This window comes from Carassius carassius, chromosome 23 (assembly GCF_963082965.1).
Source record: "Carassius carassius chromosome 23, fCarCar2.1, whole genome shotgun sequence".
Lineage (NCBI taxonomy): Eukaryota > Metazoa > Chordata > Actinopteri > Cypriniformes > Cyprinidae > Carassius > Carassius carassius.
Window position 1 is genome coordinate 14,064,785 of NC_081777.1, and position 288,358 is coordinate 14,353,142.

The following is a 288,358-nucleotide window of genomic DNA, read 5'->3' on the forward strand; positions in this document are numbered from 1 at the left end:
AGCTCATTCAAATACTGAGGTGCTAAACCATTCAGGGCTTTATAAGTAATAAGTAATATTTTAAAATCTATGCGATGCTTGATAGGGAGCCAGTGCAGTGTTGACAGGACCGGCCTAATATGGTCATACTTCCTGGTTCTAGTAAGAACTCTTGCTGCTGCATTTTGGACTAGCTGTAGTTTGTTTACTAAGCGTGCAGAACAACCACCCAATAAAGCATTACAATAATCTAACCTTGAGGTCATAAATGCATGGATTAACATTTCTGCATTTGACATTGAGAGCATAGGCCGTAATTTAGATATATTTTTGAGATGGAGAAATGCAGTTTTACAAATGCTAGAAACGTGGCTTTCTAAGGAAAGATTGCGATCAAGTAGCACACCTAGGTTCCTAACTGATGATGAAGAATTGACAGAGCAACCATCAAGTCTTAGACAGTGTTCCAGGTTATTACAAGCAGCGTTTTTAGGTCCTATAATTAACACCTCTGTTTTTTCAGAATTTAGCAGTAAGAAATTACTCGTCATCCAGTTTTTTATATCGACTATGCAATCCATTAGTTTTTCAAATTGGTGTGTTTCACCGGGCTGCGAAGAAATATAGAGCTGAGTATCATCAGCATAACAGTGAAAGCTAACACCATGTTTCCTGATGATATCTCCCAAGGGTAACATATAAAGCATGAAGAGTAGCGGCCCTAGTACTGAGCCTTGAGGTACTCCATACTGCACTTGTGATCGATAGGATACATCTTCATTCACTGCTACGAACTGATGGCGGTCATATAAGTATGATTTAAACCATGCTAATGCACTTCCACTGATGCCAACAAAGTATTCAAGTCTATGCAAAAGAATGTTGTGGTCAATTGTGTCAAACGCAGCACTAAGATCCAATAAAACTAATAGAGAGATACACCCACGATCAGATGATAAGAGCAGATCATTTGTAACTCTAAGAAGAGCAGTCTCAGTACTATGATACGGTCTAAATCCTGACTGGAAATCCTCACATATACCATTTTTCTCTAAGAAGGAATATAATTGTGTGGATACCACCTTTTCTAGTATCTTGGACAGAAAAGGGAGATTCGAGATTGGTCTATAATTAACTAGTTCTTTGGGGTCAAGTTGTGGTTTTTTGATGAGAGGCTTAATAACAGCCAGTTTGAAGGTTTTGGGGACATGTCCTAATGACAATGAGGAATTAATAATAGTCAGAAGAGGATCTATGACCTCTGGAAGCACCTCTTTCAGGAGCTTAGATGGTATAGGGTCTAACATACATGTTGTTGGTTTAGATGATTTAGCAAGTTTATACAATTATTCCTCTCCTATAGTAGAGAATGAGTGGAACTGTTCCTCAGGGGATCTATAGTGCACTGTCTGATGTGATACTGTAACTGACGGCTGAATGGTTGCAATTTTATCTCTAATAGTATTGATTTTAGAAGTAAAGTAGTTCATAAAGTCATTACTGCTGTGGTGTTGGGAAATGTCAACACTTGTTGAGGCTTTATTTTTCGTTAATTTAGCCACTGTATTGAATAAATACCTGGGGTTATGTTTGTTTTCTTCTAAAAGAGAAGAAAAGTAATCGGATCTAGCAGTTTTTAATGCTTTTCTGTAGGATATGTTACTTTCCCGCCAAGCAATACGAAATAGCTCTAGTTTTGTTTTCCTCCAGCTGCGCTCCATTTTTCGGGCTGCTCTCTTTAGGGTGCAAGTATGCTCATTATACCATGGTGTCAAACTGTTTTCCTTAACCTTCCTTAAGCGTAAAGGAGCAACTTTATTTAAAGTGCTAGAAAAGAGAGAGTCCATAGTTTCTGTTACATCATCAAGTTGTTCTGAGGTTTTGGATATGCTAAGGAATTTGGATACATCAGGAAGATAACTTAAAAAGCAGTCTTTTGTGTTAGAAGTGATGGTTCTTCCATACTTGTAACAAGAAGTAGAATTTACAATTTTGGCTATATGAATTTTGCAAAGAACTAAATAATGATCTGAGATATCATCACTTGGCTGAATAATTTCAACACCATCAACATCAATTCCATGTGACAGTATTAAATCTAGAGTATGATTTCGACAATGAGTAGGTCCTGAAACGTGTTGTCTAACACCAATAGAGTTCAGAATGTCTATAAATGCTGATCCCAATGCATCGTTTTCATTATCAACATGGATATTAAAATCACCAACTATTAAAACTTTATCTGCAGCCAGAACTAACTCGGATGTAAAATCACCAAACTCTTTAATAAAGTCTGTATGGTGCCCTGGTGGCCTGTATACAGTAGCCAGTACAAACATAACAGGGGATTTATCATTAACATTTGTTTCTTTGGATAATGTTATATGAAGTACCATTACTTCAAATGAGTTATACTCGAAGCCTGCCCTCTGAGAAATCCTGAAAACGTTGTTATAAATTGAAGCAACACCTCCACCTTTGCCTTTTAGACGTGGCTCATGTTTATAACAGTAATCTTGGGGGGTGGACTCATTTAAAATAATGTAATCATCAGGTTTTAGCCAGGTTTCTGTCAAACAGAGTACATCTATATTATGATCAGTGATCATATTATTTACAAAAAGTGTTTTCGTAGAAAGGGATCTGATATTCAATAAGCCAAGCTTTATCATTTGTTTATCCATATTGCTTCTGTTTTTTATTTGTTGAACCTCAATTAAATTGTTAATCTTAACTTGGTTTGGACGTTTTTTGTATTTTCTAGTTCGGGGAACAGACACAGTCTCTATAGTGTGATATCTAGGTGAAAAAGTCTCTATGTGCTGAGAATTAACTGACCTCTGTGACGGGAGGCAGCTAGCAGACGGTCGGTTTAGCCAGTCTGTCTGCTTCCTGACCTGGGCCCCAGTTAGTCAAGTATAAACACTAAGACTATTTGCCATATTTCTAGAGAGAAGAGTGGCGCCACCCCAGGAGGGATGAAGACCATCTCTTTTCAACAGGTCAGGTCTGCCCCAAAAGCTCGTCCAATTGTCTATGAAACCTATGTTATTCTGTGGGCACCACTTAGACATCCAGCCATTGAGTGATGACAATCTGCTATGCATCTCATCACCACGGTAAGCAGGGAGGGGACCAGAGCATATTACAGTGTCTCAGAATCAGAATCAGAATCAGAATCAGAATGAGCTTTATTGCCAGGTATGTTCACACATACGAGGAATTTGTTTTCGTGACAGAGCTCCGCAGTGCAACATAACAGCGACAGAACAAAAAACACAATAAGGAATAAAAAATACAAAAAAATACAAATAGGTGGGTAAGGATTGACAATATACAAATTGACAATGTATGGCAGGTATATTAAAAAGAGCATTTATGTATGTACATGTATATTATGTGGAAAAATTGTAACTGTACGCTAAGTATGTGTGTTTGGATAAATAAGTGTATGTGTATATAAATATAAATATAAGTAGTATAGTGTGTTCCATGTATGTACATGTATATTATGTGCAAAAGATTTACGTGTACGCTAAGTATGTGTGTTGGATAAAAAGTGTAGTGTATATAAATATAAATAGTGTAGTGTGTCCCACAGTTATTATCAGCTGTTCATAAGATGGATTGCCTGAGGGAAGAAACTGTTCCTGTGTCTGGTCGTTCTGGCGCTCAGTGCTCTGTAGCGTCGACCAGATGGCAACAGTTCAAAGAGGGAGTGTGCTGGATGTGAGGGGTCCAGAGTGATTTTTACAGCCCTTTTGCTCACTCTGGATAAGTACAGTTCTTGAATAGATGGGAGGGTTGTACCGATAATTCGCTCAGCAGTCCGGACTACCCTCTGTAGTCTTCTGAGGTCCGATTTAGAAGCTGAGCTGAACCAGACAGTTACTGAAGTGCAGAGGATGGATTCGATGATGGTGGAGTAGAACTGTTTCAGCAGATCCTGTGGCAGGTTAAACTTCCTCAGCTGGCGAAGGAAGTACAACCTCTGCTGGGCCTTTTTCACAATGGAGTCAATGTGAATGTCCCACTTCAGGTCCTGAGAGATAGTGGTGCCCAGGAACCTGAATGACTCCACTGCAGTCACAGTGCTGTTCATGATGGTGAGTGGGGGGAGTGCAGGGGGGTTTCTCCTGAAGTCCACGATCATCTCCACTGTTTTGAGCGTGTTAAGCTCCAGGTTGTTGAGACTGCACCAGACAGCCAGCTCTTTAACCTCCTGTCTGTAAGCAGACTCGTCACCGTCCTGAATGAGGCCGATGAGTGTGGTGTCATCTGCAAACTTCAGGAGCTTGACAGAGGGGTCCTTAGATGTGCAGTCATTAGTGTACAGGGAGAAGAGCAGTGGGGAGAGAACACAGCCCTGGGGAGCTCCGGTGCTGATTGTACGGGTGCTGGATGTGTATTTTCCCAGCCTCACTAGCTGCTGCCTGTCTGTCAGGAAGCTGTTGATCCACTGACAGACGGAGGTGGGCACGGAGAGCTGAGTTAGTTTGGGCAGGAGGAGGTTTGGGATGATCGTGTTGAAGGCAGAGCTGAAGTCCACAAACAGGATCCTCACATAGGTCCCCGGTCTGTCTAGGTGTTGCAGAACATAATGCAGTCCGATGTTTACTGCATCGTCCACAGACCTGTTTGCTCTGTAGGCAAACTGAAGAGGATCCAGCAAGGGTCCAGTGATGTCCTTCAGGTGGGCCAGTACCAGTTTTTCAAATGACTTCATGACTACAGACGTTAGAGCCACAGGCCTGTAGTCATTTAGTCCTGTAATTTTGGATTTCTTTGGGATGGGGATGATGGTGGAGCGTTTGAAGCATGAAGGGACTTCGCACAGCTCCAGCGATCTGTTGAAGATCTTTGTGAAGATGGGGGCCAGCTGGTCAGCACAGGATTTCAGACAGGCTGGTGTAACACAATCTGGGCCTGGTGCTTTTTTCCTTTTCTGCTTCCTGAAGACCTGGCGCACCGCATCCTCGCTGATCTGTATTGCAGGTGTGGGGAAGAGGGGGGATGCAGGAGGTGTGAATGGTGAGAGCGCTTGATTGGAGAGGTGTTCAGGGTGGGTTGCAGGAGTTGTGAGTGGTGTGAACAGTTGTTTGGAGAGGCATTCAGGGTTGGTTGCAGGAGTTGTGAATGGTGAGAGCGGTTGATTGGAGAGGTGATCAGGATGGGTTGCAGGAGCTGTTAATGGTGTGAATGGTTGTGTGGAGAGGCATTCAGGGTTGGTTGCAGGAGCTGTGAATGGTGTGAACGTTTGTTTGGAGAGGCATTCAGGGTTGGTTGCAGGAGTTGTTATTGGTGTGAACGGTTGTGTGGAGAGGTGTTCAGGGCAGGTGATGGGTGTTCTTTCAAACCTGCAGTAAAACTCGTTCAGATCGTCTGCCAGTCGTTGATTTTCCACAGTGCTGGGGGGTGGTGTCTTGTAATTGGTGATCTTCTTTAGGCTTTTCCACACTGATGCGGAGTCGTTCAAAGTGAACTGAGTCCTTATTTTTTCAGAATAATTCCTCTTTGCCACTTTGATCTCCTTTTCCAGTGTGTATTTAGCCTGTTTATACAAGACATTGTCCCCCTTCACGTAAGCATCTTCTTTGGCCTGACGGAGCTGTCTGAGTTTTGCAGTGAACCACGGTTTGTCATTGTTGTAATTTAGTTGAGTCTTGGTAGGAATACACATATCCTCACAGAAACTGATATATGATGTTACGGTCTCTGTGAGTTCGTCCAGATCGGTGGCAGCAGCTTCAAAAACACTCCAATCAGTGAGGTCAAAACAAGATTGTAAATCCTGCTCTGCTTCATTAGTCCATCTTTTTACAGTCCTTAATACAGGTTTAGCTGATTTTAGTTTCTGCCTGTAGGTCGGTATAAGATGAACCAGAAGGTGATCAGAACGTCCCAAAGCTGCTCGTGGAACAGAGTGAAATGCATCCTTTATTGTTGTGTAACAGTGATCCAATATATTTCTGTCTCTTGTGGGACAAGTAACATGCTGTCTGTATTTTGGCAGTTCACGGGAGAGATTGGCTTTATTAAAGTCCCCAAGAATGATTAAAACAGAGTCTGGGTGTTGTTGTTCTGTCTCTGTGATCTGCTCAGCGAGTTTCTGTAAAGCTGAGCTCACGTGCGCTTGAGGAGGGATGTAAACACTAACCAGAATGAACGAATGAAACTCCCGCGGCGAATAGAACGGCTTGCAGTTAATGAAGAGCGTTTCGAGATTTGAGCAGCACGTCTTCTTTAACACAGTTACATCTGTACACCACCGTTCATTGATGTAAAAGCATGTCCCGCCGCCGCGCGATTTCCCCGTTGATTCTGCGTCGCGATCCGCTCTAAACAGCTGAAAGTCCGGCAGATGGAGCGCGCTGTCCGGTATGGTGTCATTCAGCCAAGTTTCCGTGAAACACAGAGCAGCAGAGTGGGAGAAATCTTTATTTGTCCGAGAGAGCAGAAGCAGTTCGTCCGTTTTGTTGGGTAGAGAGCGGAGATTTGCCAGATGTATGCTAGGCAACGGCGTTCGAAATCCACGTTTTCTGAGTCTCACGAGCGCTCCCGCTCGCTTTCCCCGCCTGCGCGTCCTCTTGAAGCGTGTGATCAGGGCAGCCGCTCCGCCGACAAGAATGTCCAGCAAAACATCAGAATAGTCGAAAACCGGTGAAATATCGGGAGATGTGTGTTGCCGAATATCCAGCAATTCGTCCCTGGTGAAACTGATTGCAGGAATATAACTAAAGACAGGACAAACTAACAAAAACACAAAAACAACTGCAGAGCACGTCACGGAGGCAGCCATCCTGTATCGGCGCCACTCAGAGATGACATCGTGCTTGCAAGTTCACACACCTCTTTAATGTTATTTTTAGTGATCTCCGACTGGCGAAGTCGAACATCATTAGCGCCGGCATGAATAACAATCTTACTGTATTTACGTTTAGCATTAGCCAGCACTTTTAAATTTGCCAAGATGTCAGGCGCTCTGGCTCCCGGTAAACATTTGACTATGGTGGCTGGTGTCTCTATATTCACGTTCCGTACAATAGAATCACCAATAACTAGAGCACTTTCATCAGGTTTCTCAGTGGGTGCATCACTGAGTGGGGAGAACCTGTTTAATGTTTTGATCGGAACAGAAGAGCGGTGTTTTGACCCACGACTACGCTGCCTCACCGTCACCCAGTTGCCCTGCTGCTGGGACTCTGTTTCCGGAACCGAACAATGTACAGGAATCCCTGATCTAGACGCATCCAAAGCCGTATCTACAGCCCTAACATTCTTACTGTCCTCAATTAAAGTTTGGATGCGTGTCTCTAATTCTGAAATCTTCTCTGTCAGCCTAACTATTTCCCTGCATTTATCACATGTGAATCCCTCATCAGCGACAGAGATAGATAAACTGTACATGTGGCAAGAGGTGCAAGAAACAATGATAGGAGAAGCCATTACTCACCGTGCTTGATGAAAATTCTTACTGCGGTTGTTTGATGAACTTGTGAAAAACACTTTAAAAAACAGAGAGTGATAGTAAGATAAAGATTCTAGAGAAAAAAATAAAATAAAAACAGCTACACGGAGCTACAATTTGCTACAGAAGGCCAACAGGAAGTAGAGAAAACACTGTCCAACAGCGACACCCGCAGGCAGTCAGATCACATTTTTGAGATTTTTTTTTTTTATTATTATTATTACTACTTTACAGGGAATTAAACATAACTTTATCAATTACCAAAAATAGATAAACTTAATAAAATCCATGAAAATTTAAAAAGGTAACTGTAGTTTTTTTTTATCTCTCAACTTGCCTTGCAAGCTTCTTTCACACATTTTCATTAAGAAGTTCCCTGTACTTACCATGGCTGGCACAACAAAACCACTGTCCTTATCATTTGGTTTGTTACCTGTAAAGTATGATGATGGTGATAATGATGATTAGAGGAGTATCTGTAAATACCCAGGTGTGAATACATAACTAACAAATGAAAAAGATTCAAAGCAGTTAAAATTCATAGGGATAGTGACTTAATGACACTTTTAGCTTATAAGGTGGGATCAGGGTGAGCTGACTGTGCAACAGTTCATTAAAGGTGCCACAGAATGCATTGATACAATATTTCAAATTGTTTTCTGATGTCCCTAGAGTGTGTATAGAAAGTTTTCTGCGGAGCAGTCAGTGTTACCAAGTACTTGGTTTTCCCGTGGATTTAAGCGAACCCAATGACGTGATTTTTAGCCCCTAAAATGTGAATTTTACCAGGAGAATCCTGCCAAAAATGTGTATTTTACCCCACCGCCACATCCCCTTAGGACGGAGGGGGACGGTCGGAATTGAGTTTAGCGTGTATTATATAGTCTTACTCATACAACTGCCTGCTAATGAATCTGCTTGCTTTCTTCATAATAATAGCATAACAAAATACATTTGGCAAACAATCCAGTGTATCTTCTTTGGAAAGCGTCAGATAAGCAATGTAGCCAATCACAGACATGCTTGTTGACTTCTAAAATGAAATAGCCAATCAGAGGTGTTTAGGTTGGAATCCACAAAATCACCGCTCCAGTCACCTTTTTTGTCCAGTACTGGGTTCTATCATGCTCATAATTTTTTCTAACAAAGACATTTAACAGTTTCATCATCTAGTCACATTCATTGTATTTTTATTTATGTATTTTTTTTTTTTATTTGTTAGATCGTGATGAATGAATGACATTTTTTAATAAATTTAAAGGGAGCAGTCTTTGCATGCAGTATAGCTTATGACGTTTTATTCAGAATTTAGATAAAACTACATGCACACAGAGAAAGCCAACTACTACACTATATAGAACAAGATAATAATTTCAGAAGCACATGATTCTGCAACCTATCTGGTCCAAATGAAGGATTAAGGTAAGGAAACGGTTATTATTTGTATTGGCTGCCACACCAAATTATACTCATCTGCTTGCTTTTTCTGTTTAATTTAACAGTGTTTTTGTGAACATATATATACTTTATTAACAAGTTAAGGTTTGATTAGTTAATGTTAGTTAATGTATTCAAGTCTATTATTATTGTAAAGTACTAACTTAAGAATGTATTTCGAGCATTCACTTGAAAAATATGAACAGCAACAACCCCCAACCCCTTACCCTGATTCGGCCACCCTAAAAAACACAAAACTGTAAACCTGGAACTGCTAGTGTGGAGAGACTTTTTATTAATTATTGAGATTATAAAACAATGAGGGGGTGGATTTTTACCATTATAGGCAGGTTGTTTTCACACACACTCTAGCCACACAACTGTGTTCAAACACCTTATAAAAGTGATTTTTTTTGGCATTCTATGGCACCTTTAAAACTTCTAACATCACCTAAAACATTACTTTTTACAAACACAAGCAGTTACAGGACATCTCAATCTTTAAATGCAAAAAAAAAAAAAAAAATGGTAACAGCATCAAGACAGCAGGATATGTGAGTGTGCAGATAATTCCTCAGCAGCGCAGGGACTACAATGGGCAGTTGTCTGAGAACTGCACAACAACAGAAACAACGATTTTCAAGCGAATATCAAGAGTCCTCTCTCACACTGCCACAAGCAGTAGCAGAAGCGCGGAAGTATCCGAGCTAGGCTAATGGCTAACCCACACAAGCCAGCTATCCCCACCATCGTACTGGCTAACGTACGCTCTTTGAACAATAAACTGGACTACATCCGATTACTACGCTCAACTCAGAGGATTGTAAGAGACTGTTGTGTTTTTGTGTTCACGGAAACATGGCTCAGCAACAGCATTCCAGACTGCACTACTCAGCTCCATCAGATGAAATGTTATCGAGCGGACAGAGTCCTTGTCACGGGAGGTAAATCATGCAGCGGAGAGCTTTTTATCTGCTGCGGGAATATTCAGCCATTCTGCTTTTCTCATTTTAGCTGTGGATTTCAACCACGCAGACTTAAAGTGTGTGTTCCCCACCATTATTCCAGTCCTGAAGAAGCCGTCTCCATCCTACTTCAATGACTACCGTCCAGTTGCACTTATTCCAGTTGCCTATTCTCATGGAGTTATTTGAATGACTAGTCATGCACCGTATCAAGTCTAACCCCAACCCCCCCCCCCCTGACCCCTTCCAGTTTGCATACCAGTCCAACCGCTCGACCGATGATGCCATCACCACTACTCTCCACTCAGCACTCACACATCTGGACAAAAAAAGATATATATTTCAGAATGCTTTTCATAGACTTCAGTTCAGCATTTAACACAATCATCCCTCAACATCTCATTCACAAACTGGTCCAATCTAGCACCATAACACTAAATACTGGGGCCCCCCAAGAATGTGTGCTGAGCCCCCTCCTCTTCACTCTGCTGACCCAGCACTGGCCAAGAAAGCACAGCAGCATCACTACTTCCTCTGCAAACTGAGAAGAGCCAGAGCACTGGCCCCCATCATGTAAACCATCTACAGAGGCACCATTGAGAGCATCCTGACTAGCTGCATCACTGTGTGGTATGGTGCCTGGAATGCATCCTGCTGGAAGACCCTTCAATTTATAGTGAGAGCAGCTGAGAAGATCGTTGGTGTCTACCTCCCCTCCCTCCGGAACATTTACAGAACCCATCTGACCCGTAAAGCCTTCTGCATCGCAGGTGATCCCACCCACCCATCACACAGCTTCTTAAGTCTGCTGCCATCAGGGAGGAGACTGCATTGTCTCCAGGCCAGGATAAGCAGACTGAAGGACAGCTTCATTCATCAAGCTGTCAAGAAGCTGAACTATACTGTTAGTGTTATCTATATGCACCAAGGATTTGAGAGTAACACAAATTAAATTCTCTGTATGTATGTAATGTAAATGTGGAAGAATTGACAATAAGGCAGACTTGACTTGACTTGAGTTCCTCACAGCATGATATTAATAAGGTGTGAGGCTTTATTTACATGTACACCTAACCTAGTGAGCAAACAATGATCCGACAGGGAATAAACAACAAACAACTAAATATAAAGGTTGCAGCTGATCAGGACATCAGCGCTGATCGCTAATCAGCGATCAAGAGTTGCCCAGACCTGCGAATTGTGACAATTTCTAGAGGTGGCTGATGTATTGAATAATACTGGTAGTTATAATATCGATTATGTACATTAAATATTACAAGATTGAATCTTTGAATATTGTTCAGTAGCGTTGAATTTAATTTTAAATAATTTAAAGAGTTAAAATAAAATATTGTATTTTCAGCAGCCAAATGTGTTGATCCACACGTGATCATATTCTGATATCACAATGTAGCCATAGATAAATTAAACGACACGATTAATTTACCACCCAAGTCCATATAGCAAGAACTGTCTCAGGTTACGTATGTTACCATAGTTCCCTGAGTAGGAAACGAGACACTGCGTCCTCTAGGGGTCGCTTTGGGGAACACCTCGTCGTGACCCGTGTCTGAAGCATACATTGAAAAAACACCAACTTGTTGGCCGGCGACAGCCCCGACGTCACTACCGGCGCGACTATAAATAAGCACCGGGAGAGCACGTCATTATCTTCTTCGTTTGAAGCTTGCATCCGAAGCATGGCTGGGAGCTAGAAGACGCAGTGTCTCGTTCCCTACTCAGGGAACTATGGTTACATACGTAACCTGAGACAGTTCCCTTTAGAGGGAACTTCGAACTGCGTCCTCTAGGGGTCGCTTTGGGGAACAGTATACCCACGCCGCCATGCTGAGGGGAGTGCAGGCCAGAATCATGGCGAGCACTAAGTACCAACTCTACCATTTCCATGGGAGTTGCCCCTGGGACGTTCAGACGGCTGTCTGTGACAGTACCCCTTATGGCCAAAAGGCCTAAGCTACATACCCAACTTAATTGTTAGGGCCTCGTCCCAGGGTAGAGCTGAAGGCTTGGAATCAGGAAAGATTCCTTTAAAGGGATACGGCTAAGAACCTAGCATTTCTACCAAGTCTTGCCTGTCACACAGGGGCTACCGCTAGCTTACGCATAAGCTTGCTGAAAGAGCTGTCTCGACAGTTCTCTAGTAGCAACACCCTGTTTAGATAGGTATCAGAGGATACATAGGTGGAGTGGCACCCAAGATGAGCGGGGCTTTTACCAACTCAAGAAAGGGCACGAAGCAACCGCGCGAAGCCCTCACCATATAGGATTTTAGAAAGAACGCAGAATACTAGCGTGCGAACTTAGCGTGTGGATATCAGAAAGTGTGCAAAGACTTCACGTGCACACTTACCATAGCATGGATTTTCAAATACTGTTCTAAGGAGGGGCTCTCATGGCACTCTGATAGAGCAGCTCATAGATGGAATGTTGCATCTCAAAACAGTATGATTGAGAGTCATCAACTCGATCTATGGAAACAATACTAGAGAGCTCTGGGGAAAAAACAGAGAACTCAGTCTCATATGAGAGGAGAACTCTGAGCTCAGAGTAGCGCGCTCATAGGCGACCCTTTTTTTTTTGGAAAAAGGGGAGTGCTGCTAAATTACCACGAGAATCACCCAAATAGTCCCTCATGTTGAGGGAAGCGATGCTTGTTTGCTTGTATTTAAACAAATACACACTGGCTGAATGGAGCCCAAGGAACCAAGGTCTAATCATCTCAAGAAAGGGAACAAAGCGGAGCGCGTAACCCTTATCGTACAAGATTTCAGAAAGTTTGCAGAGTCTTGCGTGCAAACTTACCACTTGTGGATTTTTAGAAAGTGCGCAAAGTGTTCACGTGCACACTGACCACCATGTGGTTTTGAGAAAGTACACAAAGCTTAGCGTGTGTACTTAAAGGTTCCTAAGCATCGGAGAGGCGCTGAATCTCACAGGAGAGGCAAGCTCAATTTTACAAACCTCGGGCGAGGGGAGCATCACCTGAGGCAGCATATACAAGAAGACTTGCCACCTCCACTTCCCACTAGATGCGACTGCACCCGTAAGCGGCCAGGAGACCCCTCGGGGTGACCTGGCCGGACATCCATGAAATTCCCTGCAGTGCTGTGCCAGGCCTGATGATCAAGGAGGCTCCCTCAGAAACCTGTGATCTCAGCCGCCTAATACCGGAACATGAAGCCGGATGGCTGGTGCTGGCGAGTGTTTAGTTAACACTGTAACTGAGCACTGCAAAGGAAACTCACAGAGTTTATTAGTTGACCCGTAACCACCAGCAATTAAATACACATAAGTCTCAAATCGCCGTCTCAACGGAAATAACGAAAAGCTCAGAAGGCGAAACCTGAGCATCGAGAAGAAAGCCATTTCTTTCCTCCCGATGTCTGCCAGGTTCATCCACAGATGTCTCTCCGCTGCCACCATGGCCGTCATAGTCCTGACCATGGCAGAGGCGGCCTTCTTGGTAGCACCGAGAGAGATCCGTGGTGCGGCTCAGCTCAGCTACCTGATCAGAAAAAGGCCCCTGCCTCTATCCAGGTCTCTTAGCAGATCAGTCTGATATGCTCGAAGCACCAGCATTGTGTGTAATAAAGCCACAGCCTGACCTGCTACTGCGTATGCCTTGCCATTTAAGCGAGATGATTTTTTGAAGGGGCTTAAATGGCAAGGAGGGAGATTAAGAGAGGATGTTTCCCCTGGAGAAAGAAAAAAAATTCACAGATAAAAATTATTTATAAATTATTTATAAAAATTTTTATTTTTTTTTGCTCTTTCTACAGGAGGCATTCCCTCATAGCCGCTTTCGCGCATCACCTCGATGTTGGCAGATTACTTTCATGCCGAAACCGATGGATGTGAGAAGAAAACGGCATCTTTCATTTCTTTTTAATCTCTGTATGGAGATCATGCAGAAATAAAAGGCTCACCTGAGCTCGAGGGTTATGGTCAAAAGGTGATTTTCGCTCAATAACCTCTAACAGCTCTAAATACGCAGGGAAGTAGAATTGAGAAGGCTCAGCCTCAGCTTTTTCACCATCCTCAAATATCTCCTGCTTTTCCTGGGTAAAAACCCAGCAGAGCACTAACATCAGTATCAGAAATTGTTAAAGATATTACATCATCCTCTCGAGGCTCTCTCTCATCTGCCGCCCTTTTTTTTTTTTTTTTTTTTTAAGTGCGCGAAAGGGAAAGGCCCTTTTTAAACCATTCAGACAGATTCACCTGTATTCTCACGAGCTCATTCTCTTCCACGCCTCAGCGCGGACAGGTCCTGAACCGCGGGAAGCAGATGGCTGCCTTTTTTTCCCTTTTCTTTCAGAAGAGAGACGAACGAGAGCGGAGCTTTTTTCATTGAATAAACACTCACAATGCACGCAGATTTCCTCCTCAAAGACATCGCGTGCGTGCTCTTCACCCAAACAAATGACACAAAGATCGTGTGTGTCATCGGGTGTCTGATTTGATTTGATTTGATTTATTTAATTATATCAAGAAAGCCTTACAGTAAACATAAAACAAAAAGGCATCAGATACAATCGAGGATAAAAACACAATAAAGTCCAGGACTTATTTCCATTGTGGTCCTCAACACATAACATCAGGACAAGACACTTGCATATTGTGTAATAATCAATGACATAACATACTGTACAAACATTTCCCTTAATAAGACACAACAAATAATTTGGGACATTACCATACAATATTTTATGGGTCATGGTCAGTCTTGACATAATAACACGTGACTCAACAGGAAGCCAGTTAAGCTCAACAAATTGTGACCTACCTATATGAGACCTATGGCCCATGTTTAGAATTACTCTTATTAATTTATTTTGTGCTGCTTGCAGCCTCCCTTTAAGTCGTTTTGTTAGGCCTTCAAACCAGGAGGTGCATGCATATTCAAACTGGTTTAAAATTAAAGTGTTAGCTAAAATTATCATTGTTGACCTATCTAAAAATGTAGAATTTCTGGCTAAAAACTTTGTAAGCCCAGTGACTTTACTCAGAACCTTATTGGCCATCTTTCTGCCATCCAAGTTGTTTTCTAGGATGCAACCCAGGTATTTTACTGACGTTTTTATACTGACCTCAACATTATACAAAATAACCCTAAATTTCGAGCATCTGTTTAATTTATATTTTGAGCCAAACAAAATGGCCGCAGTCTTTTCAAAATGTAGAGACAGCATATTGTCAATCAGCCAGTTGTTTACAGAAGATAACTCAGAGCTCAGGTTACTCTCTAGAGTGGATTGTTGTTTATGAGACATTAAAAGTGCAGAGTCATCCGCGTAAAGAAATAATTCACATGAACAGGAGTCTGCCATATCATTAAAATATGTTAAAAATAAGGACGGTCCAAGAATACTTCCTTGTGGAACTCCACATTCAACTATACAAGGGTCTGACAGTACTCCCCCTAAGACCACTAATTGTTCCCTGATAGGTAAGATCTAAACCATCTACAGGTGGAGCTGTCTGCTGTCTGCCCCTAAGGCCTCAAGTTTGGCAATCAGTCTGTCATGGTTCACTGTATCAAATGCCTTTTGAAGATCCAATAACACCATTCCGCAGAGATTTCCATTATCTATTTCCCTGTGTATGATGTCAGATAAATAGAGTAGGCATGATTCGGTAGAATGTGACTTCCTGAATCTGGATTGGAATTTAAACATGAAGTTGTTTTTATTCATGTATTCATTAAATTGCTCATTGACCAACCTTTCAAATATTTTTGATACTGTGCATAAAATAGAGACTGGTCTGTAGTTACCAGGATCGTGGCTATTTCCCTTTTTAAAAAGGGGGACTACCTTGGCCCTCTTGAGGTCATTCTGGAAAACACCAGTTTCAACAGACAGGTTAAAAATATGTGAGATGTATGGGGCTATTTGGGCAGTGGTATCTCATAAAAACCGAGGAGATAACCCAACTAACCCAGGGCCCTTAGAGCAGTCTAACTGTAATAGCTTTTTTTCCATCTCCCCTACCTCAACCTTCCGTAAGGAAAATGAGTTTGGCAATGCTCGAAGTTTATTGTAGAATGATTTTACCCTATCAATATTAAAAAACCCATAGGAATGTTGAAGATTTGAGACCAGCTGTTCTGCTATAGAAGTGAAATAAATATTAAAATAATTAGCAACCTCTTTCTTATTGAAATTTAGAACACCCTTAATTGTTAGTCCTGTGCTTCTTGGTTTCATAGTATTTGTCTTAGCCACCCCCAATTCCTTTAAAGTCTTCCATAACTTTTTTGGTTATCTTTATTATTTGATATATCATTCTTATAGTGGGTTGATTTAGCATTTCTAATAAGTTCCTGAGTCTTATTTCTTGCTTGTTTATATGAAATAAAATCAGCATGATTTTTAGTTCTATGAAAAACTTTAAGTGCTTTTTCCCTGGTTTTAATAGCATCATGTATACCTTTATCAAACCATGCACTAGAACGCTGTTTGACTCTGATCTGTCTAAGAGGGGTCACGTTGTAGATGGTTTTAAAAAATATATCTTTAATTTGTGGCCATGCTATATTAACACATGAACAATTTACAACAGGGGACCAATCCACCTCATCAACCAGCATCCTGAATGTTTCCTGGGAATAATGTTTAAATGATCTGTATAGTACAGTCTTGTGCGAGTAAAAGTTTTTTTTTTTTACCAATTTTTCTTGTGCAAAAAATTATATTATGGTCACTTATACCGTAAGTAATAGTACCACTTATATTTTAGTTTTGTCTGATACTAAGATCAGATCTATAGTACTCTCACAAGTCTTACTTATTCTCGTGGACTATTTTACCAGCTGTTCAAGACCAAAACAGTGACACAGGTCCTCCAGTATTTTGCCGTAAGGATGGGCACAGCCTGACACATTTGTGTTCATATCCCCCATTAAAATCACCTCAGAGCTCTCTTTATTTGATAGTCTCAAGAAAACTTGTTCTAACTTATCATAAAAAGTTAAATGGCCTGGCGGTCTGTAGCAAGCCCCCAATAAAATGGCATTTGTTTTTGGTAAACATATGTCCATCCAAACAATCTCTAAATCACTAGCAATGTCATCTCTACAGTTAAAAGCCACATCTGAATGCACATATACACAGACCCCGCCCCCCTTTCTATTCCGGTCCTTCCTAACTATACAGTAATTATTAATGGCGATTTCCTCATCACTTATAGTTTCATCTAACCAACTTTCCGTTAAACAGATAACCCCGATCTTTAATTGTTTCACCAATTGTCTTATTTCCTCAGTTTTTGGTTGTAGACTTCTAACATTAAGATGTTGGAAATTTAAACCTTTCTTACTAAAAGTTGATTTAAAGTCTGTGCCCTTATCCTCCGATATCAGCCCATCCACTGCTTTGCTGTTCGAAGATGCTGTGATGTGCTTATTGTCATGGTCTTCACTACTCCGGGAGATATTCCCAGTACCATTTTGATGGGGGGCACCGGAGATAGAAGATCCCGCGGGTGTCAAATAACGCCGACACGGATGCACACATCGTCTAAACGCTTGCTAATTGTTGCTATGATAAACAGAGAAAGTTTGCCCTTACCGGTTCTTTCAGAAGCACGCTTCAAACAAAACAGTGAAGATGAAGATTAAGAAGATAATGACGTGCTCTTCTGGTGCTTATTTATAATCGTGCCGGTAGTGACGTCGGAGGCTGTCGTTGGCCAACAAGTTGGTGTTTTTTTCAATGTATGCTTCAGACACGGGTCACGACGAGGTGTTCCCCAAAGCGACCCCTAGAGGACGCAGTTCGAAGTTCCCTCGAAAGGGAACTGCCATGTTATCATGAAAACCAATCAAATGGCAAGACTAAATTAACAATAAAGAAAGCTTATATCAAGATATACTTAATTGATCAATTATTTGCAGCACATACAGTCAGTCTCATTTGTAATCATCCAAACGTGGCACTCCATTTGTTCTCTCGTTTTTTTACCCTCACATATCGCGATTACACAAACATGGCGCAATGCACATTTTTTAAACTCAGGTGAAGTACGGTGCATTCCAAATGGGACATATTACCCCTGAAGGGCACTTAGTGAAAACAATCATGTCCACCATATTGAAGGGTTGTTCCAAAATGAAGTGCTCAAAACTTGCCACTTCAAAGGACCCTTCAGAACTGATGGACACTTCGGGCTCCCATGATCCTTCTGTCCATATAAACTTCCCTCGTCCACTTTGCGAAGTAGAATGGATAGAGGTAAGCGATAATTATACTATGGGATTGATTACTTGATTATGGTCCACCTGTGTTGATTGGGCTAAGTATCTGACGCGCTCCTCCTGAATCTTGTTAATAAAACATCATTTGATATCGCTGCCGTAAAACTTGTTGTAAAACTTCTTAACGGCACATTTTTAAATAGTTACTATAGCTACAGAGGAAGGAGATACATATCGCCAATGAATGCGATTTGAATTTGTATCTGTTCCTCACACCAAGTATCAAATGGATACAGGATTTAAATAAAAATAAAATAATTTCATGATCATTTTATTTAATGCTTGTGCGTGGCAGCATACTAATAAAAATTATGTGCCCCCACTCTATATTATAGATCAGTGTGTGTCCCATAGTAAACCAAATAAATATTACATGATAACAGTTAAATACTCTCTCCCTTTCTCTTTTTTTCATGTAAAGATTCTAAGATTATTTGTACCAAGAATAATAATATAAAATTAAAAAATATATAATTAAGTGCAGTTTAATGCACTTGACTGATTTGCTTAATTTTTAAATGATATGTTTCATTCTGTTTTGACTTGCCATTTCAAAGACTACGTTTTAACAATACTACACTTCATTAAAATGTATGTGATCATTTAACCATTATCATGCAATATTGTATTTATCTTGTTTATCATGGGTCACATAATATGCTGCCAGATCTTAACCTGATTTGGGCCACATATCACTGGACTGATCTGGGCCACACTCCTCCCATCAACAATCGGCCCTCATGTTGTTTGCCAGAACCCCGCCATGCCGTCATTGCCACACATGGCCCAGCTCATGCCATTGCCGACAGGAGGCCAGCAGTGCTACCTTGAGGCCACGTGTGGGCCAAGTCCGTTTGCTATGTGGGACATTAGCTGTTTCAAGCTTAACCCTTGTGCATTGTTCAAACAAAATGACTTATTTTCAATATAAAAGTAATTGTGGACTGGATTTTTTACCTTTTATGACAGTCTTGGGGATGTCAAAGATTAATAACATCATTGGCTTTGATGCATTTTTAGTTTTTGTGCAGCATTAGATTAAAGCTTTTTCTCCCTCAGTTGTTGTTTGTGGCTGTTTTTGCCCCATTGACTTCCATTGTAACGACATTTTTTGATTGCAAAGCCATGACACCATAAATTCATGCATTCTTGATGGTTGGTGGTTTTTTCTGTTGGGAATAGGTACAATTTGTAATTTTTATAGTTGATCACTAGGTGGGACCATTAACTCTTTAGATAGGCCTGTGCAAAAAAAAAAAAGAAGAAAAAGCTTAGTTTCTGACTTGTATATGGAGCTATATGGAGTATAACAGCAAATTATATTGTGTGTGTGTGTGTGTGTGTGTGTGTGCATGCATGTCAAGCCCTTTCTCATGTTTCTTGCTGCTCTTCTCACCATCAAATGACCAGCAGTATGGAAGGATTTTCCAGACTATTTTCAAATGGAATTGCATATTTTATTTTCATTTGCGTTTTCAAAATGTGGACGCATAAATTGTGACATAATCCAAATGCAAATGCAAATCTTTTTTCACTTTCACGAACGGGAAGGGAATGCCAAATTTCAAATGAAAAAGCAAAGTCCATTTGCAAATGCAAAGTCCATTTGCAAATGCATTTCTCATGTCTTACGAGCTATGAGCCTGTCATATTTAAATAGCAATATTAATTACCACATTTGCTTTATCACTCTCTCTACACTGCACATGCAAACTGCCAAAACTCAAATGGAATTGCAATTCCTTTTGCATTTGGATTCCCGACGTCTACACGGAAACCTGTCAATCAAGTAACAGGGGTGGGGCCATTTTATTGGGCGTGTTTGCATTGGGAAGTGACGTCACTCACAGTCGATGGTAATAAACAATTATTAATAGATGATTTTGCGGAATGTTTTGAAAAATGGAAGTAATCGGAGAAATTGTGGAGGACATTTTGACACTCACGAAGCAAGTTGACGACAGTTCATACGGTAGAAATTTCCTTTTACTCAGAACAGGTTAAATGAGTTTGTGGCCTTGACGAACAGCATCATCAGTAATGATGTCTACGCCAATATAAGTGAAGTGGCCGGTGCTCGGTTTCTGCGATATTTGGTTTCACTGGGCGGATCATACATGATTATTCATGAGTTTCCTGTTTCATGTTAAAGCGACTCTGAAAATATTAGTGCGTTGTCACCGGATTAAAAAGATAAAAAGAGGCTATGTATATAATATTTAGTTTCATTGTAATGGCTGTATATATACACATTTCCCTGAACTAAGTACATTTCTGCAGCTATTATTATGTTTAAATGAAAAACGAAAGGAGGCAGTGGTATTTGATATCCTTTTTCGTTTTATTGTAAATATACAGAGGAAAAATGCATTCGCCAAGGCGAACTGACTGATGTTATCAAGTACGTTGCTGTTTGCAGAATTACCGTATTTGTGTCGTCACGAACATCACACTCCCGAGTCGAATGAACAAAGACCGAACTACAGAGGATGCAAGTCCAAAATCAATGTACTTTATATTAAGAAACGCATACAGACCTACGTCACCAGACTATTTGCCTAATCTTCCTGTTCTTTAGACCGTGGTGGAAACACAGAAAGCAACAGATCTGGGGGGAAAATAGTTATTGGGGAAAAAAGTTCCTGGTACAATTGTTCTGGGTATTTCGGTGGAAACGCGGCATTAAATTGGCAAAGACATCATTACTGATGATGCTGTTTGTCAAGGCCACAAACTCATTTAACCTGTCCAAAACCAAATGGCTTCTGAGTAAAAAGAATCTGTACCATATGAACTGTCATCAACTTACTGTGCGAGTGTCAAAAAAAAAAAATTGTGGCGTCCTCCACAATTTCACAGATTACTTCCATTTTTCAAAACATTCCGAAAAATCGTCTATTAATAATTGTTTATTACTGTTGACTGTGAGTGACGTCACTTCCCAATGCAAACATGCCCAATAAAATGACCCCACCCCTGTTACTTGATTGACAGGTTTCCGTGTAGACGTCGGAAATACAAATGCAAAAGGAATTGCGATTCCATTTGAGTTTTGGCAGTTTACATGCGCAGTGCAGAGAGAGTAAAAAAAGCAAATGTGGTAATTAATATTGCTATTTAAATATGACAGGCTCATAGCTCTTAAGACATGAGAAATGCATTTGCAAATGGACTTTGCTTTTTCATTTGAAATTTGGCAAATTTTGGTGCGTTTGTGTCCACATTCTGAAAACGCAAATGAAAATGCAATTTGCAATTCCATTTGAAAATAATCCAGAAAATCCTTCCATACAGCAGAATGGCATGCAAGTGTTTAAATCCACTTGTTTTTGTTTGGCCTGTTCTTTTCACAATCAAAAGGCAGCAGGTGCATAAACACACTTCTTTTTTATTGTTTACTCCATGTAGTTCTGAGAGCTGAGGTGCATATTTAGATTTTTTCAGATACATCAAGGTAAGTGCGCAAAGGTCTCTCTCACACACTCTCTATCTCTCTCTTATACACACACACACACACAATATAATATGCGGTTATACTCAATATAGCTCCATATACAAGTCAGAAACTAAGCTTTTTTTTGCACAGGCCTGTCTAAAGGTTAAATGGTCCCACCTAGTGATCAACTGTAAAAATGAAAATTTTTACCTCTTCCCAACAGCGAACACCACCAACAATCAAGAATGCATGATTATATGGTGTCATATAATCATGCATAAACAGCCACGAACAACAAATGAGGGAGAAAGAATTTTAATCTAATGCTGCACAAAAACTAACAATGCATCAAAGCCAATGTTGTTACTAACCTTTGACATGCCCAAGACTATTATAAAAGGTAAAAAAAAATGTCCAGTCCACAATCACTTTTTATATTGAAAATAAGTCATTTTATGTGGTTTTTTTTTTCATATCAGTGACATCATTTATGAACTTGGTAATTAAAGTTTTTTTAAAAACATTTGGTAGTTTTGATCAGGACTGAGGGTGATTAATAGATTTATGCAAAAGAAATTAGAAAAAAAAAAAAATTATCTGATATATTTTTACAGCAGTTTCCCAGCCAGCACATGACCGACCTTCAACGTTGAAATATGGTTGAAATAAGGTCAGTTGTGGTTTCAATGTTGAAACAACATTGATTCAACGTTTAAAGCTGAACTATTGAAAAACTTCCGGTACATGACCCACCTTCAATGTTGAAATATGGTTGAAATAAGGACGGTTGTTGTTTCAACGTTGAAACAACGTTGATTCAACGTTTAAAGCTGACCATTGAAAAACTTCCGGCACATGACCAACCTTCAACATTGAAATAAGGTCAGCTGTTTTAACTTTCAAACAACACTGAAAATGTTTAATGCTAAATGGTTGAAAAGGTTAATAAACTTTAAAATTATTTGTATAAAATTATTTAAGATTATTATTATTATTTTAATAGCATTTTACAATATTTTAATCATGATACCTATCCTAAAATCTAAAGGTATATGTTATCATCATTAGCAACAATAAAACTAAATACATTTCGCTGCTTTATCATGCTAAAACAATTTCTATTGGTAGTTTTATTTTATTATTTTGATCATGTTTGGTTAATCTGGCTGTCATTCAGGAAACTGGACCATGAATCGTTTCGCACCTTCTAAATTTGAAAATATGAGTCTTTCTGTGAGTGAGGCCGATTTATTTTTTAATTTAATTTATTATTATATTTACTTTGATTTATTTTTTGAGCGAATTTGAGTCGTGACATGTTAATGGAGAACAAAAACTGTTATGTGAACACAAAAAGGGTCAGATGTGTTCTGCGAGGTCCTGCAAACATACTGGCAAAATAAGGTAAGAAAATCGCTATCTTTTGAAAATAGTGAAGTATCACGTTACCAGAGTTTACAAATGGGTAACTTAAAGGACCTGTAACCTACAGAAGATAAATAAATACCTGTGTGTGTATATTTGTATTGCTTTATCACAGATGCTCAAGTTAGATGCTCATCTTTTGTTGTGTTGCTGGTTAATTATGTTACTGTCTGTCTTTTAGATATTTTTTCCACATTTTCCTGGTATGAATCCCATGCATTAGGCGTGTTATATGTTTTTATTCTAATAATAGTATCAAAGTGTTTTCTGAAAAATATAATTGCAAATTTCGGTACAATTTAAATGAATTAATGAAAATGAATTTAAAAATTAATTAGGATTGTTTAAAGTCATGGTTCTCAGTGTCAGGCCTGCTCTAGTGGTTACACAGGGGAATCACTAAATTAAATATTAATGTTAATACATTTTAATTTAATCTTTAAGTAAGGTGTTTTTTTTTCACATTTAAGTACAGTACAGTTATGTTACTTTTGTGATAACACATTTTAATTTAAACTTTAAGTCTTTCATTTTCGTTACCTGTATGTAAGCAGAGTGCAGTGTTAATGTTCTGTGTATTTAGAATGTTAAAGTGGCTGACAACAATAAATATTCTTATTAGGAATAAAACTGCCTCATTTTTTTAACTGTACAGCTGTCGCTGAATAGTTTGGCCTACTACAATGCTGAAATGTAATGTTGGTCATTATGGTGGAACTTAGACAAATATTTTCTAAAGTGGTTGGTATAAAAAGTTTGAGAACCACTAGTTTAAAGAAATGCTATAAATGAAATCCTGCTTTTTAAGAACTTTTCAGTCAACCATTTCTTCTTTTCCCTTTTAGAGTCATTAACCCTTTCGAGTCGATTAACGTGGATACGCGTTTTGAGTCATTTTCTCCTGATAACCCCGAAAAGACCTTAAATTACACTTTCAGTTTTAATCGTACAGATAAGAGCAATACATCAATCGAATCTGTAAAGGGTCTACTTTTTTTTGGATACAGACATAATGACAACAAAACTTTGTGCACTTATAAAGGATCCAGCTTGTTCTTGAAACATTGGTAAGAAATTGTTTATCTGCTACATTGCACTGTCACTTCTGCTAGAGATACATTGACCTTTTGTGATAGGTTAATTAAAATGTACTTAATTTGATTTACTTATTTTACTGCACTGTATTAAAACAGTGTAACTGGGGGCTCTGAAAACACTGCTTTTGAATAATTTGTTAATATTGTAATTGTACATCTGAATTCATTAAATAAGTGTTTAATGAATAGTGTCGTGCACTTTGTTTTCAACTCCCCTGTTACTGAACTGAAAAGTGGAAATATTGTGTGATTTATTTTGTATTCAGTTTTCAGTTAAATGTATTTCACTATATCAAAGTTGATATTTTATAAGGATTTATTTTTGGTGTTTTGTTTCAGAAAGCGCACAAGTGGGAGAGAGTGGAGGGGATGGCGTCAGAAAGGACCTGGAGCTGGGACTCTTTCAAGGATCACCGAAGCACAACCACACTATATGCACAAGGCTGTTGGGTCTAAAAAATTTTGATTCCCCTTCCTTAGAAAACACATTCTGCATTCCACATGGTTTAAAAAGACACAGTCCTCCCCTCGGGGTGCCCCCTGTAACGTTGGGCTCTTGGAATTGTCCTAATACCTAATATTCCCTCCCGTTACAGCGTCCCTGGTTGAAGGGTCCTTCTCAAACTTTTCAGCAAATTTTCCCTGCACCAGTGTACACATCCCTTGTAATGAGACACATTACCAAAATAAAATATCAACTGGTTCCAGTCGTAATGGAACAAGGGTTACTCTTGCAAGTGCTGCAAAAAATATACATTTATATGCAAAAATATTCAAAATTATTTGACAAAAATCTTTAAATATTATTAAATTTGAATTGTTATTCTACATGTTTTAACAACATGTCCATGCATACTCTGCAAAATAAAGTTTAGGATTATTTTCATCTGTTTTATACAGTATGTTTCCAAAATAAAACTGCTGTTTTACAATTTTGAGCATGTGGTAGTTTATTGAAGTTGATTGTAAAGCCCTTGCTGCCAGTCATTTGATTTTTAGCCTTTATCATGTACTTGTGTTGATCTAAATGCAAACTAGGAACTAATTGAACATACAATTGTGTATGTATACATGGTGCAAGGTACGGCGGTGATACAACATCGTGTTATCAACGTTGATTAACTTTTCAAAATCAACACTTCATTCAGCGTTAATTCAAGGTCTGCAGAATGACCATAATTCACCCGTGATGAAGGTAAAACGGTGAATCAACGTCTCGATTTCAATGGTGAATCAACGTCGTGATTTCAACGTTGATCCAATTTGCAAAATCGAAAGGTATTCAACCATGGTATTCAACCATGGTACCTGACGTTGTTTCGACGTTGAGTCAACGTTGAAATGCCAGCTGGGAAAGTTTTCAATGGCAAAATTGAGCAAAAACAAGCAATATTATGTCTAAAATGTAAGTCACTTATTGCTTACTTTACTGAGCTTATCATATTATAATCAAATTTATGCTGACATCTGCAGAAAAAAAAAAGGTAGGCCTACTCATTGAGTGATAAGAGATTAAGGTAACTATAGTCAATTATATAAATATAAGAAGCATACAGAAGCATTTTTTACGATTTAGAATATCTTGAATTTTGAGTTTTAATATACTAATAAATCACGTGCGTGCCCTCTGTGTGTGTGTGTGTGTGCATGGTGATTTACTCGATTCTGTCAGATCATACCATATTATTGTATATTATCGTGTATGTATATTGCAGACCCCAGACTCGATTTGACTGGAAAATGAAATCACCCACGCACACTTGTTTGAAAACAAGCAAATATGTTTTCTAGAAAACTAACTTGCAGACACCAGACCACTGATTCCTCAAACCTGCTTTCCTGGTGTCCGGTCAATTTTAACCGCAAAGAGTATGACTCGCCAGTGAGAAGCGCACAACATACTCCATCCTGCACCAACTACTGTACGTACACATTTCCTGTATGCCTATGAAAGATAATCGAACCAATCAGAGTAGCACTGCAGGCTATATATATATATATATATATATATATATATATATATATATATATATATATATATATATATATATATATATATATATATATATATATATATAGTTGTTGTTTGAAACTTTGCAATACATTTGAGACACATTATGGATGTCAAATGTAACCACACCTTTTTTTGTAATACAGTTACAGCATACCCTACAACAGTAGTGACTGTGGTGGTTATATATAACAAGGCATAATTTTAATTTCACATTTGGAGTGGTTTCTTGCCTATAGAGTAATGCATGTTAATCTTTTATTGACCTTGACACTACTATGTATTACCAGGCTTTGTCCTGCTGTGTGTGGGGTTAATTTAAACAGCTGCATACTCCCTTGCTGCCAGTCATTTGATTTTTAGCCTTTATCATGTACTTGTGTTGATCTAAATGCAAACTAGGAACTAATTGAACATACAATTGTGTATGTATACATGGTGCAAGGTACGGCGGTGATACAACATCGTGTTATCAACGTTGATTAACTTTTCAAAATCAACACTTCATTCAGCGTTAATTCAAGGTCTGCAGAATGACCATAATTCACCCGTGATGAAGGTAAAACGGTGAATCAACGTCTCGATTTCAATGGTGAATCAACGTCGTGATTTCAACGTTGATCCAATTTGCAAAATCGAAAGGTATTCAACCATGGTATTCAACCATGGTACCTGACGTTGTTTCGACGTTGAGTCAACGTTGAAATGCCAGCTGGGAAAGTTTTCAATGGCAAAATTGAGCAAAAACAAGCAATATTATGTCTAAAATGTAAGTCACTTATTGCTTACTTTACTGAGCTTATCATATTATAATCAAATTTATGCTGACATCTGCAGAAAAAAAAAAGGTAGGCCTACTCATTGAGTGATAAGAGATTAAGGTAACTATAGTCAATTATATAAATATAAGAAGCATACAGAAGCATTTTTTACGATTTAGAATATCTTGAATTTTGAGTTTTAATATACTAATAAATCACGTGCGTGCCCTCTGTGTGTGTGTGTGTGTGCATGGTGATTTACTCGATTCTGTCAGATCATACCATATTATTGTATATTATCGTGTATGTATATTGCAGACCCCAGACTCGATTTGACTGGAAAATGAAATCACCCACGCACACTTGTTTGAAAACAAGCAAATATGTTTTCTAGAAAACTAACTTGCAGACACCAGACCACTGATTCCTCAAACCTGCTTTCCTGGTGTCCGGTCAATTTTAACCGCAAAGAGTATGACTCGCCAGTGAGAAGCGCACAACATACTCCATCCTGCACCAACTACTGTACGTACACATTTCCTGTATGCCTATGAAAGATAATCGAACCAATCAGAGTAGCACTGCAGGCTATATATATATATATATATATATATATATATATATATATATATATATATATATATATATATATATATATATATATATATATATATATATATATAGTTGTTGTTTGAAACTTTGCAATACATTTGAGACACATTATGGATGTCAAATGTAACCACACCTTTTTTTGTAATACAGTTACAGCATACCCTACAACAGTAGTGACTGTGGTGGTTATATATAACAAGGCATAATTTTAATTTCACATTTGGAGTGGTTTCTTGCCTATAGAGTAATGCATGTTAATCTTTTATTGACCTTGACACTACTATGTATTACCAGGCTTTGTCCTGCTGTGTGTGGGGTTAATTTAAACAGCTGCATACTCCAAGGTTACCCTCAACCTCCTGCTCTCTTTGAGGACGGAGACTTTGTCATTGGAGGGGCTTTCACCATTCATTATTATGTGAGGACTGAAACGCAAACCTACACTCAGCGGCCACAACCACTGGTGTGCAGTGGCAGGTTAGAGTTTTATATGTATTTGATTAAAGTCCATAGAATATTCTTGAATGGATCTAACTGATTGTACTTCAAGAAATAGTTTTTATGTCAAATAAGATAATGGATTATTTTAATTAATATTTTATCCATTAATAATAATACTACTAATAGAGTTTTTGAATGTGTGCACTTCAACAGCATGAACTTCAGTGAACTGCACTTTGCTCGTGCCTTACAGTTCGCCATCCAAGAGATAAACAACAGCTCCGATCTCTTACCGGGCATCACTTTAGGGTACCATATATGCGACACTTGTGCCTCTGTGGCAATGGCAATTAAAGTAGCACTGCAACTTGTCAATGGACTAGATCCTGTATTTAACTACAATGATTCCTGTGCAAAATTTAATGCAGTTCCCACACTAATCGGAAATTCAGCTTCCACTGCATCTATAAGTATTTCAAGACTTTTTGGTCCTCTTAGAATAACACAGGTGTGTGCTAACTATGATATGATGTGTGTGTGTGTATGCGACTATTTCTTATTCTTCATTTTTAGCACAGTGTCTTCTTAATCATTATTTTTAATGTCTCAGAATATTGCATGTAAACGTCTGTGTAATAGTGATTCAAAATGTGTTTTTTTTTTTGTTTTTTTTTATGGTTCATTAGATAAGTCATTACGCAACATGTGCGTGTCTCAGTGACAAGCGGCAGCATCCTACTTTCTTCAGGACCATCCCCAGTGATCACCATCAAGCGGCAGCACTGGCACGGATGGTCAAGCACTTCGGATGGACGTGGATCGGAGCTGTGCGCAGTGATTCAGACTACGGGAACAATGGCATGGCATCATTCCTGAAAGCTGCGGAGCAGGAGGGAATCTGCGTGGAGTATTCTGAGGCCTACTACAGGACCCAGCTGCGCAGCAAACTCAAAAGAGTCGCGGACGTCATTCGCGAGTCAACGGCTCGTGTAATAGTTGCGTTCATGGCCGAAGGTGATATGAGAATTCTTTTAGAGGAGTTGAGGCAGCAGCCTCTTCCCCCGATGCAGTGGATCGGCAGTGAGGCGTGGGTTACAGATCCACAGATGCTGCGGTTTAATTTGTGTATCGGTGCAGTGGGTTTTGCAATCCCGCGGTCTGTTATTGCAGGTTTTCGCAACTTTCTATTTGACCTGTCACCAAAACAAGCGCTGAAATTCCCCCTGCTGACAGAATTCTGGGAAAGTTCATTTAGCTGTAATTTAAAACAGCAATTAGATTCTTCTACTGGTATGCCAGCATGTGATGGCACAGAGGACCTGCGCGCTTTACCGAACCCATACACAGACACGTCCTATTTGGTGTACAAAGCCACTTACGCTCTAGCGCATGTCCTCCATGACATCGTCTGTAATGAAATGCGATGTGAGAAAGACATCAAAGTTGAGCCACAGCAGGTACGTTTTCTCACTGTGAATATTTTAACTACATTTTGAAAATTCATTCACAACACAGATTTAAAAAATATTCATATTCCATCACTTTCTGAATATAACAACCAGTATTTGTGTGCTGATTATTGAACAAATAATTGAAATAATTCATCATGCAGGTTTTTGATCAACTCAAGCGATTGAACTTCACTAAAAATAATTATTCTGTTTCATTTGATACCAACGGAGACCCTGTGGCTACCTATGAATTTGTGAATTGGCAGCTTCAGGGAGACGGTTCAGTTGATTTTGTGACAGTTGGTCAGTATGATGCATCCAAGCCTAAAGGCCAAGAATTCAGTTTGAGCAGAGCTATCATTTGGTATGATGGCAGTGAAAAGGTATAAAGTTAAGTTCTATTCTTTGTGTTTGTGATGAAGATTTGTGTGCAGTACCCCTCGATTTCATGGGAGTGTTTGTAGACTTATGTAGACAATGTAAAATACATATATTGTTCATGGCATATACTTTAATTAAATCAATTAATTAAACATTAGCTATGTTGCTCCAAGCATTGTTTAATTTCCAACCTTGATGCTATGTCTATCTGTCACCTGCAGGTGCCTGTGTCTGTGTGCAGTGAGAGCTGTCATCCAGGCACTAGGAAGGCTGCACAGAAAGGAAGACCTGTCTGCTGTTATGACTGCATTAGTTGTGGAGAAGGAGAAATCAGTAATGAGACAGGTACTTTTTTCAGACCATATTCTTGTCATATTCTTGTTATTTTATGGGTCAATAATATATGAGTGTCCATGGTAAATTAAAGAGAGAGAAAAAAAAATAAATAAATGTGTTGTCTCAATTATTTATTTTAACAAGGCTTTTTTCTTCTTTGTCATTTTTAATATGAGAAGAATTGCATCACCCTGATACTTTTACTTTATCTTTCTATCAACCCATAAGCCATTCACCATACAGTTTATTCTGTGTAGAATATCAGATATTCTTTAATGGATCTACCAAAATTACATAAAAAATTAATGTAATAATTATTATCTATTTTATCTATTATTATCTATTTAAAAAAAACATGAGGTTTTTAGTCTTAAAGGGATAGTTCACCCAAAAAAGAAAATTTTATGTTTATCTGCTTACCCCCAGGCCATCCAAGATGTAGGTAACTTTGTTTCTTCAGTAGAACACAAACAGAGATTTTTAACTCAAACTGTTGCAGTCTGTTAGTCATATAATGCAAGTGGATGGGAATCACGGCTAAAACATACAAAAAAAAATATATATATATATATATATATACACACAAATAAAACCAAATTAAACTTGTTACAATACATTGATGTATAAAGACACAAAACAGTCGGTCTGTGCAATAAACTGAACAGTATTTATATAGTTTTTCTTTTACCTCTAATGCATTGCAATGCCTGAACTATATGAGCACCTCCTCAAAACACAGCCTGCGGGTGAGGCTTTTTCTTCCTCTTGCTTTACGCCGGATCGCATTACCGCAACCTATCTCTCAAATTGATCATTGACACTCTATCTACAATCTCAATTAAGAATGTCAATGGTCCACTTGAGAGACTGGTGGCAGTAATGCACTTAAAATTCTTCAATCTGCTGTAAAGCAAGAAGAGGATGCCTCATGCAGGCTGTGTTACTGTGTTATGAGGCACTCATACTGTTCAGACAGTTCAGTTCAATGAATCAGAGGTAAAAATAAATGTAAATACTGTTCAGTTTTTTGCACAGTCCGGTCTTTTTGTGTCTTGAACATCAATGTACCGTCAAACAAAGTCACCTACATCTTGGATGCCCTGGGGGTAAGCGGACAAACATAAACATTTTTGGGTGAACTATTCCTTCTTTTTTTTTCTAAATTCTGAGAATGATGTCATTTTACCCTTACACTTAAAGGGATCGTTCACCTAAACAATACAATTCAGTCAGTATTTACTCACCCTGTTGTTTATATAATGATAACCCAGACAGCAACCAGTGTTGGCCCAGACCCCGCCCACATCTGGTCCATGTGAAATCCATGTGGGCCAGATGTGGGCCGGATCTGGGCCAACACTATTATATTACTGCTATTATATGGATAATAAATTAAGTGTGATTCATAAAATTACATAAGTGAGAGAACTATGTTTTAATAAATTAATGTATAGGGCAAAAAGATCATTGTTTCATTGAGCCTTTTATTTTTTATTTTATTTTATTATTATTTTTTTTCCTCATTCTGAAACAGCATAGTCTAATCACCTATATGTCTTTATTTTGTTCCTGTGGTTCAGGAATGGATGTTAAGCACTGATTTCTTCATCTTCCAGATTCTTTAGATTGTCACGAATGCCTACCTGAGTATTGGCCCAATAATGAGAAGGACAATTGTCTTCCTAAACCAGTGGAGTTTCTCTCCTGGGATGATATCCTTGGGATTATACTGGCTGCTTTCTCTGTTGCTGGTGCTTTAGTGGCTTTGATCTTAACTGTTGTATTCTACAAAAACAGGGCCTCTCCGATAGTAAAAGCCAACAATTCTGAGCTGAGCTTCCTGCTTCTCTTCTCACTGACTTTGTGTTTTCTCTGTTCACTTACTTTCATTGGTCGGCCCACTGAGTTGTCCTGTATGTTGCGTCACACAACATTTGGGATCACTTTTGTCCTCTGTATCTCCTGTGTTCTCGGGAAAACAATAGTGGTGTTAATGGCCTTCAAGGCTACACTACCAGAAAGTAATGTCATGAAATGGTTTGGGCCTCTTCAACAGAGACTCAGTGTTTTGGGTTTCACCCTTGTACAGGTACTTATATGTGTGCTTTGGTTAATGATATCTCCCCCATTCCCTTACAAGAATATGGAACACTACAAAGAAAAGATAATTCTAGAATGTGGTTTAGGATCAGCAATAGGTTTCTGGGCTGTACTGGGTTATATTGGCTTGCTAGCTTTCCTTTGCTTTGTTTTAGCTTTTCTTGCCCGGAAGCTGCCTGATAACTTCAATGAGGCTAAATTCATCACATTCAGTATGCTCATATTTTGTGCTGTATGGATCACATTTATTCCAGCTTATGTCAGCTCTCCTGGTAAATTTACTGTAGCTGTGGAGATATTTGCCATTTTAGCTTCAAGCTTTAGTTTGAGTTTCTGTATTTTTGCTCCTAAGTGTTTCATTATTGTATTTAGGCCAGAGCAAAATACGAAAAAACAATTGATGGGTAAAATACCAAAAGCCAACTAAAGCCATCTAAGGCAAGAACAACTTTCCTTCACATTAAATTTTTTTGCATGTTTAGAAAAACAGTTTAGAAAAAAAAAAAGTTTAAACATACAGTTTAATAATTACACATTACACAATTACAATGTATGAAGCATGTTTCTGAGTTTAAAAACTAAATTTTTAAATAAACTGTATTGATGTAGTTTAATAATTATACAATACATATATATATATATAATATAAAAAAAATCAAATAATTAATAATAATAAAAAAATGCATACATACCTACATAACAGTAAGATTTTTTTTTAATGTTCTTAAAGAATTCTCTTCTGCTCACCAAGCCTGCATTCATTTGTTCCAAAGTACAGAAAAAATTAGGGATGCACGATCTTGATTTTTCATGGCCGATTCGATACCGATTTTTTTTACCAGCAAACTGGTCGATTTCGATACCGATTTCTGATTATTTAATTTTTTTAAGCAACAAACAAGAAAGAAGGAAAGTATACATAAACAATATGTTTATTTGTTATTTAATAGGCCAAACTGGCTTTTGGCTATTGAAAACAATAACCGTAACCATCTGAAATTAACAGCAGTAACCGCACAGTAAGTAGCCTACATTCAATACAAACATAGATGGTACAGACATCAGCATTTAGCTTTTGCTTTGGGTTGAAACTACAGAGAACTGGCCTTAAATGAAAAGATTAACTGTAACCATGTGGAATTAAAGACAACAACTGCATAGTTCTAAAGTCCAAACAACGCAAATTCAATAAGTGTGACGTGACATTCAGCCAAGTATGGTGACCCATACACAAAATTTGTGCTCTGCATTTAACCCATCCAAAGTGCACACACACAGAGCAGTGAACACACACACACACACTGTGAACACACACCCGGAGCAGTGGGCAGCCATTTATGCTGCGGCACCCAGGGAGCGGTTGGGGGTTTGGTGCCTTGCTCAAGGGCACCTAAGTCATGGTATTGAGGGTGGAGAGAGCACTGTACACGCACTCCCCCCACCCACAATTCCTGCCGGCCCGAGACTCGAACTCACAACCCTTCAATTGCGAGTCCGACTCTCTAACCATAAGGCCACGACTACTCGACTACATGACTATAAGATGTTTCTTATAGCAGGCCGTTCGCTTCCTGCTATCTATGCCTCAGACGTGTAGCTCTGCACTTCCAGTGAATGATTACAATGTAGTCTGTGCATGCGGGCGCACTTCTGGAAAAATCTGCCAAAAAAAATACCAAAATACCAAATACCGGCCGATTGCCGATCGCGAATTTTAAGCAAAATCCGTCCGGTTCCGATTTATGGCCGGTCAACCGGTGCATCCCTAGAAAAAAATGCAATAAAATGTTGAAATATTTTTACTATTTAAATGTTTTTGCTAGTGTGTACCAGGGCCAAAAGCATTTCCAATGTCACTTCTGAGGATTGATCGTGCCTCGTCGGTGCTTCCTCATGACCAACGGCACGGAATTTTTGGCCCGACGAAAACTTTGGGCCAAAGTGGGCCAGCTGGGGTTAGAGGAGTGGTTATAAATAAATTGGAGTTTCTCCACATCTGGAGAGCGCCAGCACCGCAGATCATTCAATAAAGTTAACAGCTATAACATCCAGACTTTTTAAATAATTTTAGTTCAAAACTCACTTTCAGACAGCAGCGAGTGTTTGAAATATTGTGATCCGATGTGGATTGTGATCGCCATATAAGGCAGACATAATTATAAGCAATGCAAAAGACTATGCACGTTTGCCATTAACAATACCATAGTAAACATGGTAAATACGACCGCTTGAAGAAGTCAGACGTAAGCTTATTCTATGTCACAATCGTGTATTTATTTAGTAACATTTTTTTTTCTATCATAAGTCTCGTCTTGAGAGTTTAAGCTCCACTTCTGTCATAAAAATATATAAATTATCATTCTTTTGAAATGTGATGTATACTGTGACTACAAATGAACAGAAACAGACTCGATTCCTTCAGAAATCATTCTAATATAAAAATATGAATGTTAAAAAAAAAACATCTCAACTGTTTTATATTTTTGTGTAAACCATTTTAACAGTCACCTTTATTTATTTATATAGCGCTTTAAACAAAATACATTGCGTCAAAGCAACTGAACAACATTCATTAGGAAAACAGTGTCAATAATGCAAAAATGATAGTTAAAGGCAGTTCATCATTGGATTCAGTTATGTCATCTCTGTTCAGTTAAATAGTGTCTGTGCATTTATTTGCAATCAAGTCAACGATATCGCTGTAGATGAAGTGTCCCCAACTAAGCAAGCCAGAGGCGACAGCGGCAAGGAACCGAAACTCCATCGGTGACAGAATGGAGAAAAAAACCTTGGGAGAAACCAGGCTCAGTTGGGGGGCCAGTTCTCCTCTGACCAGACGAAACCAGTAGTTCAATTCCAGACTGCAGCAAAGTCAGATTGTGCAGAAGAATCATCTGTTTCCTGTGGTCTTGTCCTGGTGCTCCTCTGAGACAAGGTCTTTACAGGGGATCTGTATCTGGGGCTCTAGTTGTCCTGGTCTCCGCTGTCTTTCAGGGATGTAGAGGTCCTTTCTAGGTGCTGATCCACCATCTGGTCTGGATACGTACTGGATCCGGGTGACTGCAGTGACCCTCTGATCTGGACACAGACTGGATCTGGTGGCCACGGTGACCTCGGAACAAGAGAGAAACAGACAAATATTAGCGTAGATGCCATTCTTCTAATGATGTAGCAAGTACATAGGTTGTTATGGGAAGTGTTTCCGGTTCCGGTTTACCTAATTAATGCAGCCTAAAAATCCTTTAACGGATTTGGATAATAAAAGCATATTAGTATGTTATGTGTATGCCAGGTTAAAGAGATGGGTCTTTAATCTAGATTTAAACTGCAAGAGTGTGTCTGCCTCCCGAACAATGTTAGGTAGGTTATTCCAGAGTTTGGGCGCCAAATAGGAAAAGGATCTGCCGCCTGCAGTTGATTTTGATATTCTAGGTATTATCAAATTGCCTGAGTTTTTAGAACGTAGCGGACGTAGAGGATTATAATGTAAAAGGAGCTCATTCAAATACTGAGGTGCTAAACCATTCAGGGCTTTATAAGTAATAAGCAATATTTTAAAAATCTATGCGATGCTTGATAGGGAGCCAGTGCAGTGTTGACAGGACCAGGCTAATATGGTCATACTTCCTGGTTCTAGTAAGAACTCTTGCTGCTGCATTTTGGACTAGCTGTAGTTTGTTTACTAAGCGTGCAGAACAACCACCCAATAAAGCATTACAATAATCTAACCTTGATGTCATAAATGCATGTATTAACATTTCTGCATTTGACATTGAGAGCATAGGCCGTAATTTAGATATATTTTTGAGATGGAAAAATGCAGTTTTACAAATGCTAGAAACGTGGCTTTCTAAGGAAAGACTGCGATCAAGTAGCACACCTAGGTTCCTAACTGATGATGAAGAATTGACAGAGCAACCATCAAGTCTTAGACAGTGTTCTAGGTTATTACAAGCAGAGTTTTTAGGTCCTATAATTAACACCTCTGTTTTTTCAGAATTTAGCAGTAAGAAATTACTCGTCATCCAGTTTTTTATATCGACTATGCAATCCATTAGTTTTTCAAATTGGTGTGTTTCACCGGGCTGCGAAGAAATATAGAGCTGAGTATCATCAGCATAACAGTGAAAGCTAACACCATGTTTCCTTATGATATCTCCCAAGGGTAACATATAAAGCGTGAAGAGTAGCGGCCCTAGTACTGAGCCTTGAGGTACTCCATACTGCACTTGTGATCGATAGGATACATCTTCATTCACTGCTACGAACTGATGGCGGTCATATAAGTACGATTTAAACCATGCTAATGCACTTCCACTGATGCCAACAAAGTATTCAAGTCTATGCAAAAGAATGTTGTGGTCAATTGTGTCAAACGCAGCACTAAGATCCAATAAAACTAATAGAGAGATACACCCACGATCAGATGATAAGAGCAGATCATTTGTAACTCTAAGAAGAGCAGTCTCAGTACTATGATACGGTCTAAATCCTGACTGGAAATCCTCACATATACCATTTTTCTCTAAGAAGGAATATAATTGTGTGGATACCACCTTTTCTAGTATCTTGGACAGAAAAGGGAGATTCGAGATTGGTCTATAATTAACTAGTTCTTTGGGGTCAAGTTGTGGTTTTTTGATGAGAGGCTTAATAACAGCCAGTTTGAAGGTTTTGGGGACATGTCCTAATGACAATGAGGAATTAATAATAGTCAGAAGAGGATCTATGACTTCTGGAAGCACCTCTTTCAGGAGCTTAGATGGTATAGGGTCTAACATACATGTTGTTGGTTTAGATGATTTAACAAGTTTATACAATTCTTCCTCTCCTATGGTAGAGAATGAGTGGAACTGTTCCTCAGGGGGTCTATAGTGCTCTGTCTGATGTGATACTGTAGCTGACGGCTGAATGGTTGCAATTTTATCTCTAATAGTATCGATTTTAGAAGTAAAGTAGTTCATAAAGTCATTACTGCTGTGGTGTTGGGAAATGTCAACACTTGTTGAGGCTTTATTTTTCGTTAATTTAGCCACTGTATTGAATAAATACCTGGGGTTATGTTTGTTTTCTTCTAAAAGAGAAGAAAAGTAATCGGATCTAGCAGTTTTTAATGCTTTTCTGTAGGATATGTTACTTTCCCGCCAAGCAATACGAAATACCTCTAGTTTTGTTTTCCTCCAGCTGCGCTCCATTTTTCGGGCTGCTCTCTTTAGGGTGCGAGTATGCTCATTATACCATGGTGTCAAACTGTGTTTGGCCATGGTGTTCCTTAACCTTCCTTAAGCGTAAAGGAGCAACTTTATTTAAAGTGCTAGAAAAGAGAGAGTCCATAGTTTCTGTTACATCATCAAGTTGTTCTGAGGTTTTGGATATGCTAAGGAATTTGGATACATCAGGAAGATAACTTAAAAAGCAGTCTTTTGTGTTAGAAGTGATGGTTCTTCCATACTTGTAACAAGAAGTAGAATTTACAATTTTGGCTATATGAATTTTGCAAAGAACTAAATAATGATCTGAGATATCATCACTTGGCTGAATAATTTCAACACCATCAACATCAATTCCATATGACAGTATTAAATCTAGAGTATGATTTCGACAATGAGTAGGTCCTGAAACGTGTTGTCTAACACCAATAGAGTTCAGAATGTCTATAAATGCTGATCCCAATGCATCGTTTTCATTATCAACATGGATATTAAAATCACCAACTATTAAAACTTTATCTGCAGCCAGAACTAACTCGGATGTAAAATCACCAAACTCTTTAATAAAGTCTGTATGGTGCCCTGGTGGCCTGTATACAGTAGCCAGTACAAACATAACAGGGGATTTATCATTAACGTTTGTTTCTTTGGATAATGTTATATGAAGTACCATTACTTCAAACGAGTTATACTTGTAGCCTGCCCTCTGAGAAATCCTGAAAACGTTGTTATAAATTGAAGCAACACCTCCACCTTTGCCTTTTAGACGTGGCTCATGTTTATAACAGTAATCTTGGGGGGTGGACTCATTTAAAATAATGTAATCATCAGGTTTTAGCCAGGTTTCTGTCAAACAGAGTACATCTATATTATGATCAGTGATCATATTATTTACAAAAAGTGTTTTCGTAGAAAGGGATCTGATATTCAATAAGCCAAGCTTTATCATTTGTTTATCCATATTGCTTCTGTTTTTTATTTGTTGAACCTCAATTAAATTGTTAATCTTAACTTGGTTTGGACGTTTTTTGTATTTTCTAGTTCGGGGAACAGACACAGTCTCTATAGTGTGATATCTAGGTGAAAAAGTCTCTATGTGCTGAGAATTAACTGACCTCTGTGACGGGAGGCAGCTAGCAGACGGTCGGTTTAGCCAGTCTGTCTGCTTCCTGACCTGGGCCCCAGTTAGTCAAGTATAAACACTAAGACTATTTGCCATATTTCTAGAGAGAAGAGTGGCGCCACCCCAGGAGGGATGAAGACCATCTCTTTTAAACAGGTCAGGTCTGCCCCAAAAGCTCGTCCAGTATAGAATAAATGTATTTATTTTTAAGGCTTCATTGTTATAGAGACCCCAGACCTCTGAATGGTAGTGTACACCAATTATTTAAAATTATTATTCATATTTTTATTCAGCAAGGATGCATTAAATTAATCAAAAGTGAGTGTAAAGACTTCTGTTGCATATAAATAAGAAATATATATGTATTGGACAGCACAACTGTTTTCAACACAATAATCGTAAATGTTTCTTGAGCAGCAAAGCAGCATACTTGCTTTGAACTCAATCAAATATTTCTGGAGAAACCTGAAAATGTGCGTCTGCCGCTATCCAACCTGACAGAGCTTGAGAGGTGAAAAGATGAGGAGAAGAATAGCATATACTTGCCAAATGCTGATGACCAAAGCTTGTCGCATCAAACTAAAAAGACTTGAGGCTGTAAAGGTACTGAAGGTACTGAAATGCTTGAACAATACTTATGTAATGTACTTAATTCAGTTTTTTGTGTGCCTGTTCTGTTTTTGCTATGTCAATATGGTGTATGGAGAGTAGATTGATGTGGGAAAAAAATTAATTAAAGCCATTTAACATACTGTAATGCAGCAACATATGAAACGTGAAAAAAATGAAGGGGTATGAATATTTTCACAAGACACTATGTATAAACTAGGTTGGTGGACAATTCAGCAGCAACATTTTTTATAGATACAAGAGGCAGCCACCTACAACAACTACACAGACCTGCAGGAGTACACTGAAACAGTGGCTACATTTACATGAAACCAAATAATCAGTTGATGGCTCAATCGGACTGAAAAGCCTTCATGTAAACACCTTAATTGATCCGATTGAGCTCGATTGGAATGAAATTTCGATCGAATGTAAGGGGGTGGTTTATTCCTCTTTTAATATGATCAAGAGTGCATGTAAACACTCAATCGGATTGAACCACAAAACTGAAAGGACTGCGCATTTGCCATTACACAGAAATAATGTAATGATGTATGACGCACAGAACGAGCGGCTCTTCCTTTTGAATAAAGTGTTGTATAAACGCGTGTCCTGCCATTATAAAACTCATTATAAAACTGCCATTATAAAAAAAGTTATTTTCACTCGCCAACTGGCACAGGCAACCTTGTTTGGGCGCGGGGAGTGTTTTTTTTTTTTTTTTTTTTTTTCATGATAAATTGGAGCAGCACAGCACAGCGGTTTATATGCATATTTAAAATATTATATGGATAAATATTAATTCAGCTGTTAAAAATAAATGTAACAAATGTGCATTTAAATGTAGCCAGTGACTTCTTATATCAAAAAGTGCATTTATGATGTTACAGTCACCAAGACCATCACCACACATGCAAACCAGAAGCCATGGATAACAGCAGAGGTTCGTGGGCTGCTAAAGACCAGAGATGAAGCATTCAGATCAGGAGATAAAGCAGCCCTCAAAACAGCAAGAGCCAATATGTCCTGTTGCATCAAAAATGCAAAACAGTACTATGCTCAAAAAAATCACTTCATAGACAGCATAGACACACAGAGACTGTGGCAAGCCATACAGACCATCACTGACTACAAGCCCCCACCACAGGCCTGTGATAATGACACATCTCTCCCATATGTGTAATTTTTTTTTACGGCTACAGAAAATGAATCAAAATGGACAGACGTCAATTGAGTGGTTTTGCAAAAAGAAAGTTAAAGAAAGACAAGGACGCTAGACGTTTAGCTACAATTCAAAATGTTTCAGGGATCGAAAGTTTTTTTTAAACAAGTGAAGAATGAGCTCAGGTCAGGACGACAATGACACAGAAGCGATTGACTGCACTCTCCCTCCCTGTTTACCGTTGAAGTTAAAGTTAAAACATTACCGTCTACAGAGCCGGGAGAGGGCGCTCTATGCTGCTCAGTGCTCCACTTAAAACATAGAGCACCCTCTCGCGGCTGTACACGGTAATGTCAGGGCTTTTGAGGTATAGTGCCCAGGGGCACCACACTGTCTTAATACGGCCCTGGTGCCACAAAAGGCTGTGTGCTCAGCCCACTGATCTTCACGCTGCTGACCCACGACTGCACTGCCAAGTTCAGCTACAACCACATCATCAAGTTCGCGGATAACACAACTGTGGTAGGTCTCATCAGCAACAGCAATGAAACACACTACAGAGTGTGGCAAAGCTGGCTAAATGGTGTGGCACTAACAACCTGTGAGTGTAGTAAGACAAAGGAGGTTGTGATGGACTTCAGGAGAAACTACCACCCCCCACTGACCATCGACAGCTCGACTGTGGAGAGAGTCAGCAGCACTAAATTCCTGGGGGTGCACATCACAGATGACCTCACCTGGACCACCAACACTATGTCACTCTCCAAGAAGACTCAATAGCACCAACACTTTCTCCGCCGACTGAAAAGAGCAAGTCTCCCTCCACCCATCCTCACCAAATTCTACAGGGGCTCCATTGAGAGCCTGCTGAGCAGCTGCATAACTGTCTGGTATGGGAACTGTAGTGTAGAACAGTGGTTCCCAAACTTTTCCATTCCACGACCCACCTAGACAAGTGTAATATATTTCACGACCCACCAAAATATAAAAAAAAAAAAAAAACAACGAGTGAAATTACTTTAAACCTAATCTTACTTAAAATTTTTATGACAGAAATTAAGTATTTAAGAAAAATAACCATTTTATTTTAGAGTACAACTGAAAATTTCACTACAAATTTACAAGTTTTAATTTTTGTTTACTGGCGTTAAAATATGTAGTGTCCATAAAAACGTGAAGCAGGCTCACTCCAGTGAAGTGTAATCTGCGCTGCTGTGTTTTGTTGCATTCATGATCCTTCCGTGTGTGTCGGCGAGAACGGAGCACAATCCAACACTTTTTTAGAAAAGCATAAGAAGCAAAGCAGAACTATCTAAAACAGTTTGGAGATTAAAATAATTGTGAAATAGGTAAAAAAAGACCGATTGAACCTTTTAATGACATTGCTCTGAGACCTTCAAAACACGCAACGCACACGGACTTAATTGCAATTTGAAAATCACACTAAGGATATTGCAGTTCATTATTAATGTTGGTGGACTATATCGTTGTGATGAGTGGGTTCCCAGTTCCCGCCTCCTTCTTCCTGTGATTGTGAAGATTTTAATGTTTTACACTGGTGCCGAAGCCAGGGAGGAAGGAGGGGCGCGCTGCCGAAGATCCTTCGCCGCTGGGGTGAATCCGCAGTGCCATCGAGCAGGGCGAAGGAGTCTGCCGCCGAGGGTGCTCGATGTGGTGGGCTGGAGTGAGTTGCCGGGGGGACGGACGAACTCACTCCAGCCCACCGCCTCGATGACTCCTTCGTGGAAAGAGGTGGGAACCGGCGGACAATCAAACAAAGTTTTAATAACCAAATAAACACAAAACAGCGCGACAGCCCCTCACGGATGACTGCCGTGCACAAATAAAAAACAAACACAAAATAAAACCCAGGCCTGGTCCTCTCTCGTCCTTCACTGTCATCGCTCCTCTTTTGTATCCTTCCGATCTCCTCCGTGGTTCTTGAGACCGGTGAGTGTTGCTCATTTCCCAATCACTCCACCGGCCTAGCTCTGTTCCCATGGCACTAGGCCCCGCCCCACTCGTCACATTCGTGCAGCCCTAGACTGAACTGTGTTAGTGTCTGTGTGTCATTGAAACGCAAAATTAGCTGCAGCCAAGTGACTTTGTGCGACCCACCTTGTTCCATTCCGTGACCCACGAGTGGGTCGCGACCCACAGTTTGAAAACCCCTGGTGTAGAAGACCGCAAGACCCTCCAGCGGACAGTGAACACAGCTGCAAAGAACATCTGTGCCCCTCTCCCCTCCATCCTGGAAATTTTCCTTAAACAATGCTCCAGCAAAGCCAACAGTATCATGAGGGACCCCACTCATCCCTCCCACAGTCTCTTCCAGCTCCTACCATCAGGAAGACGGTACCGTAGCATCAGAGCCTGTTCCGCCAGATTGCTCAACAGCTTTTCCCTCCAGCCTCACCCCGCCTCCTCTGAAACCCCACACAAACCCTCTACCTCCTGAAACATGGACCATCTCACCTTCTCCAACACCCCCAACCCCCCCCCCCCCCCCCCACCACCACCAACCTTACCACATCACAGAAAAACTGTCACACAGGTCAGTGGGCCTGTACAAACCACCTGTACTAACACACTCTCTTCTATGCCCACTAGACACTTTTGTGTGCATAATCCCATAAAAGAAAGTTTTTTTTGTAGGTGTCCAGGTACAGAAACCGAATAATCAAATGTAAAATGGCACTGCATAGTCTTCACTTTAAAAATTAAATATACAGTCAATACAAAACATTTATCACATTATCATAGTTTATTTGCTATACTTTAGATAATGGTAACAAAATATAACAAGTGGAGTTAACAAATTCATATTTATAATGTCAGATAACTTCGAAAGAAAGGTGTGTGGATTACAATCAACCAAAAATTCTGACAACTGTTAGTATGCAAATTATTACACAATTATCAATACTTTGTTGAACAATTACTGAGCAATGCTTAATTTTGTTCAGTCTGTGGTGTAAAAAGGTTGTATAAGCAATTAAAGAAAAACACTTAGGCAAAACATGGTCAGGTCAAAGTGTATGAATAATATTTGGTCCCAAATCAATATTACTGGTAGTCCCCTGTATGAAGAACTTTTGGGTATAAAATGTCACATATTTTTGCTATACTCTCTTACATAAACTATAGGGCCCTGCACCCACTAATACAAAAATAAAACTAAATTATATCTGGTGTCTGAAAGATGGCGGCATGACCAAGTGCTTAGGAAGCTGGCAGAGGTGCTGGAGAAAAGTCGGCAGGAGGCAAATAATCAGAGTCCATTAGAGAGTCGATGTAGGTTCCACGTCCTCAAGGAGGGGGAACCACAATGCATACCAGCAAGAGACCACCTGTCAAGTTATTAACACCAGGGGCAGTGTGTAAGATGGAAGTAGACCTGGGAAGGCAGCTCCAGTTCCCACAGGAGATATGCAGCACCACATTAAGACCACACATGGTGCTCTGTTCTACAGCTGTGAAGCCAGTGATAGTGATCGAGCTGACAGTGCCATGGGAGGAAGGACTGAAAGCTGCTTACGAGAGAAAGAAGGTGAAGTATGCAGACTTGGTTGCGGAGTGCAGAGAAAGTGGATGGAGAGTGAGGCTGTACCCGGTGGAGGTGGGAGCCAGAGGCTTTATGGGCAGACCAATATCATGCCTGCTCAAGGACCTGGGATTACGGGGAACCACGCTGAGCAGATCCACCAAAGAGCTCTCTGAGGAAGCGGAGAAAGCAAGCCATTGGCTCTGGCTGAAACGACGTGATAAGGCTTGGGGAGTAACATCTAATTAGGTTTTGCTGCAGGGAGTGTCAGAGAGACGTCCCTGTTCACTGCCCCGCCACCAGGAGATGTTCTGGGTTAAGGGGCGAAACGTCAATGAGCGGTGGTCCCCAGCTGAAGACCCTGCAGCAAAACCACATGGTATGCGGTCAGGTTTAGGCCTGCCTCAGGGAAAAGGACGCCCCTGCCATGCATAGTCCACCGTAGGCACCGTAGGAGGTGCGACAGTCCTCAAGGTCCAGCAGAAAGACCACCTCACTGTAATGAATGATTCAGTCAAGAGCAGTGAATTATTTTCTTTCTTTCATTTTCTTGGATTAGCATTAAGGACACGGACAGCAGGTAGTAAATTAGACATGGTCACTTTAAGAGACAATGCATCCAATATAATGATACACATCTGATTTCTTTTTCCACTGTTTACTTTTAATTAAGACATTTTTATTTTTATTTTTCAAGAATACTTTCCAAGATGGGTATTTTGACACAAATTTTTATGTATGTGTTGGTACAAGAGCAAGAAGACGCAAATGTCTGTGTTGAAGCGTTTTGAGACCCGTCTCTCTGCGTGCACCCTGTGTGCACAGAACACCATGCTCGCGGCTGCTGAAGTGGGCTCTTTCAAATCTTTTTCTGTTTCCATGTTTAAACTGCGATTTTGTATTTGTTCGTTCAGGTGCAGGAGGACCCGAAGGAGAGAGCTCGATTCGGTGTTGCTGTCCGTGCGATGCTGCTCTCTGCGTCGAACATGGAGCGCGAGTAGGCCTACTCGGTTGAGTTTTTCCATGTCTTGTGTTTGAATGCTTTAAACTCTTTTGAATGTTTAAATTGGCAAGGCTTAAAAACACGTGCAAATAATAATCTTTCGTGGCGATGTGCAGCAGTGGCCTGTCAACTGTCCTGAGCATCTTTTTAGACTTGCCTCAGCCAGTCGGCTGAGATCGCCGGGGGGACCCCCCTCAGCTTTGGGCCCCTATAATCACCACTACCTTTCACCCAACTACTACGGCCCTGGGCATGACATTTCATTCCATTGTATGCCCACACATGTAGTGGAATGACAATAAAGCTCAACTTGATCAGTTCAATAATTTGATAAATACAAATTATCAAATTATGTAGTACAATAATATAAATATAATAATATAAATCAATAAATCTGGTAAAATGCTATAGGTTGCTATTAATATTGTTATAAACTGATGAAAAACAATGTGTGTGTGTATATATATATATATATATATATATATATATATATATATATATATATATATATATATATATATATGTGTTATATATATATATATATACACATATATAATTATTTTCTTTTTTTTTGGGGGGGGGGGTATTATTTGGGGTACATACAGGAAAAAAAACACTGTTAAATTACATGATGTTTTGCAATTTAAAGTCCTGAGTGTTATAGTCATGTTAACTTATGATCTAGTTTGGTGTTACCAAATTATATATTTATTTAAAATATGCTATATTAATTATTATTATCATTTATGGTTCCATGTATAGCAGAATGCTTTATAGTCATGTTGTTGTCACTGAAACATATTAAATATCTTAAAACAATAAAATAAAATGTTTGTAAAATAAGTAATAAAATCAGGTAAAAGCAAATATAAATTTAAAACATGCTTCCAACATCGTCATCATCATCATTTCTCTTGAAACTGGCAGGGGGTGGGTTGACTTTAAAGAAGGTCCTGTTTTGGGTGTTTTGGAAATCCATGATTCACTTGAGACACATTATCTCATCATGATGGACTGATATGAAATAATAACCACACCCTCTTACATTTTTTTTTCATTCACATTTTCACAACTGTAGTTGATGGTGGGTATATAAAACAAGGTGTAATGCTCACCTCCTGTTTGTGGTTGCTTGCCCAACAAAAGACATGCATGTTAATCATTTATTGAAAACGACACTACTGTGTATTGCCAGGTTTTATCCTGTTGTGTGTGGGGTTAATTTAGGCACCTGCATCCTCCAAGCTGACCGTCAGCCCCCTGCACTTTTCAAGGATGGAGACTTTGTCATTGGAGGGGCTTTCACCATTCATTACTATCTGAAGACAGAGAAGCACATCTACATTAGACGGCCACGACCACTTGAGTGCAGTGGCAGGTTAGAGCTTGATATAAAATTAAATACAGCTCTAAACAGTCTTCAATGGATTAATGTGATTGTGGTAAAAATGTGTGTGTGTGTGTCTGTTTGCGTGTGTGTGTGTGTGTGTGTGTGTGTGTGTGTGTTTGTGTGTGTGTGTGTGAAGAGCTCAGGTGCAAAAGCCTCTAAGTGCCATTTAAAATTGTCTTATAAAATTAGCATTTTTCTTCACTTTAATGGCAATATATATTAATTTCATCTGCAAAAACAGATAACTCAGTTTTTAACCATTTTTTTGTGCAATCCAATTAATCTCAAATATATAAATAATGATTTTAATTATTATACCTAATAATTATTGTTTTTTTTTTTGTGTGTGTGTGTGTGTTATTCAACAGCATGGACTTTAGGGAGCTGCGCTTTGCTCGTGCATTGCAGTTCTCCATCCAAGAGATCAACAACAGCTCTGATCTTTTACCAGGCATAACATTAGGGTACCATATATATGACTCTTGTGGCTCTGTGCCAATGGCAATTAAAGTATCATTACAGCTTGCCAACGGACTAGATCTCATTTTTAACGACACTGATGCCTGTGCAAAATCGGCTGCAGTTACCGCACTTGTCGGAGAATCTGGTTCCACACCGTCTATAAGCACTTCAAGACTTTTCGGTCCCTTTGGAATCCCGCAGGTGTTTGCCTAGAATATATATATATATATATATATATATATATATATATATATATATATATATATATATATATATATATATATATATATATATATTACTTTTTTAAGATATTTACATAATTATTAAATACAAAACTGCCTAGTAATTGTAAAATTAGTTGTAAATTTGCCATATACAGCTGGAAAATCTTTGAAACCCGTTGTCAAATCAAACATCTGTAAACATTTTTAGAATGCTATTGTTGGAGTAGTCTGATTTTGACAATTTTAAAGTTGTAATATGTTCGGAAATAAATCCCCCCCCCCCCCCATTCTGCACTATAGGTGAGTCATTACGCAACGTGTGCGTGTCTCAGTGACAAGCGGCAGTATCCTACTTTCTTCAGGACCATCCCCAGTGATCACCATCAAGCGGCAGCACTGGCACGGATGGTCAAGCACTTCGGATGGACGTGGATCGGAGCTGTGCGCAGTGATTCAGACTACGGGAACAATGGCATGGCATCATTCCTGAAAGCTGCGGAGCAGGAGGGAATTTGTGTGGAGTATTCTGAGGCCTACTACAGGACCCAGCCGCGCAGCAAACTAAAAAGAGTGGCTGAAGTCATTCGCGGGTCAACTGCTCGTGTTATTGTTGCTTTCCTGGCCTCAGGTGATATGAGACTTCTTTTAGAAGAGCTGAGCCAGCAGCCTCCTCCCCCGATGCAGTGGATTGGCAGTGAGTCGTGGGTTACAGACCCAGAAATGCTTCGGTATAATTTGTGTATCGGTGTAGTGGGTTTTGCAATCCCGCGATCTGTTATCCCAGGTCTTCGTGAGTTTTTACTTGACCTGTCTGCAGAGCAGGCGGCAGAATTTCCCCTGCTGACAGAATTCTGGGAAAGTTCATTCAGCTGTAGTCTAAAACGGCAGACGGGTTCTTCTACTGGAATGCCAGCGTGTGGTTCCACAGAAAACCTGCGCACTTTACAGAACCCGTACACAGACACTTCCCAGTTGCGCGTCACAAATATGGTGTACAAAGCCGCATATGCTATAGCGCATGCCCTCCATAGCATTGTCTGTAAGGAAAGTCAGTGTGACAAAAGCATCAGAGTTGATCCACATGAGGTACGTTTTTTCATCGTGGAATAAAGTGTAAATGTACATTTGAAAAAATGTAGATTTTAAAATGCATCAGTGTAATGGAATATAACATTGCGCTGCGTAGTCCCGCTATAAAATATTGATATAGTCATACCCACTATTTGAGTTCTAATTATTTAGCAAATTGTAACCATAGCACAGTTTGAAGTTTTTATGTTTGTCATGCAGGTTTTTGATCAACTTAAACGAGTGAACTTTACTAAAAATAATTATTCCGTTTCATTTGACACCAATGGAGACCCTGTGGCCAGATATGAACTTGTGAACTGGCAACTTCAAGGAGACAGTTCAGTTGATTTTGTGACAGTGGGACAATATGATGCATCCAAGCCTAAAGGCCAGGAATTTAGTCTGAGCAGAGCTATACTTTGGTATGACGGCAGTAAAAAGGTAGTGTGTTCTGGCGAGTGTACTACAGTACCCCTGAAAATGGTTTTATGGGACATTTAAAAATTTTGACGGTATATGTCCTCATAAGCATATACAAATACAACGTCTTTCATTGAATCAGTTAATTTGGATAAATCATTGTGCAAGTACTGAACATAAATTAATAGACAGTCTGGAGTTGGTTGGTTATGTTTGCATGCATTTTTGTTTTTACATAGCATAACCACAAAAAAAAGGTATTGGTTAATTTCTGATTCTGATACTGTGTACCTGTCACTTGCAGGTGCCTGTGTCTGTGTGCAGTGATAGCTGTCTTCCAGGTACAAGGAAGGCTGTGAAAAAAGGAAGACCTGTCTGCTGTTATGACTGCATTAACTGTGCAGACGGAGAGATCAGCAATGAGACAGGTATTTTAATTGGGTTTATATTTCTGGGCCAATCACATAAGAGACTTCATGATACAGAAAAGAATAGGAAAATATTTAATATCTAATCTATTTTAACACGTGCAAAAATCTTAAAAATTTACTCTGGTCACCCTGTGTATTTGCAAGTGTAACGTGTTTATAAGTGTAGTGTATGTGCTTCTTGAGTTTGGTGTATGTTTGCACCTTTGTGTACGAGTCCCTTAATTGTCTTGCATGTGAAAAGATGGAATCCACAATCAAACACCAAAGAATGTGCAGGACCTGGAGTATTATTTGTGAAGATCAGTGGCAGGCCCGGACTGGCCATCGGGAGCACCAGGAGAATTCCCGGTGGCCTGCAAAGCAGCTGATTTGGCACGCTGACCTGTTTTATTATTATTATTATTAATTTGCTCAGTAAGATTTTTAATGTTTTAAAAAAATAAACAAGGCTCTTCTGCTCACCAAGCCTGTATTTATTTGATCCAAGATACAGCAAAAACAGTAATATTGTGAAATATTTTTATATTTAAAGTAACTGATTTCTATTTGAATAAATTTTAAAATGTAATGTATTCCCGTGATATCAAAGCTATGTATTATTTTGAAATAGCCTTTTTAGAACATCTTATCTGGCAATACTGACACCATGGAATGTTTTTGTTTGAGTTAACTGCTTATTTAATTTTACTTTATTATCTTTAAAATAAATGTAAGCTTCTGTAATGTTATTTGAATAACAGTTACATACTGCTTGCTTTTAATTCAACAAAACATGGCTAAATATATTTTGAAAAAGACCATGACTAGGACTATAATCTAGAATTCATAAAATGAAATAATTAAGTTTAAGTATGTCGTTTTCCACTGTACATATGCACAAAACTGAAATGAAAAGTACGGGTATGCTAATTAGCGTAACTAGCTAGCTAGCTGGCTAACGTACAAATAAATTACAGAATGTGGCCTTTATTTCGTTGCCTTTGTTGTCTGTTAGATTATTTTTATCATATCTGGTCTCTTCAATGGGTTATTTTAACATATTTACTCATAAAATACCTACAAGGCGCTTCAACATCTTATTTTTTAAAATTTCTTTCAACATTTATTATTATCATCACAATATTTACTACTTATGTCAATACTTATCAGTATTTATGTCATGTTATATTATAGCAAAGTTTTGAAAAATAAGCATTTTCAGCTTTTTTTTTTTTTTTTTTTTTTTCTTTTTGTGGGGGGTAGGGCATCAAAAGAGCCTGGTCCGGCCCTGAAAGCTAGATTTTAAGCATCAATACTCCAGTCACATGATCCTTCAGAAATCATTCTATTATGCTGATTTGCTGCTTAAAACACATTTATTATTATTATTGTTATTACTATTGTTGAAAACTGAGTAAGTTTTTTTTTTCTTCACATACATACATTCATACTGACTTTTTGACTTTTGGTATAATGAATGTAAAATGTGTTACAAAAGTTTTGTATTTCAGATAAATGCTGATCTTTGGATCTTTCTATTTATCAAAGAATCCGATGTATAGTAATAGTAAATGCTTTTTGAACAGCAAATCTGCATATTAGAATGATTTTGTGATTATGTGACACTGAAGACTGGAGTAATGATGCTGAAAATTAAGCTTTTTGATCAAAGGAATAAATAACATTTTGAAAATATATTCAAATCTAAAGCAGTTATTCTAAATATTAAAAATACTTCACAATAGTATTGCTCTTGTTGTATTTTGGATCAAATAAATGCAGGGTTGGTGAGCAAAAGAGACTTCTTTAAAAACATAAAAAAATCTTACCGTTCAAAAACTTTTGACCGATAGTGTATATTTATATGAAAAAGGTTTGTTAAATCTAGGGTATTTAAGTAATTTTAAGATAAATTACATTCTGTGCTAAAAAATTTAAATGAGGTGGTTGTTTTCAACAAGGTGGATAGTTCTGCTCACATCAGTAGACCTGCTGGTGAAGAAGTAACAGGTAAGAAAAAGAAGGGAGAGACAGAGATATTGGGGGAAATAGGTAAAGGAAAGTGAATTGGTGCAGTTCAAGAGATAACCGTACTTTTTATTTTTTTACGGCCCCAGACTAAGGATTTAGAACTTTTTATGTGATGGCCATACAAATAATAGGGCTGTTTGTGGTTTCAGAAATTGTTGTGAATGTATAGGCTGTATATAAAAAAGTGGCCAAATGTTTTTTTTTTTTTTTTTACCACCTTAAGGGTACAGATAACTACTCTAATGTACTAATGTACCTATCAGAGGTACAAAAGGTACAAAGATACCCTTTTAAGAGTATTGCTCCAGTGACAAGCTGTTGTACCCAAAAGTTTAAATTTTGGCCCCTTTTTTTTCTGTCTGGCCTGGAGATTTCCCAGCCTGAAATTGCATCCCAGTCCAGCCCTGAACAGTGGGCAGTTTAGCTGCGCAGGACTAACAAGAGGCTCAGAAACAGCAATCACATAACACAAAAACAGTCATTGATCATCCAGGTAGTAATACACAGTTTTAAGACTCAAGGCTATGTAAACTTTTGAGCCATTTCATTTGTTTAATTTTTCTTTTAATTTGTTTATGTGAACATCTGCTATATTAAATACTGTAGCTTTTTTCAAGGCAATACTATATTAAAAAACAAATAAATAACTTAAAAAATGACATAACAAATTAATAATAACTTATTAACCATTAACATTTTGCAGATTTTGAGATGTGTGTTTAACCTTATCACCAAACAGCATATTAATGTATTTTTGATGCATTACTAAAAATAAACAGACATTAGCACCATATCATACACCTTTCTTTGAGAGTTGTATCCTTCTTAATACAGTAGTTTGATCAGATGCATGTCTGAATGACTGTTATGCACTGATTTATTTATTTTTTTTCATCTCCTAGATTCTTTAGATTGTCACAGATGCCTACCTGAGTATTGGCCCAATAATGAGAAGGACAAGTGTCTTCCTAAACCAGTGGAGTTTCTCTCCTGGGATGAGATCCTTGGGATTATACTGGCTGCTTTCTCTGTTGCTGGCTCTTTAGTGGCTTTGAGCATAACTTTAGTGTTCTACAAAAACAGGACTTCTCCGATAGTAAAAGCCAACAACTCAGAACTAAGCTTCCTGCTTCTCTTCTCACTGACTCTGTGTTTTCTCTGTTCACTTACTTTCATTGGTCGGCCCACTGAGTTGTCCTGTATGTTGCGTCACACAGCATTTGGGATCATTTTTGTCCTCTGTATCTCCTGTGTTCTCGGGAAAACAATAGTGGTGTTAATGGCCTTCAAGGCTACACTTCCGGGAAGTAATGTTATGAAATGGTTTGGGCCTCCTCAACAGAGACTCAGTGTTTTAGGCTTCACTCTCGTACAGGTACTTATATGTGTGCTTTGGTTAACAATATCCCCTCCTTTTCCTTACAACAATATGCAATACTACCAAGAAAAGATTATTCTAGAATGCAATTTAGGATCAGCAATAGGTTTCTGGGCTGTACTGGGTTATATTGGTTTCCTAGCTTTCCTTTGCTTTGTTTTAGCTTTTCTTGCCCGAAAGCTGCCTGATAACTTCAATGAGGCTAAGTTCATCACATTCAGTATGCTCATATTTTGTGCTGTATGGATCACCTTTATTCCAGCATATGTCAGCTCTCCAGGAAAATTTACTGTAGCTGTGGAGATATTTGCTATTTTAGCATCAAGCTTTGGTCTGATTCTCTGTATTTTTGCTCCAAAGTGTTTCATTATTGTATTTAGGCCAGAGCAGAATACCAAAAAACACCTAATGGGTAAAGTACCATCAAAAGCCCTTTGAGTCACACAACAAAAGCACTGCAAAGGTGCACGCAATAATTATCATTGGACATTAATATTCTGTGTATGTCACAAGGTGACGATCTTTAGGGGCGGAACCAAAATTCGGGAAGTTTGGTTCCGCCCGGAAGCGTTTCCGCCCGGACCGGAAAAACAGAACACCGGAACTTCCGGTAGCGCCGTAAGAAGGAAAATCAGGGAATTCGATGCACCTGTGCCTAGTTAGGGACAGCGGTTGGTGATTGGAGGATACGCTGGACAAGGCAGTACTTAAGGCCAAGTTATTTCCCAGTCTGGGAAGCTCTTTTTGGTGTGTGTGAAGCACTGGGTTGTGCCCGTCTTGGTACGCTGCTGGTAGCTGTCTAACTCTCTCTCTCCCTCAGGCTGGAATTGTATGATTGTGAAGACATCGCGAACCTTAAAGGTTGAGAAGTGAACAGATTATACGGCGAACTGAGACGACGTGAAAAAGGGGATTGGAAGTGGCATTGATGTGAGTACTAAGAGCCAGTCGAAAGTGCCCTGTATATTGACCTGGCGTTGTGTAGATCTCTCCAGGAGGAGGAGGGCGGCCCTACCCCTAATATAGTGTGGTGGGAGAGCCGAAGGAATACTTATTGAAGTAGTCACAACGACGACATCACTAGCTAGGCCGCATATTCCATCGCCAGATCCGAACCAAGCGAAGTGAAGGAAGACGGGTGTCCTTTCCGTACACTGAGTGTGGTGGGTGAGTCTTCGTGCTGTGAAAACCTATAATTTTGACGTGGTGCTGTATATTGCTGTGGGCTGCTGTGTATTGCCGTGTGTCCTGTCAGATAAACCCCCGCCTTCACGCACTTCGGCGTGGGAGGACAAGGAGATTGCTGGTCCTAGCCTAGTTCAGTACAGTATATGTTGTGAGCGTGCTTCAGATCTCCGGAGATAGCACGGTACGCTGTGTCCAGCCCAGAGGTGAAAGCCATCCAAAGCAGAGTAACTGTGTTTTGTGTCCAAGTTGATACCTGTGGAGAGGAAAGGAAAGAGAGTGAGTAACACAAGGAGAAACAGAGGAAACCTGTACTTACAGTGCGCTGTGTTCAGCCCAGAGGTGAGAGCCATTCAAAGCAAACTAACTGTGCTATTGTGCCCAAGTTGATACCTGTGGAGAGAAAAGGAGAGAGAGAGTGAATAACACGAGGAGGAATAGAGCGAACCCTGTACTTACAGTACGCTGTGTCCAGCCCAGAGGTGAAAGCCATCCAAAGCAGAGTAACTGTGTTTTGTGTCCAAGTTGATACCTGTGGAGAGGAAAGGAAAGAGAGTGAGTAACACAAGGAGAAACAGAGGAAACCTGTACTTACAGTGCGCTGTGTTCAGCCCAGAGGTGAGAGCCATTCAAAGCAAACTAACGGTGCTATTGTGCCCAAGTTGATATCTGTGGAGAGAAAAGGAGAGAGAGGAAATAACACGAGGAGGAATAGAGCGAACCCTGTACTTACAGTACGCTGTGTCCAGCCCAGAGGTGAGAGCCATTTAAAGCAAACTAACTGTGCTATTGTGCCCAAGTTGATACCTGTGGAGAGAAAAGGAGAGAGAGGTGAATAACACGAGGAGGAATAGAGCGAACCCTGTACTTACAGTACGCTGTGTCCAGCCCAGAGGTGAGAGCCATTCAAAGCAAACTAACTGTGCTATTGTGCCCAAGTTGATACCTGTGGAGAGAAAAGGAGAGAGAGAGTGAATAACACGAGGAGGAATAGAGCGAACCCTGTACTTACAGTACGCTGTGTCCAGCCCAGAGGTGAAAGCCATCCAAAGCAGAGTAACTGTGTTTTGTGTCCAAGTTGATACCTGTGGAGAGGAAAGGAAAGAGAGTGAGTAACACAAGGAGAAACAGAGGAAACCTGTACTTACAGTGCGCTGTGTTCAGCCCAGAGGTGAGAGCCATTCAAAGCAAACTAACGGTGCTATTGTGCCCAAGTTGATATCTGTGGAGAGAAAAGGAGAGAGAGGAAATAACACGAGGAGGAATAGAGCGAACCCTGTACTTACAGTACGCTGTGTCCAGCCCAGAGGTGAGAGCCATTTAAAGCAAACTAACTGTGCTATTGTGCCCAAGTTGATACCTGTGGAGAGAAAAGGAGAGAGAGGTGAATAACACGAGGAGGAATAGAGCGAACCCTGTACTTACAGTACGCTGTGTCCAGCCCAGAGGTGAGAGCCATTCAAAGCAAACTAACTGTGCTATTGTGCCCAAGTTGATACCTGTGGAGAGAAAAGGAGAGAGAGAGTGAATAACACGAGGAGGAATAGAGCGAACCCTGTACTTACAGTACGCTGTGTCCAGCCCAGAGGTGAGAGCCATTCAAAGCAAACTAACTGTGCTATTGTGCCCAAGTTGATACCTGTGGAGAGAAAAAGAGAGAGAGTGAATAACACGAGGAGGAATAGAGCGAACCCTGTACTTACAGTACGCTGTGTCCAGCCCAGAGGTGAGAGCCATTCAAAGCAAACTAACTGTGCTATTGTGCCCAAGTTGATACCTGTGGAGAGAAAAGGAGAGAGAGTGGGTAACACGAGGAGAGACTGAGGAAACCTGTACTTACGCCGCTGCCTGTGGAGAAAGAGAAAGCGAGTGAGCACCCAAGGAACGAACTGTGTGAACCAGTACTTACTGTGAGCTGTAATCAGCGAAGAGGTGAGAGCAGAACCAAGCTGAACTAACTGTGCCTGTGTGTCCCAGCCGTTGCCTGTGGAGAAAGAGAAAGCGAGTGAGCACCCAAGGAACGAACTGTGTGAACCAGTACTTACTGTGAGCTGTAATCAGCGAAGAGGTGAGAGCAAAACCAAGCTGAATTAACTGTGCCTGTGTGTCCCAGCCGTTGCCTGTGGAGAAAGAGAAAGAGCCCGTTGCCTGTGGAGGAAGAGAAAGAGAGTGAGCACCTCGAGAACGAACTGTGTGAACCAGTACTTACCGTGAGCTGTATTCAGCGAAGAGGAGGAAGAAGGAGGGCGCTACGGATACCTAAGACTCAGGCCGGGGCCCGAGTCCTACGCCCCGGATCCCCGTGGCCCCCTTGCTCCCTGACCTCTTCCCGGCCATAGCCCATCTGGAGGGCCGAGTCAGAGTTTAGTTTTAATTGCCCTTTCCCTATTCCCCAAGCTATTTTTAAATATTTAAATAAAGATTGTTTTATCACTTACTTGTTCTCGTGTTGTTTGGCCATTGGGTCGGGTTTGGGGACCTCCTCGAGGTGGAAGTTGAGAAGGGGTGTGGCTTAGTTAAAGCATAGCCAGCCCCTGGGTGTGACAGATTTGGCGTAGTCGGCAGGGTTTCCACCTCGAGTTGAGTAACCAAGGTCGTCCAATGACCGACAACGCGGGGCTTTCAGCCCAACCCCGTGCCATGCCCGTTTTTATGGGGAGCCCCTGGATTCAAAAATATGGGGGGACAGAATCCGAGGTACGATTGTCTGAATGGAAGGCTCAACTAGAGTACTGGGCCGACCTACAGGGCCTTAGTGCAGCCCAGCGGCTTCAATTTGTGTTAAACTCCCTGGATGGAGAAGCGCGGCGAGAGGTGCATGCCGCCCCCGAAGCCGTTAGAGCCAACGCCCAAACCGTGTTCCAGTTCCTCACTGAACAGTATGGTGACCACACCCCCGTAGCTGTCCTTCGCTCCCAGTTCTTCAATTGTAAGCAGGGCCCCCGCCAACCGATTAGAGCTTTCGCCCTGAGGTTGCGAGAGCAATTCGCCCGACTACAGACCCGTCGGGACCACGGGTTGGGAGATGGGGAGACTCTATTGCGGGACCAGTTTCTTCTGGGGTTGAAGGAGGGTCCGGTGAGACAGAGCCTACGTATCCAGTTTCGAAGGGACCCGGGTCTTACGTTCGAAGATCTGAAGAAAGAGGCACTGGCCCTGGAAGGTGATGAGACTGAGGTGAGTGGTTCCCCAGTGTGTGCGGTTGTCAGTGAAGTAGCACCAGCACAACCCGGAGGCCCTGACTGGAAGCAAGCACTGAAGGCTGAACTTTTGAAAGATGTCCGCGATCAGATGTCTGAACTGTCTAAAGCCCTCGTAGGAGAATTGCGCCAAGGACGGGCGCGGGAGGAACCACGGCCGGCGCCCCGAGACCGAGTGTACTCAGAGGGAGGCCGAGAGCCGTTCAGGCGCCCGAACCACTTTAACCGGCCCCGTTTCGAATGGGACGAGCAAGGGCGACCCATCTGTAACCGCTGTGGCAAACCAGGTCACTATAGTCGTCAGTGTGGGCCCCGCAGGGCGTCAGAAGGGGGTTTTTAGGTCGGCCGGCCACTGTGGGTCGTGTGGCCGGGACCCCTCGAGAAGACCCTGGAAGAGGATATGGCTCTAGGAGCCAGATGATTGGGCGTAGCCCCGTGGCGAAGGTGAGAGTGTGCGGCAAGGAGATTCAATGCCTGGTAGACACAGGCTCCCAAGTGACGTTGTTTGCTGAGAGTTTATCCGAAGAAGTGTTTGGGAAACAAGGGGCACCAGGGGCGGAGGCCCCCTGGCTTACTCTGAAGGGCGCAAACGGCCTCGACATCCCATATATTGGCTACCGATTGACGGACCTAGAGGTTCACGGAGTGATGGTCCCCCAGAAAGGTGTGATTATCGTGCAAGACCATTGTCTGGGTGCACATCGAGCCCTGTTGGGCATGAATGTCCTCGCTGATTGCTGGGAAGAGCTATTTCGGGCTAGGCCCGTATCGAAGATACCACCTGCAGAGAGGCCCAAGTGGGAGTGTGTGGGAGCTGACTGTCGAAGGGTGCAAATGAGCCAAGTCCGCAGGGAACAGGAAGAGGTAGGAAGAGTGATGTGTCGTTTTGCTTTGTCTGTCCCCGCAAAAAGTGAGGCTGTTGTGTGGGCGCGAGTACCGCCCCGAAGAGCGGGCCCAGAAGAGTGGGTGCTGGTGGAGCCCCATGTGGATTGTCCACAAGTGGAAGTGGCACGAGGATTATCGACGGTCCGGCGGGGGAGAGTCCCCGTGAGGATACGGAATGTACATCCATACGCGGTGCAACTACATCGGCACCAACGATTAGCCCGTCTGACAACGGTTACATCCCACCAAGTAAGGGAAGAGAGGGATATTAGTTTTCGTCAGGTGTGCCCCACTGTCATCGAGGTGGCCCTGACACAAGTAGACACCCCATGGGGTGGTATGGAGAGGAGTGTGCCGAGCCACCTGGCGGGTGAGTCGTTACAAGGGGAGGATTTAGAGCAAGCACAGACACAGAAGTTACAGGCCCTCCTTCGGAGATGGCAGCATGTGTTCGCCACCCACGACGAAGACTACGGATGCACCCAGGTGGTACAACATCATATACCTACCGGGGATGCAGGGCCCAGCCGGGAGAGGTATCGCCCAATTCCGCCCACTTTGTATACCGAGGTACGTACACTCCTGCAAGGCATGCTGAAGCAAGGAGTTGTTAGGGAAAGCAGCAGCCCGTGGGCGGCCCCCATAGTGCTGGTGCAAAAGAAGACGGGGGCTTGGAGATTCTGCGTGGACTACCGTAAGCTGAACCTCGTGACTAAGAAAGACGCTTTCCCTTTGCCACGGATCGAAGATTCGCTTGCCAGCCTCACGCAGTCGGCATGGTACTCTACCCTAGATTTGGCCAGTGGCTACTGGCAGGTGCAGGTGGCCGAAGCAGACCGGGAGAAGACTGCCTTTACAACCCCGTTTGGACTATTTGAATGGGACCGGATGCCTTTCGGGCTCTGTAACGCTCCGGCCACCTTCCAGCGGCTGATGCAGCGGTGCTTGGGAGGTCAGTTAATGGAGTCAGTATTAGTTTACCTGGATGATGTGATTGTCTACTCCCCAGATTTTGATTCACACCTGAGGCACCTCGAGGAAGTCTTTCGGGCCATGGAGAAGTACGGATTGAAACTACAGCCCAATAAGTGTCACTTACTACGGAGAGAAGTCAACTTTCTGGGCCACGTGGTCAGTGCGGCTGGAGTGTCCGTAGATCCTGGAAAGGTATCGGCCGTGAAGGACTGGAAGGCCCCGAGGACAGTGAGGCAAGTGCGATCCTTTTTAGGATTTGTGGGATACTATAGGCGTTTCATAAAGGACTTTTCAAAAATTGCTAAACCCCTTAATCAGTTGCTGGTTGGCACAGGTCGTAACCGGGGCCGGGGGTCGCCCAACGTAGACTGGGATGCAAATTGTGAGTCGGCGTTCCAGACATTGAAGCAGGAGCTGCTACAGGCCCCTATCTTGGCATACGCAGATTTCACAAAACCATTCCTTTTGTATACAGATGCCAGCAATCTCGGGCTGGGAGCGGTGTTGGCTCAACGGCAGGACGGAGTTGAGAGGGTCATCGCGTACGCCAGCCGGAGCCTCCACCCAGCCGAGAGGAACGATGCGAACTATAGTTCTTTCAAATTGGAGCTGCTGGCGTTGAAGTGGGCCCTAAGTGAGAAATTTAAAGACTACCTCTGGGGTGCCAAGGTGACGATCATTACAGACAATAACCCATTAGTACACTTACAGACGGCGAAGCTGGGAGCCGTGGAGCAGCGGTGGGTGGCCCAACTGGCCAACTTTGACTATCAACTACAGTACCGACCAGGGCGTGAACACACGAACGCGGACGTCCTCTCAAGGCTGCCCGAAGCGGAAAGCCCCGGAGGGGCCAGCCCGGAGGAGGGCTATATGGTAGGAGCAGTAGAGGCACCAGGCAGCAGACAAGAGGCCGTGCCTGAGAACTGGGGATGGGATCCCCGTCGGTGGAGGGAGAGACAGGCCAGGGATCAAGATGTGCGGCTGGTAAGAGAATGGCTGGAACAGGGCCGACGGCTGACGCCAGCGGAGAGGTTAGCCCAGACGGATACTGGGAGGAGGCTGCTGGGGCAATGGGACAGGCTGGAGCTGAGAGATGGCGTTTTGTGCAGAAGGGTCAGTGACCCGAAGTTGGGCGAAGAAGTACGCCAGATCGTGGTACCCGCAGATGAGGTAACGGCTTTAGTTTCGGCGTACCACAACCAGTTGGGGCATCAGGGACAGGAGAGGACCGTGTCCCTGCTTAGGAGATTCTTCTTTTGGCCCGGGCTAGAGGCATCGGTGCATGCCCTAATTCAAGCTTGCCCGAGATGCATATTGTTTAAGTCCAGACGGGAGGTCCGAGCGCCAATGGTACCCATCCATGCGAAGGCCCCCCTTCATATCATGGCTATGGACTTCTTGACACTGGGCCGACCACGAGATCGCTACCAGAACATCTTGGTAATAACGGATTTGTTCACAAAGTACGCTTGGGCTATCCCCACCCTCGACCAGACTGCAACCACCACCGCTACAGTTTTATGGCGGGCCGTCTTCCAGACGTTCGGATGCCCGGAGTTTCTGCACTCCGATCAAGGAGCCAACTTTGAGTCCAGGGTAATTAGAGAACTATGCCAGTTGTACGGTTGCACGAAAACTCACACCACTTCGTATCATCCTCAGGGGAACGGCGGCTGTGAGAGATTCAATCAGACCCTATTGGGGCTGCTGGGGACCTTGGACCAACAACGGCAGGACGATTGGGTGAGTGCCTTGCCAAACCTCCTACAGGCCTATAACAACAGTATACATAGTACTACGGGTTACGCTCCCACTTACCTGATGTTTGGCAGACACATACGAATGCCTACTGACCTGGTCCTAGGAGTGATAGCCGACCAAGAGGAAGCAAGTGTAACGGAGTGGGTGGGGCGCCATCACCAGCGCTTGCATTTCGCCTACGAGCAGGTGTCAAAAAGGATACAGACGGCAGGAGAGAAAAGTAAGCGGTTGTATGATCGGACTGCTAGAGAAGCCCCTCTACTGCCAGGAGAGAGGGTGTTGGTGAGAGATAATCGGCGGCAGGGGAAGGGGAAACTGAGTGACCGTTGGGAGGCCACCCCTTATGTAGTCTGCCGGCAGCAGAGGCCGGGGCAGCCGGTCTATACCATCCGGCCAGAAGGGAAGTCAGGCCCCGACCGTGTGGTGCACCGGAACATGATTCGCCCATGCCCTAACTACCCTGAAGCCGTGGAAGAAGTCCCCACGGAACCTGTACCAGCGGCCCCCTGGATTGAAGGTTGGGCTGTGGTACCAGGGAGACCCGTGGTGGCACCACCCCCGATCGCCCCGAGAGAACCAGAAGCAGCCCCTGAACAAGCTGAGCCCGATTCACCAGTGAGACGATCCCAGCGAGAGAACCGAGGCCGACCCCCTGCCCGCTATGGGGAGTGGACAGCCCGAGGACGTTCTAGGGACTAGAACGGATTGGCGGGGGAGGATGTCACAAGGTGACGATCTTTAGGGGCGGAACCAAAATTCGGGAAGTTTGGTTCCGCCCGGAAGCGTTTCCGCCCGGACCGGAAAAACAGAACACCGGAACTTCCGGTAGCGCCGTAAGAAGGAAAATCAGGGAATTCGATGCACCTGTGCCTAGTTAGGGACAGCGGTTGGTGATTGGAGGATACGCTGGACAAGGCAGTACTTAAGGCCAAGTTATTTCCCAGTCTGGGAAGCTCTTTTTGGTGTGTGTGAAGCACTGGGTTGTGCCCGTCTTGGTACGCTGCTGGTAGCTGTCTAACTCTCTCTCTCCCTCAGGCTGGAATTGTATGATTGTGAAGACATCGCGAACCTTAAAGGTTGAGAAGTGAACAGATTATACGGCGAACTGAGACGACGTGAAAAAGGGGATTGGAAGTGGCATTGATGTGAGTACTAAGAGCCAGTCGAAAGTGCCCTGTATATTGACCTGGCGTTGTGTAGATCTCTCCAGGAGGAGGAGGGCGGCCCTACCCCTAATATAGTGTGGTGGGAGAGCCGAAGGAATACTTATTGAAGTAGTCACAACGACGACATCACTAGCTAGGCCGCATATTCCATCGCCAGATCCGAACCAAGCGAAGTGAAGGAAGACGGGTGTCCTTTCCGTACACTGAGTGTGGTGGGTGAGTCTTCGTGCTGTGAAAACCTATAATTTTGACGTGGTGCTGTATATTGCTGTGGGCTGCTGTGTATTGCCGTGTGTCCTGTCAGATAAACCCCCGCCTTCACGCACTTCGGCGTGGGAGGACAAGGAGATTGCTGGTCCTAGCCTAGTTCAGTACAGTATATGTTGTGAGCGTGCTTCAGATCTCCGGAGATAGCACGGTACGCTGTGTCCAGCCCAGAGGTGAAAGCCATCCAAAGCAGAGTAACTGTGTTTTGTGTCCAAGTTGATACCTGTGGAGAGGAAAGGAAAGAGAGTGAGTAACACAAGGAGAAACAGAGGAAACCTGTACTTACAGTGCGCTGTGTTCAGCCCAGAGGTGAGAGCCATTCAAAGCAAACTAACTGTGCTATTGTGCCCAAGTTGATACCTGTGGAGAGAAAAGGAGAGAGAGAGTGAATAACACGAGGAGGAATAGAGCGAACCCTGTACTTACAGTACGCTGTGTCCAGCCCAGAGGTGAAAGCCATCCAAAGCAGAGTAACTGTGTTTTGTGTCCAAGTTGATACCTGTGGAGAGGAAAGGAAAGAGAGTGAGTAACACAAGGAGAAACAGAGGAAACCTGTACTTACAGTGCGCTGTGTTCAGCCCAGAGGTGAGAGCCATTCAAAGCAAACTAACGGTGCTATTGTGCCCAAGTTGATATCTGTGGAGAGAAAAGGAGAGAGAGGAAATAACACGAGGAGGAATAGAGCGAACCCTGTACTTACAGTACGCTGTGTCCAGCCCAGAGGTGAGAGCCATTTAAAGCAAACTAACTGTGCTATTGTGCCCAAGTTGATACCTGTGGAGAGAAAAGGAGAGAGAGGTGAATAACACGAGGAGGAATAGAGCGAACCCTGTACTTACAGTACGCTGTGTCCAGCCCAGAGGTGAGAGCCATTCAAAGCAAACTAACTGTGCTATTGTGCCCAAGTTGATACCTGTGGAGAGAAAAGGAGAGAGAGAGTGAATAACACGAGGAGGAATAGAGCGAACCCTGTACTTACAGTACGCTGTGTCCAGCCCAGAGGTGAAAGCCATCCAAAGCAGAGTAACTGTGTTTTGTGTCCAAGTTGATACCTGTGGAGAGGAAAGGAAAGAGAGTGAGTAACACAAGGAGAAACAGAGGAAACCTGTACTTACAGTGCGCTGTGTTCAGCCCAGAGGTGAGAGCCATTCAAAGCAAACTAACGGTGCTATTGTGCCCAAGTTGATATCTGTGGAGAGAAAAGGAGAGAGAGGAAATAACACGAGGAGGAATAGAGCGAACCCTGTACTTACAGTACGCTGTGTCCAGCCCAGAGGTGAGAGCCATTTAAAGCAAACTAACTGTGCTATTGTGCCCAAGTTGATACCTGTGGAGAGAAAAGGAGAGAGAGGTGAATAACACGAGGAGGAATAGAGCGAACCCTGTACTTACAGTACGCTGTGTCCAGCCCAGAGGTGAGAGCCATTCAAAGCAAACTAACTGTGCTATTGTGCCCAAGTTGATACCTGTGGAGAGAAAAGGAGAGAGAGAGTGAATAACACGAGGAGGAATAGAGCGAACCCTGTACTTACAGTACGCTGTGTCCAGCCCAGAGGTGAGAGCCATTCAAAGCAAACTAACTGTGCTATTGTGCCCAAGTTGATACCTGTGGAGAGAAAAAGAGAGAGAGTGAATAACACGAGGAGGAATAGAGCGAACCCTGTACTTACAGTACGCTGTGTCCAGCCCAGAGGTGAGAGCCATTCAAAGCAAACTAACTGTGCTATTGTGCCCAAGTTGATACCTGTGGAGAGAAAAGGAGAGAGAGTGGGTAACACGAGGAGAGACTGAGGAAACCTGTACTTACGCCGCTGCCTGTGGAGAAAGAGAAAGCGAGTGAGCACCCAAGGAACGAACTGTGTGAACCAGTACTTACTGTGAGCTGTAATCAGCGAAGAGGTGAGAGCAGAACCAAGCTGAACTAACTGTGCCTGTGTGTCCCAGCCGTTGCCTGTGGAGAAAGAGAAAGCGAGTGAGCACCCAAGGAACGAACTGTGTGAACCAGTACTTACTGTGAGCTGTAATCAGCGAAGAGGTGAGAGCAAAACCAAGCTGAATTAACTGTGCCTGTGTGTCCCAGCCGTTGCCTGTGGAGAAAGAGAAAGAGCCCGTTGCCTGTGGAGGAAGAGAAAGAGAGTGAGCACCTCGAGAACGAACTGTGTGAACCAGTACTTACCGTGAGCTGTATTCAGCGAAGAGGAGGAAGAAGGAGGGCGCTACGGATACCTAAGACTCAGGCCGGGGCCCGAGTCCTACGCCCCGGATCCCCGTGGCCCCCTTGCTCCCTGACCTCTTCCCGGCCATAGCCCATCTGGAGGGCCGAGTCAGAGTTTAGTTTTAATTGCCCTTTCCCTATTCCCCAAGCTATTTTTAAATATTTAAATAAAGATTGTTTTATCACTTACTTGTTCTCGTGTTGTTTGGCCATTGGGTCGGGTTTGGGGACCTCCTCGAGGTGGAAGTTGAGAAGGGGTGTGGCTTAGTTAAAGCATAGCCAGCCCCTGGGTGTGACATGTATTTAAAGCATCAGTGGTTATTATTTTCTTCTTAATGTTTGTGCTGTATATGCAAGTTTATTCTTTCTGGTCCTCAAATTTGATTGACTGATAAGAGTGTGAGATCAGTCCAAAATATGTCAGTTTCACCATTTTTATCACTCTGCTTGCCAAAGTTGCCCTATTTCTCACAGCGGGTTTCATCGCAGATGCCCAAATACACTATAATTTTAAAAAACAATACTGTTTTGTCATAACGGCATGTAATTTTTTTTTTTTTTTTTAGGCAATAATGTACTTAGTGAGGCAATAGTGTGAGCTCCAGGGCATCAGCGGCCATTCAGCATTCATAAACCTGCCGAGGGCGCCTCACCTTGGCCAGATCTTCTGGAATTTGCTGCTGACTCTGATGTCTCTATAGTGGGTAAATCTAACAAACGAGTCTTTGGTCTCATTAATCTATTATTTGTTCCAGAGGAAATCATTTTAGCTGAGGGCAAATTCCCTTCAAGTTTTATTTGTAACTTCAATGCACTGTCTATGTACTTTTGACAGAATTTCCTAGAAACATTTATGATGGCTGTTGTTGTTGTTTATTAAATATTATTGTTTAATAAATAATGTTTTATCTAAATAATAGTACTCGTAGTATTTAATAATAGTGTTTACTATTGTCACATGTCGGTCAGTCTCATCACCCACAGCGCATTCCCTCACTCGAGCCTTAATCAACAGCACTTGTTCAGAATCTATCATTTAATCACCAGCACCTGATCTTATTCACTCACCACCACATAAAAGCACACACCTCAGTCAGCACCTTTGTTCGATCTCGTAGCTGCACAGCGGAATCTTCCTGTTATGAGCTACTAGCATTGACTCTCTACTAAACCTCTCTACCTACCTCATTCTCAGCTATCCTCAGCACTGAAGATTGCTTCAGACCCGTGGCAGATTTTATTAATTATATTCTCGATTTAAATGGTTCCAAGTTATTTGTCGATGTGGAGGATCCTATTCCTCCCATCCAGAAACATGTGGGTGCTCCAGCTCACCATAAGCCAGCTCCCTCCACATCAGTGATGCGTGGGTTGATCCAAAATGAGTGGGTGCCTGCGGTCGCCCGCGGTTACGAGTTATCCAAAAATATTTTTTATGATATTCGGGTCGCGGTCAGGCGGGTCCTTTGAAATAAAAATGCCAATTAAACCTTTGTCATTTCTATAGTACTAGACACATTTTTTAAATACATAGGCCTACACTTTATTGGCTGAATAACTGGCATGAAGATGACGCACGAGCTCAGTCTGCACATAGAGATCATAGACAGTAAAAGAAATGGACACAGCGGACATTGGATTCAACGGAGACAAGTGAAGTCAATTAGAAGCACGCACTTCCTGGGGGTCGGGTGTACTGCGCAGACTCAAACTGAGCTTGATGACGTAGATGTCACGTGAGCAACCTGTAAGTCTTCTAATCGCTGTGCCAAGAGAAATCCGAATCACCCACCGAATCTTGCAGAGAAGGCGAGCGTTAACAGGAGCAAACTTTGGTAAGTATTCTGATTAATTATCTCCCTTGACTTTATGCCTCCACGTCCCCCCGATAGCCTCATAGACAGTAAAAGATTTGTCTGCGAGCTTCTCCTCCTCTCCATACGGTAATTTCTCTACTGTGCGACAGAGAGTCGCTGGTTATGACGCAATCGTTAGCCTATTTTTTTACAAAAACTGCTTCTACGGGACCATAACGTAAGATACAAGGTAATGGAGCCTTTTATACATTTTCGTATTTCTTTAGAAATAATTAATGGACAAATGCAGTCTTTAAACTCCTCAGATGTAAAGTTATTCGCTGTCAAAGTGATGCCAAAATGAATGGGAGTCAATGGAATGCTAACAGCAGGTGGGGGTCCGCTAGCCAATGGCGGCGCCCAGGGGTGCTTCAAAAAAATATTAAACCCTGCCCACCTGGTAGAGATGGAGGCGGCAAAGAAGACTGCAATGGGGAGCAACGTCGCTGTTTTTGGTAAAACATGTTTTTGACGACTTCATTAAGTTTTGTTTTATAGAAAACTATTTTTAAAAGATTTTCGTTTTGTATAAATTGTATCTTAATTTTGATCAATGTTTTATCAATCAGTTGCACGTATTTAATAAATAAGAAGCAATGTAATAAGGGGCCGGCAGGATCACTTGCATTGCATGTGAACTAAACTCAGCGTGTGCCTCAGATTTGAGAAATATAGGATATATATTACAGAAAGCTTGAAATGTCTTCTTTTAAACGAAAATATTCAAATCAAAATAAATGGGCTACTCTCTGATGATGTGAAATGTGCATTTCTGTCTGGCGTTCATGGCGAGTCTGCATTGTCAACTTCATCTTTGCAGCGACACAGAAAACACCAGTTTATTACTAAACAATTAAATGACTCCTTGCATATTTTCGAACCAGCAGGCCGTTCTGGGTTGAGCGAGACCCCAAGGAATGAGCGAGCAGATCGGGATATTCAGAAATGCGCTCTACGTTCAAGAGCTCAGATCGGAACAAACCCGAGCCTCAATGTCTGCTGACCTTGCAGAAACATACAAATTGACATAGCCAGACTAGACTATTTTAGTACAAATTATGAGCTTACTGACGATTTTTTATAAATCTTGACAAAATTATAATATATTAAGTTTTTTTTTTTTTTTTGCCTAGTTAGTTTTGCCTACGTTCCTATGGCCCAATGACGCTACGATGAGCATTTACGTTTTACAATTTTTTTAAAATGCGGGTCGGGTACAATATTTTTTTTTATTTTTTTTTTTGCGTTCTGAGTTACGGGCAGGTTAGTTGAAAACGTCGGTCGGGTGCGGGTTAATACATTGACCCGCGCGTCACTGCTCCACATACCACTCCAAAGAGCCGATTCCCTCCTTTACTTAAGCCCTTCGCCGAGATCTCCAGATCTCCTCCATGGCCCTAAGCCCTGTATCTCCTGTGTCTCTGCTGGTTCTGCCCAGCATAGAATCTCCTGTCTTTCTGCTGGTTCCGCTCTGCATAGAATCCCCTCTGTCTCCTCAGGTCCTGTCCATCCCTTCCTCATCTCCTGAGCACCCCGATCCCCAGTTAAGCCCAGGAGGGGCTCCCAATCCCCAGTTAAGCCTAGGAGGAGCTCCTAGGTCCTTTGTCCTGCCCCGTAAGTTTTCCAAAGTATTTTTTATATTTTTGTGGGGGTGGGGGGGGGGGCAGTAGTGATCCAGCCATAGAGGCCGAGGCGGGGGTTGGAGCCGAGGCCTTAGAGCCAGATGCCTCCCTATGGCCTCCCCAGTCTCCAGATCTGCCCTGGAGGCCCTCCTCTACTCCACCCTGTTCCTGTCCTGCACCAACTGCACGTGTCAACTTGTTTATTTGAGCAATAAAAGGCTTTTGAATTATGTCAACATGGTTATCAAGTGTTAAGTATAGTTACACACAACAATAAAATAGAGAAATTTTACCAAAAATAGTTTGGTAAACAGTAGTATTGGTGCCTATACATTTACAAACATTATAACAATCATAATCTAACAATATGATGAGCAGGAATAAAATATTGAGCACATAGACTTAAATCAGGCCTTAATAGAATTACATAACATTTAGGTAGAAAAATACAAAACAGAAGTCCAAAAGTGGAAGCAAGAATGGGAAATATCTCAACAGCCACTGTGTATTTCCCTGGTGAGCTATTGTATGCTGGTATAAATGAGATCCACACAGTAAAAAAATGTAAGCGTACTAAATGTAATGAGCTTATAGCTCATTGTATCTGGAAGTTTCTTTTCAAGGAAGGCAAGGGCAAAACACATACAAGAGAATAATCCAATATAACCCAGTACCAGGTAAAATCCTAGCAGCCACACATCTTTACATTCTAGTACAATCTTACCACCCTGACAGGACGTGTTTTTGTAGGGGTAAGGAGGTGCTAGTGCCAGCCATCAAGCACAAAAGATAACTTGGCCTGTTGTGCAGCAGAAAATAAAAAATAAAAAAAAATCCCTGTGCTGTGGAGTGCCAAATAGCTTTAGAGAAATGGAACCAGGCATAGTGGAATGAAAGGCAACAAGCAACACAATGGTCTTGACCAGTATGCATGAGATACATAGAACAAAGCTGATCCCAAATGCAGCTTGTTGGGCACGGCATGTCCATGGTGAGGGCCGGCCCACAAACACCAGTGAACAAAGGAAGCAAAGTTTGAAAGACAACAGCAGTAGAAAACTCTTCTCAGAGTTGTTGGCCTTAACTATTGGTATGCTTCTAAAAAGGAAGAAAATCAGTGTGATAACAGTTGCTACAGTGACTCCAAAGAGAGACAAAGATATGAGAATGATGCCCATGATTTCATGGGATGAGAGGAACTCCTCTATGCCAGCAACACAATAAACCCTTTCGTTGTTTGGCCAGTAGTACTGGGGACATTTGATACACAGTAGTGACTAGTAGACAGAAAAAGACACTTTGGTTCAACAAGATTTCCAAAATGTATACAATATTATTACACAACTATGAAAAAATCAGTTTTGGAATACTTGATTTTTTTATTCAGAATATTGCTCATGGCATTCAGCAGTCAAATGTTCAGCAGTCAGCAGGAAGTCATAAACCATTCTGTGCCACAAGTCCCAAAGAAAGATAACCAACCAACCAACTCTTTCACAGAACAGCTTTCAACATTAACACCACTAGAACAATTATTGACAATTTCAATTCGGAGAAGAGATTGTCAAATTTGTTTTTCGTAATTGAGATGCAACACCGGACATCACATGTAAACCCATGAGAGTTATACACAATATCCTTAAACACTTCCCCCACCTAGCAGAACCAGACTGAAATTCCTAAGGGGTGGGGGGGGGGGGGCTTTTAACCTCTGATCTCCACAGAAATCTTTGTCAGATAATGACACAGAAACTGTCTTTTTTTTTACATATATATGGACCAAAATGAACTCAAAGGGACTTATAAATGAATATCAGTCCATCGCTTCACTCCATATTCATTTATATGTAACCCACACATTTGACTATCATGTTATAATCACTTATTGTGTATGTCTTTTAATAACTATTGGATAACTTAAGGATTCATGGGTTTATGCGTGGGTTTATGTGTTAGATTAGTTTATGTCTTAGATTTATCTAATAAAGCCTTATTCATATTGAAAAGAGAAGTATCTTGTGTTTTGTGCTTACAAATTAATGCCTTAAACTGCCGATCTTGTTACTGTGCTAATTGATAGTGTTTTCACTATACTTTGGATATTAATATCCAGCACAGATTTGATGTTAAACGGCTTGTTCAGTGAATCGCAGGGCGTCTCAGTGATCAGCCGTGAAACAGTGATTCTGTTCGTATTCCCTTTAAAATCTTAAATGATTCCCTTTGAGCTAAATTGACCTGTTTCCCTTACATTTGTTTTATGATGTACATGTGAACGAAAATTGAGTGTAATCTGAGAACATATTTGTAAATCTACTGTACCAGTAATGTATGCATTTCTGTGTTAATGTTCAAAGCAACCAATGTTTTTACTTTAAAATTAGGTTAACCTATACGATTAAATTTTTTGTCTCAACAAAAGTCCATGTTGGAAAAAAAAGTGTTGTTTTATTTTATTTTAATAAGTCACTCACGCTTACTTTAGTAGCCTAAATCCTTGAATATGTCTTTTATTTTGTCAATATTAACTTCTGGCATCACTCTATCAATTAAAACATGCATTTAGTCATACAAAAATCTAACTGGAATGAAATGTTTTGGAAAGTCTTTGATTTTCTTGCCATATAAGACTTATCAATTGAAATAGATGTCAAATGTCTAAACTTTTACAACATTACACATTGCTATATCAGTTAAAACCCTGTAGATGCATACAAATATTAAACAGGAATGAATGTGGTAAGTCAAGATGGGATTTTCTTGCCAAAGACTTATCATTTGAAATAGACGTAGAACGTCTGAACTTTTACAACATTACACGAAAGGCTAAATATTTTATTTCAAGTAGTGCATAGAAAAGCATCTGGTGTCTGGCATCTGGTGTCTTTGTATTTACTGTTACGACCATGTGAGCGAAGATTGTAAAACATCTAAAAGGTTTTCGGTGTTTGCAACTCAATTGTAAACTAATTAGTTTTGCAGGGTTCTGGCCAACATTTTGTGTTCAGTGATCAAAGGGTGACAATTTCATTTCAAAGTTCATTTACCGGTCAAAAGGATGTGAGATCTTTTAACAAGTCAGACCATATAGGAAAATGTTGTTTAATTTGAGTTAATTTAGTTTATTTTAGTTACATTTATAATTTTTATTAACCCCCTAGATCTTTCAACCTCAACATAAACGCACTGAGAATGCATACAAGTACACAAACACAAGCATACAATCACAAACAAAACACACACACACACACACACACACTCACACACACACACACACACACACACACACACACAAACGTAAACATACAGAAAACATGAACATGTAACCAAACAAACACAAATATACCCCAATACAAATGTCTCACAGAACTAACAACAGATCAGACTCTCTTTCTCACTTTACAATTGGCGTAGTTAACTATGCTGTTTAAAATAGTTTAACAAGTATTATTTTTTCAGCTTTCATGTAGGATTCATGTCCACACTCAAGTGTTTTTAGCAAGAGTCCAGAGACAAATGAAAATATGAAAAAATTGAAAAAAAAAAAACTTTTCTCTTTAAGATGTTATTAATGACAGACTAAATGCTTTAGATTGTTTAAAACAATTGAGTTTATGCATTTCTCTTGAATGTGTGTACAGTAACCGTTGCATACATGAAGCACAATAAATACATAACCTCATACATGCATTGTGGTTGATGTTAATCAATAATAAAAAAAAAAAAAATACTTTCATAACTTACTTTCTTTTCAAAATACAATAAACTTTCTTATGACTTTTTTAACTGCAAACAACCGATTTGGTTGAAAATTAAAAAAATAAATGAATAAACAGATCAATAAAACGTACTCGGTTACTAACGTAACCTCGGTTCTCTCTAGAAGAGGGAACGAGTACTGCGTCTTAGCTAAGACGCTACGGGAAAAGTCTCTTTTCACGAAATACTGAAGCAAAAAATTATCCTTAATTTTGAATTTTTGTAAAGCGCTTCGCGCCCTTCATGCCACTTCATGAAACGGGTGTGGCCCAATCCTATAAAAGGAGCTCGAAAAGGCTGACTCACCTGATTTATTTCATCGCCTAAGCGAACCAGAGTGAATCGTACACACGGCAGAGAATGCAGTACTCGTTCCCTCTTCTAGAGAGAACCGAGGTTACGTTAGTAACCGAGTACGTTCTCTTACGAGAGCTCTCTTGTACTGCGTCTTAGCTAAGACGCTACGGGAACCCCATGTAAAACGCCGTGCGCAGGGATCACACACCAATAAACCTGAAGCAACGCCCAGGATTTACAGTGCACAGTCACCCGAGGGACTCACAGAGAGTCCAGGACAGGAGGGGGGGGGAAGCCCTCCGTCCCATATCTAGCAGCACCCGTAGATGCGGCAATATGACATCACACAGCCGAGGCAAGGCCTGACCAATGTGGCAATGCGGGTCTTACGCAATACTGCCCATATAACAGTCGGCAGCGCATAACGCTCACGAACTCAGAATTCCCATCAGGGCCCTGATTCGACTATACCGACAGCAGCCTTGCTTGCAAGGCGGGAACCTCCAGGTTATAGAACCTGATAAATGTAGACGGCGAGGGCCAACCTGCCGCCATACATATATCCTGCAAGGAAATCCCAGTAGACCACGCCCACGACGAGGCGATGCCCCTTGTGGAGTGTGCTCTGACGCCCAGTGGGCACTGAAGGCCCATAGAAGCATAAGCTAACGCTATGGCGTCAACTATCCATCTGGATAGAGTCTGTCTCGAAACAGCCATTCCCTTGGAACGTCCACTGAACGAGACAAACAGCTGCTCCTTCTGTCGAAAGACAGCGGAGCGAGACACATAAGCTCTTAAAACCCTAACAGGGCAAAGAAGACTCGAATCTCCATCCTCTCCTGACACCGACAGGGCAGACAGGGCAATAACCTGAGCCCGAAACGGCTTGTTGAGGGACTTCGGCACATAACCGTGCCTAGGCTTGAGCATGACCCTTGAGTCATTAGGCCCAAACTCCAAGCACGACTGGTTCACCGAGAGCACGTGCAGGTCACCCACACGCTTCACTGAAGCGAGAGACAACAAGAATACTGTCTTGAACGACAGATGCTGGAGGCTAATTGATTGGATAGGCTCAAAAGGGGGACCCTTCATGGCCTCCAAAACCGCTGCGAGGTCCCATATCGGGACTGACGGAGGTCTGGGAGGATTCAGCCTCCTAGCTCCTCTAAGGAAGCGGATGACCAAATCGTTCCTTCCTATTGACTGACCGAGCGCTGTTTCAGAAAACGCTGTGATAGCCGCCACATAAACTTTGAGCGTGGATGGGGCTCTGCCCTTATCCAACAGCTCCTGTAGGAAGGAGAGAACCTCCGTCACCTCACAACTAAGGGGTGAACATCCCCGAGCTGTGCACCAGCTGGAGAACATCGACCACTTCGAGGCATACAGCCGTCGTGTCGACGGAGCTCTGGCCTGAGTGATGGTATTTAGCACTCCCACTGAGAGATCAGCGGGTAACCGTTGACACCCACACATGGAGGGACCACAACTCCGGTTGAGGGTGCCGAATCGAGCCCCTGGCCTGCGAGAGGAGATCCCTCCTCAACGGCACCCATCAAATCTGGGAACCATGGTTGGTTCTTCCAAAAAGGTGCTACAAGCAGTATTGAACATCTCGTTTCTCTCACCCGTTCCATCCCCTGCGGAAGGAGGGAGACGGGAGGGAAAAGCATAAAGCGGGCAGCACGGCCATCTCCGTGACAGCGCGCTTTCGTTCTTGGAAAAGAACGCGGGGCAGTGAGCGTTTTCGTGGGACGCGAAGAGGTCCACCTCCGCCCTGCCAAATCTCTCCCACAACAGCCGGACTGTTTGCGGGTGTAGAGACCATTCGCCCGTGGGAATGTTGCTTCTGGACAGCCTGTCTGGACCCAGATTCTGTAGCCCAGGCACATGAACTGCCCTCAGCGAGCGCAAGCTGCACTGAGCCCAAACCAGGAGGCGTTCCACCAACCTGTACAGGTTTCGGGACCCGAGACCGCCCTGGCGATTTATGTAGGACACCACAGACATGTCGTCCGAACGGACTAAGACGTGTTGTCCCTTGTTTCGGGGACAAAAGCGCGTCAGCGCGTTCTCCACTGCCAGCATTTCCAGACAGTTGATATGTTGGAGCTTTTCCCGTTCTGACCACAGGCCAAAGGACGGTCTGCCCTCGAGCAGTGCTCCCCATCCCGAAGTGGAGGCGTCCGTCGACACCATCTTCACTTTCGAGGAAGTCCCCAGGCTTACACCTGATTTGTACCAGTCGTTCGCTGTCCAGGGTTTCAGGGCTGTAACGCAGCTCTGATTGACCCTGAAACGTAGCCGACCAGATACCCGCGCTCTCAGCCAGAACTGCAGGGGGCGAATGCGGAGCAGGCCCAACCGAAAAACTGGAGATGCTGAGGCCATGAGACCCACTGCTGAATGCCCAACGCGCGCTGTGGTGAAAGCCGCGCCGTCATGGAACGTGAGTCCAGAGCTATACCCAAAAACAGTCTCGTCTGACTGGGGTTAACACTGAGACCAAGTTTCTCGAGGTGATCGAGTAAAATGGCCCCGTGTTCCACGAGCTCCGCCAGAATCAGCCAGTCGTCCAAATAGCTCAGCACTCGCATGCCTCTGAGTCTGAGAGGAGCGAGCGCTGCGTCCACGCACCTCGTAAACGTACGAGGAGCCACGGACAAGCCGAACGGCAGGACTGTAAACTGGTATGCCTGGCCCCGAAGGCGAATCTCAAGTATCGGCTGTGACGTGACGCTATCTGTATTCGAAAATAAGCGTCCTTCAGATCTATTGACATGAACCAGTCCCCTCTGCGAATATGCGCGAGGAGTTTCCTGGTTGAAAGCATTTTGAAACTGCGTTTCGCCAATGCTTTGCTCAGCTGTCCTAGATCCGGTATGGGTCTGAGAACCCCGTCTTTCTTGGGCACTAGAAAGTATCTGCTGTACAGCCCCCCCTCGCTTTTAGCTTGAGATACAGGCTCCACAGCCCCTCTGCTCAACAGTTTTAATATTTCGGCTCGAAGTAGGTGTGCTACTTCTGTTTCGACCGTAGTTTGGACGCGCGCTAAAAAGCGCGGAGGGCGTCGGAAAAACCGTAGCGAGTAGCCTACCTTTATAATGTCTAGCACCGAATCCGAAACCTCTGGAAGCGCTGACCATGCGTCTGCATGAATGGCTAGGGGTTGGATGCGAAGCGCGCTCTGTTGGCTGGGCAACGGCAGCGCTTCGATGTGCTCTAACATGGGCGTTAAGCCTGTGACATTTGAGGCGGGGAGCGCGCTGATTACAGCGGGCAGATCGCTCGTCCTCGACCCCCCCACAGTGCTTAACCGAGTGAGGGAGGGCTGAGCGGGTCCCGTGGGACTCGTGCTGTCTGTGTGTAATTGTGGGCTGTAAGCGTGCACATTTACTGCTTTAGACTCGCTGTCTGCCTGGGCAGAACGAACGTGCACAGGTTTCGTTTTTACAGAAACCACATGACGCGTGTGACATAGTAAACGTGCCCACTCCTCAGTGCCCACAAACACTATGCAGTGCGCGCGATCGACTTGAGTCGCTTTTATGGGCGTGAGCCCTGTGTGAAGGGCTGTGCTTATATGTGGTTTTATGTAAACTTATATGTAACCCACACATTTGACACACTGTTGTGATAACGGCTTTTGTGTGCAGGCAAGCGGGCAACTGTGCAGGCTTGCGCGTTGCAGAAAACGCTGAGAAGTCACAATTCCTGGAACTGAAACAGCGGCGCGCTTGGGTGAGAGCTCGGCCACAGCGGAACTCGTACACCGGTGCTTCGATGAAGCAGCAGGAGGCGGGGGGTGTGGCTGAGAGCTTCGCGAGGCTGGTCTAGCACGACTCGCTGCAGAACCGGAGCGCTTGCCATGTCTGAGAGCGTCAGCCCTAGATGCCTCTCAGCCACCGTAGCGGAAGCCATAACTCGTCCCATGGCTTGTGCAGCGGATTTAGTAGCGAAGCACTCCTAAAATCCACGAGACAGATAGCCTCAGGTCCCATCTTGTCCAGTTTACAGAGGAGATCACCCTGGAATATCTGCAGCCATCGTGTGTAGTGCAGACTCAGCCTGCTCAGCAGCAGAAAATATTCGCGCGAGCAGAGGTGACGTCATGCAGCAGGCTTTAGATGGCAACACCGCTTTTGTCCGCCGTCCAGCAGAGGGCGGACAAAGGTGCGTCGCTATCGCCTGTTCCACCGACGGAAGTGACTGGTAGTTCCTGTTTTTAGCATCATCCAGTGTGGAGAATGCTAGTGAGACAGACGAACGAGTTCGCGCTGAATATGGAGCGTTCCAAGCCTTTGCCACCTCTTCGTGAAGCTCAGGAAGAAATGAGGCGGGCTTTGAGAAGTACGCTCATCCGAAAGGAAACTACCATCCAGCCGGGAACGAGAGGGGGGCCGCTGGTGCAGACCACTCGAAGCCGAGACTCGTCGCGGCCAGCGTGAGCACTCGCCTCGGCTCCTTCTCGATGTCAGCTCGTTTGCTGGGCTTCTGAGCAGAAGGCGTGAGATCCTCGGAGCTCGCCCAGCCCTCACTGCCCAAAGCTGAAAGAGAGCGCGTGTCCTCTTCCCCCGACACGGCCCTGAGATCGACTTCCTCGGACGACGCGGCGGCAAACAGCGGGCGCTGCCCATCGGGAAGCGATGCAGGGGAGGCCGGTGAAGCAGGGCGAACCGGCGAGCTCGGTTGAGCTGAAGACGGTTCCAGAATCCGCTGGAAGCGGCGCTTTTACGGCGCCTCAGCGCAGCGGAGTATGCAGGCTCATAGAAAAAGGCCAAGCGAGTCCTCAGAGTCACCATGGCAACAGCTCGAAGTGAGGGCTCCTTTTATAGGATTGGGCCACACCCGTTTCGGCGGGAAGTGGCATATCGGTCTGATGTTGCATCAGCCTGCGCTCGATAGGCTGTGCAGTTGCCGCAGAGCAGCCAATGAGCGAGCGAGCCGTCTCGCCTATGGCTGTGTGCTGCTGCAAATGCGCTTTACAAAAATTCAAAATTAAGGATAATTTTTTGCTTCAGTATTTCGTGAAAAGAGACTTTTCCCGTAGCGTCTTAGCTAAGACGCAGTACGAGAGAGCTCTCCTAAGAGAAACAGTGTTATGTTTCTTAGTTAGAATGCTTATAGTTTGTAGTAAAATCACATATATAAGCTAAAACATTTTTCTTTAAAAAAAACACCCTCATGCACCACGCAGATTTCACAGACACTCCTCACAAACTGCCAACAAGGTCCTTAAGCTCAGTTTTAGAGCTGTAGCTGTAATCTGTATAATTTAGCTGTAGCTGTAATCATTAACATTTTCATAATTAACTGAAATGTAATTATTTTTCTCTAACTGTGACTGATTACATTTATTTTTTAATCTAATAACATAATTTAATTATATTTAGCTGACCCCTAACACTGTTTATGCATTATAACCAGGGGTGCACATAAGTGGTCCGCAAGTCCGTATGCACAACCAAAATAAAAAATGTGTAATGTAAATATGTTGTGACAGAGAATTTGCATACTGACAAGAAAACGCTTTTGTTTATTTATTTTTAGACGCTTTTTTCCATAGCGATGTACAATTTGGGAATACATAAAGCGATTTTTATGAAAGAGGCAAACAAATAAAGTAGTAGTAAATATTAGCATTAGAATTTTAATAATATTATCACACACTATTATTTAGTTTATTTACTATTATTATTATTTTTTTTAAACTAACTAAATAAAGTGTAATAATATTATAACTATTATTAATTCATTTTTTATAGTTGCATTTAATGGGTCACGCTATATGCAGTGTGAGGACCAAACCAAATCTCCAGGTTCTCTTATGAGAACCAGGCTGAAAAAATGATGTGCACCCTTGATTATAACAATAATAGATGGTGAAAGAGTTCATTAACCTCTTTAATGTTAAAAATGTTGACAATATCCCTTAACACTAGTTTGGCAAACAAGGGTTTGCTCATAAAACAACCCAGACCCCCCGACTTGAAAGCACCGTAACAAGTATAGCCATTGCAGAAATGTATTTTAGAGATGCAGTAAGATAAACTCTGGATGCACGATTGAATGACTTATCACATGTTTACCAGATTATTACAATACCCTGCTTACCTATTTATGATGAAATATGTCTGTAAAAATATCTTTCAAGCTCAACATGCAAAGAGAGAGAGAGAGAGCTCAACAAACATACAAGCATTCTCCAGAAGGGTGCTGATGATGGGGGGCTCTTCATTTAATGAAGACAGAATGGATATTCAGACAACAGCAGCAGGACACAATTGTCTTTTTCTAAAGATAAAGAAAATCATTTGGTTTCAGGAACAGCAAGAGACCAGTGGATGACGGCCCACTGAAGCACCATCTATATATATATATATGGTTAGCTGAAATGGCTGCCACATAAACTTTAAGAGTGGCTGGTGTTGCTCCACCAGAGAAACAATCTTGAAGATCGGCACCTGATGTCATTCAATTTCTCTGGGTCTGCGAGGAATCAGCTGGTGGAAAGCGGCTGATTGTTGATTCGCAGCCCTATACTTCACCACCACCGAAGTGACCGTTTCTCCAAACAAACCATCCTTAGAAATAGGGGCTTCCATGAGAAAAGATATGTCCTTTTCTTTAATGTCAGTGAGATTAAGCCAAAGGTGGCACTCAACCGTAGTCAAGTAACCTTTATTTATATAGCGCTTTAAACAAAATACATTGCGTCAAAGCAACTGAACAACATTCATTAGGAAAACAGTGTGTCAATAATTCAAAATGACAGTTAAAGGCAGTTCATCATTGAATTCAGTAATGTCATCTCTGTTCAGTTTAAATAGTGTCTGTGCATTAATTTGCAATCAAGTCAATGATATCGCTGTAAATGAAGTGACCCCAACTAAGCAAGCCAGAGGCTACAGCAGCAATGAACCAAAACTCCATCGGTGAAAGATGGAAAAGTTTACTCGACCAGATGCGGCACTGAATAAAACGGCCGATTTTGTCAAATAGTGTGTCAAATTTCATTCAACCTCCCCTGCAACACATGGCAGACATGTAATACTTAATCTCTGACTCAAAAAAATGTCATGCTTTCAGTGATACTGAAAGTGAAAGTATAGCCCTACACCAAGCACAAACGGTGAATCTTTTGCCCAATGTAGATGGTCCTTTACCCAATGTCAGTGGTGTGAACAATGTTTCCCGGGGTCGGAGTGTTCATCGCGAAATCAGCAGGCATGTTAGTGTTGCAGGGAACGAGGCGGGAGATTTTTACCGCGCTAGACATGTAGATTTGTCTTCTGACTGTGTGCCTCTCCGCAATCGTGGTGACAGTATTGTAGTGGAGACTTTGTCTAATGCCACTGGGTATGTTAGACGAGGTCGAAATATTCATAGGACAGTTAGGGGGCAACGTGGAGGCAGGCTGGGGAGTCGCAAAGACAATGACAGTAGTCCGAGCTGTGCACACTCTGTGCGCGCGAGGCATATCTGGCCGTGCTGCTCGTTGCAGGAGCAGAGGCGATGTGACACGGGGCATAGCTTTTGAACTAAACAGGTCTTGTCTACTTGTGTTTGTGTGTCATATGAATAATATATATGTGCCCCATACATGTAATCAGAGTGCCTGCTGTATGTAGTAAATTGAAAATCCCAACCGCTACATGCATTCGGTTTGTTTCTACTATTTATTAGTAATGATTTACACAATTTGTTTACTACTTACTATTTACCTGAGCATTCAGTATTGTGCAATATAGCACACAGAAGGTGAGGGACATTTTGGGGGGAAAGAAGTGCTGAATTTTATCATTTAAAAACACGTGACTTTTCATGAAAATTCTATAATTCAAGATGACCACCACCATATGACGTCATAATATGCAAATTAGATGGGAACATGTAATCCCTACATAAACATCGGGTCATCCTTAATATTTTTATAATTGACAGAAAGTCTCTATCTTTTATCACTTTTAAGATATAGCCTTTTGAAATTAAGATGTCAAAATCGAACGTTTTAGGAAAAAACCTCTGGCGCCTAAAGGGTTAACCACTTAGCCAGCACCCTGACGCCCTCATCCTGAAAGCCCCTAAACTTGCACGTGTCAGTGTTTACGAATAGATTAAATGAAACGGGACAAATTTAATCTTGACAAACTATGTATCATTATAAAGATCTAAGCCTCAAGCATCAACGACAGATCGCTGTTTTTCAATGGAAAGCTTATAAAGACTGTATTTGCTACATTTGTGTAAGCAGTACACATAAAAACATGAGCAATGGAAACGCTGTACATACCAGATCTGTCGTAATAACGAGTCATAAACAAATCCACAGCTGTAATTCCCGGTTTAGTTAGAAAGGTAAGGGTCCACTCAACGGCATCTCATGGAGCACGTTTAGTCCAACGAAGCAATAATGTTGTAATATGGATCCACCGGAAAAAAGAATGAAGGAAAGATAGGCAAAAGATAGTATATTTGAAATTTGGTGCTCCCTCGTGACGCGCTCTGACGCACCTGTCAGCTGATGGAGGCGGAATTTATAGCGATCGCCTTTTTCTTTGTTTCTTTTATTTTTCAACAGTTTTTATATATGTGAGAGTGTGTTTTATGTTGAATGTGAATGTATCTGTTTGATTACCATCTGTTTGAGTGCAAATCAGCCCAAATCAGTTCGCTATTACTGCATGATCACGGCTATCAAAGTGAACGCGTCTATATGAATAGAGAGAGTGGATTATTTACTTATGGTGTATTTGTGTTATTACCATATGTATAAGTGGCCATCAGCACTTATTTGCATCGTAATTCATAGTAAATGCTGCATTTCTAGCAATCTCAGGATTTCTGTAACTGGCAAACAAAGTTAAATCTTTTTTATTACTTTTTTTATTTTTCTTACTGAAATATATTTATTGTACTTTTCTAGTGCTCAAATAAATCACTTATATGATGTCTAAGTTTCTGTCTAGTGTTTTATAATGGAAAAAAAACTATGCAGTGGTATGTTTAATGACTAAATAGTTTATAGAAGCCTTCAATACTGTCGGTAAATATTTTTTTTTTTTATATTTGGGGGGTGTAGACATAGTCTCATATAAATATTTACATGAGTCTCATTTTTCATAATATCTTATTGATTTGAAATAGAAACTCATGAGACATGTGACTTTCAACCCATTACTTTTCTAGATTGCTCCAGGTATTATTTCATGTATTTTCATATCAAATAAAAAAATATTTAAGTGTGGTAAAAAAAATTCAAGGCACTCCAGAGTCTATAACTTTTAATATTTTTGAGCATTATCAAATCTGGTTGATAAAAAGTAAAGCCCAAAGGGTCTTCTTTCCAAAGACACCAAAATTATGTTTGTAACACACTGAAGTAGGAAACTGTTACAATTATAAGTTTGGTAGTGTAACACTAATGAGCGGATGGTATTTCAGCCATCTGTTCCATATGAATGAATCCTGACTCTCTAACACATTCTGCACTCAAAGACCAGAACGTGAGTAAACAAGGACCTTCGTTCTACAACATCTTTCAACATAATTCACCATTTGGGCGCCGCGATGTCAGCAACCTCCTATGGGGGGTGACATTTATTACGCCTTCGAGAGAGTCCAGAAGTTACCCACGTGAGCAGCCTCAAAGGAGAAACGAAACACCCACATTCCTAAACACACACACACAACTTTTCTCTACGCTCTTTATGTAAGTCCTTAATAAGATGTATTTTGATAGGTTTGTGCTGGGTTAACAGAGTTAACCAGTTATGCGATGGTTATTATTTTCTGAATTATAACTTGGAAATGTTTCTCCTAATTAATGTTCTCAAATAGAGTCATGATTCTGTAACTCTACTCCTGACCAGGTCATAAAACTTTATGACCCAACTCACAGAACAGCAAAGCCAGCTCACTGGTACCTTTTTAAAACGTATTTCTAAACATATTGACTGTGTTGCCTTTTTGGTGCATTAGATGTTTTCCATAATCAAAAATTGTAGTATCTGTAATTTTATCGTGTGTTTAATCAAAATTATATGCATGTAGTTAAGAACAACTCTGTATCTCTGTATCCCTGACTCACAAAATTATGGTTTATGGTAACTTTATAATCGAAAAAATCCGACTGTGTCGAATCTCGACGACATATTACAAAAAGATGCATTGTTTCAGAAATACAATCTTTCTTAGGAAAAATGTTTAATTCTGTCAGCTATAACTCACGCGAGTGGGTGTTTACCCAGAGACAAAGGAACGTTGTTCACGCTTCAGATCGCGGACGTTCATTGGTTGTTCGCGCAAACAGAGGCGTGAACCAGTCAAGCCATAAGAACTGAAACCAGGAAGTTCCTCTCTCTCTTGGCTCTGGCTCTTGGTCCTCTTCTCTTGTCCTCTTGTTCTGCTCTTCTATCGTCTCTGATCTCAGCACGGCGGCTGAGAGAACAGCCTGTTCTCGTGGCTCCTTTGGGAGCTTTCATCTCTGTTTTCTTTTGTTATTTGTACTAAGTTCCTCTCTACACGAGGAAGACAAACTCTGAATCATTACGTACGTTGGACCTTTCAAATATAGTCCGCAGCAGCCCCGGAAGACACGAGAGAACATGCCCAATCCCAAAGAGACCACATGCAAGTATTATTTTCTAGAGAGATTTAAATGCTGCTTAAAGTTTGTCTATTGCCTTTTCAAGGCGATCTGATTCCTTGTTGTCTTTCAAGGGTTACTGTCTGTGAGTTTGCATAACTGAGCGATTATTCTGTGATCGTGCCTATTCTCTCACCTCTCTCTCTCATCCTCTCTCACTCATTCTCTCTCTCTCTCTCCCTCATTTGGATTATGTCTTGTACAAAGTTTACTGTCTGTATTATCGTACGCATATTTACTCTGTGTGAATCGTAGTTTGATGTATTATTAGTTCAATGATTAAAACCCAATATATATTTATGATTGCTTCTGTCTAAAATGCTCACATCACGAGTCAATGAAATGTTTCATCTTAGCTACAAGCTCGTTACTTTTCAGTAACCAAAATTTCATAAGGATAGGAGAATGTTTTCATGGCCAGAAACTATTTTTCCTTGAATTATAAGAAGTGATAACTTTATTGAAAGTTGATAAGTTAATCTTACGGCCGTTTGCTGGACAAACCACTGTTTGATTTGCGGTACTTCACAGTAAGAGATATCACTATAATTGATATGAAGAATGGAATATTGACATGTTAATCAGTAAATTACAGTGCCTTGTAATGAGTTATTGATATATACAATTGACCTATCTTTCATCTTCAATAATTTTTATGTAACTGTCATATGAGATATATATATTAATCATATTCCTGATTAATTATTAAAATTCCCTATATATCATTTGAGTTAATTATAATGTACAACCCAGTGAGGCTACAGTAGATCACTTTCAGCTGTGAGTCCCATAATGGGGGGTGCTGGCTAACAGGTTAAAGAGATGGGTCTTTAATCTAGATTTAAACTGCAAGAGCATGACTGCCTCCCGAACAATGTTAGGTAGGTTATTCCAGAGTTTAGGCGCCAAATAGGAAAAGGATCTGCCGCCCGCCGTTGATTTTGATATTCTAGGTTTTATCAAATTGAGTTTTGAGGACACAGAGGACGTGGAGGATTATAATGTAACAAGAGCTCATTCAAATACTGAGGTGCTAAATCATTCAGGTTTTATAGATAATAAGCAATATTTTAAAATCTATACAATGCCAGTGTAGTGTTGACAGGACCGGGCTAATATGGTCATACTTCCTGGTTCTAGTAAGAACTCTTGCTGCTGCATTTTGGACTAGCTGTAGTTTGTTTACTAAGTGTGCAGAACAACCACCCAATAAAGCATTACAATAATCTAAACTTGAGGTCATAAATTTATGGATTAACATTTCTGCATTTGACATTGAGAGCATATGCCGTAATTTAGATATATTTTTGAGATATAAAAATGCAGTTTTACAAATGCTAGAAACGTGGCTTTCTAAGGAAAGATAGCTATCAAATAGCACCTAGGTTCCTAACTGATGATAAAGAATTGACAGAGCAGCCATCAAGTCTTAAACAGTGTTCTAGGTTACTACATGCAGAGTTTTTAGGTCCTATAATTAACACTTCTGTTTTTTTTTTTTCAGAATTTAACAGTAAGAAATTACTTGTCATCCAGTTTTTTAAATCGACTATGCATTCCATTAGTTTTTCAAATTGGTGTGTTTCACCGGGCCGGGAGGAAATATAGAGCTGAGTATCATCAGCATAACAGTCAAAGCTAACAGCATGTTTCCTGATGATATCTCCCATGGGTAACATGTAAAGCTTGAAGAGTAGTGGCCCTAGTACTGAGCCTTGAGGTACTCCATACTGCACTTGTGATCGATATGATACCTCTTCATTCACTGCTATGAATTGATGGCGGTCATATAAGTACGATTTGAACCATGCTAATGCACTTCCATTAATGCCAACAAAGTTTTCTAGTCTATGCAAAAGAATGTTGTGGTCAATAGTGTCAAACGCAGCATTAAGATCCAATAGCACTAATATTGAGATACAACCATGATTAGATGATAAGAGCAGGACATTTGTAACTCTAAGGAGAGCAGTCTCAGTACTACAATATGGTCTAATCAACCCAGCCATAGAACGGCCCGCTGCTCGAGCAGTATGTTTGGTAGCATGCAGTGCCAAATCTCCCCACAGCTCTTTCACAGCCTCGAGTATGATGCCTTCCCCTTCGTCAAGTTCTTTTAAAAGCTCTGCTTGGTAGGCCTGAAGAACCGCCATAGGATGTAGCGATGCGGCCGCCTGACCTACAGCAATGTAGGATTTCCCGACGTGACTCGACACGTCTTAGAAGGGAGAAGGGGACGAGACTTCCACACCGTGACTGAATTAGGCGCGAGATGTTTGGCGAGAGTCTCTACCACCGGCGGCATCGCTGAATAACCGATGTGCTGTCCTCATAGTCCAGGCCGCCCAAACCATGGCCTCGTCTGGTGCCTCGGCAGCCACAGAAGCAACACGGCATGGGTTGGACGCGGGGGCGACCTTAGAAAACACTACCCTCGAGCACAGTACTTTAAGCCGCAGGCTATAACAGTGGGGGCAAGAAGACCACAGAGTGCTGCCTGTGCGTGATGTAAACCCAAGCACACTACGCACCTTTCATGATTGTCTCCCCCTAAGATGAATCTGGTACATGGCTCCTTACACTTCCGAAAACTCATCGTGTCCGCGAAGAAGAGTTAACACTGATCAGGGGACTAGACGCTGAGAATGCAAGATGATTTACTTAGGGCACAGATGATTCGCTTTCCTGAAGGAAATGAAATGTGATCGAAATAGCGTGCGGCACCCAGGTATAATATCTGTACGCATGTTTGGGCCGTGCCAATTGCTATTTAGCCAATAAAATTGGAGGGATGTGTGGCAGGGGGGGCATGGTCTAGCGAAGTCTGCAGCGGGAGAGAGAATCAGGAGACGAGCGGCAAGTGAGTGGTTTGGGCAAAAATTATCAGCACCTGTTTCTTGTTCTAGTAATTGGCGTGGAGAGAGTATAAAATGCCAGGAGAGTCGGAAGCAAGCGAGAGAGAGACGGACTGCTGACTCAAGCCGGAAGCGGAAACCGGAAGGAGTGAAACGAAATGAAACTAGTGTTGATGTGTCAGAATAAGAGTCACCGTTTGGGTGTTTGTAACTTTTTAGTTCTTTTTGTTTATATTAAACCTGTCAGCAGCCCAGCCGACCCCTTTGTCCTCTTCCTTCCATCCCACGAACTTTGTTACAGGATGGTATGGTGCTTCAGACATTCGTCACACCGAAAGGTGTTCCCATACAGTGACGTCACCGCAGCATCGAAGTAACCTATGAAAGGGAACTCTTATTTTCTTTCAGGTTTCCAGCGCATGACGCAACGATGGCCTAATGTTATGTCATTCCCAGTTCCTTCAACTCGTCAGAAATTACAGCGGTTATTGGGAATGGCGAGATATTACCATAGCTTTTGTAAAAACTTTTCTTCAGTGGTTGCCACACTCACTGATTTGTTGAGTCCGAAACTGCATTTAAGTGGTCACCAGAATGCCAGTATGCTTTTGAGTCTCTTGGCTTTGAGCACCCTGTGTGATATTCAAAAAAAAAATAATAATAAACATCAAAAGTTGTACTCAACAATTGAAAAAGAGGCTCTTGCTCTAATTTTGGCCCTTAATAATTTTGAGGTTTATATTGGGTCCTCCTCTCGCCCAGTTACTGTTTATACAGACCACAATCTTTTCTTTTTTATTCATCAAATGGGTAATTCTGATCAGTGCCTAATGAGATTGGGCTTTGTTTGTCCAAGCTTTTAATCTAGAAATAAAACATGTAGCTGGCAAAAATAATGTCCTGGCAGATGCGTTGTCGGATGGTGATTGGTGGCTTTCTTTTTCAGTTCATCATTCACCATCTGAGGGTAGGGGTGTTATGCATGCCTCGCATATGCCCCAACCCAGAGTCCTCAAATAAATATTAGTGCTTATAGTTTTTTTTTTTTGTCTTCTCTAGTTTCTGATTGGTTGAGCTGGGGAGACAAGACTATAAAGTGGAAGGAGGCGGATCCTCTCATGCTCTCTCTGCCAGCCAGAGTTTTCTTCACAGCCACATCATCACATACTTTTTCTTAAATTGTCATTTTAGTTTGGAGTGGGGAGTCCCAGGCTGTTTCTGTTAGTTTAGTTATTTATTCATTTGTTTATGGGCTACCTGTCTCTTATTTTTGGTTACTTTTGTGAGTGATTTGTGTTAAAATAAAGCATTTATTTGGAATATGTAAGCCGTTGTCAGTCTATTGGGTTGGCCGTTAGCCCCGCCCGTCTCAGCGCCCTGAGGACCGCCCTCACATGCTCCATATGCCGCTGCCAGTCCCCACTATAGATGATAATATCATCCAGGTAGGCTGCGGCATATGCAGCATGGGGCCGCAGCACTCGATCCATAAGGCGCTGAAACGTAGCTGGGGCCCTGAACAAGCCGAACGGAAGCGAAACAAATTGGTGTAATCCAAACGGCGTGGTAAAGGCTGACTTTTCTTTGGACATGGGAGATAAGGGGATCTGCCAGTATCCTTTGGTTAAGTCCAATGTCGAATAATAACGAGCCGTGCCTAACCGATCGAGCAACTCGTCAATTCGCGGCATTGGATAAGCGTCAAATTTAGAAACTGCATTCACCCTGCGATAGTCTACACAGAACCGTACCGAGCCGTCCGTTTTGGGCACCAAAACTATCGGGCTCGCCCAATCGCTGTGTGACTCCTCGATTACCCCCATCCCCAGCATGGCCTCTAATTCAGCCTGAACTACCTTTTTTTTGTGTTCAGGCAATCTATACGGCCGGCTGCGAGTCCCGGAGCTGCTGCGCCAACACAAAGGGTCGGCCCGCCTCGGCCAGCTCCAGCGACCGGAAACGCTGGCGATGTTGTTCTGGGCTGAGGCCGACCCTCTGGAGGATGGCTCGTCTGAGGTCGGCGTAGACCAGGAGATTCGGGACGGGCAGTTGCTGGGCCGCCTTCTGGGCCTCCCCCGACAGCAGAGGGATGACACGGACGGGCCAGCTGTCCATCGGCCACCCACATGCCTCCGCCGTCCGCTTGAATAGGTCCAGAAACACCTCTGGATCGTAGGCGGGACCCATCTTGGTGAGCGGCATGTGGGCGGGCGGGGCGCTGGGGGAGGCCGTCCCCATCCGTCCCTCCCGGTCCAGCAAGCTCCGGAACAGCTCGCGGTCCTCCTGCTGGACCCGCATCATCGTCTGGAACCGGTGGTCCTGGTCTGTCCGCAGGTCCAGCAGGGCCTGGTGGTGTTCTTGGTGCAGGCCCGTGAGCGATGAAATGATGTCCGCAAACGGCGAGGATGATGTGGCTGACGGAGCCTGCATGGCGGATGCTCTCCTTCCTCCCGGGTTTCGGCACCAGTGTAATGATCTTCAAGGTTGGGGTAAAGGAAGGAGACCAGGGTTGGCGTACGGGGCTCGTGAGAAGCTTTATTTACAAAACAAAAAAATAAAACAAAGAAACAATCGCGGCAGGTGCGCGCACTTCGCAGCTTTCGCTTTCACTTTACTGTCCGTTTTCGCAGCCTTCTCGGTCCAGCACAAGTCCCCGTCTCTCTCGTCCTTCGCCAGCCTTCGCGCTCCTTAAATGGTTCCCCACGCCAATCACTGCAACGAGATCCAGCTGTTACTTGTTTCTCACCTGAACCACTTACCGCCGCTCGTCTCTTCACTCGCTCTCCCGTTGCAGACTTCGCTAAACCACGCCTCCCCCGCCACAGTGGAATCCTTAAAAGAAGGTGATTACTTTCCCCAACAATAATATAACAAATATAATATTTTTTCATCTGATGTTTTCAAAACCAAAATGGCCAGAATTAATCGAATCAGCTAATAAGAGATTCTAAATTAGGTGCAGAATATTTTCAATAATCTCAATCAGTCTCATTTTTAGAATTTACATTATTAATTGCTTCTCTCTGGGAGAAGATATGGAGTTCTATGGATTCTGTAAATTAAATAGATATGTTAATTATTTGTTCCTGTATCCATTTGAATTTTAAGCTTGATGGTATGTTTGAAGATATGTGGTAATGTTTGATGTCTTTTTGACTTTTTTATTTATTTTATTTATTTATTCGTCTGTGCAGCATCATGAAGTCTATAACACATTTAATTTCAAGGGCAATAAAGTATACTTTAACAAAGGTGTAGCCATAGGAAAGGAAAAGTGGAGTGGAACCAAAGGTGTGGAGGACTGATGTTCGGAAGCCTGTGGAAAAATTAGGGTGATGATTAACCAAGGCAGAACCAGAAAGATGAGGGATCCCGGCAGAAGCAAAGGGATGACAATACACGGTGGAGACAAAAGAGTGAGGAGCCATTGGTTCCACAGGCTGAGAAGGCGTGTCCAAGGTGGAGCTTGGAGATCCAGGTGCCTAGGCAAAGCTACAGACAGCCTAAAGGACAATTTATACTTCTGCGTCGAGGGTACGCCGTAGTGTACGTCGTAGGCTACGCACGTAGGTGACGCCGTCGTGAGCATTTATACTTCTGCGTTATGTCTGCGTTGCTCTGCAGTTGCACCGCCGAAACGCTAGTTGGCGGGGGCGGGTTTTAATGTTCCACTGTGTTTAGATTCCTCGCGGGTGTTTTGAGTTTAGGCTACTACAACAAGCAATGGCGACTGAAAGAGAGCGGATCATGTTGGAGTTGGAGCTTATTGAGGTTGAAAAACAGTTAATTTTAATGAAATTACTCAAATTAAAAGGCAGAAACGAGAGAAGGCGTCGGAGGAGATGGTACGTGCGACCCGTGAACCTGATGAGGCAGAAGGAGGGTGAATTTTCTGTGCTTGTCCGGCCACTGAGAGACATGGACGAGGAAATGCACTTCAGATATTTCCGAATGTCTGCAGGTAGATTTGACGATTTAGTTCGTCGTGTGCAGCCATTTATCGTACATCAGTGTACGCACAGTATGCCTGTAGACATTACGCAGAGACTGGCAATCACCCTTCGAGTTTTAGCTTCAGGTGGAAGCCAACAGGCTGTAGCAGCTAGCTACAAACTGTCGTCCAGCACAGTGTCTTCCATAGTCGCCGAGGTATGTAAAGCTTTGTGGAAAGCACTGCAGCCAGAGTTTCTTCCCTGCCCTTCAGTCGCCCAATGGGAAACTATTGCTGCCGATTTTTGGCGACTGTGGAACTTTCCGAACTGTGTTGGCAGCGTAGACGGAAAGCATGTCAACATAAAAGCACCACCGCACGCAGGTAGCGACTACTACAACTACAAGGGTGCACACTCCATTGTTCTGATGGCTACCTGTGACGCCAGATATCGCTTCACCATGGTGGATGTGGGGGGATACGGACGGGAAAGTGACGGTGGTGTCTTCAAGGAGAGCCGATTTGGTTCTAGGCTTCTTGAACACAAACTGAACCTGCCCCCACCAGCCAATCTGCCTGGAACAGGAGTCAAAATCCCACATGTGATCATTGGTGATGCTGCATTTCCCCTACACAACAACCTCATGCGTCCCTTTCCAGGTATGTCACAGACAAGATTTATTTAATGTAATAGTACTTCATGTATGTGTATATATGGTGGTGAATTCAGGTTGAGTGGGACACTTTTTGCCATTGAGATAACTTGGAAAAAGTGTCCCAATCAACCTGAATTATATATATATATATATATATATATATATATATATATATATATATATATTCATTCCTGATCACAGCTACATTGACACTCAATGATTGCCTATCAATTTATACTGTTTTATTTTTCTACATAGGGATGAACCTACCAATGGATAAGCCGACCTACAATTACCGTCACTCCAGAGCCAGACGCGTGATTGAGAATGCATTTGGCATTTTGGTTGCAAGGTGGCGAATCCTTGGACGACCTCTAGAATGTCTGCCAGACAAAGCAGTTGATATTGTGAAAGCTTGTTCTGTTTTACACAATTTCCTGGCCTACAAAGATGAGGTCAGCACACCTGTTAGCAGATACATCCCTTCTAATTTCACAGACCCTTACACTACAGGGTCACCTCAGCTCGGGGAGTGGCGCAGAGTGGTGTCAGGGGACACAAATCTTTTGGAACCACTAGATCCACGTCACCTTTCAAGGGCCCGCTCCACCAGAGCTGCAGTTGGTGTACGGAATGACCTGACGGCCTTCTTTCAGTCACCCCACGGAATTGTGCCATGGCAGAACAACATAGTGTGTCGTGGTCAACTTGGTCAGTAAATTGTACTGGTGTAAAATATTTACACCAATAAATGACATGCAACCATGTAAATAAAGACCAGTTTTAACTGTTCACGTTGTTTCTTCTTTAATTACAGTAACCTGCACAATACAATGTGCAAACTATGTATAAAATAATGTAACATGTAAAAGTGCAATGGTCTAGAATTGTTTATATTAAATATAGATGCAAAAGAGCAAACTATACACAAATAAATACTGTTATTGATCTTAATTTGCTGTAACCTGAACCATACAATATGCATACAGCAGGAAATGACATAATTGGTTTCAAACTATATATACAAATAGGTTAAAATATGTAAAAGTGCAATGTATAAAGGTGCAATGGTCTAGAATTGTAGATTAAAAATAGATGCTAAAGAGCAAACACACACAAATGGGTAAACTATACATTAATCTTTATTTGCAGTAACCTGCACAAAACAATGTGCAAACAGCAGGAACAGGCAATTTTTTGTATGCAAACTATATACACAAACGGGCATACTATGTACAAGTTAGTACAAAGTATTAAGGTGCAATGATACACTATTAACAATAAAAATGCACGAGAAAACTGTACACAAAAGCTACAAACTATATAGTATAACCTGCACAAATAGGTGCAAACAGACAAAATTATTAAAAAACAAAATGCTAAAGTGCATACTATTTACAAAAATGTGCAAACAATAAAACCTGCACAAATAAGTGCAAACAAGCAAAATATGAATAAATGCAAAAGTGCAAACTATATACACAAATGTGCTAACAGACAACTTACTGAAAGATGCAAAAGTGCAAACTATATAAAGATAGTGCACAGAATTAAAAGGTGCAATGTTGTAGAAGTAGGCACAATTGTTTATTTTTTCTGCTGCCACTCAAACAGGACCTTGGACACATCAAACATTGCCTGCGCCCTGTGCTCCTCCGGCACCCTTCGCAGCATGTCGGCAACAGTGTGCCCAAACCGGTCGCTCTCGTCATTTCCATGACTCAGTCTCTGTTGCAGCTCGACCCGCCGTTCCTCCAACTGAGCCTCCAACCGAGCAACTTGCATTTGGACCCAGTCCTCTTGTTCCTTCCTCTTCCTTTTCTGTGCCATCCTTGGACTGGGGGACTGAAGAGATGTCTGGGGGGACTGAGATGTCTGGGGGGACTGAAGCGATGTCTGGGGGGGCTGAAGAGATGGCTGGGGGGACTGAAAAGATGGCTGGGGGGACGGTGGACATGCTAGTTGGTCGTTATTGGCTGAAGGTCTCACAACAGCCGAACCATTGGAGTTTGAGCTTGAATCACTCCCATCCTGCGATTATGAAAGAAATAGCAAATAGTGTAAGTTAGTCTTTTATATATAAAAGCTGATGCATCCAGTGTTAATTCACAGATAAACAGAGCTATGAATACTGCATATTCCTACATTGCAAATGCTACGTTGTTGCGTTTGTATTATCTGCAAGCCCAATATAATTACAATCTATTACATATAATATAAATACAATATAATTAAAACCCATTACACATGCTTTTTGTTTCCCAGGTATATTATTTTTGCACTAATCAATAACGTTACGGCGTGGTAGCATTGCTAGTTAAGTTAGCTAACCTAAAAACAACAGAGGTTCATAAAGGACGTGCATTATTTACCTTATCGTCAAAGTTTGACTCCGTAAGCCGGTGTTTCACATGAGGTGCCAGCCAAGACAGGAATAAATAAAACGCTGGGACTTTTTTCCCTCCTGGATCCCCGCTCCTTGTGGCGAGCTTTTTACGGAGGCGAACGTACTTGTCTCGACAGTTCTTCCATCTCTTCATACAATCCGCTACATCCAAACCGACGTTGGAGGAAATCTCTCTCCACGAATTCGCTGCCATCTGGCAGTCTTTGTATTCTGCAGAAGACGAGTCATACAGATGGCTGTATTTCCGCACTTCTTCAACTAATCGCTCGGTCACTTGGTCCATTTCCATTTTCTTCACTGAACTTTCACCTGAACTTCTGAATTTAAAAATGGCGGGCGGTGCAGAAGAACACGCCGGAAATGCGTAGCCGGAGATGCGATGCTACCAAGCCGACCAATCACAGATCTTGCGGTCCGCGTCGCCGCGACGCGTAGTTACATTTTTGAGGAGGTGCGCGTCAGGGTACGGCGTAGGGTACGACGTATGGTACACGTCAATGCGTATGCTACGCCGTACCTTCTACGCGCACCCGACGCAGAAGTATAAATTGGCCTTAAGGAAGCAGTTTGATTTGCTGTTTTTCTTTTAGCAAGATCTGGCAACAGCAACAATAAAACTTTCTGTCATTCATTTGTCTCCCATTAAAATTAGTTGTAAATCACTTGTTTGCCTATCTATATTTTGAAAATTAGTTATGAGTTTCAGCTCATTTTGTGTTGAATTGTGAACAAACCCTTTTCAAAATGCTGATGCAAGATGTTGTTCTCTGAATGCCCTGTTGTGAAATTCTGTTCAAAGAATAAAAAAGGTTTTTTTATATGTGGGTGTAACATTCAACAATATAGGGACATCTGAATTCAAGCTTGTAGTTGATAGTGTGTGTGGTTTAAGTTAATTGGGGAAAGTAATTGGAGAAGACCAGTATATGTCAACCAAGAGAAATCTGTCATTTCACCAGAAGACCAAGTTATTAAAAATTCTGAAACACATGCATGGATGAACTGTTTACAATAAGATCAACAAAATGCATTTAGATAATGGAAAAATATCAGTTTATTGGTCCCAAGATTATGTTTTTACTTTCTTCTTTTGTCTCTGTTACAGTTCTAATTATTAAAGGGGTAATATGATGTGATTTCAGTTTTGTCTTTCTCTTTGGAGTGTTACGAGCTCTTGGTGCATGAAGAAGATCTATTAAGTTACAAAGTTTCAAATCCAAAGAGAGATTTTTTTTTTTTTTTTTTTTATCAAAGTAATGCCGCTCAATGTTCATGCAAAGAAAGAAGGCAAGATTTCAGTAACCGCAGTTAGTGTTGAAGCAGCCATGTCATGGAGATGCTATGTGTATCTAGGCGAAGGCAAAAGCACTTTATTTGGCCTTCCGAAAGAAGATGCATTTAAGAATCTTTAAGATTATTTATAACAGAACAGCAATGCATTTTATGGATGACCGTTTCAGGAGAGGAGATAATTCTGATTGCTACAACAGTCTGGCGCTTCTGAATCAGCTACTGTAAGTTTAAGTATTTGCTATTGAATGTTCAAATGCAGAAGTTTTGCACATCACTTGTGTGTGTGAAACAGAGAGAAACACTGGAGTCAGCTGTCTTAACGGTCCGTGGCTTGTGTACTGCAAACACATACGAGCATCATCACTGTGTCTGTCACGCCACTCTTTTCCTCTTTTGGGCTTGAACTGATGGTAAATCTAAGGAAATTACTGTCTTTACATTTTCGCGATTATGGAAAGGGGCGTTCCATTTCCGACGATTGCTTGCTGTGTTCAGCTAATCACAATGCACTGGATCAGTTGGCCAATCAGAGCAGACTGCGCTTGACGGAAGGAGGGACTTTGTAGAAAACAATGCATTTGAGAGAGGCGGGGCATAGAGAACCTACAATAATGAACAGTATTTGAAATATAATGTTATTTTTGAACATTAAAGCATGTCATATTCTGTTAAAAACAAATACACAAAATAATGATCTTTAAAATAGCATCATATATGTCCCCTTTAATGTTCTGTTAATGTTCTGTTAAAGAATGCTTAATTCAGTGATGTTTTTTAGATATATATTTGTTATGCTTTTAAATTATATCACATTGTAAAGAGGCTGATGAAGTTTAAACGGTTTCCGCACAAAACTTGTTATAATATAACTTTTACAATTTCGACTTAATTCAGATTTCAAAATTAAAGTAAAATACAAATGAAAATGTCACCAATGTTGTCTGTAGATGGTTGACCGCTATATTGTACAACTATTTATTTTGTACTTCTCTTCTCATGATTGCTTTTTTAGTGTTTTTCTCTGGATGTAAAAGGATGATGTAGCACTTTGGGGCAAATATGGCCACCAATAATCCAAAACTTGAAGCAAGGATGGCAAATATTTCAACAGCAACTGCATATTTCCCTGGTGAACTCACATATGATGGAACAAATGCAATCCATACAGCACAGAAGATTAACATGCTAAAAGTGATGAACTTGGCTTCATTAAAATTATCTGGAAGATTTCTTGAAAGGAAGGCTAACAGCAAGCTTACTGCTGCCAACAGTCCAATATATCCCAGCAGCATAGAAAAACCGGCCACTGAGCCAATGGCACATTCATAAACTATTTTAGAGTGAGTATACTGGTTGTTTTTATGGGGTATTGGAGAGGCAGTTGATAGCCAGACTGCACAGTTCACAACCTGGAGTGCTGTTAGGACCAGAACTGTGCATCTTTGTTGAGCTGCTCCAAACCATTTCATTGCTCCTTTGCCCTCTGGTCGTGATGACTTGAATATGGCTATTACTACCATAGTCTTCACCAGGATGCTGGAGATACACAGGACAAAGCTTATACCAAACACAGCATGTCTTAACTGACATGTCCACAACTGCGGCTGGCCAATAAACAGTAGCACACACAGGAAACATAGTTTGAGAGACAACAGCAGCAGAAAGCTAAGCTCTGAATTGTTGGCTCGTACTATGGGTGTGTTACGGTGATGAGCAAAGATGATCATCACAAGAGCACAGATGAAGGTGCCAAGCAGGGAAGCAGTGGTGAGAGAGATGCCCAGAGAATCCTCATAGGATAGAAACTCTATTTCTTTGGGGACACACTGATCCTTATCTGGATTGGACCAAAACTCATCTGGACATGTTATGCACTCAATAGAATCTTTAAATAAGCAAAACATAGAAGATGAAATTTTGACGAGGAAGTTTCTTTCAAATTTGATTCAGATTTTGCCAACAGTAATTTCCTCACCTGTTGTATTAGAAATCTCTCCATCTCCACATGGCAAACAGTCAAAACAGCAGAGAGGAAGGCCCTTTCTTGTGGCTTGTCTGGTTCCTGGGGGGCAACTCTCACTGCATACTGACTGTGGGGGCTAAAAGAGACATCAACTGCTATCAGTCATGTTTTTGTCTTTTACATAATGACTAGCTTGGATTGTCCATTAATTTAGTTACAATTGTCTTATCATAGTTTCTAATTTACTACTATTTAGACTTTATTCCTGCAAAACAATGACATTTTATCATTCAAAGGTAATTACTTTTGTTGTTTCAAAATTCCAGTAAAATGCATCCTTGTCGAGTGTAAGAACCATCCCTGTTGCCACACCTTCATTTACTACACCGACATTGTGGAGCTTAATTGATCCATCAGCACTTGGCTGCCAGTTCAACACATCATAGATGGCCAGAGCATCTCCATTTTTATCAAATGACACATGATCCCCAAAACCTGTGGTGAAGTTCACTTTCTGTAGGTAGTGAACCAGCTATATAATTTGTAGACAGGACAGCTTTTATATTTTTATCTGTAATTTGAATTAATATATACAACATACTTTGCTTTTCCAAATTCATATCTTCTATATGCCTAAAAAAAACTATACATGTGGGTCTTACCTGCCACGGCTTCAGGTTGGTTATGTCACCACATCTGTTCTCACTGAATGGTCCTCTTCCCTCCTCACACTGCATCAGATCATGAAGTGCATGTGCCAGGGCATAAATTGCCTTATATACATTATACGATGCCCTTAATCCTGAAACATCAGTGAATGGTGTGTTTGTTGTGCTCAGATCCTCCTGTCCTGTACACACCTTTTTGACTTGCTGTCCATCAGTTCCTTTCCCCTTCATTTCAAAACTGCACCCAAATATGTTCTCCCAGAAGATTTTCACTATATCATTACTTTGATCAATGTTGGGACGAATACATAACAGAAAGTCATGAAGCCCCTCGATCTCTCCACGCCTGATAGCAATGCCCATTGTGCCCCCCAGGAATGGCTGGAAACGTGGTGTGCGAAATACAGGTGAAGTGGCCCAAGCTTCACTTGCAATCCACTGCCTGCCTGTTATGTTCTGCAACACCACTTCATTCATTAAAGGTATCAGTAAGGATGAAGCAGAAAAAACAACCACCACTCTAGCTGTAGAGGACTGAATCATTCCCATTATGCGCTGAATATCTATGGGGTTGTTATCGTTGGGCAGGATTTCAGAAAAAGCAACACAATATCCAAATTGTTGCATTTCCTGATGGAATGACTGAGCAGCATAGATGCCATAGTCATTATCACTGTAGATGAGACCAACCCAGGTCCATCCAAAATATTTCAAGATCTGAACCATAGCCCGAACTTGGAAGGCATCACTGGGGATTGTTCTGAAGAAAGAAGGGTACTTTTTTCTGTCACTCAAACAGGAGCAGGTGGCATAGTAGCTAATCTAATTAGAAGAGAGCAGAGACAGAGAGAAAAAGGTGAGAGGAAGATAAAAAAAATAAAAAGTGTCTTTGAAGTTATTTATGTTTGCATAGTGGTCTGCTATTATAATTGAAAATATGAGAACGTTTAATTGATAACAAAATTCATTGTGATGTAAACAAATGTGGCAAATGAGATAGAATTTTTATTTTATTATTTATTTATTTTTTTTACAGAAAAAAAAGGTTTTAAATCTCATACCATAGGGAGTCGAAACAGCCCCAGGACACTGGAAATTGCAATGGAATGGGTAGAGCCTGGATCACCTATGATTCCAATCACCGGTGGTGGGCCTTTGCAGTTGAGGTCAGAGATGGTCTCCTCTGTCCCACCAACCAGAGCTGTAGCACCACGGAATGCCACTCCAAGCCTTAAACAGTTGTCATAGATTTGGTAACCAAGCGTGATGTTAGGCAGCAAGTTAGGATTGTTATTAATCTCATTGATAGCAAAAACCATTGTTAGTGCCTGCTGGAAACTTGTCATATAGAAGCTGGAGAAGACAATACAAAGTAAAGTTAGATCATTAACTACACTAACAGTAACAGTAGAAAAACAAATTACATAAAGGGTTATTATTGCATTCTGTTCAAATATAAATTTCATAAATAAATAAAAATAATATAAATAAGTACATTTAACATATGCAGTGAATGTTTTGTTTCCTGTTATCCATCATGTAACATGAATTTAGTTGCTTAGAGTAATTTATCATTGACAAGTTACAAAGAATATACAAAATTTCCCAATTTATTATCTTGAAGTGTTTTTCAGGTGGTGTGGTCTCACAGCTTGCAGACTCACAGCTCACATCGTGGTAGTTTTGGCTCTGTTCTGAAGCTCAGCTCAGGGAATACTTTGAGGTACCTCTGAATCTCAAACAGACCACCAATTAGAAGGTCTCCATCCTGGAACATCCCATTCAATGTGAAGTGTTCCTGTAGCATACAAGTACTTGAGGTAGCCATCAAAGCTACATATTTATAGTTACAAGACAAGAACAAACAAGCACGCAGAATTACCCACATCATTTCGTCTTTATGTATGTCACTCCTCAGTCAGCTCACTGATGTATCATCTTTTATTAGGTACTTTTTTTCCTTTTTTTCTTTTTTGTGCAGGCGGTGCCACTGGCCTCTTTGTAAATAATGATGTTATTTTTTTTACAAGCCTCCACCTCTACCAAACATGGCAAACATTATAGATAAGTAACCATATACATATATATATATATATATATATATATATATATATATATATATATATATATATATATATATATATATATATATATATATATATCATACAGAATGCTCTCTCTCTCTCTCTCTCTCTCTAAAAAAAAAAAAACATTTTTTTTTACTTTGTGGGGACCATCCTGTGGATGATTAAAAATAGTAAATGATGTTTATCTGAAAATGTAACAATGAAAACAAGTTTTCTCTATGGGATAGGTTCAGGGTTATGTGATAGAAAATACAATTTGGTCAGTGTAAATGTAACAGAAGTCTATGAAAAGTCCCCACAATTCAAAATGTGTGCGTGTGTGCGAGAGAGAGAGAGAGAGAGAGACTATAACTGTTGAATAAAGACAGAGTTGCCATTATGTATAACAGTAGTACGAACAATATTATAAAACATAGTATGGAGTGAAGGGGGTCTGGATAGAGATAGCACCTTTGTTGTCTGGCAACTGCATTCTTTTTGGTAGAGTGGCCGGACACCAGCAGTTCTCATCCATCCCCTAAATCTCTCATGCTCCAAGTGCCACACCCTGGTACACCACTTTAGCTGGCAGATGAAACCATGTGAGGGGATGGTGAGTACACTGCACCACTGGGTGGGTGAACTGCATTGTGCAGTACTCTTACCAGGGTGGAAGAGTTCCATGGTGTAACCAATGGCCAAGTGTAGAGGAGTAAACCTTATAAATCAGGAGTGGGGCCCCAAAAGCAGACCGACGCGGCAGATTGCCACAGCTCCATCTGGGCATTACATGGTACACAGTCCTCCTTACTATCAGGACACATGACCCTTTGGTACAAAACCATGTCTCGCTCCATCAAATGTTTCCACTGCCACAACAAAACAAAACCCTGGCTCGACAGCTTCTGTCGGACTTCGCTAATCACTGGGTCAGCAGCCTGAAAGGACTCCAGCTCAACAGATGAATAGCCAGGGAACACCAATAAGGTACACTCGGTGGCCGCAGCTACACGGTCCACCCCCATTGCTTTCTTCAGCACCAATAGTATCATGGTGCCAGAACCTAATTCCCCTACCGTAGTTGGAGGATGCAACCTAGACAAAGCATCTGCATTTGCGTTAATCCTTCCTGTCCTATAGTTAAGATCAAAGTTGAAGGCAGCTAGTTGAGCAGCCCACCACTGTTCTATAGCTCCCAACTTGGCAGTGGCCAAATGACTAAGCAGATTATTATCAGTGTACAGTACACACCGATTACCCAACAGGTATTCCCTAAAGCATTCAGTCATAGCCCACTTGAGTGTTAAAAAGTCCAGCTTCATGGAGCTATAATTAGACATGTTCCGCTCATTGAGTCTAAGACTCTGACTGGCATATGCAACTGATCACACCTTACCATCCTGTTCCTGCGAGAGGACTGCCCCGAGCCCTTCATGGCTCGTGTCCACCTCCAGGACAAAAGGTTTGGTAAAATCAACGTATGCCAGAATGGGGGCCATAGTAAGCCTACTCTTTCACTCCTCAAAATGGCCTTGACACGCTTTAACCCAGGCACTTGAAAACATATCTTTCCCTTTTTGCCCTGATCTATGATTACTTCCCATCAGCTCTTCTACAAGCCAATATAGAGGGGAAGCCAATTTTGCAAACCCATTCAAAGACGGTAGTAGCTGGTGAAGCCTAAGAATGCAGTTCTTTAACGGTAGAAGTCCGAGGCCATTGTCTCACCACCTCAATCTTGCTAGGGTCAGCAGCAACTCCTTCATTTGAGATAACGTCATCCAGGTACCTTACCTCAGGCTGGAAAAAGACACACTTCTCCAGGTTCACCTTCAAATTCTCTCTCCAAGCACCAGAACACCACTTCTAAACGTTCCAGATGTTGACTAATAGAAGATAAAAATACTACAATTTCATCTAAATACAACAGAAGAGATTGATATTGCTGGTCTCCAAAGACCCACTCCATTAGACGCTTGAATGTAGAGTGAGCATTGCAGAGCCCGAACAGCATCCTATTCCACTCAAACAACCTGAACGTGGGGGCAAAAAGCATTCTTTGGCTTATCTCCCTTACTGACGGGGACCTGATGGTAACCGCTAGCCAGATTTAGAGTGAAGAACCAGTGGGCTCCAGACAGCACATCCAACAACTCCTCTATACGGGGGAATGGAAAAGCATTTCTCCTGGTTTTAGCTTTCAATTGACGATAGTCTACGCATAAGTGCAGACAACCATCCTTCTTTTTCACCAGGACTATAGGGGAGTTGGAACTCTCCTTAATGGCCTGGGACTCCAGCAACTGGTTCATATGGGCACGAAAGGTTTCATACTCGGAGGTGGGGGACACATCATTGTCACTGCCTCACAGGGGTCTCATCTACTAATGGAATGTCGTGAGAGATGAGATTCATACACCCCAAATCACTTACATGGGCAGCAAAAATTGACTGATACTGCTGCAACAAAACCCTGACCTTGCTCTGTTCTTCATCAGGTAATGAAGCCAGCCCAACTGCATCTATTTGTGCTCGCACTGCAGGGTGAGCAATTGGTGAACCTTTATAACGCCTGTAGGTAAACTAACCAAGTGTATGCCCTTTAGGTGCCCAAAACCAAACGCGGGAAAAGCATGACATCTAAAGTACCCACATTAACTATTGGTACATAGACCATGCCCTTAACGACGTGAACCAATGAGGACGAACAAATATTCTGGTAATCCAGACTCTGGGGGGTTCAAGAAGTACTACTCCACCGCATGCTGTTCACACAACTGATGGTAACATCATCCCAAGACGTTCATCCCTAGTACACCAGGGGCTTGGACACCAATACCCTCTAGGGGATCCTTAACAAACAAAATACCGCAATTAGGGACAGCATTCCCTCATAACACAACATCTAGTTCCAATTAACCAATATATGGAATAGAAAGTCAATTTGCGGCCCGCAACGATAGCCACTGGCAAGACTTCAAGCGGGCTTGACCCCAAGGTTCAAAATGCCTTCAAAAACAAGTCTCCAGTGTCTATTAAACAAGACACTTCCACCCCACCAATATGGACATCTAAGTGTCGACAGACAGCCACTAGTTGTGATAACGAACGTAATCTATCACTTATCTCTATGCCGCAATTCTCCCCAACCGGTTTGTGGCTCTGCAACCCGGTAGGGACTAATTTTCTGACTTCTTGACCCTACCGAGGTGGTCTACTTTCCGATGGTGAATCAGCATGAGGGGGCTGGTCCCTAGAATAAGAGGACACTCATTCCCCAACGCACTCTCATAGACTAGCAATGTGTCCTGGTCTATGAAAATGCCTACATATAATCTGGCCACTGTGACCAGATGGAACACAAGATGAAGATCCTTGCAACCGTGTGACACTTTGAGTGAGCTGCTCAAGCTGCTTCTGCTGTACCTTAAACATCTCTCTTAATTCACTCAATTCAGAGCGTGGAAGTATACAACCAACCCCTGTATGTATGCCTCCCCCAACTCCATACTGGAGCCTTGAACTGATAGAACTGAATGGCTGTGTCCCCTAGTGCTACCCGGGGTCCCTTCTTGTTCCCATTGCATTCACTTTGCACTTCCAGCGGAGTGGAATTTGGCTGACGACGAACAAGGTATTTTAATTGTTGATGAAGGCCGCTCTCACACACGTTCAACAAATTGATCCTGCAAAAAAGAGTCAGCATTTGGCAAAGCACTGGGCGACTGCCGTTTAACCCTCTCTAGCAGACTCATGAGTGCTAGAGAAAACTCCAATAGGGTTTCTCCCTCATGCTGTCTCCTGCAGTGTTTTCTTTGCTTCCTGGATGCTGGCCTTGCTGCTGCTGATAGTAGCTCCGTGTAGCTGTTTCTTCTCTAGAATGTTTATCTTACTATCACTCTCTGTTGTTTAAAGTGATAAAATAACTTAATTCCCACCATATTTGTGATATTATTGATAAATCTTAACAGATGAATTTTGATCGTTCACTTTTAATTTAAATTCCGTGAGTGCACTGCACCCTAATGCATTGCATTAGCACTCGTTAGCTTGTCATTAGCATTTTCATTTGTACCTATCGCTGTTTTCTTTTCTCCTCTCCTCTCTCTCTCTTGCTCCAGTTTTTCACAAGTTCATCAAACAACTGTGGTAAGAATATTTAATCAAGCACGGTGAGTAATGGCTTCTCCTGCTATTGTTATTTGCACCTCTTGCCACATGTACAGTTTATCTCTCTCTGTTGGCGATAAGGGATTCACATGTGAGAAATGCAGGGAAATAGTTAGGCTGACAGAGAAGATTTCAGAATTAGAGACACGCATCCAAACTTTAATTGAGGACAGTAAGAATGTAAGGGCTCTAGATAGGGATTGGATGCGTCTAGCTCAGGGATTCCTTTACATTGTTCGGTTGTAGCATCGCTTTAATCATACACTAGATTTAATTATATCACATGGAATCGATCTTACTGATATAGATATCGTACCTCAAAGTGATGATGTTACAGACCATTTCCTTGTATCATGCATGCTGCGTATCACTGATATTAACTATATGTCTCAGCGTTACCGTCTGGGCAGAACTATTGGTCCAGCCACCAAAGACAGATTTGCAAATACCCGCCTGATCTATCTCAACTGCTATTTGTACCCAAAAAAACTAACAGCTAAATCTCAAAATACTCAAATGGTTCAGGTCATACTTAGAAGGGAGAGGTTATTATGTGAGTCTAGGAGAGCATAAGTCTAAGTGGACATCCATGACATGCGGAGTCCCACAAGGGTCAATTCTTGCACCGCTCTTGTTTAGCCTGTATATGCTTCCCCTAAGTCAAATAATGAGAAAGAACCAAAATGCCTATCACAGCTATGCTGATGATACCCAGATTTACCTAGCCTTATCTCCAAATGACTACAGCCCAATTGACTCCCTCTGCCAATGAATTAATGAAATTAATAGTTGGATGTGCCAGAACTTTCTTCAGTAAAAACAAGGAAAAAACTGAAGTCATTGCATTTGGAAACAAAGATGAAGTGTTCAAGGTGAATGCATACCTTAACTCTAGGGGTCAAACAACTAAAAATCAAGTCAGGAATATTGGTGTGATTCTGGAGACTGACCTTAGTTTCAATAGTCATGTCAAAGCAGTAACTAAATCAGCATACTATCATTTAAAAAACATTGCAAGAATTAGATCTTTTGTTTCCAGCCAAGACTTGGAGAAACTTGTTCATGCCTTCATCACCAGCAGGGTGGACTATTGTAATGGGCTCCTCACCGGCCTTCCCAAAAAGACCATTAGACAGCTGCAGCTCATCCAGAACGCTGCTGCCAGGATTCTGACTAGAACCAGAAAATCTGAGCATATCACACCAGTCCTCAGGTCCTTACACTGGCTTCCAGTTACATTTAGGATTGATTTTAAAGTACTTTTACTCGTATATAAGTCACTAAATGACCTAGGACCGAAATATATTGCCGATATGCTCACCGAATATAAACCTAACAGAGCACTCAGATCATTAGGATCGAGTCAGTTAGAAATACCAAGGCTTCACACAAAACAAGGGGAGTCCTCCTTTAGTTACCATGCCGCCCGCAGTTGGAATCAGCTTCCAGAAGAGATCAGATGTGCTAAAACACTGGTCACATTTAAATCTAGACTTAAAACTCATCTGTTTAGCTGTGCATTTATTGAATGAGCACTGTGCAATGTCCGAACTGATTGCAATATATATTTTCACTGTTTTTTATTTAATTTTATGTAAAATCATTTTCTAACTGTTTTAAATTCATTTTAAATAAGTTTTAAAATTGCTTGTTTTATTCTTGTTATTATTTTTCTTCATTACTATTTTACTTTCTTTTATGTAAAGCACTTTGAATGACCATTGTGTACGAAATGTGCTATATAAATAAACTTGCCTTGCCTTGCCTTGCCTTGCCTAAATAAACTTATCACTGTATCTAAACCAACAACATGTTTATTAGATCCTGTACCCACTAAATTACTGAAAGAGTTGTTACCTGTAGCCGAAGAACCGCTTCTCAATATCATTAACTCGTCGTTATCTTTAGGTCACGTCCCAAAACCATTCAAGCTGGTGGTTATTAAGCCTCTTATTAAGAAACCAAAACTAGATCCTAGTGAACTGGCAAATTATAGGCCTATTTCAAATCTTCCATTTATGTCTAAAATTTTAGAAAAAGTTGTGTCTGCTCAACTGAGCTACTTCCTGCAAAAAAATGATCTGTATAAAGAATTTCAGTCAGGTTTCAGGCCCCCCCATAGCACAGAAACTGCACTTGTTAAAATTACAAATGAGCTGCTTCTTGCGTCAGATCAAGGCTGCATCTCAATGCTAGTTTTACTTGATCTCAGTGCTGCGTTCGACACCATAGATCATGACATACTCATAGATCGATTACAAAACTATACAGGTATTCAAGGGCAGGCTTAAGAAGGTTTAGATCCTACTGTACCTGTACGATCGCTACCATTTTGTCTATTTAAATGGGGAGGCATCTCATTTATCACCAGTAAAATATGGAGTGCCACAAGGATCTGTCCTAGGTCCCCTTCTATCTTCAATATACATGTTGCCCCTTGGTAATATTATTAGAAAATACAGAATTAGCTTCCACTGTTATGCTATGAAACATGTTATCTGTTTCTGATGCAGAAAAGCTAGTTCATGCATTCATGACCTCTAGACTGGACTATTGTAATGCACTTCTAGTTGGTTGTCCTGCTTCTTCAATAAACAAGCTACAGGTAATCCAAAACGCAGCTAGAGTCCTTACCAGGTCAAGAAAATATTATCATATTGCCCCAATTTTACAGTCTCTGCACTGGCTACCTATTAAGTTCCGTATCAGTTACAAATTATCATTACTTACCTATAAGGCCTTAAATGGTTTAGCTCCTGCGTACCTAACTAGCCTTCTACCACGTTACAATCCATCACGCTCCCTAAGGTCACAGAACGCTGGACTTTTGGTAGTTCCTACGATAGCAAAGTCCACTAAAGGAGATAGAGCTTTTTCACATTTGGCTCCCAAACTCTGGAATAGCCTTCCTGATAATGTTCGGGGTTCAGACACTCTCTCTGTTTAAATCTAGATTAAAAACGCATCTCTTTCGCCAAGCATTCGAATAATGTATCATTTGTTAATGTTCATCGTCTGACTGACTACGTCTTGTATTAATTTTTCTGAAAAATCTTTTCATATGCACACAAACTGACAGTCACAACTTATAAGATACTACTAAATACTGTACAAACATAATTTTCTGTAAAGTTGCTTTGCAACGATTTGTATTGTAACAAACTTGTTCACACAACAGCTTTCAACATTAACACCACTAGAACAATTATTTACAATTTCAATTCGAAGGAGAGAAATTTGGTGTCATATTTGTTGTTCGTAATGGAAATGCAACGCTGGACATCACATGTAAACCCATGAGAGTTAAACATTTCCATTGACTTCCCCCCACCTAGCAGACACAGACTGAAATTCCTAAGGGGGAAGGGACTTTGAACCTCTGGTCTCCACAGAAATCTTTGCCAAGAGAATGGCAAAGAAACTGTCTTTTCTACATGTATATGGACCAAAATGAACTCCAAAATAACTTCTAAATGAATATCAGTCCATCGCTTAACTCCATATTCATTTCTATGTAACCCACACATTTGACTATCATGTTATAATCACTTATTGTGTATGTCTTTTAATAACTATGGGATAACTTAAGGATTCATAATCATGTTTGGTATGTTTGTGATGGAAACTGCTTGCTTGAAATAGTCCTGACAATCAAATATTTGTCAAATGTATCATATTCTTGTTATAGGAATCATGTCCAAAATTATACCCTACAAGAGCGGGAAAATTCGGACCACATGCTTGGTAAGATAAACATGATTTATGATACCCCCGAGCCAAGAAAATATCTGATTGGTCAAGACAACATTTGAGGTGTGGCCAACAGGCCAGTTTAAATACTCAGGACACCATAAAATCCTGCTTTTAGTCTCTAGCTATGCTTCTGCTATTAGTCATGTCTGCTTTTAGTCTCTAGCTATGCTTCTGCTATTAGTCATGTCGGCTTTTAGTCTCTAGCTATGCTTCTGCTATTAGTCATGTCGGCTTTTAGTCTCTAGCTATGCTTCTGCTATTAGTCATGTCTGCTTTTAGTTTGCTTTTAGCTTTGCTTCTTAGCTTTAGCTTTTAGCCAGGCTGTTTGTCATCATTGTTCTTGGAGCGCGGTTCCCGCGTGCTTCAGCCTGAACACCTGCTGTTACTTAGCCACGATCAGAAGGAACACCACCTAGCCTCGCCAAAGTGTATTTCTTTTCTTTTCCGTTTGAGAGTTTCATGTTCTGAGTTAAGTTTTGTAACGTCGAGTCTCCGACGCCTGACCTCGGGTGCCCGTTCAACTTCAACCAGCCACACAACTCCATCTTCAGCCAACGTCCAACCAGGGCTTCCCAAGACGCCACTTCAACGACTACTGAACTTCCAGCCAATCAGCGACAACTTTACACAGGCAATGTACCTTCAGACATTTGTGCTGGTGTATCTAATATAATTTTAACCTCATTGAGGAACTCAATGCGAGGGTTAATTAAGTGATTGATGGTTGTTTATATAGTTTATATGTCTTAGATTTATCTAATAAAGCCTTATTCATATTGAAAAGAGAAGTATCTTGTGTTTGGTGCTTACAAGTTAATGTCTTAAACTGCCGATCTTGTTACTGTGCTAATTGATAGTGTTTGCACTATACTTTGGATATTAATATCCAGCGCAGATTTGATGTTAAACGGCTCGTTCAGTGAATCGCAGGGCGTCTCAGTGATCAGCCGTGAAACAGTGATTCTGTTCAAATTCCCTTTAAAATCTTAAATGATTCCCTTTGAGCTAAATTGACCTGTTTCCCTTTCAAATATGATCACTGATCATAATCTAGATGTGCTCTGTTTGACAGAAACCTGGCTAAAACCTGATGATTACATTATTTTAAATGAGTCCACCCCCTAAGATTACGCCCAAAAGGCAAAGGGGGAGGTGTTGCTTCAATTTATAACAATGTTTTTAGGATTTCTCAGAGGGCAGGCTTCAAGTATAACTCGTTTGAAGCAATGGTGCTTCATATAACTATATCCAGAGAAACAAATGTTAATGATAAATCCCCTATGATGTTTGTACTGGCTACTATATACAGGCCACCAGGGCACCATACAGACTTTATTAAAGAGTTTGTTGATTTTACATCCGAGTTAGTTCTGGCTGCATATAAAGTTTTAATAATTGGTGATTTTACTATCCATGTTGTTAATGAAAAAGATGCATTGGGATCAGCAATTATAGACATTCTGAACTCTATTGGGGTTAGACAACACGTCTCAGGATCTACTCATTGTCTAAATCATACTCTAGATTTAAAACTGTCATATGGAATTGATGTTGATGGTGTTGAAATTATGTGATGATGAAAGTGATGATATCTCAGATTATTATTTAGTTTTGTGCAAACTTCATATAGCCAAAATTGTAAATTCTACTTCTTGTTACAAGTAAGGTAGAACCATCACTTCTACCACAAAAGACTGCTTTGTAAGTAATCTTCCTGATGTATCCGAATTCCTTAGCATACCCAAAACCTCAGAACAACTTGATGATGTAACAAAACTATGGACTCTCTTTTCTAGCATTTTAAATACAGTTGCTCCTATACACTTAAGGAAGGTTAAGGAAAACAGTCTGACACCATGGTATAATGAGCATACTCACACCCTAAAGAGAGCAGCCCGAAAAATGGAGCGCAGCTGGAGGAAATCAAAACTAGAGGTATTTCATATTGCTTGGCGGGAAAGTAACCTATCCTACAGAAAAGCATTAAAAACTGCTAGGTCCGATTACTTTTCTTCTCTTTTAGAAGAAAACAAACATAATGGTATTTATTTAATACAGTGGCTGTAATTAATGAAAAATAAAGCCTCAACAAGTGTTGACATTTTCCAACATCACAGCAGTAATGACTTTATGAACTACTTTACTTCTAAAATCGATACTATTAGAGATAAAATTGTAACCATTCAGTCGTCAGCTACAGTATCGCATCAGACAGTGCACTATAGATCCCCTGAGTAACAGTTCCACTCATTCTCTACTATAGGAGAGGAAGAATTGTATAAACTTGTTAAATCATCTAAACCAACAACATGTATGTAAGACCCTATTCCATCTAAGCTCCTAAAAAAGGTGCTTCCAGAAGTCATAGATCCTCTTCTGACTATTATTAATTCCTCATTGTCATTAGGATATGTCCCCAAAACCTTCAAACTGGCTGTTATTAAGCATCTCATTAAAAAACCACAACTCGACCCCAAAGAACTAGTTAATTATAGACCGATCTCGAATCTCCCTTTTCTGTCCAAGATACTAGAAAAGGTAGTATCCTCACAATTATATTCCTTCTCAGAGAAAAAGGGTATCTGTGAGGATTTCCAGTCAGGATTTAGACCGTATCATAGTACTGAGACTGCTCTCCTTAGAGTTTCAAATGACCTGCTCTTATCATCTGATCGTGGTTGTATCTCTCTATTAGTGTTATTGGATCTTATTGCTGCATTTGACACTATTGACCACAACATTCTTTTGCACAGACTAGAAAACTTGGTTAGCATTAATGGAAGTGCATTAGTATGGTTTAAATCGTACTTATATGACCGCCAGCAATTTGTAGCACTGAATGAAGAGGTATCATATCAATCACAAGTGGAGTATGGAGTACCTCAAGGTTCAGCTCTAGGGCCGCTACTCTTCACGCTTTACATGTAACCCTTGGGTGATATCATCAGGAAACATGGTGTTAGCTTTCACTGTTATGCTGATGATACTCAGCTCTATATTTCTTTGCGGCCCGGTGAAACACACCAATTTGAAAAACTAATGGAATGCATAGTCAATATAAAAAAACTGGATGAGGAGTAATTTCTTACTGCTAAATTCAGAAAACCTAGGTGTGCTATTTGATAGCAATCTTTCCTTAGAAAGCCACGTTTCTAGCATTTGTAAAACTGCATTTTTCCATCTCAAAAATATATCTAAATTATGGCCTATGCTTTCATTGTCAAATGCAGAAATGTTAATCCATGCATTTATGACCTCAAGGTTAGATTATTGTAATGCTTTATTGGGTGGTTGTTCTGCACGCTTAGTAAACAAACTACAGCTAATCCAAAATGCAGCAGCAAGAGTTCTTACTAGAACCAGGAAGTATGACCATATTAGCCCGGTCCTATCAACACTGCACTGCATTTGGCGCCTAAACTCTGAAATAACCTACCTAACATTGTTCGGGAGGCAGACACAGTCTTGCAGTTTAAATCTAGATTAAAGACCCATCTCTTTAACCTGGCTTACACATAACACACTAATATGCTTCTAATATCCAAATCCGTTAAAGGATTTTTAGGCTGCATTAATTAGGTAAACCGGAACCTGGAACACTTCCCATAACACCTGATGTACTTGCTACATTATTAGAAGAATGGCATCTACGCTAATATTAGTCTGTTTCTCTCTTATTCCGAGGTCACCGTAGCCACCAGATCCAGTCTGTATCCAGATCAGAGGGTCACTGCAGTCTGCCGGTTCCAATACGTATCAAGACCAGATGGTGGATCAGCACCTAGAACTATTTAAACTGTACAGAGATGACATCACTGAATTCAATGATGAACTGCCTGTCATTTTGCATTATTGACACAGTTTTCCTAATGAATGTTGTTCAGTTGCTTTGACGCAATGTATTTTATTTAAAGCGCTATATAAATAAAGGTGACTTTACTTGACTTTACCATGTGTATAAGTATCTTGAGTCAATTTCGTTGTTTTTCAGAGAAAATAATGGGTCGTCCCAACAGTAACTTCTAAAAGCCCCAGAGAACACTGTATAACACCGGTTACCGCTCTTTCACTTTGTTTGGAATGCTCAAATTGAGTTACGGCATTCTGACTTTGTTTAGCTGTGCATCAATATGAAGTTACGGTGCCGGTTTGGAGTTATATGGTGTTCTGCCTTTGTTTTACTGTCCATTAAAGTCTGCCGCAGTTAAATTACGGTGTTGACGAGCAAATTAGATAGATTGCGGTCTACCAAACAGCTCTATATAAAAAAGCACTGTAAAGACTAAAGATACCTTACCTATAACAGTTTGCAGTTAAATCCATATCCTACCTTTTCTTGTAACCCGATAAAATCAATCCATGGCAATGAACGTCATTGGAGATGTTTATTCCACAAGCATTCTGAACATTATTCCCACTTGTTGGCGTTCACATCAATCCACAAATCATTCTTTTAGGTTACGCCATTTCATACAAGTCAATATAAAAGCAATTATGCTATGTTTAGCATTCTTTTATGTTATTGAACATAGCAAATAAATTGGTATCCATGGTATTCACTGATGTTTCAATTTTAGTAAGCTTGTTACGGTCAAAAAACCCCCCAAAAAACAACAACAAACAAAAAACAAACAAAAAAAAAACTTAAAATAGTCACATTACTATATGCAATAGCCTATATGACAGCCCACAATCCCTAGATTTTATACATGTGTTACTAAAATGATTTTGTAAATGGTGCTTATCAACCAAATGTTGATAATATGGATGTTACTGCCTTTTGCCTTGGTGTGACTTCTCTCGTTTTGCAGACAATGCAAAGGGAGAGTACGTTAACTTCAAAATGGGGTAAAAAACAAGTTTGAGTTCACAATTTTTTTTAATGTAGATAATTTTTATTACTAAAACATCTAATTGTTACATTTCCTTTTACCTGCTTATAATTAATTTGGCTGGACATGTAAAAAAAATTAAGTAATTTTTCTCATTTTCACACTCTATAGAGGTATTTTTCCTTTGTAGGGCAGTGTACTACAATGCTGAATATTCCCCAAGTGACTACTTTCTTTTAGGAGACGGTGGGTATCCATGTATTGATAAGCCCATTAGAGTTGTTGCACCATTTAAGTTGCCCTAACAAGGACCAGTGGAGGAAAGGTTCAATCGGTGCCGTTCACGAGGCTGAATAATAATTGAGCGAGCTTTCAGAATGATTCAGCAAAATTTTACAGAATACTACTGTTTAAAAATTTGACAAGGTGTTGCTGTAATTCGCAATGCATTATGTGTCAAATAAGGTTTTAGATTTGTTAACAGTATATTTCCATGTCACCTGTAATTCATTTACAAGAAAGAGGTGTTGTCTCCTGCTTTTTACACTAACTTAATGTAGTGTGGCATTATGGGATTGCGCGCATCATTCAAATCTGAAATCCAGCTGACTGGAGCAGCGTAAGAATGATTGAAGATTAAAGGCTTCATTCATAATTCCTGGTAAATTCACTTAATTTTAATATATCCTTTTATATTTATTTAAGTTAATGTAAAAGCAATAACATATCACAATAGCCTACTATCATGACGTTAAGACAAGTGGCCTTGGTAACTTCTGCGCAGTAAACTGGAAATTGTTATCATAGGCCAAATTTAGCATTTTTCTCAATTTGGCAGTCAAATTTTCTTATCGAGAGCATTAAAGTAGTGTTTAACTTTTAACGTAAAACCTAATGCAAACGAGTGTCATAGTAACTATCTGTCAAAAAATTTTAATTTTTAATTTGTTTATATGTGTTGATGTGATAAATGGTCAACTGTTGAGTTTATTTATAACATGAGTAGCATAACAAGTGAGCTGTTTTGCTGAGTATCACGATTGCAAATAAATAGTTCAATGAACAATTAGTTAAGTTACTTTTTAGAAGTATTGACTGTTGTTCAATTAAATTCAAGTTTATTTGTATAGTGCTTTTTATGATACAAATCACTGCAAAGCAACTTTACAGAAAATTACGTTTCTACAATATTTAGTAGTAGCTTATAAGTGGTGACTGTTCGTTTGTGTGCATATAACAGGAATTTTCAGAAAAAAATGGATACAAGACATAGTCAAACGGACAATGAACACTATTAATAGCAATTATAATGTGATTGCATATTAAGTAGCAATATTTGTTAGTTCTGTGTGTTGTCCTCTGAGGGGTTCGCATCATCTCTTCTCAGGTGTTCTGGATCCAGACTGGAGCTTGTGTAAATCCTAGTTGCAAAACAGGGAAACAAATAGAGACGTAATTAGCATAGCTGCTGTTCCAACAAAGTAAAATTAAGTAGTTTAACCCAAGCTAAAGAATAAGAATGTGCATTTGATTAGATACAACTGCTGTCACAAATTATGAGATGCATTATTCAAATGCTTGGTGAAAGAGATGTTTTTTTTATCTAGATTTAAACAGAGAGAGTGTGTCTGAACACCGAAGATTATCAGGAAGGCTATTCCAGAGTTTGGGAGCCAAATGCGAAAAAGCTCTACCTCTGTACTGTTTTTTGGTCCAATAAGTAATATCTCTGTCTTATCCGAATTGAATAGGAAAAAATTATTGGTCATCCAATCTTTTACATTTTTAACACACACTGTTAGCTTAGATAATTTAGAAGTTTCATCTGGTCTCGTTGAGATATATAGTTGAGTATCATCAGCATAACAGTGGAAACTATTTTTTTTAATAATATTACCAAGGGAAAAATGTATATTGAAAATTGAAGAGGACCTAGGACAGAACCTTGTGGCCCTCCTTATTTTACTGGTGATAAATGAGATGACTCCCCATTTAAATAGCATATCGGCGATCGGACAGGTAGGATCTAAACCATCTTAGAGCCTGCCCTAGAATACCTGTATAGTTTTGTAATCAATCTATGAGTATGTCATGATCTATGGTGTCGGACGCAGCACTAAGATCAAGTAAAACTAGCAATGAGATGCAGCCTTGATCTGACGCAAGAAGCAAGTTATTTGTAATTTTAACAAGTGCAGTTTCTGTGCCTGAAACCTGAAATTCTTCATAAAGATCATTTTTTTGCAGGAAGGAGCTCAATTGAGCAGACACAACTTTTTCTAAAATTTTAGACATAAATTTAAGATTTGAAATGGGCCTATAATTGGCCAGTTCACTAGGATCTAGTTGTGGTTTCTTAATAAGAGGCTTAATAACCACCAGCTTGAATGGTTTTGGTAAAGATACCTAAAGATAACGACGAGTTAATAATGTTGAGAAGCGGTTCTTCTGCTACAGGTAACAACTCTTTAGTAATTTAGTGGGTACAGGATCTAATAAACATGTTGTTGGTTTAGATACAGTGCTAAGTTTATTTAGCTCTTCCTGTCCTATAGTTGTAAAGCACTGCAGTTTATCTTTGGGTGTGATAGATGAAACTAAAGTACTAGACACTGTAGAATCTACATTTGTTATTGTATTTCTAATGTTATCTGTACTGTTCTCTATATATGTTTGCTTTCGAAGTGTGAATATATATAAACAGCAAGCCAAACTCTGCTCAAGAGCCAGGATATGAGCGTCTTGCTCCTTTAATAGTATTGCAGTTCACATGGGCAAAAACACCGGCCATTGAACCGAGTAAAACTGTAAATAAATGAAAGAAATATAAAAAACTTAATATAAATCAAAATGACATACTTATTAACAATGTAACAAGTAAAATGTATATAGATACATTGCTAACTCAGGTTAGAAGCATTATCAATACAGCGCACTAGCGCCAATCTGCAATAACATAAACATTTAAATATCACGTTTAAACTCCTGCAATATACACTAAACAGATAAATGATTCAAATTAACTTACAGCCAGGGGCGGACTGGGACCAAAAAGTGGCCCTGGACTTTCTGGCCCACAGCAGCCCACCACATCAAAACGCAAACACCCCTGTTTTGATGTAATTTATTTTTTTATATTTAAGTATACTGTTTGGGGATTTTAACCAATAGGGCAACTGATCCTCCATTGAAAAAAAAAAAAAAAAATATAACCTGCGTGCTGCAGCTGTTCATTTAGCGATTCCTAGTGAGCGATACATGTTCATCACGAGACAAACATTCTCCTAGAACTCACACTTTGCATTCAATTAACCAGTGTTGGGGAGTAACTAGTTACATGTAACTTAATTACGTAATTTAATTACAAAATAAAAATAACTGTAATCAGTTACAGTCACTAAGAAAAAATGAGTAATTAAATTACAGTTACTTCTGAAAATTTTAAAGATTACAGTGGGGATTACATTTGAATATTTACACACATCCACATACAGATGTAATTGATTTCTTTCCCAAATTGAACTGACTATTCTGAGACGTACGGCCCTATAATTTCCGCGATGCAGAAACATAGTCTGGTTAGTAGAATCCAGTCATAAAAACGGGATTGCTATTGCCTAACACGGACGGAATATGCCACATTTTGGACAAATAAATCAAAAGTACACTTGAATCAAAGCATATGCAAAGTTTTAATATTTGCTATAAATTCAGAGACAAAGGTTACTGTTGTTAAACCATGCCACAAATTTACATATTTATTTATTTAAAAATAAATACAAATGGTAATCCATTTGCAATAATAATAATTTAAAAAAAACATGGTTACTGTACTTTTACTTAATAAAAGCAGTTAATTTTTGTGAGGGAAAAACATGACTCATGTTCAGTATTAGGATTTTATATTGTAGTGATGCACTCAATTTGACATGTAGGCAATTTAGAAAGTATAGTTTTGTTAAATCTTGAGTGTTAAAGTCATGAGGTAGATGGATAACAGGGCAAAATAAAGAGACTGAAAAGCAAAAAAGAAATGAAGTGAAGGTGAAGTTCAGGAGAGAACTTTTAATTATTTTGCATGTTCCCAAACTAAAGATTTAAATCTTTTTTTTATATCAGGTCCATACAAAAAAATAGTGTTGTCCATGAATTTGTTTGTATGAGTTTGAGATTTCCCGGTCTGAAATTTTATCCCAGTCCGCCCCATGTGGAAATGAATGAAGCAGACATGCAGACATGTGTTCAAATTTGATCATCTTAATTCAAGTGATGAAGGATTGTAAAAGTCTGACAGTATTGAGCACTGCTGTAAGGTTAAACCTGAATGGTGTAAATGTTTGAAGATGATTAACAGTTGCAAATAAACATTTATTGGAGATTTTGAAAAGTAATCAAAAAGTAATCAAAAGTAATTAGTTAAATTACTTTAATAAAGTAATTGAAAAAGTTACACTACTATTACATTTTAAATAGGGTAACTTGTAATCTGTAACCTATTACATTTCCAAAGTAACCTTCCCAACACTGCAATTAACAGATGCATGAATATGCGGTAATATAAGTTCATGATCCGATTCGTGAACAGATTATTCTCTTGAGTAAATCTTTTAAAATAATCATTTATTTTGTTTAACGAAAACATTGTGGAAACCAGTGGTTCACAAACTGGATAGATCTGAGGTGCAGGGCTCGCAAAATCGCTAGCCCGACGTCCAGGGGCTATTGTGTTTTGCAGTCGGGCTCCAAAATGTATCACTGCTCTTCCCGACGGGCTATCGTGAATAGTGATTTAAAATTCGCGTTGTTCACTTGCTTGGAGGGGTGAAATGTATCGTAGTTGATCGTTTTCACTTGTTTCTAAATCTTGCTGATTCAACTTTTTTAAACAATTTGCGCGCGTTCGAAGCTTGCGCGCACTCGTTCAAAGCACGCGCTGTGAGCAGCATTTCAGACAATGCGCGTACAAAGAATTAATTAATCTTTTGGGTATTCTAACTTCTGAATGAACAAATACACACACAATTATTTTAAAATAATTGTCTCTGCAAGTATTCTCGTAAACACAGTCGGTTATGTTTTAAGTGAACGTATACAGTGGCCTGCTGCTCAGAGAAATTCGCTGTACCAGATGAATCTGTCTCTCTCTAAATTAGAAGAAAACGCGCTTGTTGGCTGCGCGATCGACTCACTCATCCATTTGCGTAGAAAAGAGATGTAATATGATTTCCGTCAATTAAAAAAAATAATAATAATAAATAAATAAATATATATATATATATATATATATATATATATATATATATATATATATTTGTGTACCGGGCGGGCCGGCCCACATTGGCTAGCGGCCCACCGGGAAAAGTCCCGGTGCTCCAGATGGCCAGTCCGCCCCTGCTTACAGCCAATGCTTACGGCAGGGATTAGGAGAAAGATTGACGCAAATGCAACAGAAACATCTCTCGCGTTCACTGCACCATGAGCTCGTTATTTCCTGTTACCCGATGCGCATTGCTCGTGGAAACATGTCAAAAAAAAATCCTAACATAGGAACTTGCATAATAGCAGCAAGTAAAATGAAACTTATACAGAATATTAAACAACTACAAAATTATAATATTCATAAATGTAAATATACATCGTAAATTATACACAGCCCTTAACAGAGGCAGAACATTATCTATTTTATCAGTGAAGAAAGTCATTACTATTAAACGTTGAACTTGTCCTCACCTGCAATAAAAGGTAGACATACAATGCCATTAAAGCAAGTAACACTGAGTTAAGCAATGGTAATGTGTGTGAAAAGAGTATTAGCAAATTCACACGGGATTTGAGGCTACCACGCTGACGATGCTAATGGGCTATAAGCTAAATAGCCAACCTGGGAAATCAAAATAAAACTAGTGATAACAAGTTACTCTGATTGTTTTTGTTGTAGAATAAGATAGAGGATATATTCACATGTTATAGAAATGAAAATGATGATGTATATAATAGATTTTTAAGATAAAAAATAGTCAATAACAAAATAACATGACGGAGCTCAAACGCAATACACAGGCAGCCCAACTACTTTTTCTATTTCACCAACGAAAATAGTTCCAAACTAAGATCAAAGTAAAACTATTTTTCTCATCCTCAAATCAAAACTCAGCTGTGTTTTTACTGTATGATTCAGCATTTTGTACAGAGGGTACAATAAATGACTCAGGTAACGTCTACATTAAACGTATGGGATTTTTGGCCACCAGGGGTCACTCAATCAAAATAACAACAAAAGACGTATTTTGATGACGTTGGGAAAGAGCGTTGGCTCATGGGAGTTGTTGTTCATTGGAACACGCGCTCTGTCATACACGGGTTTCTTGTATACAAACAATACCTGATGCGCGTATCCAGGAGGCAGAAAACCTGTTATGCCGAGTTCAGTAAGACAACATCGTAATTAACGTAGATTTCGCATTGTTTGTAATTTATTGTTGACTCAATAATAAATTGCAATTTCAGAGTTGGATCTGTTTGTTTGTGTTTTATATTAATATAACATTATGTAAAACGTCCAACTGTTTACGAATCAAAATCCGGACATAGTGTTAACATCTGACACCCAGCACTGGCTCGGTTAGTGCAATTGACCATGCAACAACTCCTTGGCATTTTGACTAGCGACAACACCACCACTATGCTACTAGCCTAAACCCTTTACTCTGGTATGAAGAGCGCGGGTCTTTTGGCTCCTGGTTGCGTGCGCAAGCAGTGATGCAAGCAGTGATGACGTCGCCGAGAAGTACATGTATTCCGCACTCATTCTAACTTAGTATTTTGACAATCACGTCTTTTCGAACGGAGAGATATATGAATTATCAGACCCCTATCAAATCAATATTCCATCTAGCTAGTAGTAATATATGTAAAAAAAAAACACGACCGCCTTTCGTTTATAATTATAATTACGTTTATACTATGATATAACAAGATAGTGAACGGCATTTGAAGCTACTTTATCCAGCTAGATATAGAACAAATGTGGTTTTACATTATACTATACATGAGAGCTAGTTCGTCTGCGTTTTACACAAGACATCATCGTTTCACAAAATATACGGATAGATACAGTTAGCTGAATGGATGTATACCTGTTTATTAGAATGCAAGTGAGTTCGGCATCTCTCTGTAGTTTCAGCTTGTCACGAAGCTCTCTTCCTCTAGGAAATGCAACTCCAATATTTACCCGTGTCTTGTTTCTTCTCTTGTCCCAAAACCTTCCCGGGTCATTTATTTCACCCGTACGTTTGTGCTTCACAGAACGTGCAGGCAAAGCATAATCATGATCCATAACTAAGTTATTGATTGAGGTATAAATACTAGTATAAACAATATAAATATAAAATATAATAGTCTCGATCAAGGCTAGCTACTACTTTTTCTTCTTCGTCTCTCCTTTGCTTATAACGCAACTGCCCTCATGTTTTGCCACAAAAAGTGATCGTGAGTAAATTTACTTTCATCTTTGCAGGACTCCAACTACTCTGATAGTCAATTCAGTAGGTTATGTTTTTCACCACTGAAAAATACAAGAATGTAATTTTGGTCCAGATATAAATGTTGAATTTGTAGCCACTTGCCATTATTCTCCTCTTGGCTAACTATGCTAGCGGACTTTAACTAACTAACCCTTTTAAAATACATTTTTTAGTTGTCTATCGACCCCCAGGACCACTGGGTAACTTTTCGGATGAATTAGATGTGTTGCTCTCAACCTTTTCTGAGGATGGTACTCCCCTAGTTATGCTTGGAGATTTCAACATTCATCTAGATAAACCTCTGTTTGCCGATTTCCACACTCTGCTTGCCTCTTTTGATCTCAACCGAGTGTCAACTACTGCTACTCACAAATCAGGCAACCACCTGGACCTTATTTATACACGAAACTGCTCTACTGATCATGTTCTGGTTACTCCACTGCACACGTCGGATCACTTCCTCCTCACTCTTAACCTCAACATGATCCCTGACACATCACTTGCCCCTCCACATGTCATCTTTCGACGTAACCTACGCACACTTTCACCCTCCCGGCTATCTGCAATGGTTTCATCTTCACTTCCTTCCCCTGAACTGTTTGCATCTTTGGACGTGAACAGTGCTACTGATACTTTCTGCTCCACTCTTACATCTTGTTTAGACACTGTTTGCTCTTTATCTTCCAGGCCAGCCCGTATCACCCCTTCTGCCCCTTGGTTATCTGATGTTCTACGCGAACACCGTTCTAAGCTTAGAGCTTCTGAAAGGGTGTGGCGCAAGTCCAAAAATACTACTGACCTTATTGTGTATCAGTCACTCCTATCTTCTTTCTCTGCTAATGTCTCCTCTGCTAAAATGACATACTACCATAACAAAATTAACAATTCATCTAACTCTCGCATGCTTTGTCCTCCTCCTCCCCCTCCTGCTTCATCTCTAATAGCTGACGACTTTGCAACATTTTTCATTAATAAAATTAAACACATTAGTGCACAATTTTCCACACCACAATCAGTCAAGCTCATATCACCAGCAAACTTACACTCATTTACATCCTTCTCTTCACTCTCTGAGGCAGAAGTCTCAAAACTCATCCTTTCTAATCACCCTACGACTTGCCCGCTTGATCCTATTCCATCTCATCTCCTTCAAGCCATTTCTCCTGCAGTTGTACCTGCACTCACTCACATCATCAACACTTCCCTCCACACTGGTGTTTTTCCCTCATCATTTAGACAGGCACGTATAACTCCACTTCTTAAGAAACCCAACCTCAACCCATCTCTTTTAGAGAACTACAGACCAGTTTCCCTTCTTCCTTTTATTGCAAAAACACTTTTGAACGAGCTGTGTTCAAACAAGTCTCTACATTTCTCACACACAACAATCTCCTTGACAGCAACCAATCTGGCTACAGAAGTGGACATTCAACTGAGACGGCCTTGCTCTCAGTTGTTGAAGCTCTAAGACTGGCAAGAGCAGAATCCAAATCTTCAGTACTTATCCTGCTTGATCTGTCCGCTGCTTTTGACACGGTTAACCACCAGATCCTCTTATCAACCCTACTGGCAAATGGCATCTCAGGAACCACACTTCAATGGTTTGAGTCTTACCTATCAGATAGGTCCTTCAAAGTATCTTGGAGAGGTGAGGTGTCCAAGTCTCAACATCTATCTACTGGGGTGCCTCAGGGCTCAGTTCTTGGATCACTTCTCTTCTCTGTCTACATGGCATCATTAGGTTCTGTCATTCAGAAACATGGCTTTTCATACCACTGCTATGCTGATGACACTCAACTCTACCTCTCATTCCATCCTGATGATCCGACGGTAGCTATTCGCTTCTCAGCTTGTCTAACAGACATTTCTTCCTGGATGATGGACCATCACCTTCAACTCAACCTTGCCAAGACAGAACTGCTTGTGATTCCATCAAACCCATCGTTCCATCACAATTTCACCATCAAGTTAGGCACATCAACCACAACTCCTTCAAATAAAGCTAGAAGCCTTGGAGTTATGATTGATGATCAGCTGACTTTCTCAGACCACATTGCTAAAACAGTCCAATCCTGCAGATTTGCTTTATTCAACATCAAGAAGATCAAGCCCTTTCTTTCGGACCATGCTGCACAACTCCTTGTTCAAGCTCTTGTTCTGTCCAGGCTGGACTATTGCAATGCCCTCTTGGCAGGTCTTCCAGCTAATTCTATCAAACCTTTACAATTAATTCAGAACGCGGCAGCAAGATTAATTTTTAATGAGCCAAAAAGAATACACGTCACACCTCTGTTTATCAATTTGCACTGGCTTCCAATAGCTGCTCGCATAAAATTCAAGGCATTGATGTTTGCCTACAAAACTACCACTGGCTCTGCACCCATTTACCTAAATTTGTTACTTCAGACTTATGTGCCCTCTAGAAGCTTGCATTCTGCAAGTGAATGTCGCTTGATTGTGCCATCCCAAAGAAGCACAAAGTCACTTTTACAGACTTTTAAGTTAAATGACTTTTAAGTTTAAGTTTCTTGAAAACTACAGACCGGTATCCCTTCTTCCATTCATTGCAAAGACACTTGAGCGAGCTGTGTTCAACCAGCTTTCTATGTTCCTTGTACAGAACAACCTCCTGGACAGCAACCAATCTGGCTTCAAAAGTGGCCACTCAACTGAGACTGCTCTGCTCTCGGTTACTGAAGCCCTGCGACTAGCAAGAGCAGCTTCAAAATCCTCGGTACTCATCTTACTGGACCTTTCTGCTGCTTTTGACACTGTTAATCACCAGATTCTCCTTTCCACCCTCAGAAAGATGGGCATCTCTGGAACAGCACTCCTGTGGGTTAAGTCCTACCTCTCTGACAGATCCTTCAGTGTGTCTCGGAGGGGTGATGTTTCAAAGTCACACCACCTTGCTACTGGGGTTCCTCAAGGCTCAGTACTTGGACCACTTCTCTTCTCCATCTACATGACATCATTAGGATCTGTCATTCAGAAGCATGGCTTTTCTTATCACTGCTACGCTGATGACACCCAACTCTACCTCTCATTCCAACCAGATGACCCGACGGTAGCTGCTCGCATTTCAGCCTGTCTGAGTGACATCTCTAGCTGGATGAATGACCATCACCTTCAGCTTAACCTTACGAAGACAGAACTCCTGGTGATTCCAGCCAGAGGTGGAAAGAGTACAAAAATATTCTACTCAAGTAAAAGTACCATTACATTAATGAAATTTTACTTAAGTACAAGTAAAAGTACCAGTCTAAAAATCAACTCAAGTAAAAGTAAAAAGTAGCTCATTTAAAATTTACTCAGAGTAAAAATTACTTAGTTACATTTTAACAGTGGGGGGGAGTCAAAATGGGACAGGCCAAGGGTGTCAAACTCAGTTCCTGGAGGGCCACAGTCCTGCACAGTTTAGATTTAACCCTAATTAAACACACCTGATCCAGCTAATCTAATCATTTAGGTTTATTTGAAAACTACATGATGTGTGTGCTGGAGCAGGGTTAAACTCTGCAGGGCTATGGCCCTCCAGGAACTGAGTTTGACACCCCTGGGATAGGTCTATTAATCTCAAACTAGTTGCTTTTAATTAAAGGAATCAGTTATTTAGAATAATAAAACATTTGGGCTGTTACCAGGCAAATCAGTATCAACAAACTCATCTTTTAATGCAGAGGAAATGCAGAAGATTCATTGGAAGTGGCATTTAGATGTATTACACTGTTTAGTGCAGGACAAGAATGCATTTAACCTGCAGTTACAAATGCATGAATAATGTTTTGATATACAAGACATAAAATGTTGAATACTCATTTGAAATGATAAGAAATTAATTATTTAAAAAAATTCAAAAGATACTTTAAATGTGAAATTAAAATGGCCAGTATGTGTCAGCAAGTCACTGTTAATAAGTGAGTCATTGCGATTGAATCGAATCATTTAAACGGTTGATTCATTCAGGAACGAAACACTGTCACGTTGCTCAGAGACGCAAAACTGTGCTTTGGTGGCTGTGTTTGGAATTATTTTCTGTTGTAGAAATAGAGCTAAAAAAGGCAATATAATGTCTAAAACGCAAGTCTCTTAATTAACTTGTTTACTTAACTGTTATATATATGTATGTATATATTCATGATGATTTTTGGAGGAAAAGATGGCATTCTTTGTGTTATTTTGATTTAATATATGAAATTATATAAATATGTGAATTTATCTGCCCCTATATCTTCAATTTTGTGATCATTCTAAATGCATTTTAGGAGACTGAATCATACAGTGAAAGAACGCACTATAAATGCACGCGCACATCATTAAAACAAAAAACATGATATTATCGCAGATGATATATATAGCACACTCCTCACCACTGTCTTTTTGGCTAATTTGTGCAAAACCTCTTGCTAAAATGTCAAAGCTTCATTTTAACCACCAATGCAACGATGCAATTATTTAGCTTACCTCTACATTCTTGCGAAGGGTTGATGTCTTGTCGAGATTTTATAAGCTGCTAGTTTGGTCTTCCTAGGCAAGTACAGCTTACACTGCATAATAGAGCATACATATGGCCAGGGGTTCACTTCATTTCCTTCGAGTTCAACTTCAGAATATGATGGGGTTTCGTTTTCAGCGGTGTCTGCACCACTAACGCCTGTTTTGTCCGTCTGCATCTTTCTTGTGATTTTAGCGCCAGTTTGCCCTCCTGCTCATTATTTACTGACGTAGTTTCCAGCGAGCGATTTATTTATTTATTTATTTATTTTTACTCAGTAATTAATGTGTTTTAAAATGTAGCGAAGTACAACACTTCAAACAAAATATACTTAAGTAAAAGTAAAATTACAGATTAAAAAAATTACTTTAAAAAGTATTAGTACACAAAAAAGCTACTCAATTACAGTAACGCGAGTAAATGTAATTCGTTACTTTCCACCTCTGATTCCAGCTAACCCATTGCTTCATCACAACTTCTCTATACAGCTGGGCTCATCAACCATTACTCCTTCGAGGACAGCCAGAAACCTAGGAGTTGTGATGGATCATCAGTTAAGCTTCACAGACCACATTGCTACAACTACAACTAAAAAAAAAAAAAAAAACCTACCTATGCGTTCTATACTAGACTAACTGAGACTTGTCATGGTACTTGTATACTGTTGTTGTTCTCTTGTTGACCTGACTGCTTCTGTTGTTCTCATTTGTAAGTCGCTTTGGATAAAAGCGTCTGCTAAATGATTAAATGTAAATGTAAATGTAAATGTTCCCTTCTGGTGGAATGAACTCCCCAACTCAATCCGAGCAGCTGAGTCCTTAAAACACATCTCTTCCATCTTTATTTGACCCTCTAACTTTAACACTCACTATTCTAATTCTATTCTTAAAAAAATCTAACTACCTTTCTAATCTTTTTATATTCAATTTTCTTTTCATTCATTATGCAATTGTATATGTATGTGTGTGTGTATGTGCAAAGACCTCTAACTAGCTTGCTCTATTCTTTTTTATTTTTATATTTTATCTGTTTTCTTTTTATTTATTATATTATTCAAAATCCCATGCTACGTGTACTGTGTTAACCTAACTGAGACTTGTTATAGCACTTATATATCATTGCTCTTTTTGTTGTTTTTGATTGCTTCCACTGTCTTCATCTGTAAGTCGCTTTGGATAAAAGCGTCTGCTAAATTAATAAATGTAAATGTAAATGTAAACTAACACTGTGTATGCTAGTAGACGACTAGTTAGTTCGCTGATAAGGTCTACACCTTGCCGTTACCCACTCTTCCTCACAAAGTTGAACAAACTCCTCTCCCAGTTGAAGAAGGAGGTAATCAGTATGTCACTGAGATCCTGCCTGTAAAAACATGCTAAAGTGTCAAATCTAATTATGAGATAAAGAGCATCACAGTTTGATTTCAAGCATTAATTTCACTATGATTTCAATCTCTGACATGGCCTTACTTAGTCAATATTATATATTTCAATGTTATATTTTTGCAGAATGTTCTTTATGTAAAATTAATTTATGTAGAAAACTGTTCATCACAAAACACAAACAAACAAACAAAAAGACTTTAGCTGGGTTTTTACAGGCAAGGTTAATTATTCTACAGTTTATGAAGCTAAATGTTGGATTAAGGTTCATAATGTAGAATATTAGGTACATATGCACATAGGTAGCTAGCAAGCACAGGCTGTTAAGCCAATAGTCACATTCAGCCGAATCTAGTTTTCCCTAGTAAGATTATGATTGAGAAATGTTGAATATTGCTGAAAATACTGGTGTTACAGGGTATTCTATATTATTTTAAGATGTTTTTTTTTTTTTTTTTTTGGTTGTGTCCATGTAGAACAGGTTCTGAATAAATTATGTATCTTTTGTATATGCTAGAGCCAGGATGCTCCTCAAGCCAGTGTGTCAGGGAGGACACAGAAAGAGATTTTAAAACAGCAGAAGAGGCTCAGGAGAGTATCAGCAGCAGCACAGATGAGGAGGAGGAAGAAGTGAGGAACTTACAGTACAAAGGACAGAGTGAGGTTAAGATAGGCACTTTAGATACTGAGCCGCATGAACTTCTGTCAGTTGACCCAGGTTTGTGGCCTAAAAAAATTAAGTGACAAAGATAGAGCAACTATCGTTTGTAAATTGGCACAAAGAGAAGAAATAGAAATGCCTCATGATTCACAGGGAAAGCCATTTCCAGACTACTTGAAATACATGAGACAGCAAATAGTTGAGAAAAGATGAAAAGGGATTGGTTAATTTATAGTCAGAGTACAGATGCACTGTTTTGCATTCTTTTGCATACCTTCTCATAGTCCTCTGAATAGTGATCAGGTGTAGAATATGTGTGATGTTAAGTGGTGTTGTATGTATGATAAACTCCTAATCATGAAAATAACAGGGCTCACAGGGACTGCTATTTACAATGGAAAAATCTGCAGTGTTCTGAAAGAGCTGCAAGTGGTATCAACATTCAGATGCAGAAAGAATTACAGTCTGAAATCGAGAGAAATAAAGCTCTCTTGTAGAGGCTACTTCAAGTAACTCTGCATTGGCGTGAATGAATTTACCTTTCAGTGGTAAAACAAAATACTTAGGTGAAGTCCATAATGGAAATTTCTTAGGCACTCTAGAGCTTTTGTCCCATTATGATCCACTGCACCATTCCATTGTATTTGTTATCAAATTGGTGAAGCACTTATTTTGTTTTATTTTATTTTATGATATTTTATTAAAATATATATTTGTATTTTGGTTTTATTGTTGTTAGTTTTATGTTTTTTTTTATTATTACTGTAAAGCACATTGAACAACGTAAATTGTATTTAATTGTGCTATATAAATAAACTGCCATTGTCACTGTTGAAAGACCACTTAGAGAAAGTGAAGGCATCCAAAAATAAAAAATAAAAAAACGGTTAACCCATTATTTGAGCCCAGATATTTAAAATGAGTTCAATTAATTGTGTGGCAAAAGAGTACAGAAAACAATCTTGAAGGAAAGGGAGGATGCCATATATTATGGGATCATTTGTGTGACACTACACCTGACATTTACCACATTGAACAGAATGTTGTGCTCATATGATAAGTGCATTACAATAAAAATGTGGATGATTGGGAAATTACAGAAAGATTTCTTGAATACAAGGATTTATACAAGAAAACAGGAAATTAAATAGCAGGGATGATAGAGAGTGTGCTTATGGATCGAGGGATAGTCATCAGTGATTAATGGGGCCAAGGGTATGATAATGGCAAATATGTCAGGGAAGATCAAGGGAGTCCAGGCCCAAATATTACATAAAAATAATCTTGCCACATTCTCACCTTGTGCCTCCCTCCCATACATTGAATCTTGTGGGTGTACATGGTGCCGGGTCAAGCCCTGAAGTGGCTTTTTTTTCTTTCTTTTTTTTTGCTACATCAGTCACCTGTAGAATTTTGTAAGTGCCAATCCAGTGCGATGGACAAAATACAAAGACAATGTAGGCTGCTCTCTGCATAGCTTATCTGACACCCGATGGAGTGCTCCAATTGATGCTGTCAAGCCTGTAGCAAAACACTTGCAGATGTAATAGAGGCCCTAAGTGCCATACTAAGCACATGTAGTCTTTCAAATGAGGCCAGGGAAGCTTTTGGACTCGGAAAGTACTTTAGCTCATTTGATGCTATTGTACTTTTGACTATTTGGGTAAAAGTTTTGCAGTGCATTGATGACAGGGAAAACATCCATTGAGGCTCAGTCAGCTAATGTAAGGGATCTAAGATGAGTATTGCTTTTTATTTCTCCTCTTTCCTACTGCTTGTTTTGCATCTGTTTCAGTTTTTATAACCCTTTCTTACATTGTGTAAGTTTTTCTTTTGTTTTTTTTTAGCCTGTGTTTGGCAGTGTTATTTTTAGGATTACTGATAAACTAATTGTTGTTTGATTTGTTTCTATTTGTTATTTATTAGAATTTTAGTTACATTTTATCTGAAATTTATTATGTCTGTATATGTCTTTTATTAAGTTTTAGTTTTTATATCATTTGAATTATTTTAATACTTCAACAAACTAAATATATATATATATATAATTTGTATGTACATTTTATGTATATAAAATGTATAAAGCATCTGCTAGCGACAGCCATGGTAGGTTTTTGACTAAATACTGAAACCTAGTGGTCAAAAGCAATAGCAAAAGTAATAGGTCAGTATTTTTATTTTACTGAAAAAGATTTTGGATAGCTAGATTGGCTTGTATGATTGATAAATTTTATCGGAATGGGTGTGGTAGGGGGCCCAACCTCATATTCTTTCGTAGGGCCCAAAAGTGCTAGCAACGCCCCAGGTTCCACCATATGTGAGTTCACCAGGGAAATATGCAGTGGCTGTAGAGATATTTGCTACACTGGCTTCCAGTTTTGGATTACTGGTTGCCATATTTGCTCCAAAGTGCTACATCATTATTTTACACCCAGAAAGAAACACTAAAAAAGCCATCATGGGAAGAGCAACCTAAAAAAAAGAAGAAAACTTCAGTTTCAGTACTGCTTTTTGAAATATTTTTTTGAAACAGCTTTGCTGCAGGTAAGGAACAATAATCAGTTGTTTTCAATCAAATAAGCTTGGCTGGTTTTCTGATAAATCTCTGTCAGGTCTAACAAACCACTTAGATACCCTCACATAAATTTAAAGTTTCAGTTTAAAGACGCATTTTATCTAAAATTGAATTTACAAATGATTTACACAGAAAAAAAAAACAATTTAAATCACCCTAAAATGCATTTTGTTTATGTCTTGTGTGAAATAGCATTTAAACATTTAAAAATTTATTGTAAGTGACTCACCATAACATCTTTTTTTTAAGAATACAATGAACATACCACTCCAGTCCATCAGTTAATGTCTTGTGAAAACACTTTTTTTTTTTTTTTTTTTTTTACATTTTTTACATTTATTATTATTATTATTATTATTATTATTTTATCTACATTATGCCACAAATGCTGTTGACTGATTTTAACTTCTATTATTAAACCTTGAATTTAACACTTGTGTTGTGTTCAAAACCCACTTGGTGTTTTTTGGCAAAAGTAACCCAGCCTCAAAAAATTGCTTATAAATCACTCATATTATCACCAAGTATTAGATTCAATCTTTTTGTCAACTTCTTTTCTTTCATTTAGGACTCATTTTATATTTATATTTGCATCTGATTAATCGGAGGCCTCTTTTATCTCAGAATAGGCACCTAATTTTTTTGAGTGCATTATTTATGAATAATCTTCACAATATTAAATACAAACTGATGAAAATTTGCACTGTTTGTCACACTAGTATGCTTTAATGTTTAATCAAGGAGTTTGATTTAAATGGCTTTTACTTTGTACAAACTGGCACAAAGTCACACCTGTGATGTTCCTGGGCCAAAAATTACTGGCCGTTCAGAGTAAAAAAAAAAAAAAAAAAAATCCCGGAAATCACAAAAAAAAAAAAACAGGACCTTTATTTTGAGATGCTTTTATTTTCAGAAAAGGTGCACAAAGTAACACTTTTGCTGTTCCCTATCTAATCTGAACATTGTGACATATGAGTAAAAACAGATTAAAGGGTTAGTTCACCAAAAAAAGGAAAATTCCGGCATTAATTACTCACGCTCGTTCCAAACCCATAAGTCCTCCGTTCATCTTGGTAACACAAATTAAGATATTTTTTGATGAATTATGAGAGCTTTCTGACCTCCCCCCAGACAGCAATGTAATTACCACGATCAAGATGCAAAACGTAGCAAGGGGATTGGTAAAATAATCCATGTGACATCTTGGAACATACAGTACACCGTAATTTTACGAAGCTACTAGAATACTTTTTGTATGCAAAGAAAACACAAATAACGACTTTTTTCAAAGAATAAATTTATTCACAGAATAGCATACACCATTTACATTCATTGGATAGTCTCCAAAATGGCACCAGGGTGACGCCACGAAGACAAATTGTTGAATACAGTCATTATTTTTTTGTTTTCTTTGTGTACAAAAAGTATTCTTGTAATTTTATAAAATTACGGTTGAACCCCTGATGTCAAATGGATTGTTTTACCAATCTCCTTGCTACATTTCTGGACTTGATTGTGGTACTTATATTTATGTGTATGGGAGGGTCAGAGAGGCCTCAGAATTAATCAAAAATATCTTAATTTCTGTTCTGACAATGTCTTGAAAATCAACTTACTGATTTGGTACGACATGAGGGTGAGTAATTAATGACAGAATTTTCATTTTTTGGTGAACTATCCCTTTAAGATTCTTAAACAGTTGATGGTTAAGAGAGGTTAAAATATTGATAAGGTTAATGGTGCACCTAGCTGTGGACAACAAAATGAAAGGCCTTTTAAGAATAAGCAGGTGACATCATTGCGTACATGTTTGAACATGCGAGAGCGAGCACGCATTGAAGAAGTCACAGAGTTATGCTGCATGTGTGTGCAATTGCTGTCTGAGTGTAATCTGTTATCATCCAGCAGTTGGATGTTGAGCAGGACAGCGTTGATGTGCGAGTGTGGCTGAGCTAACACACTGTGTGTACAGACGAGGCCTGTTTACATAGGAGAAGTGATATATTAGTGTGTACTGTAAGAAACCTGGAAAAAGTGAGTAATATGCACATTATGTCATTTCAGGTATAGTCGTGGCCAAAAGTTTTGAGAATTACATAAAAATTGGAAATTGGAAAAGTTGCTGCTTAAGTTTTTATAATAGCAATTTGCATATACTCCAGAATGTTATGAAGAGTGATCAGATGAATGGCCAGTCCTTCTTTGCAATGAAAATTAACTTAATCGCAAAAAAACCTTTCCACTGCATTTCATTGCTGTCATTAAAGGACCTGCTGAGATCATTTCAGTAATCGACTTGTTAACTCAGGTGAGAATGTTGACGAGCACAAGGTTGGAGATCATTATGTCAGGCTGATTGGGTTAGAATGGAAGACTTGACATGTTAAAAGGAGGGTGATGCTTGAAATCATTGTTCTTCCATTGTTAACCATGGTGACCTGCAAAGAAACGCGTGCAGCCATCATTGCATTGCATAAAAATGGCTTCTCAGGCAAGGATATTGTGGCTACTAAGATTGCACCTAAATCAACAATTTATAGGATCATCAAGAACTTCAAGGAAAGAATTCTCTCCAAAAAAAAACATCAGGGACAGATTGATCTTCTGCAGAAAGTATAGTGAATGGACTGCTGAGGACTGCGGCAAAGTCATATTCTCTGATGAAGCCCCTTTCCGATTGTTTGGGGCATCTGGAAAAAGGCTTGTCTGGAGAAGAAAAGGTGAGCACTACCATCAGTCCTGTGTCATGCCATCAGTAAAGCATCCTGACACCATTCATGTGTGGGGTTGCTTCTCATCCAAGGGAGTGGGCTCACTCACAATTCTGCCCAAAAACACAGCCATGAATAAAGAATGGTACCAAAACACCCTCAAACAGCAACTTCTTCCAACAATCCAACAACAGTTTGGTGAAGAACAATGCATTTTCCAGCACGATGGAGCACCGTGCCATAAGGCAAAAGTGATAACTAAGTGGCTCGGGGACCAGAATGTTGAAATTTTGAAGATGATCATAGTGGAGCTAATGTAAAAGAAAAAATAAGAGAGTTGCACAGTAAACATGAAAATACAATGGCTGCGATTTCCACACTGAATCACAGATCTTACGTGTATGTTCCAAGAGAAAGGCACATATTACCATATTGTGGTGACATTGAGAAAGATGGCAGGTCAGTTGATGTCTTTAGAGGAAGTCAAACAGGTGCTGCATGCTAGACATCAGTTTGAACAAGATCAAAATTATTTTGTTATGGCTTTGTTAAGGGGCACAGCCTTGAAAGAGGTCTGCCTTCATAGTGTTACTTATGATGGGGTTAACAATTTGTTTGAGTACCTCAGGGTACCTCAGGCGTTTAGAGACCTCAACTCCTGTACAGTTTTTATAGTCAAAAACAACTTCAGGGGGGAAATATAAGAGATTTTTCTCATGTTCTGTCACAAGCTCTCAGTTAATTTCTGAAATGTTCCCTTTATGCTATTTTGAATGAAATGGTGGCATTAAGAGATCAATTTGTTGAAGGGGTCCACGATCCATCACTTTAAAGGGAGCTTCGCAAATGTGTGCAAATTCACCCTAGGTGTACAATGATAGATGTGCGAGATAAAGCCCAGCTTTGGTTTGTTGAAGAACCCCCAGCAAGTTCAAAAAGTCTCGCTGTTGTAGTAACATGACACAGTGTTCAGTCCTCAGGGTGCAAGATAGAAAAACTGTCACCTTAGAGGATGTTCTTGAAGTGGTAGCTGAGCAAGGCAAAGTGAATAAGTGAACTGACTAAAGCTGTGTAAAATTTGGCTGCCAGGTGTGGCAGTATGAGGGAGGAGACCTCTTGGCCTAAGTCACAGTCAAGTCAAGTCACCTTTATTTATATAGCACTTTTAAACAAAAATGATTGCGTCAAAGCAACTGAACAACATTCATTAGGAAAACAGTGTATCAATAATGCAAAATGACAGTTAAAGGCAGTTCATCATTGAATCCAGTGATGTCATCATCTCAGTTCAGTTTAAATAGTATCTGTGCAATCATTTTCAATCAAGTCAACAATATCGCTGTAAATGAAGTGTCCCAAACTAAGCAAGCCAGAGGTGACAGCAGCAAGGTACCAAAACTCCATCAGTGACAGAATGGAGAAAAAACCTTGGAAGAAACCAAGCTCAGTCAGGGGACCAGTTCTCCTCTGACCAGATGAAACCAGCAGTTAAATTCCAAGCTGCACCAAAGTCAGATTGTGCAGAAGAATCATCTGTTTCCTGTGGTCTTGTCCCGGTGGTCATCTGAGACAAGGTCTTCACAGGGGATCTGTATCTGGGGCTCTAGTTGTCCTGGTCTCGGCTGTCTTTCAGGGCTGTAGAGGTCCTTTCTAGGTGCTGATCCACCATCTGGTCTGGATACGTACTGTGGTAGGGTGACCTCGGGATAAGAGAGAAACAGACTAATATTAGCATAGATTCCATTCTTCTAATGATGTAGCAAGTACATCAGGTGTTATGGGAAGTGTTACCGGTTCCGGTTTATCTAATTTTATGCAGCCTAAAAATCCTTTAACGGATTTTGAGATTAGAAGCATATTAGTGTGTTATGTGTAAGCCAGGTTAAAGAGATGGGTCTCTAATCTAGATTTAAACTGCAAGAGTGTGTCTGCTTCCCGAACAATTTTAGACAGGTTATTCCAGAGTTTAGGCGCTAAATAGGAAAAGGATCTGCCGCCCGCAGTTGATTTTGATATTTTAGGAATTATCAAATTGCCTGAGTTTTGAGAATGCAGCAGACATGGAAGATTATAACGTAACAAGAGCTTGTTCAAATATTGAAGTGCTAAACCATTCATGGCTTTATAAGTAAACTGAGGATGGACAGCCAATATGTTTCAATGTCAAGTCGCCGGACATGTGGCTAAGAATTGCCCTCAAAAGCAAAACTCTGACCAGTTGTTGAAATGTGCAGTTGGTACATGCCCTGTGGTAGAGCTTTCCATTTGTGGTGTCACCACTAAAGGCCTAATGGACATAGGAATTTAGGTTAGCACAGTAACCAATATTTCTTTCAGAGACAATGTGTGTGGTAAAGATGACATTCTCTCCACAGCTGTTTAGGTAAAGCTCACAGTGGCCAATGGGCTTACTTAGAGGTTGGAGTGGAGACAATGGGAATCAAGATGTTGAATTGTGTCTTTCTAGTGGTCAAAGACATTTCTAGCCCTGAAAATGCAGTACACTGCATCATAAGAATGTAATAATAATATAATCAGCCAATGCAGACAGCTGGTCCAGGCAGAATTTGATACCACCTTAGTGGAAAAATTCCGATTGGACATATTTTTTTTACAGAAATGTACTATGAACAGAAAATACATTGTGCGTGTAGCTGGGAAATGGATGGAGCACATACCTGTGGAATCAGTTGTGACAATCATATCAGCTCATGTACCTAATGAATTGGAAACCGTTATTCACTGGAACAGCAACCGCATGACAATATTATACGAAAAAGGGGGAAACTTCTATATTCTGATCTGTGAAAACGTTCACAGTTCAGTAAGGGTCAGCTAATTGTTCCCTGGGTCATGTACTTCACTATTCTGATCTGTGAAAACTTTCACAGTTCACTACGGGACAGCTGACCCTTCCCAGGGTCAGTAACATCCCTATTCTGATCTGTAAAAACTTTCACGGTTAAGTATGGGTCAGCTGACCCTTCCCTGGGACAGTAACATCACTATTCTGATCTGTGAAAACTTCCACAGTTCAGTACGGGTCAGCTGACTCTTCCTTGGGTCAGTAACATCACTATTCTGATCTATGAAAACATTCACTGTACACTACTGGTCAGCTAACCCTACCCTGGGACACTATCATCACTATTCTGATCTGTGAGAAATTTCACAGTTCAGAATGGGTCAGCTGACCCTTCCCAGGGTCAGTAACATCACTATTATGATCTGTGAGAACTTTCACAGATCACTGCGGGTCAGCTGACCCTTCCCTTGGTCACTAACATCACTATTCTGATCTGTGAAAACTTTCACAGTTCAGTACGGGTCAGTTAAAGGTTCCCTGGGTCATGTACATCAGTATTCTGATTTGTGAAAACTTTCAAAGTTCAGTTTGGGTCAGTTGACCATTCCCTGAGCCCTTAACTATTCCAATCTGTGAAACCTTTCACAGTTAAGTACGCCATTTTTTTCTCAAAGAATTGAGCTTACTGATGACCTGCAATTTCTCTCTCGAGAAACCACGTTGTGGAGAAACCACTCACACACGACCGCATCACGTACCGTTCCAATGAGCTGGTGAACGATCTCAGCTTCAGTGCGGATAGTGAGGAGCTCCGTGGTCTCTGCGTCTGTCCAGTTTGTGCACATTTCTGTTTGTTTTATTTTAGTTTCTTTTGTATACGAACACCACTCTCTGCATTTAAAACACAGACTAGCTCTTCTGGCAATGCTGGGTTGTATTATTGAAAACACCCGTTCAAAGAGTCGCACGATAACTATGTCATCACTAATATCATTTATAGGATTAGTTCTGGCTTTTGTTCACACCGCGCTCGCACAGGCAATGATCCCAGGTTCAATCCCGGAATCAGTCCCGGGATGTGTTTGCATTCACACAGGAGGCGACCCTGCAAAGTTCCGACAATTTTCCGGGTCCAACGTGCAGTGTGAAAGGGGCTCAGTTAGTGAGAGTATTGTGCCAAAATTGTAAGTGCACAGAAAAGAAAGATGGAGCTGTACATATCTGTTTATTTCGGGAACTTTTTGCACCACATGCACAACTTGTCATTTAGAAATTTGCAACAGTTTTTTTTTTACACATACAGATTGGTTTTATGCAGTCAATCCATTTTGCAGTTCTTTAAACTGTTGTTTTTACTTGCAAATCACTGTTTACAGGCTTGCAGTACTTTTGACCGTATTTTAGCGAAAACAATGTGCCAAAAGTGTAAGCGCAGAAAAAATGGAAGTCAGACGAATGCAGATAATATTTATTTTTCTTTAGCATAAAGCTGCAGTTTCACAATACTTGAATTACACTTACAAATCACAGTAAAATGCTACAAATCATTTTTTCTTATGCTTGAACGCTATTTACACCTTTACAAAGCTTATCTTTTGCATGCAAATTTAATTTACGTTTACAGTTTTATGTCCACTTCCACAACTGTTACCCTGCATATGCAAATCTATTTGGCATTAAATTACCTTCATACAAAACAGCGTCCTGGTGTTCAGAGATGCAAAACAGCGCCATGGCTGTGTTTTTTGTTGGAGAAATAGATCAAATCCAGGAAATATGGTGTCCAAACGTAATCTCTTAATATTAAATACTTGTTTATTTAACTGTTGTATAAAATCAATATCACATTTGTAATCATGCTTTCTTTTTTTTGGGTTTGGTTGGGGAGATGGCACTCTTCACGGATATTAACTATATGAAATTATATAAATGGAAATTTTCTGCCCCCTATCTTAAATTATGTGATAATTCTAAATGCATGTAATTGACTGATTAATGCATACAGTGAAAGAACGCACTTTAAGTGCGCGAACGCTCACTCGTCTAACCTACTAGACTTCATCACCTAATGCAGTGGTTCCCAACCTTTTTCAACTCACACACATATGTTTGCGTGGCCCACTTCAAAAAAATTAACTGACCCCGCTATTGTTGGGTTAATAACTTAGTACTCAGAAGCTAGATTGTTAACTGTATTTAATGAATGAAATAGGGCTGTGCGATATGAAAAAAAAAAACCTATCACGATTTCTTTGATCAATTTTGTGATTGTGACACACACCGATATGCTTTTACAGTCATAAATTCATTTAGGATTAATTTGAAATATATTTCCAAAAGAAAACCAATTAGAGCTTTATCAAAAAGTTATAACGTCTCTAGAATAGACATAAGTCAAAATTATCACTATAGTAAAGATGTAACAAAATGTATAGAGGGACTTTTTTGGTTAAGTTAAATATATAATATATATATATATATATATATATATATATATATATATATATATATATATATATATATATATCATAAATATATCATATATTTTTAGTGACAAGTACACATTTCCATTGCCAACACTTAGTGTCAGATATCTTAAAGGGATAGTTCACCCAAAAATTAAAATTCTATCATCGTTTACTCACCCTCAAGTTGTTCCAAACCTGTGTGAGTTTCTTTGTTCTGTTGAACACAAAGGAAGATATTTGGAAGAATGACAGAATCAAACAGATCTCGGTCCCCATTGACTTCCATAGTAGGAAAAAAGATATACTATGGTAGTCAATGGGGACCGAGATCTGTTTGGTTACAAACATTCTTCCAAATATCTTCCTTTGTGTTCAGCAGAACAAAGAAACTCATACAGGTTTGGGACAACTTGAGGGTGAGTAAACGATGATAGAATTTTCATTTTTGGGTGAACTATCCCTTTACAGACATTGCTATTGCTACATTGCTATGCCATTGCAACACTTTCTATGCTATGACTGCTCCACAGACTTCTTGTTGCAAATTTTGCTAACACACACACACACACAAACCTGGACCTGGAGATGGACACACACACACACACACTCAAACTCACAAACTTACTGACACACTCAAACACAGGCTCACACACTCAAACATTCAAAAAGACTCACACATACTCACAGACTCAGACACACACAGGCTCACACACACACCAAACTGGACCTGGAGGTGGACACACACAGACTCTGACACACACACACAAACCTGGAGATTGAGGTGGAAAAAAACCAACACACACCAACCTGAACCTGGAGATAATAATAATATAATGTCTAGTCTGGTGGCTGTGATATATATAATCCTACCAATGTCCGTTGCCATGATTTTTGGGATGACTGATCGCGAGAGGAAAAAAATGACGTTTTAGTCGCATAACATTGGTTAATGGAAACGCCGTCATTTCGCAATAGTTGTTTATCAATATTTAGAAAAAAAACACAAAAGTTTTGCGCGAATCTGTAATGGAAACGCGACAGCGCTTAACATAGACTAACTTCTCAGAGTTATGTTGAGCAACAGTGTTCATTACTAACCATTCAACTCCGGATTGATTCTGGAATCTTCGCTGGGGTTAAGCACCGGCAACAATCTGTAACTAACGCATGCTCATGTTTTGATTCAGATCGTGTTCGAAGAGGAGGGGCTAGTCATGTGTGCCTCCGTTGTCAGTTTGTGAGAGGGAGGGAGCAAGCAGCGCGCAGCTCTACCATAAAATACAATTGTACCCATATTAAATAGTTTTAAAATCTGAATCAATCCGTGGCGGTCAGCGTTGATATTGTGGCGGGCCGCCACAAATTAATGAATGTATGGGAAACCCTGGTATGTGTATGCGGTCAGCAACGAGAGTGCATAAATATAACGCGAAAGCACATTAAAATAATGCACGAGTGCAAATCTCTCTGTTCGCACGCAGATTTCCTTTGCTCTGTCACAAAACCAGACGTGCTTGCTCAGATACACGCTGCTCTGCGCAGAGAGAGTGTGTGTACTTAAAACGTGTCTCCTCTCACTTAAACAGCATCCTGTGCACTCACAATTCTCTCTATGCTCATGTGTTAGATATGAATTATTTTCGCACGTTTTTATTTCTAGCCTTTTACCACGTGCAGTGTGAACGCTCTGATCCGTTAACATGGGCTCGGAAAAAAAGGCGCATCACAGACAGTGTGTGATCCTGCATTTAGGCATATGCCCAGTCTGTTCTGTGCTCACGCTAGGCGCAATGCATTCTGATTGGATCGGATAGCATACTACGGGAGGTCAGGGCCGCGGAAAATCGTGCTATTAAGTGATTTAGAAATCAAATCAAATCGTGATTTTATGACAATTTTGTTTAATCGCACAGCCTACGGACCACAGGTTGAAAACCACTGACCTAATGTATAAGTGCACTCTGTAGGTGTGTTTTCTTTTCGCAATATACAATATAAAATTGCACATCATTAAAAATACAATTACGATATTATCGCAGACGTCATATTACACACCCCATGTTTAGATTTTTATAATGCATTGTCTTCTTATCTATCCACCAGTTCACATTAAAGCTCAGCATGTTTGCAGGGTAAAAACATGGGTCGATTTTTGCATTGTTCTGAACTCTGAACAAAACAACAGTTGTATTGAAAATGCTCATTCAGTCTCTGCTAGCAGGTGGAGCGTTTGGTAGAAATATAACGGTTTCCCCAGTAAAAGCAGAACACAAAGCAGCACAGCACTGGACTTTGAATGTGCAGCGTTGATGTTTATTCAATGAAATCATAACGTTAGCCTTTTGAAGTGTAATTGTCACATTCAGACATATCGCAATTCTGGTCTTTCCGTCCTCAAATTTAAACCTCTTGAAATCATAATTAAGACTTGTACGATTTAAGACTTTTTAAGGCCTTAAATTTGATACAACTAAATTGATACTTTTTAAGACCCAGCAGAAATTCTGGCTACTGCAATCTGTCACAATGCAATAAAACATTAATACATGATAAAAACATAAAAAAAATAAATAAATAAAATAGCTAGAGTGTGAAACTGAGAAAAACGACTTTAAAGTTTTTTTTTTTTTTTACTTCTCCAGCAAAATTAATTATAGGAAATACACTGGAAATTTAACAATTATATGTTTTAGTAATGAAAATTATCTGCATTAAAAATGTGTGAGCTCAAACTTGATTTTTACCCCTATTTTGAAGTTATTGTACTCTGCCTTTGCAAAACGTGAGAAGTCACACAAAGGCAAAAGTCAGTAACTGCTAGGTGGTTGTCCTGCATGTTCAATAAACAAGCTAAAGGTGGTCCAAAATCCAGCGGCTAGTCTAGATTAAGGCCCTAAATGGTTTAGCTCCTGTGTACCTAACTAGCCTTCTACCACGCTACAATCCATCACGCTCCCTAAGGTCACAAAACGCTGGAGTTTTGGTAGTTCCTAGGATAGCAGCCACTATTCCAAACTCTGGATTAGCCTTCCTAATAACGTTCGGGGTTCAGACATACTCTCACTGTTTAAATCTAGATTAAAAACACATTGCTTTCGCCAAGTACAAATAATGTATCTCCTAATTTGTGACTGCAGTTGTATCTGATCAAATGTGAATTATTATTATTTAGCTTGGGTTAAACTAATAAATTTTACTTGGTTGGAACAACAGCTATGCTAATTATGTCTCTATTTGTTTCTCTGTTTTGCCACAGGATTTACATCCCATGGTTACTAGGATTTACACAAGCTCCAGTCTGGATCCAGAACACCTAGGAGATGATGCCAACCCCTCAGAGGACCTCAGATGATGCTAACCCTGAAAAAACATACAGAACTACCAATTATTGCTACAAGTGTGATTGCACCATATAATAATTGCTGTTAATTGAGTTCATTGTCTGGTTGACTACATCTTGTATTAATTTTTTTCTGAAAATGTCTGTTATATGACCATAAATTGACAGTCACCACTGATAAGCTACTAAATGTTGTAAAAACGTAATTTTCTGTAAAGTTGCTTTGCAATTTTTTGTATCGTTAAAAGCACTATACAAATAACTTTGAATTGAATTGAATTTACCAACATGAATTCTACAAAGGGCCGTTGCTAGTGGGGTGAAAGGTGGTGGCGATTATAGGTGCCCATGGCTGAGGGGGGCCCCTTGGTGATCTCAACCTTCTGGCTGAGGCCAGCCTTAAAAGACAGTTGACAGCCCACTGCTGCGTGTCATCACAAAAGCTTATCATTTTCATGTGTTTTTAAGACTAGCCACTTGCCAATTTAAACATTCAAAGGAGTTTAAAGCATTCAAACACAAGACGCGGAAAAGTTCAACTGAGTAGGTTAGCTGGTTACTCTCGCGCTGTTTTTTATTTTTTAATTAATTCATTTTTTTAATAGCTGACCTTTTTTACTTTTCGAAATTTGTTCTTTGCCTGACCATTTCCAGATTATACCAGAACGAAGTGGAGAATGTAGGTGAGGGCGGACATCAGGCTTTGCAGCAATCACCTGATAGATAGGCCTACATGTACAGTTCATTCAAAGTCAAATACAGAATAAATACATTTGATTGGTAAGCCAAATTAAAATGTGACGTTTCAATCTCTAATGATAACACATGGAATTTACGACAAAGCTCCAATAAATAATACAACAGTGCCATCGTCCACACAGATTTTAGGTTTGATTATTAACTTGATGGATGTATTTTATTTTAAGGTTATTATTTATTTGTATTTTGACATATTCTTTAAATTAATTTATATATAGGACAAGTAGAGCATTTAGATCTTTATAAAATTAAAGTTGGACAAAAAAAGTACAATGATTGTAACTTTTTATTTATAATGTTTTATAATTGCATTTAGATAATGGTTTTCAATCATGTCTGTATAACTAAAACAAAAGTGAGACATTACAAATCCTTTGCAAAATAAAAATAAAGTAAAAGAAAATATAAAACAAACATGCTTTTATTGTGACTCATTTATCTTGGAGTTGACAGGCGATCTAGAAAACCTGAAACTTTTATACACTTGAGGCACATTCTCTCATTGACTGAAGTGAAATCTTAACCACACCCTCTTGGGTTTCCCAGTGAAGAGTTAAAACTTATAACAGCAGTGGCTGGTGGGTATATAAAACAAAGTGTAATAATGCTCAGCTCACATTTTGAGTGGTTGCTTGCATAGCAGGAGAAATGAATGTTCATCTTTTACTGACAATGACACTATTGTGCATTAGCAGTCTTTGTCCTGCTGTGTGTGGGATTAATTTAGGCACCTGCATCCTCCAAGGTGACCCTCAGCTCCCTGATCTCTTCGAGGATGGAGACTTCATTATTGGAGGGGCTTTCACGATTCATTACTACGTGAGAGCAGAGAAGTACACCTATACCAGAAGGCCACAACCACTAGTGTGCAGTGGAAGGTTTGCGTTTGATTCAAAATTTAAAACAATCCTTAACAGACCAGGGCATTTTTTTTTTAATTGATTGTGCTAAAATTGCATTTGCATTATTTTATTTGTGGTTAAGTAAAATGAGTTAAAATAAGAAGCGAGCGAGCAAACTGTTTATTTTTAATAAGATGCGATTGTGTGTGTATTTCAACAGCATGGATTTAAGAGGGTTGCGACTGGCTCGTGCCTTGGAATTCACTGTCCAAGAGATAAACAACAGCTCCGATCTTTTACCGGGCGTCACTATAGGGTACCACATATATGACTCGTGTGCTTCTGTGCCAATGGCGATTAAAGTAGCTTTGCAGCTTGCCAACGGACTAGATCCTGTATTTAACGACACTGATTCCTGTGCGAAATCTGCTGCAGTTCCCGCACTGGTCGGAGATTCTGCTTCCACGCCGGCTGTAAGCATTTCAAGACTTTTGGGTCCTCTTGGAGTTCCACAGGTGCTTGCGCAAAACGATAGTCTTATTATAATGAAAAACATGCTGGAGCTGTATCACAATTTCTCTTTCTCTCTCTCTCTCTCTCTCTCTCTCTCTCAACACACACACACACATATAGGTGAGTCATTACGCAACGTGTGCGTGTCTCAGTGACAAGCGGCAGCATCCTACTTTCTTCAGGACCATCCCCAGTGATCACCATCAAGCGGCAGCACTGGCACGGATGGTCAAGCACTTCGGATGGACGTGGATCGGAGCTGTGCGCAGTGATTCAGACTACGGGAACAATGGCATGGCATCATTCCTGAAAGCTGCGGAGCAGGAGGGAATTTGTGTGGAGTATTCTGAGGCCTACTACAGGACCCAGCCACGCAGTAAATTGAAAAGAGTGGCTGATGTTATTCGCAAGTCATCGGCTCGTGTAATAGTTGCCTTCATGGGCGCAGGTGATATAAAATTTCTCTTAGAAGAGCTGAGCCAGCAGCCTCCTCCCCCGATGCAGTGGATCGGCAGCGAGGCGTGGGTTACAGACCCCCAAATGATGCGGTTTAATTTTTGTATTGGTGCTGTAGGTTTCGCAATTCCGCGGTCTGTTATCCCTGGTTTTCGTAATTTTCTACTTGACCTGTCTCCAGAACAAGCGCTTAAATTGCCCCTGCTGACAGAATTATGGGAAAGTTCATTCAGCTGTAGTCTAAAACGTCAGACAGGTTCTTCCACTGGAATGCCAGCGTGTGATGGCACGGAGGACCTGCGCGCTATACAGAACCCGTACACAGACACTTCCCAGTTGAGGATCAGTAACATGGTGTACAAAGCCACATATGCTATAGCGTATGCCCTCCATAGCATCATCTGTAACGAAAAACAATGCGACAAAAACATCAAAGTTGAGCACCGACGTGTAAGTTTGCTTATCGTGGAATAACTTAAAAAAGGAATTAGTGTTAATATAATAGTAGCTATACATTTAGCTTTGAATCTTACTATATCGTAACGTTTATGTATTTATTTATTGTCCATCTTGTAGGTTTTTGATCAACTCAAGCGAGTGAATTTTACTAAAAATAATTATCCCGTTTCATTCGACACAAATGGAGACCCTGTGGCCAGATATGAACTTGTGAACTGGCAACTTCAAGGAGATGGTTTTGTCGATTTTGTGACAGTGGGTCAATATGATGCATCCAAGCCTAAAGGCCAAGAATTCAGTCTGAACAGAGGTATCATTTGGTATGATAGCAGTGAAAAGGTACTTTTTATTTATTTATTTATTTTAAATATATTTTTGATTCTATTAATATAAACATACAATAATTTTTCCCTGTCATATACTTAGATTTAATAAATGAATGAAAAATCATTAAAACCAATATATACCAGACATACCAAAATATGAGAAATAAAAGCAGATTAATTCATTATGAAACGTTTTGCCCCTTTATTTTAAACATCTAACCGATTTTATCAGTTTTAGAACATTTGTACCCAAAGATTTTTTTTTCTTCTTACTCTGATGCTGTGTGTATCTGTCACCCGCAGGTGCCTGTGTCTGTGTGCAGTGATAGCTGTCTTCCAGGTACGAGGAAGGCTGTGAAAAAAGGAAGACCTGTCTGCTGTTATGACTGCATTAACTGTGCAGACGGAGAGATCAGCAATGAGACAGGTATTTTTTTTTTTTTGACATTATTCTTAATAAATTAAAAACATTTAACTGATAAGTATGTGTCTAAAATAAAGAAAGGAATCATTAAAAAAATCTCCTGAACAAATGTGCAAGGTGCAAGTTAAATTTACACCGTAAATTAAAAAAAAATACAAATAAAAAGACATTGATGTAATTGGTTAACATATATGATATGCCTTATATATATATATATATATATATATATATATATATATACACACATATATATATACATACACATACACATACACACACACACACACACATTTTTGCATGATATCATTTACCCTTCTTTATCTACTGAGGTGGTCATTCTAAAAAAGTTTAGTCTGAAAATCTGTAAGTCTTCATTTTGTTCCTGTGGTTCAGGAATGGCTGTTATGCACTGACTTCTTGATCTTTCAGATTCTTTAGATTGTCACGAATGCCTACCTGAGTATTGGCCCAATAATGAGAAAGACAAGTGTCTTCCTAAACCAGTGGAGTTTCTCTCCTGGGATGATATCCTTGGGATTATACTGGCTGCTTTCTCTGTTGCTGGCTCTTTAGTGGCTTTGAGCATAACTTTAGTGTTCTACAAAAACAGGGCATCTCCAATAGTAAAAGCAAACAACTCAGAACTAAGCTTCCTGCTTCTCTTCTCATTGACTCTGAGTTTCCTCTGTTCACTTACTTTTATTGGTCGGCCCACTGAATGGTCCTGTATGTTGCGTCACACAGCATTTGGGATCACTTTTGTCCTCTGTATCTCCTGTGTTCTGGGGAAGACAATAGTAGTGTTAATTGCCTTTAAAGCTACACTTCCAGGAAGTAATGTCATGAAATGGTTTGGGCCTCTTCAACAGAGACTTAGTGTTTTGGGCTTCACACTTGTACAGGTACTTATATGTGTGCTTTGGTTAAAAATATCTCCACCTTTTCCTTATAACAATATGCATCAGTACAAAGAAAAGATAATTCTAGAATGCAGTCTAGGATCAGCAATAGGTTTCTGGGCTGTACTGGGTTATATTGGCTTGTTAGCATTCCTTTGCTTTGTTTTAGCTTTCCTTGCCCGAAAGCTGCCTGATAACTTCAATGAGGCTAAGTTCATCACATTCAGTATGCTCATCTTCTGTGCTGTATGGATCACATTTATTCCTTCTTATGTCAGCTCTCCAGGTAAATTCACCGTAGCTGTGGAGATATTTGCTATCTTAGCTTCAAGCTTTGGTTTGATTCTATGTATTTTTGCTCCCAAGTGTTTCATTATTGTTTTTCGACCAGAGCAGAATACAAAAAAACATTTAATGGGCAAAGTACCATCAAAAGCCCTCTGAAATTCATGCAATTGGCAACTGCTTAATATTAAATATCAGTCGTCCTTTAATATTAATGTACTATATATATATATATATATATATATATATATATATATAGTTCTGTTTTTTTTTTCTTTTTTTTTTGCTGACTTATGCTAAACTGCTATAAATGACCTTTTTTTCCCCCATCAGTCTATACTCTATATACCATAATGGTAGAGTGAAAACATCTTTTTAACATCTTCGCAAATTTATAAAAAAATAAAATAAAATAAAAAAAATAAAAAAAATATCTATATTACATTGTGTAAGTATTCATACCCTTATCTGAGACAGCTGAAATTTAGCTCAGGATCATTCATATTGCTTGTAAATGTTACTACTCATTAAAAAATGTTGGGTTAAAAATAACACCGCAAGTAACCCAACTATGGGTTAACATAGCACCTTCCTAAAGGTGGGAACTATTCATGATATTATTTTCATAAATGAAATACACTGGTTTCAAATAAAGAACTGTTTATTTAAGTAGAACATCAATAACTCTCTTTTAAAAACCTGTTTTAAGTTTTAAATGACAAAAATACTCAATATTGGTGAGCCTAGTTTTTAATATAAATATGCAAAAATATTTGCATGAATTCAAAATACACCAATGAACATGTAGAACCCATGGCAAATAAATAAAGTTCAAATATTCAAAATACATATTTAATTCAAAGCAAATGTATACATGCAATATACATAAATTAAAATACACGTTAAATTCAAAACATAAATATGCACAAACAGTACAAATATTCATAAAAAAGTGCACATCTGGTATAAAAGATTCAAAACAAATGTGCACATACGGTATACCAAAAAAAGGTGCACATATGATTTACCAATTAGAAACCTACAGAGGTTCACAATATAATACTTATTTAAAATACAGATGTGCAGATGCAGTTCAGAAATATACAACCTAAAGATTTGTGCACATATGGTTGTATAAATTTAAATCACAAATGTGCACATTCAGTATACCAGTTCAAAAACTACACAAATGTGTACACCAAGGACATACCTTTATAATACTTCAAGAAATAAACATATCCTTAATAAAAAAAAGGCTACATTGTACACCATATGCATTGTGTTATAAACACCTTAAAAGGATACTTGTACACCCAAAAATGACAATTTCTGCCATTAATTACTCACCCTCATGTCGTTTCATCTTCAAAACACAAATTAAGGTATTTTTGATGATATCTGACAGTTCTATGAATCTCCCTTAGACAGCAAGAGTCCTTACAGGATCAACATTCAGAAACGTAGCAAGGAGATCGGTAAAATAAACCATGTGTCATCAGGGGTTCAAAACGATTATTACGAAGCTATGAAAATACTTTTTGTATTCAAAATATAATTAAAAAATGACTTTAATCAACAATACTTCTCCACGTCACCCTAGCGTAATTTTGGATAGTACCCACTAAATGCAAACAGCATCACGCAGATAAGTTTTACATATTATTTACATATTATTTTAACGATCTCCTTGCTACGTTTCTGGAGTATGTTCGTGGTAGTACCCTTGCTGTGTATGGAGGGTCAGAGAGTTGTCAGAATGCAACAAAAATATCTTAATTTGTGTTCTGAAGATAAACAGAGGTTTTACAGGTTTGGAACAACATAAGGGTGAGTAATTAATGACATAATTATCATTTTTGGGTGAACTAACCCTTTAATGTGTTTTCCCTACTGGATCTACTGATGATTAGTAACACAGAATACAAAGTTTTTTTAGTAGGCAGCAATGTGTAGAAGTAACTCCTCCAGGGATACTATAGACTGCATGATACAATAACTCCCAAATGGGAGCAGAGGGCTTTGGGTAGTTTATGTCATAGATGTAGAACATTTTGAAGCATTCATTCACTGCTTGAAGTAAGGTCTTCTTTTGAAACTGCCTCTTCATTGAAAATGATGAACACTTGGGAGGAATTTTCTTTGTCTCCAAGCACCAAGACATGTGTATCCTGGCTTGTCTCGTTGTTGAGGTAGTGCACAATATTAGTACCAACCTTGAAAGAATAAATAAAGTTTAGTTGGCGTATATGATAAACATTCCAGGGATTCAATATATGTTTACAAATGAATCATAGAAAAATACAGCAGTGTTGCACTGTGTAAAAGTTAAAATGAAGTGGTGTTGTAGTGAATTAAAGGGGTCATATGATGCGATTTCAAATTTTCCTTTCTCGTTGGAGTGTTTCAAGTTCTTGGTGCATAAAGAGGATCTGTAAAAATGCAAAGACTAAAGTCTCAAATCCAAAGAGATATTTTTATACAAGTTAACACTTGTCCATGCCCCTGAAACGGCTAGTTCTAACACACCCCCACATATCCACCAAGGTATGCTCCTTCATAGAATCCTCCCGTCTCTACTCACTCAAGCCGGCCGCAGCTCACTCTAGGCCTCTAGCCTCTGCTCACTCAAGGTGTGTGACGTTGTTCTGTTGAGAAAGTGAAACTACTTTGTTTTTGCCTTCCAAAAGAAAACACAACTAGAAATCATGTTTATATCACGTTTATAATGGGTTTTATGTTTTTGTCTCATCGCTCCAGCTGGACAAGGCTTCACAGTATGTTAGGAGACGTAATATTTCCGTCTCACGCTTGAGGCATTTGGCCAATCAAGATGAGCCTTGTAAAAATTGACATGTTTCAGAAGGAGGGGGATAGAGGAGAAACATTAATACACAGTATAGAGACTGTGTCTGTTCCCCGAACTAGAAAATACAAAAAATGTCCAAACCAAGTTAAGATTAACAATTTAAATGAGGTTCAACAAATAAAAAACATGCAATATGGATAAACAAATGATAAAGCTTGGCTTATTGAATATCAGATCCCTTTCTACGAAAACACTTTTTGTAAATAATATGATCACTGATCATAATATGGATGTGCTCTGTTTGACAGAAACCTGGCTAAAACCTGATGATTACATTATTTTAAATGAGTCCACCCCCCAAGATTACTGTTATAAACATAAGCCGCGTCTAAAAGGCAAAGGGGGGGGGGGGGGGGGGTGTTGTTTCAATTTATAACAACGTTTTCAGGATTTCTCAGAGGGCAGGCTTCAAGTATAACTCGTTTGAAGTAATGATGCTTCATATAACATTATCCAGAGAAACAAATGTTAATGATAAATCCCCTGTTATGTTTGTACGGGCTACTGTATACAGGCCATCAGGGCACCATACAGACTTTATTAAAGAGTTTGGTGATTTTACATCCGAGTTAGTTCTGGCTGCAGATAAAGTTTAAATAGTTGGTGATTTTAATATCCATGTTGATAATGAAAAAGATGCATTGGGATCAGCATTTATAGACATTCTGAACTCTATTGGGGTTAGACAACACGTTTCAGGACCTACTCATTGTCGAAATCATACTCTAGATTTAATACTGTCACATGGAATTGATGTTGATAGTGTTGAAATTATTCAGCCAAGTGATGATATCTCAGATCATTATTTAGTTAGTGCAAACTTCATATAGCCAAAATTGTAAATTCTACTTCTTGTTACAAGTATGGAAGAACCATCACTTCTAACACAAAAGACTGCTTTTTAAGTTATCTTCCTGATGTATCCAAATTCCTTAGCATATCCAAAACCTAAGAACAACTTGATTATGTAACAGAAACTATGGACTCTCTCTTTTCTAGCACTTTAAATACAGTTGCTCCTTTACGCTTAAGGAAGGTTAAGGAAAACAGTTTGACACCATGGTATAATGAGAATACTCGCACCCTAAAGAGAGCAGCCTGAAAAATGGAGCGCAGCTGGAGGAAAACAAAACTAGAGGTATTTCGTATTGCTTGGCGGGAAAGTAACCTATCCTACAGAAAAGCATTAAAAACTGCTAGATCCGATTACTTTTCTTCTCTTTTAGAAGAAAACAAACATAACCTCAGGTATTTATTCAATAAAGTGGCTAAATTAACGAAAAATAAAGCCTCAACAAGTGTTGACATTTCCCAACACCACAGCAGTAATGACTTTTTGAACTACTTTACTTCTAAAATCGATACTTTTAGAGATAAAATTGCAACCGTTCAGCCGTCAGCTACAGTATCACATCAGACAGTGCACTATAGACCCCCTGAGGAACAGTTCCACTCATTCTCTACTATAGGAGCGGAAAAATTTTATAAACTTGTTAAATCATCTAAACCAACAACATGTATGTTAGACCCTATACCATCTAAGCTCCTAAAAGAGGTGCTTCCAGAAGTCATAGATCCTCTTCTGACTATTATTAATTCCTCATTGTCATTAGGATATGTCCCCAAAACCTTCAAACTGGCTGTTATTAAGCCTCTCATCAAAAAACCACAACTTGACCCCAAATAACTAGTTAATTATAGACCAATCTCGAATCTCCCTTTTCTGTCCAAGATATTAGAAAAGGTGGTATCCTCACAATTATATTCCTTCTTAGAGAAAAATGGTATATGTGAGGATTTCCAGTCAGGATTTAGACCTTATTATAGTACTGAGACTGTTCTCCTTAGAGTTACAAATGATCTGCTCTTATCATCTGATCGTGGGTGTATCTCTCTATTAGTTTTATTGGATCTTAGTGCTGCGTTTGACACAATTGACCACAACATTCTTTTGCATAGACTTGAACACTTTGGTGGCATCAATGGAAGTGCATTAGCATGGTTTAAATCGTACATATATGACCGCCATCAGTTCGTAGCAGTGAATGAAGATGTATCATATCGTTACACAAGTGCAGTATGGACTTTTCAACTGGATGACGAGTAATTTCTTACTGCTAAATTCTGAAAAAACAGAGGTGTTAATTATAGGACCTAAAAACTCTGCTTGTAATAACCTAGAACACTGTCTAAGACTTCATGGTTGCTCTGTCAATTCTTCGCCATCAGTTAGGAACCTAGGTGTGCTATTTGATTGCAATCTTTCCTTAGAAAGCCACGTTTCTAGCATTTGTAAAACTGCATTTTTCCATCTCAAAAATATATCTAAATTACGGCCTATGCTCTAAATGTGAAATGCAGTAATGTTAATCCATGCATTTATGACCTCAAGGTTAGATTATTGTAATGCTTTATTGGGTGGTTGTTCTGCACGCTTCGTAAACAAACTACAGCAGGTCCAAAATGCAGCAGCATGAGTTCTTACTAGAACCAGGAAGTATGACCATATTAGCCCGGTCCTGTCAACACTGCACTGGCTCCCTATCAAACATCGTATAGATTTTAAAATATTGCTTATTACTTATAAAGCCCTGAATGGTTTTGCACCTCAGTATATAAATGAGCTCCTTTTACATTATAATCCTCTACGTCCGCTACGTTCTCAAAACTCATATATATATATATGTAGCATCTCCGCAAATCTGCTCCGCAAAAGTGCACTTGTAGACCCCAGCAGTCTTCCTTCTGTTTTCATTATCAGGTGTTTGCTCCTGAAAGTGCAATACTTTTAAAGTGGATGAGGTTTAATGTGTATGGTGCACAGCTTCTCTAGGTCTACATTCTTGTCTGAGTTTCTGTCTCGGTTTGGTCATGCAGCCATTATTTTTATTTTATTGACAAAGACAGAGGTTATTTTACTCGACCTGGCAGCTCCGTCAGATTTTCAGGTAAAAGGTCTCTCAGATGATGGGTTTCTTTGTTTGTGATACGAGGAAATGCTTCAAGTCTTTTTAACATGACCTGCTCGATGACCTCAGGATGTTCGTATCTGTCTTTCAGACGACACCACATCATTCAAACTCCTAATGCAGGATTACTGACATGAACTGATTTGATACGTTTAGCATGAAGAGACGAATCAGGACCAAGCCATTTGATGAGAAGGTCGATCTCCTCTCTACTAGCTATATTGAGTGCTCTAGTTACAGCTTGTAAATACATTTTCCACACCCAATAATTTTCCAGACAGTCATCAAATTGGAACAAGCCAGAACTCACCATTTATTTTTTCAACAAATATGTAATGAAGTCATTTGCATGTGGTGGTGGTGCTGGAGTAAAGCACTCATCAGGGACTTGAGAAGGCAGGCCTGAGTCACGCTGCATTCGTACTGGATAGTTTTTATGCCTTACTTCATCATAGTGAAGTGACATTCAGCCAAGTATGGTGACCCATACTCAGAATTTGTGCTCTGCATTTAACCCATCCAAAGTGAAAACACACAGAGCAGTGAACACACACACACACTCATCTACAGCGATATCGTTGACTTGATTGCAAATAAATGCACAGACACTATTTAACTGAACAGAGATGACATAACTGAATCCAATGATGAACTGCCTTTAACTATCATTTTTGCATTATTGACACTGTTTTCCTAATGAATGTTGTTCAGTTGCTTTGACGCAATGTATTTTGTTTAAAGCGCTACATAAATAAAGGTGACTTTGACTTTGACACACTGTGAACACACACCCAGAGCAGTGGGCAGCCATTTATGCTGTGGCGCCCGGGGAGCAGTTGGGGGTTCGATGCCTTGCTCAAGGGCACCTAAGTCGTGGTATTGAAGGTGGAGAGAGCACTGTACATGCACTCCCCCCACCCACAATTCCTGCCGGCCCGAGACTCGAACTCACAACCCTTCGATTGCGAGTCCGACTCTCTAACCATTAGGCCACTACTTCCCTCAGCTCCATCAAATGCCTACATAAATTGTGTTGAATCGTCTGTTCCTGTCTCATGGGAATTGTCTCAGCATCTGATTCCTCCTTCACCCTTGGAGGGAGAGAACTTAGTGAGCCTTCAACATAACTCTGTGTCACGTAACTTGAACCCTCACTTGTATGTTGAGAATTAAGTGTCAGATTAGGAGTATTTTGTAGCTGAGAATGTTTCTGCACATACTCTTTGTTGTGTTCAGCTCTACTTGGGATGCACAATTCTTTTTCTAGGTCAACACTTGCTCCTTCTCTATAAACTGCTGATTCGTAAACGTCTGCCTCTGTAGATCCCGCTACAGCTTCTTTATGCAGTTGTAACACGTATAAATAAGCCTCAACCTCAGCTTTTCTGTGAGCTGTCTCAGCTAGTGCTTTATGTTGATGCTCTTTGATTTGAGCTTTTTCTCTCATCATGATGGCTTCCTTCTCTCCATAAGATGCTTTTACTTTGTTTGCTGCTGCTTTAGCTCTTGCTGTTGTCACAGCTGCACTAGCCAAAGATCTACTTGAACGATGTGATCTGCTTGACTGTGATCTTGTTTCAGGATGTTGGTCAGCATCCTCTTCTTACATGCGAGGCTGTAACATTAAATGTATGCTGGAATAAATCCTGTTTGTATGTCTTCAACTGCCTTGCAGTAAACCTTTTATTATTCTGCCCTGGCAGTGGTGTTCGGAACCATGCGTTGACAGATAGCTAAAATAAATAAAGCTCCATCACACGTTCTACATTGTGGTTATGTGATGCACACTTTACTTTACTGTAAAACTGAAAGTAACATAAAAGATAAAAATTACAAAGTGGTTTACAAACAGTATGGATTTCACATTCACAAACATCCACTTACAGAAACACACAACTAAATTAACAACCTATTTATGGTAAGGACATGTGCTTAAAGAAAAAAAAAAGGATTGCACAGCTTCATTAGCATATTAGCTTCAGGTCGTGCTTTATTCCAAAATTAAACATCGATCTCTAAACATCTTAATAAATAATAATGATTATCTTCTACTGCAGGGTTCCACAATTCATTTTCGCCAAGGGCCGAATTCATGTTTTGCTGTCAAAATACAACTTCCAAAGATAAATACTGCACAGAACAGCTGTTGTTGTTGTTGTTGTTGTTTATGAAATATTATTGTTTAATAAAATTTGTATTTGTAGTATTTAATAATAGTGTTCAGTATGGAGAAATGGTGTGTGTGTGTGTGTGTGTTTGTGATGATGATTTTAGTTTTTAGCAATTTTAGTTTAGTTAATGTTTCGCCATTAGATGGCTAAAAGCAGTAAAGAATGTTGAAAAAGATTCAAACAGAAGTTATTTTTACTTTAACAACAACTTGTAAGACGCAGCCAACAAATACACTGAGCAGCCCTGTCAATGGAAATCACCCTTAACAGATAAAAGGATAGTACGACAAAGAGCATATTTCTTTCCTCAGTAAACATTCAAACTAATGCTTTATTGTGAATATAAGATTAAGCTAAAGAATGAATGCTGTATCAGATGCAGGTATCACACTCACTGAGTCAGTCTCTCTCATAACTCTACTACACACAATACACTACTTGTCAAGTAAAGTCAAGTCACCTTTATTTATATAGCGCTTTAAACAAAATACATTGCGTCAAAGCAACTGAACAACATTCATTAGGAAAACAGTGTGTCAATAATGCAAAATGACAGTTAAAGGCAGTTCATCATTGATTTCAGTGATGTCATCTCTGTTCAGTTTAAATAGTGTCTGTGCATTCATTTGCAATCAAGTCAACGATATCGCTGTAAATGAAGTGACCCCAACTAAGCAAGCCAGAGGCGACAGCGGCAAGGAACCAAAACTCCATCTGTGACAGAATGGAGACAAAAACCTTGGGAGAAACCAGGCTCAGTTGAAGGGCCAATTCTCCTCTGACCAGATGAAACCTTCCCGGTTACTTAACTGTAACTAGGGATGTGCACGGATAGTCGAACATTCGAATATTCGTTCTGCTCTAATTATTCGATAAATAAAAATGATATTCGAATTTCGCAAAAAAAAAAAAAAAAGTTCACAATAAAACCTAATTTGGTCACTTTTTGTGATTCTCCACTGCATATTTGAAGGTGTATGCAAGCAAAAAATAATTAATGAATGATTAAGGGGCCATACACATATCACGCCTAATAAGGCGTGGAGAAGGCTATGCGCTCCGCTTTCTCCTTCTTTCCAAAGCGCTCGGGCAGAAGCGCTCCTGAGGCGACGTGTTCTCTCCATGAAGACGCGGAAATTTCAGCAAAGGATAAATGGATTTGCAGCACAAAAAAAAATCGCTTTCAGTAGCTCTGCTACTAAATTTATTTGAAAATGGCAATCCATATACAGCTATGATCAGTTGTTCCTTCATCTTGGCTGAGCTTTCAACGTTGTTACAGGAAAGGATTAAGCTGAATGTTTAGTTCTTGTCACATGACCTGCGGTGCGCTTGCGGCATTCTGAAAGTTGAGATGTTTTTAACTCGATGCTGTTCGGACGCACCTGGAAAAAACGGGACCGCGTCGCACAGTGTGCGCATCGCGACCGCATCACGACCGCGTCGCTTCCATTATGAGCGCGCATACCGCGCGCCTACATTGGAAATAACGAACTTGAGCATGCAAAAGACGCGATATGTGAACTCCCCCTAAAAGAACTGCGGTCTTCTAGTACTTCAAATATGTCGTGGAGAATCACAGAAAGTGATCCAAGAACATTGTTGCAGCATCTCTCAAGCAACGAATAAACACTGATAACTTGGAGAATGCAGTTAAAACTCCTCTTCTCGAGTCTGCCCTAGACCCTCGGCACAAACATCTCAGGTTTCTCGATGAAAACATGAGAGAAGTAAAAAAAAAACGTTTTTTGAACATTATCAGAACATTTTCCTTGATGCGAGTGGTGCGGATGCAGCCGCCGTCACCAACGATGAAGAGGATGCAATGCCCACTCGTCCGAAAAGGTTGAGCCAGTTCTCCAGCGATGATAACAGAGAGTCCAACCGAGACGAGTGGGAACAGTTCTTGCTGGAGCCATGTATTCCACCAGATGAGGATCCCATTCAGTGGTGAAACGAAAACACGAAGCGCTTCACAAAACGTATTCGCTTAGCACACCGTTATTTGTGAGTCCCGCCAACGTCTGTGTCGTGAGAGCGCGTTTTCTCCACAGCCGGCCTTATTGTTAACAGACTAAGGAGCCGACTTCCCCCAATCATGTTTACATGCCCGTATTTCTTAACAAGAACATTTGAAACAATAGAAAAAAAAGCAAAAAAGATTTGCTGACAGTTTAGTTTATTTCAAGTTTATTTATTTGTATAGCGCTTTTTACAATACAAATCGTTACAAAGCAACTTTACAGAAAATTATGTTTCTACAATATTTAGTAGTAGCTAGTAGTTTGTGCACGTTTGACAGGATTTTAGAAAAATAAAAATAATAATAATAATACAAGACGTAGTCAGCTAGATGATGAACTATCAATATTATTAATTAATAGTAATTATATGATGCAGTCACACATGTAGCAATAATTAGTAGTTTAAAAGTTAAGTGTAAGCTACATTCTGTAAAATAGCCTAATTGCTGCAGGCTGCTTTACGTTTTTTCTTTGTTCACTTTTTTTTTTGCTTTTAATCTGTACTTTTGTTTGTTTGCACGCATTGTTAAAGGTTTTCAGCTACAAAACACGATGTGTAATGTTCAAGCTTATTGTAAGCTTGTTCAAAATGACGAAAACAAATGTTGCTGAAAAATAACGTCTGACTCATTAAACTTAATTTAAATAAACGAATATTCGAATATTCGTTTTTTGTGAGCTCAAATATTTGAATGTGATATTTGTGGAAAACGCCCATCCCTAACTGTAACCTTGTTCCCTGAGAAAGCGGAACGAGATGCTGCGCTGCTCAGCGCATTGGGAAACGTCTTATTCGTGACCAGCTGTGAATAATGTGTGTAACACGTCGATAGAATTGACCCGGTGGTAATATATCCTCGGTTGATGACGTCATCGGGGCGTGCTCCCGCAACACGGGTTTATAAATAGATACGCCACAGGTGCATCAACAGGAATTTTTGTCTGAAGAGCAGTCCTGGGACATATTCAGTATGGCAATGCAGCGCAGCATCTCGTTCCGCTTTCTCGGGGAACAAGGATACAGTTAAGTAACCGGGAACGTTCCCTTTCGAAAGCTTCAGTCGATGATGCGCTGCGCAGGGCATTGGGAACGAGAATACCCACGCAGCCGTGCTTGAAAAATGTCTGGACCCCTAAGGTTGTGCAGGTGTGCTATCAAACCACAAGAAGGCCTCAGAGATTGGCTTGTTGACTCAAGAACACAAGAGCCCGGAGTAGCATGGACATCCAAACTATAAAATCTTATGAATGTGTACGGAGAGAACCAACCTGCCGCATCACAAACCTGTTGTAAGGGGGCACCCCTTATTGCCATGAGAAAAACCATTTTAGAGTCAGAAGTCTTATCAGACGCTGATTCTAACGTTTCAAAGGGGGTTTCAACCAGACCCTCGAGAACTCTGTCTGGTGGAGGAAGCCCTAAGAATGGTATTAATAACATCTGGTGAAAGCCCTGTGTTCCTCAGTTCGTACCCTTCAGGGGCCAAACATGAAGATTCCAAAGGTCGGGCCTGGGATAGAATATCTTGCCCCCTGCCTGAGACAGAAGGTCCCTCCACTCCGGAATCGCCATGGCTAGCCGTCGAGGAGAGATATTATCCCCGAGAACCATACTCTGTTCGGCCAACCTGGTGCTATCGGCAAGAGTATCCTATCTGTACTGTGCTCAATATCCCCTAGAAATGCCCGCCAGAAGTTCCACGCTGCCAGACTCTCTGAGAGTGGTACCAATTTTAACCCTCTGGAGTCTAAGGGTATTTTTGGGGCCTGGAGAAGTTTTGTCATGCCCTGACATTTGTGCTTTTTTCAGTTTCTTATAAATATCTAAATGGGTAAAGTCTAATCTCACTGTAATCAGCACAAACTGGGCTGTAATAATATGTGAAATGCATGTATGTACATGATTGTGTTTTTGAGAAAAAAATATTATGCGTGGTTAGTGAAAAACTAAAAATGTTAAAACGCTTGAATAAGGCAAAAAACACATAAAGAACAATGGTTCCCGGGATTTTTGAGAACTGGAGCTTGTAGCCTAGAATTTTTCTTTCTAAATGATGTGAAAATCATCTTGTTTACTCACTCACAGAAAACAATATATTGATTTAAATTTTCTAAGACACTTTTTGTTGGTAAAAGTCATATGCAAGTAGGCGTCAACTACCATGAATATCATTGTGATTTACAACTGAGAAGACAAAGGCCTGCATAATGAGCCATTCAGTCATCTGTGCCACTGTGAGTGAGGAGTTACAAGAGAGAATGTGATAACAAAATAAATCTATATAATTTTATGTTTGTAGTTTATTAAGAATATATTTAATTATCCCACAACATAATTTAATATCCACTTGGGGGAGCAGTTAAACAGTTTATTAGAAACAATCACAGCTGACTTTCAAACAAATTGTTTGGCAAGCTTACTCCAGTCACACAATCCTTCAGAAATCCTTTTAACAATCTTATTTTCTACCAAAAAAAAAAAAAAAACATTTGTTATTATTATCATCATTATTATTAATGTTGAAAAGAGCTGAGAATATTTTTCTGGGTTTTTAGGGGGAATAAATTGAAAGAAAAGCATTGTTTTTACATTTGTTACAGTTATCTATTTGTTACATTTATATTATTTACATCAAGCTTTTGAAGGGTATAGTGTTGTATATTGTTATTGAAACTTCATAATGTTTCACTTGATTATACATTTAGTCAGTAATTGTAGTTTGGAAAAAGTCTAACTAGTAAAACGTTTACACGTTATGTGAAAACTAGTACAAGTATATAAATAAATAAAAAGAGACTTACTCATGTTTATGATCTCTGCTGAATGAAGTGCTTCATTCTTTTTTTCTGAGGAAATCCATTTCTCAAATCCTCAACCACATCACATCTTTTTGGGGTGAATTATGTGTTATTCCTCTCATCGCGAAGCAAACAGTAAAATAAAAAAAACTTGAACAGTCTGGCTGCTTTTTCTTCTGTTATGGGCGTATTCAAGCTGCGCGCTTCAGTTTGAATCTGAATAGCGCGTTCGGCGCGGGGGCGTGGTCACATTAGATATAATGAAGGGAGACATGAAAAACAGACAACGCGTTGTTTTCATATGGATTCCTTTATCACAGAATATCTGTTTTCGGCGGCACTTGTTTAGTTTAAAAATAGACATGTCAAGCTTTCTATAGATATCTCTCTCATGTATTTTCGTTGAGTATTCACGGAGTTACAGTTCATTTAAATGACGTGTTTGTAAAAGAAGATCAGCGCAGACAAAGGCTGCAGACAGCGCACCTTGTTTGTTATCTTTATTTTATAAGTGCACAAAGTTTTGTTGTTATTATGTCTGTATCCAAAAAAAAAGTAGACCCTTTACAGATTCGATTGATGTATTGCTCTTATCTGTACGATTAAAACTGAAAGTGTAATTTAAGTTCTTTTCGGGGTTATCAGGAGAAAATGACTCAAAACGCGTATCCGCGTTAATCGACTTGAGAGGGTTAACACTTCCTTTTAAGGGGATGTTAGATGTTCCGTGTCCTGAACGACGGCTGGAAACACGGGAACATCTAACATCTTGCTGGAAAACCACCGCCCCCCGAAGCACAAGAAGTGGCGGGGATGGAGGGGTTTTGTGAGGGTAATGGGAAGGGTCGAACGCTCCCTTGTGCACCTAGAGCCACTAGCTCGGTGCCCTGAATAGGCGGACTGGGAGGGGAAGACCGTACTAGCTGCTCTAGAGACCTCCGTAGAGGTAGTGAGCCTCTTAGCACCGCTAGTTTCCAGGCAGTAAAACACCGGTAGGGTTGGCAGAAGTCTCCTGAGGGCACTGAGGAGAGACAGGCATCGTGTAATATGGTGTCAATGGCCCCTCCCCTTGAGACAAATCCATGTCTCGATGAAGCTCAGGGACTGCTTCCTCGTGTGCCCAGAGCCACTAGCTCAGTGCCCTGAAGTGGCGGACCGGCAGGGGACGACTGTGCTAGCTGCTCTAGAGACCTCCGTAGATGTAGCAAGCCTCTTAGCACCACTAGTTTCCAGGCGGTAACTGAAAGAATCGCTCACCAGAGATTGCTGCGCCCTGAAACACAGACAGGGTTGTCAGAATGTTCTCCTGTTTTTATCTAATACCTCGCTGGAAACCACCTTCCCCCGAATCACACAAAGTGGTGGGGATGGAGGATGCTTGGTCGCACGGGTGGGACAAATCTGTGGCCGGACGAAGCTCAGCGAACGCTTCCTCATCGATTGTACCGCCCACACTCAAGTCCTTCAACAGGTCAGCCTGGTACGCCTGTAACACTGCCATAGTTTGCAGCGCAGCACCAGCCTGACCTACAGCTTGGTAAGGTTTACCCACTAGCGATGATGTTATTTTACAAGTCTTAGTGGGGAGGGTAGGTTTCATAACCGAGGATGCAGACTCGGGCAAGATATAGCTCGCAAGCGTCTCTTCAACCCACGGCATCTCCGAATACCCCTGCGACTTCACATCCACGATAGTTGAAAAAGTCAACGTCGAGGTCGCAAAGACGCGGGAACCGTTTGCTCCATGACTTCGATAGCTCATCATGGAGGTCCTCGAAAAAGGGGAGAGACTGATGTTGTGGTCTCTCTCTCCTACTACCCGACAGAAACGTATCCTCCAGCTTACTACATTTGGGGGTCTCTTGTTCGCGTGGCCAGTCAAGTTGCAACCTGTCCACCGCACGAGTAACCACCTCAAGCAGTTCCTCAACCGATTTCCTCTCGCAAGAGGAACGCTCAGAGGTGGGCTGCTCATGGTCCGAAAGACCCAAGAGATATATCATCCTCCTCGTGAACCGAAGAAGCACCGGAGCACGCTTTGAGATCACAAGAGAGGATGCGTGAATCTGGTGACACCGCAAGCGAAAGGAACGAGCCCGTCTCTGATAGCAACTGATAGCAGCTCTCAGTGATATGTGTCGGGACCCCGCTATAACAACAGCAACATTCACAAATGCCTACAGAACAAGCGGGAACCCAGTGTGCCTGTAGCTTTCTATATTTCAGTTTTATCACCTGATAGAAAGTCTAAGGCCATCTCAAGCCGAAGGGCAAACTCATCTAATCTGCAGCCTATTATGCATCAAACTAAGATTGATGTAATGACACAAAGCACAGCCATCAAGTAAGCATATTTAAACATTTCCTCACTAAAAAATAAATAATTTCTAATCAATGACTTTATAACCACAAACAATCTGGATTTATGTTTCTAAACGAAACATGGCTTGAAGACAGTTGCAATGCAACAGTCTTTAATGAAGCAGTGCCTCCTAACTTCACGTACATGAGTGTCTGCGGGACTGTTAGGAGCAGTGGAGGTGTAGCTGCTCTATTTAAAGATGTCCATCAATGCAAGCAAGTGGCATTTGGTCAGTACTTGTCTTTTGAATATCTAGGGATTGTGCTGAAAGGTGCTCCACGCATTCTGTTTATTATTATTTACAGGCCTCCAAAATACTCTCCAGCCTTTGTTGAAGAGGTCACGCAATGTTATCAATGATTTCCTCAGAGTTTGACTGTTTTGCTATTGCATGGGATTTTAATATTCACATAGATAATGCAGAAAACAAAACTACAAAAGAAATGATAACGGTTCTAGCAGATCCTCACCAGCAGGGTGGACTATTGTAATGGGCTCCTCACCGGCCTTCCCAAAAAGACCATTAGACAGCTGCAGCTCAGGATTCTGACTAGAACCAGAAAATCTGAGCATATCACACCAGTCCTCAGGTCCTTACACTGGCTTCCAGTTACATTTAGGATTGATTTTAAAGTACTTTTACTCGTATACAAGTCAGTAAATGACCTAGGACCGAAATATATTTCAGATATGCTCACTGAATATGAACCTAACAGACCACTCAGATTATTAGGATCGAGTCAGTTAGAAATACCAAGGGTTCACACAAAACAAGGGAAGTCCGCCTTTAGTTACTATGCCGCCCGCAGTTGGAATCAGCTTCCAGAAGAGATCAGATGTGCTAAAATACTAGTCACATTTAAATCTAGACTTAAAACTCATCTGTTTAGCTGTGCATTTATTGAATGAGCACTGTGCAATGTCCGAACTGATTGCACTATATTTTCACTGTTTTTTTTATTTTATTTTATGTAAAATCATTTTCTAACTGCTTTAATTCATTTTAAATAAGTAATTTTTTTTATAATTTTAAAAGTTTTAAAATTGCTTGTTTTATTCTTGTTATTATTTTTCTGCATTATTTTACTTTCTTTTATGTAAAGCACTTTGAATTACCATTGTGTAGGAAATGTGCTATATATATAAACTTGCCTTGCCTTGCCTTACCATTTTGTTGATCTTCCTACGAAGATCTGTAGCCAACGAGAAGAATCTTCCTGATGCACACATAAACAGAACGATCTGAAGACAAAAGACCTGTTGATGCACCTGTGGCGTATCTATTTATAGCCCCGTGTTGCTGGCGCGCGCCCGATGACGTCATCAACCGAGGCTATATTACAACCAGGTCAATTCTATCGACGTGTTACACATATTATTCACAGCTGGTCACGAATAAGACGTTTCCCAATGCGCTGAGCAGCGCAGCATCGACTGAAGCTTTCGAAAGGGAACCAGCAGTTCAATTCCAGGCTTCAGCAAAGTCAGATTGTGCAGAAGAATCATCTATTTCCTGTGGTCTTGTCCTGGTGGTCATCTGAGACAAGGTCTTTACAGGGGATCTGTATCTGGGAATCTAGTTGTCCTGTTCTCCGCTTTCAGGGCTGTAGAGGTCCTTTCTAGGTGCTGATCCACCATCTGGTCTGGATACGTACTGGATCCGGGTGACTGCAGTGACCCTCTGATCTGGATACAGACTGGATCTGGTGGCTACAGTGGCATCGGAATAAGAGAGAAACAGACTAATATTAGCGTAGATGCCATTCTTCTAATGATGTAGCAAGTACATAGGGTGTTATGGGAAGGGTTCCCGGTTCTGGTTTACCTAAATAATGCAGCCTAAAAATCCTTTAACCAGTGTTGGTCATCTTACTTTAAAAAAAGTAATTAGTTACAGTTACAAATTACTTCTCCTAAAATGTAACTGAGTAACTCAGTTACCACATTGTAAAAGTAATTAGTTACTCAGCAAAGTAACAGTGACATAATTTTTTATGTCCTATAACACTATTACGTCCTATGACATCTTTAATATATAAGATGTTTATATTAACTGATTGAAAAATAAAATCACTATAAGTATTTTAGAACGTTGTATTTTTTTTAACTCAATAGATTGCATCCTGCCATATGATATGCATAGAAATAAAACATATAAAAACTAAATATTGAAAATAAAATTCAAGTGCAAAATTAAGGCAAACAAATTTAAACTTGGGTAAAAAGAAACAAAGGGAAACCTGGCCATTAGTGCAAATCTCTGTAACTGTACTGCACAATAAACAGAACACTATCCAACTCTTATGGTGTGTTCACACCAGACGCAAATAGAGCGTCTGGCGAATGAACTCAAAATTTTCAAGCATCCAACTACGCGCAAATAGCGCAATTTATTCACGCAAGTCGCTTCTCAGTACAGTAACATGTTAGCATGTGTTGAATATGGTTCATAAGATTTGAGTTGCTTGAGGCAGACGTGGATAAAGTCTTTTTTTCCTGGGCATAGCGTGCATGTTACAGAAACATTCTTGACTTTAATTTCTGGTACTTCCAGTTCGAGAACGCCATTATCGCTGATGTTGCAACGATGGGAAAAGTAATTAATTAGATTACTCCGTTACTGAAAATTAAACTCCGTTAGTAACGCCGTTATACTTAAACGCCGTTACTCCCAACACTGCCTTTAACGGATTTGGATATTAAAAGCATATTAGGTTTCATATGTAAGCCAGGTTAAAGAGATGGGTCTTTAATCCAGATTTAAACTGCAAGAGTGTGTCTGCCTCCCAAACAATGTTAGGTAGGTTATTCCAGAGTTTAGGTGCCAAATAGGAAAAGGATCTGCCGCCCGCAGTTGATTTTGATATTCTAGGTATTATCAAATTGCCTGAGTTTTGAGAACGCAGCGGACATGGAGGATTATAATGAATCAAGAGCTCATTCAAATACTGAGGTGCTAAACGATTCAGGGATTTATAAGTAATAAGCAATATGTTAAAATCTATATGATGTTTGATAGGGAGCCAGTCCAGTGTTGACAGGAGCGGGCTAATATGGTCATACTTCCTGGTTCTAGTAAGAACTCTTGTAGCTGTAGTTTGTTTACTAAGCATGCAGAACAACCACCCAAAAAAGCATTACAATAATCTAACCTTGAGGTCATAAATGCATGGATTAACATTTCTGCATATGACATTGAAAGCATAAACTGTAATTTAGAAATATTTTTGAGATGAAAAAATGCAGTTTGACAAATGCTAGAAATGTGGCTTTCTAAGGAAAGATTGCTATCAAATAGCACACCTAGGTTCCTAACTGATGATGAAGAATTGACAGAGCAGCCATCAAGTCTTAGACAGTGTTCTAGGTTATTACATGCAGAGTTTTTAGTTCCTATAATTAACACCTCTGTCTTTTCAGAATTTAGCAGTAAGAAATTACTCGTCATCCAGTTTTTTAAATCGACTATGTATTCCATACATTTTTCAAATTGGTGTGTTTCACTGGGCCGCGAAGAAATATAGAGCTGAGTATCATCAGCATAACAGTGAAAGCTAACACCATGTTTCCTGATGATATCTCCCAAGGGTAACTTGTAATACAGTAATACAATATGTATTTAATGAAGCAACTCAACAGTCCTTTGTTACTAATTCTAAGGTGATGTTTTTGAATTAGTAACAGTGGTTTGGGCTCAGCTGTTAAACTGTCAACTTTAGATTTGAATCCGTGGTGGAAAGAGGAAGTTCTGCACAAAAGAGGGCTGTTTAAGACACTCAGTTGTTGTTTATTTATTTGTTTATTTACACGTGTAAATAATTGTGACTTGTGGCCAAGTATGGTATCCCATACTTGGAATTTGTGCTTTGCATTTAACACATACAGGTGCTTCTCAATAAATTAGAATGTCGTAGAAAAGTTCATTTATTTCAGTAAATCAATTCAAATTGTGAAACTTGTGTATTAAATAAATCCAATGCACACAGTCTGAAGTAGTTTAAGTCTTTGGTTCTTTTAATTTTGATGATTTTAGCTTCACTATCTCAATAAATTAGAATATTTCATAAGACCAATATTTTTTTTTTTTTGTGTGTGAAATTTTTGGCCTTCTGGAAATTATGTTAATTTACTCTACATGTACTCAATACTTGGTATGGGCTTCTTTTGCTTTACTGCCTCAATTCGGCGTGGCATGGAGGTGATCAGCTCGTAGCACTGCTGAGGTGGTATGGAAGCCCAGGTTTCTTTGACAGTGGCCTTCAGCTCATCTGCATTTTTTGCTCTCTTGTTTCTCATTTTCCTCTTGATAATACCCCAGAGATTCTCTATGGGGTTCAGGTCTGGTGAGTTTGCTGGTCTCTCAAACACACCAACACCATGGTCATGTAACCAAGTTTTGGTGCTTTTGGCAGTGTGGGCAGATCTGGCTGGAAAATGAAATCAGCATCTTCAAAAAGCTGGTCAGCAGAAGAAAGCATGAAGTGCTCCAAAATGATTGGTAAATGGGTGCAGTGACTTTGGTTTTCAAAAAACTCAATGGACCAACACCCAGCAGATGACACTGCACCCCAACTCAGCTTCGCCACCCTTCCTCCAGACTCTAGGACCTTGGTTTCCAAATGAAATACAAAACTTGCTCTTATCTGAAAAGAGTATTTTGGACAACTGGGCAATATTCCAGTACTATTTCTTCTTAGCCCAGGTAAAACGCCTCAGGAGTGGTTTAACAAGAGGAATACGACAACTGTAGCCAAATTCCTTGACACATCTGTGTGTGGTGGCTTTTGATGCCTTGACCCCAGCCTTAGTCCATTCCTTGTGAAGTTCACTCAGATTCTTAAATCGATTTTGCTTGACAATCCTCATAAAGCTGCGGTTCTCTCTGTTGGTTGTGTATCTTTTTCTTCCACACTTTTTCCTTCCACTCAACTTTCTGTTAACATGCTTGGATACAGCACTCTATAAACAGCCAGCTTCTTTGGCAATGAATGTTTGTGGCTTACCCTCCTTGTGAAGGGTGTCAATGATTGTCTTCTGGGCATCTGTCAGATCATCCCCCTGACTGTGTAGCCTAGTAAACCAAACTGAGAGACCATTTTGAAGGCTCAGGAAACATTTGCAGGCATTTTGAGTTTTTTTTAGTTTTTTCTAATTTGTTGAGATTAAATGTGATGTGTTAAATGTGAAAAATGTTTAATGTGAGCCAAAATCATCACAATTAAAAGAGTTTTACAATTTGAGTTGAATTACTGAAATAAATTAACTTTTCCACAATATTCTTATTTATTGAGAAGCACCTGTTTAAGTGCACACACACACACGCACAGTAGTGAGCAGACACACACAGTGAACACACACCCAGAGTACCGGGCAACCAATGGTGCGGTGCCTTGTTCAAGTGTCACACCTCAGTTGTGGAATTGCGGGTGGAAGAGAGCACTGGTCATTTACTCCCCAATGGCCAAATCACAGCCGTGCCGATATACAACCAAATGTCACATCTACGAGTGTGATATTGTTCATATTGCAAATTATGTTTTCAATTGTGTTTGCACGTGTCAACTTGATTATTTGGGCAATAAAAGGCTTTTTAATTATTTCAACATGGTTATCAAGTGTTAAGTATGGTTACACACAGGAATAAAATACAGAAATTTTACCAAAATGAGTTTGGTAAACAGTAGTAGTGGTGCCTATACATTATAACAATATAACAACCATAATCAAACAATATGATGAATGAAATATTGACCACATAGACTGGGTCACTGTCATGTAAGTTAATAACATTTCATTTTGACATTTTTCCAGTCATCCCCTTCTTGGTATTTAGATCAGGCCTTAACAGAATTACATAACATTTAGGTACAAAAATACAAAACAGAAGTCCAAAACTGGAAGCAAGAATGGCAAATATCTCAACAGCTACTGTGTATTTCCCTGGTGAGCTGTTGTATGCTGGTATAAATGAGATCCACACAGCAAAAAATATAAGCATACTAAATGTAATGAGCTTAGCTTCATTAAATGTATCTGGAAGTTTCCTTCCAAGGAAGGCAAGGGCAAAACACATACAAGAGAGTAATCCAATATAGCCCAGTACCAGGTAAAATCCTAGCGGCCACACATCTTTACATTCTAGTACAATCTTACCACCCTGATAGGACGTGTTTTTGTAGGGGTAAGGAGGTGCTAGTGCCAGCCAGCAAGCACACAAGATAACTTGGCCTGTTGTGCAGCAGAAAATGAAAACCCTTTGCTGTGGAGGGCCAAATAGCTTTAGAGAAATGGAACCAGGCATAGTAGAACGAAAAGCCAAAAGCACCACAATGGTTTTGACCAGTATGCATGAGATGCACAAAACAAAGCTGATCCCAAATGCAGCTTGGCGGGCACGGCATGTCCATGGTGAGGGCCGGCCCACAAACACCAGTGAACAAAGGAAGCAAAGTTTGAGAGACAACAGCAGTAGAAAACTCATCTCAGAGTTGTTGGCCTTAACTATGGGTGTGCTTCTAAAAAGGAAGAAAATCACAGTAATAACAGTTGCCACAGTGACTCCAAAGAGAGACAAAGTTATGAGAATGATTCCCATAATTTCATGGTATGAGAGGAACTCCTCTATGACAGCAACACAAGAAACCCTTTCGTTGTTTGGCCAGTAGTACTGGGGACACTTGATACACTCAGTAGCACCTAAGAGACAGAAACAGACACTTTGGGTGAACCAGATTTCCAAAATGTAAACAATATTGTTACACAAAAAAATATGTTTTGGAATACTTGATTTCTTTATTCATAATACTGATCGTGGCATTCAGCAGTCAAATGTTTCCTAAAATTCACAGTCATCCATAATTCTGTACTGGTTAGATGGGTTATAACGGGTCAGGTGGGTCACAACCCAAACATCTGTTACTTTATTATCACATTGCTGTCTTGTTCCATATTATGGTTCACATGGTTCACTTAGTTTTGTCATGGCCACAATGTCTTTTTTTCAAGGTAACATCGCACTCATGTAATGGCAATGAGATGTAAAGTCGTGGCCTTTGTTGAGGGAACAACATCTATTTCTCATGGCCATGACTTCTTATGTTGAAGGAAACATTTTTTTTTTTTGTTTAATTTGTAACCAAACATGTTGTCAAACTGGTGAAGATGTTTTCTTAACTTGCTGGTGCATTTTCTGCTTGCATGTGTGAGTGCACTGAGTTCTCTCGGCCACTGTACTCAATGCTAGATCAATTGTCTTTTTTTATTTTTTTCTTAGCATAAGTTTTAAGCTCATTCTATTCATCCATTCTCCATACCACTTGTCCGATGGTCACAAGTCTTTAAGCTAATATACAGTACAGTTAGAATTATACAATATTAATATTATAATTATTCAAATCAATAATTTAAGTCCATATGTTTATTTATTTGGTGAGTAGCCATGTAATAAGTGAGATACTGGACAGTCGTCCGGTCATTATCACAAAATAAAACCGTCCATATTGGTGTCCTGATCAGATTATTTTTGTGATAATGTGTAGCTCCTGATGATAGATAGATAGATAGATAGATAGATAGATAGATAGATAGATAGATAGATAGATAGATAGATATTTACCTGACATATTGCTAATTTCCCCTTCAGCACAGGGCAAACAATCAAAGCAGCAGACAGGCTGTCCTGGTTGATTGGCCTGCCGTGTTCCAGGGGGACAAGGAGGGGTGCACAAGGAAACAGGAACCTACATAGAAAACTTTATATAATCAGTAGACTAATAACTAGGAGCTTCACAACTGTTTGCCATTCAAGCACAGGCTCACCTCAGTGTGTCCCCCTGCCCATTGAATTAACCCCTGATCTATCTTAAGCTGCTGTCCATGTGGGGCAGATCCATCATAGGTGCCCACCATCTGAAACCAGATTTTACCTCTGTCATTTTTCTGCCAGTTAATAATGTCATAGAGGGGCACAGGCTCTCCATTGTTGTCAAAATACACCTTCTCATTGAACTGGTTTGTAAAATGTACTTTTTTCAGGTAGTGAAGGAGCTATTGAATTAGTAAAGGCAATCAAAAAAAAAAAAAATAATTAATAAAATGTATTTTTACACATTTTATTAAAGACACACATACAAATACTACCTGCAATGGAGAGAACTTTGATTCAATCTTACAGATGTGATCTGAGCTTTGTTCCTTAGAACCACATTGTAACAGTTGGTGTAGAGCATGAGCAATAGCATACACTGCTTTATAAACATTGTATGAAATTCTCACCCTTGCTACATCAGTATAGCTATTCTCAGTATCGATTAGATCCTCTGAACCAGTACAGAGTGATGACAACTCAGAATCACCACCATCCTTATAACCTAGCCTGCATCCAAACAGTTCCTCCCAAAACATGTTGGTGAAAACAGATTCAGGTCTAGGTGAGGGTCTAATCCTGAGGAGAAATTCAGCCAAGCCTGGAATAGTGGTGCCCCTAAAGGAAAATCCCACTGTTCCATCCAGGACAGGGTGAAGCTCAGGGATAGTGAGAAGTTTAGCTGTCACCCAGGCTTCACTGGCCACCCATTGCATCCTTGTTAGATTCCTATGAGCTGCTTCAACCAAGAGCTGAAGCAGCTGTCCTTCAGTGGCAAATGCTATAATCACTTGTGCAGTTGAACCCTCCAGGCTATTAAGAATTGCATGTATTTGTGCCTGTGAAGGTGCTTTGGGTATAGTGTGGTGAAAGGCTATACAGCCACCAAGTCTTTCAAGCTGCTCAGTAAAGGCCTGGATGCCATAGTGACTGTAGTCATCATCTGTGCCCACTGTACCCACCCAGCGCCAGCCAAAGTGGGAAACCAACTGGACCAGTCCCTGCACCTGAAATACATCACTGGGCACAGTACGCAGGAAAGAAGGGTATTCCTTCTTATCTGTAAGACAGGTGCAGGTCGCAAAGTAGCTTATCTTTAAAGAGAAGAAAGACAAATATACAAAAAAGGAGATTAAGGGAGATGTGAAAGCATGGATTTGTCTGATTGTTTTTGGCAGAAGTTTTATAAATTTATTTATTTTTAACTCCTCTGTTTTAAAAAAAATTACCAATGAAGAACATTAGAACATTGTACATAAATATGTCTTAAATATATTTTTTTGCTCTGATCAAGTTGTAGATGCTGATCTACTCTCTCTCTCTCTCTCTCTCTCTCTCTCTCTCTCTCTCTCTCTCTCTCTCTCTCCAGAAGATGATTACTTTTTTTGGTACTGAAAACAAGTATGTGTAAACTGTGCAAATTATAACATATTTTAGACATTTGCTGCAACATAAATAATTAATAGTATGCACTAGAATTAGGAGAATAAATAGTACTAAAACCCCAGAGGAAAGCTAATGAGAAACCTATTATACAGATGATGTGTTCAAAAGAAAAGCTAAAGTGCCAGTTGATTTTTTATTTTTTTATTTTATTTTATTTTTTTATTTTTTGCACAATCATAAAATAGATATTTTGGCTGGTATTTTTCTGGTTTGCTTTTATGAGCATTAAGGTTTTCAATAAATGCTGAATCTTGGAAGACACAACATGAAAAACATTGATAAAATGCTCACAAAGCTTACCTCTATGGCATATTGCTCTCGTAGTTTAACTATATGTTTCACAGTTATGCCTTTTGATTACAACTTTCGAGCAGCAAATGGAAAAGGCTTTGACTTAAATTTTGCCAAATCATTTGCTGTTTAACAAAGAAATAAGTAAATACATAAATTAACAGCAATAAATAAATAACTGGAATTATCATCTCTTACTCATACCAGTGGAATTCCAAATGGACCCAAAGTTTGTGCCACAGCCCGTGTGGGCGATGATGATGCCAGACCGATGACAGCTGGCACTGGCGCAGTGGAAAGGCATTTGGCACTGCCATCAGAATTATCCTGTGTTTGACTGGAAGTGCCATTCACCAGGAAAAGCGTGCTTTGCAGACTGGTGTGCACATGATCACAGCTATCCAAGATCCGATAACCTAGTGTCACTCCTGGTAATAAACTAGAGTTACAGTTAATTTCTTCAATGGCAAACACCATTGTTTGGACCCAGCGGAATGCACGGAAATCAAACCTGTTGAAAAGATTTGGAGAGAGCAAAGACAAGGCGAGAGCTAGGTATAGCATTAGTGAAAAGTTAACAAACAAGCTTATTCTGAGAACAGTTCACAGAAGTGATAAACACCCTTCTTTTAGCATAATAATACAGTAAATGTTGTGGGTAACAAAGTGTAGAACTCATTCACTTTACATTTAAGGTTTATATTTATCATTTTAAACTGGTCTATTATTGTATCTTTTCGTTGCTGTTCTTCGTTCTCTGCATGTTGTTTCACACACCTGTTGCACTCTTGATGCTGTGGCCGTTCAGAGAAATTATGGTCAGTTTCCGGGGCTATATAGTGTATGGGAAACAGCCCTCCAATTACAATATCACCATCCTTTTCCAGTACTGGTGAATTAAAATCACCCAGTGTCCAGCACTTATTGTCCAATGCATTGGAGAAAACTACTAAGAAGTACAGCAGAAGCAACAGACCAAGTGGTACCAGTTTAGTCACTGGCATCTTATTGGCGATTACTGAAGCTTTCAAATCCAACCATGGAAACAGCTAGTGAGGACCCCATCCGGAATGTCTGATGTCTAGAGTTCTCAGTTATAAAAATTGTGTCAAGATGCCAAATGAAACATCAGATGAGACGGCCAATAATGATATACTTTGTGGGTGGAGTAGTTACTTAGGTCATGTGATTTAATAATGCTTCATATCAAGGTGCCTTGGAATGTATTAGGGATCCTAAAATAGTGGCAAAGTATCACATTAATTTGATCATTACTAGCTTGGAATTGTGTAACATTAAAATAATAATAATAATAATAATAATATGCTACAATATTTAATATTACCTGCAGATATACTATAGATAACCACTTTTTTAAAATATAATTTAAATATAGAACAGCATAATTATTTGAAAGTTTCAAATAAATTGGAAGAATAGATTATAATTTCATTTAACTTCTTATTGTTTGTGGATTATATTAAAATTGATCAAATTATGATCCTGCAGGAATCATGTGAGCTAGAACGAAGTGTGTACATACAGTATGCTCCTGAGACACAGCCAAAGACCGTTTTCATCTGTAGAAGACAATTAATTTTAGCAAATTTTAGCATCACAGTTAAAAGTCTGGATAGAACACATTCAAGGCTTTAAAAAAAAAAAAAAACACAACGTTTGAAGGTTTGACTGAACTCACCACTCCTATGAAAATATATTATTTTGTAATTCTCAAATTGTTCATCATAAACAAATGTCAGAAAAATGCTATGGGGATTCAAATCAGAATATGAATTTCTGTTGCAGAACATGTTCTCTGTGGTGGACACCAGGACATACAGCCTGTTTATTAGGGACAGCTAAGCTATTGCTCTCATTATTAAACTTCATTGTCATTGCACAATGCCCCCAAAAACATATTAATATGCAAATTAGACACAGTGTATATATAAAGTGTAAATAAATGGAATAAACTTTTATGGTCATGTTTACACACATTTTCCAAATTAGAATATCAAATAATAATGTAATATCTGTCATAATCATATTTTTGTTAGAACCATCAAAAAAAAAAAAAAAAAAAAATCTTCCTGATGTCCAGAGAACAAAGCATACAAAATAAACTTTAATACTTTTTTCTCTCTTTCCCATTTGTTTGTTACTTCAATGATATAGAAAAAAAGCTCAGACTGATCAACACTCAACCCAGGACTATTCCTGCTCTTTATGAAGGGCAATCTATGTGCATTTGAGACTGTATGGCTGTGTATGTTTGTAAGGAGTGTTGAGTAGGAAAAGATTGGTTTATCAGAGAAATGAGAAAAGTGAGAAATTACAGAGCTTGTCATTAAGTGACTGCCATCTACTGGATATATTAAAGAACACACTCCCCCACCTAGGTTTTTTTTTTTTTTGTGCATTAGAATCACGAACCTTTTTATGAGAACTGAACAAGTTAGATTTGTTAAACTATTACTATTAACTTCTACTATTATTATTATTATTATTATTAAAATAATCCTTCAAAAGGAGGTGGTTAGCATATGGTCCCAGTTCTCTGTTGTGACCATTTATTCAATTTTTCTTTTTAAACTTATTTTCTTCTTTATTATTATTTTTTTGTTGTTGTTGTTAAAAAAGAGAATGTTTATTGCTAGAAAATAACAAATATCACCCCTGAGTTTTACACTTTAATACTTGTAACTGTGTTGCATTTATTTTGTGCAAATTCTGAAACATAGAATGTGAGACCCAGAGTGACGTCTTTCCTAACACCCATGTGACATCACCTGCTCTATAAAACAGTGCTGACTTATGACTACATTAATGAGTCAAGTGGGTGTATGAGTGAAAGTAAAAGAGATGTGGATCACACTATTTGTATGTTTTTATCTGTCCTTTACCTGTATCTCTGCATCTTCAATCACCAGGTCAAGCTTCTGTCAGCTCCAGGGACGCTTCAAGTTGAAGGGGATGTACCAAGATGGAGACCTTATCATTGGGGGCCTGTTTGCATTTCATCTCATTACAGTGTTCCCAGAATTGAACTTTAAAAGAGAACCGGAACAGTCACATTGTGAGCGGTGAGCCTGGGCTAAATGCATGGCAAAAAAGGAAAGGACATTTGAAAGACAATAGAAGGAAACATGCAGAACAAAGTCTTTTTTATTTATTTATATATATATATATATATATATATATTTTATTTTAGAGCTGATTGCATAATGAAAAGTTTGAAATGTGAGAGATCAAGAGATCATCTTATCATGAGATTTTTTTTTTTTATGATGATATTCTGATATTCTTCAGGGTAACTGAATTTAGACATTGTCCTGCCTTTTCTAGATTCTATATGGCAAGTTTCCAGCAGGCACAAACTATGGTATATGCCATAAATGAGATCAATAACAATCCTAAACTGTTGCCTAACATCACCCTCGGTTATCATCTGTATGACAACTGTGTGAAGCTTGGACTGGCATTCAGGTCTGCAACCGCCCTGCTTAGTGGGACAGATGAGATTGTTTCCAATTTTAACTGTACTGGCCCTCCTCCAGTAATTGGGATTGTGGGGGATCCCGGATCTACTCACTGTATAGCAATATCCAGTGTGCTGGGACTGTTTCGAATACCTATGGTAGGATGAGTTAAATATAAAATTCTGTTACCTTTCACAAAATATTTCATTTTGTCAGCTAAATTAAGAGTAAATGCTATAACAATGGTTTTTTTGTCATTATGATCTCTCCTATAAGGTTAGCTACTATGCCACCTGCTCATGTTTGAGTGACAGGAGAAAGTACCCCTCTTTCTTCAGAACAATCCCCAGTGATGCCTTCCAGGTGAGGGCTATGATTCAGATTTTGAGGCATTTTGGATGGACTTGGGTTGGTCTTCTCTACAGTGATGATGACTATGGCATCTATGCCGCTCAGTCCTTCCAAAAGGAAGTGCAGATGTTTGGAGGTTGTGTTTCTTTTTCTGAAATATTGCCTCTTGATAACAACCACGTAGACATCCAGCGCATTGTACAAGTGATTCAGGCCTCTACAGCAAGAGTGGTGGTTGTGTTCTCCACAGAAGCCTATCTGCTGCCTTTGATGGATGAGGTGGTATTGCAGAATATAACAGGCAGGCAGTGGATTGCAAGTGAAGCTTGGGCCACCTCATCTGTGTTTCACACTCAGCATCTTTTGCCCTTTCTAGGAGGCACTCTGGGCATTGCCATACGGCGAGGAGAGATTCAGGGACTTCAGGAATTTCTGCTACGCCTCCATCCTGACAGCAATTTGAGAAATAATATGGTGAGAATCTTCTGGGAGAACATGTTTGGGTGCACCTTTGACACTGGAGGCAGAGAGGGAGAAAATATGTGTACAGGACAGGAAGATTTAAGCAGCACAGAAACAGCATACAGTGATGTTTCAGGGCTGAGGGCCTCATATAATGTGTATAAGGCAGTTTATGCCCTGGCACATGCACTTCATGGCCTTATGCAGTGTGAGGAGGGGAGAGGACCATTCAGTGGGAACAGATGTGGCGATATAACAAACCTTAAACCCTGGCAGGTAAGACTCCTGTGGATAGAAGCATAGCTTATCAGTTATACTGTTAATTTCAAGTTATATAGAATAGCTAAATGGAAAATGAAAACAAAAATATTCATACAAATCATTAAGATGGATATGTTCTGTCTAAAAACTGTACAGCTGGTTCACTACCTACAGAAAGTGAACTTCACCACTGACTTTGGGGATCATGTTTCATTTGATAAGAATGGAGATGCTCTGGCCATATATGATGTGTTGAACTGGCAGCGAAACTCTGATGGGTCAATAGTTGCTCGAACAGTTGGTGTGGTAGACGAAGGGGCAGCAAGAGGGAAGGTGCTCACATTGGAGGAGGATGAAATATACTGGAACTTAGAGACAAATAAAGCAAGTCTTTTTCAATCTTTTAAAATATTGAAACAGAGCCCTCCTATGATATTATATTATGTGTGTAGTTTTTGCTGAATGAAGTATACCTTTTGGAAATTATACAAACACACTGTACACTATTCGTGTGTGTTTGTGTGTGTGTGTGTGCATTTCTCTGTGTGTCTGTGTTTTATGTGTCCTTCAGCCTCAACAGTCTGTGTGCAGTGAGAGCTGCCCCCCAGGCACCAGGCGAGCCAGAAGGAAGGGCCTTCCTGTCTGCTGTTTTGACTGCCTGCCATGTGCAGATGGAGAAATTTCTAATATTTCAGGTGAGGAGAGTCATGCCCACAAAATTACATCAGTTAAAACAGTATTATTATTTAATCACAGTTCAACATTATGCCTCTGTTTTTATTTTTCTCTCTCTTTAATTTCCATATACATAGATTCCATTGAGTGCACAGTGTGTCCAGATGAGTTCTGGTCCAACCCAAAAAAGGATGAGTGTGTCCCTAAAGAAGTGGAGTTTCTATCCTATGAGGAACCTCTGGGCATTTCCTTGAGCACTGCTTCCTTGCTTGGCACCTGTATCTGTTCTGCAGTAGTTGTCATATTTGCACATCACCGCCATACTCCAGTTGTGCGAGCTAACAATTCAGAGCTCAGCTTTCTGCTACTGTTATCACTCAAACTATGTTTTCTGTGTGTTCTACTGTTCATTGGCCGGCCTCAGTTGTGGACATGCCAGTTAAGACATGCTGTATTTGGTATAAGCTTTGTCCTGTGCATCTCCAGCATCCTGGTGAAGACTATGGTGGTAATAGCTGTGTTCAAGTCATCTCGCCCAGAGGGTAAAAGTGCCATGAAATGGTTTGGAGCAGCTCAGCAAAGGTGCACGGTTCTGGTCCTAACAGCTCTCCAGGTTGTAATATGTGCAGTCTGGTTATCAAATGCATCTCCAGTACCCCATAAAAATAATCAGTATACCAATTCCAAAATAGTATTTGAATGTACTATAGGCTCAGTGGCTGGGTTTTCCATGCTACTCGGCTATATTGGCCTTTTAGCAGCAGTAAGTTTCCTGTTAGCCTTCCTTGCGAGAAATCTGCCAGATAATTTTAATGAAGCAAAGTTCATTACTTTTAGCATGTTGATCTTCTGTGCTGTGTGGATTGCATTTGTTCCAGCATATGTGAGCTCACCAGGGAAATATGCAGTGGCTGTGGAGATATTTGCAATACTGGCTTCCAGTTTTGGATTACTGGTAGCCATATTTGCTCCAAAGTGCTACATCATTATTGTACACCCAGAAAGAAACACTAAAAAAGCCATCATGGGAAGAACATCCTAAAAAAAAAAGCCTGATGATTTTTATTTTTTATTTTAATGATGAACAAATGTACTGCTTTTTGAAACATTAATAAATAGCTTTGATGCAGGTTAAAAACAATTAGCAGCTGTTTTCGATCAAATAAGATGTGCTGGTTTTCAGATTAACCTCTGTCAGGTCTAACAAATCCCTCACATACCCTCACAACGTTTCAGTTGAAAGAAGCATTTTTATCTAAAAATCAATTTACAAATGATTTACACAGAAAATATTAATTTAAATCATCCTAGCATGCATATTGTTTATGTGTTGTGTGAAATAATATTTTAACATTTACAAATTGGCCTTATTTATTGTAAGTCACTTACCTTAACATATATATATATATATATATATATATATATATATATATATATATATATATATATATATATATATATATAATTTTTTTTTTTTTTTTTAAGAATAAAATGGACATTACTTTTTTATTTTATTTGTATCTACATTATGCCACAAATGCTGTTGACTGACTTTTATTATTAAACCTGGAATTTAAGCAAATAAATAAAATGTATCAACAATAGGCTGATCTATCGCCACCTTCATATATTGTAGTCAGCGTACTCCACCTACAGGCAATATTATGATGTCATGTTAACCTTATTAAATCATGCCTTACTAAGAACAGGTGGCACAGAATAAGTGATTATGGGATGAGATGTTGCATTCAAATTAATCTAAAATCAGGATGGAGCTTAACGGAATGTGAATGAATGTATGAATGAATAAGTGTGTGTGTGTGTGTGTGTTTGTGACATATCAGGACACAACTTTGTATAATGACATGAGTATGACACAGGTATTACAAGCAGAGGGTGACTTAAGAGGACATAACCCATGTCCCCATTCTTCAAAAAGCTTATTTACCATACAGAATGAGTTTTTTTGACAAAGTAAAAATGCACAGAGTTTCCTCTGAGGGTTAGGGTTAGGTGTAGGGTTGGCGTAGGACCATAGAATATACATTTTGTACAGTATAAAAACCATTACTCCTATGGGATGTCTCTACTTTTCACAAAAACAAACGTGTGTGTGTCCATATGTATGTGTGTGCATTTGTGTGTGCATGTGTGTGTAGAACTGTGAGAATGCTCACATTCCATAATTGTTTGCCCAATTAGCTTCTAATGCACAATCTATGTTTTGGTGATTTGAGTGTGTGTGTGCACTGGTTTGGGTGGTTTATGGGGACACAAATTTGTATAATGATATTGGTATGACAGAGGTATCACAGTGTGAAGGTAGTTTATAAGGACACTGCCTATGTCCCAATCATTCAAAAGATTTAAAAAGAAAAAAGAAACATACTAAATTGTGTTATTTATTTATTTATTTATTTATATATACAAATGCACAAACTTTCTGTGAGGGGTAGGTTTAAGAAACAGTGTGATAGAAAGTACAGTATAAAACCCATTATGCATTACACATATTGAGAGTCCCTGCAAACCACCATATGGTCTTTAGGTTAATGGACAGAAGGATTGAATGAATGGATGGATGGATGAATGAATGAATGAATGAATGAATGAATGAATGAATGAATGAAAAAAACCTTGTCACACTTTACCAAAGTGAAATGTGATACCAAACAGTTACCCAGAAGGATGTCCTTATTTCTCAAGTGACACCTCCCCTACATTAAAAGAATACCACACACTGGGTCATACAGTGAGTTTAGCTGAGTTTGCCATAAAGAAAAAGGAAAAAAGAACGGAGATGTGGTTCACTCTAAATATCTGCCTGTATCTGTCATTTAACTATATCTCTGCTACTTTTATCTCAGACTCTTGTCAGCTTCGAGGACGCTTCAAGTTGAACGGGATGTACCAGGTTGGAGACTTCATCATTGGAGGCCTGTTTGAGGTTCAGCACCTCAAAGTCTTCCCAGAACTTACCTTCAGAACTGAGCCACAACTGCCCCAGTGTGAGGAGTGAGTTTGGATTGAATTGAGTACTGCTGTGCTTAACAAAGAGTATGAAAGAAATGTAAAATGAGATTTAAATAAAAAGATAAAAAAGAACAATAACATATTGCTGATTGTGAATTGTCAACAATATGTTTCTAAATTAGTTGTTTCCTGTGACTTCTATATTTTGTTATTCAACTCAACTAATATATAAAACTCAAATAGTGGGCAGAAAAGCACAAGGATAAAATAGAAATGTGGTTGTAATATACATTATATAATAATTATATTACAATTGATCTCTGATTTAAAAAAATACAGTGAGCTAGATAAATTAAATTTTAGTCCTAAAATTTGTGTTGTTATTTCCAGATTCTATATGGCAAGTTTCCAGCAGGCACTGACTATGGTTTTTGCCATAAATGAGATTAACAATAATAACGACCTGCTGCCTAACATCACGCTTGGTTACCAAATCTATGACAACTGCTTACGACTTGGAGTGGCGTTCCGGGCTGCCATATCCCTAGCTAGTGGGACAGAGGAGTTCTTCTCAGACATCAAGTGCACTGGCCCTCCTCCGGTGATTGGGATTGTGGGGGACCCAGGTTCAAGTCAATCAATAGCAATTTCTAGTGTTCTAGGTCTGTTTCGAGTTCCTATGGTAAGACATGATATTTGTTCTTGCCATAAAATATACAATATTTGTTTCCAAATATCAGTGTGTCAATAATTAAAAAAAGTGTGTGTACATGTTTTAAAACTATTTTATTTTCTTGCTTTATTACTTGTGAATTTCATTCACAGTGTGAAATTTTGCCTGAGAAACTTTGTTTTGTTCTTGTGATTTGCATTAGGTTAGTTACTATGCCACTTGCTCCTGTTTGAGTAACAGGAGAAAGTACCCCTCTTTCTTCAGAACAATCCCCAGTGATGCCTTCCAGGTGCGGGCTATGGTTCAGATCTTGAGACATTTTGGATGGACCTGGGTTGGTCTCATCTACAGTGATGATGACTACGGCATCTATGCTGCTCAGTCCTTCCAGCATGAAATGCAGCTGTTTGGGGGTTGTGTGGCATTCTCTGAGATTTTGCCTTATGATAATAACCACAGAGACATTAATAGAATAGTAGGGGTTATACAGACATCTACAGCCAAGGTAGTTGTAGCATTCTCAACTGATTTGTCATCCCTGATGGATGAGTTGTTGTCACAAAATGTGACAGGCAGGCAGTGGATTGCAAGTGAGGCTTGGACAACAACACCTGTCCTACAAACTCCACAATATTTGCCTCTACTGGGAGGGACACTGGGCATTGCCATCCGTCGTGGACAGATTCAGGGACTTCATGACTTTCTGATACATCTCCACCCTGACAATAATCCAAAAAACAGCACAATAAAAATCTTCTGGGAGAAAATGTTTGGGTGCAAGTTTGAGGCTGTAGATGAACAACAAGAACAAGGTGGAACAAAATGTTCAGGGCAAGAGGATCTGAGCAGCACAGAAACAGCATTCACTGATGTATCAGAGCTGAGGGCCTCATATAATGTGTATAAGGCAGTTTATGCCCTGGCACATGCGCTTCATAACCTGATGCAGTGTGAGGAGGGGAGAGGACCATTCAGTGGGAACAGCTGTGCCAGCATAACCAACCTGAAACCCTGGCAGGTAAAGCTCATGTACAGTATAGTGCACACAATATACAAAGTTCTGCTACATATTTAATATAACACGTTCTGTCTACAAACTGTACAGCTGGTTCACTACCTAAAAAAAGTGAACTTCACCACAGGTTTTGGGGATCGTGTGTCATTTGATGAGAATGGAGATGCTCTGGCCATCTATGATGTGATGAACTGGCACCCAAGGTCTGATGGATCGATTGTTGTCCGCACAGTTGGTGTGATAGATGAAGGGGCAACAACAGGGAAAGTGCTCACACTGGATGAGGATGCATTATACTGGAATTTTGAGACAAAAAAGGCAAATAGCATGTTACTTACTTCTTGGTTAGGATGTTTAGTCTGAATGTCTAATTAAAAACAACAACATTTTGTTGGCCGATGAGTACCAAAGTAGCAGTAAATTAATAAATAAGTCTTTGTACCCTTTTAAGTATATATATATATATATATATATATATATATTACTCTATTCAGTGACATGAAATAATATGATAAAAAATAGCAATAATCAAACATATGCATTTAAGGTGTATGTAAATGCATATACCTTGAAATAATAATAGTACTAATAATAATAATAATAATAATAATAATAATCCTCCTTCAGCCCCCACAGTCCGTGTGCAGTGAGAGCTGCCCCCCAGGCACCAGACAAGCTAGGAGGAAAGGCTTTCCTGTCTGCTGTTTTGACTGCCTGCCATGTGGCGATGGAGAGATTTCTAATACAACAAGTGAGAAGATTAATGTTTGCAAATTAAATATGTACTTGATCATAAATATTGGATCATTCTTAATATAATTATACTGTGATTCTGTCCTATATCTCTCTTTCTTTCTGTCTCTTACAGATTCACCTGAATGCTTCATGTGTCCAGATGAGTATTGGCCAAGTCCAAAAAATTATCAGTGTGTTCCTAAAGAAGTTGAATTTCTATCCTATGAAGGTCCGCTTGGGATTTCTCTAACCACTGCTTCCCTCTTAGGCACTAGTTTCTGTGCTTTTGTGATGGTCATATTTGCTCATCACCATAACACTCCTGTAGTACGTGCTAACAACTCAGAGCTTAGCTTCCTGCTGCTGTTGTCACTCAAACTGTGTTTCCTGTGTGTGCTGCTGTTCATTGGCCGGCCCCAGTTGTGGACATGTCAGTTAAGACATGCTGTGTTTGGCATAAGCTTTGTCCTGTGCATCTCCAGCATCCTGGTGAAGACTATGGTGGTAATAGCCGTGTTCAAGTCATCTCGGCCAGAAGGCAAATCTGCCATAAAGTGGTTTGGTTCAACACAGCAAAGAGGAACCGTTTTAGCCCTTACTTCTACACAAGTAGCAATATGCACAGTCTGGTTATCTACTGCATCCCCGACACCCCATAAAAATAATCAGTATATACGCTCTAAAATAGTATATGAATGTACTATAGGCTCAGTGGCTGGTTTTTCTGTGCTGTTAGGATACATTGGACTGTTGGCAGTAGCAAGTTTCCTGTTAGCCTTCATGGCCAGGAAACTTCCAGATAATTTTAATGAAGCAAAGTTCATCACTTTCAGCATGCTGATTTTCTGTGCTGTGTGGATTACATTTGTTCCAGTATATGTGAGCTCACCAGGGAAATATGCAGTGGCTGTGGAGATTTTTGCCATACTAGCTTCCAGTTTTGGATTACTGGTGGCCATATTTGCCCCAAAGTGCTACGTAATTATATTACACCCAGAAAGAAACACTAAAAAAGCCATCATGAGAAGATCAACCCAAAAGAAATAGTTATACATGCTAAACAGACTAGTAAAAGATCCTGTAAATAAAATTAAACATCCAATTACTTCAAATTGTATGTGTCTGTGTTGCTTATTTACCATCAAATAAACTGATATCAAATGTATATCTCCCACAGGTTCATTAGGTTCTCGTGGCAGGTTTTTTTTTTCTTTTCTTTTTTAGTTGATTTTGCTTAGATTATCTCGGTCAATCTGATATAAAATAATGTTACTCACAAATATCATGCATGTTATTATTTAACTACTGCTTACAAGGTAGACACTCTGTGTACAGATGGTATATTTTTCATGAATGATTATGTCATTAAAATAAATATATTAAAAGAAAATGACTTTTGATTAAGAATAGCGAAATAAGTATTGTGGAAACACGTGTATTCGTATTCACATAGAAATCAGTGCCTTTGCAAACAATGCCTAGTAAAAAACATTTTATATACAGTATGCCTTCGATAACAGTGGCTAGTAGAATTTTAATGGGCACTGTTAGCGAAAGGCACTGATTGGTATGTGAATAAACATATACACTATGTGTATCAGCTCTGTGTTGATTAGCATTAAGGAAAGAAGCTTGTAGGAATTGGGAGTGCTAAAAGCTCCTTTGATAAACACAACAAAATGGTGCATTACAAAAACTGGTAACACTTTTAATATCTTTCATAAAAATCCTTAACAAACATTATATAATGATTAACAGATCATTGGTTATTATATATTCACGTTTCTAGAAACGTGAAATAATGTGCTTGTTAATGTTTATTAATAAACGTATTAAACATTACCTAATAATTTACATTTCATGCAAATTAAAATGCTTAAAAATATCATGAAACTTTTATTTCATAAGCACATCTTAAAAATCTACAAATGATTTTAACAGATGTTGTACTATGATCAAAAGCTTTTCTTATTAATGCACTACACTTTTGCTGTTATTGAGGTGTGATATGGGTAGGGTTAGGCTCAGGTTTGGTTGCGTGGGTAGGTTTATGGGTTGGGTAAGGGGTCAATTTGATGACTATAAGGTAACACCATTCAATCTGTTTACATTGCAATATTTTCATTAATTGAGTGTTTATAAACATTTACAAATGATGAATTCACAAGTTCACACTTACATATAATTAGCTGTAGTATGGTAATGCATATTTGGCATGCTGTCCAGGGAAGGGCTCCGAGCTCGGGAATGGCCCAATCCTAGAGTATCCCCCAAAAAGCAATTGACCAAAGGACAGCCAGCAGACTAAAAACACCCCCCCCCCCCCCAAAAAAAAAAAAAAGCATTGAGTTATGGCAGGGATGTTTTGAGAAGTCGCCTGATTGGCAAGCCGGAAGAGCCTACATACTCAGGTGGGAGCGACTTATGCATTCTGCATTTGGGGAAGTCGTGGCCTAATGGTTAGAGAGTCGGACTCCCAATCGAAAGGTTGTGAGTTCGAGTCCCGGGCCGGCAGGAATTGTGGGTGGGGGGAGTGCATGTACAGCTCTCTCTCCACCCTCAATACCACGACTTAGGTGCCCTTGAGCAAGGCATCGAACCCCCAACTGCTCCCCGGGCGCCGCAGCATAAATGGCTGCCCACTGCTCCGGGTGTGTGCTCACAGTGTGTGTTCACTGCTCTGTGTGTGTGCATTTCGGATGGGTTAAATGCAGAGCACAAATTCTGAGTATGGGTCACCATACTTGGCTGAATGTCACGTCACTTTCACTTTCACTTTCACTTTCACTTTTCGAAGGGTAGGCCCTACCGGCTACTGTTATTGGACTACATGGTTTGCTTTGGGACGTCCGGTCAAGAGGGCTCGAGTCAATGCTCAATGGGAGCTCACAGCATTGGAACGGGTGAGCCCTACCAGCTGATGGGGAAGAAGCAGCATGATTTTATAGCCCTACCAGGAGGGTACGAGTTGCCTCGACTGGAAAATTGAGAAGTGAGAACACCTACTGGCTGATAGGCCCCTGATAATCAGTGGGCAATGGGCAAAATTGTTGATCGAGAGGGCCCATGAAGCCTCTGACTGGAGATCAAGACTCAGGAAAATGGACGTATGGGTCCTCTCGGTTTGTCAGATGTAATGGCTTTGGGCCGTTCGTCAAGGAGGACTCTTGCGACATCCAACAGTAGATCAAGACTCATGGCATCGGATGGATAAGTCTCGCTTGCGAGCGGCAAAAGTATAGAAGCCCAACCGGCAGTACTCTTGCCGACATCTGATGGGAGATCAAGACTCACTGCGTCAGAGGGGTAAGCCTCGCTGGGCGGGGAGAGATACAAGGAAAACCCGACTGGGAGGGCTCTGGCAGCATCCGATGGGGTATCATACTCAGAACATTGAATGGGTAAGCCTCCCCAGGCAGGGGGAAAAGACATGAGTATAGCTGAGAGGTCTTGGACAGCTTTCAGCAGGAGGTCGATACTCATGGCGTCGGATGGCTATGCCTCGCCAACCATCGAACAGAAAGGTAAAGTTATGTTGCCGACATACTCTCGCCAACATCTGAAGGGAGCACACAGTATCAAACGGGTAAGCCTCGCCAACCGTAGAATGGAAAAAGAAAAGTTGTCTAGCTGGGAGACTCTCGCCGATGTCCGATGGGACTCATTTCATCGAACGTGTAAGCCTCTCCGGACGTAAGACGGAGAGGTAAAGTTGTGTGGCCAGGAGGTTCTCGTCGGCATCCGATGGGAGTTCAATAACTCACTGCATTGGATGGGTAAGCCTTGCAGACAGTAGAATGAAAAAGGTAAGGTTGTGTGGCCAGCAGGCTCTCGCCGGCATCCGGCGGTAGTTGGACATAAAGGCCAAGATTCCTTGAACGGAAGGGCTCTTGTAGCATTCGACAGGAGTTCAATACTTCACGGACGGGTAAGCATCACTGTTATTTGAAAGAAAACATTCACTGGAACGGGAAGGCTCTCTTATTGAATTCCTCACCTGATGAAAAGTCAATAATCACTGCATCAGATGGGTGATCCTTACCAGTAGTTACATATTTGCTCCACGGGGACCACTCTTGCAGCACCTGACAGGGAGTTCAATACTCAGAACGACTTGAGGTGTCTAAAAGGGTAGTTGGTATGAGGATTACTTTGCGTAATTTTTTAATTGTTTGAAGCAGCTGTGGCCTAATGGTTAGAGAGTTGGACTTGTAACTCAAAGGTTGCAGGTTCGAGTCTCTGTGCTGAAAGGAGTTGTAGGTGGGTGGGGGGATGAATGAACAGTGCTCTCTTCCCCCTCAATCTCTTCATCTTGCCATTGAGCAAGGCAATGAACCCCCATTTGCTCCCCGGGCAGCTGTATATAGCTGCCCACTGCTCCGGGAGTGTGTTCACTACTCACTGTGTGTGTGCACTTGGATGGGTTAAATGCAGAGCACCAATTCTGAGTATGGCAAATGTCCCAACTTTCACTTAACAAATCTAATAAACTGCTTCCGATAACATGTCAGAAAATTTTGTTTAGTGATGACCTTAGATGAGGGGTCTATGTCCGCACTTGCCAGGATTTATGCCTGGATGTTGTGAACCACTGGAGGGGGCTCAGAGGCAACAGCATTTGGTGGAGCGGGCATTTATGTTGATATAAAAAGATAATATTATGATTTTAAATGAAGTAGAGAGCTGTGAGGGAGATGAGCAGGTGCCGCAAATGTCAGAGGAGGCACCCTCATGCTTAATTTCGGCCTCTGGGGCTTGAGGTGGGAAACAGAGAAGCGTAAGAAAAATAGAGGAAAAGAAAGAGAGGAGTTGGTCTGTGTTGCGAATGGAGACAGCCTCAAGTTAGTGTCTGCTTTAGGAGCTGGAGGCCACTAAAAAGGAAAAAATAGGTTAAAAAAAGACGTGAAAAAGAGATGTGTGGGCCTGGGCTGCAAGCAGAGGCAGCCTTGCACTTGACTTCAGCTGCTTTAGCTGTAGGCTATAGGAAAAGGCAGTTTGTGACATTTTGATGGGAGTAGCCTTCAGTGTTGCCATTTTTGTTTAGATCTAGCAATTTCTTAGACTACTATTGCAACTTGTTTTCCAAGCAGATTTTATTATTTTATTTTTTATGTTTTTTATATATGTTTGGCAACTTTTAAAATGTACTACTTTTTAAAAGACATGCATTTTCAACTTAACCACACAAAAAATAAAGTATTGAAAAGCTATCCAAGCAGCATGTCAGGTAGACACTTGGAGAGAGGTGCCTAGTAATACTCACATGTTAATTAGGTTGCTTGTTGCACTTGATCAGTAACTGTTTCCTCTATGATAAACCTTAGTTTTTTTAGTTTTAGTTTGTGCCTATAATACTTAATCATTTAAGTTAAGAGCTTATTTTCTCGCAAATCTATTTTTTTTTTCAGACATTTATATGTAATTTCAAATACAGGGGAAAAAATGCTAGCGAAAATTAATTCGCTGGAACGTACCAATGACTTTTTTAGATCTGGCATGCCTTACACACTTCCCAGAATGCTAGCTCTGCGTATTCTGCATCACCAGCCTGAGTGAGCGGTGAAAGACTCCTGTGTCTCCGCGGATTCCATCCAGCCATGAATATCCTGCATCTCGAGCTTGTTCCACCCAGCTTCTGTTCTCTAGTGTTCCCTCCCATCATCCTGCTCTCGCTTCCTCTTAAACCAGTCAGTTCCTCAGCTCCATCTCAGCTGGGGTCTGTCAGTCCCTCATCTCACCCTGAGTCAGTGCCATCTGGGCGCTCTGATCCGCCTCAGGATTCCAGTCTTCAGCTCTGCCTTGGCGTGAGGATAACCTGTCTCCGCTTCCAGCTTTCGAGTCCTGGACTCCACCTCAGTCTTTCAACCCATTGGCTCCACCTTGGTTCCTAGCTCACTCGTCTCCACTGTGGCCCATCATCCCACCAGTTCCACCAGGCTCCCTTGCTCCTCTGGCTCCGCCTTGGTCAGTAATCGATCATTCCCCGCCTCGGGACTCCACTCCTCTGGCTCTGCCTTGTCCCTCTGTCCCTCTAACTCTGTCAGGCTCCTCTTTCCCTCTGACTCTGCCTCCATCCTCATTTGCTCTGGCTCCACCACAGGCTTCTGTAGCCCCGCCGCCACCTCGGTCGCCTGAGCCTTCTTCCCTACCTTGGCCCTCCGGATCCACTGTGTCACCCTGGCTCTGCAGCTGCTCAGCTCCAACTTGCCATCACCCTGGACCACAAAACTAGTCATAAGTCTTTTTTTTATTATTAAGATTTATACATCACCTGAAAGCTGAATGAATAATCTTTCAAGTGATGTATGGTTATGGTTAGGGTTTGAATCTGATGGTGTAAAAAAAAGATTAAAAAAAACAATCACGAAAGCATTTAAAGTTGTCCAAATGAAGCCCTTAGCAATGCATATTACTAATGATATATATATATATATATATATATATATATATATATATATATATATATATATATATATATATATATATATATACTAATATATATATACGTATGTAGGAAATTTACTAAATATCTTCATGGAACATCTTATGTTAATATCCTAATAATTTTTGGCATAAAAGAAAAATCTATCATTTTGACACATAAAGTGTATTTTTGGCTATTGCTACAAATATACCTGTGCTACTTATGACTGGTTTTGTGGTCCGGGGTCACATATGTGAACTGAAGTTTAGATTAGATTCAACTTTATAGTCATTGCACATGTGGGAACAAGGCAATGAAATACAGTAGTACAAGGGAAAGAGATACAGCATAACATTAGGAAAGAGAGGAGAAAAAAACAACACCCAGACTACAGTGTGAGAACAGGAAAAACATCTCAGCACAAAAGCACATAATCAATATACCATAAACACATGACTTTGCAACTGGGAACGGAAATTGTGGGGGTCAAGGTAATCCAGCGCAGGCAATCAGTCATCCGGTCCAACAGCCATTACAGCGCTGGTCACAGACCTGCTTGTCAGACTGGCGGTACAAAGCGGCGAAGGCCAGGGATGGGGGGTGGTGGGGTGAATGCTTATCTGTATATGTGTATGTGTGTTTATGTATTTGAGAGTTTGTGTATTTGTAGGCCTGGAGAGTTGTGATTCACTCTAGATGCCTCAGTCCGCCTATAATGACACAGCAAGTTGCCATGGAGACAGCCTTGGTCAGGTCCTTGACAGAGTCAATTATCAACAGGTGTCTGTGGAAGAGGGGGGAGGAACGCAAGAGCGCCTCACTGCAGTGCTCCTTCGGGAGATAATTGTTATTCCAACTAGCCAAGGCCAGTGCTGGTAGAGGGAGCCGAAAGAAGATAAGATACCAATTGTTTGGTCAAATAGCCGCATTCCAATTTCATGGTCACTCTCTTTGTCCATTCTGGTCTCCAAATCCATCCATTTTCTCCAATTTCTCCAATTCCATTTGTGACACATGTCCCGAGCTCTCGTCAGCGTCGCTCTGGAAACCGAGCAGTCACACGTGCACCTGCTCGTCATGGGCTGAGCAGCCACACCTGCACCCCATGAAGCTCTGGTTATATAAACCCAGCAAACAAACACAGCGGTGAGAGATGTCTCCACAAGACTCGGCTAACCCCCTTTTTCTATTGTTTATGCAGAGATCCACCACTGGTGGATGCAGGCAGGACAGTGAAGAAGACACCTACGACCCCTCCCCACACGGCGTTTCCCCAGGTGGCGCTCCTCCCCCAACGATGGAAGAACTGCTGAAGCACCTCATCGGGGTGAGCATCCTACAGCAGCAAATCATAGAGCACATAGCCTCCTGGCAAGGGGAAACCGAACATGAGCTCGCCGCGCTCCCTCTGGCCACTGCCCCGCGAACTCCGCTACCTGACCCCCGTGTCCAGGCAACACAGTTGCTACCCAAGATGACAGTGCACGATGACGTAACGATGTATCTCCAGATGTTTGAGACCATCGCCACAAGGGAGGCGTGGCCCAAGGAGGAGTGGGCACGAATCGTGGCCCCGCTGTTAACGGGAGAGGCACAATGGGCATACTTTGCGCAGGCAATCAGTCATCCGGTCCAACAGCCATTACAGCGCTGGTCACAGACCTGCTTGTCAGACTGGCGGTACAAAGCGGCGAAGGCCAGGGATGGGGGGTGGTGGGGTGAATGCTTATCTGTATATGTGTATGTGTGTTTATGTATTTGAGAGTTTGTGTATTTGTAGGCCTGGAGAGTTGTGATTCACTCTAGATGCCTCAGTCTGCCTATAATGACACAGCAAGTTGCCATGGAGACAGCCTTGGTCAGGTCCTTGACAGAGTCAATTATCAACAGGTGTCTGTGGAAGAGGGGGGAGGAACGCAAGAGCGTCTCACTGCAGTGCTCCTTCGGGAGATAATTGTTATTCCAACTAGCCAAGGCCAGTGCTGGTAGAGGGAGCCGAAAGAAGATAAGATACCAATTGTTTGGTCAAATAGCCGCATTCCAATTTCATGGTCACTCTCTTTGTCCATTCTGGTCTCCAAATCCATCCATTTTCTCCAATTTCTCCAATTCCATTTGTGACACATGTCCCGAGCTCTCGTCAGCCTCCTGGTAAGGGGAAACCGAACATTAGCTCGCCGCGCTCCCTCTGGCCACTGCCCCGCGAACTCCGCTACCTGACCCCCGTGTCCAGGCAACACAGTTGCTACCCAAGATGACAGTGCATGATGACGTAACGATGTATCTCCAGATGTTTGAGACCATCGCCACAAGGGAGGCGTGGCCCAAGGAGGAGTGGGCACGAATCGTGGCCCCGCTGTTAACGGGAGAGGCACAACGGGCATACTTTGCGCTTCCCCGGAACCAAACGCTTCCTCCGAGTTAAGGAAGGAGATCCTGGGCCGGATGGGGCTATCGCCAATCAGCAGCTGCAGCTGCAGCAGGCCCGGGCTCAAGCGGCTAGCCTCTCCCACCTCGCCCAGCACAGGTTACTGGCCGGGGGGTCCCACCGTACACCAGGTAGCAGAGCGCGTCTTGGTCGACCGCCGCCTGTGGGCCCTTCCACGCCTGCTTCGTCAGGCTGCCGAGATGCGGAACCCAACCAACGTGGATGAGCTGGTCGAGGCCATTGATCTGGAAGAGGCCACCCAACACCGGGAGGTTGGGGAGAGAGCACCACCATTTCTCCGAAGGTTGGCCCAGGAGTGGCGCACGCCAGAGGGTACCCAGTGACCGGTGAGCAGGCCGGTGGTTCCCGGCCCTCAAGATGAGCCCATGCCCATTGAAGCACCCCGCTCTCCAGGAGGACCTTGGCTGGCAGGCTGCACCGTGCACACAGAGAACGCGCCGCGGGCAGAAGTGAAAGTAAATAGCGGCCTGTTCCTTGCTCTTCTGGACTTCGGCAGTGTGGTCAGCCTGGTCAAAATGTCGGTCCTACCCCCCTGGACCGAAACCAAAACAAAGCTGCCTATCACCTGTGTGCACGGTGACACCCGAGAAGTACCTGCATGGTGGGTTACCATCGATGCGCTAACGGGTGCCTGGCCAATAGATGTCGGGCTTGTCAAGGATCTGCCAGTACCTGTCCTCCTAGGTAGGGACTGGCTGGGGTTCGACCGCTTATTCGCCACTGTCACTTAGCCTGCCAGCCCCATCGGGAACCGCCCAACCCGGAAGCCCGCCAAGAGGCCCCAACGGCGTTCCGTGTTTCTGGCCTCGGACAGCCCCAAGGACCGTAAGTCACCCCCTCCATCTCCTAACCTCTACTTTGATCTCCACCAGCAGGTGACTTGGGCCAGGTATTTTTCCAAAGAGCAGCACAAGGACGACCGTTTAAAACACTGTTGGGCCTAAGTGAGAGTTGCGGAAGGAAGAGAGCTCCAGCCAGCACCCCACCCAACTCCTCACTTCGTGGTGAAAAATGGGCTGCTTTACTGTGTCACACAGCGGAGGGGGGAGGTGAAAACCCTATTAGTCGTCCCACTCAGCAAGACAGGGGCGGTGATAGAAATAGCCCATGCACACCCTATGGCCAGCCACCTGGGGGCTCAGAACACGACCCAGTGCCTCCGCGACCTAATCCACTGGCCTGGCCTAGAGGCCGAAGTCTGGCGGTTCTGCCAGGCCTGCCCGACCTGCCAACGGACCGCTCCTCGGACCCCTGCCCCCAGCCTGCTGATACCGCTGCCCATCATTGAGGTGTCCTTCGAGCGGATTGGGATGGATCTGGTGGGGGCGTTGCCAGACATCCGCCCGGGGGCACGAACACGTCCTTGTCATCTTGGATTATGCCACCCGTTACCCGTGGTTGTCGATATGGACACTCAACTCTTGGCCACCCAGAAGACGGAGCAGCAAAACCTGGGCACGACATCCACACACCACCGGGGACCATCGTCCGGCAGCGGCCCTACCGTGTCCCGGAGGCTCTGCAACACGCCATCGAGGAAGAGGAACAGAAGATGCTGAGGTTAGGGGTAATTGAACCATCACACAGCCCATGGTCCAGCCCCATCATCATGGTTCCAAAGCCCGACAGCACCCTCCGCTTCTGTAACGACTTCCGCCACCTTAACAAAGTCTCAGAGTTTGACTGCTACCCAATGCCCCATGTCGATGAGTTGTTGGATCGTTTGGGAAGGGCCCAGTTCATCTCGACCCTTGACCTCACCAAGGGCTACTGGCAGGTCCTCTTAACGGAACAGGCCAAATCGAAGACCATCTTCTCGACCCCAAGTGGTCACTGGCAGTACTGGGTCCTTCCCTTGGGCCTACATGGGGCCCCGGCCACCTTCCAATGCAACGGTACACCACAGAGAAGAAGGAAGCATTGGCCGTCAAGTGGGCAGTCCTGGAGCTCAGGTATTACGAACGCCAGAGTGACACGGTGGTTCCTCGCGCTCCAGGACTTCAACTTCACCGTACAACACCGAGCGGGGACGGCCAACGCCAACGCCGACGGACTCTCCCGGATATGGCCAGCTTTCTCAGGTCTGTCAGGGTCCACTCCCCGCCCTCCCCCAATCTCCCTGCTTCTCCACAGGAACAGGACGACGCTTGGGCAGGGGGGTGGGGGTGTAACATGTGTCCCGATCTCGTCAGCGTCGCCCTGGAAACTGAGCAGTCACACCTGCACCTGCTCGTCAGGAGCTGAGCGGCCACACCTGCACCCCATCAAGGTCTGGTTATATAAACCCAGCAAACAAACACAGAGGTGAGAGATGTCTCCACAAGACTCAGCTAACCCCCTTGTTCTATTGTTTCTGCAGAGAGCAGTGTGTGACTGCCAGCCCCACTGCACACGGAAGAGCATGGACCAACACCGCTGCAGCGCACCAATTGAAGAGGAAGCCGAGCACCGAGCACCAAACCGCCTCACACCAATGCCCTTTCACTACCAAACCCTCAATAAAATCCACCCTTCGGGGAACTTTCCTGCATCCTCAAGTTGTGTCCTTCTTCACCCTGCCACACTTTAACTTCTTAATGTTATCCATATTGCGGTTAATAGTCTCAAGTCTCAATGCTGACCGCTCTGCCCACTGCTTCAATCATGATGGGCAGCCTTGTGAGGCTTTGGACAGCTGTTCCCGTTTTCTGAATTTTTCGATAACACAGGACAAAACCTAGTCCAATCAGCAGAATACCTGTTACCATGGTTCCGACTAGGTAGATATCTTCAATGTCCTCCACGGAAAGAGCCTTCAGACACACGACCCGCCATCCCTCCCAAGCGTCCATCGTGTAGCCAGCTGCGAACATTCCGGCAGGGCAGTCAGGTTCCCACGAACCCAAGCTTCTCGTCACAAAGATGTTGACAATTGCGTTGAGAGACCAGTAAATCAATTCCATTGCAGAGAGTCTCTCAGAAGTATTAGACGAGACAAGAGAGCAAGCAAAGCAGGGAAGGCAGGGAGGGAAGAAATGCGTCCGCCTCTATTGAGAGCCAAGAAGAAAAGATGTTTAATGACATTTGTAAGAATTCAAAAGTACATTAACAGATAAACTTTTAATTGTTGCGTAATTTCTGCCAAAACCATCTGTAGATTTTTAAAACACATTGAAATGTTAATGATGTTTCTAAACATTAACTGATCTGTCAAGCATTATATAAAGTTTGTTAATGATTTATTAATGAAGCTTTTAATCATTGTAAACCATCTGTCAAAATTGTTTGAAGATTAAAAAAGATCATATGAATTGAAAGTCTGATGAATTTTGTAAGCATTTCAACTACATTAAATAATGATATGTTAATAATTTTATAATGTTTAATAAGCTCATTAGTTAACATTCACAAGCACATGATCTCATATTTTTAGATATGCATGTATATATATATATATATATATATATATATATATATATATATATATATATATACAAGTAATGATAAGTTAAACATTATATAATGTTTGCTAATGATTTATTAATGAAATTTATTATAAAATGTTACTCAAAAACTTAACAGCACATGACTGCCACCTAGATGATATCCTGTGTAACATACATCAGAAGACAGTACCACTGTCTTAGATCTTCAAGACCAGAATCAATTAACCCAGTTTATCTGAGCTGTTCAGAGCTTGTTAAAACATGCAAAAGCAGATGCTAATTTGAAAAACACACATTTTAAAACAACTTATAATGCTATAAATAATGAATGTACAAATTTCAGATTTTTCCACTTTTAAAAAGTCTGTAAAAACAACGCCCAATGTATTGTGTTAATATGAAGGAATTTACCATATAGATTTTTAATAGAATGCATAATAGTTTTAATAAAATTGTATAGTAGCTTTACATATATTTTAAATTTGACATTATAGTGTGTTGTGTTGTGCATTAAAGGAAATTCTCCTGCAGGAAATTATCAGTAATTTTTTATTTTTTTTATTTTATGTTCCACAATGATGAATTCATTCCATGGGAGGTCCATGTGACATCACCTGTTCTGTAGAAAAAAAAATGCACAGTCCTTATAATAAATTAGGGCATCATTAGAGTGAGCAGGTCATACAGAGATTAAGGAAGAGAAATGAGGATTACTTTAAACATCTGTCTCTATCTTTCCTGTACTTTTGTCTCTTCTACTTTAATTTCAGACTCCTGTCAAATTCAGGGACACTTCAAGCTGAACGGGATGTACCAGGGTGGAGATTTTATCTTTGGAGGCTTGTTTGAAGTTCAGCACCTCAAAGTCTTTCCAGAACTTAGTTTCAGAATGGAGCCGGAACAACCCAAGTGTGAGGAGTGAGTGTGTAAAGTAGAGGATAAAAAAAAGTTATGCTGACCGAAGAGTATGGATGACTGAAATTAGATTAAAGAAATAATAATAATAAGAAAAAGAAGATAAAAAGTAACAATTGCCAGATGTTCAGAAAATTATTTAGCATCCTTTTTATTTGATTACATGCAATGGGCTGTATTTGATTATTATTTTTTTTTAAATGAATACATATATATATATATATATATATATATATATATATATATATATATATATATATATATATATATATATATATATATATATATATATATATATATATATATATATATATATATATATATATATATATATATATATATAAAATGTACATTGTCACTGAACTTTTTTTTTTTTTTGTCCTCCTAGATTCTATATGTCAAGTTTCCAGCAGGCACAAACAATGGTTTTCGCTGTTGATGAGATCAATAAGAATCCACAACTGTTGCCTAACATCACGCTTGGTTATCATCTTTATGACAACTGTTTGAAGCTTGTAGTGGCATTCCGGGCTGCTACAACTCTTATTAGTGGCACAACAAATACATTTTCAAACCTGAATTGCACTGGCCCACCACCAGTGATTGCTATTGTTGGGGATCCTGGGTCCACTCACTCCATTGCAGTTTCTAGTGTACTTGGACTTTTTCGCATTCCAATGGTAAGATTTGATATGAATATATTTTGTGCATCTTTTATAGAATGTCAAATTCTTTCTTTCTCTTTTACCCACTTTCATCTTTCTGCTTTCTTACGATCTCTCCTAATTAGATTAGCTACTATGCCACCTGCTCCTGTTTGAGTGACAGGAAAAAGTACCCCTCTTTCTTCAGAACAATCCCCAGTGATGCCTTCCAGGTGCGGGCTATGGTTCAGATCTTAAAATATTTTGGATGGACATGGGTTGGGGTTCTTTATAGTGATGATGACTATGGAATCTATGCTGCTCAGTCTTTCCATCATGAAATGCAGCAATTTGGAGGTTGTGTGGCCTTTTCTGAAATAATTCCCTATGATAATCACAGGGACATTCAGCGCATAGTGGCAGTGATTAAAGCCTCTACAGCCAGAGTAGTGGTGGCATTCTCAACTGATCTGTTACCCCTGATGGACGAATTGTTACTGCAAAATGTGACAGGCAGGCAGTGGATTGCAAGTGAGGCTTGGACCACCTCACCTGTGCTCCACCTTCCACGTTTTGTACCCCTTGTTGGGGGCACACTGGGCATTGCCATCCGTCGAGGAGAGATCAAGGGACTTAATTACTTTCTTTTACGTCTACAACCTGACAACGATCCAAGAAATAATATGGTGAGAATCTTCTGGGAGAACATGTTTGGGTGCAGTTTTGAGAATGGAAGTAGAGATGGGAAAAAAATGTGTACAGCGGAAGAGGATTTGAACAGCACAGTTCATGAATATAATGATGTATCAGAGCTGAGGGCCTCTTATAATGTGTATAAAGCAGTTTATGCCCTGGCACATGCACTTCATGACCTGATGCAGTGTGAGGAGGGGAGAGGACCATTCAATGGGAACAGATGTGCTGACATATCCAACCTACAGCCATGGCAGGTAAGACCCACAGCAATAGAGTCCATTGTTTACTGCACTGCAAAGTCTACTTAACAGGGAAAAAATACATATATGACTAATATTTACTTTTATAACCTGTGCAGATGGTTCACTACCTACAGAAAGTGAACTTCACCACAGGTTTTGGGGATCGTGTGTCATTTGATAAGAATGGAGATGCTCTGGCCATCTATGATGTGATGAACTGGCAGCTGAGTTCTGATGGATCGATTGTTGTCCGCACAGTTGGTGTGGTAGATGAAGGGGCGACAACAGGGAAAGTGCTCACACTGGATGAGGATGCATTATACTGGAACTTTAAGACAAAAAAAGTAAAACTATCCCTTTTGCATATATATAGTCTTAATAATATACAAAGTTATGACAAGACAAACAAGAATAGAATAATGAAAAAGCTGAAATGAATGAAAAGTTTGTCATTAGGTGATATACAAAAATTCTTAATAACAGATGATGTATCCTTCAGCCCCCACGGTCTGTGTGCAGTGAGAGTTGCCCCCCAGGAACCAGACGAGCCATGAGGAAGGGCCTTCCTGTCTGCTGTTTTGATTGCTTGCCCTGTGCAGATGGAGAGATTTCTAATGCATCAGGTGAAAAGCTCTATTAAAATTATATATTTTGTGCATGATTCTGCAAATATTACACAAATATTATTTCCCTTATTCGTCTTACAGATTCTACTGAATGCACAGTGTGTCCAAATGAATTCTGGTCCAGTCCAGAAAAAAATCACTGTGTTCCTAAAGAAGTAGAGTTTCTGTCTTATGAGGATCCTCTGGGAGTCTCGCTTACTACTGCTTCCCTGCTTGGCACCTGCTTCTGTTCCCTTGTGATGGTCATCTTTGCTCATTACCGTAATACTCCTGTGGTACGCTCCAACAATTCAGAGCTCAGCTTCCTGCTGCTGTTGTCACTCAAACTGTGTTTCCTGTGTGTGCTGCTGTTCATTGGCAGGCCACAGTTGTGGACTTGTCAACTAAGACATGCCATGTTTGGTATTAGTTTTGTACTTTGTGTCTCCAGCATCCTGGTCAAGACAATGGTGGTAATAGCCGTTTTCAAGTCATCTCGACCAGAGGGTACAAGTACAATGAAATGGTTTGGAGCAGCTCAACAAAGAGGCACCGTCCTAGTTCTCACTGCTGTCCAGGTTGTGATATGTGCAGTGTGGCTATCAACTGCCTCTCCAACACCCTATAAAAACATTCAGTATATCAGGTCTAAAATAGTATTTGAATGTGCCATTGGTTCAGTGGCTGGGTTTGCCATTCTGCTTGGGTACATTGGCCTCCTGGCAGCAGTAAGCTTCCTGTTAGCTTTTCTTGCTAGAAATCTTCCAGATAATTTTAATGAAGCCAAATTCATTACCTTTAGTATGCTTATATTCTGTGCTGTGTGGATTGCATTTGTTCCAGCATATGTGAGCTCACCAGGGAAATATGCAGTGGCTGTGGAGATATTTGCTATTTTAGCTTCTAGTTTTGGATTACTGGTGGCCATATTTGCCCCAAAGTGCTATATCATCCTTTTACACCCAGAAAGAAACACTAAAAAAGCCATCATGGGAAGAACAGCTGAAAATAAATAATTGCACATGCTGACTGGGAAAGTTTCTTAAAATGGTATTTCTGCCTAGTTCACACTATTTTACTGTCCAACTTGTAACAGCTTTAATATTAAGATATGCATCATTATATGCTTTATACATGCTTTATATGTTTTCTTATATGATGCCATAATGTAACAATAAAATATTTCAATACAAAATTATCACCATATTAAAAGCTACCAATGCTTTATTTTTCAATATTTCAATATTTATAAATAAGAAAAAATGTTTACAAAAAAATGGTTTTCAAGAAATCGTTTTCTGTTAAACTACAGAAAATATTTCACCAAAACAGATTTAAAGCAACCATTGCTTAGTTGTCAATATCCCACTACACTGCAAAACTGGTGACCTTGAAGTTGTAAACATCACATTAAAGACTTTTGCAAAATATATAAAGACAGAACTGACTCAGGAATATAAATATAAGTACATATCCAAAAAACATGACTCACAAATTAATTCACAAAACAAGATCCACAGGTGCATTATGTGATTTATAAATACACAGTTGTGTTAACAAATATCATATAAATCACATATTTTGTCTTTGTAATTAATTAATTAATTAATATATATATATATATATATATATATATATATATATATATATATATATTTTTTTTTTTTTTATCCTTCACATTTTGTACTGGTTAATTTGACCATGCATGTTACAAAGCCTGGACCTAATGGGACCATTTCCTGTAAGTAAAAAACAGAACAATTATCTCCTTTTCATTGTGGACTACCATACAAAATGGTCAGAAATGTTCCCACTGAGAGATGTCAAAACCAGGAAAATAGTAAAGATGCTTTGAGAAGAGAATTTTCACCCACTGGCAGTGATACGCTGGTTGATCCAAAATGAGCGGGTGCCTGCGGTCACCCGCAGTTACCCCCGGTTATGAGTCATCGAAAAATATTTGTAATGATATTTGGGTCGCGGTCGGTCGGGTCGTTAATTTATTTAGTACTAGACACAGTTTTGAAATACATACGCCTACACTTTATTGGCTGAATAACTGGTGCGAAGATGATGCACAAGCTCAGTCTTAGTGGTGGAAATTTTGATTCTAAGAGATTCGTTCATTTTCAGTTCGTTCACCAAAATGATTCGTTAAGATTCATTCACTGATCCGTTCAGTGACCATTTCTTCATATTACACGAAATACGCCACAGCAAGTAGCGAAAAAGAATGTCTTATGTAACACATATTAAAATGTGTGCATAATCGCATTCAATAAATAAAGTCTAAATAAGTTGTTCAGATGAAAAAAGAATGAGATTTTCTTGCATAATTATTTTAATTGTTTGGTCAGACAGTTCATATGTTATATATTCACATTCACAATCGCCGATTAAACCTGGAGTTATGTTCTGTATGCTAAATACTAAACAAGTGTAAGTGCACAGTACTGCGCTTTTCGAGACTGAAATGCTAAATGGCCGACTGACCCGGTATACTCTAATTCCTTTAGTGCACAAACGACATGTACCAGTTCAATCATTTCATTCATGCATGGGTTAGTTGAAAAAATTGGTCGGGTGTGGGTTTTTTATACACTGACCCGCACATCACTGCCCGCTGGGGCATCCCTAAATATCTGGTGTCGGAAAGGGTACCCCAGTTTACATCTAGTATTTTGTCAGATCACTGCAAGACATACAGTTCTGTACAACAATTAACCACCGGCTATCATCCACAGTCTAACTTGACAGAAAGGGTTAATAGGTAAGTAAAAACTATGATTGCAGCCTACATGGGGTACAAAACCAAACCTGGGACCAGTGGCTATCTGAGTTCTGTTTTGCCCTTAACACGACCCAAAAGGAGCACACTGGGAAAACTCCAGCAGAGCTCATGATGGGCAGGCAGATTCTGGGACCCCTGGAGCATTTAATACATGGACCATAAATTATATGCCAAGCTAGAACCCAAGTGGGAGGGTTCAGCTGAAATTAAAAAAAGTTGTTAATAATGTGGTGAACCTGAAGGTTTATTACGGACTCTGTCTTTTCTCCAATGCTGGTGGCTGGGGGTGGGATCTATGTAGTGCGGCCACATACAATAATATGGGTAGATTTATAAGGCTGCTTATTAGCATGTTTATTTATGTATGTCAGCTGTTTTTATGTAAATCATATAAATATTTAACATATATGTATGTGGTGGCTGTGTGTTTTGGTTTGCTTGTATAATATAAATCAACATCAAACTTGGTCAGTTAAATCTAAAGGCCTTTGCGAAGTTAAATTGGGAAGATCTTGAGATTTCTTTAAAGGGAGTGTCCATGGCGGCCTGACAAATTTCGATGTTTCGCCATGAAAAAGGAAGTTGCTGTAACTCAGACATACAATGTCCAATCTGCCCCAAACTTCACATGTTAGATAAGACTTCTGCCCTTAACAGATCTATATGCCCATATTCAGTTATAGTCATAGCGCCACCTGCTGGCAACAGGAAGTGACATTTTACGCTGAGACAAACTACTCCTAGAGATTTTTTGACATTAATGTATTTTTGTGGTGAGTCTAATCTAAAGGCCTGTGTAATGTTAAATTGTGGCAATCTTGAGTTTTTGTTAAAGAGCGTGTCCATGGCAAAAATGACAAAATTTGATGTCTCGCCACAGCAAGAGAAGTTGTTGTAACTCAGGCATAAAATGTTTGATCTTCCCCAAACTTCACATGTTCGATAAGAGTGCAGCCCTGAACACATCTGAAGGCCAATATTCCATTATAATGATAGCGCCACCTGCTGGCAACAGGAAGATTGGCACATATATGGAATAAACATTGATATATTCTACTTATATTTATGAGTTTAAACGCATATTTCTCAACGTTCACCTAATTACTACAGCCACTCGCTGCCGGTGAGCCCGGGTGCGAGGGCCCGTTCATCGCTGCTTGCAGCTTTAATTCTTCTTCTTCTTCTTCTTCTTCTTCTTCTTCTTCTTCTTCTTCTTCTTCTTCTTCTTCTTCTTCTCCCGAATGAATCGCATTTTTGAGGGCTTAAACATGCTCAAAAAGTCATGAAACTTTGCACACGCGTCAAACCTGGTGAAAATCTTCGTCTGATACAGGATTCAGAAGAGGGTGTGGCAAAATGGCTCGACAGCGCCACCTATACTAAGAAAATCAACAGCCTTCCAGCTATGTTTCACATACATGCACGAAAATTGGCACACATATGTAACACACCAATACCTACAAAAAAGACTCTTGGAGCAAAATTCTAAACCCAACAGCAAGTCGGTTATTTTTAATATTATGAGCAAATTTTGTGTAATTTTGGTCATTTCCATGTGTTTTATTTTAACGAACTCCTCCTAGAGATTTCTTCAAATCAACACCAAATTTGGTATGCTAAATCTAAACGCCTTTGCGATGTTAAATTGCGAAGATCTTGAGTTTTCATTGAAGGGCGTGTCCGTGGTGGCCTGGCGAATTTCGATGATTCGCCATGAAAAATGAAGTTGCTATAACTCAGACATACAATGTCCAATCTGTCCCAAACCTCACATATTTGATGAGACTCCGAACCTAAACAGATTGACATGCCCATATTCAGTTATAGTCATAGCGCCACCTATTGGCAACAGGAAGTGACATATTTTACACTGCGACTAGCTACTCCTAGAAATTTTATGACATCAATGTCTTTTTTGTGGTCAGTCTAATCTAAAGGCCTGTGCGATGTGAAGTTGTGAAGATCTTGAGTTTTCGTTAAAAGGTGTGTCCATGGCGCCGTGACGAAGTTCGATGTCTCACCATGGGAATAAAAGATGTTATAACTCAGGCATAAAATGTCCAATCTTCCCCAAACTTCACATGTGTGATAAGAGTCCTGGCCTGAACACATCTGTAGGCCAATATTCCATCGGGTGTGGCAAAATGGCTCGATAGCGCCACCTATACACTTTCAACATAGCGCGCCTCGAGCTCCGTTTCACGTACATGTACAAAAATCGGTACACACATGTAACACACCAATACCTACAAAAAAGTCTCTTGGTACGAAATCCGAATCCCAACAGGAAGTCGGTTATTTAGAATTTTCTCTGCAAAATTGGCGTTGTTTTTGCCATTTTCAGGGGTTGTACTTTAACGAACTCCTCCTAGAGATTTACTCAGATCAACACCAAACTTGGTCAGTTAAATCTAAAGGCCTTTGCGATGTTAAATTGCTAAGATCTTGAGGCTTCGTTAAAGGGCGTGTCCATGGCGGCCTGACAAATTTCGATGTTTCGCCATGAAAAAGGAAGTTGACTCAGACTTACAATGTCCAATCTGCCCCAAACTTCACATGTTAGATAAGACTTCTGCCCTTAACAGATCTACATGCCCATATTCAGTTATAGTCATAGCGCCACCTGCTGGCAACAGGAAGTGACATGTTTTACGCTGCGACAAACTACTCCTAGAAATCTTTTGACATTAATGTATTTTTTTTGTGGTCAGTCTAATCTAAAGGCCTGTGCAATGTTAAATTGTGGAGATCTTCAGTTTTTTTTAAAGGGCGTGTCCATGGCGCCATGACAAAATTTGATGTCTCGCCACAGCAAGAGAAGTTGTTGTAACTCAGGCATAAAATGTTCAATCTTCCCCATACTCTGCATGTTCGATAAGAGTCCTGGCCTGAACACATCTGAAGGCCTATATTCCATTATAATGATAGCGCCACCTGCTGGCAACAGGAAGATTGGCACATATATGGAATAAACTTTGATATATTCCACTTATATTTATGAGTTTAAATGCATATTTCTCACCGTTCACCTATTTACTAAAGCCACTTGCTGCCGGTGAGCCTGGGTGCGAGGGCCCATTCATCGCTGCTTGCAGCTTTAATTTATTTATGAAATTTATATTTGAACAGAGTACAATAATAACCCTTTATGTAATTTCTTTTTCTACTGTTACTGTTAGTGTAGTTAATGATCTAACTTTACTTTGTGTTGTCTTCTCCAGCTTCTATATGACAAGCTTCCAGCAGGCACTAACAATGGTTTTTGCTATTAATGAGATTAATGACGATCCTAACCTGCTGCCTAACATCACGCTTGGTTACCAAATCTATGACAACTGTTTAATGCTTGGAGTGGCATTCCGTGGTGCTACAGCTCTGGTTAGTGGGACAGAGGAGACCATCTCTGACCTCAATTGCAAAGGCCCACCACCGGTGATTGGAATCATAGGTGATTCAGGCTCTACTCATTACATTGCAATTTCCAGTGTCCTGGGGCTGTTTCAACTCCCTATGGTATGAGATTCACAACCTTTTTTTCTGTAAAAAAAATAAAAATAAAAAATAATGATAAAATAAAAATTTTGATTTTCTTGTCTATCTCATTTGCCAGATTTGTTTACATCACAATGAATTTGGTTATCAATTAAGCCATTGTCATATATTCAATTATAATAGCAGACCACTATGCAAATATAAATAACCTCACAGACACTTTTTATTTGTTTATCTTTCTTTCACCTTTTTCTCTCTGTCTCTGCTCTCTTCTAATTAGATTAGCTACTATGCCACCTGCTCTTGTTTGAGTGACAGGAAAAAGTACCCCTCTTTCTTCAGAACAATCCCCAGTGATGCCTTCCAAGTTCGGGCTATGGTTCAGATCTTGAAGCATTTTGGATGGACCTGGGTTGGTCTCATCTACAGTGATAATGACTATAGCATCTATGCTGCTCAGTCATTCCATCGGGAAATGCAACAATTTGGATATTGTGTTGCTTTTTCTGAAATCCTGCCCAACGATAACAAACCCCATAGATATTCAGCGCACAATGGAATGTGGTGGTTGTTTTTTCTGCTTCATCCTTACTGTTACCTTTGATAAATGAGGTGGTGTTGCAGAACATAACAGGTAGGCAGTGGATTGCAAGTGAAGCTTGGGCCACTTCACCTGTATTTCACACACCACGTTTCCAGCCATTCCTGGGGGGCACAATGGGCATTGCTATCAGGCGTGGAGAGATCGAGGGGCTTCATGACTTTCTGTTATGTATTCGTCCCAACAATGATCAAAGACATGATATAGTGAGAATCTTCTGGGAGAACATATTTGGGTGCAGTTTTGAAATTAAGGGTAAAGGAACTGATGGAGAGCAAGTCAAAAAGCTGTGTACAGGACAGGAGGATCTTAGCACAACAAACACACCATTCACTGATGTTTCAGGATTAAGGGCATCGTATAATGTATATAAGGCAATTTATGCCCTGGCACATGCACTTCATGATCTGATGCAGTGTGAGGAGGGAAGAGGACCATTCAGTGAGAACAGATGTGGTGACATAACCAACCTGAAGCCGTGGCAGGTAAGAACCACATGTATAGTTTTTTTAGGCATATAGAAGAGATGAATATGGAAAAGCAAAGTATGTGGTATATATTAATTCAAATTACAGATAAAAATATAAAACCGGTCCTGTCTTCAAATGATATAGCTGGTTCACTACCTACAGCAAGTGAACTTCACCACAGGCTTTGGGAATCATGTATAATTTGATAAAAATGGAGATGCTCTGGCCATCTATGATGTGCTGAACTGGCAGCCAAGTGCTGATGGATCAATTAAGATCCACAATGTTGGTGTACTAAATAAAGGTGCGGCAACATTTCATTTCATTTATAAAGATCCCCATTAGTGCCTGAAATCTCAGTTGCTATTCTTCCTGGGGTCTCCTCTTCATTACATCACAATTTACATAATTCACCATTTTATACATTATTCACACACACACACACACACACACACACACACACACACACACACACACACACACACACACACACACCCATCCTCAAACTGGACATCATCTACAATAACCCAATGCAATTAAATAAATAAACAAACAAACAAACAAAAAATGCTATACATTTGAACATATAATAAATAGCTCTCCAATACAAACTATAAAACATCTTTCCATATTACCATACTCTTCCAGCATCATGACTCTTGTGTGAACAGAAACAATTTTAATTTCTTTTGAAAACAATTTCTGTTTTTTTCCAACAACAAAAATCCTGGTAATCCATTCCATGCAACCATGGCCCGATAAAAAACTGTTCTCTGAAACTGATTAGTTCTGACTTGAGGCAGAACACATCGCATTCCAGTGGTTTGTCTTGTGCAGTAATTATGTTGATCAGCAAAAAATGTCAATTTTCTGTAAATTATTTCAGGAGTTTTTGTTTCAATAATATTATGAATAAGTGATAAAAGACAAAATTTCTATCTATATTTTACAGTTAACCATGCCAAATTATTGTGCATTGTGATTATATTAGTTGTATATGGACAACCCAGAACGATACGTGCCACTTTATTCTGTGCGACTTGCAATTTGTATAAATTATTATTTGGTATTTGACCAAACAACTGACGCGTAGTCTAAATGAGCTAATACTATAGATCGGGCTAATCGTTTGGTCAGCCATTTGGGAATACATTTCTTACAGTATCTGATTATTCCCATACTACGACCCATTCTTTGCAATATTTTATTTATTTGGCTATTCCAAGACAATGAGCTATCCACAATTACACCCAATAGATGAATCTCCTCTACTTGCTGAATCACATTTCCTCCTATATCTAAGTGCAATGTTAATGATGGCTTAAGAAAATATTTTGACCCCAGTATCATACATTTAGTTTTACCTGCATTAATCAGTAATTTATTGTCAGTGATCCATTGTATGACCAAGTCTAACTCCATATTTAACATAATATTCAGTGATGCTTCTTACACTCGACAAGGATGCATTTTACTGGAATTTTGAAACAACAAAAGTAATTACCTTTGAATGATAAAATGTCATCTGTTTTGCAGGTAAAGTCTAAATAGTAGTAAATTAGAAACTATGATAAGACAATTGTAAATAAATTAATGGACAATCCAAGCTAGTCATTATGTAAAAGACAAAAACATGACTGATAGGAGTTAATGTCTCTTTTAGCCCCCACAGTCAGTATGCAGTAAGAGTTGCCCCCCAGGAACCGGAAGAGCCACAAGAAAGGGCCTTCCTCTGCTTTTTTGACTGCTTGCCATGTGGAGATGGAGAGATTTCTAATACAACAGGTGAGGAAATTACTGTTGGCAAAATCTGAATCAAATTTGAAAAAAAAAAAACTTCCTCTTCAAAATTTAATCTTCTTTGTTTTGCTTATTTAAAGATTCTATTGAGTGCACAACATGTCCAGATGAGTTTTGGTCCAATCCAGATAAGGATCAGTGTGTCCCCAAAGAAATAGTTTCTATCCTATGAGGCATCTGGGCATCTCTCTCACCACTGCTTCCCTGCTTGGCACCTTCATCTGTGCTCTTGTGATGATCATCTTTGATCATCACTGTAACACACCCATAGTACGAGCCAACAATTCAGAGCTTAGCTTTCTGCTGCTGTTGTCACTCAAACTATGTTTCCTGTGTGTGCTACTGTTTATTGGCCAGCCGGTTTTTCTATGCTGCTGGGATATATTGGACTGTTGGCAACAGTAAGCTTGCTGTTAGCCTTCCTTTCAAGAAATCTTCCAGATAATTTTAATGAAGCCAAGTTCATCACTTTTAGCATGTTAATCTTCTGTGCTGTATGGATTGCATTTATTCCAGCATATGTGAGCTCACCAGGGAAATATGCAGTTGCTGTTGAAATATTTGCCATCCTTGCTTCGAGTTTTGGATTACTGGTGGCCATATTTGCCCCAAAGTGCTACATCATCCTTTTACATCCAGAGAAAAACACTAAAAAAGCGATCATGAGAAGAGAAGTACAAAATAAATTTTTTTACAATATAGTGGTCAACCATCTACAGACAACATTGGTGACATTTTCATTTGTATTTTACTTTATTTTTGAAATCTGAATTAAGTCGATATTGTAAAAATTATATTATAACAAGTTTTGTGTGGAAACAGTTTAAACTCCATCAGCCTCTTTACAATGTGATATAATTTAAAAGCATAACAAATATATATCTATCTAAAAAACAACACTGAATTAAGCATTTTTAACAGAACATTAAAGGGGTCATATATGATGCTATTTTAAAGATAATAATTTGGTGTATTTGTTGTAACATAATATGACATGCTTTAATGTTCAAAATACACATTATTTTTCGAATACTGTTCATTATTGTAGGTCCTCTATGCCCCGCCTCTCTCAAATGCATTGTTTTCTACAAAGTCCCTCCTTCCGACAAGCGCAGTCTGCTCTGATTGGCCAACTGATCCAGTGCATTGTGATTGGCCAAACACAGCAAGCACTCATCTGAAATGGAACGCCCCTTTCCATAATTGCGAGGTTCATCTTTCAAAATAAATATAAAGACAGTTAGTACTGTCCTTAGATTTACCATTAGTCCAAGCCCAAAAGAGGAAAAGAGTGGCGTGGCAGACACAGTGATGATGCTCGTATGTGTTTGCAGTACACAAGCCACGGACAGTTAAGACAGCTGACTCCAATGTGTCACCCAGTTCCTTTTCAGGAACTGGAGCTGCGTCGAAACGCTTTTGGGGAACGTCCCTGACGAGACCGACTCTGAATATCGTGTGCAATCAGTCCATCGGAAAGGCGTGACGTCACGGGCGGGGTGACGTAGCGACCAGGAAGCTATAAAAGCACGTGCCGTGCAGCTGGCTTCAGCTTCGAATCTGTCAGCAAGCGCTCTGTGTGTGCATGTCAAAGTCTGTCCTGTTGGTCCTATTTATTGTTGTCTGTCCCTTAGCCATTAAAAGATCGCTAAAACAGCTCAATATGCCAAAACAAAAGCAAACGACCTAACATATTAAGGGCGATTCCAAGCCACGTTATAGATTGTGTGTTCCTCCCTGCCCTCGCTACATTACGAGTGGGGATACACACAGTTTGTGCGTGGCTTGCCTGGGATCGAAGCACGCTGAGTCGGCTCTCGAGGGGGCCGACTGCCCGCATTGTGAACGAATGCCAATGCGGACGCTTCGATCCCGCAGGGCTCTCTTCGAGAAGTGAGCCTTCGCAAGCGTTCCTCGCGATGCTGGTTCCGCTTTCGCCGAGGCGAAGCCGCGCCGGCATTCGTTGGGTTCGCAGATCGATCTGCTGGAAGGTATGGAGACGGGCACGTCCTTATCTCCTACCGTACCCACCAGATCTGCCTGATTCCGGGGTTTGGAAGCCCGAGCTTCGGCTCTTCCCCCCGAGCGTCGGGCTTGACGCTCTGCCTTTCTTTCTCCGAGGAGATTGACACGGAGGGCGTCGGTGAGCTTGTAGTTGCACAAACAAAGTTGCATAAGCACAGTATAAAACAAACAGTGTCATTATACGGGCAGCGTTAGTGAGCAGCTATTTAATCTCCGAGGGGATTAATATTGTTTGTGTGACTAAGCTATTCGCGCGCTGTCGAGGCAACGCGTGTATTACATCATTTTCAGTTTTGATGTGAATTTTTCCATACCCGACCGCGTGTCTGGTTATTTTAACTCCATTTAATAAGCAGGAGTTGGTTCTATCACTTCAATGTGTACTTTATCACAATCTAGACCGTGTTTACTTGTCTAATTGTTTGATAATTGTTAAATTCTGAGGAATATGACTCTGAGAAGTCAATATATCATTATATGTGTACTTTATCACAATCTAGACCGTGTTTACTTGTCTGATTGTTTGATTTCACTAAATTCTGAGGAATTTGGATTGCATTAGATTCTGAGGAATCTAATGACTGTTATCTAACTTCGAGAAGTTCAATATATCACTTCAATGTGTATTGTATCACAATCCAGACCGTATTTACTTGTCTAATTGTTTGATTTCATTAAATTCTGAGGAATATAATGACAGTTATTTGACTCATGAAGTTAGATGTACTGGAGGGACTGCTGGGCGGGAGCAGCCCCCTCCGCGTACAAACAGTCACGACTACAGAGGGCAGCCCCTACTGGGGTAGAGCGGTGTCCACCTCATTACACGGTGCCCGTCTCACCTCAGTGCCCTCGGGAGGTGGGCCTGCCAACCCTGCCGGAGTTTCAGGGTGCAGCGGCCTCCAGCGAGCACTACTCAGTTATTTCCGCCCGTGAGCGTAGCGGAGCTGGGATGCTCGTCTCCCCTTCGGGGGCCTCTTACTCCAGAGAGACTCTGGATTACTCTTACACTCGAGAGACTGATTCCCTTAGTACATTAGCTAGCAGCGTGGAAACTACTGCCAATGTATCTCAATGGGTCCTGCGCACAGTGGAAAGACAATAGTCGGCCTCCTGCAGGCTCTGGTTATGGAACAAAAAGTGAATACCCTTTTTAGGAGGGAGGCCATCGAGGTGGTCCCTCCTCTAGTCAGGGAGTCCGGGTTTTATAGCCGGTATTTCATAGATCCAAAGAAGGATGGGGAGTTGCGTTCGATCTTAGACTTATGTCATCTAAACCTCTCAGTAATGTCACTGAAGTTCAAAATGCTCACTGTCAAACAGATTGTAGCTCAAATCAGATCCGAGGACTGGTTTGTCACAATAGATCTCAAAGACGCATACTTCCATATCCATCCTTCCACAACACAGGAAGTTTCTGAGGTTCGCTTTCGGGGGCAAAGCTTATCAATATCAATATCAATATCGGCCTCGCACTCTCACCCCGCACGTTCACGAAATGTATGGATGCGGCTCTGGTATCCCTCCGTATGCAGGGCATCCGCATTTTAAATTATATCGACGTTTGGTTGATCCTAGCTCAATCAGAGCAGATGGCGGCTCGACATCGAGATGTCGTTCACGCACACATGGGGGAGCTGGGTTTGAGACTAAACGCCAAGAAGAGTGTACTTTCTCCAGTTCAGAGAACCACCTATCTAGGCGTAGTGTGGAATTCGACCACGATGCAGGCACGCTTGTCTCCTGCTCGGATCGAGTCGATCCTCACATCAGTCAAGAAAGTCAAAGAAGGCCAGTCACTCACTGTCAAACAATTCCAGAGATTGTTAGGGATGATGGCAGCTGCGTCCAACGTGATACCTTTTGGCCTGCTGTACATGAGACTCCTACAGTGGTGGCTCAAGTCCAAGGGCTTTTCCCCGAGGGGAAATCCACTTCGAGTTATCAAGGTCACGCAGCGGTGCCTTCGTGCCTTAGACATGTGGAAGAAACCTTGGTTCTTGAATCAGGGCCCGGTGCTGGGAGTTCCTTGTCGCCGTGTAACGCTAGCGACAGATGCGTCTCTCACCGGTTGGGGTGCGGTCATGAGTGGCCACCCTGCCCGCGGTCTGTGGAGTGGTCGCCATCTGACATGGCACATCAATTGCCTAGAGATACTAGCAGTCTATCGAGCATTGAAATATTTCCTCCCAGACCTGAGAGGTCACCATGTGTTGGTGCGCACCGACAACACATCAGTGGTCTCTTATATCAATCACCAGGGGGGTCTGCGTTCGCGCCCCTTGTACAAGCTGGCACACCAGATCCTTCTGTGGTCCCAGGGCAAACTCCTCTCGATCAGAGCAGTGTATATTCCTGGGAGATTGAATGTGGGAGCAGACATACTGTCGAGACAGGGGCCGAGGCCCGGGGGAATGGATGCTTCACCCTGAGGTGGTGAAGCAGATATGGAGAGTATTTGGCACAGCCCAGGTGGACCTCTTTGCGACTCAGGAGACATCGCAATGTCCCCTCTGGTTCTCTCTAGTTCATCCAGCTCCTCTGGGACTGGACGCTATGGTACAGACCTGGCCGAGGCTTCGTCTGTACGCTTTTCCCCCTATCGCTCTGCTCCCGGGAGTTCTGGCGAGAGTACTCCGTGGGAGATACCGATCAGGACAGACCTACTCTCACAGGCGCAGGGCATGATAATTCACCCTCGCCCGGAGTTGTGGAAGCTGTGGGTGTGGCCCCTGAGGGGGCACAACTGTTAGCAGCTGGTCTCTCAACCGAGGTTGTTGAGATCCTACTCCAATCCAGAGCTCCCTCTACGAGGAAACTGTACGCCCTGAAGTGGAAGCTCTTCACTTCATGGTGCAGAGACCGCCAGCTTGACCCAGCAGACTGCCCAGTTGGTACAGTTCTGGAGTTTTTACAAGCCAGGCTCTCTGCGGGGTTATCCCACTCCACCTTAAAGGTTTACGTGGCGGCCATAGCTGCTTTCCATGTCCCTTTCAATGATCAGTCAGTGGGTAGACACCCCCTAGTTACACGTTTCCTCCGCGGTGCGCTGAGGCTGAGACCTCCAGTACGATCCCGTGTTCCCCCCTGGGATTTGGTTGTGGTTTTAGAGGCTCTTTGTAAAGCTCCATTCGAGCCAATACAAGACATCTCAGATAGACATCTGACACTTAAAACTGCCCTGTTACTGGCAATCACCTCACTAAAGAGAGTTGGAGATCTTCAGGCCCTTTCGGTGGCCCCTACTTATTTAGACTTTGCCCCTGGTATGGCCAAAGCATTCTTATACCCTCGAGCGGGTTATGTTCCGAAGGTTCCCTCTGTTACACCACAACCTATCGTACTGCAGGCCTTCTGTCCTCCTCCCTTTCGGGGAGCCAGACCAAGAGAAGCTAAACTGTATGTGTCCAGTGCGAGCACTGGACGCATACGTCCACAGAGCTGCCCTGTGGAGAAAATCAGACCAATTGCTTGTTTGCTACGGTCCTTCTAACAAGGGTTCTCCTGCCACCAAGCAGACCCTTAGTCGTTGGATAGTCGAGGCTATCAACGTCTCCTATGAGTCCTCTGGTCTTCCCCCTCCTTTGGGGGCCAAGGCTCACTCTACTCGGGGTATGGCGGCCTTCAAGGCCTTCTCAGCAGGTGTGTCCCTCTTGGACATCTGCAACGCTGCGGGGTGGTCCACGCCCTCCACATTTGTCCGATTTTACGATCTTGACATGCGAGCCACGCCGGGCTCTTCTGTTCTCTCGTCTTAGCTGTGCTCTTTTGACTACACACTAGGCAGGGATTTGGAAGTCTGGCAGCGTGGGCACATCGTTCCCCAAAAGCGTTTCGACACAGCTCGAGTTCCTGAAAAGGAACGTCTCAAGGTTACGTATGTAACCCTAGTTCCTTGAAGGAACGAGACGCTGCGTCGCAGAGCCATACTCCCGGCACCCCTGCCGGCGCTTGCTTCCCTACTCGAAGCTGAAGCCAGCTGCACGGCACGTGCTTTTATAGCTTCCTGGTCGCTACGTCACCCCGCCCGTGACGTCACGCCTTTCCGATGGACTGATTGCACACGATATTCAGAGTCGGTCTCGTCAGGGACGTTCCCCAAAAGCGTTTCGACGCAGCATCTCGTTCCTTCAAGGAACTAGGGTTACATACGTAACCTTGAGACGTTTCTCTCTCTCTCTCACACACACACACACAAACGTGATGTGCAAAACTCTGCATTTGAACATTCAATAGGAAATACTTCAACTTATAACAAAACTTACAGTTGTTGATTCAGAAGAGCCAGACTGGTGTAGCAAAGTCAGAATTATGTCTTCTCCTGAAACGGTCATCTATAAAATTCCTTGCTGTTGTGTTGTAAGTAATCTTAAAGATTCTCAAATGCATATACTTTCGGAAGGCCAAATAAAGTGCTTTTGCCTTTGCCTAGATACACATAGCATCTCCTTGACATGGCTGCTTCAACACTAACTGCGGTTACTGAAATCTTGCCTTCTTTCTTTGCGTGAACATTGGGCGGCATTACTTTGATAAAAAAAAAAAAAATCTCTCTTTGGATTTGAAACTTTGCAACTTAATAGATCTTCTTCATGCACCAAGAGCTTGTAACACTCCAAAGAGAAAGAAAAAACTGAAATCACATCATATGACCCCTTTAATAATTAGAACTGTAACAGAGATAAAAACAAAGTAAAAACATAATCTTGGGACCAATAAACTGATATTTTTCCATTATCTAAATGCATTTTGTTGATCTTATTGTAAACAGCTCATCCATGCATGTTATTCAGATTTTTTAATAACTTGGTCTTCTGGTGAAATGACAGATTTCTCTTGGTTGACATATTCTGGTCTTCTCCAATCACTTTCCCCAATTAACTTAAACCACACACACTATCAACTACAAGCTTGAATTCAGATGTCCCTATATTGTTGAATGTTACACCCACATATCAAAATCCAGCTATTTTATTCTTTGAACAGAATTTCACAACAGGGCATTCAGAGAACAACGTCTTGCATCAGCATTTTGAAAAGGGTTTGTTCACAATTCAACACAAAATGAGCTGAAACTCGTAACTAATATTCAAAATATAGATAGGCAAACAAGTGATTTACAACTAATTTTACTGGGAGACAAATGAATGATAGAATGTGTTAGTGTTGCTGTTGCCAGATCTTGCTAAAAGAAAAACAGCAAATCAAACTGCTTCGCCTTAGGCTGTCTGTAGCTTGGCCTAGGCACCTGGATCTCCAAGCTCCACCTTGTACACTCCTTCTCAGCCTGTGGAACCAATGGCTCCTCGCTCTTTTGTCTCCACCATGGATTGTCATCCCTTAGCTTCTGCCATCTTCCTGGTTCTGCCTTGGTTAGTCATCACCCTAATTTTGCCACGGGCTTTCGAACCTCAGCCCTACACAGCTTTGGCTCCACTCCATTCTTCCTTCCCTATGGCTACACCTTTGTTAAAGTATACTTTATTGCCATCGAAAGGAAATTTGTTAAAGACTTCATGATGCTGCAGAGACCAATAAATAAATAAATCAAAAAAATCAAAAATACATCAAACGTTACCACATATCTTCAAACATACCATCAAGCTAAAAATTAAAATGGATACAGGAACAAAATAATTAGCATATCTATTTAATTAACAGAATCCATAGAACTCCATATCTTCTCCCAGAGAGAAGCAATTAATAATGTAAATTCAAAAATTCTAAAATTTAATTATTTAATTTAATTAATTTAGAATTTCTTAACCCTTGTGGATTGTTCAAATTCACTACCCTTTCGAGTTGTTCGGGATGAAAACATCCACTGAATTAAACTGCTGTAAAAATGTATCAGATTCATTTTTTTTTTTTTTTAATTTTTGCATAAATCTGTTAATCAACCTCAGTCCTGATCAAAACTACCAAATATTTTTTTAAATCCAAGATTTTAACTCTTTAATTGCCAAGTTCATAAATGATGTCACTGATTTGGGGGAAAAAAACACACAAAATGACTTATTTTCAATATAAAAGTAATTGTGGCTGGATTTTTTTTTTACTTTTTATAATAGTTTTAGGCATGTCAAATATTAGTAGCAACATTGGCTTTGATGCATTTTTAGTTTTTGTGCAACATTAGATTTATTTTTTTTCTCCCTAATTTGTTGTTGGTGGCTGTTTTTGCCCCATTGACTTCCATTATAACAACATTTTTTGATTGCAAAGCCATGACACCATGCAATCATGCATTCTTGATTGTTTGTGGTTTTCCCTTTTGGGAAGAGGTAACATTTGTTATTTTTACAGTTGATCACTAGGTGGGACCATTAACATTTTAAATAGGCCTGTGCAAAAACAGCTTAGTTTCTGACTTGATATGAAGCTATATGGAGTATAACAGCATATTATATTGTGTGTGTATGTGTGTGTGTGTGAGAAAGAGAGAGAGAGTGTGTGAGAGAGACCTTTGCGCACTTACCTTAATGTATTTCAGAAAATCACAATGTACACCTCAGCTCTTAGAACTACATGGAGTAAACAAAAGTGTATTTATGCACCTGCTGCCTTTTAATGGTGGTGAAAGTATTCGGTTGTTAAGTGATGACGTAAGAATTGCTGTTTCCGGGTCCAGGCCTCAACTCGCTTCACTTAAGAATATGACCTCAGCAGCCGTTTATGAGCACTGTTTATTCATATTGACGCTTTCAAACTTATGATATACACTACAGTCTCCGTGCTCACAGCGTCCCAAACACAAATAATTTTCATATATTTTTTTATATTTATATCTTATATATATGTCTGGCTATCTGGTACTTCGGTATGGAGTTAAAGGTTAATATTATAACTTTTTCGCTAGTATTCTATCACATTGTGAGTTTATATTAGCACCTTTTGTTGTTTTCTCCTGATAACTGATAGAGCGTTTGGACACGGAAGCGCTGCTACGTGACGTCAGACTTAACAAGCGAATAGACTAAACAAAAGCAAAGTACATGGATTTAAACACTTGCATGCCATCGTTTTTTATCATATTTAATGGTGAGAAGAGCAGCAAGCAACACGAGAAAGGGCTTGACTTGTACCAAACAAGAGGATTGTGCTCTGTATAAACAGTAACTGTGCAAGAGGAGGAGCCAATATAAAACTCAAAATTATTTATTAAGGGCCAAAATTAGAGCAAGAGCCTATATTTCAGTTGTTGAGTACAACTTTTGATGTTTATTATTATTATTATTATTATTATTATTTTTAATAGCACACAGGGTGCTCAAAGCCAAGAGACTCAAAGCATACTGGCATTCAGGTGACCACTTAAATGCAGTTTTTGGACTCGACAATTCAGTGAGTGGGGCAACCACTAAATATTTTTTTTTACTAAAGCTAATACCTCGCCATTCCCAATAACCGCTGTAATTTCTGACAAATTGAAGGAATTGGGAATGCCATAACCTTAAGCCATCGTTGCGTCATCCGCTGGAAACCCGAAAGAAAATAAGAGTTCCCTTTCATAGGTCATTTCGATGCTGAGGTGACGTGAGGTGAGGTGACCATTCCCTTTTATTATATCGTTGGTTAAATGACTAGGGTCAGGGGCTGAACCCGCAGTAATGAAAAAATTATTAAAAACCTCAACAATAATTTATTTCCCTTTTATAATTTTTTCCTTTACTTTTAAATAATCAGGTAAACTCAAAGAGGATTTTAGACCAGAAACTGATTTGCACAACTTCCAAAATTTGGAGGGATCATTCAAATTTCCACTTATTGCATTTAAATAATATTCACATTTAGCTTTTTTTTTTTTAACAATTTTGTACTATTATTTCTTAATGTCCTGTAATGTACCCAGTCCTGAAGATTATTTGTTTTCTTTGCTTTAACCCATGCCGCATCTTCTTTGTTACGTGAGGAAATTAACTCCATAAACCAGGGGTTATCTCTCCCTCTTACTCTGAATTTTTTAAAAGGAGCATGTTTATCACATATACTTAAAAAAGTACATTTGAAATGCTCCCATGCTAAATCTACATCAGGTATCAAAGAAACCACATGTAAACCACTATCATAAATATCTTGTAAAAAAGCTTGTTCGTTAAAATGCTAAAAATAACGTCTTGAAATAATACGTGGTTTGCTTTTTGGGGTCCTACAATTTCTCACACATACTATAACACAATGGGCACTTATATAATTACAGAAAACTCCAGAAGCAGAAAATCTATGAGAAACATTAGTTAAAATGACATCAATTAATGAAGATTTGCTTGGGTCTTTTTGATTCAACTGTGTTGGAGATTTTATCAATTGCTCCAAACAAAGAGAGTCACAAATTTCCTTGAATGGATCAGACAATTTTGATGACCAGTCCCAGTTTAAATCCCCAAGTAAAATCAATTCGGAGTTAGTCCAGTTATGAAGAAGATCAGTAAGTTAAGTGATAACTTCACTTGATGCTGACGGTGGACGATAGCATCCAATGACGATGATGTCATGACCATTTGAAAAAGGAAGTTTGATTGCCACCAATTCAAAGAAATGTGGCTTACTAACAGAGTACAAACAGGTGCAGTTCCACTTTGACTTAACATAAACTGCAACTCCACCACCTTTCTTTGTGCGATTTGATCTAAAAACATTATATCCCTCAATATGTATCATGGAATTTGTAATGGATTTATTTAACCATGTCTCAGAGAGAACCATAATGTCAGAGCCTGCCGAGGCACCGCACGAGGCAATGGCTTGGGGATACATGTGCGGCCTGGACTATGAGGACAGCACATCGGTTATTCAGCGATGCCGCCGGTGGTAGAGACTCACCGAACATCTCGCACCTAATTCAGCCACGGTGTGGAAGGTTCGTCCACTTCTCTCTTCTAAGGCGTGTCGAGTCACGTCCAGCCTCATCGGGAAATCCTACATGGCTGCAAGTCAGGCGGCCGCATTTTTCCACTCTATGGTGGTTCTTCAGGCCTACCAAGCAGAGCTTTTAAAAGAACTTAACGAAGGGGAAGGCATCACACTTGAGGCTGTGAAAGACATGCGGGGAGCAACAGATTTGGCACTGAAGCACTGAGACTGGCACATAGCAGTGAGACTGCTCGAGTAACAAATGATCTGCTCTTATCATCTGATCATGGTTGTATCTCTCTATTAGTGCTGTGTCTGACACTATTGGCCACAACATTCTTTTGCATAGACTAGAAAACTTTGTTGGCATTAATGGAAGTGCATTAGCATGGTTCAAATCGTACTTATATGACCGCCATCAATTCGTGTTAGCAGTGAATGAAGAGGTATCATATCGATCACAAGTGCAGTATGGAGTACCTCAAGGCTCAGTACTAGGGCTGCTACTCTTCAAGCTTTACATGTTACCCTTGGGAGATATCATCAGTTAACATGGTGTTAGCTTTCACTGTTATGCTGATGATACTCAGCTCTATATATCTTCGCGGCCCGGTGAAACACACCACATTTGAAAAACTAATGGAATGCATAGTCGATTTAACAAACTGGATGATGAGTAATTTCTTACTGCTAAATTCTGAAAAAAAAGTGTTAATTATAGGACCTAAAAACTCTGCATGTAATAACCTAGAACGCTGCCTAAGACTTGATGGCTGCTCTGTTGTTGGCGTCTGTACTGCGTTTGAGCACCGTCACTATAATCTTTTTATCGACTATTTTTATCTTAAAAATCTATTATATACACCATCGTTTCCGTTTATATAACGTGTGAATATATCCTCTATTGTATCCTACAACAAAAACAATCAGAGCGCCTTGCTATCACTAGTTTTATTTTGATCTCCTGGGTCCGCTATTAGCTTATAGCCCGTTAGCATCAGCAAGCGTGGTTGTTGCTAAACACGCTTACATTGCTAATACTCTATTTACACACAATACCATTGCTGTACTCACTGTTACTTGCTTTAATGGCGGATGAATGTATACCTTTGATTGCAGGTGAGGACAAGCTCGAGGCCGTGGAGATGCAGATTCATGACCTGGAGGTGAGGCAGGCCCAGCTGAGAGAGCGGAGAGCGTCATCCCGGGCTGACGCTCACAAGTCCGGGGTAAGTATACAGCGCGCTGCTAACAGTCCCACCACGTCTACTCCGTGTGTTTCTCTGCACAGGCATGGACGCAATCTTCCCAGATGTCCTTCACTCCGGCGCCGGGACACCACGGACCCTGGGTGCATCCACAGTGGAGGACGCAAGCCAGGCCCCGGGCGACGACTTCTCCCCCTCCGGTCTTCGAGATCTCCACCCGTAACCACTTTGCTCCCCTCCGCGAGGCGGGACGCGACGCTGTGATCATCGGAGATTCCATCGTCCAACATGTCCGTGCTACGTTAGCCGAAGGTAAAGTGCACACTCATTGTTTCCCTGGTGCTCGTGTTCTCTATGTTTCTGCGCAGATACCCACGATCCTGGGTATGGCAGATGAGAGCCCCAGAGCGGTCGTGCTTCACGCCGGGGTTAACGACACCACGCAGCAGACGGAGACCCTGAAGAGGGACTTCAGGAGCCTGATCGAGACGGTTCGCAGCACGACGCCTGTGGCGATGATCATCGTGTCAGGACCTCTGCCCACGTATCGACGAGGACACGCAAGGTTCAGTAGACTTTTTGCTTTAAATGAATGGTTGTTGTCATGGTGTAAAGAACATAAACTGCTATTTGTTAATAACTGGAATCTTTTCTGGCAGCAACCTAGGCTGTTTCGCGCTGATGGCTTGCACCCCAGCAGAGTCAGAGCGGAGCTGCTCTCAGACAACATCTCCAGGAGACTTCGCTCCATGTGACTAGTAAGACAATTCTCAAATAACTATTATGATGACTTTTGTTCCACCCGCTTAAATGATAAAAGTACTTGCGCTGTAAAATCTATTAAGACTTTGTCTGTTCCCCGAATAGTGAGGTCAAAATATAAATTTGATGTAGGATCTAGAAAAAATCTTATCGTGATTAAACCAGAAACATGTAAAGTAAATGGACAAAAACAATTTTTAAAGTTTGGGCTCATAAATATTAGATCACTCACACCCAAATCAGTTATTGTAAATGAAATGATCACAGATAATAGTTTTGATGTACTCTGCTTGACTGAAACCTGGCTAAAACCAAATGATTATTTTGGTCTAAATGAGTCCACTCCACCAAACTACTGTTATAAGCATATATCAGGCCCGTCAGACTGGTCGTGGCGGAGGTGTTGCAACAATATATAGTGATATTCTCAATGTTACCCAGAAAACAGGATATAGGTTTAACTCATTTGAAATACTTCTGCTTAATGTTACACTGTCAGGCATGCAAAAGAAATCTAATGTATCTCTTGCTCTGGCTACTGTGTATAGACCACCAGGGCCGTATACAGAATTCCAAAAAGAATTTGCAGATTTCCTCTCAGACCTTCTGGTTACAGTTGATAAGGCGCTAATCATGGGAGATTTTAATATTCACGTTGATAATACAAATGATGCATTAGGACTTGCGTTTACTGACCTAATAAACTCTTTTGGAGTCAAGCAAAATGTCACCGGGCCCACTCATCATTTTAATCATACACTAGATTTAATTATATTGCATGGAATCAATCTTACTGCTTTAGATATCGTACCTCAAAGTGATGATGTTACAGACCATTTCCTTGTATCGTGCATGCTGCGTATCACTAATATTAACTATATGTCTCAGCGTTACCGTCTGGGCAGAACTATTCAAAGACAGATTCGCAAATAACCTGCCTAATCTATCTCAACTGCTATTTGTACCCAAAAATACACATGAATTAGATGTAATGATTAACAACATGGGCACTATTTTCTCTCTGCACGGCAGAGAACGCAGTACTCGTTCCCTCTTCTAGAGAGAACCGAGGTTACGTGAGTAACCGAGTATGTACTCTTACGAGAGTTCTCTCGTACTGCGTCTTAGCTAAGATGCTACGGGAACCCCATGTAAAACGCTGTGAGCGCAGGGATCACACACCAATAAACCTGAAGCAACGCCCAGGATATACAGTGCACAGTCACCCGAGGGACTCACAGAGAGTCCAAGACAGGAAAGGGGGGGAGCCCTCCGTCCCATATCTAGCAGCACCCGTAGATGCTGCAATATAACATCACACAGTCGAGGTAAGGCCTGACCAATGTGGCAATGCGGGTCTTACGCAATACTGCCCATATAACAGTCGGCAGCGCATAATGCTCACAAACTCAGAATTCCCATCAGGGCCCTGATTCGGCTATACCGACAGCAGCCTTGCTTGCAAGGCGGGAACCTCCAGGTTATAGAACCTGATAAATGCAGACGGCGAGGCCCAACCTGCCGCCATACATATATCCTGCAAGAAGATCCCAGTAGACCACGCCCACGACGAGGCGACGCCCCTTGTGGAGTGTGCTCTGACGCCCAGTGGGCACTGAAGGCCCCTGGAAGCGTAAGCTAACGCTATGGCGTCAACTATCCATCTGGATAGAGTCTGTCTCGAAACAGCCATTCCCTTGGAACGTCCACTGAACGAGACAAACAGCTGCTCAGTCTGTCGAAAGACAGCGGAGCGAGACACATAAGCTCTTAAAACCCTAACAGGGCAAAGAAGACTCGAGTCTCCATCCTCTCCTGACACCGACAGGGCAGACAGGGCAATAACCTGAGCCCGAAACGGCGTGTTGAGGGACTTCGGCACATAACCGTGCCTAGGTATGAGTATGACCCTTAAGTTATTAGGCCCAAACTCCAAGCACGACAGGCTCACCGAGAGTGCGTGCAGGTCACCCACACGCTTCACTGAAGCTAGAGCCAACAAGATTACTGTCTTGAACGACAGATGCTGGAGGCTAATCGATTGGTTAGGCTCAGAAGGGGGACCCTTCATGGCCTCCAAAACTGCCGCGAGGTCCCATATAGGGACTGACGGAGGTCTGGGAGGATTCAGCCTCCTAGCTCCTCTAAGGAAGCGGATGACCAAATCGTTCCTTCCTATTGACTGACCGAGCGCTGTTCAGAAAACGCTGCGATGGCCGCCACATAAACTTCGAGCGTGGATGGGGCTCTGCTCTTATCCAACAGCTCCTGTAGGAAGGAGAGAACCTCCGTCACCTCACAGCTAAGGGGTGAACATCCCCGAGCCATGCACCAGCTGGAGAACCCCGACCACTTCGAGGCATACAGCCGTCGTGTCGACGGAGCTCTAGCCTGAGTGATGGTATTTAGCACTCCCACTGAGAGATCAGCGGGTAACCGTTGAGCGCCCACACATGGAGGGACCACAACTCTGGCTGAGGGTGCCAAATCAAGCCCCTGGCCTGCGAGAGGAGGTCCCTCCTCAACGGCACTGGTGCTAACTGCATCAAATCTGGGAACCATGGTTGGTTCTTCCAAAAAGGTGCAACAAGCAGTATTGAACATCTCGTTTCTCTCACCCGTTCTATCACCTGGGGAAGGAGGGAGACTGGGAGGGAAAGCATAAAGCGGGCAGCACGGCCATCTCAGTGACAGCGCGCTTTTGTCCTTGGAAAAGAACGCGGGGCAGTGAGCGTTTTCGTGGGACGCGAAGAGGTCCACCTCCGCCCTGCCAAATCTCTCCCACAACAGCCGGACTGTTTGCGGGTGTAGAGACCATTTGCCCGTGGGAATGTTGCTTCTGGACAGCCTGTCTGGAACCAGATTCTGTAGCCCAGGCACATGAACTGCCCTCAGCGAGCGCAAGTTGCGCTGAGCCTGAACCAGGAGGCGTTCTGCCAACCTGTACAGGTTTCGCGATTCTGTAGGACACCACAGACATGTCATCCGAACGGACTAAGACGTGGTGTCCCTTGATTCGGGGACAAAAGCGCGTCAGCGCGTTCTCCACTGCCAGCATTTCCAGACAGTTGATATGTTGGAGCCTTTCCCGTTCTGACCACAGGCTAAAGGACGGTCTGCCCTCGAGCAGCGCTCCCCATCCCGAAGTGGAGGCGTCCATCGACACCATCTTCACTTTCGAGGAAGTCCCCAGGCTTACACCTGATTGGTACCAGTCATTTGGTGTCCAGGGTTTCAGGGCTGTAACAGGCTGTAACGCGCTTTCAGCCAGAACTGCAGGGGGCGCATGCGGAGCATTTACTGCTTTCGACTCGCTGTCTTCCTGGGCAGAGCGTACGTGCACGGGTTTCGTTTTTACAGAAACCACGCGCCGTGTGTGACATAGTGTTTGTGGGCACTGAGGAGTGGGCACGTTTACTATGTGGAGCGTGTGACCGATCTGAGTCGATCTTATAGGCGCGAGCCCTGTGTGCAGGGCTGTGCTTATATGTGGAGATGGGCACTGAGCAGTAGGCATCGTCACTACATTTATAGCACCATCGTCCGTGGCCGGGACACCACAAATTACACCTTTTTCGGGGAAATATCTTTTTTTTTTTTTTTTTTTAGGCACAAACGGGCCACCATACAGGCTTGCGCATTGCAAAAGACGCTGAAACAGTCACAATCCCTGGAACTGAAACAGCGGCGCGCTTAGGTGAGAGTTCGGCCGCGGCGACTCGTACACCGGCGCTTTCCTAGGATGGCTTCCGGGCTCCCGGCCTCACCGTAATCCTCTGCCACGGTCCCCGCGGCGTGGGGCGGCGGCCGGTAGAGCGAGAACGGGGGTCTCGAGCTGCGTTGCTGAAGCTGTTGTGATAAGGGCTTTTGTGTGCAGGCAAGCGGGCAACTGTGCAGGCTTGCATGTTGCAGAAAACGCTGAGACAGTCACAGTTCCTGGAACTGAAACAGCGGCGCGCTTGGGTGAGAGCTCGGCCACAGCGGAACTCGTACACCGGCGCTTCGATGAAGCAGCCATCGTGTGCAGTGCAGACGCAGCCTGCTCAGCAGCAGAAGATTCGCACGAGCAGAGGTGACGTCATGCAGCAGGCTTTAGATGGCAACACCGCTTTCGTCCGCCGTCCAGCAGAGGGCGGACAAAGGTGCGTCGCTATCGCCTGTTCCACTAGTGACTGGTAGTTCCTGTTTTTAGCATCATCCAGTGTGGAGAATGCTAGTGAGACAGATGAACGAGTTCGCGCTGAATATGGAGCGTTCCAAGCCTTTGCCACCTCTACGTGAAGCTCAGGAAGAAATGAGGCGGGCTTTGAGAAGTACGCTCATCCGAGAAGAAACTACCATCCAGCCGGGAACGAGAGGGGGGGCGCTGGTGCAGACCACTCGAGGCCGAGACTCGTCGCGGCCAGCGTGAGCACTCGCCTCGGCTCCTTCTCGATGTCAGCTCGTTTGCTGGGCTTCTGAGCAGAAGGTGCGAGATCCTCGGAGCTCGCCCAGCCCTCACTGCCCGAAGCTAGCAGAGTGCGGCGCCTCAGCGCAGCAGAGAATGCAGGCTCAGAGAAAAGGCCAAGCGAGTCCTCAGAGTCACCATGGCAACAGCTCGCAGTGAGGGCATCCGCCGTCAGCGAGCGCGAGCGCTGCATGATCTTCACCCAGGCAGGAGACACAGATGACGTACCGGTCTCCCTCGCTGAGTGGGGCTCTGACGAGCCGCAGGAAGGCATCTTAAAAAAGACGCAAGCTCTTTTACGAGTGTGTGTCGCAGAGCGAACACACACACACGCATAAAGAACAGCTGGATATAACAGAATTGAAAGGATATGTGCGCCGGACCGCGCAGCAGGAACGGCAGTAGAAGGCGGCGAAGGCCAGCAGCTTCAGAATGGCTCGTCCCGCTGAGATGCTTCTCAGACGCCGCTTGCTTCCTCCGTGATCCAGCGATGCGTGAGCTTCGCTGAAGAGATGAAAAATCAGGTGAGTCAGCCTTTTCGAACTTCTTTTATAGGGTTGGGCCACACCCGTTTCGGCGGGAAGAGCTGCAGAGCAGCCAATGAGCGAGCGAGCCGTCTCGCCTATGGCTGTGTACTGCTGCAAATGCGCTTTACAAAAATTCAAAATTAAGGATAATTTTTTGCTTCAGTATTTCGTGAAAAGAGACTTTTCCCGTAGCGTCTTAGCTAAGACGCAGTACGAGAGAACTCTCGTAAGAGAACTAACTTGGAAGTTTTTAGAATTGCATGGAAAAACAGTATGTCCAGCTACAGACAGGCTCTAAAAACTTCTAGGGCAGAGCATATACACAAACTCATAGAAAATAACCAAAACAATCCAAGGTTTTTATTTAGCACAGTGGCTAAATTAACAAATTACCAGACGCCACCTGATTCAAATATTCCACCAATGTTTAATAGTAATGACTTTATGAATTTCTTCACTGATAAAATAGATAACATTAGAAATACAATAGCGAATGTAGATTCTGCAGCGTCTAACACTTCAGTTTCATCCATCGCACCCAAAGATAAACTGCAGTGCTTTACAAATATAGGACAGGAAGAGCTAAATAAACTTATCACTGTATCTAAACCAACAACATGTTTATTAGATCCTGTACCCACTAAATTACTGAAAGAGTTGTTACCTGTAGCCCAAGAACCGCTTCTCAATATCATTAACTCGTCGTTATCTTTAGGTCACGTCCCAAAACCATTCAAGCTGGCGGTTATTAAGCCTCTTATTAAGAAACCAAAACTAGATCCTAGTGAACTGGCAAATTATAGGCCTATTTCAAATCTTCCATTTATGTCTAAATTTTTTTGAAAAAGTTGTGTCTGCTCAATTGAGCACCTTCCTGCACAAAAATGATCTGTATGAAAAATTTCAGTCAGGTTTCAGGCCCCACCATAGCACAGAAACTGCACTTGTTAAAATTACAAATGACCTGCTTCTTGCGTCAGATCAAGGCTGCATCTCATTTCTAGTCTTACTTGATCTTAGTGCTGCGTTCGACACCATAGATCATGACATACTCATAGATCGATTACAAAACTATACAGGTATTCAAGGGCAGGCTCTAAGATGGTTTAGATCCTACCTGTCCGATCGCTACCATTTTGTTAATTTAAATGGGGAGTCATCTCATTTATCATCAGTAAAATATGGAGTGCCACAAGGATCCATCCTAGGTCCCCTTCTATTTTCAATATACATGTTGCCCCTTGGTAAGATTATTAGAAAATATGGAATTAGCTTCCACTGTTATGCTGATGATACTCAGCTATATAGCTCAACGAGACCAGGTGAAACTTCTAAATTATCTAAGCTAACAGAGCGTGTTAAAAATGTAAATGACAAATAATTTTCTCCAATTAAATTCGGATAAGACAGAGATATTAATTAGTGGACCAAGAAACAGTACACAGAATCTTGTAGATTACAATCTGCAACTAGATGGATGTACTGTTACTAGAGTCCTTATCAGGTCAAGAAAATATGATCATATTACCCCAATTTTACAGTCTCTTCACTGGCTACCTATTAAGTTCCGTATCAGTTCCAAATTATCATTACTTACCTATAAGGCCCTAAATGGTTTAGCTCCTGCGTTCCTAACTAGCCTTCTACCACGTTACAATCCATCACGCTCCCTAAGGTCACAAAACGCCAGACTTTTAGTAGTTCCTAGGATAGCAAAGTCCACTAAAGGAGGTAGAGCTTTTTCACATTTGGTTCCCAAACTCTGGAATAGCCTTCCTGATAATGTTCGGGGTTCAGACACACTCTCTCTGTTTAAATCTAGATTAAAAACGCATCTCTTTCGCCAAGCATTTGAATAATGTATCTTAAATTGTGAATGTAGTTGCATCTGATCAAATGCGCATTTTTATTCTTTAGCTTGGGTTAAACTAACCCAGCAGGTACCGGACGTCAATATAACGTCATACTGACATTGGATCCCAACGTTGGTCAGACGTTGTAATTTGGTTGAAAATGAAAATCGGGTTGACGACAGAACCCAACGTCAGACTGACGTCAATCTCCAATGTTGGTCAGACGTTGCATTTTGGATGGAAATGAAAATCTGGTTGACGTCAGAACCCAACGTCAGACTGACGTCAATCTCCAACGTTGGTCAGACGTTGCATTTTGGATGAAAATGAAAATCTGGTAGACGTCAGCACCCAACGTCAGAATGACGTCAATCTCCAACGTTGGTCAGACGTGGCATTTTGGATGAAAATGAAAATCTGGTTGACGTCAGCACCCAACGTCAGACTTGACGTAAATCTCCAACGTTGGTCAGACGTTGCATTTTGGATGAAAATGAAAATCTGGTTGACGTCCGAACCCAATGTCAGACTGACGTCAATCTCCAATGTTGGTCAGACGTTGCATTTTGGATGAAAATGAAAATATGGTTGACGTCAGAACTCAACGTCAGACTGACATCAATCTCCAACGTTGGTCAGACATTGCATTTTGGATGAAATGAAAATCTGGTTGACGTCAGAACCCAACGTCAGACTGATGTCAATCTCCAACGTTGGTCAGATGTTGCATTTTGGATGAATATGAAAATCTGGTTGACGTCAGAACCCAACGTCAGACTGACATCAATCTCCAACGTTGGGCAGACGTTGCATTTTGGATGAAAGTGAAAATCTGGTTGACGTCAGCACCCAACGCCAGACTGACGTCAATCTCCAACGTTGGTCAGACGTTGCATTTTGGATGAAAGTGAAAATCTAATTGACATCAGAACCCAACGTCAGACTGACGTCAATCTCCAACGTTGGTAAGAAGTTGCATTTTGGATGAAAATGAAAATCTGGTTGATGTCAGAACCCAACGTCAGACTGACATCAATCTCCAACGTTGGTCAGACGTTGCATTTTGGTTGAAAATGAAAATCTGGTTGACGTCCGAACCCAACGTCAGACTGACGTCAGTCTGCTACGTTGGTCAGACGTTGCATTTTGGATGAAAATGAAAATCTTGTTGATGTCAGAATCTAACGTCAGACTAACATCAATCTCCTTCATCTGACAGACATTGCATTTTGTTGGAAAATTAAATCAAAATCATTATCTGTCACAAACCAACAACTGTCAAAATTGTCAAACTGTCAAATTCAAACTTTAAAGAAAGATATGGCTAGTATGGATCTTGTTGACATCAAACCTTTAACAGAGACAAGAATTTTGTTGTAAAATAAAAATCAACATACAGAGAGAAAGAGAGAGAAGAAAAATAAAAACATACAGAGAAAGTGTAACATAAGATCAGATAGAATTCAAGATTCAATGTGAGACAACACTAAATGATAAAATTTTAAAGGGTTAGTTCACCCAAAACTTAAAATCATGTCATTAATGACAGAAAGGTAAGAAAAACATCATCAAAGTAGTCCATGTGACATCAGAGGGTCAGTTAGAATTTGTTGAAGCATCGAAAATACATTTTGGTCCAAAAATAACAAAAATTATGACGTTATTCAGCACTGTCTTCTCTTCCTGTCTGTTGTGAGTGCATTCACAACACTGCAGTGATGCTGCTGATGTGTTTATTGGGCGCTCCAGAAAACACATCCGCAGCATCATACGTCAGCAGCATCATATGTCAGCAACTTTGATGTTTTTAATACCTTTCTAACCATGGACAGTATACCACACATACACTTTCAATGGAGGGACAGAAAGCTCTCGGACTAAATCTTAAATATCTTAAACTGTGTTCCGAAGATGAACGGAGGTCTTACGGGTTTGGAACGACATGACGGTGAGTCATTAATGACAATTTTCATTTTTGGGTGAACTAACCATTTATAGGGTTAGTTCACCCAGATAGCAAATTTCTGTAATTAATAACTTACCCTCATGTTGTTTCAAAACCGTAAGACCCCCGTTTATCTTTGGAACACAGTTTAAGATATTTTAGATTTAGTCCGAGAGCTCTCAGTCCCTCTATTGAAGCTGTGTGTACGGTATACTGTCCATGTCCAGAAAGGTAAGAAAAACATCATCAAAGTAGTCCATGTGACATCAGAGGGTCAGTTAGAATTTTTTGAAGCATCGAAAATACATTTTGGTCCAAAAAGAGCAAAAACGACGACTTTATTCAGCATTGTCTTTTCTTCTGTGTCTGTTGTGAGAGAGAGTTCAAATCAAAGCAGTCTGGATATCCGGTTCGCAAACAAATCATTCAGTTCACCAAATCGAACTGAATCGTTTTAAACGGTTCGCATCTCTAATACGCATTAATCCACAAATGACTTAAGCTGTTAACTTTTTTAATGTGGCTGACACTCCCTCTGAGTTCAAACAAACCAATATCCCGGAGTAATTCATGTACTCAAACAGTACACTGACTGAACTGCTGTGAAGAGAGAACTGAAGATGAACACCGAGCCAAGCCAGATAACGAACAAAACATTGACTCATTCACGAGTCAAAAACTGTTTCTGTCAGACACATCTGATTCGTGAACCGAGGAGCTGATGATACTGCGCATGTGTGATTCAGCGTGAAGCAGACCGACACACAGGGCGTCTGAACTGAACTGATTCTTTTGGTGATTGATTCTGAACTGATTCTGTGCTAGTGTTATGAGCGCGGGTAAACCGAAGGCTTGAATGAAGGGCAATCATCGCAAATGACGCCATTATACGTTGAGTGCAAAAGAACCGGTGAACCGTTTTCTTCAACTGGTTTATTGAATCGAACTGTCCGAAAGAACTACTGGTGATCCGAAAACCGATGCAACCGGTTCTTCACTCGTAAACGAGTCAGTCTATTGTTCGCTATCTGGCTCGGCTCGGTGTTCATCTTCAGTTCTCTCTTCACAGCAGTTCAGTCAGTGTACTGTTTGAGTGCATGCATTACTCCGGGATATTGTTTTTTTTTTTAACTCAGAAGGAGTGTCAGCCACATTAAAAAAAAGTTAACACCTTAAGTCATTTGTGGATTAATGCGTATTAGAGATGCGAACTGTTTAAAACGATTCAGTTCGATTTGGTGAACTGAATGATTCGTTCGCGAACCGGATGTCCAGCTGCTTTGTTTTGAACTCTCTCTCACAACAGACACGGAAGAGAAGACAATGCTGAATAAAGTCGTCCTTTTTGCTATTTTTGGACCAAAATGTATTTTCGATGCTTCAAAAAATTCTAACCGACCCTCTGATGTCATATGGACTACTTTGATGATGTTTTTCTTACATTTCTGGACATGGACAGTATACCGTTCACACAGCTTCAATGGAGGGACTGAGAGCTCTCGGACTAAATCTAAAATATCTTAAACTGTGTTCCAAAGATAAACGGAGGTTTTACGGGTTTGAAACAACATCAGGGTAAGTTATTAATTACATAAATTTGCTATCTGGGTGAACTAACCCTTTAAGACATTAGCAAAAAGAATAGTTTAACTTAATCTGAAAATGGAATACACAAATGTTTTGTGGTTTTATCAGAAAAATGACTAAGAGATGAACTGGATTATAACAAATATGATTTATTTATTCATTTGTTATATCATTTACATTTAACATGGAACAGAACATTTTCAAAATAATTACATTTTAACCAACATTATTGGAAATGAATAGTTTTGAAAACATTAACATACATTTTATTAACATCTTTTTTTTTCCTGCCACCTCCACCCACCCTGTCTGGTGCACAGTACCGTCACAAGGGCTGTGCCAAGTGTGCAACTTCACCTCGCACCTCTAGAGGGCCTCGCTCCTGGCCTGCATTTTATGTTTTTTATATCTCAATTTTATTGCTGTTTTTTCCACCCATCTTGTCCTTTGGTAGACTAAAATAGTCATAGCGGATAGACAGTATAAGACTCTGAGTATAAGAATGAGTAAAGCTGTTTGTTGTTAGGACGAAAAAAAGTTATAAAGTTTAACTTTTAGGCTGGTCTAGAGCCCTGCATTTCACCCTGACTTTTTTTACACCTCGGCCCGGGCTTCGGGCCAATTTTCACATCATAGTTCAGATGCAGGCCGACCTCAGGCCTGTTTAAGGCTTCTCCTTATTTTTATATTTTAGACATCCATCAATTAGTGATGAAAAAATTGCTACACTGAGGGAAACAACACGAGACCGTGCTACCGTGACTGTCAATAGCGGCTTAACAGTGTTAAAGGGACACTTCACCCATTTGCATTTAGCTTTGTATTGTTAGAAACCCAGTCGTATATTATAATGATCATGGATTTTCCCTTTATTTTTCCCTGAGATGGGAGAAATAAGGATTTAAGTGTTTTACTTCCTGCTTATTATGACGTAAAAATCGTCATTTTGCGTCATAATAAGCAGGAAGTCAAAATTCATTGAAAAGTGTAGAGACTACAGAGACTAGCTTATTATTATTCCAGGGGGTGGGACCCACTCACCCTACAGGCCTATTACAGATCAGTGGGTGGAACTAAACTTACAGAAACGAAAATGAAAATCCGCCATCTTGTTTGGAAGCTATGTAGCTAAGCTAACAAGCGCTTATGGAGTCAGATTTACGAGAATGGCTGGAGGAACAACTCATGATACGGAAGAAGAGGATTTTCTGTTGCTCGAAACAGATGTTCGTGGCTATCTATACGAGCCACAATATAGCGCAGAGCAGCTGAGGCTGATGGAGGAACAGGAGGCGGCGGCTGCAGCCGAGGCCGGAGACCTGCCTGTCGCGTCCGAGGAGCCCGGGCGTGCTCGAGCTGGTGCGGACTGGTGGTGCCTGTGCTCTCGTTGTGCGCCTACGGACACAGAGCTCGAGTCCGTCTGCTGCAAGAATTTGAAAGATGCCAATTTCTCCTCGAAGAAATGTCTGAGGCAGACAAGGACACGGATGTTTGCGTTGTGAACCATCCTAGTTTCGCCCCGCATATGGACAGAGGCGTCCTGGAGACATACTTCAGAATTCCGAAGGTAAACTGGAAACGCCAGCCGAAGCCTGCACAAATGGACGTCTAACTGTAAAATAAGTGTTTCAATTTTATTTATTATTCATTTCGTGAAATGTACACAATTTCTTCAAGCATTATTATCACGAAATGATTCCCGGTTAATAAGTTACGTAACGTCAACTGTAAACTGTTTGTGCAGTACCTTTTTTAATGCACAAAAAGCTTACTGTGGCATTGTTTACTACTGTGGCACGTAAATACCATACATCGCTAACTGTGTCCTCAATGTCTTGTAGACAATATCGCCTAACAGCGGTGTTCTGGATTAGTGGGAGTGGCTTGTGGAGCTGTGCAAATGTGTTGCATTTTGGGAGTTGTGGTTTTACATACAAATGAGCCCTAAAGTTACTTTCTGTAATAACTCGGTCAAAAAGGCACCAAATTCGAAAGTTTTAATAGATTTCGACTACATATATGACCCACTTTCAATGAAGATCAATGTTCCCACGGGTGAAATGCTCCTTTAAGTGTCCCGCAGCATCGCAGTGTTCTGCTTTCAAATGCACACAATAGGCTTAAGCTTAACATGAAGCATCTGCAAAAAATTATTACCATAAATGAGTCATGGGGGAAATAGGAATGAGATATTTGAATTATTTACTAATAAATAGTGTTTTCTGAGTTGGTGTCGCAAGGATGATGTTGCCAATCCTGACTCGACACCTCTTCATTTTACGAGCCTTTAGAGAAAATTCATCTTTACAGATTATGATTGTAATGAATGAGTTTTTGTTTCTGATTTGTTGTATTTCGTTAAGTAGTCATTTAAAGCTTTCTATAGATATATTTGTCACGTCTGTGAGCCATGTATTCACTGAGCTTTGGTTCATTTTTGTGAAGCGCTCCTGTTCAAGATGAGACGGTAGAAAGAGCATCATGACTATTTTCTTTTTTTTTATAAAAGCACAACGATTTGTTGATAATGTGATTGCACACAAATAAAAGTAGACACTTTACAGTTACGAATGATGCATTACTCTTACCTTTATGAGCAAAAATGACTGCATATCCACTGAAAAAAATGCAAGTGATTGCGCTGGCGAGCACGCTTTAGCTTGCACTCTCCGCACAAACTATTGGATATAGCGCACATTTATCTAGGTTTAATGTTTAAACATGCTTGAACTGTTTTATATCTATAGATTTTATTTTAGGCAAGTCTTGATTTAAGAAGGCTAAACTGATCCATAGGTTCACTGGCTGGCACTGGCCGCTTGGTCATTGAAAAAAAAAAAAAAAATCTAGGTCTAAGGCCTGAGCGTCTCGGGATAGGGCTTAAATTTGAGGCCAGTGCAGGGCTCTAGGCTGGTCTGCCTCAGTTGTCGAGATGGCCAATCATATCAAAGTATGCGGGTCTTACTGTCACAACACAACTAGAGTTTGTGGAAAAATGTAAGCTGTAGCCTACGGTATTAGAGAACTGTTTAATGATAGAAATGTTCAGCAACCGACATTAATAGACTATTTAGAAATGCAAACTACTCAACCTTTTATGAAATTCCGCCCTTTTGAATTGAAAATATGCGATAGGTTAATGATTCATGTAAAACATAAAATAAATGTGACAATAGACATTTGCGTTTTCGACTATTAAACATACGAATAAGAGTGAGAGTGCACATGTTAAAAGAAAATATTATTTTCAAATAGTGCAAATTGATTTTAGATGAAAAGTTCAGCTGCAAATACCTAGTACCGTTTGAAATTTTCTTCTAAAAAATTACATTTTTATCAGGCTCCCATGTGTAGGTTCAGTAATGTCACTTAAATAGCAATGAACAGTTTCTTTTCTTTCCCATTAAACTGAAATACTGAAGATAAACATAGGAAGATGAGAAAATAATTATTGTTAATATTGTTAATAAATGTTGGATCGCGGCTTTTCCATCTGAACTCTTCATATATAACTGTCTACAAGCCTAGAACTAATTTAAGCATTCTTATTAACTTATTATTATTATCATTATGATGGTAGATCCTTATGAGCTAGTGCGTGGCCGTGATTTGTGCGCAAGCATGTCAGTGAGCAAGGCATCACAATCGAACAGATGCATGTTAAAGTTGAGTTTGTTACAGGTCCGGCTTTGCTACCGTTCGGACGTTCTACCTTACTGTTCTGCGCTTTGCTTCTTATTTATGTACTTTTCTCAGATTTTTCTAAGATTTTTTACTTCAGCCGATCAGCACAGTGCTCAAACAAAAGATGTTTTGGCACAAACGCTAAAACTAAAAACTTAGGGACTGGAATAATACTACAAAAGAAGACTTTGCCTCCCACTGCCAGCAGCTTACATTCTGGAGCTGGAATAACAACTGCCTACATTCAAAGAGAAGAGAGAGAAAATGCCTCCTTTTGTGCTGCTGCAAACTTCTACAAAGGATTGTGATTAGGGGTGTAACGATTCACTCGTTTTCTCGATGCATCGATTACAAACCCTGTCGATTCATATGCATCGATCTTGAAACATGATTTTTGAATCGTGAATCGCCGATCTTGGACAGTAATCGATTGAAAATGCTAAGAATCGAATGAATCGCGATTTCTATAGCGATTCAATGCTTTCAAAATGTATACACATTAAATTACTACACGCACAAATTAATGGAGACCTTGAAGAGTGTTCGTGAATCGTGCCTCTTATCTGTCCTTCACGCGCTCCACTGTTTACCGACTGAGACTGTCACAGGATTGCGCTCGCGCTCCGTTCGTCTCTGACGCAGCTAACGTGTGATCTATAGGACTCGTGGCCAGTAATGCTAACGTGAAGTAGTTTTACTTTTCTGTAGTTTGTCAATGGCTCTCTGCATCTTACCGACGGAGTTACCGGAGCCGTCGACAGCTGTGTTTATTGCATGGACGGAGCAGAAATGTAAGTGTCTAAATCATATGCACAGATCCATTGAATGATAAATGTTTTTAAACAATGCGGATGAACCGAATATACGAAGGAAACTTTTAAAATTAACCACAGCATTAACAACGACCTTGAAATAAGAGCGCAAGATTTATCTGATAATCAGATGCATGAAAGTAGCGTTTGTTTCATTAGCAAACAGACATCTGGCGCGTTTTCTCTCAGAATCATTTGCTGATGGAGAGGAAAAGTTAAATAGAGATGAAGACGTTTTCACACTGAAAGAGAAGCGATCTCGCTCTCATAGACGTGCCAGGCTATATCTGCAGCTAAACTGAATAAAAGCAGAATGAACTGATGAAACTAAAAAAAAAACACAAACAATTTATGAATGATGCAGTGCTAATTGACATTTATTACAGTACAGAAACTATAAAGTATATTTTCTACCTTATTCTGTGCAGAAAATTTAAATAATTGCTAATTAAATGTAGCCTAGTATATAAAACAATTATAAAATTGCCATTAGGAAAAAAATATCGATTACAAATGATTGATTATTGTCCAGCAGTGTATTTGATTTATTACAGCTAATTAAAAGTAATTAAAAAGAAGATAGTTCCTTGTAAAAAAATTAAAATAAAATAATAATAATAAAAATAATAATAATAATTATTATATAGGCTACATACATAAAATGATTGTATTTGACATTTCTGTCACTTCTGAAATTATGGCTATGCCCCTGGTGTGACAAAATGTGAGCTTATACATAATACTCTTTAAGCTCTTTTTTAAAAACTTGGATTACATACATTTTTACGTATGCCATGTCGCATCATTAAACTAGCATCTAACAATGGACAAAAGGTTTTTTTTTTTTTTTCTAACCTATGGTTCTCTAACCATAAATGCTACTGTAATTTGCCCCCTGACTAAGCATTTAAAGAATTTAGTAGAAGCATTTAAATAATTCTGTGAATGCACTTAAAGAATGCAGAATCGAATCGTTATAATCGAATCGAATTTAATTGTGAATCGAATCGAATTGAATCGTTCTAAATTTGCAAAAATCGTTCTTGAATCGAATCGAAAACCTATGAATCATAATCGAATCGAATCGCTGACTTGCCAAAGATTCACAGCCCTAATTGTGATTCTTGAAACAAAGTTACTTGCTGGACTTCCAAAACAGACGGAACACTCAGCAGACCGTTGTCATGGACCCCCTCAGCATACAGCCGATGAGTCCCATGAATCTTCTGAATCTCAACAGTTTGTACCAAGTGTAGAGGAACAAGCCGAAACTGATCATCACACTAATCGATGGCACAAACAGGGAGCGAGACCCAAAGGAACACAAGACATCAGATTGTCATGAGTTTCTCGTATTGCTTCCATAGCTTCCTCTACCCCAGATTCGACTATGACAAGGCTTGTAAATACCAGTATCTGGTACGGTCTCTGATGTGAACAAGGAACTTCAGAATATTCTAATAAAGCACAAGACTACAAATCTAATTATCATCCATGTGGGGAAGAATGATACTCTGAAAGAGCAGTCAGAACTCCTTAAGAAGGACTTCAGTGGACTCAAAGTTCAGTCGTTCATCAGTGGACCACTCCCAACTGATAACACCATGCAGCCACAACAAGCACTGCTGATGGACACCATCCCAGAAGAGACCTGCCGTCAGAGCTCCTCACAGACAGACTGTGATGTATCAAAACAGTTACAAGACTCAGCACTCAAGGATGACTTTCTGGAAGACAGCCGGGGAAGCCAAGACAACATATCACAGCCACAGGAAACACCAGAGACACAGCCCATCTCACCAGACACATTATTCCTCTCTCCAGCATCTCCACTTCTGTGCTTTTCACAGAAAATTGTAGAATTGGTGTATGCTGGGACTAAACGTTCTCACTCATTCGCTGCAAGCCCACAAATATCAACAAGAAAAGCTACCACTGAATCTAGAACTGTCTCTGTCTCTGTCAGATGTGAAACTAGCCACAGCTAGACAGAATTTCTTCTCAAACCTTATAAACAGTAATTGAAACAACACTCGTACTCTTTTGCCACTGTTGAGAGACTGACAACCCCCCACCCCCGAGTCAGATTCCCAGTGAAATGCTATCAGACTGCAAATGCAATGAGTTTGCTTCCTCCTTTTCTGAGAAGATCATCAATATCAGGACTAGCACATCCTCAAGCAATGCAGAGGTCAGACAGATTTGGCTACAATATCAAAAAGATACTATGTCTATTTTTGAAGCAATTGATAGCAACATTTTGGAAGACATAGTGCAGCAACTAAAATCGTCAACTTGCTATATTGACACAGTTCCCACATCTTTTTTCAAAAGTGTGCTCAACTGTTTAGAAGCAGATCTCTTTCTGGGACTTTTCCAAACTCCCTGAAAACTGCAGTTGTTAAGCCCCTCCTGAAAAAGAGCAATCTTGGTAACACCATTTTGAGCAATTATAGACCAATATCTAATCTTCCTTTTATAAGCAAAATTATAGAAAAGGTAGTTTTTAATCAGCTGAATAAATACTTAAACTCAAATGGATACTTGGACAATTTTCAATCTGGTTTCAGACCGCATCACAGCACAGAGACAGCACTCATTAAGATAATAAATAATATTAACTTAAATTGTGACTCTGGCAAAATATCGGTGCTGGTATTGCTAGATCTCAGTGCTGCGTTTGACACTGTTGATCATAACATACTACTAGAGAGACTGGAAAATTGGGTCGGGCTTTCTGGGATGGTACTCAAATGGTTCAGGTCATACTTAGAAGGGAGAGATCATTATGTGAGTCTAGGGCCGCATAAGTCTAAGTAGACATCCATGACATGCGGAGACCCACAAGGCTCAATTCTTGCACCGCTGTTGTTTAGCCTGTATATGCTTCCACTAAGTCAAATAATGAGAAAGAACCTAATTGCCTATTACAGCTATGCTGATGATATCCAGATTTACCTAGCCTTATCTCCAAATGACTACAGCCCCATTGACTCCCTCTGCCAATGCATTGATGAAATTAATAGTTGGATGTGCCAGAACTTTCTTCAGTTAAACAAGGAAAAAGCTGAAGTCATTGCATTTGGAAACAAAGATTAAGTTTTCAAGGTGAATGCATACTTTGACTCTAGGGGTCTAACAACTAAAAATCAAGACAGGAAACGTGGTGTGATTCTGGAGACAGACCTTAGTTTCAGTAGTCATGTCAAAACAGTAACTAAATCAGCATACTATCATTTAAAAAACATTGCAAGAATTAGATGTTTTGCTTCCAGCCAAGACTTGGAGAAACTTGTTCATGCTTTATCACCAGCAGGGTGGACTATTGTAATAGGCTCCACACCGGCCTTCCCAAAAAGACCATTAGACAGCTGCAGCTCATCCAGAATGCTGCTGCCAGGATTCTGACTAGAACCAGAACATCTGAGCACATCACACCAGTTCTCAGGTCCTTACACTGGCTTCCAGTTACATTTAAGATTAATTTTAAAGTACTTTTACTCGTCTAGAAGTCACTCAATGACCTCGGACCAAAATACATTGCTTCTAGAATCAGCTTCTAGAAGAGATCAGATGTGCTAAAACACTAGTCACATTTACAGTCACACTGAAAACAAGATGGCCGCGGCGTGTGTGAACGTGTGTCAAGCTCTCCTCAAGCATGCTTATTGCTATCATAGTAGCTTTGTAAGATCTCCTCTTTTTTCTTTTTGGACTGCTTTTCAATACATTGTCGTTAAAGTTTTTCATACAGCCACACGTTTTCAGCTGTTTGAATTACACGATTGGTGCAATGGATGAGTCACAGATCTCACTCCAAACTTTGTGGAACACCATTACACAGAGTAAGACTGATATGCTGGCGCATTTTGATGTGAAAATGGACGTCATGCAGACTGACTAGTATTCAGAATTCATTAAGTACTTTGGGAGATCAAGTTAATTTGTTAGAACAACGTGTTGGGGCTAATGAGGACAACGTGCAAGTATGTGTCGCTCGGATTCAACAATTGGAGAAAGACAACTCCTACCTGTTGGACAAAGTTGACGATTTGGAGAATCGAAGTCAACGTTCTAATCTCCGCTTTGTTGGAGTTCGAGAGTCATCGGAAGGCAGTGATATTGCCGGCTTTATGTCCCATTTGATTCCACAGCTTTTGGGACAAGACAACTTTTCTGCTCCGCTGATCATTGAATGGGCTCATCGCTCTCCGACAGTTCGTCAAAGCGATAGAGCCAGTCCTAGACCTATTATGATCAAGCTCCTTAATTTCCAGGACAAAGTGAAAATTCTTTGCATTGCGAGGGAGAAAAAGAAGCTAGAGTACAATGGGACACGCATATATATCTATCCGGACTTCAGTGCTGACCTGATGAAGAAGCGTAGGAGCTTTGATCCTGTTAAACGCAAGCTTCGCGAACTTAATATGAAATACTATCTTAGATATCCTTGCACGTTGTGTGTTTTTGTTGATGGCAAACAGCAGCGTTTTAGCTGCCACAAAGATGCTGAAGCTGTCTACATGTCATCTCAGACTTCACCAGGATAATTTAATGACTGTCTGAAGAGAGGCTTTTTTTTTTGGGATAACCGAAGTTTGTTAGCAGCATAACTATTAATATTGTGTTGAGGTAGTTTTGTGATGCAAAATATTATTTTCGAGCATTGGATTCTGTATTACCTCACACAGAGCTACTGTTTGGAATATTGCCTATATTTTTCTTTTCTTTTTTTTCCGATTCAATTTTCATTGTTACATTCTTTTTATTTATTTTTTTTTTATTGCTGTTTGAGTTGAGTTGATGAGACGGTTTTTGACCTATATTATTTGGTTCACTCACTGGAATGCCCTGGAACATGGCCTCTGGGGCAGCTGGGTTAGTCTTGAAGGGTGTCATGTTTTTATGTTTATATGTTTTGTATTTAAATGTCCTGTTTTTTTTGTTTTGTTGTGATCAGTTTATTTGATAGTTTTTGCACCTTTGTAATGAATTTTTGGATTCAGTTATTTTTGTTCTTATATTTGACCAATAGTAGTTATTTTTCAAGTTGGATAAGGTGAAGGGATTAAAAATCATTCACTTGAATATTAGAAGTCTGTTGTGTAAAATTGATTTACTTCGTGTGTGGGTTGATTAAAATAAGCCTGATATTATCACTCTTTCCAAACATGGCTTAATAGCAATGGTTCAGATAAAGAAATTAATTTAACCAATTATGTTGTCTACAGATCGGATAGATGCTCCAGGGGTGGTGGTGTGGCTATATATGTTTCTACAGGTCTTGTTTCTGAATTAATTATACCTTCGATTGATCCTTTATATTTTGAATGTATTTTTGTTAAGGTGGTTCTCCATTTAAATAAATGTATAATCATCTGGAGCATATACAGACCACCCTCTTCACCAGTGGAGTCCTTTAACTGCCTGATATCCACTATTAATTCAGTTTTTGGTAAAAATGAGTTAATTTTACTAGGCGACTTCAATAAGAATTGGTTGGATACGTCATTTAATAAAGAGAAAAATATATTTAATAATTTAAATCTTACCCAATTAATTACTGAGCCTACTAGAACTACTTTTCGCTCACAATCTCTTCTTGATTGGATACTTGTTTCACACCCAAATAGATTTTTAAGGTCAGGTGTGATGTCTGACTGCTTTAGTGATCATTCGATTATATTCTGTGTATGGAAAATTAAAGTACCTAAATTGTCACCAAAATTAATTAAAATCAGACATTATAAAAAAACTGAATTTAGATTTATTTATTCATAATCAGCATTTTTCTTCAGTTTGGTCTACTTTAGTATCTGCCTCTTACTTGAATACTGATACTGATGTAATGGGACTGCATCATGTAATAGTTAATTTTCATTTGGGAAGATTGCTCTGTGGTGACTAGTGGTGAAGGATTAGATGGAATTGAAAATAGGTATCTTAAATTATCTTCACATATTCTTATGTATCCACTAGCTGATTTATTTAATCTGTCTTTGTCTACATCTGAGTTGCCGGTGATCTGGAAATGTGCACGCATTACTCCGCTGTATAAGGGAGGTGATGTACTCGATATTAATAACTATAGACCAATATCTATTATATGTTCTATATCTAAAGTTTTTGAAAAATTAATTTATAAACAACTTTCAAATTATTTATCTATTAATAATATTCTATCATCATCTCAATCTGGTTTTAGGTCTAATCATTCCACAACTACAGCATTACTTAAGTTTACAAATGATGTGTTTTCAGCCTCAGATAATGGCAAGCTTACAGGTGCTATTTTTCTTGATTTGACTAAAGCTTTTTATTTGGTTGATCGTTATTTGCTTTTAGATAAACTTCTTGCTATTGGTTTTACAAAAAATACAATTTTGTGGTTTAATTCATATCTGCACAACAGGAAACAATGCGTTGTCCTAAATGGGAATAAATCTGATTTCCTGATTCAGCAAAGAGGTGTGCCTCAAGGTTCAGTTCTGGGACAACTTCTTTTTTCTATTTATGTAAATAATCTACCATTACTTCTTAAAAATTGTCAGGTTCAACTTTATGCGGATGATACTGTCCTATATACATGTAATTTTGATCCTTTACAAATTCAGTTATCTCTTCAATCGGATTTTAATAGTTTACAAGACTGGCTTTTGGCTAATAAATTAGTTCTTAATAAAACCAAGTCATATACTATGATTTTTGGTTCTAGACAAAAACTTAATTCTAAATCCTGTTCTTGTGTTATTTCATGTAAAGACGGTACTCCTCTGCATAGAGTTGACACTATTAAATATCTTGGTGTATGGCTTGATTCTAAACTCTCCTTTAAACCACATATTAATCATGTTTTACGAAAAGTCAATGTTGGAATGAGTATTTTGCATCGATCTCGAAATTGCTTCTCAGTATTAAATACTATAATAGACCTTAGTGATAAACTTGAACCCCAAATATGAAACTAGAGCTTGTAGTAGAAAAGTATGGAAGGCATTTTCTGCCAAATTTAAATAAATAAATGAAATGATTAAAATTTAAATTAAAACCAGATTAACGATTTCATTACAGAAAACTGTACGCAAAATATGTGACAAAATTGAGAATGAAATTAAATGATTTCATTTTCACGGTGACATACCTGTCAAATTGAAAAATAAAATGCAATTGGTGATTTCACATTTCATTTTCAATAGATTCTCGAGGCAAGACTGCCAATATTAAAATGAAAAGCCAAACGTGAAAAAGAAACTACACATACAGTTTTAACAAAGCTCTTTATTAACGCTCACGCAATAATAGTGACACAATTCAAATTTAAATGTAAATTTTACTTGTCATTTTAATTCCTCTTTTATTTCACTGTTTTCATTTTCATTTTCAAAGACAACCTGCATGCAAATTATATGTTAATGAGTGGGTGTGGCTCAATTACGTTATTACGTGGAGGAGCTATAATGGCGGTTATGGCCAGTATAGCAGCAGAATTAAACCAGCTAGCAAACATTTCGGATGATAATGACTTCATTTTGCTACGAGTTGAATCTATCTTGGATAGGGGTGCTCTGATCACGATCAGCCGACAGATTCGCCATGTCTCGATTACAATATATTCACATTTTAATGTCGTTTCACACATTGTTTCAACCACCATTCAACTCATGCACACGAGACTTCGACGATTGTCTCTAGCGCTGTTACTTGAATAAGCCACACCCACTCATTAACATATAATTTGCATGCAGGTTGTCTTTGAAAATGAAAACGAAAATGAAAACAGTGAAATAAAAGAGGAATTAAAATGACAAGTAAAATTTACATTTAAATTTGAATTGTGTCACTATTATTGCGTGAGCGTTAATAAAGAGCTTTGTAAAAACTGTATGTGTAGTTTCTTTTTCACGTTTGCTTTTCATTTTAATATTGGCAGTCTTGCCTCGAGACTGTATTGAAAATGAAATGTGAAATCAGCAATTGCATTTTATTTTTCAATTTGACAGGTATGTCACCGTGAAACTTAAATCATTTAATTTCATTCTCAATTTTGTCACATATTTTGCGTACAGTTTTCTGTAATGAAATAGTTAATCTGGTTTTAATTTTAATTTTAATCATTTCATTTATTTATTTAAATTTGGCAGAAAATGCCTTCCATAGAAAAGGCTGTTTTTGCTTAAAATAAATAAAAACGTGTGTAGAAATCTGACAGCTAAAGGAGATAGCCTAATTACTCCGAAATTAATTAAACAACTTGTACAGCAGAATATTAAGTTACTATAAACATCTGCATAACTAATTCGCATGACACAATTGAAGGGAAAAAAAGCATCGAATCGAACGAATTTCGTGATGAAAAGCTTAACGTTAAATTATCCGAAACAATAGTAATATAATAATAAAAAACATACGTCTCAAGTTTAAACTTTATTTGAACTGTTTTTCAGCGCTAACAGTTAGATGGCTTTAATGACTGTGTTTTTATTTCAGGGATATAACAGTGAACATTAACATTTTCTAATTAATTATCTCTACCCATCGTCTTGCAGCTAAAACACTTCGATGTATTTGATACGTATTACAAGTAATATCATTATATAGGGGGGCATAAACACTTTTACATTATACATGATCTAATTTCCAGATATACTCACCACAGTTTGAGCTGTAAGTGCACTGCAGGCCGCCTGATAAACTGATGCCGATCCAAAAAAGACCGCCAAGTGGTCGCAAAATGGCGCAATAGCGCGATGTCACCGCGTTGCATTATGTTTGAGTAGCTAATAATAATAATGATTCAAATAAAATAAACAATAATATACTTTAAATTAACTTGTATTATTCTGTACATTAGTGCTTATCCACAAAATCCATACACAGAAAAAGTTGAAGCATATTCATCATTGATGAGATCAACATTTAAATATGAAATTTGTAATTTTAAATTTTTAACTAGAATGTACTTTAAATATGAAAAAATGCAAGTAAGAAGCAGCAATCAATCTGATCAATTATTTTATATATTTAAAAAAATATATATAAAGAACAGACTAAATTATAGCAAAGGAATTAGATAGTTATATTGCATAATTATAAGACTGTACAATAAACAGTAATGCTTGCATTGTCTGCATGCACTCACTTTACTTTCCAACACAAAGATCAACAAGTTTATGTTGTGATAAGCAATGTTTCCAGCCCAGAATCGAGTAAGCAATAATGTTTTGATCCTGCTAAATATGTCTTAACATGTTTGGAGTGTTTTTTTTGCATTATACTGCAAACAAGATTGGATATCAATTTATATATGGTTCATGAATGGGTCATGGGTCAAATTAAAGTCATAACCCTTTATTTTCATAGTCCCTTTTGAATATTCTATTGACAATATAAGTATTGCACTTACATGTCAACTAACTCTCATTACAGTATTAATAGACTGTCTGCTTAATTTCTAATTCTGATGCTATCCCAAAATATGTTTGACTGACTACAAGTAACTTTGCAAGTACATCAACTTATTCTAACACTCTAATGAGAGCAGGTATCTACAGTCGTGGCCCAAAATATTGGCACCCTTGGTAAATATGAGCAAAGAAGGCTGTGAAAATTCTTCTGCATTGTTAATCCCTTTGATCTTTTATTTTAAAAAAATCACAAAAATGTATCCTTTCATTGGATAATAAGAAATGAAAACGTTTTTTCTCAAATGCTCGTTGGACACAATTATTGGCTCCCCCTAGAAATTCTTATGAGTAAAATATCTTTGAAGTATATTCCCATTCAAATTCACAATTTTGAGCACTCAAGCTTGATTATAAACATGAAATTATCCAGCCATGGCTACCTGTTTCACAGAAATATAAAGAGGAGGGAAAACAAAGCCCAAATTCCCTTAATCATTCATCACAATGAGAAAAACCAAAGAATGTATTTCTGATGTGCAGCAAAAGATAATTGAGCTTCACAAAGTGAAGTGGCTTCAAGAAAAGAGCTAGAGCAGTGAAAATTCCCATTTCCACCATCAGGGCAATAATTAAGAATCTCCAATCAACATAAAATGTTACAAAACTGCTTGTAAGAGGACTTGTCTATATCGTCCTAATGTGTGGTGAGAAGGAGAGTTTGAGTAGCTAAAGACTCTCCAAAGGTCACAGCTGGAGAATTGCAGAAAATAGCAGAGTCTCTGGTTCAGAAAACCTTTAAAAAAATGTCAAACAGAACCTACATCAACACATGTTGTTTGGGAGGGTTACAAGAAAAATTCTTCTAGCTCATTCAAAACAAACTAAAGCATATTCAGTTATCAGCCAAGACTGGAACTTTAAATGGGAATGGCTTCTATGATCAGATGAAACTAAAAAATGAGCTTTTTAGCAGCAAACACTCAAGATGGGTTTGGTGAACACAGAGAGAAAAAAGTAACCCATGTGTATAATGAAATATACTGCTGTATTTTTTTCTATTTTCTGGGCCTATATTTCTGCTGGAGGCCCTAGACATCTTGTTTAGATACATGACATCATGGATTCTATCAAATACCAACAGATAAAAAATCAGTAAGCAACTGTTAGAAATCTTATAATGGTCCATGTTTGGATCTTTCAACCGTACAATAATCCAAACACAAACCTCGAAAACAACACAGAAATGGTTCACTGAGCTCAAAACCAAGCTTCTGCTATAGCCATTCCAGTCCTCTGACCTGAACCCTACGGAACATGAGAGAAGTGAACTGTAGAAGCACCAACTTGGAGCTGGGAATCTAAAGGTTCTGCAGGGTTGAAGGAATGGTCTCTGATCTCTTGTCAGGTGTTCTCTAACCTCATCAGGCATTATAGGAAAAAAAAATAGACCTGTTAATCTGGGAAATGGAGGTTTCAAAAAGTACTGAATAAAAGGGTGCCAATGTCTATTAGAGAAAAAACATTTATTTCATAATGACATTACCCCCTGTTTTAAATTCTTATTATCCAATGAAAGGACACATTTTTGTGAATTTTTTATATAAAAGTTCAAAACGATTAAAGCAGATGAATTTTCACAGCCTTCTTTGACCATATTTACCAAGGGTGCTAATACTTTTGGCCACGACTGTAGGTGCAACAACGCAACAACATAAATATTAAAAGGGACCATAAAAATAAAGTGAAACCACTATATTAAATATATATATATAAAAAAAACAATAAATTGATGTTATAATTTGACGTTGTTTGGATGTTACCATTATGACGCCTTGAAGACATTGGATTATGGATGCCATACCTGACGACTAAATATCAGTATTTGATGTCAATGTGACATTGGCTTGAGACGTTGGCTCGATGTTGGGTTTAGGTTAGTTAAATGTCACAACCTAAAAATAAACTAAAGATCAAAGTCAAATGACGTTATAATGGGACGTTGTTTGGACATTACCATTATGACGTCTTGAAGACGTTGGATTTTGGTTGCCATACCTGACGACTATATACCAATATTTGATGTCAATCTGACGTTGGCTTGAGATGTTGTCTTGACGCTGGATTTTGGTTAGTTAATGCCACAACCTAAAACTAACAACAGATCAACATCAAATTATGTTATAATTTGACGTTGGGTGGACGTTGCCATTATGACGTCTAGAAAATGTTGGATTATGGTTGCCATACCTCACGACTAAATATCAGTATTTGATGTCAATGTGACGTTGGCTTGAGACGTTGTCTTGATGTTGGATTTTGGTTAGTTAATGCCACAACCTAAAACTAACTAAAGATCAAAGTCAAATGACGTTATAATGTGACGTTGTTTGGACATTACCATTATGACGTCTTGAAGACGTTGGATTTTGGTTGCCATACCTAACGACTAAACATCAGTTTTTGATGTCAATCTGACATTGGCTTGAGACGTTGGCTAGACGTTGGATTTTGGTTAGTTAATGCCACAACCTAAAACTAACTACCGATCAACGTCAAATGATGTTTTAATTTGACGTTGTGTGGACGTTGCCATTATGACGTCTAAAAAACATCGGATTATGGTTGCCATACCTGATGACTTAATATCAGTATTTGATGTCAATGTGACGTTGGCCTTAGACGTTGACTCGACGTTGGGTTTAGGCCAGTTAATGTCACAACCTAAAAACAAACTAAAGATCAAAGTCAAATGACGTTATAATTTGACGTTGTGTGGACGTTAACATTATGACGTCTTGAAGACGTTGGATTTTGGTTGCCATACCTGACGACTAAATATCAGCATTAGTTGTCAATCTGACGTTGGCCTGAGACGTTGTCTTGATGTTGGATTTTGGTTAGTTAATGCCACATCCTAAAACTACAGATCAACATCAAATTATGTTTTAATTTGACATTGTGTGGACATTACATTATGACGTTTTGAAGACGTTGGATTTTGGTTGCCATACCTGACGACTAAATATCAGCATTTGATGTCAATCTGACGTTGGCTTGAGATGTTGGCTAGACGTTGGATTTTTGTTAGTTAATGCCACAACCTAAAACTAACTACAGATCAGCATCAAATGATGTTTTAATTTGACGTTGTGTGGACGTTGCCATTATGACATCTAGAAAAACGTTGGATTTTGGTTGCCATACCTGACGACTTAAAATCAGTTTTTGATGTCAATCTGACGTTGGCTTGAGATGATTTCTTGATGCTGGATTTTGGTTAGTTAATGCCACAACCTAAAACTAACTACAGATTAACATCAATTAATGTTATAACCCAATTTTTCTAAAAATCCTGTCATATGTGCACAAACTGACAGTCATCACTTATAAGCTACCACTAAATATTGTAGAAACATAATTTTCTGTAAAGTTGCTTTGTAACGATTTGTATAGGCTCTATGCAGCGGGAATTGTGACGTGTTTCCGACTACACTCTCTACTGGGCTAACAGTTTCCGGTTCCGTGTTTATCTGACGCTAACCGATGCGATAACCTTGTGTATGGCGCGAAACTTAACAGCGACAAACATTTCTAGTTGTTCTTATATCTAGTTTTTGGCATCTTAACCATGGAGAAAAATGTTTTCCGATACCAAAAGATAATGTGACCTAGATCGGAACATTGTTGTGTGCCGTTGTGCTTTGTGTCGGCAAGATACAACTCGACTTTGAGTTTCCATTCATTTCCAGTGGAAGAGGATCTCAGAAAAAAAGTGTCTCGTTCAGATCAGGAGAGATGACTTCCAAGTAAACAAAAACACAAAGTTGTGTAGCGTTCATATCAGACCTGATGACTTTATGGAAGGGGCTTGTCTGAAAAAAAAGGTGTTTTCCCTACACTGTTTGAGTGAAACCATTACCAGGAGCAGCCGCTGAGGTTGAGTGTTTGGGAACGTCGAGAGAGTCCGCTGACCCCTGATCCTGACTCGGACGTAGACCAAGAAGATATGGACTTTGTTGTGGAGAGGACTAGACATGATTACTGTTCAGTTCCCGAAGCTGCAGCTGTGGACATGGTTCTACATGAAAACGAGGAGTTAAAAAGGGAGATGGAAGATTTAGAAGCAGTTGGAGCAAACAGGATTTCACACTCTGTTCTGTATTCATAACTCTGATGAACAGACAAAACTAAGACAGTGTTTCCTTATACATATTTTATTATAATTCCATAATACAAAACTCAAAAATAAACAAAAATCTAAAGATATAGTATATACATGTGTACTGTAGTATAATAGATAAGTATACACTGTATAAATATAGTGTGTATATATATATATATATATATATATATATATATATATATATATATATATATATATATATATATATATATATATATATATATATATAATATGCTGTATAAAGATAATGTGTATATATACTGTAATATAATAGATAGGTATATATTGTATAAATAAAGTGTGTGTATGTAAATATTGTTTAGTGTAAATAACTGAATAATACAATAAATATAATGCTTTATAAAGATATGTATATATACATGTGTATTGTTATAATAGATAGGTATATGTATTATATTGTATATCCTGTATAGTATGTGTGTTTGTATATATATATATATATATATATATATATTTGCATTTATTCATTTAGCAGACGCTTTTTTCCAAAGCGACTTACAGATGAGGACAGTGGAAGCAATCAAAAACAACAAAAAAGAGCAATGATATATAAGTGCTATAACAAGTCTCAGTTAGTTTAACACAGTACACGTAGCAAGGGCTTTTAAATAATATAATAAATAAAAAGAAAACCGATAGAATAAAAAAAAGAATAGAGCAAGCTAGTGTTAGAGGTCTTTACACACACACACACACACACACACACACACAATTGCATAATAAATGAAAAAGAAAATAGAATACAAAAAGATTAGAAAGGTAGTTAGATTTTTTTTTTTAAGAATACAATTAGAATAGTGAGTGTTAAAGTTAGAGGGTCAAATAAAGATGGAAGAGATGTGTTTTAAGACGATTCTTGAAGATGGCTAAGGACTCAGCTGCTCGGATTGAGTTGGGGAGGTCATTCCACCAGGAGGGAACATTTAATTTAAAAGTGACTGTGTTTCTTTGGGATGGCACAATCAAGCGACATTCACTTGCAGAATGCAAGCTTCTAGAGGCACATAAGTCTGAAGTAACAAATTTAGGTAAATGGGTGCAGAGCCAGTGGTGGTTTTGTAGGCAAACATCAATACATTTAATTTTATGAGACCAGCTATGTCTTATTTACATATCTACACTCATTTACATCTATATCTATCTATCTATCTATCTATCTATCTATCTATCTATCTATCTATATATATATATATATATATAGAGAGAGAGAGAGAGAGAGAGAGAGAGAGAGAAAGAGATGTACATGAGTATATATGTATATATGTTTACCTCCATGTCTCCCACCGGACCTGGCCTAACACCCCTGTCAGCAATGAGACATTTTGACATGGCATCACAATAGTTACATGTGCATAGGTACAATTCACATGACAGACAGATGACTTACCAAGGTCCTTGGCTTATGCCAGGTCTGCTCCGTTTCTGTGCAATTGTGCACTGTGGGTACAGCAGGGATGGCTAATTGTGAAAAGTGTGCTGGTTGATATATATGGAAATGGTTGCATAAAGCACACCCCGTCACACAGGAGCAGTGGGTGCTCACCAAAATGACAGTTTTCGAGTCTTTTAACACCATCTAGGGAGAAATAGAAGCTTAGATGAGAAATACCCCTTAAGAGCTAAACTGTTAACAAGAGAAAAATATAACTAATAATAAAAGTATACGGTTGTTTTGTAGATGAGAGCCATATAGACCTACCCATCCAAAAAAGTTAACTTACATTATTCTGTGTGCTTAATATGTGGTGTTGTTCTTTCTACAGCTCAACTGTGTGTGTGTGTGTGTGTGTGTGTGTGTGTGTGTGTGTGTGTGTGAAGAAACCATATATATATCATGGATCTATGACAGACTGCCCTCACGCTGACCTTTCCTGTCACCTTGTTTATCATTGACACTGTTACGGAAAAAGATGAACATACATTTCTAAACTGGATTACACTCGTTCTTACACTGTGCTAGTTTGTCTGTTTTAGTATATTAGAGTATTGTGAAACAAAATAGCTAAAGTTAATAAGTTAAGTCACCTCAGTTTCTTGATTACAATACAGTATGATAACGTTAGCTACTTACCCTCATAGTTGTCGATATAGCTGCCGATATACATTTTAAATCCCTTTTCCCAGCTTGCTGTTGAGAGCAGCACATGATGTTGTTACGAGTCGGTTTATGTCATTTACTGTGAGACGAGGTAAATCCTGAAGACAGCGACTATAAAGTGAGCCATATCTGTCCGTCTATAAACGGGAAGTTGAACCGGAAGTTGGTAGCCTAGTACACGCGAACCCGGAACTGTGTCATGCATAGAGCCTATTCTAAAAAGCACTATACAAATAAACTTGAATTGAATTGAATTGCTCTGTCAATTCTTCATCATCAGTTAGGAACCTAGGTGTGCTATTTGATAGAAATGTTTCTATAGAAAGCCACGTTTCTAGCATTTGTAAAACTGCATTTTTCCATCTCAAAAACATATCTAAATTACGGCCTATGCTCTCAATGTAAAATGAAAAATGTTAATCCATGCATTTATGACCGCAAGTTTAGATTATTGTAATGCTTTATTGGGTGGTTGTTCTGCACGCTTAGTAAACAAACTACAGCTAGTCCAAAATGCAGCAGCAAGAGTTCTTACTAGAACCAGGAAGTATGACCATATTAGCCCGGTCTTGTCAACACTGCACTGGCTCCCTATCAAACATCTTATAGATTTAAAAATATTGCTTATTACTTATAAAGCCCTGAATGGTTTAGCACCTCAGTATTTGAATGAGCTCTTGTTAAATTATAATCCTCCACGTCCGTTGTGTTCTCAAAACTCAGGCAATTTGTTAATACCTAGAATATCAAAATCAACGGCGGGCGGCAGATCCTTTTTCCTATTTGGTGCCTAAACTCTGGAATAACCTACCTAACATTGTTCGGGAGGCAGACACGCTCTTGCAGTTTAAATCTAGATTAAAGACCCATCTCTTTAACCTGGCTTACACATATCACACTAATATGCTTTTAATATCCAAATACATTAAAGGATTTTTAGGCTGCATTAATTAGGTAAACCGAAACCGGGAACCCTTCCCATAACACCCGATGTACTTGGTACATCATTAGAAGAATGGCATCTACGCTAATATTAATCTGTTTCTCTCTTATTCTGAGGTCACCGTAGCCACCAAATCCAGTCTGTATCCAGATCAGAGGGTCACTGCAGTCAACCGAATCAAGTACATATCCAGACCAAATGGTGGATCGGCACCTAGAAAGGACCTCTACAGCCCTGAAAGACAGCGGAGACCAGGACAACTACAGCCCCAGATACAGATCCCGAATTGAACTGCTGGTTTCGTCTGGTCAGAGGAGAACTGGCCCCCCAACTGAGCTTGGTTTCTCCCAAGGTTTTTTCTCCATTCTCACACCGATGAAGTTTTGGTTCCTTGCCGCTGTCGCCTCTTAGGCTTGCTTAGTTGGGGTCACTTCATTTACAGCTATATTGTTGATTTGATTGCAAATTAACGCACAGACACTATTTAAACTGATCAGAGATGACATCACTGAATTCAATGATGAACTGCCTTTAACTGTCATTTTGCATTATTTGACACACTGTTTTCATAATGAGTGTTGTTCAGTTGCTTTGACGCAATGTATTTTGTTTAAAGCGCTATATAAACAAAGGTGACTTGACTTGACTTGACTTGATTACGGTTGAGTGCCACCATTGGATTAATCTCACCGACATTAAAGAAAAGGACAAATCTTTTCTCATGGATGCCCCTATTTCTAAGGATGGTTTGTTTGGAGAAGTGGTCACTTCGTTGGTGGAAAGGTTTAGGGCTGCTAAAACAACAATCAGCTGCTTTCCACCATCTGATTCCCCGCAGACCCAGAGAAACTGAACAACGTCAGGTGTTGGTGGCAAGTTCATGCTCAACTTCCTCTCACCGCCAACGGGTCGCACCACGAGAAGAGCGCCCCCTCGTAAGGATTGGGGTCCTAGGACTTTTCCAACAGCTCGCCAGCGACAGCGGAAAAGATTAGACCTGATCTCGATGGCAAATGCCTCTCGTCCTCGGGCTCCTAACAGCAGTTCCTGATACCCTCGCTGATCAGCAGAGAATGTGCCCTCCACTAGAGAGCGCTGTTGGACCGGTAATGCGCATCCAACCCTCTCATTGCAGTCCCTACGCTCTACCATTGACTGTCTCGCCGAGACACGGGAAGTTCGTCAGATTCGCTTTACAGGGCAAAGCGTATCAATACCGTGTTCTTCCCTTAGGCTTAGCCTTAGCTCCTCAAACATTCTCGAAATGCATGGAGGCATTTAACAGGAAGAGTTAACAGGAAGCCAATGAAGTGCTCGCAGAAGGGGGGTGGCGAAATCATATTTGCAGCCTATTTTTTTTTTAAATTTGGCTGCTGCGTTTTGGACCAATTATAAATTAGCTACTTGGGATTTTGAAATGCCATAACACAAAGAGTTGCAATAGCCCTATCGAGAAGTGATAAACGCATAAATAGCTATCTCAAGAGGTTTTTACAGCAGACAGTGTTTAATTTTAGTGAGTAAGTGGAGCTGGAAAAAGCCAGAGGCAACAACTGAGGAGATGTGTTTCTCAAGAGTGAGCCGCCTGTCTAAGAAAACACCAAGGTTCTTAACTCACTTTGACTCAAAAACTGCCAGGTTGTCCAAAGTTGAGTTGTTAAATTTAAAATTGTCAGATGGACCAAAAACAATGACCTCAGTCTTAGAGTCATATAAGGTAAAAAATAATTACCAGCTAGCCAATGCTTTACCTCATCAAGACATGTAAAAAGTGAATTAATAGCTGAATGATCGTTTCTTTTAATAGGCAGATAGATCTGTGTGTCATCAGCATAAAAATGGAATGACACACCATGCCTTCTCAGAATGGAACCTAAGGGAAGCATGTAGAGAGAGAAGAGCAGAGGTGCTAAAATGGATCCCTGAGGAAGTCCAAAATTAAGAAGGGCAGCAGAAGAAGTAAAATTTCCAATTTTGACTGAAAATATTGATCTGTTAAATAGGATTTAAACCAATTCAAGACTGAGCCTTTTAGCCCCACACAATATTCTAATCTAGACAGGAGCAACCGATGATCAATAGTGTCAAACACAGCAGTCAGGTCTAAAAGGATTAAAATCCCAGTCACTTGTATCAGTAGCAACTAAGATGTCGTTTAACACTCTCAGCAGAGCTTACTCAGTGCTGTGAAAAGGCCTAAAGCCAGACTGAAAGAATTCTGAGATCTGGTTAGATCTGGTTAGTACTTAAAAATAATTGTAATTGACACAACGCAATCTTTTCCAGTGCCTTGGAGACCATGGAGATTGGATGGTAATTGTATACAACCCGAATTCCGGAAAAGTTGGGACGTTTTTTAAATTTTAATAAAATGAAAACTAAAGGAATTTCAAATCACATGAGCCAATATTTTATTCACAATAGAACATAGATAACGTAGCAAATGTTTAAACTGAGAAATTTTACACTTTTATCCACTTAATTAGCTCATTTAAAATTTAATGCCTGCTACAGGTCTCAAAAAAGTTGGCACGGGGCAACAAATGGCTAAAAAAGCAAGCAGTTTTGAAAAGATTAAGCTGGGAGAACATCTAGTTAATTGATATCAGGTCTGTAACATGGTTAGCTATAAAAGCTTTGTCTTAGAGAAGCAGAGTATCTCAGAAGTAAAGATGGGCAGAGGCTCTCCAATCTGTGAAAGACTGCGTAAAAAAATTGTGGAAAACTTTAAAAACAATGTTCCTCAACGTCAAATTGCAAAGGCTTTGCAAATCTCATCATTGCAGTGCATAACATCATCAAAAGATTCAGAGAAACTGGAGAAATCTCTGTGCATAAGGGACAAGGCCGGAGACCTTTATTGGATGCCCGTGGTCTTCGGGCTCTCAGACGACACTGCATCACTCATCGGCATGATTGTGTCAATGACATTACTAAATGGGCCCAGGAATACTTTCAGAAACCACTGTCGGTAAACACAATCCGCCGTGCCATCAGCAGATGCCAACTAAAGCTCTATCATGCAAAAAGGAAGCCATATGTGAACATGGTCCAGAAGCGTCGTCGTGTCCTGTGGGCCAAGGCTCATTTAAAATGGACTATTTCAAAGTGGAATAGTGTTATGGTCAGACGAGTCCAAATTTGACATTCTTGTTGGAAATCACGGACGCCATGTCCTCCGGGCTAAAGAGGAGGGAGACCTTCCAGCATGTTATCAGCGTTCAGTTCAAAAGCCAGCATCTCTGATGGTATGGGGGTGCATAAGTGCATACGGTATGGGTAGCTTGCATGTTTTGGAAGGCTCTGTGAATGCTGAAAGGTATATAAAGGTTTTAGAGCAACATATGCTTCCCTCCAAACAACGTCTACTTCAGGGAAGGCCTTGTTTATTTCAGCAGGACAATGCAAAACCACATACTGCAGCTATAACAACAGCATGGCTTCGTAGAAGAGTCCGGGTGCTAACCTGGCCTGCCTGCAGTCCAGATCTTTCACCTATAGAGAACATTTGGCGCATCATTAAACGAAAAATACGTCAAAGACGACCACGAACTCTTCAGCAGCTGGAAATCTATATAAGGCAAGAATGGGACCAAATTCCAACAGCAAAACTCCAGCAACTCATAGCCTCAATGCCCAGACGTCTTCAAACTGTTTTGAAAAGAAAAGGAGATGCTACACCATGGTAAACGTGCCCCGTCCCAACTATTTTGAGACCTGTAGCAGAAATCAAAATTGAAATGAGCTCATTTTGGGGAAGTCGTGGCCTAATGGTTAGAGAGTTGGACTCCCAATCGAAAGGTTGTGAGTTCGAGTCCCGGGCAGGCAGGAATTGTGGGTGGGGGGAGTGCATGTACAGTTCTCTCTTCACCTTCAACACCACGACTTAGGTGCCCTTGAGCAAGGCATCGAACCCCCAACTGCTCCCCGGGCGCCGCAGCATAAATGGCTGCCCACTGCTCCGGGTGTGTGCTCACAGTGTGTGTGTGTGTTCACTGCTCTGTGTGTGTGCACTTTGGATGGGTTAAACGCAGAGCAAAAATTCCGAGTATGGGTCACCATACTTGGCTGAATGTCACTTCACTTCACTTCATTTTGTGCATAAAATTGTAAACTTTCTCAGTTTAAACATTTGCTATGTTATCTATGTTCTATTGTGAATAAAATATTGGCTCATGTGATTTGAAAGTCTTTTAGTTTTCATTTTATTAAAATTTAAAAAACGTCCCAACTTTTCCGGAATTCGGGTTGTAAATCAGACATGTCTAAGGAAGGCTTTATAAGCAAAGGAGTAACGGAGGCCAATTTCATGCATGTGGGAACTGAACCAGTTGATAAGCATTTGTTAAACAGAGAAAGTAAGGCGGGTCAACTGACTCCATCAACAATTTAAAATACCAGGGGTGAATTACGTCGTGAGGACAGAACGAAGTTTTGAGGGAGTTAATGCATAGTCGATATAAAAAACTTTTCTTACTAATTTCTTACTGTTAATTCTGAAAAAACAGAGGTGTTAATTATAGGACCTAAAAAACTCTGCTTGTAGAAACCTAGAACACTGTCTAAGACTTGATGGTTGCTCTGTCAATTCTTCGTCATCTGTAAGGAACCTAGGTGTGCTATTTGATCGCAATCTTTCCTTAGAAAGCCACGTTTCTAGCATTTGTAAAACTGCATTTTTCCATCTCAAAAATATATCTAAATTATGGCCTATGCTCTCAATGTCAAATACAGAAATGTTAATCCATGCATTAATGACCTCAACGTTAGATTATTGTAATGCTTTATTGGGTGGTTGTTCTGCACGCTTAGTAAACAAAATACAGCTAGTCCAAAATGCAGCAGCAAGAGTTCTTACTAGAACCGGGAAGTATGACCATATTAGCCCGGCCCTGTCAACACTGCAATGGCTCCCTATCAAACATCGTATGGATTTTAAAATATTGCATATTACTTATAAAGCCCTGAATGGTTTAGCACCTCAGTATTTGAATGTGCTCCTTTTACATTATAATCCTCTACGTCCGCTACGTTCTCAAAACTCAGGCAATTTGATAATACCTAGAATATCAAAAATCAACTGCGGGCGGCAGATCCTTTTCCTATTTGGCGCCTAAACTCTTGAATAACCTACCTAACATTGTTCGGGAGGCAGACACACTCTTGCAGTTTAAATCTAGATTAAAGACCCCTCTCTTTAACCTGGTATACACATAACATACTAATATGCTTTTAATATCCTAATCCGTTAAAGGATTTTTAGGCTGCATTAATTAGGTAAACCGGAACCGGGAACACTTCCCATAACACCCGATTAATTGCTACATCATTAAAAGAATGGCATCTACGCTAATATTAGTCTGTTTCTCTCTTATTCTGAGGTCACCGTAGCCACCAGATCCAGTCTGTATCCAGATCAGAGGGTCACTGCAGTCACCCGGATCCAGTACGTATCTAGACCAGATGGTGAATCAGCACCTAGAAAGGACCTCTACCGATGGAGTTTCGGTTCCTTGCCGCTGTCGCCTCTGGCTTGCTTAGTTGGGGTCACTTCATCTACAGCCATATTGTTGACTTGATTGCAAATAAATGCACAGACACTATTTAAACTGAACAGAGATGACATCACTGAATTCAATGATGAACCGTCTTTAACTATCATTTTGCATTATTGACACTCTGTTTTCCTAATGAATGTTGTTCAGTTGCTTTGACGCAATGTATTTTGTTTAAAGCGCTATATAAATAAAGGTGACTTAACTGACTTGACTTGACTTAATAATTTCAGAGAAAAATTGTAATGAAATGGGATCAAAGGACTCCCATACAGACGATGATTGGAAAATCTCATCAGAAACAGGAACAATGTAAGTGGTTACCACCTGAGATCTTAATTTAACAATCTTTTCAGAAAAGAAACTCAATAATCTTTCACATAATTCATATGAGGAATTTGGTATACAATTGACAGTTGGATTTAAGAGAGCATTTATGACCGAAAACAAAACTTTTGGTTTATTATTATTGTTTAGAATCAGACTAGAGAAATATGCTGCTTTTGCAACCTTGGCCGCAGTCTGGTGGACAGAAGAGAAGACTTAGGGTGCTTTTACACCTGCCTCATTTAGTTCAGTTGAATCATACCAGAGTTCGTTTCTCCCTTTGGTGCGGTTTGTTTGGGCAGGTGTGAAAGCAGCAATCGCACTCGGGTGCGCACCAAAGGCGGACTAAACAAGCGTACCGAGACCTGCTTGAAGAGGTGGTCTCGGTACGCTTTCAAACGAACTCTGGAGCGGTTCGTTTGTGGTGAGAACGTGATCCAACCTCGAACAGACCCAACTGCAAAAATAACTGATCATTTTTGGACTAAACCAGCTGCCGTAGTCAGCTGCACTGTGCATTATGGGATGAGGAAATGTTTGTTGACAGTTTGCACTTTAGCATGGCAGCTCGTGGACAAACTTGGAGTAGTGAGGAGGTGCGGAGCCTCATAGAAATTTGGTCAGATGACCATGAGAATGTCAGAGTTAAGAAGAATTAATGCACGCCTCCGCTTGAAGTTACGAGCGATGCCCACTTGACGTCTGCAGTGCATTAGAACGCTGTTTTCAAGCCACATCCGTGCTTCATTATAGAAATGTATTGTTTGCATAGCTGGTGTATACAAACAATGTAATAAATTATGGCCAGGGACAAAACCAGCCCGCGCAGTCGTCTCTCCATAGTTGTGTTGTCTCCATGTTGTTTGCTGGCTTTTCCTCTCATGTTGGAATTTTCCCGCACGTAAATTCTGACCAATCAAAAAGCAGTTTAGGAAATACGTCATGGCCAATGAGTGATGTGGATGTTGTCATGTGACTGCATTTTGGTTCATTTCAACTGGTTCGGACCAAAGCAATCAGTGTGGTGTGAAAAGGAACCAAAAAAGCTGAAAAATGCTACAATGTATAATTGTTTACCCTTGGTTCGGACCAAATGAACCGAACTAGAGATGTGAAAGCACCCTTAAATACCTTGTGTGAAGACTGAAATCTATCGTTTTTCCATTTTCGCACTGTTTTCCTGCACGTCTGTCTTAAAGAATGAATTTCGGGAGTTAGCCACCTTTCAGATTTAGGTTTTGGTTTAAAAATTTTAAGAGGAGCAATTTCATTTAAAATGTCCATCCATACATTATTTAGCATGTTTAGTTGGTCAAAATTCAGATCAGAAAGTGAAGTGTCCAAGGACAATTGCGAGCTCAGTGACATAATATGACATAATCCAAACGCAAATGCAAATCACGCATTACCGTTTGCATTTTCAATTTGCAATTTGCAATTGTGTTTCCCATATCTTACGAGCTATGAGCCTGTCATATTTAAATAGCAATATTAATTACCACATTTGCTTTTTCACTCTCTCTGCACTGTGCATGTAAACTGCCAAAACTCAACTGGAAATGCAATTCCTTTTGCATTTGAATTTCCAACGTCTACACGGAAACCTGTCAATCAAGTGACAGGGGTGGGGCCATTTTCACTGGTGGCTTATTGGAAGTGGCGTCACTTACAGTCGAATGTAATAAACAATTATTAATAGATGATTTACTCAGAAGCCCTTTGGTTTAGGAAAGGTTAAATGAGTTTGTGGAATTGACGAACAGCATCATCAGTAATGATGTCTACGCCTATCTAAGTGAAGTGACAGGTGTTCTGAAATTTTCGGTTTCTGATATTTGGTGTCACTGGTTATTATTATGTTTAAATGAAAAATTAAAGGAGGCAGTGGTATTTCATATCCTTTTTTCGTTTTATTGTAAATATACAGTGAGGAAAATAGCAGTTGTCAGGACGAGCTGACTGAAGTTATCAAGTGTTTTCAGAATAACCGGACCTGCGTCCTCGTGGACATCACACTCGCGAGTCGAATGCACAAAGTCTGAACTACCGAGGATGCACGTCCGAAATCAGCGTACTTTGTATTGAGAAACGCGCGCAGATCTACACATCACCAGTCTTTTTTCCTAATCTTCCCGGTACTTTAGACAGCGGTGGAAACACAGAAAGCAACAGGTCTGGGGGGAAAAATAGTTCCTGTGGATAAAAAGGTTCCTGGTACAAATGATCCAGGTAATTTTGGTGGAAACGCGGCATTAGATTGGCAAAGACATCATTAATGATGATGCTGTTCGTCAAGGCAACAAACTCATTTAACCGGCCCAAAACTAAATGGCTTCTGAGTAAAAGGAAATCTGTACCGTATGAACTATCGTCAACTTGCTGCGCGAGTGTCAAAATGTCCTCCACAATTTCACTCATTACTTCCATTTTTCAAAACATTCCGCAAAATCGTCTATTAATAATTGTTTATTACAGTCGACTGTGAGTGACGTCACTTCCCAATGCAAACACGCCCAATAAAATGGCCCCACCCCTGTCACTTGATTGACAGATTTCCGTGTAGACATCGGAAATTCAAATGCAAAAGGAATTGTGTTCCTTTTTGAATTTTGAAATTTGAATTTCCGATGTCTACACGGAAATCTGTGAATCAAGTGACAGCGGTGGGGCAATTTGAGTTTTGGCAGTTTACATGCGCAGTGCAGAGAGAGTGAAAAAGCAAATGTGGTAATTAATATTGCTTTTTAAATATGACAGGCTCATAGCTCGTAAGATATGGGAAACACAATTGCAAACGGACTTTGCGTTTCCATTTTAAATTTGGCAGACACTGTGCGTTCGCGTAAATGAAAATGCAAATGAAAATGCAAACGATAATGCACGATTTGCATTTGCGTTCGGATTATGTCACATTTTATGCATCTACAAATTGAAAATGCAATTGCAAATACAAATTCCTTTTGAATAATGTCCGGAATATCATTCCATACCCTAGGCTTTTGTAAGAATCTGGTAAATACTTTCAGTGTGAGCTGGATAAAGGAAAGTGATCTGAAAAAAAAGGCACAGATGGAAACCAACATCCCCCAACACAGTTTAGTTCTGGTGAGTTTAATAATGCATTTAAGTTAATCATTATAGATAGTTGATTTATTGATTTAGATTATTCCTCTGACTAATGCTAATAATATAATATAGTTATATATTATTTATTATTTACTGCTTAAGATTTAACCCCTTTTCCTATGCCAACTGAATGTGTGTGTGTGTGTGTGTGTGTGTGTGTGTTAGACTAGTTTAGTGTTTATGTAGTTAATAAAGTCTTACTTTTATCACACTTGTTGATTGTTTGTTTATTGTTTGCTCATAACTGGAGTTCCTAATCATGCAGATTGCATGCTCTGAGTAGTATTGTACACTAAGATATTTATTTTCCTTAACCAGAACCTTAACTTAGAATTGACAGACAGTTTACACTGAAATATCAAGTAAATACTAACAGCGGATCTAAATATTTATAATTAATTATAATTAGTTATGATTAATTATTCATATTTCCCCTTTGAGCTGATTCTCTACAACTTCATAAAGTTCTATATTCTGCTGAACACAAAAGAAGATATTTAGAACAATTTGGGTAACTAAACAGCTGCTGGTCCTCAGTAACTTCCATACTAGAGAAATAATAATAATAATAATAATAATAATAATAATAATACTATCATTAGTCATTGGGGACCAGAAACTTTTTGGTTACCCACATTCTTCAAAGTATCTTTTATGTTCAACAGAAGAAAGAATGTATTAGGTCTGGAACAACAACAAAAAAATAATAATAATAAATAATAAAAATGGGGTGACCTATCCCTATCGCAACTGAAATGCTTCTCATTGCGCATTCATTATTAGATACTGGACAGACCAGTTGATAACTTTCCCATTCAGCCCCACATCTGGAGAACCTTTTGTTCAAAGAGTGGACGTGACCTCCTAGATGTTTTAAAATCTTGCAGGGTGTCAAACCATATTCCGCAGTCATGAAAGGGCTTTAACGGAGTGTGTTCTGCAGAATCTGTCGCTATGGAAACAGAAACGCTAAAATGCAATTATGAGCAAATTAACTTCTCTAATACTTCTTATGAAATTGATTTCATTATAATTGCCATTAGTATTATAATCAGTGCCAAAATAAATACCTAATTGTTTTAAATGTCTTGGTCTTATCTGGCTGGGATGAAGAGGCAATATTAAGACTTTTAACTGAATTACTCAAATGGGGTCAGACGGGGTCATTTGAAGCAACAGTGTCTGCCATATTTGCCATGCTTGCTTTCTTGCTTGTTCAAGGACCTCTAACATTCAGAATGATTTCAACAACCTCATTCAAGAATCCAGAATCTTAAAGTGGGTCACTGAGAGGGGGCAAATCCACAGTTTCAATATCAGAAGGCTACTTCAGATGGGGATTTGCCAAAGAGAGTCTTAGAGCTATTAGCTATATACTCCAATGTATGCAACTGACATGTAAGCACCATCAGGGTTTAAATTGGGCCGGGGCCATCTGGGATTTAAGCCCCGGCACATTGACTCTGGGGTTCGACATTAATGCTTCATTAACGGCAAACAAGTAAGCATGCTGAGGTAAAAAAATCGAAATGAAAAGTTTTTATATTTAAAATAAAGTTAATAAGGCAACATCACACTTTTTTAAATTTTTACCATTATGCTTAATAGTTCAATAAGCAAGTACACTAATATTATGTCACTTACATTTTCGGCGGAAACTCAGATCATCTCACAGCAATCGGCTGAGTCAAAATTTCATGCATAAACATCTAATGTATCAGCCATTTGAATGAATCGCTTGTGTGAACAACTCAGTGACTCACTCATTAAACACTCACTACTGGCACCTACTGGCATTTCAATTTCATTGAAAAGTAAAGATTCCACCATCATTTCTTGTTTGTATATTCCAAAAAAGAATATATATATATATATATATATATATATATATATATATATATATATATATATATATATATATATATATATATATATATATATATATATTCAAAACAATCTCATAACATCAATCAACGCAATTTAATTTTGTCAGTGTAAATTATTTAATTTGATAACATAGACATAACAATAATCACATTACTATAATTAAATTTATGGATTAAATGTACGAATTTGAAATGAAAGATGAAGTATTAATGAGTTTAGGGAGAAAATGCCCTCTATAAAGGTAGAAAAAATTATCTTGGATTAAACATAAAAGCATGCAGATGTGTATGTCACAGCTGATAGAAAACTGATAAGAATATTTCTTCAGAATAAATCATATCATTGACGTATGTACGGTATACTGTCCATGCCCAGAAAGGTTGAAGCATCGAAAATACATTTTGGTCCAAAAATAACAAAAAATATGTTAACTCAAAAATTATTAAAAAAATAATTTATTCAGCATTGTCTTCTCTTCCGGGTCTGTAGGCACGTTCACAACACTGCAGTGTAGTGATGTCCGGTTCGCGAACGAATCATTAGATTTAACCGGTTCTTGTTAGTGAACCGGTTGAACTAGTTCACCAAATCGAACTGAATCGTTTGAAACGGTCCGCGTCTCCAATAAGCATTAATCCACAAATTACTTAAGCTGTTAACTTTTATTAACGTGGCTGACAATCCCTCTGAGTCGAAATAAACCAATATCCCGGAGTAATAAATTTACTCATACAGTACACTGACTGAACTGCTGTGAAGAGAGAACTGAAGATGAACATCGAGCAGAGCCAGATAACGAACGAAAGATTGACTTGTTCTCGAGTCAAGAACCAGTTGCATCGGTTTTGTGGTCACCAGTACACTGAACCAAGAACCGTTTTTGTCGGACACGTCCGATTTGAGAACCAAGGAGCTGATGATACTGCGCAATGCCTGATTCAGCGTGAAACAGTCTGACACACAGCACGTCTGAACCAAACTGGTTCTTTTGTTGATTGATTCTGAACTGATTCTGTGCTAATGTTATGAGCGCAGGTAAACCAAAGGCTTGAATGAAGGGCAATCATCGCCAATGACGTCATTACTTTGAGCGCAATAGAACCGGTGAACCTGTTTTTTTTTTCAATAGGTTTATTGACTCGAACTGTCCGAAATAACCTGTTTGTGGAAAAGAACCAAACTTCCCATCACTACTACAGTGACTTACGTCAGCAGCGTCACTGCGGAGTCGTGAACATGGATTGACAACAGACCCGGGAAGAGAATACAATGCTGAATAAAGTCGTAGTTTTTTGTTATTTTTGGACCAAAATGTATTTTCGATGCTTCAAAGAATTCTAACTGACACTCTGATGTCACATGGACTACTTTGATGATGTTTTTCGTACCTTTCTGGACATGGACAGTATACCCTAAATACATTTTCAATGGAGGGACAGAGAGCTCTCGGACTAAATCTAAAATATTTTAAACTGTGTTCCGAAGATGAAAGGAGGTCTTACGGGTTTGGAACGACATGAGGGTGAGTCATTAATTACATAATTTTCATTTTTGGATGAACTAACACTTTAAGCGCCTTTTTTTGTTTTTCATATCACAAGCTATGGCTGAACATGGTACAGTAAAAGATCTGTTTTTGACTCTTGCAGATGAGGTTGTCAATCAAGTCGTTGGCTATGACATACTTTTAATGCAAGTAGAAAATATCCGGGAGATGTTAGCTGAAATCAGTGCTCCCAACAATAGTAACATTGGTTTAGGAGTGAGGAGCATTCTTCAAAAAGTTGATTTATTTCATTAATTCCATTCAAAAAGTGAAACTTGCATATTATATTCATTCATTACACACAGACTGATATATTTCAAATGTATATTTCTTTTAATTTGATGATTATAACTTTGATGACAACTAAGGAAAATCCCAAATTCAGTATCTCAGAAAATTAGAATATTGTGAAAACATTCAATATTGAAGACACCTGGTGCCACACTCTAATCAGCTAACTGACTCAAAACACCTGCAAAGGCCTTTAAATGGTCTCTCAGTCTAGTTATGTAGGCTACACAATCATGGGGAAGACTGATGACTTGACAGTTGTCCAAAAGATGACCATTGATACCTTGCACAAGGAAGACAAGACACAAAAGGTCATTGCAAAAGAGCTGGCTGTTCACAGAGCTCTGTGTCCAAGCACATTGATAGAGAGGTGAAGGGAAGGAAAAGATGTGGTAGAAAAAAGTGTACAAGCAATAGGGATAACCGCACCCTGGAGAGGATTGTGAAACAAAACCCATTCAAAAATGTGGGGGAGATTCACAAACAGTGTACTGCAGCTGGAGTCAGTGCTTCAAGAACCACTACGCACAGACTTATGCAAGACATGGGTTTCAGCTGTCGCATTCCTTGTGTCAAGCCACTCTTAAACAACAGACAGTGTCAGAAGCCTCTCGCTTAAAAAAGGACTGGAGTGCTACTGAATGGTCCAAAGTTATGTTCTCTGATGAAAGTACATTTTGCATTTCCTTTGGATATCAGGGTCCCAGAGTATGGAGGAAGAGAGGAGAGGCAGAAAATCCCTGTTGCTTGAGGTCCAGTGTAAAGTTTCCACAGTCAGTGATGGTTTGGGGTGCCACGTCATCTGCTGGTGTTGGTCCACTGTGTTTTCTGAGGTCCAAGGTCAACGCAGCAGTATACCAGGAGGTTTTAGAGTACTTCATGCTTCCTGCTGCTGTCCAACTTTATGGAGATGCAGATTTCGTTTTCCAACAAGACTTGGCACCTGCACACAGTGCCAAAGCTACCAGTACTTGGTTTAAAGACCATGGTATTCCTGTTCTTAATTGGCCAGCAAACTCACCTGACCTTAACCCCATAGAAAATCTATGGGGTATTGTGAAAAGGAAGATGCGATATGCCAAACCCAAGAATCCAGAAGAGCTGAAGGCCACTATCAGAGCAACCTGGGCTCTCATAACACCTGATCAGTGCCACAGACTAATCGACTCCATGCCACGCCGCATTGCTGCAGTAATTCAGGCAAAAGGTGCCCCAGCTACGTATTGAGTGCCGTACATGCTGATACTTTTCAGGCTCATACTTTTCAGTTGGCCAAGATTTCGAAAAATCCTTTCTTTGTATTGGTCTTAAGTAATATTCTAATTTTCAAAATTAAAAGAAATAAACATTTGAAATATATCAGTCTCTGTGTAATGAATGAATATAATATACAAGTTTAACTTTTGAAATGATATTCTAATTATATGTCAATGTCAATGTCAATGTCCCCTTTATTTATATAGCGCTTTAAACAAAATACATTGCGTCAAAGCAACTGAACGACATTCATTAGGAAAACAGTGTCAATAATGCAAAAATGATAGTTAAAGGCAGTTCATCATTGGATTCAGTTATGTCATCTCTGTTCAGTTAAATAGTGTCTGTGCATTTATTTGCAATCAAGTCAACGATATCGCTGTAGATGAAGTGTCCCCAACTAAGCAAGCCAGAGGCGACAGCGGCAAGGAACCGAAACTCCATCGGTGACAGAATGGAGAAATATATATATATATATATATATATATATATATATATATATATATGACCAGCACCTTTATATATAGTTAATAATATAGTTCAAACTGTGAAATTGACCTCATAATCAGAATGACACATTGAACTTGAACTTTTTCTTGTGAAAATGCCCTTCATTCCTTTAAGTAGCTTGGATGTAACTACTCCTGTGCATCTGTACATGCAATGTTGTGAAAATGCAAATCAGTCCCCACCCCCATTCAACCACTGCAGGCCCCCCACCCCACGGTCTCCATGCTGATGGGACAAGTTACATTTATGTGATGCTGTGAAACTGAGACTGGGTTTTTGAAACTGTAAATGGTTCACTGGAACTTGAAGGACAAAATACTGTTGACTGATGAATTTGCCCATGGATAATGATAAAGAATAAAAAAAAAATATGAAAATATTACATGTAAACAATATGTCTTTTTATCATGGTAAACTGACTGAGAATACCAACATCAGGTTTCTGAATTCATTAGGACCACAATGAGTTTTTGTGCTTGTAGAACTTTCCAGCAGGTGTCACTACTGTTTGTTTATGTATATTACAATGGATGTTATTTTATATTCTTGGGTATTTGAAGAAATAAGTGTACATTTACCATCTTATTCTAAATGCAGGCACAATTATGTTATATTTCATATATGTTATAATCTTATTAGGTCGCAGATATGTTTTATTATTGTTCCTAGACCAGATGTGCATCTGTATATGCATAGTTAGTTGAGTGCACAGGCGCCACCTTTAGTTTCATTTTCATTCTGTCGTTGATCAGGACTGGTATGCTTGTCGGTGAGTGTCTGTAAATTGGCATTGCTAGTAATTCAGATCAAGAATTAAAATCTCATGATTGTGTAATTTCATTAGTTCATTCTGATGTTTGTTTGTTTTCATTGCAGGTTTACAACCTATTGATCTAACCTAGCGATCTTACTGATTAGTTAACTGACGAGCTAAACATCACATATGACGAGCTGTGTATGTGTACTCAATAAATGCTCAAAAAGAGGCTCGAGTTGTATCCGCCGTGCTTGTCCTGAAACCCTTCCAGTGGGAAGTTTACTGAGCTATAGCAGGTAGCTTAGTAGAAAACTGGACAGTGCTGAATATAGGTTTTACAAGAAGGAAATAATTTTGGAACTACAACAGTGGCAAGACAGAGCAAGTGAAGAAAAGCAGAGAGAAGAGGAGAAATAACAGCAAGGATACTGGAGTAAAGACCAAATATTAATAATAATGATAATAATAATGATAATAATAATAATGAGCCATTTAATGGCATTTTTTGAGCTAATCAGATCTGCTTTATTGTCAATTCTTCCACATGTACGTTACATACATACAGAGATTTGAAATTGCGTTACTCTCAGACCCTTGGGGCATACAGATAACACTAACAGTAGAACATTAAATACAGATAATAAAATATAAAGTACAACTATATGAATATACAAATAGGTCATGTAAAAAGAAAGATAAGTAAAGCACCACAAGGCACATGGAAGATAGAATGCAAACCAGTGAAGTAAACAGTGTAGATATCATGATTGTAGTGCCAAAATGTCTGATTAAAGTGTCAAAAATCTCAGAGAGCAGTTCTTTAATTAAACTGACAGAAGAGGTAGTTGAATGAGGTTAGTTAACTGCTGAATGAGGTAGTGAGCAGACCAATGCTGCACAATGTGTCTGAGGGGGTAGGGGCAAGGTCGGGAGGGAGTTCGGCTTCCTGATAGCCTGATGAAGGAAGCTGTCCTTCAGTCTGCTGTTCCTGGCCTGGAAACTCAGCAGTTTCCTCCCTGATGGCAGCAGGCTGAAGAAGCTGTGTGACGGGTGTGTGGGATCACCTGCAATGCAGAGGGCTTTACGGGTGTGTCACGGCTTACGCTGCTGGAAGGAACACGGAGCCGAGGGATAAACGAAACAGGGATTTATTAACTCAAACATAGGCAAGGTAAGTAACAAATAACAGGTGGCAAGTGGCAAGTAACAAGTGGACAAGTAGACAGGTTGACAAGTAACAAGTAGACTAGTTGACGAGTAGACCCGACAAAACAGAACTGAAAGGACAAGGCTTAAGTACAAACGATAATTGGGAAAACACAGGTGGATGGCATGACTAAATTAACCGGGACATGGAACACATGGGGAAATAGAATAGACACACCTGGGAACTAATCAAACCGAACACGGAAGACAGAAACTGGGTCACAGAGGCAAAAACACACAAAATGAGTCCAGGTGTGTGACAGTACTCCCCCCTCCCGGTAGGTGCGTCCTCGCACCGTAGAAACAACAAAGGGAGGCATGGGTGGGAACTTGGGAGGAGGTTCCGGTGGAGGACAGCCTCCCAGGAGGGGGCCAGCAGACAGGGACTACAGAGGAAGGAGCCAGGGAGGAGATGACGGAGGGAGGAGCCAGGGAGGAGACAGGAAGGATCTGAAGCAGGAGGTACCCAGCAGGACCCAGGACACAGCCATAACGGCCCAAGGTGGGGCCGACGGAGGAAGGAGCCATGAAGGAGGAATGGTCACCGACTCCAGGGACTCGACCCACGGCAACGGAGCAAGTGGAGGAGGAGCCCGAGGCGGAGACGGAGAGCCGAAGAGCCAGGGTGACGGGGAGGAGCCGGAGGTCCTAGGCGGAACTGATGGCTTTGGTGACTGATGCGGCGATGTGGATCCGGAAGGCCGCGGTGAGGCCAGAGTGACCGAGGACTGAGGTGTAGCCGAGGGGATGAAGGAGCCTGACGGAGCCGGAGGGACGGAGGGATGAGGCGAAGCTGGAGGAGTGGAGTCCCGAGGCATAGGAAGGACGACACCAGACCAAGGCGGAGCCGGAGGGACGAGGGAGCCAGGCAGAGCCTGCGGACTGCCGGGCCACGGCGGAGAGGAAGGAGCTAGGAGCCATGGTGGAGCCGACGGGTCAACGGGCCGAGGCGGAGTCCAGGCCTCAGAGGCTGGAGGCGGAGGTGAGGGAGACGCCGACCAAGGCGTCGCTGGAGGACGGCGGTCCCGCTGAGCTCGCACCACAATGATGGTAGGCTGAGGGCGAGCAGAGGGGCAGCCAGACGACAGCGGAGGAGGAGGCAGGAGTGGGTGGGAGGGTGGGAATTTTGGAGGAGCAGGCATTGGAGTAAGCTCTGGGGCTGGAGCCCTTCCTGGGCTTAACGGAGGATCAGGAGCCCGTCCTGGGCTTAACGGAGGATCCGGAGCCCGTCCTGGGCTTAACGGGGGTTCAGGAGCCCGTCCTGGGCTTAACGGGGGTTCAGGAGCCCGTCCTCGGCTTAACGGGGAATCAGGAGCCCGTCCTGGGCTTAAAGGAGGATCAGGAGCCCGTCCTGGGCTTAACGGGGGAACAGGAGCCCGTCCTGGGCTTAACGGGGAATCAGGAGCCCTTCCTGGGCTTAACAGAGGATCAGGAGCCCGTCCTGGGCTTACAGGAGGATCAGGAGCCCTTCCTGGGCTTAACAGAGGATCAGGAGCCCGTCCTGGGCTTACAGGAGGATCAGGAGCCCGTCCTGGGCTTAACGGAAGATCAGGAGCCCTTCCTGGGCTTAACAGAGGATCAGGAGCCCGTCCTGGGCTTAACGGGGGAACAGGAGCCCGTCCTGGGCTTAACAGAGGATCAGGAGCCCGTCCTGGGCTTAACGGAGGATCAGGAGCCCGTCCTGGGCTTAACGGAGGATCAGGAGCCCGTCCTGGACTTAAAGGAGGACCAGGAGCCCGTCCTGGGCTTACAGGAGGATCAGGAGCCCGTCCTGGGCTTAAAGGGGAATCAGGAGCCCTTCCTGGGCTTAACAGAGGATCAGGAGCCCGTCCTGGGCTTACAGGAGGATCTGGCATAGGTGCATTGGAAACCCCCTCATTTTGACCCATTTGGCGCTCCACATTTTGCTCCATCGTGGTGGGCAGTGTCGCCGGCTCTCGCACCTGGTCTGACGGGTTGCTCTCTGGCTCTCCGTCATCGGTGGGCTCGGGCTTATGCCTCGTACCGTGGGGAGATTGTAGGCTGGGCTCTGGGTCCAGAGTGGACCTGGCAAGATCCTCCATTGGGCCGACCGTGAGAGGTGACCCATTTCTCACCAGATTCCACTCTATAAAGGCGGCGAAATCCTCCCGAGGACCATCTTCGGGCGACAACGCTTGCGTGGTCCGGGTAGCTGGTGGCATTAGCTATCCAGAGAAACCGTCTGGTATGGTCCTCGAGAGACAGTCCCTCCTGCTCCAGCAGGAGGAGGAGGTATTCGGGGCGATAGAGGGGATCCATGACACACTACGGAAAGAAAAAGACAGTGAAAAAACGGAAAAAAAAACGGAGGGAAAACACGCAGTTTATAACTTTTTAGGTCGGGTCTTCTGTCACGGCTTACGCTGCTGGAAGGAACACGGAGCCGAGGGATAAACGAAACAGGGATTTATTAACTCAAACATAGGCAAGGTAAGTAACAAATAACAGGTGGCAAGTGGCAAGTAACAAGTGGACAAGTAGACAGGTTGACAAGTAACAAGTAGACTAGTTGACGAGTAGACCCGACAAAACAGAACTGAAAGGACAAGGCTTAAGTACAAACGATAATTGGGAAAACACAGGTGGATGGCATGACTAAATTAACCGGGACATGGAACACATGGGGAAATAGAATAGACACACCTGGGAACTAATCAAACCGAACACGGAAGACAGAAACTGGGTCACAGAGGCAAAAACACACAAAATGAGTCCAGGTGTGTGACAGGGTGAGACTGGTTCCGTAAATTTCCTGGAGGGAAGGGAGAGAGACACCAACGATCTTCTCAGCTCAGTTGCTCTCACTATGCGTTGAAGTCTTCCGGCAGGACATGTGTAACGATTGTATTTACCAGTTGATACCTGTCAAATACAGTTGAATTTTGTTTTATAGATTATAGACATATTATAGACATATTATAAGAAATAGCTCACCCAGCTCTAAATGCATCTTTCCATCTCAGAATTCAGTCTGCAATTGTAGCCCAGTCTTCAAAAAGTTTTCTGTCTGCCTTTGGATGAAGTTTACCCCCTCCCACTAATATACGATAACATGCACCAGTCACTTTGTGCAGCATTGGTCTGCTCACTACCTCATTCTCCATGGAACTGACGTCATTCCATTACCTCATCAGTCAGTTAAGAAAATAACTGCTCTTGAGCCCTTTGTCACTTTAATCAGACTTAATAAGCTTTTGTTTTTGCACTAAAAATATTTTATCTGCACTGTTGTTCACTTCATTGACTTGCACTCTATCTGCCATTTGCCTTGCGCTGCTTTGTTTAACTTTATTTTCAATTTTATTATTTGTCTTTTTTTTTTACATTCCATTATTGTATAGTTTATATTTGATCTAGATTTTTAGGTTTTAATGTTAATGTTATCTGTGTGCACCGGGGGTCTGAGAGTAATGCAATTTCGATTCTCTGTATGTATGTACTGTACATGTGGAAGAATTGACAATAAAGCAGACTTGAACTTGAACTTGAGAAGTGTACAAAAATAAAACAAAAATAAAAAATTATATATTATTTGTAGGATTAAAAATATATATATTTTTTACAATTACTCTTTCAATTTGGGGGTCATAGTAAACCCAAAGACTAGAGATTTGAAAACGGGAAATGAGGGACAATTGAGGGTTAATCTAATTTAGAAAAGGAAATCATAAAGGGATGGAAAGGGGACGAATTGATATCCAGGGATTCCCACTTGGCACCACCTGCTCTTTTAAAGCTACACCCCATAAGCTAACAGGGTGAGAGGCTCAGAAGAGAGCGTGATGCGGTTCTCTCTGATTGTTTCCCTATACTTGCTACTTGACTGTTTATCTCCAGTTTCAGTCCTCAGATTAGGCACATGTCAGCTCCAGAGGCAGTTCAGGCTGAATGGGGTGTACCTGGATGGAGATGTTATAATTGGAGGCCTATTTGAAGTTCACTTTTTCACAGTGTTCCCAGAGCTGAGCTTCGAAAGAGAACCAGAAGAACCATACTGTGAAATGTGAGTCAGATTGACTGCATTACTAAACAGAGAAAGATTAAATATTAATTATAATTAATATCTAATAAATATGGATGTTATTTTTCCTCTTTTACCTCAGTTAATTAGTTTGAATGATGTGATAACAGCTGCAATGCTATCTTTACACAATTTGTATTGAAACCAATGTGTGTGTGTGTGTGTGTATATATATATATATATATATATATATATATATATATATATATATAAATATATACATATATGTATATATATATATATATATATATATATATATATGCTGTATACACTGTGTATATAACTCATGTAAACTCTTAATGTTTTTGCTAAGTTGTATTTATTCATCTCTTTTTATAACACAAATGTATTTATCTATTTTCTTATTTACTTACTTATTTCCTTAGATTTAATATGGAAAGCTTCCAGCATGCACAGACCATGGCTTTTGCAATAAATGAGATCAATAAGAATCCCAATCTGCTGCCCAATATCACTCTTGGTTACCAACTTTATGACAATTGTGTGATGCTAGGAATGGCGTTCCGAGCTGCTATATCCCTTGTTAGTGGGAGAGAAAGGTCATCCTCTAACCTTAATTGTACTGGCCCTCCTCCCGTGATTGGGATTGTAGGGGATCCAAGTTCAACTCCATCCATTGCAATTTCCAGTGTTCTGGGGCTGTTTCGAGTACCTATAGTAAGATGGGATGAAAAAAATAAAAATTTAAAATACACTATATGCATATTTTTGTTATATATCCTCATATATGTATCTGTTTGGGTATGACAACATTACAAAAGTACTAGTATTTTTTATTAGTAGTAGTAGTAGAAGTAGTAGTATTTATTATTTATGTATTTTTTTTTTGACTGTCGTGTTATTTCTCTGTCTCATGCCCTCTTCCTCAATTAGGTCAGTCACTATGCCACCTGCTCATGTTTAAGTGACAGGAAAAAGTACCCCTCTTTCTTCAGAACAATCCCCAGTGATGCCTTCCAGGTGCGGGCTATGGTTCAGATCTTGAAGCATTTTGGATGGACCTGGGTTGGTCTCCTCTACAGTGATGATGACTATGGTATCTATGCTGCTCAGTCTTTTCATCAGGAAATGCAGATATCTGGGCTTTGTGTTGCTTTTTCTGAAATTCTGCCCTATGATTACAACCCCAGAAACATTCAGCATATAACAGGAGTGATTCAGGCATCCACAGCTAGAGTGGTCGTTGTTTTTTCTCCTTCGTCCCTAGTAATACCTTTGATGGAAGAAGTGGTGTTGCAGAACATGACAGGCAAACAGTGGATTGCAAGTGAATCTTGGGCCACTTCACCTGTGTTTCACACTTCACGCTTCCTGCCTTTCCTTGGGGGCACACTGGGCATTGCTATCAGGCGTGGGGAGATTAAGGGTCTTCATGACTTTCTGTTACATCTGCGGCCCACCAATCATCCAAGAGATAATATGTTGAGGATCTTCTGGGAGAATATGTTTGGCTGCAGATTTGAGACTGGGAATAAAGAGATAGATGGAGAGCAAGTGAAAACAGTGTGTACAGGACAGGAAGATCTGAGTACAAAAAACACACCATACACTGATGTTTCAGAGTTGAGAGCAGCTTATAATGTCTATAAGGCAGTTTATTCACTGGCACATGCACTTCATAATCTGTTGCAGTGTGTGGAGGGCAGAGGACCCTTCAGTGGGAACAAATGTGCCAACATAACTAATCTAAAACCATGGCAGGTAAGACCCACAGGTATAGTGCAGATTATCCCCATGCATTTAAAAAGTTGAAGGTGTAAAAGCAAAATATGTTATGTATATTAATTTAAGATAAACACTCAACACCTGTTCTTTCTACAAACTGTACAGCTGGTTCACTACTTACAAAAAGTAAATTTCACCACAGACTTTGGGGATCATGTGTCATTTGATAAGAATGGAGATGCTCTGGCCATCTATGATGTGATGAACTGGCAGCCAAAATCTGATGGAGCTATAAAAATCTACACAGTCGGTGTAGTAAATGAAGAGTTGGAAACAGGGATGGTGCTCACACTGGATGAGGACGCAATATACTGGAACTTTGAAACAAAAAAAGTAGCATTGCCTATTAATCTCTTTCTCTCTTGTCTTTATTTTTGCTTAAAGTCTAAATGAGACTCTAAAATGAGAGTAAATGAATGCAAAAAGGAAAAGCTAGTCATTGTTTAATCGATGACAAACAGATGACTGATAACAGATGATGTCTATTGTAGCCTCCACGGTCCGTGTGCAGTGAGAGCTGTCCTCCAGGAACCAGACCAGCCACAAGAAAGGGTCTTCCTTTCTGCTGTTTTGATTGCCTGCCATGCGGAGATGGGGAGATTTCTAATGCAACAGGTGAGCAGATAATTACTGAGCTGAAAAAAGTTAAAAAAAATAAAAATAAAAAAGGGACTTAAAAGGAATTTAATTTATTTTCTGATTCCCAGATGCTATTGAGTGCATGGTTTGTCCAGTTGAGTTCTGGTCCAGTCCAAATAAGGATCAATGTGTCCCTAAAGAAGTGGAGTTTCTATCCTATGAGGATCCTTTGGGCATCTCTTTGACCACTGCTTCCCTGCTTGGCACCTGTTCCTGTGCTCTTGTGATGGTCATTCTCGTGCATCACCGCAACACTCCCATAGTGCGTGCCAACAATTCAGAGCTCAGCTTCCTGCTGCTTTTGTCACTCAAACTGTGTTTCCTGTGTGTGCTGCTGTTCATTGGCCAGCCACAGTTATGGACATGTCAGTTAAGACATGCTGTGTTTGGCATAAGCTTTGTCCTGTGTATCTCCAGCATCCTGGTCAAGACTATGGTGGTAATAGCTGTGTTCAAGTCATCTCATCCAGAGGGGAAGGATGCAATAAGATGGTTTGGAGCTGCTCCACAAAGATGTACTGTTCTGGTCCTAACTGCCATACAGGTTGTGATATGTGCAATCTGGCTATCAACTGCTTCTCCAACACCCCATAAAAATAACCTGTATATCCGGTCTATAATAGTCTATGAATGTGCTATTGGCTCAGTGGCTGGTTTTTCTATGCTGCTAGGATACATTGGACTTTTAGCAACAGTAAGCTTCCTCTTAGCCTTCCTGGCAAGAAATCTTCCAGATAATTTTAATGAAGCAAAGTTCATCACTTTTAGCATGTTAATATTCTGTGCTGTTTGGATTGCATTTGTTCCAGCATATGTAAGCTCACCAGGGAAATATGCAGTGGCTGTGGAGATGTTTGCCATTTTAGCTTCAAGTTTTGGTTTACTGGTGGCCATATTTGCCCCAAAGTGTTACATCATCCTTTTACATCCAGAGAGAAACACTAAAAAAGCCATCATGGGAAGACAAACAAAATAATTTTTTTTAAATGTAAAATTGTGAACTTTTATTTAAAACAAATTTATTGTTTTGGGTATATTATTTTTATTATAACATTATATTGTCATCCCTACTGAAAATGTAATATACTAAAATGTATTTAGATATGTTTACTTCATGCTAAATATACTTTGTACATTTACATAATTATGTACTTAATAAATGAACCCTGCATTTATACATTTAGTCTGCTAAATTGGAACAAATAATATTTTTTTTTTCTCAATGCACTTTAATTGTAAGTAGTGGTGAAGTACAACAAAAGATGTACTGAAATATGTATTATTGTGCTAAAGCAGAACTATTGCAAGTATACTTATGGGGTCTGCGTGATTTTGCTAAGACATGTTCCTAGATCAACATATTTTGTTGATCTTGGATCAACATTACTTTCCAAAAATACAGACTTAACCCAATCCCTACCCCTAAATCTAATCTTACCCATTATTTTTATAAAATAGGAAGGAAATGATAGCTGATTAACAAGGATGTAGATGTACCTAACCCTGATTGTAAGCCTAAAACTGACATTTCCTGAAAAGTTATCTCTCAGTTCTGATTGGTTGATTGGAAAGTTGTTCCATAGTGACATTCAAACACATTTTAGGCTCCACATGAAGAAATGTGCATTGTGCACAAGTAGTATTTCAAATAAAGTTTATTTATGGTTTTTATATCAGTAAGTCTTGAGCAATATGTCAGTAAATATATTTAAACCATACTTAGTATAAAAAATAAAAAATAAAAAAATATATGACTTTTTAATAGGGTTGTCATATTGAGGTGAGTCCACTATTTATTAGGACTTATACCTACATGTACATATAAAAATAGAAATATTCCAGAATGATTAAATGTATTATGTTTATACTTGATTTAAAGTCCCCCTGTGGTAAAATTTTTATCCCTTAAAACTTATCTTTGATCATCAAAATGACATAATTAAATGTTTTTTTTTTTTTGTCTGTTTATTTTTTATTTTATTTTTGAAATAATTTTCTCATGCTTTAAAATAGCTTGAACATAACTTAAAGGTAAGGTAAGGTAAGGTAAAGTAAACTTTTATTGTCCCCAGTAGGGAAATTTGTCTTGGGCCATCACCCATGCTGGAACCATACAATACACACATTAGACAAATACAATTCTCAAAATACACAAAATATTAATACATAAAATTACAGCTCCATACTTCCTCTATTTAACAACTTCACAGACACTGGGATAAAGAGTTTTTAAATCTATTTAATCTGCAGCGAGGAACCCTGAACCTCCTGCCAGAAGGCAACAACTCATATTCTGTATTCAAAACATGGGAAAAATCACAAACAATCCTCTCAGCGTGTCTTACAGTGGCATGTTCGTACATAGTTTGCATTGGTGTCCATTCATTCACTCCTATAATTTTCCAAGCAGTATGTATCATTCGAATCAGCTTTGATCTCGATTGCACAGATAGGTTCCCAAACCATACTGTGATACAGTATCTGATTAAACTCTCAATTACTGCCTGGTAAAAAATTACCATAATGTTTTTATCAACCCCATGAACTCTCAGACGACGTAAAAAATGCAATCTTTGATGTATCTTCCTACAGAGATTATCCACATGTATATGCCATGTTAGTGAATCATCAAAAAAGACCCCAAGATATTTATATGATGAGACCTGTGCTACATTTAGTTTGTGGAAACTCAGTGGCCTGTGATCACTCACTCCTCTAGGATCAAACACCATTTCCTTGGTCTTACCTACGTTTAGAGCTAGGTGGTTGTTATCACACCAATTTTCAAATCTTCTAATCTCTGAAAAATATTCGGACAGGTCTCCATCCTTTTTTAATAGTCCTAAAATTGCAGTATCATCTGAGAATTTAACAATATAATTATTGGGGTAGCACCTTCTGCACTCATCCGTATACAGAGTGAACAACACCGGTGAACTAACACAACCCTGAGGGGCTCCAGTACTCAAAGTTCTAACTTCAGAGAGTGTTCCATTGACACTAACCTGCTGCCTCCGGTTGGTTAAAAAAGAGTTATACCATTTAATAATAAGAGGGTGAACTTTAAGATCCATTAACCTCTTAGTTAAAAGATGCGGCTGCAGCATGTTGGAAGCTGAACTAAAATCTAAAAACACAAGACGTGCATATGAGCTAGTATCTTCTAGATGTCTATTTATTAAAAGTGTGATGGTTATATCAGCATCATCAGTACTTCTATTACTCCTATATGCAAATTGAAATGGATCCAAAACACTACTAACCTCAGTTTTTACATGATTAATCATAATTTTCTCCAAACACTTCATCACTATCGAGGTCAATGCCACTGGACGATAATCATTATTCTCCTTACAACTAGCCTTTTTGGAGACAGGGATAATAACAGAACTCTTCCAGATAGAGGGGACTGTGTGTGTGTCTACAGACTTCTGGTAGATGGGACACCAGGCTTCTGCTAGTTCTTTACTACACGATTGCAGTAGCCGTCCAGAAATACCATCAGGTCCAAAAGCCTTTCCAGAACAAACATGTGATAATAGTCTCTCCACTGTATGTTGATCAATAATTATTTTAGAAGTGTCCAGTCCAGATAATACTTCCAATGCATTTCCCTGTTCCAGTGTAAAATCTTTTCCTTCAAACCTACAATAAAAGGTGTTCAACTCATTTGCCTTTACATTCTCATCCATGACATTGATCAACCTTTTTGCTGGAGCCATATTTGTCATAGTTTTCATAGAGTCCCATATTTTCCTAATATCCAGTGCCCTTCAAATTTCTCTTTCTCCTTCCTCCTAGCTGTGCTTAGTTTATGGTTAAGTTCCTTCTGTACATCTTTCATAGCCACCAAGTCCCCTCTCCTGAATGCTCTTTTCTGCTGTACTATACACTCTTTAATTTCCTTAGAGATATAAGATTTATTGTTTGGATATATAGTTATTGTTTTTTGTTCTATCACATTATCTTTACAAAATTTTGTATAGTCTGTGATAGTCTCTGCAGCCTCGTCCAAATCCTAACTATAAAAAAGGTCCCAGTTGGTACAGGAGAAGCATCCCTTTAAAGTTTCAATTCCATCATTATTCCACACAGACACAGTTTTAGTTTGTGGTTTGCTGCTTTTAAGCAGAGATTTATATGTAGGCATTAAATGGACAGCATAATGATCAGAGGAGCCTAACGGCGGTTTAACCTTAGCTATATAAGCATTCTTAACATTTCCATAACATTTGTCCAAGATGTTTTTGCCTCTAGTGTTACAGTCCACATATTGATAAAAACCAGGCAACACAGCTTCAAGCGCACAATGGTTAAAATCTCCTAAAATAAGACAGGATGCTTCAGGAGTGCGTTGTAGCTGTTTGTGAACACAGTTTGCGTTAAGTTTAGCTGCATTTGCAGCATTTCCACTGGGTGGAATATAAACAGTACATAATAATAAAATATTTCCAAACTCGCGTGGAAGATAAAAAGGCCTCAGACTTAGGCATAATAGTTCAATGTCGGAGTTACTAACCCGCTCTCTCTCAGAGAATTGCGAGCACCACTTTTGGTTAATATAGACACAAATGCCCCCTCCCTTTATGTAGATGTAATCCTAAATGTGTGCATAAGCACAAAAGCTAGATTTTGCGTATGTACAAAAGTTTTCAGATTTATAAAGTCATGGGTATGCCAGAACCTGCGCAAAATTCCCTTTGTAATACCCAGTCAGTGGAAGATTGTGCGTACATGAATCTCCACACCTAAAAACTCTGCTTGTAATAACCTAGAACACTGTCTAAGACTTGATGGTTGCTGTCAATTCTTCGTCATCAGTTAGGAACCTAGGTGTGCTATTTGATCGCAATCTTTCCTTAGAAAGCCACATTTCTAGCATTTGTAAAACTGCATTTTTCCATCTCAAAAATATATCTAAATTACGGCCTATGCTCTCAATGTCAAATGCAGAAATGTTAATCCATGCATTTATGACCTCAAGGTTAGATTATTGTAATGCTTTATTGGGTGGTTGTTCTGCACGCTTAGTAAACAAACTACAGCTAGTCCAAAATGCAGCAGCAAGAGTTCTTACTAGAACCAGGAAGTATGACCATATTAGCCCGGTCCTGTCAACACTGCACTGGCTCCCTATCAAACATCGTATAGATTTTAAAATATTGCTTATTACTTATAAAGCCCTGAATGGTTTAGCACCTCAGTATTTGAATGAGCTCCTTTTACATTATAATCCTTTACGTCCGCTACGTTCTCAAAACTCAATTTGAGAAAACTCAAAGCAAATTTGATAATACCTAGAATATCAAAATCAACTGCGGGCGGCAGATCCTTTTCCTATTTGGCGCCTAAACTCTGGAATAACCTACCTAACATTGTTCGGGAGGCAGACACACTCTTGCAGTTTAAATCTAGATTAAAGATCCATCTCTTTAACCTGGCATACACATAACATACTAATATGCTTTTAATATCCAAATCCGTTAAAGGATTTTTAGGCTGCATTAATTAGGTAAACCGGAACCGGAAACACTTCCCATAACACCCTATGTACTTGCTACATTATTAGAAGAATGGCATCTACGCTAATATTTGTCTGTTTCTCTCTTGTTCCGAGGTCACCGTGGCCACCAGATCCAGTCTGTGTCCAGATCAGAGGGTCACTGCAGTCACCCGGATCCAGTACGTAGCCAGAACAGATGGTGGATCAACACCTAGAAAGGACCTCTACATCCCTGAAAGACAGCGGAGACCAGGACAACTAGAGCCCCAGATACAGATCCCCTGTAAAGACCTTGTCTCAGAGGAGCACCAGGACAAGATCACAGGAAACAGATGATTCTTCTGCACAATCTGACTTTGCTGCAGCCTGGAATTGAACTACTGTTTTCGTCTGGTCAGAGGAGAACTGGCCCCCCAACTGAGCCTGGTTTCTCCCAAGGTTTTTTTCTCCATTCTGTCACCGATGGAGTTTCGGTTCCTTGCCGCTGTTGCCTCTGGCTTGCTTAGGTGGGGTCACTTCATCTACAGCGATATCGTTGACTTGATTGCAAATAAATGCACAGACACTATTTAACTGAACAGAGATGACATAACTGAATTCAATGATGAACTGCCTTTAACTATCATTTTGCATTATTGACACTATTTTGCTAAAGAATGTTGTTCAGTTGCTTTGACGCAATGTATTTTGTTTAAAGCGCTATATAAATAAAGGTGACTTTGACTTTGACACCATCTCCTCCCCAAAATGGCCATTTATTGAGCTTACGAAGTCTAGTTTTAATATGCATAACGTCATCTGCATATCATTTCCATGCATTTTCCCATAGACCGTGACACCATGTTTAAAAAAAATAAAATAAATTGCTGGCACTGATACAGGATGGCTACCTCCGTGGTGTGCTCTGCAGTTGTTTTTGTGTTTTTGTTAGTTTGTCCTGTCTTTAGTTATATTCCTGCAATCAGTTTCACCAGGGACTAATTGCATGACATTCGGAACCACACATGTCCCGATATATTACCGTTTTTTTACTATTCTGATGTTTTGCTGGACACTCTTGTCAACGGAGCAGCTCCACTGATCACATGCTTCTGGACGTGAAGATGGGGAAAGAGAGCTGGCGCGCTCGTGAAACGCCATTGCCTAGCATCCATCTGGCAAATCTCTGCTCTCTACCCAACAAAACAGACAAACTCATTCTGCTCTCCTGGACAAATAAGGATTCACACTCTGCACTTGGCTAAATGATGCCATTCCAGACAGTGTGCTCCATCTGCTGGGCTTTCAGCTGTTCAGAGCAGCCCGCAACGCAGAATCAACGGGGAAATTGTGTGCCGGCAGGGACATGCTTTTACATCAACAAAGATGTGCTGTTCTGATCTAGAAACACTCTTCATTAACTGCAAACTGTTCTTTTCATTTCACTCGTTCATTCTGGTGAGTGTATACATCATTCCGCAATCACGCGTGAGCCTGGCTTTACAGAAACTGGCTGATCAGATCACAGAGACAGAACAACAATACCTGGATTCTGTTCTAATCATTCTCTTGGACTTTAATGAAGCAAATATCTCCTGTGAACTGCCAAAATACAGACATCAAATGTCCCACCAGAGTAATATATTGGATCACTGTTACACCACAATAAAGGATGCATATCACTCTGTTCCACGAGCAGCTTTGGGACACTCTGATCACTGTTTGGTTCATCTTATACTTACCTAGAGGCAGAATCTAAAATCAGCTAAACCTGTAAGCCAGCACCCCCCATTATGGGGCTCACAGCTGAAAGTGCCCTACCTAACTTAAAATTGCAACAGTTCCTTACTTCAGTGTTACTACATTTTTATTTGATATAAAATAAAAATCAGTCCTGGAGCAATCTAGAAAAGTAATGGGTTGAAGGTCAAATGTCTCATGAGTTTATATTTCAAATCTGAAGAGGATACCATACCAGACAATGTATTGTCCCAAAAAATATAAAAAATATTTACCAACTGTATTGAAGGGTTCTACAAAACATTTTAGTCATTAAACATACCACTGCATATCTTTTTCAATTATAAAACATTAGACAGAAACTTAGACATCATATAAGTGATTTATTTGAGCACTAGAAAGATACAATAAGAATAATAATAATAATAATAAAATAATAAGATTTAACTTTGTATGCCACTTACAGAACACCCTGAGATTGCTTGACATGTAGCATTTACAATGAATTCTGGTCATTAAAGATGGTAATCATATAAATGCGCCATAAAGTCAATAAATCACACTCTATTCATATAGACGGCGTTCACACTGATAGCCGTGATTACACAGTAATAGCAAGCTGATTTGCACTCAAACAGATAGTAATCATACAGATACATGCACATTCAACATAAAACACACTCACACATATAGAATTTTATTTTATTTAAAAAAAGAAAAAAAAAGAAAAAGGCGGTCGCAAAGTTCCGCCGGTAACACTTTACTGTAAGGGTACAAACATTAACATGGATTAATGCATACATTTATGTGTGAATTATGCATTACTTCATGCATTAATATCTCATGAATTATCAGGAACTAACATGAGTTCATAGTCTTTTATTCATGACTTCATGGATGAAGAACACCTTAATTAAGATATTAAGTAAGGTGAGTATATCATTGTTATTTATGATTTATTACACATGATCATGATGTTTTCTTTGTTCACAAAAAAACAAGGTTGTTACTATGCATTGTGGATAAAGCTATGCTTATGGTACATTATCCATTATTTTACAGCATTATTTTATGCAAGACTTTTTTTTATTATTATTATTAAAGGTACAATTTGTAAGATATCTGCAGTAAAATATCCAAAAACCACTAAAAAGCACTAAATATCTAAACCACTGATTACTAACAATATCTCTAATGTTTTCAACTACTTGTAAATTATGAGAAAATTCCCATTCTAAACAGTGACACGGGGCAGTGCAGTCGCCTGTCAATGATGTAAGTTCCCATTTGTTACCACCTTTACTGACGTAGAAACCACATGACAACAGTGTCATGGACAAATGCGGAAGTAGTGTCTAGCATCCAGCAAACCACTTGCTTGCTTCAAGCAGTTCCGTATTTGCTTCTTCTTGCATGTTTTATAGTGGATTGTGTTCCTTATATATGGAACATAATTACTGTTTACCATCTGCCGCTGGTTCTGTCGACAAGGACAGCTCCCATAAACTTGTGTTTTACTCGACAGGTGAGTTGTTTTGATTCGTATCTTTACAGAAAACGTATGCTATTATAACGACCAACAAGATTAGTATTATGGGGCATACAGTCCAAACGCGGGGCATCTGATCCATAGTCTGATAACGTCTTTGCATTGACTTTGTATGTAATCTACTAGCGCAAATCGTTGAACTCACATTTGAAAATTATGACATCAAGCACAATATTTATAAAAAAATTTACCTCATCCGTTAAATCCTTGATTTATATTTCCGTCTGATTGATGGCCGTCAGAGGTTGGGTAGAAGATAACAAATCCCATCATCCCATGCTCCTTCTTAGCAACATCAAACCATGCGATTGTTATTGTTTTGGTAGTGCGCCCTCTCGTGGCAGGTCCAACAAACTGTACCTTTAAAGGAATATTTAAAAAATCCACATTACTTCATGCATGCATGAAGGCTAGAACAGTAAATCAATTAATGTGAGAACTAATGTTTTTTTTTTTTATTAAATATGATATGAGTTATCAAGCATGTTTATTTCTTCTGCATAGTAGATAAATAGCCAGACCTTATCATTGGCCAATCACAGCACATATCATGTGAATTCTGTTAACATTCAAATACAGTAGCCATCATTAACTAAGCATTAGTATCTCATGACTTCATCATTTGTGTGGCCCCTCAACTAATATGGTGACCAGAGTGTGTTTTCTGAGAGTGAGTTATTCCATAACGGACACAAACAATTCTGCCCCTGAAGAACGGAAATGTAAACAAAGGAATTATCATCCATATTACAACATTATTGGTTCGTTGGACTAAACGTGCTCCATGAGATTTCGTTCCGTGAACCCCTTACCTTTCTAACTAAACCGGGATTTACAGCTGTGGATGTGTTTATGACACGTTATTACGACAGATCTGGTATTTACTGCATTTTCATTCTTATTGTTTTGATGTGTACTGCTTACACAAATTTAGCAAATACATTCTTTATAAGCTTTCCATTGAAAAACAGCTATCTGTCGTTGATGCTTAAGGCTTAGATCTTTCTAATGATATATAGTTTGTCAAGATTAAATTTGTCCCGTTTCATTTAATCTATTCGTAAATATTGCCAAGTGCAACTAAGGGGACTTCAGGACGCCCGCGTCGGGGTGCGGGTTAAGAGGTTAAGGACTGTAAAAAGATGGACTAATGAAGCAGAGCAGGATTTACAATCTTGTTTTGACCTCACTGATTGGAGTGTTTTTGAAGCTGCTGCCACCGATCTGAACGAGCTCACGGAGACTGTAACATCTTATGGCGCGTTTCCACTACAGGAACTTTACCCAGGAACTAGGGACTTTGGCCTGGTACTCTGTGTGTTTCCACCGCAGGAACCAGGAACTAAATAAAGAACTAAAACAAATGTCCCTCAGAAAGTCCCTGCTCGCGAAGTAGTACTTTTTCAAAGTTCCGGAACTTTCGGGGGTGGCACTGGGGCGCTAAATATCCTGATTGGTTGAGTTCACGCAGCATTGTGATCTCAACCACCATTTATTCGGATCAATTTTAAAATATTACTTTTATTGTGTCAGGAAATGTAATTTTAAATGTATTTCAGACGAGAATGTAGATGTTTAAAACTCAAATCTGTGGTTTATTTATACAGAAAGCACCGATTTAAAAATTTGTTTTGCCGATCTCGGAGACGGTGAGCTATACGCGATCAGCGAGAGCTCAGTAATCATGTATCCGCCAAGAGCAGCCTCACCTCGGCTAGAACTTCTGATATGTGCCACTGGCTTTGATGTCTCTTTAGAGGTTAAACATAAAATATAATTCGTTTTGGGTAAATCAAACAGGTTATCTTTGGTCTGTTTTCAATTTATCTGTATGTTAAAATGAAAATATAAAAGGCAAATTGATATAATATTTTGTTTCATTGTAATGGCTGTAAATATACACATATCCCTGAAATAAGTACATTTCTGCAGCTGTTATTATATTTAAATGAAAACGAAAGGTGGTAGTGGTATTTGATATCCTATTTCGTCTTATTGTAAATATATAGAGAGGAAAATTGAACTAGCCAAGGCAAGCTGACTGATGTTATCAAGTATGCTGCTGTTTGCAGAATTACCGGATTTGCTTCGTCGCGGACATCACACTCCCGAGACGAATGCACAAAGTCTGAACTACCGAGGATGCACGTCCAAAATCAGCATACTTTGTATTGAGAAACGCGTGCAGACCTATGTCACCAGTCTATTTACCTAATCTTCCCGGTACTTTACACCGCGGTGGAAACACAGAAAGCAACGGGTCTGGGGGAAAAAAGTTCCTCAGGAAAAAAGTTCCTGGTACAAATGTTCCGGGTAATTTCGGTGGAAACGTGGCATTATATCAGTTTCTGTGAGGATATCTGTATTCCTACCAGGACTCATCTAACTAACAACAATGACAAACCGTGGTTCACAGCAAAACTCAGACAGCTCCATCAGGGCAAAGAAGATGCTTACAGGAAGGGGGACAATGTATTGTATAAACAGGCTAAATACTCACTGGAAAAGGAGATCAGAGAGGCAAAGTTGAGTTTTTCTGAAAAAATAAGGACTCTTCTGTAAGTTCACTTACAGCAACTCAGCATCAGTGTGGAAACGTCTGAAGGAGATCACAAATTACAAGACACCACTCCCCAGCACTCTGGAGAATCAACAACTGGCAGATGATCTGAACGAGTTTTATTGCAGGTTTAAAAGAACACCCATCACCTGCCCAGAACACCTCAACAAACAACCGTTCACATCATTCACACCACTTGCAACCCGCCGTGAACACCTCTCCAAACAACCGCTCACACCATTCACACCTCCTGCAACCTCCCTCTCCCCACACCTGCAATTCAGATCAGCAAAGAGGATAATCAGCACTGGAGCTCCTCAGGGCTGCATTCTCTCCCCACTGCTCTTCTCCCTGTACACCAACGACTGCACATCTAAAGACCCCTCTGTCAAGCTCCTAAAGTTTGCTGTCAACACCACACTCATCGGCCTCATTCAGGAATGAGACGAGTCTGCTTACAGACAGGAGGTTAAAGAGCTGGCTGTCTGGTGCAGTCTCAACAACCTGGAGCTCAACACACTCAAAACAGTGGAGATGATAGTGGACTTCAGTAGAAACCGCCCTGCTCTCCCCACACTCTCCATCATGAACAGCACTGTGACTGCAGTGGAGTCATTCAGGTTCCTGGGCACCACTATCTCTCGGGACCTGAAGTGGAAAATTCACATTTACTCCATTGTGAAAAAGGCCCAGCAGAGGTTGTACTTCCTTTGCCAGCTGATTAAATTAAACCTACCACAAGAGCTGCTGAAACACTTCCACTCCGATATCAATCCATTTTCTGCACTTCAATAACAGTCTGGTTCAGCTCAGCAACCAAATCTGACCTCAGAAGACTACAGAGGGTAGTCCGAACTGCTGAGGGAATCATCGGTTCAACCATCCCTTCAATTCAAGAACTGTTCAAATTCACTCTGGACCCCTCACATCCAGCACACTCCCTCTTTGAACTGTTGCCAACTGGTCGACGCTACAGAGCTCTGAGCACCAGAACGACTAGACAAAGGAACAGTTTCATCCCCCAGGCTCAATCCATCTAATGAAGACTTGATAATAACTGTGGAACACACAACACTATTTATACACACATACACTTATTTATCTAACACACATACTTAGTCTACACTTAAGCTTTTGCACAATATACACCTGTAGATACAAAACTGCCTATTGTAATATACCTGCACATACAATTGTCAATTTGTATATTGTTATTCCTCACCTACTTATTTGTATTTTTTATTATTTTATTATTTTATTATTTGTTTTTTGTTCTGTCGCTGTCATTCTGTTGCACTGCGGAACTTCTGTCATGAAAACAAATTCCTCGTATGTGTAAACATACCTGGCAATAAAGCTCATTCTGATTGTGATTCTAAAGGGTACAAGACGTTACAAAAATGTGAGATACAGACTATAAGTTCATTTCGAGACATCAGTATTCTAATTTATGCAATTTGCCTAAAAGGTAAACATAATTTAGAATGTTTATAGCCTATATTTTTATGGAAAAAGATATGCCTTATTTTTTATTTTTTGCAGTGTAAATAGCTGTCTGACTCACAGCATCAATAACAAAATATTTTGAAAATAAATTGTGCATATCTTTCCTTCAGATTTTATATTTTAAATATGGTGTTTGTCACAATATTAGGAAGAGCATGAAAGGGGTTATCATTAGGCTGCTGTCTGTGCACGACAACTGAGAACAGAGGTGCTAGAGTTGGTTACGGTCATCAAACCTGTTCAAACCAGTCAATGGACTGTTTGATCAACAAGAACATCCAGTTGTTACTGCCTGCTCCAAAGCCATCAGATGAAGTCAAGTTCACATAAATGATCATTAGTTGTGCAAAAGCATTTTCTTAGAACATGAGTTTTGCTATTTAGAACACAATTTAAAGAGTAATTGTCATATGCCAAGCAATAATTGCTGTGATTAAAACATATCTCATAGCCTGCCACATGGAAATAGTTTGAAAGTTGCACATCCACAGCAAATATTTCTGTTTAAATTCATATACAAATGTTGCAATTTCTGGAATATAATTTCATGACATTTCAGTTCTTAACTTCATTATTCAGAGTGTCATATTAAATCTAAATGTGTACGTCAAATGTAAAACAGACTTTAAAATCAACGTTTGCTTCCTTATTTCGCCAACTCCAGTAAAAAAGTGCATGGTCTAGAGTGTCCATACAGTGCGCACATATTTATGCCTAGTTTATTTTTTTAATCCCTATATGTACGCACATTTACCTGCCACATATACATCAGGCCCCTGATCCACTGGAGTGCAGTAAACGTTACAAATTTACTTGATAATGCTGTGTCCCAAAATGCCTTGAAGATAGCGGCTTGTGAATCTTAGTTCACGCCTGCAAGCATACGCGTGTGAAGTGCAGATGCAGATGCATGAGAGGTGATTCTGACTCCGGGCTACTTTTACACTGTTGACACACGTTATAATGCAAGTTAGCAGTTCTATATTCACATTAAACCATGGCTTCATGGGTTTTTTGCTCTAATTTATTTCTGGTTTTGTGCTGCTCTTGGTATATTTTGCCTGCTAGTGATAGGAATCTATCCCTTGATGGGACTGGTTATTGGATTATGACATAGCAAACCGAGGGCTGTTTTAAACCACATTTCTGGTACTGCCATTGGGAAACTACAGTTTTAAGGAGAAAATACTCAGCGATGTAGTTGATTAATGGGTTTGTCATGTTTTGTCTAAAACACCACATAGACAAATTAATAATATATATGTTTTTTTTTTCACTACAGGGGGACTTTAATAAATGAATGAGGAGAAAAGATTGTTAAAACAAATTTATTTTGATAATAGATATAAATCAAACTTTCTCACTTGGTTAATTTGCAGTGTATCATCCCCATGAGAAATGCTTTAAACTATTCACATCATGCAGTAATTGCATGAATTTTGTTGTCCAAATGGGGTATCATTTATTTATTTATTTATTTGTTTATTTGTTTATTTATTTGGCCCAGTTAAAGCAGGTTAAACTAGAAATAAAATACATTTATAAGGAACTTCAATCACCTATTGTGTCACAGAAATCACCATTTAAACAGAGCAGTGGTTCCCAACCCTGGTCCTGGGTTATATCATTCAATAAATATTTAACCACCATACTACATTGCTCAAAACTAACAAAATTAGTAATACTGTGATCAGTGTAGAGATTGTCTTGGTTATGTATGTTAACCCTGTTCCCTTAAGGAGGGAACGGAAACTTTGAACGTACCAATGAATTGGGATCTCACCTGAGAGCCCTATCATCGAGTGTAAACTACATGAGTCAGTGGATATTAGCATGCAAAATTTGCATTTTATGCTCCACCCTTCATCACGGGTATAAAACAGGAACCACTTGCTGCGCACATTCAGGTTTTCACTGAGGGGCAGAACTGGTGACCTGGTTCCAAACAGTGGTACAGCAACTGTGGAGATGGAACATGACATCTGTATTCCCTTATTCAGGGAATAGGGGTGTAAGGGAAACAGGTCAATTTAGCTCAAAGGGAATCAAGATTTAAAGGGAATTTGAACAGAATCACTGTTTCACGGCTGATCACTGAGATGCCCTGCGATTCACTGAACGTTTAACATCAAATCTGCACTGGATATTAATATCTGAACTATAGTGAAAACACTATTAATTAGCACAGTAACAAGATCGTCAGTTTAAGACATTAACTTGTAAGCACAAAACACAAGATACTTCACTTTTCAAAATGAATAAGGCTTTATTAGATAAATCTAAGACATATAAACTAATCTAAAACATACGCACACACACTCACACATTCATACAAGTTGCAGATAGAAAGTTAGGGAAGAATGAGTTTAAGAGAACGAAAATGTGGAATCCCAAGTTTACAGCAATATGTGAAATTGCACAGACATTAACAGCCATCAATCACTTAACCCTTATGCGTTGTTGGGGACGTTTTCGTCCATTAGGGGGTAAAGTTGAGTCTTATTTTGACCACAACTTTCTCTATGTTTGAGCTAATGGAATGATTTTTTGTGACAAATCTTATTTTGACCCAAATTTTGGGAGAAGGCTTTGAAATTTTTCAAAAACTCAACGGTACACTGTGGGCAAATTCACTACCGTTTCTTTATGTTTGTGGATGAAAACATCCACTAAATTAAACTGCTGTAAAAATGTATCAGATACATTTTTTTTTTCAATTTTTTTTTTGCATAAATCTATTAATCAACCTCAGTCCTGATCAAAACTACCAAATGTTTAAAAAAAAATCCAAGATTTTATCTCTTTAATTACCAAGTTCATAAATGATATCACTGATTTGGGAAAAAACACACAAAATTACATATTTTCAATATAAAAAGTGATTGTGGACTGGATATTTTTTTACCTTTTATCCGAGTCTTGGGCATGTCAAAGATTAGTAACAAGATTGGCTTTGTTGCATTGTTAGTTTTTGTGCGGCATTAGATTTAATTTTTTTCTCCCTAATTTGTTGTTGGTGGCTGATTTTGCCCCATTGACTTCCATTATAACGACATGTTTTGATTGCAAAGCCATGACACCATATAATCATGCATTCTTGATTGTTTGTGGTTTTCCCTTTTGGGAAGAGGTAAAATTTGTTATTTTTACAGTTAATCAGTAGGTGGGACCATTAACTCTTTAGATAGGCCCGTGCAAAAAAAGGCTTAGTTTCTGGCTTGTATATGGAGTTATATGGAGTATAACAGCAAATTATTGTGTTTGTGTGTGTGTGTGTGTGTGTGAAATTCTTGATTGTTGGTGGTTTTCCCTGTTGGGAAGAGGTAACATTTGTTTTTGTTTTTTTTTACAGTTGATCACTAGGTTGGCCCATTAACCGTTTAAGGCGGGCGTACACGGTGCGATTTTTGCTGTCGTACAAGTTCGCATGCGATTTTTTTCAATCGTGTGGAAATCGCGATAAACTTGCTGAAGTCTGACAGGAACAGCGAGCGCTGTATGATGTTTCTAGCAACGTGTTCCAATGCCTTTTTAGTTTTCTCTCTCTCACACACACACGCATATGTAGTTTACAGGGACTCTCCATAGACGTAACGGTATTCTATACTGTATATCCCCATACACTACCTCTATCCATCACGGAAAATGCATGTTTAAAATTTCTATTAAACACCGTATAGTATTTTTTTAAGCCATTTGGTTTACGAGGGCACAGGAATTGTCCTCACAAACCATGTTTACATTGTAATACCTATTTCAGATATTTATAAACCATATACAAGAACACACACACACAGGGTGACCAAACGTCCCGGTTTCCTATTGCTGAAAAATAACCTGTATGTGTAGGAAACAGTCACGGCTCATATCAATATTTTATATGCAGTTATGAGAGAGGGAGAGCAGTTTTATTAGGCGCGTTCGACTTGAAGCAGCGTTGCACATAATGATCACCTGTATGACATCAAAGTACCGCGAGAGCGATTCGAATGCATTGGATATGTGCAGAGATGTATAAAGTACTAGAGACCCAGACTTGAGTAAAAGTACAAGTGCTCTATCAAAAAAATGACTTGAGTAGAAGTTGAAGTGCTCTTTAAGCACCACACTTAAGTAGAAGTACTAAAGTATTCAAAAATTTTTGTACTTAAGTATTGCAAGTAGTCTATTTGAAAATTTACTACTCAAGTACTGAAAGTAAAAGTACAAGTATTGTGTTATGTAGTTATTAAAGAAAGTAGTCAAAAGTTTGAACATATTGTTTTTACTATTTCAAATGATTAACCTAAAGGACAATCACAATTCCTTTGACTGTAACTTTTTGTAAACAAAAAACAAATTAAAGGGTTAGTTCGCCCAATTTGCAAAATTATGTCATTAATAACTTACCCTCATGTTGTTTCAAACCCGTAAGACCTCAGTTTATTTTTGGAACACAGTTTAAGATATTTTAGATTTAGTCCGAGAGCTCTCAGTCCCTCCATTGAAGCTGTGTGTACGGTATACTGTCCATCAGTGTTGGGTATAGTTACTTTGGAAAGTAGTTAGTTAGGTTAGAACGTTACCATCAATTAAAAGTAATCAGTTATGATACAGCGTTACCTATTCATAAAAGTAACGCGTTAGAGTACTCCTGCGTTACCAAAAATTAAAAGCCGTTTGCAGCGGCTCACACATGACAGACACAGCCCCCGGCCCCTTTTAAATGCACCTAGAAGTCGTGACTCCCGAC

General features: G+C 40.2%; 8 protein-coding genes and 2 pseudogenes across 11 annotated transcripts; 7 read left to right on the plus strand and 3 right to left on the minus strand.

Annotated features, from left to right (window-relative positions):
* Positions 1-9,742: 9,742 nt before the first annotated feature.
* On the plus strand, positions 9,743-45,127 carry LOC132101166 (extracellular calcium-sensing receptor-like). Its single transcript, XM_059505878.1, has 6 exons — positions 9,743-9,828; positions 27,764-27,946; positions 28,629-29,367; positions 29,523-29,744; positions 29,964-30,087; positions 44,741-45,127. Exons 1-6 carry the CDS (start codon positions 9,743-9,745, stop codon positions 44,839-44,841), a joined length of 1,455 nt encoding a protein of 484 aa, XP_059361861.1. The 3' UTR covers positions 44,842-45,127.
* A 446-nt stretch (positions 45,128-45,573) lies between these two features.
* LOC132101347 (extracellular calcium-sensing receptor-like) lies at positions 45,574-143,792 on the plus strand. Of its 4 annotated transcripts, none has more exons than XM_059506239.1 (5): positions 45,586-46,207; positions 46,588-46,683; positions 47,268-47,599; positions 48,701-48,824; positions 142,274-142,397. In XM_059506239.1, exons 1-4 carry the CDS (start codon positions 45,978-45,980, stop codon positions 48,721-48,723), a joined length of 681 nt encoding a protein of 226 aa, XP_059362222.1. In that variant the 5' UTR covers positions 45,586-45,977; the 3' UTR covers positions 48,724-48,824; positions 142,274-142,397. The 4 variants fall into 4 exon arrangements, with proteins under 4 accessions (XP_059362221.1, XP_059362222.1, XP_059362220.1 ...); XM_059506236.1 differs by lacking the exons at positions 45,586-46,207; positions 46,588-46,683; positions 47,268-47,599; positions 48,701-48,824 and adding exons at positions 140,364-140,731; positions 140,850-141,635; positions 141,762-141,983; positions 142,824-143,792; XM_059506237.1 differs by lacking the exons at positions 45,586-46,207; positions 46,588-46,683 and adding an exon at positions 142,824-143,792 and having other exon boundaries at positions 47,463-47,599.
* LOC132101130 (extracellular calcium-sensing receptor-like) lies at positions 67,703-87,153 on the minus strand (annotated as a pseudogene).
* On the minus strand, positions 94,174-97,610 carry LOC132101346 (extracellular calcium-sensing receptor-like). Its single transcript, XM_059506234.1, has 6 exons — positions 97,498-97,610; positions 96,895-97,186; positions 95,828-96,655; positions 95,470-95,697; positions 95,178-95,292; positions 94,174-95,087 (listed from the first exon to the last, which is right to left on the minus strand). Exons 1-6 carry the CDS (start codon positions 97,608-97,610, stop codon positions 94,174-94,176), a joined length of 2,490 nt encoding a protein of 829 aa, XP_059362217.1.
* Positions 143,793-164,425: 20,633 nt separating the features above from the next.
* Positions 164,426-169,374, minus strand: LOC132101901 (extracellular calcium-sensing receptor). Its single transcript, XM_059507124.1, has 6 exons — positions 169,148-169,374; positions 168,575-168,881; positions 166,909-167,727; positions 166,588-166,815; positions 166,385-166,508; positions 164,426-165,465 (listed from the first exon to the last, which is right to left on the minus strand). Exons 1-6 carry the CDS (start codon positions 169,372-169,374, stop codon positions 164,561-164,563), a joined length of 2,610 nt encoding a protein of 869 aa, XP_059363107.1. The 3' UTR covers positions 164,426-164,560.
* A 1,913-nt stretch (positions 169,375-171,287) lies between these two features.
* Positions 171,288-174,640, plus strand: LOC132101902 (extracellular calcium-sensing receptor). The gene is made up of 6 exons (XM_059507126.1): positions 171,288-171,453; positions 171,716-172,007; positions 172,126-172,938; positions 173,080-173,256; positions 173,495-173,618; positions 173,736-174,640. The coding sequence occupies exons 1-6, from the start codon at positions 171,344-171,346 to the stop codon at positions 174,638-174,640; spliced, it is 2,421 nt and encodes an 806-aa protein (XP_059363109.1). The 5' UTR covers positions 171,288-171,343.
* A 1,758-nt stretch (positions 174,641-176,398) lies between these two features.
* LOC132101903 (extracellular calcium-sensing receptor-like) lies at positions 176,399-180,041 on the plus strand. Its single transcript, XM_059507127.1, has 6 exons — positions 176,399-176,613; positions 176,962-177,253; positions 177,447-178,262; positions 178,350-178,577; positions 178,887-179,010; positions 179,128-180,041. Exons 1-6 carry the CDS (start codon positions 176,399-176,401, stop codon positions 180,039-180,041), a joined length of 2,589 nt encoding a protein of 862 aa, XP_059363110.1.
* An 11,954-nt stretch (positions 180,042-191,995) lies between these two features.
* On the plus strand, positions 191,996-195,410 carry LOC132101904 (extracellular calcium-sensing receptor-like). Its single transcript, XM_059507128.1, has 6 exons — positions 191,996-192,210; positions 192,596-192,887; positions 192,998-193,801; positions 193,906-194,133; positions 194,289-194,412; positions 194,497-195,410. The coding sequence occupies exons 1-6, from the start codon at positions 191,996-191,998 to the stop codon at positions 195,408-195,410; spliced, it is 2,577 nt and encodes an 858-aa protein (XP_059363111.1).
* Positions 195,411-200,413: 5,003 nt separating this feature from the next.
* On the plus strand, positions 200,414-203,953 carry LOC132101168 (extracellular calcium-sensing receptor-like; annotated as a pseudogene).
* A 64,212-nt stretch (positions 203,954-268,165) lies between these two features.
* Positions 268,166-271,765, plus strand: LOC132101905 (extracellular calcium-sensing receptor-like). The gene is made up of 6 exons (XM_059507129.1): positions 268,166-268,386; positions 268,791-269,082; positions 269,299-270,126; positions 270,256-270,483; positions 270,642-270,765; positions 270,858-271,765. The coding sequence occupies exons 1-6, from the start codon at positions 268,166-268,168 to the stop codon at positions 271,763-271,765; spliced, it is 2,601 nt and encodes an 866-aa protein (XP_059363112.1).
* The last annotated feature ends 16,593 nt before the right edge of the window (positions 271,766-288,358 follow it).

What these genes read in the sequence shown, in the direction of transcription:
- LOC132101166 (XM_059505878.1), top strand. Translation starts at nt 9,743, where the DNA reads ATGGCTCAGCAACAGCATTCCAGACTGCACTACTCAGCTCCATCAGAT. An exon ending in CAGAGTCCTTGTCACGGGAG is followed by an intron (nt 9,829 to 27,763) that starts GTAAATCATGCA and finishes ATGTATTACCAG; the next exon opens with GCTTTGTCCTGCTGTGTGTG. An exon ending in TCAAAGTTGAGCCACAGCAG is followed by an intron (nt 29,368 to 29,522) that starts GTACGTTTTCTC and finishes TTCATCATGCAG; the next exon opens with GTTTTTGATCAACTCAAGCG.
- LOC132101901 (XM_059507124.1), bottom strand. Translation starts at nt 169,374, where the DNA reads ATGCCAGTGACTAAACTGGTACCACTTGGTCTGTTGCTTCTGCTGTAC. An exon ending in CAGCATCAAGAGTGCAACAG is followed by an intron (nt 168,882 to 169,147) that starts GTGTGTGAAACA and finishes TCTTTTCAACAG; the next exon opens with GTTTGATTTCCGTGCATTCC. An exon ending in GGGCAGGGGGACACACTGAG is followed by an intron (nt 166,509 to 166,587) that starts GTGAGCCTGTGC and finishes TTTTCTATGTAG; the next exon opens with GTTCCTGTTTCCTTGTGCAC.
- LOC132101903 (XM_059507127.1), top strand. Translation starts at nt 176,399, where the DNA reads ATGTGGTTCACTCTAAATATCTGCCTGTATCTGTCATTTAACTATATC. An exon ending in GTCTGTTTCGAGTTCCTATG is followed by an intron (nt 177,254 to 177,446) that starts GTAAGACATGAT and finishes GATTTGCATTAG; the next exon opens with GTTAGTTACTATGCCACTTG. An exon ending in GGAATTTTGAGACAAAAAAG is followed by an intron (nt 178,578 to 178,886) that starts GCAAATAGCATG and finishes ATCCTCCTTCAG; the next exon opens with CCCCCACAGTCCGTGTGCAG.
- LOC132101346 (XM_059506234.1), bottom strand. Translation starts at nt 97,610, where the DNA reads ATGTTCCAGGATGGAGACCTTCTAATTGGTGGTCTGTTTGAGATTCAG. An exon ending in AAACTACCACGATGTGAGCT is followed by an intron (nt 97,187 to 97,497) that starts GTGAGTCTGCAA and finishes TGTCTTCTCCAG; the next exon opens with CTTCTATATGACAAGTTTCC. An exon ending in GGAATTTTGAAACAACAAAA is followed by an intron (nt 95,293 to 95,469) that starts GTAATTACCTTT and finishes TAGCCCCCACAG; the next exon opens with TCAGTATGCAGTGAGAGTTG.
- LOC132101904 (XM_059507128.1), top strand. Translation starts at nt 191,996, where the DNA reads ATGAGGATTACTTTAAACATCTGTCTCTATCTTTCCTGTACTTTTGTC. An exon ending in GAACAACCCAAGTGTGAGGA is followed by an intron (nt 192,211 to 192,595) that starts GTGAGTGTGTAA and finishes TTGTCCTCCTAG; the next exon opens with ATTCTATATGTCAAGTTTCC. An exon ending in GGAACTTTAAGACAAAAAAA is followed by an intron (nt 194,134 to 194,288) that starts GTAAAACTATCC and finishes TGTATCCTTCAG; the next exon opens with CCCCCACGGTCTGTGTGCAG.
- LOC132101347 (XM_059506236.1), top strand. Translation starts at nt 140,411, where the DNA reads ATGCGATTGTGTGTGTATTTCAACAGCATGGATTTAAGAGGGTTGCGA. An exon ending in GTCCTCTTGGAGTTCCACAG is followed by an intron (nt 140,732 to 140,849) that starts GTGCTTGCGCAA and finishes ACACACATATAG; the next exon opens with GTGAGTCATTACGCAACGTG. An exon ending in AGAGATCAGCAATGAGACAG is followed by an intron (nt 142,398 to 142,823) that starts GTATTTTTTTTT and finishes TTGATCTTTCAG; the next exon opens with ATTCTTTAGATTGTCACGAA.
- LOC132101902 (XM_059507126.1), top strand. Translation starts at nt 171,344, where the DNA reads ATGTACCAAGATGGAGACCTTATCATTGGGGGCCTGTTTGCATTTCAT. An exon ending in GACTGTTTCGAATACCTATG is followed by an intron (nt 172,008 to 172,125) that starts GTAGGATGAGTT and finishes CTCTCCTATAAG; the next exon opens with GTTAGCTACTATGCCACCTG. An exon ending in CAAACCTTAAACCCTGGCAG is followed by an intron (nt 172,939 to 173,079) that starts GTAAGACTCCTG and finishes AAAACTGTACAG; the next exon opens with CTGGTTCACTACCTACAGAA.
- LOC132101905 (XM_059507129.1), top strand. Translation starts at nt 268,166, where the DNA reads ATGCGGTTCTCTCTGATTGTTTCCCTATACTTGCTACTTGACTGTTTA. An exon ending in CTAATCTAAAACCATGGCAG is followed by an intron (nt 270,127 to 270,255) that starts GTAAGACCCACA and finishes CAAACTGTACAG; the next exon opens with CTGGTTCACTACTTACAAAA. An exon ending in GGAACTTTGAAACAAAAAAA is followed by an intron (nt 270,484 to 270,641) that starts GTAGCATTGCCT and finishes TGTCTATTGTAG; the next exon opens with CCTCCACGGTCCGTGTGCAG.